The 288358-nt window shown below is 41.2% G+C and overlaps 5 protein-coding genes across 8 annotated transcripts in view; 3 read left to right on the top strand and 2 right to left on the bottom strand.

The window, feature by feature from the left end:
• The first annotated feature begins 38734 nt into the window (after positions 1-38734).
• Positions 38735-138388, top strand: ctnnbl1 (catenin, beta like 1). Of its 2 annotated transcripts, XM_038723380.1 has the most exons (16): positions 38735-38889; positions 39685-39921; positions 49880-49986; positions 50281-50420; positions 53225-53322; positions 58031-58124; positions 67575-67666; positions 68529-68601; positions 69713-69771; positions 70313-70461; positions 75935-76116; positions 92948-93045; positions 94400-94480; positions 119523-119660; positions 122022-122094; positions 137776-138388. In XM_038723380.1, exons 1-16 carry the CDS (start codon positions 38860-38862, stop codon positions 137862-137864), a joined length of 1740 nt encoding a protein of 579 aa, XP_038579308.1. In that variant the 5' UTR covers positions 38735-38859; the 3' UTR covers positions 137865-138388. The 2 variants fall into 2 exon arrangements, with proteins under 2 accessions (XP_038579308.1, XP_038579310.1); XM_038723382.1 differs by lacking the exons at positions 67575-67666; positions 68529-68601.
• A 2968-nt stretch (positions 138389-141356) lies between these two features.
• On the top strand, positions 141357-216086 carry LOC119906049 (V-set and transmembrane domain-containing protein 2-like protein). Its single transcript, XM_038723537.1, has 4 exons — positions 141357-141670; positions 193405-193574; positions 194460-194504; positions 213613-216086. Exons 1-4 carry the CDS (start codon positions 141553-141555, stop codon positions 214075-214077), a joined length of 798 nt encoding a protein of 265 aa, XP_038579465.1. The 5' UTR covers positions 141357-141552; the 3' UTR covers positions 214078-216086.
• Positions 216087-230395: 14309 nt separating this feature from the next.
• Positions 230396-263569, bottom strand: tti1 (TELO2 interacting protein 1). 2 transcript variants are annotated; one of them, XM_038723375.1, is made up of 14 exons: positions 263429-263569; positions 261493-262212; positions 260760-261097; positions 260375-260660; positions 255604-255781; positions 255051-255343; positions 252909-253325; positions 250364-250523; positions 249581-249748; positions 249184-249335; positions 247886-248026; positions 247334-247538; positions 234294-234381; positions 230396-231156 (listed from the first exon to the last, which is right to left on the bottom strand). In XM_038723375.1, exons 2-14 carry the CDS (start codon positions 262204-262206, stop codon positions 230964-230966), a joined length of 3333 nt encoding a protein of 1110 aa, XP_038579303.1. In that variant the 5' UTR covers positions 262207-262212; positions 263429-263569; the 3' UTR covers positions 230396-230963. The 2 variants fall into 2 exon arrangements, with proteins under 2 accessions (XP_038579303.1, XP_038579304.1); XM_038723376.1 differs by having other exon boundaries at positions 249184-249332.
• A 404-nt stretch (positions 263570-263973) lies between these two features.
• On the top strand, positions 263974-274662 carry zgpat (zinc finger, CCCH-type with G patch domain). 2 transcript variants are annotated; one of them, XM_038723540.1, is made up of 7 exons: positions 263974-264134; positions 265358-266018; positions 266499-266632; positions 266802-266963; positions 267158-267280; positions 271909-272320; positions 273619-273757. In XM_038723540.1, exons 2-7 carry the CDS (start codon positions 265414-265416, stop codon positions 273755-273757), a joined length of 1575 nt encoding a protein of 524 aa, XP_038579468.1. In that variant the 5' UTR covers positions 263974-264134; positions 265358-265413. The 2 variants fall into 2 exon arrangements, with proteins under 2 accessions (XP_038579468.1, XP_038579469.1); XM_038723541.1 differs by lacking the exon at positions 263974-264134 and having other exon boundaries at positions 265414-266018; positions 273619-274662.
• A 13568-nt stretch (positions 274663-288230) lies between these two features.
• chrna4b (cholinergic receptor, nicotinic, alpha 4b) overlaps positions 288231-288358 on the bottom strand; it is a 12017-nt gene continuing 11889 nt past the window's right edge. Inside the window, exon 6 of the mRNA XM_038723814.1 lies at positions 288231-288358. This exon is cut by the window's right edge and continues 1400 nt beyond it. The gene's annotated coding sequence lies outside the window, so the exon portion shown is untranslated.

The raw sequence follows: 288358 nt of genomic DNA, 5'->3' as shown, positions 1-288358 counted from the left end.
AGCAGGAAGTCATCCCACAAGACTTGGAAGACTTCTTTTCGCTTGGGCTCTTGTGGGTGCTGCCACGAATGACTTCTTTTGCATATTGTTAATGCTTTCTCGAGCTGTCACAGACACATCTTTTGACGACATAATTGGCCACTCGCTCTCTGGAAGATGTAGAAACTCTGGCCCTTGCTGCCACTCTGAATGGGCATCAAGTTCCTTTGGTCCAGCTCCTCGAGTGATAATGTCGGCTATATTGAGTGGTCCAGGGATCCACCACCAGTCCTGTAGCCGTGTGCTTTCTTGGATTTCTCCAATTCTATTAGCGAAGAAAGTCTGAAATCCATAGCTTTCACGCTGGATAGCTCCAAGAACAGTCTGACTGTCTAACAAATGGTACCACCTTTTTATGTGGATCTGGGTATGCTGTACTTTTTCAGGCGGCTTGCAAAAACTGCACCACAAAGTTCTGCTTTGACCGCATCCCCCTTCTGGTCTAGAGGTGTCAGTTTTGCTTTTGACTCCACTAGTCGAACTAGTCGAAGGTCCCATGTGTTCTTGACCATGCTGCACTTTGGTTTTGCCTCTTGGAATGCCCTTCGGACTAAGATAGCCCCTTTCTGCTTTGATGGTGTTGTCAGCCCAACTGGGTCGTACAAACCAGCAACTTGACTCAACAGTTCACGTCTTGTCAGCGGGTCTGGTGTCTGTGCTCGTACTTCTTCTAGCAGTAAGTCTTGCCCAAGTCTCATCTTTTTCTTTCGCCTGGAGAAGTTGACCCTCACCATGACATGCAACATGTCTTCATCCACCATGTAGCCGAGACTGAGCGCCTTGTTGTCTTCCTCCTTAAGCTGGTTCGGCAGGACAACAATATTTGGTGACGCCTTTTCTCTTTCTCCTTTACCTTGACCTGAAAGGACCCAAGGCTTCAGTGCAAACCCTCCTGCTTTTAGAATAAGCTCCACAGTCTTTGTGATGACTTCGAGTCTTTCACGGCAGTTGTGGGATGTTAAGATGTCATCGACGTAGCTGTGCTCATGTAATACTTGGCATTCATCTGTGAGGTGGCTGAATTGAGGCAGGTTAGCTGTCTCCCTCATAGCAAGTTGTGCTATGCAACCTGCCGGCTTGTCCCCGATATTCACTCATTCACCGATATTCATTTACGGCGTACTGTTCTAGCTCATCACCCTCTGAATCACGCCACAAGAACCGGTGTAGATGGACTTCCCTCTCCTCGAGCCACACAGAATTGTACATTTTTCTGACATCTCCTAGAGCGGTGAAGGAGCCTTGGCGGAACTTAAGGAGGACGGCTCGGATCGGCTTGAGAACATCAGGGCCTTTCATTAGAAAGTCATTGAGACTTTGTACTTCTTTTTTTTTTTTTTTTTAAACCTGTCCTGCCCAGCAGCCTGGTATAGAGTATAATGACCTGGATACCATATTGTGCCAGACAGATTTTACTTTAACAAGAGAGTATTAAAATACTCCTTTGTCTGTTTTATTATTTATTTAATTATGTATTGATTTGTCACCGGGCCGGACAGGGGGGCAGACACGGGGATGGGGGGGCACAAACAGACAGCACAGAGAAAGGACAACACCTGCAAGAGAAGGGGGAAAGGGGGATGGAGGGTGGGGACAACAGGGAAAAGCTGTGGGAAACACCAATTGCAGAAAGCAACGAAACCTGCAAGAGAACGAGAGGGGGGCTTGGGGAGGAGAAAAACAACAACAAACAAACACAAACAAAAAAAACAATAAAAATAATAATAATAGTAAAAGAAAACCAGCCGAACAGCAGCAATAAACAGCTGACATATTAATGACATATTAAGACAACTAAGAGAACAATGAAAACAAGAAACAGTCACACACACTAAATAAGCAACACAACACAGCCACGAGAGCTGGAATAATAATTAATTTAAATAAGTAACTGAAAGAAAGGCATCAGGAATAATTCTACCAGGGACAACCTAAGTTTGTTTGTGTCTGTGTGGGTGAATGTGTCTGTATGTGTGTGTATGTACATGTGTGTGCGCATAAGCCTGTTAAAGAATGTAGTTGTTAGAGAGAGTGGGACGCCACGACTGTAACAGGCAGGCAAGAACCCCAGTAGCCAATAGGGGTGGAAGAAAGAAAAAGAATAAATCAAATCAAAAAAAAACAAAGACTCCCAGATGCACCGCGATGCAAACGCAGAAGACCCCGACCCAAATGCCAGTTGACAACGTAATGCCGACGGAACGCAAAAGAGGAAGAGCAGCGCCCGGACCGACCGCGGCGCAGACACAACATAGACCAGTGGCCTCCCCCATCCAGCACCCCACCGCCGCGCAGCAAACAACCACAATGCCCAAATGCCACGCAATCATCAACACCAATGCACAAGTGACGAGCCCAACGCGCACACTGCGCGAGCACGGCGACACCCATGCCCAGCAGCCCCCCGCGAATCCCGTGCGAGGTCGGGCAAATGAGAGAGAGCAAACGGAACAACACGACAGCGAAAGCCAGCGGAGAGAGACACCAGCAGCAAGTCCCAGCCCGGCAGCAAACGCGCCGCACAGGTCACCGTGCACCCGCCAATAAAAGTCCACCGTCCCCCCAACCGCCGGAAAAAACTAAGGCCGCCGGCACCAGCCGACATCCCCCATGCCCAGCGCCCCCCCGGCCGCCATGCACCACCAGCCAAACCAGCAACGAGGCAAAATCAACTAGCTCAGCTGCATGCCACCAACAACCCACCCATCCATCAAGGGCCGAGAACTCCAGGCACAAACCCAGAACAAACCGGAGCACAGCCCTGCCCCGCACCCACACTGCACATCCCGAAAACTAACTATATACCTCAGTATCCAGAGGGGTCCAACAACTGGCCGACAGAGAAATGGGCAAGCACGGATCCGAGGCCAACGAAGCAAAACAGGAACGCAAACAGGTCCCTCCAAGCCAATGAGGAGATGCCTCCCCCGGACTCCAACGCACAAACTAAACGCCCAGCAGCCATCCAGAGACCCTGCCCAGGGAAAAAGTATAATACATCAAGATGCATCGATAATCGCCCCACAATCCCACCGCAGACCCCCACCCCCAGAAGCCAGGACACCCTGCGACCCCCCAAAGCGCAAAGGACCCCAGACCGCATGTCCAGGGGGAAGCTGTACCCCGCCCCAAGGAAGAACAGCAGAAAGCCGTGCCGGGAAGCTCGCTACCGCCAGGGAGCGATAACGCGGGAGAACCAGGCCAACGGTCCCCCAGCCCAGCCAGAGGCATCCCTCCCTACAGTGCAGCCAGTGACAGCAGCCCCCGAGGCCGATCTCATCCCCGGACAGGGGCCCAGCCCCCCCAGTCAAGCACCCCCAAGGAGGAGCACCAAAACCTACCCCGACAGCACCGGTCATGCGCCCCAGAGACTCCCGAATGCCCCCACCGTGAGAGAGCTGGCAGGGGGAAGCAGCGGGAGCCTCACCTCTGCCGAAGAGGGCCCAGGCGAGGAGAGGAGACAAGCCCCCAGGCCCAGGGACACACCACCCGCCCAGAAATGAGCAAAGGCCACAAGCCCGAGTCCGCAGAACCCTAGGCCAAGGGCGGGCCCCCACGCCAGGGGAGCCCCGACCCCCCCCAGCCCACCCCAGATCAGGCAAGGCCGCCACCAACCCCACAGCACCCCCAACGCCCGGGGCTCCAGGGGTAGGACACGAGGCCAATGAGAATCTCTCCCACTCCTTCAACCCCTCTGCCTGCCTCTGTAAATGTATTGTTTTGTGTTGGATGCATGTCATGGATTGTGAAGTGTTGTATGGTGGAGTGAAGATAAGGTGTGTGGTAACTAAGGTGCAACTAAAATTGGAGGGTAGTTGTGACACAGGCACCCCACAACTGTCAGGTAGTGGAGCCTCCCATCGTGCCCCTCCCACCCCCCAAGCCCTCTGTGTCTAATGTGTAATTAAAATTGAGGGGCAGGCAGTGAGGGAGGAAGAAGTGCGAGGCCGCAATAAAGCAGCCCCACCCCCCAAACGCCCTGCAGGCTGCCCGTCCCCCAGGATCCTAAGGGTGTATGTTGTGAGACATGACCAAAGGGGGAAAGGTGAAGGAGGTCATAGGGAGGCTAGAAGACCAGATTCCTGACTGGCCCCATCATTTATTCAGTCCCGTCCCCCACCCCCCTAAGCAGGAGGACGCCAGGTCCCTCCAGCCCAGGGCTTATAGCAAGAGCCCCTCTAGCACCGGTAGCACCCCAGAGTCAGTGACAACCCCGCCCATCCCCAGGACGGGCCCAGGGGGGCCCAGCCCCCCCAGCGCGCAGACCCGCCCCAGACCCAGAGGCTCCAAAGCCCCGTGCCCCAGACCCCCACACACTCCAGAGGCAGGTCAGTGCAGCCCCAACCCAAAGTCCAACAATCCCCCGTCCTCGCCGGGGCCCCTCCGGCAGCCCCACTGCTAACCCCTCACCTCACCGCTCCCCCACAATCAGCAGTACTCCGAGCACCACCAGCCCCCAAGGGAGCAGGTCCGGGGCAGCAAGGACCCCACCCAAGGACAGAACGGCCCAACAGCCCAGATCCGAAGGTCGGCCCACACCCAGGAGGCAATGCCACTCAGGCCAGGTCAGGCCAGAAGACCCCCACCCCCGCTCCCTTCCCTCCCTAGCAGCGAAGCATCCCACACACAAACCCCCACCGTCCCCAAAGAAAAGAGACAGCAATCACCCCGCACAGCAGCAACAGCCCCTCAGCCCTAGGGAGTCAGCAGATGCAAATAGCCCCTAGGACTCAACACGACCACACTCCAGAGGGCCGCGACGCGACTGCAAGCAACCATCGACACACCCCAAAGCACAATCCCTCCATACACAGGATCCCGGCACAACCACCAAGCATCCAGTCCGGGCACTAAAATCCAGAGGAGACACCCCCCAACCAGCTCAAAAAGGACCAGCCCGCACCCCCAACCCACCCCGTCAACCCCTTCTTCCCGGTCCCCCACCCCTCCAACAACCAGTCGCCAGACCCCTCAGAGAACCGAAATGCAATTATCAGGATGCACAGCATGCACACAGGACAGAGCCGCACACCAGCCCAGTCCCGGCCCGCACCCGATGCCCCCAACCCCCGACAAGCACGCAAGCCAATAATGACCTACAGATGAGCCAATCAACACTACCCCGCTACCAATCTAACTAGCGGCACACAACAGCCAAGTAATGCGCTGCGCAGGAGAGATGCCAGCCGGCGCAAACCGCCCCCATCCCCCCCGCAGCCAGAGAGACCACAGACCCCACCCACGGCTACACCGTGACCCACGCCGCACGTTCACCACCAGACCGAAACCCACCACAAGCATCCCCCCCCACCAACCTCCACCGCCATGCCCGCCGCCCGCCCCCTCCCCCCAACCCGGACCCACACACAGGACACACAGGGAGGCAGCCAAGCACCGAGCGCCACCACATCCGCACAGCGCGCGAGTCAAAATCACCACCCGCGCACCGATACCAACAACCTCGCGACACCTAAGCAGAGTGGCTACCCACCCCGCAGCAGCGGCACGCCGAATACAGGGCAAACACCGGTCCCCCCGTCAAGCCCGCGCCCTAGGCAACCCGAGCGCCGCACCACCGCCCCCCCCCGCCAACACCATGCCATCAACCAACATTTAAAATTAGAAAAAGTCCCCCACGCCCGCACCGCAATGCATCTAAGAATCAACCCACCCCCAGACACACCTACCAGCCGTACGGGACCCTGACCAGCAAGGCAGTACACACCCACCCCCATTAAGTGATAAAGTTGATCAAGGGGGACCAGAGAGATTGGAATTGTGTCAATTGTTTTTTTTTACAGCAGACATTTTCTCCATGCTAATGTGATCTATAAGGTGATTCCGATATTGGGTGATACTTATATTCTTTTTGGCCTTCCAGTTCATGAGGATAGTTTTCTTGGCGATGCATAAGGCAGTGAGAAGCATGTATGATGTGTCAACCTCTATACTAATGTCACTTAGGTCCCCCAGCACGCAGAGTGATGGGGAAACTGGGACGGGGTAACTTAGCCATATCGATAGGTCTTCACATATCTTCTGCCAGAACTTTTGAACAGGTGTACATTGCCACATAGCATGCATGTAACTATCAGATATGTTACCTGAGCAGTTCCGGCAGATGTTTGACTGCATAAGACCCATTCTGAACATCCTTTGTCCAGTATAGTGTGTTCTATGGAGAGTTTTATACTGTATAAGTTGTAGATTGGGATTTGTAGTCATTCTAAAGGTATTTAAACATATCTGCATCCAAAAGTTTTGGTCTGGACTAATGGATAGATCTGTTTCCCATTTTAAGAATGGGAGAGAGATTGAACTATCTGTTTTTAACAGTAACATGTATACTTTTGATAACAGTTTTGGAGGCGAGAGTTTAAGAAAGTCTGTTATCATTGGAGGTAAATCTAAGTCCATTATTTTATCCTTAAATCTAGCCTGAATTATGGATTTAAACTGTTGAAATTCCAGAAATCTATTATGGCTAATTCCATATTGTGCCACTAGATCCTGGAATGGAATAAAGTTACTGCCTTGCATTACATGCTCTAGATGTCTTATCCCTTTGTCATACCACAGTGGGGAATTTAGTGTTTTCTTATTTTGCAGGATGTCAGGATTATTCCAGATTGGGGTAAATCTGCATGGGATAGGTGAAGACCCAGATATTTTGAGAAGTTCCCACCAAGCTGCCAAGGAAGTGCTTATGTTAATGCTTTTAAAGCAGGTATGACGTTTGATGCTGGAACTGATGAATGGCATATCGGAAATTTTAATTTCATTACAGAAGGTTTGTTCTATGTCCATCCATGAGTGGTCCAGGGGGCTCTGATTGATCCATTTTGAGATATATTGTAGTCTATTAGACAGGAAGTAATGATAAAAATTTGGCAGTTCTAAACCACCACAGTCTTTTGCTTTTTGCATAGTTTTTAGACTGATTCGTGGGGGTTTATTTTTCCACAAAAATTTTGAGATGTTTGAGTCCAGTGATTTAAACCAGACAGCAGAGGGTTTGGTGGGTAACATTGAAAACAGATTTTAGGTAGGACCATCATTTTTATGGTGGAGACTCTTCCCATGAGTGATATAGGTAATGATGTCCACCGTACAAGGTCATCCTCTATAGATTTAAGTAAAGGCGTGTAGTTTAGCCATGTCAGTTCTGACAGCCTGGAAGAAATATTGACACCCAGATATTTAATATTCCCAGACTTTAGCGGTGTGGTAGATATACTCTGGAAATCACACTTTACAGGTAAAACTATGGATTTACTCCAGTTAATGGAGTAGTCTGAGATGGATGAGAATTTATCTATAAGTGTGATTGTCTCAGAAAGAGAAGTTTGTGAGTTTAGGAGGAAAAGTAATACATCATCTGCATAAAGGCTTATCTTATGGTGTATATTTTCTGTTTGAATTCCTTTAATATTATTATTTTGTCTGATCGCAGCTGCTAGTGGTTCTATAAAAATAGCAAATAGCGAGGGAGAGAGTGGGCAACCCTGCCTGGTACCCCTCTGGAGACTAAAGCATGGAGAAGTATGATCATTTGTTTTGACAGAAGCTCTTGGGGAACTGTATAAGATTTTAATCCAATCTATGAAAGAGTTTCCAAATCCAAATTTATATAAAGTAGCGAATAGAAATTTCCAATTTACTCTGTCAAATGCTTTCTCTGCATCTAAAGAAACAACTATAGTTTCCAGGTTATGAATAGTGGCATAGTCTATTACGTTAAGTAGCCTGCGTGTATTGTTGGTGGAGTGCCTACCCTTAATAAATCCTGTTTGGTCAGAGTGTATTATACCAGGAGTGACCTTCTCTAGCCTTCTTGCTAGGGTTTTGCAGATGATTTTAAGATCTGCGTTAATAAGTGATATTGGGCGATAACTGGACGGGAGTGTGGGGTCTTTGTCTGGTTTAAGGAGCAGGCTGATATTAGCAGAATTCATTGTTGGAGGCAACATGCAAGTACCCCTAATTTGCATAACCATCCTATAGAATGTGAGCTTAAGTATTTCCCAGAATTCCTTATAGAGTTCAGCGGGAAAACCATCTGGCCCAGGGGCTTTATTATTCGGCATATGTAAGAGAGCTTCCTGGAGTTCAGCCATTGAAACAGGTGAATCCAGAGCCCTGATCTGTTCATCATCTAACCTTGGCAAATCTATATTGTTCAGAAATGCATCGATGTTAGAGCTAGATGGGTCAATTTGTGATGTATATAAGTTTTTATAATAATCTCTGAATGCATTGTTGATTTCTTCTGGGTTATAAGTCAGATTCCCAGCTGAGTCCTTTAAGGAAGAAATAGTTATTTTTTCTTTATTCAATTTCAATTGGCTGGCTAAGAATCTGCCGGATCTATTGCCATGTTCAAAGTTCTCCAAGCGTAGTCTTTGCAACTGAAATTGGGTCTTTTTATTAATAATTTCATTTAATTCAAGTTTTGATTTTCTCAGATCATTCAGCATGTGTTCCTGTGGGGAGGCAGCAAGGGTAGTTTCTAATGTTTTTATTTTTGTTCTAGCTGTAATTCACAAGATCTCTCTTTCTTTTTTTGTATGATGAATAGGAGATTATTTTACCTCTCATGACTGCTTTTGCTGCCTCCCAAAGAAGACATGGCGAGGTTCCTGGCAGGTCATTAGTTTCCATATATATTGCCCACTCCTTTTTGAAGTAATTTATAAAATCTAGGTCTTTAAGCAATGATGCGTTAAATCTCCAACTTCTAGTTGGCTGTGTGACCCTTTTTTTAGTAAGAGTGATAGAAACCGGTGCATGATCACTGATAGTGATAGGGTGAATCTGAGTGTTGGAAATGTCTGTCATAATTGAGCTGCTAACCAAAAAATAGTCAAGGCGAGAAAATGAGTGGTGGACTGGTGAAAAGAAGGTATATTCTCTAAGAGTGGGGTGGTGAGAACGCCAAACATCACAAAGACCAAAATCGCTCATGTATTGTTTAAGGATGTCTGTTGATTTCCAAATACGGTGACCACCTGCCGTACTGAGCCTGTCAACTGCTGGATTACATACCATGTTGAAGTCCCCTCCTAATATAAGAGCTGTGTCTGAGTGAGCAGAGAGTGAGTTGAAGAAAGCATGAAAAAAGGAGGGGTCGTCAACATTTGGGCCATAGATGTTAGCAATGCATAAAGGAGTATTTTGAATCGAAATGTTAACAATAATGAATCGACCCTCTGGATCAATAGTAGTGTTATTATGATTGAAGTGTGTTTTTCTATTTATCATAATGGTGACACCCCTTTGTTTTGAGTTATAACAGGCTGAGTACGAGTGAGGAAACTGTGGTGAGGTTAGTTTATCTGCTGTCTTGGGTAAATGAGTCTCCTGTAGTAGGACAATGTCTGCTTGCAGATTATTTAGATGGTTAAAAATTTTTAATCTCTTTTCCCTTGAACCAACTCCGCGTACATTCCAAGAGGTGATTATAAGTGAGGTCATCATTCAACTAAGGGATGTGGTGATGGCTAGTGTGTGCAGTGTGCGTGTTGTATCATTGTGTGTGTTGTATGCGCCTGTATGTGTGTGTCTATGTGTTCATGTTGTATGCGCCTGCGTGTGTGTGCTAGCGGTGTGCCCGACTGTTTGTGAATTAAACAGTATGAAAATTGCGCAGCTGATCGATGTGTAAACGGCGGAGGAAGAGCAACATTAACAAAAGAAAGAAACAGTGAAACATGAAAGAAACAGTGACCTTTGTACTTCTGACTGCTGTTCCAGACAAGCCTTACCGGAGTTGTAACAGAGTGGGGGTTGGGTGCGATAAGATGACTAATATACCAGACAGGTTCATTCCAGTTGGTTAAATCCTCTTTGGTCAGCTTTTTTGCAGCCCGGCGGTCAACCATTTCGTGGACTTGAGCACCATAGGCTTTTTTCCACTGCGGTTCTTTGGCGAGCTGTCTCTCTGTTCTGAGGAAGGTTGCCTCCACTGCTTTTCTGTTGTTTGGCAATGTAGATGGGTCCATGAGCCATGGATATCTTGCATGCCAGTGTGGACTATCACTGTGGTCATCAGCACCAACATAAGTCAGGCCACCCTTTACAACTTCCAGCTCCCTTTCTTCAGCCAGAGTCATTTCTTTGCCACCAGGTTGACAACTGCCGCAGCGACATCCTCCACATTTTGGGGTGCAGGGGGCGCTAATGCTATCCCATCTCCACCACTCAACAAAATCTCAACCTGAGTGGTAATAGCAGAACAAGAAGACTTGATGGTAGGTTTGTCGCAAATATGTTCCTCATACATCTCTCATTGACCTGGCGAAGTGCGCTCTGGACTGGTGTGCTGTAACTGTAGCCTCTTCAAACAGACCAGGGTGTGTCCCTGCAATTGTCTTTCCCATAGTACATGGTCCCCAACGGTGCGTATTTTCTGTAAATGTAAATGCTCCGTACTTGTATAGCGCCTTTCTAGTCTTTTCGACCACTCAAAGCGCTTTTACACACTACATCTGCATTCACCAGTCACACACATTCATACACTAAGCCTAAGTGCTCAAACGGAAACTAACATTCACACTCATTCATGCCAGGGGCAATTCGGGGTTCAGTATCTTGCCCAGGGACACTTCGACACGCAACCAGGGGGAGCCAGGGATTGAACCGCCGACCTTCCGATTAACGGCCAAACCGCTCTACCTCCTGAGCCACAGCCGCCCCTTATGGCTTATCAAAAGCTGTATCTGTCTTGGGGGACATCTGGAAAGAACTTTTGGAGTCTTTTGGCTATCAAATGTTTGTGGATATCTGCAATGCTGTCCAAACCATAGCAGAGGAGTTGGTGGGATCTGAAGTTGCCTTGCACTGTGCAGACCCGGATCTTTAGGAGGTACCGTTTTGTGGTAACTTGAACTTTCATTCCTCCCACACCGTGGACAACAAGGGTTATGGCTTCACTTCTAAGGTTCAAACGATCAGCTGCATCATGAGTTATGTAATTTGTATCCGATGCCAGGTCGATCAAAGTCCCAACTTTTTGTCCTGCATTGGCCGTGACCTCTTAGAGCATCATGATGACTGGCCAATCCACGATTGCATTCTCTGCTAGAAGACTGGGTTGGTTGGACACAAGAGAGGTTCTGGCTATAGTGTTGCAAAAGGCATTGCGACATTTCTCTGCAAGTTCAGGTGAGAGGCTTTTAATGAACTCTTCTTGGGCTTGGGTGTAATGCTCTCTTGTGTCACCTCCCACTTCGCTGTTGTTGGACCTCTGGACGACATTCGCTTTGGACGTATCAGCTCTCGGGCAAAGATAATAGTGGTGTTCTGCAGCACACTGTTCTCTGCAGTCAGGCCTCTTGCACAGAAACTCTGATTTACAACAGTCACCTTCATTGTGAACCAAGCATTTTTTGCAGGCTCCTAGCTTCCTGACAGCATCTCTTTTCTCTGACAGCTTAAGCGCGCAAAACTTTTGGCAGAAGTATAGCCTTTTCTTATGCTTGCCGTCTCCGCAGACCACACATACTTGAGCCTGGTTGCTCAGTTGGGTGGAAGTTCTGGTTCGAGCTTGCCGAGGTTCAGGTTTTGGTTTTGGTTCCTCCTCTCTCAGTTGGTCCAGCTTCTCATAGATGGTTTCTTGACCTTGAAGAAACTTGAGGAGGTAGTCAAATCGCTTGTCTTCTTCAGCTTCATCACCTTTGCAAGCTACATGAAGAAGCCATTCCTTCTTCAGGCCATCAGGAAGTTTACTCTCTATTGTTTTTGTTACAAGAGGGTTCTTTATAGCACCAGTCTTGCCAAGCTCATTCAGATCGACCAGGGCTTTTTCTACAGATTGGATGAGCTCAACAATCCTCCTTGGCTGGTTAGCTTTAACTGCTTTGAGTCTTTGGAGCTCTTCTACTATCTCAAGGGCTATAGTTGTCTTATTTCCATAGTGGTTCTCCAAAATCTGGAAGACCTCCTCAGCAGTTGTATAAGTTGGTAAGAGGTCTCGTATTGTCTTCTCATCCACACTGTCGATAAGTTGGAACTTATTAATCTCTTTGGATCCAGTAGGTTCTCCCTGCATCTGAAGTGCTTCTCAATCTTTTTTCCACCGGTGAAACTCTTGGCGGATTCCAGAAAACTTTGGGAGGGCAGCTGGCTTTAATTTAATTGCTGGTGTGGTCACACGACTGATTAAAGTAGTACTTAATCTGCTGGTTTCTTCTCTGACGTGTGCCCCTATAAAGTCTGCTTGTCTTATTGTGAGTTTTGGCAGCATGGTTTCAAGGCCTTTGATACGACTTTGGAACTGTTGTTGCTCTGCTGGAGGGGCCCAGCACTTCCAATGTTTATGCACCTCCTTCGCAGCCTTCACAAGTTTCTCTAGTTGCTCGATCATGAAGAGATAAGCATCTGGGTTTTTCCTTGGGTCCACAGCTCCCACGTGTTCTGCTTGCGACTCTGCTGTTGTAATTGCTTGTGTCAGTTCATATTCCCCGAAATTGGCCCACAATGTCTTTTGTATGAGGTCCTTTAGCTCTTGCAGTTTTTTCTCATACTCATCTCCACACTCACACTCATTGGCTCAAGTCCTTCTTTTTCTGCTCACTCAACTCCTCTGCATCAGAGTTTTCCCCAATACATTGCTCCTCTACATCATCGTTGGCTTCCAGGACTTTGCCAGCTTCTGCAGTGAGCTTCTTAAAAATGTCTCTGAGCTCCTCTTCTGACATCACTGTATGCATTTGTAGCACATTATTGGCCAGACGGGAAAACTGACGCTTCGCTGATGTCCTTGCGGTCTTTAGCTGCTCCAACAGTAATGAATCAGCCATTTCAATCACGACAACAGAGTGGGAACAGTCTTTATTGTCTCTGTGGACACGTGTCTCACTTTTCTGGTCCTTCTCCAGTCTTGAGACCGTTTTTTCACTGTCAAGTTGTGAAAAACCGGCTCTGTTGACTGCTATCCCCAGTCTTTTATACCAAAAGCACTTATGTTCCTCTTTTCCTGTTCCGCAATGCATCCAGTGCTCCTCCGGCAAGTGGCATGTCCCGTTGTTGTAGAGGCCGATAGGCCCCAGTCTTTCAAACCCTGTGAATTCTTTCCCTTCGGACAGGCTTTTCCTGAAGGCATGTTCTTCTGCTACGATGATCATTGGGTTTGCTACAAACGGTACAATCTTTCCTAGTACTTTTCTTTTTGACATTCCATGCCCCAAAATGTCTTTGGCACATCCAATTCTTGGGGGAAATGCTCTCAACCATTTGTTCTGTATTTTCTTCCACACTACCTGACGCCCATAGGTGTCATATTCTTCTTTGTAGTATAACTGACAGTGATCCTCCCATCCTGGGACCCCTTGGCAATGCTGTCTGGCTAGACTTACGGTACATGTGGTGCTGGTTGTCGCATGTTATACTCCAGGGTCTTGGGCTCACAAAGGGCATAGGCCTACTCCATATGCCTGGCCATATGTCTCTGTCTTTGGAGTATACTGTGGCAATGCATTGATACTTCACCCAGTAGTTGCTTGATTGTGAGAGGCAAGGTATCACCCACTGCTCCATTTCTGCTTGCTCCAAACCCCACCAGGTTGAGTCTGTACTCCGTGCATGTCCCTCTGTCCAGGCTTGCAGCACTCCCTTAACCGTTTTGTTACTTCTTATCCCACTACAGTCATGAATCCATTCTCCCCAGCCTTTGTTGTACCATTCAGCCCCTCGAAGATCTTTTCAGCCACACATAGGGGATTTAAAAAAAATCGACCATTCGGTGCCAAAACCAGTTCTTCTGGTGTGTGGGCTTTTTGGACATACATGTCTGTTTGGTATGGTCCCTTGAGACCCAACCCCGTCCATGCGTACCCTGCAGGGAAACTCCCCACAAAGTGCTGCAATGGTGTTATCCATAACCAGGGCAGGGTTTCATTGAGCCAATTTTCATGGAATGCATTGGGTACGCTGCCATAATCTCCTTTATCGGTCATAAACCAGGGCTTTGTGGCTGGGGTAACTACAAAGTAGTTCTGGGTCTCACAGTCCTTCCACAGACATTCCAGAAGCACCATGCCAGTAGCGTTAGCTGTTTCTTCACAGAATCCTTGGTGATGTTTCTCAGTCGCTCCTGGTGCTGGTTTTACGCTGGGATTGAAGTCTTGGTCTAGTAGATTGTTGTTCCATGTAATGGTATGCTAAGTGATTGGGCTGTATCTGATATTGGGGTAGTTAGCATTGCAGGAGTGGTTGATGCTGGGCTTTGGGTGGAGTTGTCGTTGTTCGTGGCGTTATTTTGGCATTGGATCCTCCTGTTCCTTCTCCTGGGCTTTTGTCTCTTACTGTGCTCACAAGTGAGTGTGTAATACCCCCAAATTGCCCATTTTGGGAATACCGTTAGGCAGGTGTTCATTTCATGCAGGGCCTGGGAAAACTCTTTTTCTCAATAGCCATGGTTTTCTAATCCTGGAAATGGTCTGCAGCCCCACGTGCAATACCATCCCGGTTCCCCAGATTCTGCGCGTATCCATGTATATTTTACATTCTTAGCCTCCTTCTTCTGTAACTGCAGCATTCATAGCATGACTCCTTCATCCCCTGCAAGTTGCAGATCTTCTGTGCCTTGATTTTTTTTGTTGTAGTGATATTTTGGAATGCTTCGGTGTCTTTTAAAGCTTCCAGCCTTTCCGTGATGTTAGAGATTCGATTCTTGTCCCATACCTTCAAGACGTTCCTTGGCCTCTCCCCGTCTTCCCCTGATGTGGTTACTCGTCCTTCCAAGAGTGCCTTATACATGGACGAGGGGTATTTGAGTTTTGGGTCCAGCCCTCGTCGCACCCACTTCCAAGAGGTGACAATGATGTAGCTTGGCTCATGCAGAGGTCCCCCTGCGAATTCCCATGATGTTTCTGTTCTGGCCATAAGGTCTCTGCAAGCTTTCTAGTAGTCCGTCCAGGCCCCCCTAGTTTGTGCGAGTTCGACCTACAGGGGCCCTCGCTGATGTTCTGCGGTACCTTCTGTGGGCTCTATTAAGTGTACCATCAGCAGGGCTCAGGCATCATGCTTGAACCCTGTCGTATGTAATATCCATACAACGGATCACCAATAGGGGCCAGGTATGGACCTGTTCTTCTTTACAGGGGTCTGAGAAGTAGGTCCTGATTCTCAATCACATAGCATTCTGGATCCTTTTCTCTGTGAGTTAGTTGTCGGGATGCATCTCCGGGCCATTAGTCCTGTCCTAAACATATATCAACATAGGTGCCTTGCAGTGCTTCAGCATTGTTGGGTCCCCATCTTATCCTGAGCAGGCATCCGTTAACTGCTACGTGGACTGTGTTCAATATCCAAGGGGAGGATTCTGGTCATGTGGGCACTGGCTGGAACCTCCACCTCTTCTCATAGGGCCGACAGTTCTGTAGGTGTACCATGTCTTTTAGCACTTCCTTGTGTAGCGCTTTTCCTGAAATGGATAGGTTGACATGCCGCGCCTACTCTTGGTTGCTACAGAAATACCCTCCGGAGCCATTGTAGAACCCAGTGGCCTCAAAATCTCTTCTCGGCCAGTCCAGCTATATCACATCATTTGACATTCTTAGAAACAGTGTGTTATTTGTTTGGAAATACACATTAGTGGTAAATTTATCTATTTCAGCTCCTTTCTTTCTTTGATTCCTCGGCATTGTTGACAGTCACCTTCTTTTCTCCCTTCTTTAACTTACTTTTTTTGTGGAGCTTTATCTTTTGGTTTCCTACCTCCAGACAATGAACGTTGGAACCACGTCCTGAGGCATTTTGCGGGTACTTCCTTATCTGTCGTTGGGGTGATGACTTTTGGCTCTGCCGTCTCCTCTGTGACTTCGAAGTCCGCCCCTTCTGAGTATACTCCCTTAAATGGCAACACGACCATCCGGACAATTATTTTAACTTTCATGGTTTGGTCCGGCCTTATGGGCATATCTACCTGTCCTGCCACTCCTCCTTGTACTTGAATTACCCCATTCCTGTACCATCCCTCTGGAGTGACGTAATACTCCGCCTTTTTGTACATCTGGCCCCTTCTTCTTTTGGTACCTCTGGTAACTCTTCTGTTGGGGTGTCAGTATTTTTCACCACCTCCTCAATCAGTTTACCCCAAATCCGTTTTCTTCCCAGATGGTGAGGTCTTCTTTTAGGGCTTGTGCACAGCAGTAACTATCCGTTATTACTGTTGCCCACTTCACCTGCCTGGGTGCTCCCTGGAGCTCAACCTTTCTGCCAGTGCTGTTCCTCTCCATTGTGCTTTAAAATTACGCCCCGTTAGGCTGTGTTGTCTTGTCCTTTTTTTCGAGCTGTCAGTGTATAGGGTCCATTCATATGGCTTTTCTTCCACCTGTTCTTGCTTCCGATGCTTCTTACTGTCTGGTTGGGCTGGTCCTATCTCAAGATCTGGATCCAGCAGGATATCTTCCCATCTTCCCCATCTTGTGTTCGTGGCCTTAGTGCTCTCGATGGTGCCCTTCCTTAGGTATCGGTGTACTTGGCTCTGGGTGATAACCTTAATTCCCTGGCCTTGGGCTAGCTCTTTCATGGCTCCCCAATACTTGGCAAAAACCGCCAGTTCTTTTTCTTCTTGAGGGAATTTTTGCTCAACCGATGATAGGGTATAGCTCCATAAGGTTACCATTCACCCTCCGTTTTTCACTTTCACCACAGTATCATTATCGTCGCAACTTACTTCGGCCACAAGCCTGGTGTTGAGGCTTCTAGGCTCCAGCCTGACCGCCTTCTTTATGGCGTCTTTCAACCTTTCGAGATTTTCCTGGTCTTGGGCTGTCCAAATCTAGCCCTCTATACACCGTTCGTCCTCCTCTTCTTTCTCCTTTTTCTTCAGGCATGCATGCAGGGGTTTGGCATACATCTGGAAACTTGAAACATGATTCCTCACATAATTACAAAGTCCCAGAATTTTCTGCAGGTAATTCTCCGATCTTGGTGGCCTAATTTGGTCCAGCTTCTCCCGATACCCGTCTGAGAGTCCCAAGTCTGTAGCAACCTGGAACCCCAGGTAGTTCACTTGAAACTGTCCGAATTGGCATTTCTTCAAGTTCAGTTTTAGCCCTGCCTCTGTGATTCTTTCCACTACCTTTTGCAGTTTTTCTAGACACTCTTCTTCTGTGTCATTTGCGATGAATATGTCATCAATGTAGATAGTGACTCCTAGGTCTCCTAGCATGTCCATCACCGCCGCCTGGAATAAATTTGGTGAATTTTTATAACCCTGTGGAAGGCGTTGCCATACGTAGGACTTACCCTTGTGTGTGAATGCTGTTTTACCCTGCGATTGTTTGGCTAACCTCAAGGAAAAGAACCCGTTCGCCAGGTCAATGCAAGACTTGTATTTTTTGACCTGTAGTGTCTTTAGGGCTCCTTGCGGACTTATTAAACTGTCTCTGTTGGCTTTCGTCCTTCGGTTAAGGGCCTTGAAGTTGATCACTGGCCTACAGCCTCCTCCTGCTGCTTCTGGCTTCTTCACTGCTTGAATCGTGCTGTTGGTGATAGGATTGTGTTCTTCTCTAATGATCCCTAGGGCGCCAAGCTCCTTCACTATCTTGTCCATTTCTTTGACTGCTCCTGGGTTTAAAGGGTATTGTTGAACCGGCGGGTGGACACCACCCTCAATGTTGTGGACATACTTCAATCCCAGGTCCCTGCAATCGTTCTTGAAATGGGCGACGTTAGCATCGATTATCTGTCTCAATTTTTCTTTTCCTAATTGGGAAAAGTCGCTCTCTTTTAGCTTTTGTTCAGTTGTAGCTGGCATGTACCAGTCTTCCGTCGCTGTTTTGTCCAGGGTTGGCGTTACTCTCTGGACTGTAGCATGGTCAATCGTCGTCTCAACGACTTCTGAAGTCTTCTCAGTGTATGTAGGTCTTTCAGGTCTCTAGTTGTGATGAGGTCCTATGAGCCTTTCACCCACACTATTCTTTTCCAAATCCCAAATGGCAATCTCTCCACGGCCCCGTTGGCAAATTGGACCATCAATATACAGTGGAAAATGAGCTTCGGATTAAAAGAAAACAAGATGAATTGGAGAGCCTCTATTGTGAACGTGTGAATGGAATTATTGTTAACTCACATGCGAATTGGATGAATAATGGGGAAAAATGTACAGCTCTATTTTTAAAACTGAATCAAAGAAATTTTGCAAAAAAAAATATAAGTTTATATAAAAATAATGTTTTGGTAACAAACCCACAAGAAATATTACAGGAAGAAATAGAATACTTTGAATCAATATACTCTAAAGAGGAAGAATTACAGCATCCAAGCAATGTGATTGAACAGTTCTTCCCTTCAGATAACGTTCCTAAGCTCTCCGCTACCCATCAGTTAAGCTGTGAGGGGGAAATAACAGAGCAGGAGTTATTAGAGGCTATTAACTCATTTGCATTGGGAAAAACGCCTGGCAGTGATGGTATTCCAATTGAAATTTATAAGACTTTTTTTTTTTAGAAGTAAAGAAACCTCTGTTGACCTCATTTAATTATTCATTTCAGAAAGGAATATTATCTAATTTCCAAAGAGAAGGAGTTATATCATTACTCTTGAAACAAAACCCAGATGGTAAATTTAAAGATCCTAGGCATTTAAGAAATTGGAGGCCTTTGACCTTGCTCTGTTGTGACACTAGAATTCTTTCCAAATGCATTGCATTAAGAATGAAAAAAGGAATTGATGGTATTATAGGGAATGAGCAAGTAGGGTTTATAAAAGGAAGATTTATTGGTGACAATTTGAGACAGATACTTGACACTGTAGATTTCTATAAAAATACTCAACAACCAGGATTATTATTTATAGCGGATTTTGAAAAGGCTTTTGATAAAGTTAGATGGGAGTTTATTAAGAAATGTCTTTGTTATTTTAATTTTGGAGAGAATTTTATCAAATGGTTTGAGACGCTCTATAAACATACCAGCAGTAGAGTTATAAATAACGGGTATTTATCTACTGGATTTCCCCTAACACAAGGGGTTTGTCAGGGGTGTCCATTGTCACCATATTTGTTCCTGATATGTATTGAAATATTAGCAATAAAAATTAGAAAGAATACAGATATCATAGGTTTGAAGCCAAATGGTATAGAGACAAAACTTACAATGTATGCTGATGATGCAACCTTTTTTATTCAACCAAAACAATCTACTTTGGAATCCTTGATTACAGATCTAAATATGTTTTCAAAAATATCAGGTTTGAAACCAAATTTTGAGAAGTGCCATATATTGAGAATAGGGACTTTAAATGGTACAGATTTCAATTTAAATTGTTCTGCTCCTATTAGATGGACAAATGGCTCTGTAGATATTTTAGGTATTCACATACCAGACAATTTCCAAAATATTGTCAAATACAATTACGATAAAAAAATGCAAAAAGTAGATAGAATTTTACAGCCATGGAGGAGCAGCTCACTTACATTACAAGGAAGGGTCACACTGATTAACTCATTGGTAATCCCCCAATTTGTTTATTTAATAATGACCCTTGCAACTCCTGACAATTCCTTTTTTAAATGCTTTGAACAAAGCATTTTTAAATTTTTATGGAATAGTAAACCAGATAAAATTAAGAGACAATATTTATACAATTCATATGAAAATGGTGGATTAAATCTAAAAATCTCCAAGCAATGAATAGTTCTATAAAAGCTTCTTGGGTTAATAAAATATATAATCACAGAAAATGGCTTACCAGTAAAAGATTGTACACATCCTTTTATTTTTTGGCTCGGATTTATTTCCTTTTTTTCAATTAAAACCATTACATATCAAAGGAATATTTCGGAATCAATTAAAAGAACTTTCACCTTTTTTTAAAGACGTACTTAAAGCATGGTTGAATTTTCAGTACCATCCTCCTGATACTTTAGATGATATGCAGAATCAGTTACTGTGGATGAATTCTGAAATTACTATAGGAGACCAACCACTTTTGTGGAATATATGTATTCAAAATGGTTTAATTTTTGTGAATGACTTCTTAGATACGTCTGGTCACTTTATTTCATTTTATGATTTTTCAATACAATTTAATGAATGTTTGGATTTGTATCAATTCAATCAGATTGTCTCAGCAATTCCAATTGGCTGGAAACAAAAAATACAAAATAAACACAAGCAATTGGTTTGTCTCCCAAAAGTACGATGTAAAAAATGGTTATGTAATATAAAAATAAATAAAATAATTTATAATTGGAAGTTGTATTCTGCAGGATTTGCACTTTTTCCTCACAGGGTCTGCCAATACTGGGAAGATGAAATTAATGCACCAATTCCATGGAAAGAATTTTTTAGATCAATTTATAACACTACAATAGATTCACATTCAAGAATATTCCAATTGAAATTTTTTTACAAGATAACTGTAACAAATATAAATTCTGGTCAAGTGTCCAAGTTTGGTTAAAGACGGCTAGGATAGAACTTACCATAACACCACAAACTATTGTACTTGGTCATTTTACAGATAGTGTTCTTTTGTTAAATACCATTTTATTAATAGGGAAAATGTTTATTTTTAAAACAAAAACATCATCAAGCTTGTGTTTAGATCACTTTAAGAATGTCATAAGGTCTCATCTTCTTTTGGAAAAGATAATAGCAGAAAGCAAAAATAAATTGGATGAATATAATAAAAAATGGAATAATTCTATGTGTATTATAATTAATTATATGAAATCTTGTAGTTTTTCTTTTCCTATCTTTTTCATATTTATTCTTCTGTCGTAATATATTTTGTAAAAGTGTTTTTTTTTTCTTTTCTCATGTATGTTCTGGGGTAGCGTAAATGTATAAGCATGTAGAGTTTCTGTAGATTTTGGTCTGTAAATTATATTTCTTATTAAATAAAGATGGACACTTCTGCCCCTGAGTCCACTAAGTAGGGCTCTCCATCCTCTTTGGTGTAGATATCATCCCCCGCCCAGGAGGCATTTTCCAGGGTGACCCGCGCCTTTGATGCCATTACTTCCCTGGCCCTCCGGCCATGATCTTACGGGCTTCCAGGAGGGCTTTTCTCTGTTCTGGCATCAATTTTCGGTATTCTTCATCCGACAGATGTCCACCTTTGCGAGGCGCTGGCATCGGTCTTGACGGTGGTGGGCCTGGCTGGAGTTCTTGGAGGCGTCCCCTGTTGTCTCTGATATGGGGCTTGAGGATTCTGCCTTGGGTATGATGATGCAGGGGGCGGTCTGTTGTACTGCCCCTGAGGATTCTGCCTTGGGCCACTCCTTTCTGCCGCTCTTGTCTTTTCTCCTTTTTCCTTCATAGTATTGGTGTTCCAGGTCCCATCCTTTCACAGCTGCATCCATCATGGGGATGGTGGTGCTTTCGACTGGCATTCTTACGAGCGTTAGGTTCCCTCTTCTGTCTGAGGTTACTTTTCTACGCTTTCACGTAGCTTTGTGCCGGTATCTTTTGTTTGAGCACATGCCACACTTGGGCCAATGTTTGGCCCTCTTCTAGCCCTGCACAGGCCCTGGCAAGGTGGTTGTCCTCATCATCCATGTCCTCGAGCACTATCCTCTCATAGAACTTATGTGCTGGCTCGCTCTCGTCAGCCGGTTGATTGGTTATGCTACTCAACCACAGCTTTTTGCCCCCTTCATGGACGGTGCTCCTGTCAACAAGTGGCCACACATCTTTCACATAGTTCTTTGTGTCTTTTAGGCCGCACTAGGGCCTGAAGGGTTTTGAATGCCATGAAATGTTGACCATCTGTCTGTATTTTGACGGGGCTTTCCTTGATGTCTGGTATCGTCTAGAGGACCGGTTCCTTTGGCTTTTCGTCTTCCTCTTCTGAGATATCCTGCTGCATTTCTTTTCTTGTCTTTTGTGCATACTTGACGGCCGCTTTCTTCATCCTTCGCAGCATGACATCATGCGCTACTGCCATGTATCCTGTTCTGAAGTTGTTGGTCAATTCTTTATAGGTCGCTAACTGGGCATCATAATGATGTTAGCCCATTCTCCCATGGTGGCCTATCAAGCCTATCAGCCCACACTTCTGTTACATGATAATCAAGTTGTTTGACCTCTGGTACATAGGCCTGTCTTCCATCTCTGGTTTACACTGGGCCCCAGGTGGTGTCCCTGGCAATGTTTTCTGAGGTGCGACGCACACTGAGTGCCTTCACCTCTTTTTTTATCCCCTTTGCGCCGTCCAACCCTCAGCTCTTGATGTTCTGTTTGTTCCGCTACTGATGGCACACTTTCCCCTAGTGGTGACTACCACGAGCTCTTACATTGTGCCCCACATCCCTGGCATACGCAGGTACAACTTGACGAGTCCCATTGCTGTTTCAGCCTCTTCCCACGACATGGTGCTTGATCTCAGACAGTCGGTGCACATCACCACTCTCTTAAATCGTAGCTCTCTCGCTCGGTCAAGACCCTGCTCCAGGGGGCTCAGCATTCTTCGTTGGTATTCTTTGAACTCCGCAGTTCCTTGATATGCATCTATGGGCAGATGTATAATGGCGTAGTAGATGAGTCTTCCTCCACTTGTTACTATCACACATCTACAGGTTCTTCTGTCGTCGACCTTTTCTCTGTACCCTCCTCTGGCTAGGCGGACTAGCTCCTTTCGGAACTTGCTGTGGTGTATTCTTAGGCTGTTGTTGGTGAAGACCATGTCCAAGGGGCTCCCAATCCAATGATACACAATTAACCCCCCTTGGCTAGCGATCTTGGGAGCCTCTTGGAGTATTGGGTTCATGGAGGGTAGATGTTCTTCCCTGTCTTTGTTTGGTGGTCGACTTTCTTTGACTTACGCTTCAATCCTGTCTCGGCTATTCCCAATGGCTTTCTCCCTTGGTCGCCATATACTCCGCTCCTTTGTTCAGATGTGGAAGGCGCTGCTGGTCCCTTTCCAGGAGTTAGTTCTGTCTCTCCGTTTTGGCTATGAAGCCCCGAAATCTGTTAATCATTGGGGTCAGATCACTATCTATCATCATCTTCAGAGCTGTCCACTTCCTCGGAATCGGAGCTGGTACTAGCTGACCCTTGGCCGGTCTTTGTGCTTTTGTTGGAGTCGCTGTTGATTTCATCCACTTGGATTTCCTCAACGACACTCTGAGCATCTCCAGGGCCTCAACAACATCTGTAGGGCCCGGAGATAGGCTCCTCTTCTGTGTAGCTGTTCTAGTCGTTCTTTGTGTTCAGCATACTGGCTGGTTGCTCTGGTTTCCGCCACTTCGAGGACACAGTCAACCCCCAGCAAATTTGATGTCATCTTTATGATGGAATCACTTCTTGGATGGACTCACCAGGACAGTGATTCTCCCTCTGTTCCATTCGTTAAGAACCTGGAGCCACCATTCAATCCAGGTTCGGACATCCTCTTTTGTCTTGACTTTGTTGGGACACCTCATAACCATTATCGCCTGCCCGTCGATGCAGGTATCGGCATAATAATATCCTGGGTTCTGCATCATCTCATTCACTTCTCCCTCTAACTGCTCCTCCGTCACCCTCGGGCAATATTTAAAGTGTTCCAGGGTTACCGGGCTCCAAGTTTGAAGTCCATCCCCGAACACTATGACTCTGTGTGGTACCCCCAGCTCCACCTTCAGAGTCTGGCTGTAATTCTTGAGCATTGGGACCTTCTATCTTCTCCATCTCGCTCGGCTGCTGTAGGTCATCGTCTGATGCCGCCGCCGTAGCCACATCCTTCATCTTTGTCATTTCGAGTCGTCTGTTCCTCAAAGCCTCCCTTAGTGCTTCGGGTCAGGGATGAGTTACAGACGGGTTGGCTATTCAGCGCCGCTCCTGGAAACAGCTTGACTGCTCCTTTCGGTCGCTCTCTTCCCCCGCTTCTCCCTTAGGATGTCTGCAGGTAGGTGACTTCGGCTTTCTTTAGCAGTTCACCTGGAAGCTCCAATTCGCCGCAGGGCTGCCTTCTCGAATGTTCAGTCGGATGTCTTCTCTGCTGTACACCTCGATGTAGTGCTTGGGCAGATGTCCTTTCTGCTGCACGCCTCTCTCTCTCGGGTTGTTCCACACGAACGACGGTTGGTCTCTCCATTCGGGTCCTGCTGCAGGCTTAACAAATCCTTTCGTCAAGCCCCACGTTGGGCGCCACGTGTTACATCCTGAGTTACCCCTGTTCAGGAGGTACTGGACCAGCTCTCCGTCTTAAAGGGTCCGATCCTCTAGGCCTATGGGTATTACCCTATTAGGTATAATAGAGGACTCTTTAAGCTGATGTCGAAGAGATTCGCCTAACTTCTAACTGTCTTCTTCCTAACGCCTACCCTGCTTACTCTGAAATGGCACCTGACTGAATAGCCCTAGAGCCAAATACCACCCCAGCCACGACAGCTCTCTTCTCATTGATCAGTGCGCATGGTATAGTTGCTAGGATTGTATTTAGTGGCCAGGAAAATAGGCCCCAAGGATAAGTTAATTTTGTTGGCTAGAGCAACCTATAAGAACCTTTAAGATGTTAAACACACTTTATCTAATGAATTACTACCTTAGTGAAGAAATAAATTCAATATCTACTACTGGTACTTTAAATGCAGTGATTATATATTTTAAACTGATAAAACTGATAAAATATCTAAAATTCAAAACCTCATTATAATAGCTGAGCTTGAGTGATTTAGAGGTCTTCTTTTAGGAGAGAAAGGGACGGGAAGGAGTTGTCCTGCAGTGAAATCCTTCCTCCGCTGCGGAGCTGTCTCTAAGTCTTCAGTCTTTGTTGCAGTTGAGAGAGAGAAAAACTTAAGAGTCCAATGATTCTTCAGTTGGTTTGGTTGTTGTGGTTATCCTCTGTGCCTCGATCTCTTGAAGTCCACTGAAGAAAACTCTTAAGTATTCTCTAGTTGTTTGCTGTTCAAATCCCCAACTCTTGTCTTAGGCTGTTGGTCCGGTGAGGTGATGGTCTTGCTCCGAGTCCGATGCCTTTGAGATCTGCCAAGGAATAACCCCGATCTCTCTCTGACTCCTCCTTATATATCCTACTCCGGAGCGGAGTTCTCTTGTCAAATCAACCACCACCCTTTTCCTGTCTACGTGACTGCTGTTACATAGCTTGTTCATCCGTAAATTCAGTTGGGCCAGAGATGTCCTTATTTGGCCTTTTCATTTCCCCTTGCTGACCCTTCTCTCCCAATGACTCAGTCATAAGACCGTTACACTCATCTCAGTATTTCACAACAAGTTCAACATCTCTCAACATGTTTCTTCACTTCTATTCGTCACACACGCACACACACACATTTGTATCAATACTATTAAAAATCATGATCTCCTCAATTTTATTTCATAGTTAATCATATTCATTTCACTTAGTTGATCACCTTATAATTTTTGCATCTTAATACATCACATTCTGTACTTTTACACAATCAGTACAAAATAACCGAATATTCTCATTTAGTTACCACAATAATTACACTCATTTGTGTTATTCAGTTGGAAAGTACCTTACAGTCCTGTGGTTCAGTGTGCCATTGTTTATACATCTGTCCCTTGAGACATGATTGTTAGAGTGCTGGGATCTCAACCTATTTGACACATCCCAGAGACTGATGTTAGTGCAGAAGTAAACTGCTGATAGCAGCAAACAGGTGGTGTATCAACCACCCACCTATGTTCAGGGAGGGTTGTTTCAGTTTGACATATCATAGCCTGTGTAATGTACATTTGGTCATCAAAACTGTGTTTTGTTTTCAGTGCTGAGTCTTGTCACTCCTCACTGTATTGGTTGGCACACATAAGGTTAATCCTCTTGTGTTTTTGTATGCACTCCATAACTTGGACTGTTATTTGGTTTGAAAAATACTAGGATTCTGTGTGACACAAATTGTTGTCATATTAAGTTGGTTTTGGCTGACATGTATTCCAATTTGACAACAGCCTAATTAGGATAACCTCAGGATTTTCCACAGAATTAATGTGCCTCTTTTCCCCAACATTGGATCTAGTGTTTGGGATAAGATTTCCATTTACCCCTGTTGGTGTCTCGCAGTATCCCTGAATGAATTACTTTCACATTAAATGATTCTGTAACGCATTATTTGTATCCAGTGCCAGTGTGTTACTGTAAGTGTGACTGCTGGAAATAATGTCCTTTATGTGGCGCTGCAAAAATAAAGGTGTGAGGTCTTGATGGTGAATAGGCATGTAACACAATTGAGTGTTAACAATTAGTGTTAATCACACAACTGCAGTTATTGTAAAACTGTAGCGTTAGATGTTTCTCAATATCAACTTCGCCAAGTTCGGACTTCTGTACTTTAAAGCTCGGACTTGGCAAGGTCGGCTCCGGAGTACAAACTCCCAGGAACAGGAGCACGCAGTCAGTCATTCAGCTATTGGAACAGCAACGGACTTGATGACGGCCGGACCCGTTAGTGGGCGGGTCCTTCAGGCCTCCCTCTAAAGCCACTCCCTCAGAACACATTTTCATTAGGGATTTCTTAAATGGGTATGTGAGTATGTGGGTCTTTTTTTAATTTTTAATTTTAGAGATAAAAGATAATTACACCCTACACTACATGGTAAATCATAGGACACATACCAGCCATTAATAACATTGTATTACAAAAGCAAATATGAGTATAATTAAATAAAAATGTTTGTGCCAGAAAGATAGATAGATAGATAGATAGATAGATAGATGGTTTGATTAATTTGGATTGATTGATTATTGATAACTCAATATATATAAATACTGAAAACGTTTGGAAGTGTAGCCACCCACGTTTGTATATATTTGTATGTATTTAGCTATGTAATTTTATTATTTATCATGTCAGAGCATTTGATTTACTGATTGCTGTTGGGATGTAAAGAGAATTTCAACAAATATAACAAAAATTAGATAAGTACTTTATCTTGATTTGTGTGTCGGTAGGCGAGGTGGCTTTGAAGGACTTAAATCATATCTAAGACGAGAGAAAATATTTTGATTGCACCACTTGACTTAGCTTGGAAAAATGACAAGGGCAATTGGTCCTAATCATCTGTCTCTCTCTCTTTTTATTTTGAGCACACTTATGGCATTCGCAGCATGATACAATCACACTGACCTCATGTGATTTAATGCAATCAGCCCTCACAGCTTGTGTGAAATTGTATTCTGTTTCAAAGCAAATGGGGTATGATTCTGTGGAAATGATCCAACAGCTTCGTCACAGAATAATTCTGTTGGGAAATGATGAGGAGATGTCATTAAGCAGACAGTTGTGTATGAAAAACCGTCGTCTCCTTCAGGGATTGTGGAATGTGTTAATCATTTTGTAGAACAAATAGGATTTGTAATAATGAAGGCTTCAAGTCTGCTGCAGCAGAGAAGGAAATCAAGAATTAGTTGATTTCTAGGTTACTGCATGTAATTGACACGTTTACATGAAAACTATATAACATTTTGAGTGAATTATGGCAGTGTGGTTAGAGATTATTTTTTGCATGTCTGTCTGTCACAATGTTTCTCTTCTTGATCAAATTCTAATGGGAATAGTCATTCAGTAGTCAACATTTTGGATAAAAGGCTTTTTCTTGGAGACAGTTCAATGAGAAGCCAGTGACTGCTAAAGGCTTTCTGTCTAAAGTTAACAAAATCCACTGTAAAATTATGGCATTTAGCTGGTACTGTTGTAGTTGCTCTTGTATGCTAAAATTTCTGACCATAAGGAGTGTATTTAGTTCCGTTACATAACAGTGTTAACAAAATGAAAATGATCTGCAATAAAATCTGTGGTTGTTAAAAGAAGTAATTAATGAATTAAACTAATATTAACATTAACATAAGAATGAGCAGTTTCCAACACTTATTGGAGTAAAAAAGTTAAGTCCTGTGTCTTAGTTTATGTCTTTGTGCTTAGTCCTAGTTCTGTGTCTTAGTTCTTAGATCTTGGAGTTTATTGTTTCCCATTTAGATGTTACATGTGTTCTGTTTTATTCTTCCTGGTCCCTTGTCATTTGTTCTGTTTTTTGTCCACTTGTCAGTCTGTCTTGTCCATGTCATCTGGTTCTGTATTTTGTGAGTGGTTTGTTCTTGTGTCAAGTTTCAGTTTGTTTGTCCTGTCTGTTCTCTCCTTGTGTCAGCGTCTTAGTCCTTAGTCCTATGTCATGTTAATGTAGTCCTGTTTGGTCTTCTCTGTTCCCTACCCTGGTTTTGATCTGTTATGCAATTGTTCCCTGTTTTCTGTTTAACTCTTGTGTGTCCCCATAAGATGTGCTTCCTGTTTCATTTGGTAGTGATCAGTTCTCATGTGTCCTTATCTAGCTTTGTTTCCTGTTGTTTGATTACCTCATGTGTTTCAGTTGTGCTTCCCGCCCTGCTCATTACCTGGTGCTTAAATGTTGGCTTGTTCTGTTCAGTCTTTTTGACGTCCTTTTCAATATTGAGTGTTCTGCTCTGCCCATGCTCTGGATTACTTTGCTGTTGTTGGATTATTCTCTGCTTTATTGGATTACTGCTTGCCTGTTCTGGGTTCTACTTTGCCTTGTACTCTGTGAAAGCCTGTGCAGTTAAGTTTTTGTTTAAATAAATATTTTGTTGTTTGTTTTGTTGACCTGAATACTCCTGCCTGTGCGTTTGGGTCCACACCTAAGACTGCACTCAGCCAACTCGTGTCATGACAGGCTCATACTGGTATACAAGGTGTCTAACACAATTATGGATTCATATGAGTGATTCCTGGTGACACCCTTTGTTTTAACAAGAAACAGAAGTTTCACTCAAGGACATTTTTCTTCAGTCATTGTGACACCAAAATGTAAAATACTGAAATTATCCTTTAAGAAGGTTCAAATACACCCTGGTGATGGAGCAGATTTTAATCTCTATAAACCAACACACCTATAACAAATTTTTTGAAGACTAGAGGTCTCTTCCCTTAAACTCATTTAAATCAGGGAAAACAATTGTTTTACTTTTGTTAAAGAGGTCATTATGCTTCCCCTTTCCTTTAGATAAAATTTGATATTGTTATTTATCTTTTTTGTGCATGTTATAGGTTTAAAAAGTGAAAACGCTAGTAGTCTTTAACTAGGTACTGCGCATGTGCAACTCCCAACAAAGATCATCTAGAAGTAAGATGGATCACTCCATAGCTAAAACAGAGTGGAAAACACACATGCCAAAAAGAGGAGCTGCAGCAATGTGCAGTATGATAAAATATGGTGTTTTTTGAAAATGAAACCATGTAAACCAGTTCTGGTACAACCCCTAAATAACATTATAAACCTAAAAATTAGCAAAATATGACCGCTTTAAATTTGGGGGTAATTATTTCTGTACTGTATCTGCACTAAATATGCATATTAACAGTATTCCCTAAAATGTGACCTTTAATTTATGTCATTCTGTTTATTTCAATTGTATTCTGTTTGATGAATTTTTCATTTTATGTTTCAGTGCACTTTCAAGCCTCGTGTGAAGCACTTTGAAAAGCCTTTGTCTTTGACAAAGGCCTTTCTGTGAAATTGCTTAGTCTGGCCTTTTGCTTTGCTTGAGTTTTGAGCATACAGTCTTACCAGTCCTATTTCTCTTGGATTTAACTGTAACTTCACAGCGGACATTTTGACTTGTCAGCAGCACTTGAACTGTATTCAAAAAACACATATGTTACTAATAATATTAGTTATATAAAGACGGCTCTGTTCAGTTCAAGTGAAACAGTAAACTATTATAGTGATAGGATGAGCCAACATTCACAATACCTGAAACTGAAGTAGCTAAATGGAATTCAGCCATTAATTTTATTATTTACACAGGTGTTTTTTCTACTATGTATCAAAAATATTTTCTGTTAAAGGGCCTGATTTTCAGTAAATAATGTTTCTGGTTTATTTGGATCAAATAGAATGCAGCATTTCCCATGTGCCAGTACACCACACATTTAACCTAATGATGGCTTAGAAAAAAAAAAGATATATTGAACATTTAATGCATGGATTGATATTTGACCGCATTCGCTGTCTTCACCATCCATTGCTTGTCCACATCAGATAAACATGTGGCTCATCGTCATTGTTCTGTCTGGTGGCACACAAAATTTGTGATAAATACACCTCATCTTGTGACAAGTCAACATCAAGACAAATTCAATATATAATTTTAGAAACATTGGTTTGATCTGATCTAAATTACCTTATAAAGTATGCCCAGAGCATTAGTTTTCTACACTGACAAAATTAAAACCTTGTATTTAAAAATATTGAAGTAATCACACGTAATATCTGTTATTGACGCAACGTGAAATAATTTATTCAGCTTAACCTGAAATTTTTAACTCCATGCAACCATTTTTTGAAGGTTAGAGCAAATTATTTTAGGTTGTCTCAAATAAAAAAAAATACCAGTTGTCATTATTTAAAATGTATAGTAAATTAAAAAAAAGAAAAGCTTTCAATACATTTTGATCAATGACAACACTTTCCTATAGAACATATTAATATTTATTGTTCCATAAATTCATACAATCTGTTTCAAATGTATGAAGATGAACAGTCTCCTTCAGCTGAACACCAGAAAGAACTACTGATTACTGTCACAATTCGAGGGTGAGCGCTAAGAAGGTGAGCCCAAATGCAAGACACCAAGGCAGAGACAAATTTCAGGGGAGTTTAACCCAACTGAGAACAGGTAACATATGCTTACACGCAGTTGACTGGAAAGTCCAAACAGGCATACAGAACACTCTTCCGAACAAACGTGACTGAGTGAAACACACTACAACAACCAGACACAAACTAAAGAGAAACACCAAACATATATACACCAGGGACTAATGAGCAGGGCGGGAGCAACACAGGTGACAGGGATCAAGGCTAACGAGGCATAGAGACAGCAGGGAAAACAGAAGACAGGCCGGCAGGCAGAGAGGCAGCAGGGGGGAAACAGAGATACACTTACAGATGCAAAACACCAGACCATACATCAACTGAAACTCAAAGAATTTAGTGGACAAGCAAGCAGAAGAATTACTGGGGGAACAGACACAATCAAACAGATCACAAATACCACCAACAAGGAACACAGACGGAACTCTGAGCAGACATAGGTATAACAACAACCTACACAGAAGTACACAGACCAGGAGTAACACTAAGACATGAAACCAAACCCCGAGAAATGAAAATCAAAACACAGGGTAAACAAGACATGGCTGACAGGCAGAATGTGACAATTACATCAAAAGACAAATCATGGAGCTGTGAATAGTAGCACAACTCCTAAGACATCATGCAGTACTCATGGTCAATTTACTGATATACATTTTCTGATGTGTGAGCATTACTATCAGCTAAACACATGGTAAATTTGCTGCCCTAGTGGTTGATATTTTCACCCTGCTGCACACACTGCCCCACCCTAATCTGTGAGGTCTTTGGATGTACTAACATTAGTGTATAGCAAAAAAGTTACTGATTGTGGTGGGGCAATGTGTGCTACTAGGTGAAAATATCAACTACTAGTGCAGCATATGGACCATGTGTTTTGTTCATCTTTAAATAAACTAATTTGAATGTAATGGCTAACACAAAACTACTGTAAGCCCACAAATTTGTTAACTTAATTTAAACTGTCATTGGATGACACATTTGTAATAACGTTGAATTAGGAAGTTCTTTCCTGACAGAACTTATTTTACCCTTATAACAATATTGTACACCTTTTTGAAATCACTTTCAGCTGAACACAAGAGACAAATCCTGGAGATGCTCCTTAGGAGTTCCACTATTCACTGTCTACGACACTGACAGAGTTTCTGATTGAGAGCTGTACATCTTATTAACTGTATTCATTTAAATGCATAGCTATACATTTAACTGAATACGGTTAATTTAGATGTAATAGCTCAAACTAAAACTCTGAGCCCACAAAGTTGGTAAGTATCACTCACTTGATGGAATCACAAGCTAGGAACATTGACAATGCAAAAAATATTTTAAAGAACACCAAATTATTTTCCTCAAGGATTTAAGATGATTTGTGTGAACCTCGTCAGTTCTCAAGATAGAAATCTCCTGTCCCTCTCCCTTGGTCTGAAAATCTAACTTATCCGCCTTACAAATCAGTGCAAATGCTGCAATCATTGTCTCCAGTTGTCTAGAACACTCGGCCTACTTCCAACTGTGAGGCTGGTAAATGAGTTAAAATGAAAATGTAGCCATGTAAGTGCAACCTCGTATAAAATGATCCAAAGTCTTTGCTGTAGAAACACCATAAAATAGAACCACAAATGGGAAATCTTTCCATCAAGCTCCATCAGGACCTTTTGCATTACTTCAAAAAGGTGAATTGCAGCCTTTTCAGATATTTTAGGTTGAGTGTGTAAATGAGTCCAAAGAACATGGCAAAAGCTGTTCCAACAAAGGGCAACTCATTCAGGACCTCCTTCGATGTCAATCTTAATGTTTTTGGGTGGATTGAGAGGATCATCTTTCCCAGTGATAAAGATCGCCATGGTCGCCAGCTCCAGTTCTTCAGCCTCATTTTCCTGCATCTTCTGGTATTCTTTGATAGGGTGCTCAATAGGTTCACACACGTAGATCATCAGAGATTAGAGGATGCATCCTCTTCTGATGGTGATGTCCAGTCTGAGAAAGAACAGTTACTATTAATTAAAATGAAACATTTACAAAAAAAAAAAAAACTATTCAGCTTTACACTTAATACTTAATTTGATTTTTTTTCCTCCTAACTGACAGGAATAACCTGCAAGAATTTAATTTGAATTGTGTTCAACTTTAAGAACCCCTGTGCGCTTTATAGAAAAGGTTGCTCTGATGTCCTGAGAGGACAAAAATGTCCAGGCCAAAAAAACACATTATACATTTTTTTTACCAACTTCAGTCCTGATCATCACTAATTTTTGGAATGGGTGTGAGGGGTTTTTTTTTCTTAGAAGTTCAACCTCAGCTCTTAATAAGTTTATAATAAACTGTGTTGTCAAAATACAGGTCCATAAGGACAAAATGTACCCACTGAAACCACTTTTTTTTTAATCATATTTTGTCATATTTGTCATATTTACCATAAGTCATGCATTCTATTATATCAGGCTTTCAAACTAGAGCCCTGGCTTCAAAAAAATACTGAGCATTTAGTATACAGAAAATAATAAAATTTTTGTATCATTATTTTTTTTAGTACTGTTAAATGCAAAAGTATTAATAAGAATTAGGAGGATGGCCTTATTATCACAAATAACCTCATGACATAAATAGAACTTACCACAAGTAATGATCATTGGCAGGAGCTTCCAAATAGGTTAAACAGCAGGGACCACTGATTGGAAGCTGCTTCTCTGAAGTTGAAAGAGAAACAAATACATTTTAAAATTAGCCATCAAAGTTTGTTAGCTACTAACATCATGCACAAGAATACCAAACATTTAACGTAAACATAAATAGATAGGCCTGTTTTCTTCATTGGCTAACATTTTGGTACATTTCTACAACATGCAAATGCTGTAACAATGTGGAAAACTAACAACATTACCAGCTAGAATTAGCTGGTCCTTATTATTTATCCTGTCCTTATTAATATTATGGCTGATAAATACTGAACACAGGTTTATTAGGAGGGTGACTAAAATCAAAAACAAAACACAAATGCCCTTATGCAATTGACAACAGAAATAACGTTTGCATCTTAAAACCTGAGGATTAATTAAGTTACTACATGTCAAGTGTCAATGTCGGTCTCACTAACAATGAAATAGCTATTATGGGGACTAACATCATCATCACAAAATAAAGAATGTCTTCCTCTAAAAAAAATTGCCTAACTTTGGAGCGTTAGTTACCCCCTTCCTGACAAGCTAGCATGATTTGTTGGTACTAATTGATGTCTATGAAGATTCTCAGTCATCCAGGTCATAGTTATAGTTGGGTACTAATTGATGCCTTAGGTCTTTTAGTTTCATATGATAACTTACTGGTCTTCACTAGCTTTAAAACAGAGCCCTTGCAGCTCTTAAAGACAGCAATGTCAGCTAAGAACAAACATTTTCTAGGCTCTTCGCGCCTAGATAGCTAAGATTAAGTTAACGTAATGCTAAGTTATTGAAACACTCAGCAGAGCAAATGCATTTTACATCACAAACATAACATTAACGTTATACCTGGTAACGTTAGTTAATGTTAGTGCCTCCACAAAATACATTTGGAAATGATAGCTCGGATTTCTTAGTTAGCTAGCGAACTGTGATAACATTACCCACCCACTACCTGAGGAAAGCTAATGTATAAGTTAGTTTGAATGAAGAATGCTAATGTTAGTGCTAGCTAACACAGGCTATATCAAGCGTGAGTGCTGAAATTACGGTCTGAGTCAAGGCCAGGCAGGTTTAATCTTAATTTACTTGGACAAACACGTTAACAGTAGACAAAGTTTAATATTTATTCCTCACCAGTATCAATGTTGTTGGTTCTTCTCGGCTGTTCTGTGTCCCACGCTGGCTCCAGGTGTTGGTCGAAATTTTTTTATATAGAATCTATGGTCAAAATGTACCGTGAAGAGCCACCGCCCACCACATTATTCTGTGATGTTTTTTTTAATACATCTCAAACTCAACAATACGCACGCGCAAATCATAATTAATTTAATAAAAATGCTCTGAACAAATGAATAAATTCAATTTGTTGTCCTGCTTTATTATTATATATGTATCCAAAAAAAAAAAAAAAAAAAGGTTAAACCATAAACACAAATTAAAATGTTTAGTTTAAATGAAAAATTTTCATTTAAACTAAACATTTAAATTTTCATTTTTCACTATTGGAGTGAGAAAATACATATTAAATTAACAACAGCAATGTTAGACTTTTTTCAGTGTATATATGATAGGGCCGGGCAATAAAACAATAATGATAATTATCGCAATATAATTTTCCTCAATAACAATATAATAAATGTTCAATACATCGTAAATAAATATTTGGTTTAATTCATTTGAATCATGAACAAATTAGCACTTATTACAATAAATATTTATTTTGTAGAGAAAATGGGACTGAAAAAAGATTTACTAGTCATATTTGTTGAAAAAGATTTATCAGAATAGTTTTCAATGTTCTACCTCAGATTTATTAAGTGATACACGTATGGCATCAATTGTTTGTCACATTCAGACCATAAAGAAAAGTTTAACCACACAATTAACCATCTGGTTTCTTCAATTTACACTCAGGAGCAAAAATCAGCCTTTGAACTTGAAAGAAATATTGATTTGACATATATTGTGATAATAATCGACATCGAATGATATCAAATGTTTTTATCGTGATAACATTTTTGGCCATATCGCGCAGCCCAAATATGAGATCCATAAAATTTGGGTATCTGTAGAAATACTTAAACTTATTATTTTTAACTAGTGCTGGGCAACAATTAAAATTTTTAATCGCGATGAATTGCATGATTTTCTTGCGATTAATTGCATTGTTACACGCAAAATTGAATAATGAATTCTAAAGTAGTATATTGCGCACTTGTAATTTAAATGTACTGCTATATACACAAAAGTGCAATAACATATAAACAAATAATGTGCTTTTTACCAGCAGTATTCCCTTTACACAGCAGCAATAAAATATTACCTAAACCTATAACCTAAACATTAATGTAATCAAATCAAATATTAAACCAAAGCTATTTGCCACTGCCAGGGCATTACCTTTTATCTAGCTTGTTAAAACAAGTTACCCTCAGAGTCCAGTTTTCTTTTTTTTCTGAACAGGTATTAGCAGGTATCTTATCAGGGAGCAGCAGAAGTACTATGTTCAGTAGGGTTGGGACGATGTCTACATTCAAACTCGCACAGACTTTACTTGGTTAACAACTTGGAATGACGTTACAAGTCGCGGTGGTTATTTTACAAGCACAGACCAGGTAACATTAAAGCAGCATTGAACACAGGGTGCAGATGCTGGTTTGGATTGTTAGAGTTGTTTGATAGGCTGCATCATTAACAAGCAAGCGGCTCACCTGCTGCCGTGAAAGCGGATCGCGGCTGGAAAAATACGGAAAAGAGATGACAGAGTGATGTCTGTGAAGATTCTCAGTCATCCAGGTCATAGTTATCCAACGAAGGTTAAAGTCAAGGGCAACTGGACTTGGTTGAAGATACTGGAAGACGTTTCGTCACTCATCCAAAGGACTTCTTCAGTTCTGACTGACTGGCAGGGAAACTCAGCTATTTAACCTCAGTGGGGTCGTTTGCCAGGGTCATCGATACCGCTGGTTCGTTAGTGTTCCTGGTTGACATGACATGATGACAGAGTAGTTTGCTGAAGCCTCCCTCCACTGCTTGTTTGGGTGGGTGATTTGCAGGCTGAAAACTGTTGAAAACTGTGTTAACGTGCGATAAAATAATTGTTAGCGTTAATTAATTAATGCGATAATAACGCATTAACGTGCCCAGCCCTCTTTTTAACCCAAATTCAGTTGTCAACTTTATAAAAAAAAAGAGTGCTCTCTAGTTTCCCAATCAAGGCTTTGCATTCATTTCCCTTTTTCTAGCTTTGGGATTTCCATATAAATGTCTCTTTCACCCTTCCTGCTCCCTTTTATTCTCTTTCATCCTGTTTCTCTCTCTGTCCTTTGATCAAATGCCTTTTCCCTTGTGTTTGCTGGGATGTCAAGCTTGACTGCTTGGCAGTGGCCTTCCTTGTAAATGTTATTTCTATTGCTCTACTGCCACAGATCACTGGTCAGAGACTGGAGTGGCAATGGAGGCTTCTACACCATGCACCACTCACACATTTCCAAGTGATGCTCATTGAAAAGGTGATTCTGTCTGTCTTTGCGTATAAAGCTCTCCTGGTATGAATATGACAAAATTGAGCCCTTAACACCAGGATTTCCTTTGCAAGTTCTGATGAAGAAAAAATAGTCATGCCCAATGTGACTTGTATCCTTATGGAGTTTTACTTAAGGTTTCAGGATTATTGGTGAATGAGCGGATTGAACGGATTCTGTTGTGAGAAAAACACATTTTTGTCAGGATGTATTACAGAATAACACAGCTATAATTGTATTGTTCATTTACTCATTTTCATTGTACAAGCCATTCGGCCTACATTTCTATAAACATCTCATGTATCCAGTGTCACATGCATCCCTTGATACTCTTTGTTTGTCAGGGATCATTAAACACATGAAACACATCTGAGCACATCCCTTGTACCTGCTATAGTGACTAGACCCACTGACTTGTGGGTTGTTTTGTATGTCACTGAATTATTGCTGTAAATCAGGCAAGTGATTGGCAAAGGGTAAAAAAGCAGGAAAATATACTGAGAGCCAGTTACACAGAATCCATTGCCATGGTTACTTCTCGAGCGCTTGTTTGCCTGTCTGTTGCTGAGGAGCGCTGAGTGACCCCGCGATCCAAGCCGTCTGAAAAGGCCTTATATAAACCCTGTCACAACCATTCACAAGAAATTACTTTATAAGGTGCCAAAACCTTTACATAAGGACTTAAAAAGCAACCATTCATACAGCAAAGTGTATATAGGCTATATGATTGATCAATCAACAAGTCAAGGTAAACATTAGATAGCTTATAACAAGCAATAATCAAAACATACCCAATTTATCTGATCCTTATTGTCTACTCAGTGTTGGGCAGGTTACTCAGAAATAAAAGGCCTATAGCTATTACCTTTAGCATATAATCCTTAAAAAAGGTAATATTAGCTACTCTACCCTACTACTGGGTCATATAACGCCAATGTCTCCGGACGAGTTCAAGCATCACTGGTAGTAGCGGCCGGAGTTTCTTTCTGAGTTTCACGTTGCTGTGCTGCATTAGCTGATGCTTTAATTAAGAATAGATGTAGAATTGTTCGCGTTTGAAAGCTTTAGGCTGGTCGCACAAAGTGTACAACGGACGACAATGTAATTTGCACATTAGACTGTGACACAATAATGGCAATAACGGTACTTACAGATGTTGAAAATACCTCTCCTCCCTGTTCTCCAGTCTTCCTTTAGCTTTTTGGCTAACAGCTGACTTGAACAACATATGGTCCGGTGCCGCTGAGCTGCAGCGCGGTCGCGCATTCACGTCAGTGATGGTGCGTTCAGTAGCGCAGCCTTACTTGGATTAGTAACGAATAATATAGCTGGAAATAGTAATCCGTTACATTACTCTTTACTGGGAAAAGTACTGTTACAGTACTGCCGAACAATGGGCAGCTGAACGCAAACAAACGTCCTTGCTGATACTTGGAAAGAAATAAAACTGTCCTCAAATCCTCTCCATTTCACTCGGCCAGCTCCTTTTAAATTATAGATATGCATGATTCACGTGGGTCATACTTTTAGGTCGGAAAATCCGGAATTCCGGATTAATCCGGAAAAATCACATCCCTGTGTAAGTAGATGTGTGCTTTGTTTATCCATACTCGCCTGTCTCCTAGTGTCACAGACAAGGCAATAAGTTGAGTAGCTTTTATCCTCTGAGGCAATACTGGACTGGAAAATATGTAGTCTACCTCACTAGAATGCTTAAAATAACAACGTTTTATTTGTTCACACATCAGTAAATCAGATTTAGGCTACAATTTTTCTTGGACCACCTCTGTGCATATATGCTTTAAACATTTTACTTTGTATTAAATTGTTGACGTGTAGAGGAAAGCGTTAGTTAAATAATAATGGTACATGAGTTGGTTGGAGCAGAAATATTTACGACAGTCTCTCGCTACGACAGCAAACCCAAATGTTTTACGGCAAGCATGAGGCAAGCTTGTTAGCCGGAAAAATAGCAGCTGAAGTTTACGTTCCCTGTTGTAGCCTTAGCTTGAAAAAACATTTTTACGTTTAGGGTTTTAACCTTGAGACATGGATGTTGGAGAGCTCCTGAGCTATCAGGTAACGTTAGATATTTTATTCTGTTTATCGATGTCTGGGAACTTGGCTAAACCATATCTCAATCATTGGATTGCATGCAATAGCACGGGTAACGTTAACGTTAGCAGTTACTGATGAACGCAAGCAGGCTTTAGTTTAGTCTCATTATTTACGGTCTGTTTACGTTCGTTAGTTAAGGTTAACCGCATTTGAATTGCATTAAGTCACCCTTGTGTTGCTCTACATGAATGGAGTCCTTGTTTATCAATAACGTTAGCTGTTAGCGTACCAGCTGAACAGGTTGTTGGCTATGTAGCTGCAGTGAATGAAGAATACGACACAAACTTATGGTTATAGTATCTTAAATTGCCTAAATAGTTTTACACAGAAAAACTCTATGGTCTTGATGCAGTGTTCCCTTATTGAGTTTATGTAGTCGTGTTTGCCATGTTCTGTCTACTCAGGTATATGGGAATCATTGTTATATTCCACATTTTAATGTGAAATACACTACGCACAACGCATTTCATTATTCATCTCTAATCAGTTCCTGTGCATGGAACGTTAGGCACATTATTTTATGCGAGCTACCCCATAGCCATTTCAAGACCTTACAATAAACTTTTATTTACATATATATATGTAATATATAGTATGTATTTACATATGTGTGTGTGTGTATAAATGTATATGTATGTATGTTAGTATATGCACACAGAAAAGTAAAACATGATCATGAGTGGGGGTGTGCCAATAAATCGATACAGCAATCATGATCATGATGTGTACATCATTACATTTCCTGTAATTTCACAGCCTGATAGAGGAGCAAAGCGTCCCAGGGTAGAAGATGGAGGTGCAGCGGGAGGAGAGGAGGACTCTAGAGGAGGGAAGCAACAGAAAGGACTGGGTGCCAGGGAGTTAGCCAGATACCGGGAAGCATCAGCAGGGGTGGGACTGGAAGGAAGTGAGATGAGGGAGACTGAAGATCTGACAATGGACAAAAAAAAGATCTTGGAGAAACTGATGGACCAGGATGAAGATGAACCCGAGGTAAGTGCAATTATTTATAGAATTATTACAGAATCGTTACTTTTATTAGTTTTTTTGTGTTTTTAACCTTTAATGGTCACATTGAACATGTTTTTACTTAAGGTAAATATAATCAAATCAATATTATTTAATTAAACACCGCATGTGTAGACAGGTGACCCTGCCCTTTCCACTCCTGCTCAAATGTTAACTAGCTCTAACCGCCTTCACTTTCCAGAAGTTGTGGAAATTTTTAATAACGGACACACTGTGACCTACATTGTACATTTACTGCCAGAATGACAAGTTATTACTTGCTCACTTTCAGCATCACTTTCTGCTGCTCGCTCTCTCTCATTCACTTGTCCACTCACTCGCAAACACATTGCACTGCAGTCAAAAGAAATGACTCCGCTGCTCTTATTACAGCACCTGTCTCGTAGATGTACTTTGATGAAGGAGGAGAAGAAGCTAGCAAAGTGTGATTTACCATGCTAACACAGTGTATGGGTGAAAATCATTTTGTGAGTGTGTTTACAGCAGTGGAGCAAAACACAACGTAGCTCTCCTTATTAGCAAGGCTCCTTACATGCTTGCTAATAATTTTATTTACTAACAGCGTTGTGTTGGACAGATTTGTACAGGTGTGTCATGAGGGAGAGAGCGAGAGAGAGGGACGAGCGAGAGGATGTGCTGTGCTACGGCACTCTGCAATCAAATACGATTAAAAAAAAAAAAAAAAAAAAGAAAATCAATATGTGGCAGTCAGCGTTGATATTGTGGCGGGCCGCACAAATAAATGAACGTATGGGCAACACTGTACTTTATCTACATGTTATGCCGCATTCAGACCAACCATGAATTTTTGCCTCGCGCCGCTTTCCTTGCATGAGTACATTCACTGCAAGTGTTCACACACAAGGCGAGAAGGCGATTTTAACATGATAAGGTGAATAAACACAACTCGCCATTACTACAACTGTATGAACCCAAAGTAAACATTTTGCTGTGATAAAATAGCAATAAACGGATTAAACTGATGCCGAAATGACTACAACATGATGCAGATTTGTTAAACATATGAATTCATGCTTTGTCAGGTCTGTCAGCAAAGTTTATTTTTATAGCACATTTCAACAACAAGGTAATTCAGAGTGCTTTACATAAAACATAAAAGCAACAGGGAAATATAAAAAGGTTTAAAAGCAACATAGGAAAATTGAGAAAATACACATTAAAAAAATAATAACAGTTACAGTGCAGTGTACAATCAGGGTTAAGAGTTAAATGGAAAATAAAAAACAGGCTTAGGGGTTGAGCAAATAATTGAGGTACAATTATTTTGAAAAGAGAATAAACGGAGAAGTACACTTAATCTGCTCTCTCTAGCTAGTAAACCAGGACATGTCTGTCCGCAGGCCACTTTGATCCAGTTATGCTCTGGACCCACCTGCGCATTTACAGGTGGACAGAGGTTCCTGCAAATCACTCAGGCGCGAGATTTAAGACAACTTCCTTCACTCTGTTCAATCTCACTCTCATTATCTTTTCACTCAATTACCTACTCATTTCTCACCGTGTAAATATTTAATTAAAAGCAATGGTAAAAAGCTAAAGACATAGAAAACAGGACAGTTAAAGTTACAGTACAGTGTAAGTTATCAATCTACTAGCAGGGCAACAACTTCTAAAATGTTTGTTTTCTGAATGGAGTTTGGATCGATCAGGGTTATGCTATGCTAACTTGGTCACAGTAAAGTACAATGATAGCTGGAATAAAGTTACAGACACACGTTTTCTGAACTCACCAGGTAGTTCAACCTCCTCGCTTTCTTTTCTCCAAGTAATGTCCAGTTTTTATATTAATATGAAGTCGTAGTCCGACAAAGCTAACGACACTAACAACAACACTGGTACCGGATGTGCACGGAAGCTAGCTGTTGAAGCTCCAGTGAAGATAAATCAACGTTGAAATCCCAAAAAAATCCCGGCCGGCAGATTTTCAATCCCCCGCTCTGCCTGGCCCTCTCCACACAACGCTCTGAAGCCTCGGTGACTTACGGACAATCTCAACGCTGATAGGCTATCGCGACTCAGAGTCATGCGACTTCTTCGCTTAAGTTGAAAATATTCAACTCACGCGAATTCCTTCGCGTTGCCTTCGCGTCACCGGCCCCGCCCCCTTCGGGTTGCTTTGCGCTGCCCGACAGGAAATCGCAGCTCTACGTGTCTTTGCATTGACTTTGTATGTAAACTCACTGCCCTGAACGGTCGTTTCGCTTTTGGTCTGAAAGCACCATTAGGGTTGCACAATATTGACAAGATGTGATATTGCGACATTGATTAGGAGGATTGTGATAACAATAGTAATTACAATATCCTTAAACATACTTAAAAACACAAATTTGATGAGCCCTGTTTCTGATGTTTCCTCCTCGATCACAGTAGTTTCATTGTCTCCATTAGCCACGCTCATGTTCTTACTTTTAAATTATTTTTATTAAATTATAAAAGTTTATTTCTCCATCTCTCTCTTCATTCACACACTGGAAGTATGCTTGCACGTCATGTGGTACGCTTCATAAGGTATGTTCGTGTAGTGTACCCCTGCCCTTATACTTGCATGTGACAGGGCAACTGGCCAATGAAACATTATTATTATACAGCAATTTCAATTAGGTTCTAAATTGAACATAACTAAGCTGCACAGCCAACCAATGCATCTCTTTACAAAATATTGCGTACTTTCCATGACATTTTAGATGATATTGGACAACGTGATATCAGAATCAGCTTTATTGCCAGGTATGTATGTGTACACATACAAGGAATTTGACTCAGGATTGTACATTGCTCACGATGTGCTTACTCATCCAAAAATACAAAATCACAATAATAAAACTAAAATACATAACAGACACAGACTTCAGTGTAGACAACACAAATATACACACTATGAATAAAAACAATATAGACATATTGACATATAGTGCAGTGAGCAGAGTGCAAAGGATGCAGGAGTATTTACATGTCAGAGGTGGATGTGATATACAGGTACACATACATGTACACAGTGCAATGAAGGATGCTGGAATATATAAGTATTTTGTGCAGGAGTAATGACTTGAGGTAGGTGGCAGTGTTTCCCCTAGGATGTTGTAGCAGCGGAGGTGAAGCAAAATTTTTGTCTGAATATAAAACCCCAACAAAACATGCTAAAAACTGTAGTGTTTTCCCAGTTTAATGTGAGCTTTAGATAAATGTTTTGGTGGTGGTCGGGGGGTTTGGGGGTTCTCCCCCAAGAAAATGTTATGTTTTCCAATGAAAAATATGTAATTTCACATCATATTGGGCCATTATTTTCACCATATCTCTGAACAAATAGTTGGAAAAGCTAGAGCAGATAATAAATAAACAACACCCAAAGATCGGTCTACTTTAGGAACTACAAACTTTAGATCTGGAGAAAGTAATTTGGTTGGTTCTGTTGCTCCACGGTGATTTTACAGTGATGGCACAGCATGTTTTGGGCATCACCCCTAAGCCTTAACAGCAGGAAAACCCTGTTAATATGACCTCAGAATCCTTATAGATACAACTGTTCATGTTTGCCTTTTGTGTCTTCATTTTACAGCTTCTGACATTTATCTGTAGACATTAATATAAAAAATAGGCAACATGAGAAACCTCCTCCCTTCTGAGGTGCATTTTATTTGCACATTAAAATCGAAAAAGAAACGTCTCCTCATTAGCTTAAAAGGACGAGTTTGCATTACTAATTAGCTTTACTAACCTCAGCTCCTCCAGTCTTCTTTTTCAAAACCACTTTTTCACACTGAAAACTGAAAAATAATTTAATCAGTCTGTACAGGACAGACCTGCAGGCTATGTCAGTTTAGTCTAAGTTTGTACCTGATGTTATCAACACTGGACAAGTAGGCAGTAATAAAATACAGCTTCCAGTTACTTTCTATAATTTCAGCTAATGTTAAGTTACAAAGCAGCTATGTAGCTGCTGTAGAAGCTTTCCTGCTCAGCTGTGAAGTCTGAAGGGGAGGGGAGATGTTAGGTAACTTAACGCTAACCGGCTTCACTTTTCCAGCAGGTGGGAAACAACAGACTTTTCTCTTATAACACCATCTGTCACGTATGTTCTGCATAGAATGAGGAGAGGAAGCGAGCCGAGCATTGAGTGCTGCTGTGCTCGCACAATGTGCGAGGGAAAACATGTGTAGCGCATAGTTTAATGATCGTGGGAAATTTTAGTAGTGGTTGATTGAAGTGTGAATGCATATAGAGGGAACACTGGGTGGATTTGGTATACAGTATCTACAATATCACAATATAACAGTATGAAAAGCACTGAAATAGAAAATGGAGAATAAATAATAAGTGTTAGCCAGTAAACATGTGGCTTTACTGTGGAGTTACTGGGTTATTGCACAAGAATTGTGAGTCAGAAATCAGCTGTTCATCAGAGTGATGGCTTGTGGGAAGAAACTGTTCCTGAGTCTGTTGGTTTTGGCGTACAGTGCTCTGTAGCGCCTACCAGAGGGGAGAAGCTGGAACAGGTTGTGTCCGGGGTGAGATGGATCTGCAGTGATGTTTCCTGCCCGTTTTCTGACTCTGGAAATGTATGTCCTGAATGGAGGGCAGGTTGGCACCGATGATCTTTTCTGCAGTCCTGACTGTCCGTTGTAGTCTGCTCCTGTCCTTTTTGGTGGCAGATCCAAACCAGACAGTGATGGACGTGCAGAGGACAGACTGGATGATAGCTATGTAAAAGTGCATCAGCAGCTCCTTAGGCAGGTTGAGCTTCCTGAGCTGGCGCAGGAAGTAAATGTAAATGTAAATGCTCCGTACTTGTATAGCGCCTTTCTAGTCTTTTCGACCACTCAAAGCGCTTTTACAGTACATCTGCATTCACCAGTCATACACATTCATACACTGAGCCTAAGTGCTCAAACGGAAACTAACATACACACACACTCATACACTGGCGGAACAGCCGCCAGGGGCAAATCGGGGTTCAGTATCTTGCCCAAGGACACTTCGACACGCAACCGCCGACCTTCCGATTAACGGCCAACCCGCTCTACCTCCTGAGCCACAGCCGCCCTGAAGTACATCCCCTGTTGGGCCTTCTTGATGATGGTGTCCGTGTTGGGCTCCCACTTCAATTCCTGGGAAATAGAGGATCCCAGAAACCTGAAGGATTCCACAGCAGACACAGGGCTGTTGAGTATGGTGATGGGGGGCAGAGTGGGGGGGCTCCTCCTGAAGTCCACGGTTATCTCCACAGTTTTGAGCGTGTTAAGCTCCAGGTTGTTCTGACCGCAGCAGAGAGCCAGCTAATCAACCTCCCGTCTGTAGGCCGACTCATCACTGTCCCGGATGAGGCCGATGACCGTTGTGTCATTAACGAACTTAAGGAGTTTGACAGATGGGTCTCCTGAGGTGCAGTCGTTGGTGTAGAGGGAGAAGAGCATATTGCGATAACGCTATTGAGTGGGGGTGTGCCAATAAATCGATACAGCAATATATCGTTGTACATTTTTCCTTGCTACTGTATCTATATTTCAGCCCATCTCATCGATACATAAAATTAATTAAAAAATAGTGCTTTGACAGTTGGCTCAATGCTAAACTTGCATTAACGTGCTAACTGACATAAGCATCGCAATCGTGAAAATATAATCTTAACATAAACTACACATTTTGCTTCACATGCTGAAAATCCTGAGTGACATACTGTGCAAGTACTTAAAGAACATACAGGTGCTGGTCATATAAGTAGAATATCATCAAAAAGTTGATTTATTTCAGTAATTCCATTCAAAAAGTGAAACTTGGATATTCTATTCATTCATTACACACAGACTGATATATTTCAAATGTTTATTTCATTTAATTGTGATGATTAAAACTGACAACTAATCCATCCATCCATCGTCAACTGCTTATCCTGTGTACAGGGTCGCGGGGCTGACAACTAATGAAAATCCCAAATTCACTATCTCCGAAAATTAGAATATTACTTAAAAAAATGGATTTTTAGAAATGTTGGCCAACTGAAAAGTATGAACATGAAAAGTATGAGCATGTATAGCACTCAGTACTTAGTTGGGGCTCCTTTTGCCTGAACTACTGCAGCAATGCGGCGTGGCATGGAGTCCATCAGTCTGTGGCACTGCTCAGGTGTTATGTGAGCCCAGGTTGCTCTGATAGTGGCCTTCAGCTCTTCTGCATTGTTGGGTCTGGCGTATCGCATCTTCCTCTTCACAATACCCCATAGATGTTCTGTAGGGTTAAGGTCAGGCGAGTTTGCTGGCCAATTAAGAACAGGGATACCATGGTCCTTAAACCAGGTACTGGTAGCTTTGGCACTGTGTGCAGGTGCCAAGTCCTGTTGGAAAATGAAATCTGCATCTCCATAAAGTTGGTCAGCAGCAGGAAGCATGAAGTGCTCTAAAACTTCCTGGTAGATGGCTGATGGATGTTGACCTTGGACCTCAGAAAACACAGTGGACCAACACCAGCAGATGACATGGCACCCCAAACCATCACTGACTGTGGAAACTTTACACTGGACTTCAAGCAACATGGATTCTGTGCCTCTCCTCTCTTCCTCCAGACTCAGGGACCTTGATTTCCAAAGGAAATGCAAAATGTACTTTCATCAGAGAACATAACTTTGGACCACTCAGCAGCAGCCCAGTCCTTTTTGTCTTTAGCCCAGGTGAGACGCTTCTGACGCTGTGTCTTGTTCAAGAGTGGCTTGACACAAGGAATGCGACAGCTGAAACCCATGTCTTGCATATGTCTGTGCGTGGTTGTTCTTGAAGCACTGACTCCAGCTGCAGTCCACTCTTTGTGAATCTCCCCCACATTTTTGAATGGGTTTTGTTTCACAATCCTCTCCAGGGTGCGGTTATCCCTATTGCTTGTACACTTTTTTTCTACCACATCTTTTCCTTCCCTTCGCCTCTCTATTAATGTGCTTGGACACGGAGCTCTGTGAACAGCCAGCCTCTTTAGCAATGACCTTTTGTGTCTTGTCCTCCTTGTGCAAGGTGTCAATGGTCGTCGTTTGGACAGCTGTCAAGTCAGCAGTCTTCCCCATGATTGTGTAGCCTACAGAACTAGACTGAGAGACCATTTAAAGGCCTTTGCCGGTCTTTTGAGTTAATTAGCTGATTAGAGTGTGGCACCAGGTGTCTTCAATATTGAACCTTTTCACAATATTCTAATTTTCTGAGATAGTGATTTTGGGGTTTTCATTAGTTGTCAGTTATAATCATCAAGGAATGAACACTTGAAATATATCAGTCTGTGTGGAATGAATGTATACATTATACAAGTTTCACTTTTTGAATGGAATTACTGAAATAAATCAACTTTTTGATGATATTCTAATTATATGACCAGCACCTGTATGTTTCCCGAGCTATGTGTGAAATAAAAAAGAGCTGCTAACTTCACTGTCTTGATCTGCTACTCTGCTGCTTCTACACGCCACACAGACCAGCTGTATTTACAGTAAAAATTGAGTAAATTCAGTGAATTTGCATTTTGTTTGCCTTTTTATAAAGAAATGTTTTTATAATAATTTTTCATAGTTGCTCTAAGTTCTGTAATTTTATTTACAGACTGAAAAAAGTGTGCTGGAGAATTGTGCTGTTTTCTAACAGTGGATTTGCAGCAAACAAATGGAGAACTTTTTCACAGGCATTTTGAATTAATAGTTAGATTGTCTAGCGATATCGATTATCGCAGAATAATATCGTGAGATTATCGTTATCAGGAGGGCCCCAATGGGGGAAGGGCCCTTGAAAATCCGGAAATGAAATGTTTTTTTTGTTTGCAATGTTTTATTTCTAAGCAAGTAGTTTCGTAATTAAGTTAAAATTGGCTGAATAAATCAGTTGAGAGACTGAACTTTGTATACCCCCCCCAAAAATCAAAGGCTTAGAGGCTTTGGGGCCTCTCTCACCCCTTCGTATAGACGCAAAATGCTTTAGTCCGCCCCGCACTAGAATTCTCTCTAAATGGTCTAATCGAGCAGAGTGACGACTGATGCTGGAGTGTCAACGTTCCTTGTGACATGTCTGTCCCCAGCAAAGGGATATCAAGGTACCAAAAAGAAAGAAAGCAAAGTGAGAGAAACTGCCAACTAATTGCTTTCAAAATAAAGTTGAACAGTTAAAGTTGAGTTGAGCAGTACAGTTAAAGAATGGTTTATGCATTTGTTAAAAATGTTTTGAATAAAAGGTTGCACCAAGAAATGTTAAGTAACAAATGAAAATGCTTTGAGATTTACTTACTTGCACAATAACAAAACGTAACACAATTGAAATATAGAAGAAACAAATGTGCATTGTCCAAAAAAGCAAGCTGCTGATTACTGCATTATATTCTGTTATATTTTTATATTAGTGAATTGTCACCTGCCAGCTGAATTTTTTTGTTTCCCTTTATATAAATAAAGACGGCGGCTGTGGCTCAGGAGATAGAGTGGGTTGGCCGTTAATCGTAAGGTCGGAGGTTCAATCCCGGCTCCCCCAAGCTGCATGTCGAAGTGTCCTTGGGCAAGATACTGAACCCTGAATTGAATGTGTGTGAATGGTGAATGCAGATGTAGTGTAAAAGCGCTTTGAGTGGTCGAAAAGACTAGAAAGGCGCTATACAAATACGGAGCATTTACATCTTGTTATTCATTGTTTAAATGTGGTAAGAACGGTTGATTAGTGACTACCCTAATCAGCACTACAGTTTGTGTGTGCAGTTGTTAGCTCAATTATTTGTCAACTTTTTTCAAAAGATGCGTGACAGACAGGGACCAAGAGAGGAAAGGGGCCCCACAGAGACTGCTTGTATATACATATATATAGAGCCCAGATTGTCACTGAATTGTGCTACGCCCCTGATTGTACACCTCTACTACATATACAGTTGTTTTTACATTTTTGAGAGTCTGTTTGTAGGTGTACAGTACATAATGAAGAGGTGCTGTTTAGGTGTGTGTGGATACACCATTGTTCTCACAAAAATGCAAATGAAAGACAAATTCCAAGTGATCAATATTTGAATCTGTGACAAAAATTTAATACATATCAGCTATGCAGTTTGAATGTAATTAAAGACAATGTGATCACAACCCAAGTTTAAATGTAGAATGGATTATTTAGGCCTGAACCTAAGTTAGTCATCTGTGTTCACTGATTGCAAGTTGAGTCCAGACCTGAAGTACCACAACACTAGCACAGTACCATGGATGTAGAAAGGAAACCCATGAGAAATGTCTGGACCAGGGCCCGGTTTTACAAAGATAATGGTGGTTACATAGAATAAGGTAACTTAGTCAGTCTTTTTTTGTGAAACAGTCTAATTTGCATTAGACTAGTCTATGAGCATATTTTAGACTAGTCTAACACTATAGACCAGCCTAAAATAGCTTTGGGATACCGGCCCCTGGAAAGTTTGACTGTCTTCAGAAAAAAAGAACCCGGTGTCAGTAGTAATGTTGCTATAAATGCAGTGCATTAGAAAACTACACGTCTATTATCCTGTTCTTTTTATCTGACACTGCAGCCATTTCAAGTATTCACTGTGTCAAGAGCTACTCAGAGCAAAGTGCTGCACTGTTCCATAATGTCAGAAAATTGTAATTTCCTAACCTGTTATTATCCGTCCGACACTTTATAGGCTTTTAAGCCTGCAGGAGGTCAAACACATTCCCTTTCCAGTGAAATGCACTCACATCCCCTCTGATTGTATAAAACTTCTAGCTACTCCACTCACATAATTACGGTGACCCTGATGTCTCTTTGTTCAAATGTAAGTCGCTTTGGATAAAAGCGTCTGCCAAATGAGTAAATGTAAATGTTATTGCTACAGTTGCATCAATAAAAGGCTTTTTTCCCCCTCCCCTTTATAATGTTTTCCTCCTTTCTACTTCCATTTGCTACTAATCAAACAGGCAGAGCCAGTGGATGAGAGTTCAGTGAAGAAAATGATCCTGACCTTTGAGAAAAGGTCGTACAAAAATCAGGAACTGAGGATTAAGTTTCCGGACAACCCAGAGAAGTAAGCCTGTTACTGACTGTGTTTTGCTCACTTTGTTATATATGATGATTTAATTAAAACAAATTTTAAGAACTGACATAGTGTATGCGAATTAAGCCAAATTTCAGATGGACTTCTCAAATGCTTAACCCATTTTTTGGTATATTTATATTGTGTGTCCACTATCACCAAAATGAAATAAAAGGCAGCAGTACTGACAGGATATCTGACTGAATTCCTGTACTGCACTTTGAGATTAATGTTAACATAGTAGGCTAACATGCTAACCAAAATGTCTTGCTACTTTTAAACTAGGTTCATGGAGTCTGAGTTGGATCTGAACGACATTATCCAGGAAATGCATGTGATTGCCACAATGCCAGATCTCTACCACCTGCTGGTGGAGCTTAATGCTGTCCACTCACTGCTGGGCCTCCTCAGTCATGAAAACACTGATATCCTTTCATGTATAGATTGATTCAGACTGTTTGTCCTATTTAATCCATTCATCCTGTATATAGAATTTAACATTGGTCTTTAAACGATAATTCTGGTGATGTTCTTTTTTTTTTTTCTACTGTCAAGAAATCCTTTGAAATGACTAAAACCAACAATGTATTATCAGTTGCTAAAAACAGGGAACAGAGGAAAATTTAAATAAATGCATAAAACCAAAAAACAACAAAACTATAAGCAATCACTATTAAAACTTAAAACAATGAGGACACCTGAGCTCCCAACAATTCACTGCTGCATTTGTAGTACTAGCACTACTGCATTTGTAAGAAAACTAAAAAGAAAAAAAAAGTCCTCACGTGATGTCACTTGAGTCAGCGTTGGTGGGGCTGAAGACTACAAGTTCTAAAATACAAAAGGTCTGGGGGTGTGGCGTTATGGTGTGTTCACATACGATGCGAATTTAATCGCTTTACGGCTTTTATAACTGGACAACGGCCAACTGTTCATACACAATGCTATAAGCGAATAAACACAACCCACGATTACTACAGCTGAATGAATCCAAAGTAGTGTGATTTAATTGCAATTAACAGATCAAAGTGATGCCGAAATAACTACAATATGATGCTGATTATTTAGACATGAATTAGTGATGTGCGATACTACTTAATCCCTATCCGATCCAATACCAAGTAATACCCACGCTGGTATTGCCTATACCAATACATATTTTATTTCTAGTTTAATGTGACCTCCCTCTTCCGTTTCTGTATTTATGAGAGAAATAAGGAGTAGGCTATAGCCTTACCAATTCAAAATAATAGCTGCATAATGAGAAGACATCAAACTACTGTCATATTCTTTAATTGTAATGTAAATATCCTGCTCAGCACTGCCGCTTCATAACATCATCCTATTATTTTGACTTAATCTCAGATGTTTAGCGAAGTTTGCAGTGTTTCAAAGTAGCTCATTTCACTGTCTTTGCACACAAAGCGTCATTATTACCTTCACAGCTAAAATACAGCCAGACTTGACTGCTTTTACAGTTTGTCATAGTCATTATTCAATCGCGGGAAATGTAAAGGGCTGCAGCGGCTCACTTCAAAGAAGCTTTGTCACAGAGCCTTAGCTCAAGCATGACTTTGACAGGCGGAAGGAAAAGTAGTTCCTATCAACCGACTATAATTAGACCATCCTGGTGACAGTAAGATACTTATGATAAAACACACACTCACTCCAAATGACTGAGTTTAGATATCGATCCTTTTATATGAGTATCAATCCTAGAGCAGGAAACGTTGGTATCAGAAATATCGATACTTTAGGATCGATCCGCACATCACTAATATGAATTCTTGCTTTGTCAGGTCTGTCAGCATTTTTGAGTGGCCTTTTATTGTGGCCAGCCTAAGGCCCACCTGTGCAATACCCATGCTGTCGGATCAGAATCTTGATATGCCACATCTGTGAGGTGGATGGATTATCTCGGCAAAGGAGAAGTGCTCACTAACACAGATTTTGACAGATTTGTGAACAATATTTGAGAGAAATAAGCCTTGTGTACATAGAGAAAGTTTTCAGTCTTTGAGTACAGCTCATGATGAATCGTTTATATTTTGTTCAGTGTATTTTAAAAGTGCTTAAGTGCTTTTTAAAAATGTTATTTAAAAAAAGAATAAATTCAGAACAGTAATAAAATTTAATATTTTATTATAAGTGTTTTCAGGGCAGCAGCAAAAGTAAAGTTTACAGCAGCAAAGTCACTATATAAAATCTATATCTCACTGGAAACAAATGGAACATGTAAAATAAAACAAAATATATCCCTGACATCACAATACTGAGTAAAGATTAAAAAGAAGACATCAGTCCATGGCACCCCTCCCGTTCTCCTCCCTCTGCTGCTGTTAGGAGCTGGTTTGTCTCAACAAGCAGCTGAGTTTGCAAGGATTTGGTTCGTAGCATCAAAATTAAACAGGCTACAGACAGAGAGGCAGCTTGATGGCTTGCGCGTTCTATTGGCTACTTCCACACTATATTCAGTGTTAATGGCTATTACTCGTGGACATTGCTCGAGCCCACAGAGTGCTGAGTACAGACTGTAGAGACAGACAGAAGTGGCTTCATCGGAGCCAAAGGAGTAAATTTTTTTTTATTAATTAATTATATCGGCAATCTGTTTTTAAAATAACCAATGCAGATTATTGGAAAAATGCTGACCACGGCCACAATAATCGACCAGGCCGATTATTGGTCAACCCCTACTCTCCAAACAACACTCTGAAGCCGTTGGTGACATCCGGACAATCTCACCACTGATAGGCTTTCGCAACAATAGCATCATGTGAATTTCTCGGTCAAGTTGAAAAATTTGAACTGGAGCGAAGCAGCAGATCCACCTTCCGCACCACCTGGAGCGAATACTCATGAATTTGCATCTATACACTGGCTTTGTATGTAATCAACGCTGGATTCGCTTTCAGTGTGATCACACCATTAGAAAGAAGTGAGCTTACCAGACTTTTGTAGCCTGCTCCTCATCTCAGCTCAAGGCTAGATGCTCCAGGCTATATTAGCCACTGTAGCATAAAACACTCAGATCCGACAGATCTGTTGGTTTGTGGTCGACTTACATTGGTGGGTAATGTAGGTGGCATGTTTTCACAAATAAGAAGAATGCTGCATCAATTTTGATCCTAAACGGCGCTCCGTGAGTCTGACTGTGTTATAGGAGTGCAGTGCTAAAATGGATTGAATACTCTTTTAACATAAGCGCATTGTCCTTAGCCTGAGCCACATGTCGCCATAGCAGTGGTGGACCTGCTGCAGGAGCTGACGGATATCGATACACTCCACGAGAGCGAGGAGGGTGCTGAGATACTCATAGATGCTCTGGTGAGTTCTGGATTTACATCAGTCTTTGATGATACACTGCGTGTACAATTATTAGGCAAGTATTCTGTATGAATAATTACGTCTACGCACATTTTCCAACTCCAAACCATATAAACTGGAATGTTCATTGGAGTTAATCATTTTCAGGCAATTGGTGTAATGAGGGGGGGTGTGGCGAAAGTGAATGACACCTCATATCAAGGTGTGCATGATTATTATGCAGCTTCATTACTTCAGGTAAAATAGGCCAAAAAGAGAGATTTAACTGACAATGAAAAGTCGAAAAATGACGTTCAGACGGATGCCACACTCTTGAAATAGCCTAGATAGGTGCCTGCGAGGTGGAGGAGGGGTAATATTATGGGCTACAATCATTAAGGATGAGACAGTTTGACCTTTTCGGGTTAAAGATAAACTAAAACTCAACTCCCAAAGCTGTTGCCAGTTTCTGGAAGGTACTTTCTTCAAGCAGTGGTACAGGAAGAAGCCCTCAGTTTTCAAGAAGCCCGTAATTTTATAACTTTATGCAGGACAATGATCCATTACGTGTACCTTACTTTAATGCTTGGAGAGGCTGCTGTCAGTGCATCCAGTGTCAGGAGATTTAAAATATCAGTGAAGTAACATTGCTGTGCCTCCTGCGTCAAATGCGCACAGTGTCTCTCTTAATGGGAAGCATCTTACTATCTGAATAAGGAGCCCTTTCAATAGCCTAGGGATAATACTGCGCCATTGACTTTAGACCAGGTTTTTGCTGGTCAGTGGCACAATTGCTTTGTGCTTCCTCATGATGCAATTTGCCAACAGTGCTCCTGACCACACCTCATTTTAAGACCAACACCCCCATGGGAGGACAGATTGGGGGCAAGTCCATTTGTTACTTACACAACATGGGTGCTAGGTGTGAAAATGACAACTGCGTCGATTGGAAAGTTGCAATAACACTTGCGTCGTGCTGTGCGCCGCTGTGCGCCAGGTGTAAGATAGGTTTTTGTTTGTTTTGTTTCTCTGTACATTTAGCCCCTGTTTTTTTTTGTTGTTGAACCTTGTGCTGTCTAGGAACCAGGGATGATTTTTTTATACCCTATTATGTGTGCTGACATTGGCATACTGGCAAATAATGTGCTGGTATACCTTTTTGTAAAGGAAAGACGTGTACACTCCTGCTCCTTCATGGCCATTACTATGAGTAATCAAATGTAATGACTTGAATGTGCCAAGTTCTTTCCCCACACTACATCCCATTGGCATTCATCAGGGATATTGGTAGTTGTTTCTCACTACAATTAATGTTTTGTCTGATGTCTCAGTCCTGGCTGCATATTTTTCTCTTTGATTCAGTATTGCTTTGAAAAAGATATTACAGTGATATACAGTATCTCGCAAAATGAGTACACCCTTCACATTTTTGTAAATATTTGAATATATGGTGTGTATCTTTTATCTCATGTGACAACACTGAAGAAATGACACTTTGCTACAATGTAAAGTAGTGAGTGTAGCTTGTATAACAGTGTAAATTTGCTGTCCCCTCAAAATAACACATCACACAGCCATTAGTGTCTAAACCATTGGCAACAAAAGCGAGCACACCCCTAAGTGAAAATGTCCAAATTGGGCCCAAAGTGTCAATATTTTGTGTGGCTACCATTGTTTTCCAGCACTGCCTTAACCCTCTTGAGCATGGAGTTCACCACAGCTTCACAGGTTGCCACAGGAGTCCTCTTCCACTCCTCCATGACGACATCACGGAGCTGGTGGATGTTAGAGACCTTGCTCTCCTCCACCTTCTGTTTGAGGATGCCCCACAGATGCTCAATAAGGTTTAGGTCTGGAGACATGCTTGGCCAGTCCATCACCTTTACCCTCAGCTTCTTTTCCTTAGTCTGCTTGTCTTCAGCAAACTGTTTGCAGGCTTTCTTGTGCATCATCTTTAGAAGAGGTTTCCTTCTGGGACGACATCCATGCAGACCAATTAGATGCAGTGTGCGGCGTATGGTCTGAGCACTGAGAGACTGAACCCCCAACCTCTGGCAGCACTCACACGTCTATCTCCCAAAGACAACCTCTGGATATGATGCTGAGCATGTGCACTCAACTTCTTTTGTCGAACATGGCGAGGCGTGTTCTGAGTGGAACCTGTCCTGTAGAACCGCTCTATGGTCTTGGCCACCATGCTGCAGATCAGTTTCAGGGTTTTGGCAATCTTCTTATAGCCTAGGCCAATCTTATGTAGAGCAACAATTCTTTATTTTAGATCCTCAGAGTTCTTTGCCATGAGGTGCCACATCCACACCATCTGTGGCCGACTTCTTAGAAAAGGCAACAAATGGTCCAACCTGCTTTGAGTGTTTCTGTCACTCATTTATGAGAATGCGATTAAGTGAGCCACACCTACATTTGGAGTGCACAAGTATTCAAGCCTTTAGGTAACTGAAACCGACCAGTGTGAGCTGACCAGAGCTGACAGGCAGGTTCACAACTTTATCCTGTCATTTTCACTCTTTACAAAGACCTACCTGAAGAGAGGCTATGAAGTCTTCATGTTACGCGAGACGAGAACCACATACAACATTATTTATCAAAGTGGGTCGGACTTGCAGCACGGTGGTGCAGTGGTTAGCACTGTTCCCTCACAGCAAGAAGGTTGTGGGTTTGAACCTTGGTCGTTCCAGGCCTTTCTGTGTGGAGTGTCCTTAGGTGTGAATGTGAGTGGTTGTTTGTCTATGTGTGGCCCTTCGCTCGATGTCAGCTGGGATTGGCTCCAGCCCCCCGTGATCCTGAACGCAGGATTGTTGATTGATGGCAGTCTCTCCAAATCCTGCGGGGAAACACTGAGTAAAAAGTATATCTTGACTATTTAATTTATGCAATGGTAAAAAAAGGCTAAATTAATGGGAAAAATGTCAATGTACTTGTTGGGTGTTCGGTATTCGGCAAATCTTTTTATTATATTCGGTTTTATCTTCGGCCAAGAATTTTCATTTCGGTGCATCCCTACCTGCTGCCCATTCACACCTGAGACCTTGTAACACTAACGAGTCACATGACAACAGGGAGGGAAAATGGCTAATTGCGCCCAATTTATACATTATTCACTTAGGGGTGTACTCACTTTTGTTGCCAGTGGTTTAGACACTAATGGCTGTGTAAAGTGTTATTTTGAGGGGACAGCAAATTTACACTGTTATACAAGCTGTACACTCACTACTTTACATTGTAGTTTAGTGTCATTTCTTCAGTGTTGTCACATGAAAAAATATAATCAAATATTTAGAAAAATATGAGATGTGTACTTACTTTTGTGAGATACTGTATAGGAAATTACAATATTATGGCTGATGTGTTATGGGAAACATTGTTTAACCAATAACCACTAGTTGGTGAGCCTAACGTTTTTGAAACTGAGAAAATTTCAACCTTCTAGAGGTGCACCCATAACCTGGATTGACCCTCACAGAAAATAAGAGACATAGTGTAATGTTTGTGTATGCAGATTGTTTAACCTACATGTTCATGCAAAAATGCATTTCATGCATGTAATTAGTACAGTAGAGCATCTGACTTTGCAATAGCAATACAGTTAAATAATTAATTTCCTTTTCCATGTTAGCATAATATGTTTTGGTAGAAATAATGCAATATAAGATTCTAATAAAAAGGTGGAAATAGTTTTTTTTCTTTGACTTGTTATTTATTCACCCATCTAGTGTATAGAATTGTATCATTTTTGTACATAACATTGCGTTTTATGAATAGCATAAAGGGAACTACAAACTTCATCTCATTATACAACCCTTTGTACTGTTGTAAAATGACAAAAAAAAAAAACACACATTTACATTGTAGCCTTGAATAATGTCTTAAAAACATTTCTCTCTGATGCATTTTGAAGTTTTTTTTTGCTATCTGCTAGTTAGTATCTGACAGGAACAATTGTAGAGACAATTGCACTCTTCAAGTGTGTTTGTGAATTGGCTTGGTATGTGATAGTGGGCGAGACAGTAGCTCAGGTGGCTTTGCAACGCTCTCAGGATAAAGGCATTATAGAAATGCAGTCCATTTACTATGAAATGGAGCGCACACAAACCACAGTCTTTTTTTTAAAGCTACTTCCAAAGGAAACTGTTTCAGGGCAGCAAGGGTTGGTTGAATCCATTTGTCTCTCCTCTTTGCTGTATTGCTTCCAGCTCCTTTGTCCTTGATGCCAGAAGGCCAGGTGGTATCCTTGATAAGATGAATCAAAATTATCCACAATGGTCTCTTGTGGCTCATAAATCTGTGTCGACTGTCTGTCTTCCTTCGTCTGTAATAATACTTTTATCCAGCCAGTCTGCACTGCACAAGCTCTGTTTGATTATGAGCTTCTATTCTTGACTTGACTGAATACTTGGACATGTTCATAGAAGCTCAGACAGAAACCAAGTTTCCTCTGCTAAGGCTGATGCTTTGTTGAGTGCAAAACTTTGCAGTTCATGTCTGAAACTCTGTAGTTAAATTTAAAGAGTAATACAACCTGTCTTAGTTGCCCACTGATCAATAAACTCTGATAAAATGGATATTGTGGGAGGGGAAAACTCACAGGTTTTATAGCACCTATGTAGTGGAATGAAAGGTTTTATCCCTGATGAACTTGTATTTGCCAAGTGGAAAAATGTGTCAGAATCCTCCTGACTTGGACTTTATGTTGATCTTTGTGTGTCTGTAGTTGGAGGGTCAGGTGGTGGCCTTGCTGGTGCAGAATATGGAGCGGCTTGATGAACAGGTGAAAGAGGAGGCTGATGGCACCTATAACACGCTGGGTAAGGAGATGTACCACCAAGGCCCTAACAATGATGCTTCAGTCACTGTTTGAGAGCCCGACTTGTTGTTTTGCAGATATTATCAGCCGATATTAGTCTATCAGAATACGCTACCCCTGAAATGTTATAATATAATCAAAAAACAGAATATGTCATAATACTGTGAGAGATATACCTTTATGGGAAAGGGAACAAATAAGGTAGCATTTTTCAATAGGGCAGAGCGACTTGATAGTCTCTGCTGTCGATTTGCGCTACGGTAGCATTTTCCAAGCTGCGGTGAGTAGCTCCTGTTAGCTCTCACAGTCAGTGTTCCCGGCGAGTTGGTCTTTTGTCACGTCAACTACATGACTTAATTAATAATAAAAATAGCCCTCATCACATTTCCTATTCTGAGACCAGACATGATAACACTCCTGTTTTTAACTGCCCTCTCCATGCTCACAGGAGTGTGCTTAATGTTACGGAGGAGGCTACGCTGCTGACAGACATGATTGTAGATTTATTTTTGTAACAGTTAGGCAGTTCAAGTGACTGGTCCTCTCATTACTCTCTAATTTATTACTTCTAAATATTTTCTAACATCGCCAACAGCAGATAATACTGCCCGTTGCTAAATTAGCCACAAAGCTAATGCCGTGTTTATCTGCAGAGGAGCGCTAACATTAAAGAGCGATTAAACTAAGTTAGTGTCTCTCTAGTTACTGTCGGCGTGTCATAAATGATTAAATCTGAGCTGAACAAGTATCTAACACACAGTTGCAGGTCCTTGTTGTAGACAATCATGTAGTAATAGATTAATTCAAGGGCAGTGTTTCCTCACTTTATCATAGAGCCAGAAGGTGGTTAGGAAATCGTTTCTGTAGCATTGGATAAGATTAACAGAGTGCAGGTGATAAAGATAATGTAAGGTAATACAGGTGCTGGTCATATAAATAGAATATCATCAAAAAGTTGATTTATTTCAGTAATTCCATTCAAAAAGTGAAACTTGGATATTATATTCATTCATTACACACAGACTGATATATTTCAAATGTTTATTTCATTTAATTGTGAAAACTGATAACTAATTAAAATTCCAAACTCAGTATCTCCGTAAATTAGAATATTACTTAAGACCAATACAAAAAAGGATTTTCAGAAATGTTGGCTTTTGCCTGAATTACTAGAGCAATGCGGCGTGGCATGGAGTCCATCAGTCTGTGGCACTGCTCAGGTGTTATGTGAGCCCAGGTTGCTCTGATAGTGGCCTTCAGCTCTTCTGCATTGTTGGGTCTGGCGTATCGCATCTTCCTCTTCACAGTACCCCATAGATGTTCTGTAGGGTTAAGGTCAGGCGAGTTTGCCGGCCAATTAAGAACAGGGATACCATGGTCCTTAAACCAGGTACTGGTAGCTTTGGCACTGTGTGCAGGTGCCAAGTCCTGTTGGAAAATGAAATCTGCATCTCCATAAAGTTGGTCAGCAGCAGGAAGCATGAAGTGCTCTAAAACTTCCTGGTAGATGGCTGATGGATGTTGACCTTGGACCTCAGAAAACACAGTGGACCAACACCAGCAGATGACATGGCACCCCAAACCATCACTGACTGTGGAAACTTTACACCGGACTTCAAGCAACGTGGATTCTGTGCCTCTCCTCTCTTCCTCCAGACTCTGGGACCTTGATTTCCAAAGGAAATGCAAATTTACTTTCATCAGAGAACATAACTTTGGACCACTCAGCAGCAGCCCAGTCCTTTTTGTCTTTAGCCCAGGTGAGACGCTTCTGACGCTATGTCTTTTTCAAGAGTGACTTGACACAAGGAATGCGACAGCTGAAACGCCTTGTCTTGCATACATCTGTGCGTGGTTGTTCTTGAAGCACTGACTCCAGCTGCAGTCCACTCTTTGTGAATCTCCCCCACATTTTTGAATGGGTTTTGTTTCACAATCCTCTCCAGGGTGCGGTTATCCCTATTGCTTGTACACTTTTTTCTACCACATCTTTTCCTTCCCTTCGCCTCTCTATTAATGTGCTTGGACACGGAGCTCTGTGAACAGCCAGTCTCTTTAGCAATGACCTTTTGTGTCTTGCCCTCCTTGTGCAAGGTGTCAATGGTCGTCGTTTGGACAGCTGTCAAGTCAGCAGTCTTCCCCATGATTGTGTAGCCTACAGAACTAGACTGAGAGACCATTTAAAGGCCTTTGCCGGTCTTTTGAGTTAATTAGCTGATTAGAGTGTGGCACCAGGTGTCTTCAATATTGAACCTTTTCACAATATTCTAATTTTCTGAGATAGTGATTTTGGGGTTTTCATTAGTTGTCAGTTATAATCATCAAAATTAAAAGGAATGAACACTTGAAATATATCAGTCTGTGTGGAATGAATGTATACATTATACAAGTTTCACTCTTTGAATGGAATTACTGAAATAAATCAACTTTTTGATGATATTATAATTATATGACCAGCACCTGTAACTACTGCATAACAAAAAATATATATAAGTATGCAAAGCCTATGTAGAAGAGCCCAGTTTATCATTATTATGAAAGCAATGACATGAGAGATGATATGGTGTTATTTTTAGTAGTAGTACTATATTGGTATTTCTTATAGTTTCTGTTTTGCTGGCCCCCACAAAACATAAACTATTTAATGTTTATTAGTAGTAGTACTCTATAATTTATAATAAATCATATATTAAAAAAAAACAAATCTGTAGTTTTATACTCTCTTTAGACTCTTATTTATTAAAACTTTAATTTTGTTATTTTTTGTTCAAAGTACTATTTTTAACCAGAGAAGTTCATTTTTAAACTTTTATGTCATTGGTATCTTGGTGTGGTCTCAACATAACAAAGGTTAGGGATAATCTTTGTTTATGTTATTTGTTTCTTAAAATAAGGGGGAAAAGAATATCGGCTGATATGTCGGCTATTGGATTTTAAAATTCTTAAATATTGAAATCGGTATCGGACTTTAAAATCTCACACCGGTCGGGCTCTGCACTGTTTATCTTAAAGCAGTGGTTTTTAACCTGGGGTCCTGACCGGGTCCCAGCGGGGCTTTGAGAATGCTGCTATAGACACAAAAATAGACTGGGGGGGACTGCCAAAAGGTAAAGAACCCCTGTCCTAAAGCAAATTGTCTACATAAACAAAAACTGTTGGGTATCCCCCAAAACTCATTGTCATATAATGAATTTATAACATAACAATAATAAGAACAACTCCATATTCCAGTTTCATATTTTACTTACCAACTGGTGTGACTTCCTTAATTAATTGCATTTTTAGTTACAATATTGTACAAATAAAGCTTTGGGTGTGTTATCACAGGCTATCTTTAGAAATTTGTTTTTGCATCAACTTTCAAGGCTTCTTTTGCTTTTGCTTCTTTTGCTGTAGAATAACCAACAAAGGCAAAACTTAGAAATAATAGTAAGTAGTAAATTTTCAGATATACACTGCTCAAAAAAATAAAGGGAACACTTAAACAACACAATGTAACTCCAAGTCAGTCACACTCCTGTGAAATCAAACTGTCCACTTAGGAAGCAACACTGATTGACAATCAATTTCACATGCTGTTGTGCAAATGGAATAGACAACAGGTGGAAATTATTGGCAATTAGCAAGACACCCCCAATAAAGGAGTGGTTCTGCAGGTGGTGACCACAGACCACTTCTCAGTTCCTATGCTTCCTGGCTGATGTTTTTGTCACTTTTGAATGCTGGCGGTGCTTTCACTCTAGTGGTAGCATGAGACTACAACCCACACAAGTGGCTCAGGTAGTGCAGCTCATCCAGGATGGCACATCAATACGAGCTGTGGCAAGAAGGTTTACTGTGTCTGTCAGCGTAGTGTCCAGAGCATGGAGGCGCTACCAGGAGACAGGCCAGTACATCAGGAGACGTGGAGGAGGCCGTAGGAGGGCAACAACCCAGCAGCAGGACCGCTACCTCCGCCTTTGTGCAAGGAGGAGCAGGAGGAGCACTGCCAGAGCCCTGCAAAATGACCTCCAGCAGGCCACAAATGTGCATGTGTCTGCTCAAACGGTCAGAAACAGACTCCATGAGGGTGGTATGAGGGCCCTCCATGTGCTCACCAGAGGTACCGAGATGAGATTCCCAGACCCCTTGTGAGACCATATGCTGGTGCGGTTGGCCCTGGGTTCCTCCGAATGCAAGACAATGCTAGACCTCATGTGGCTGGAGTGTGTCAGCAGTTCCTGCAAGAGGAAGGCATTGATGCTATGGACCGGCCCGCCTGTTCCCCAGACCTGAATCCAATTGAGCACATCTGGGACATCATGTCTCGCTCCACCAACGTTGCACCACAGACTGTCCAGGAGTTGGCGGATGCTTTAGTCCAGGTCTGGGAGGAGATCCCTCAGGAGACCATCTGCCACCTCATCAGGAGCACGCCCAGGCGTTGTAGGGAGGTCATACAGGCACGTGGAGGCAACACACACCACTGAGCCTAATTTTGACTTTTTTTAAGGACATTACATCAAAGTTGGATCGGCCTGTAGTGTGGTTTTCCACTTTGATTTTGTGACTCCAAATCCAGACCTCCATGGGTTGATGATTTTTGTGTGATTTTGTTATCAGCACATTCAACTATGTAAAGAAAGGAGTATTTAATGAGATTATTTCATTCATTCAGATCTAGGATGTGTTATTTTAGTGTTCCCTTTATTTTTTTGAGCAGTGTACAATTTTCAGGGTTCAAGTAATGAGTTAACAACTTCAACTTATTCTGCCGCATTGAATCCAGCTATCCAGGCTGTTATTTGTCGGTTCACGAAAAGTGACAATGACAAGCACATTGAATTTATGAAAAGTACAGTGTTCAAACATTTAGGATGTTTTGCACTGAATCCTAGACCAGTTAAACTGGCCAACAAAGCAGGTGCCAAGAATGAAAGAACTGTTTCTCTTTCAGAGACTGTTGCAGTCCTGTTGTTCAGTAGTGGGGACCCAAGTAACATTCAAAGCAGTATCTCAGTGTTTCTTTATACAGCACCATGTCATATTTTATTCATTTTCTAGATAATATTTCACCTGTTTCTTATTCATTGCATGGTTGAATTTGAAGTATGAAGTTAGACAATTTTTTGCTGTTGGAGTTTTTGTGACATTTCTTGGTGGATTTTTTTTGTTGGTCATCTAACAACAAGAGCAATAATACACATAAACAATAGTAACAACAGTCGTCATGGTTGTTAGAACCACCCGTGGCCGAGTCTGAACGACCATCGTTGGTATCTTCACCTGAGGCCAGAACCCAAGAACACGCTAAGACAGATATCGGTACACCCCAAAGACCGCACACCCAAACACAAGAAAAGCAATCTAGTGTATGCGATCCAGTGCAGTGAGGAATGCACAGACCTGTACATTGGGGAAACTAAACAACCACTAAACAAATGCATGGCTCAACACAGAAGGGTTATTTCCTCAGGTCAAGTCTCTGCAGTTTACTTACATATGAAGGATAAAGGACACTCGTTTGAGGATCACCAGGTGCACATTTTAGACAGAGAGGATGGATGGTTTGACAGAGGTGTCAAGAAAGCCATCTACACCCGGGTTGAGAAGCCGTCGCTGAACAGAGGAGGGGTTCTACGCCACCACTTATCCCCCACTTACAATGCGACCCTTTCATCACTTCCCAGGATTTCCTCTTGGCCTCAGGTGAAGACAATCCTAGCTAACGATCCCAGAGGTTAAATGATGATGAAATTCATAATTTTCCATAACATACCCCATAACATTACCTCATAACAATGTGAAAAAAGTTTGTTTGAAATCTTTGCAAATTTATTAAAAATAAAAGTAGAGAAAGCACATGTACATAAGTATTCACAGCCTTTGCTCAATACTTTGTTAAAGCACCTTTGGCACCAATTACAGCCTCAAGTCTTTTTGATTATGATGCTACAAGATTGGCACACCTATTTTCAGGCAGTTTCTCCCATTCTCCTTTGCAGGAAGTCTCAAACTACATCAGGTTGGATGGGAAACGTCAGTGTACAGCCATTTTCAGATCTCTCCAGAGATGTTTAATTGGGTTTAAGTCTGGGCTCTGGCTAGGCCACTCAAAGACATTCACGGCTTCCGTCTGGCCACTCTACCATACAGGCCTGATTGGTGGAGTGCTGCAGAGATGTTGTTCTTCTGGAAGGTCCTGCTCTCTCACCAGAGACACGCTGGAGCTCTGTCAGAGGGACCATCGGGTTCTTGGTCAACTCCCTGACTAAGTCCCCTATCCCCAAATTACTCAGTTTGGCTGGGCAGCCAGCTCTAGTAAGAGTCCTGGTGGTTCTAAACCTTTTCCATTTAGGGATGATGGAAGCCACTGTGCTCATTAGGACCCTCAATGCTGCAGAATTTTTTCCTGTACCCTTCCCCAGATCTTTGCCTCGATACAATTCTGTCTCTGAGGTCTACAGACAATTCTTGGGACTTGATGGCTCAGTTTGTGCTCTGACATGCACTGTTAACTGTGGGACCTTTATATAGACAGATGTGTCCCCTCCAAATCATGTCCAATTAATTGAATTTACCACAGGTGGACTCAGGATGCACCTGAGCTCAATTTTAAGTGTCATGGCAAAGGCTGTGAATACGTATGTTTTTTTTTTTGTTTGTTTTTTTTATTGTTAATAAATTTGCAAAAGATTTCAAACAAACTTCTTTCGCATTGTCGTTATGGGATTGTTTGTAGAATTTTGAGGATAATAATGAATTTCCTCCATTTTGGAATAAGGCGCTGTGAATACTTTCTGGATGCACTGTGATATGGTGGTGTTTATATCTGACAGATATATTAAAGGGAATGAAAATGAGCCTCCAAAGTGTAGGAAATGTGTGATTTCATCACAGAACTTTCTGATATGCAGTGTTTCCCACAGAATGAATGTAACTGTAGCGCGGGATGGTGTGTGTGCAGTTGATATTGATTACCAGCTATGGACAGCATGCTCGACAACCCAGCTGTATTATAACATTAATAGCTATCCTTATTAGCTAGGCACCTTACATGCATGCTAATAACTTTTTTTTAAGCAGGGTCTCTGACATTGACAGTGTTGTGCAGGATGGATTTATGCAGCGGTGGTCATAAGAGAGAGAGAGAGAGAGAGACGAGGGAGAGACGAGGGAGAGGATGTGCTTCGCGAATGCGCTATGGCGCTTTGCAATGAAATACGATTTTAAATGGCCCCAGTAAAACAAAATTGAAAATGAATATGTGGCGGTCAGTGTTGATGTTGTGGCGGGCCGCCACAAATAAATTAACGTATGGGAAACACTGTGCATCTTTTTTTTACCACATGTTTTACTCTGCCGTTGTTGCTAGACACCGGCTCGTTAGGTTCCCTAGCTCCCCCCACTGACAGTTGCGGAGCGTTACAACTCTGAAAACCTTAGAGCACATTTTCGATTTGCCGTATAAAACTGCCAATATTCGACATCTACACAGTTGATTTCTCACCTCAAAACTTCTCAGAATCTCTGCCTTCAAGTTCACACAAGTTACCAACCGATGCATCCTCGGTAAAATGCGCGTGTCAAGAACACTTCTGGGAATTTTAACTGTTCTTGCCAAAATGCAATCTTGTGGATTGGGACAGTCCTTGGGCCACAAAAGATGATTTTTCACAAAAACACAAGTAGAGACAAGAACACAGATGGTGAAAGGCAGGTAGGTCTTTAAGGTGTGGATGAGCCAGTGTTAGAGCTTTGGGCAGTACAGGGATTTCTCAGGAGTCAGGAGTTCTCCAGGACTTGGGTTTGACATCACACAGAGGGGGTAGACTGACTTTATTTGTATTGCATTTGTATTCTTTATCTGTGTGTCCCCTGTGACAGTGAAAGGAAACTGTCATTGACTCATTTAAATGTTTTGACAAAAAGTAAGCACTTAAAGCACTTAAAACTCCTTCTGAAAGTCAGCCATACAAGTTAGCATAGATTTGACAGCAATAAATGCATGCACAAGGTCTAGGAGAGGGCACTGGCCAGCAGATAGTTTTAGAAGTCATGGTCTTTGTATTTAGCCTCACATGAATCAGACTTTTCTGCCTCTCAGCTCTTTTTGTTTTCAATGAGTCAACTGAGATGATTTTGTTCTTTGTTGCCAGATTGAGGCCGAGTGTCAGGAGGGCTGTTTAGGTGTGTGTATTTGACTCTGTGTGAGTGTGGGTTGTATCGAGGGAGCAGTGCTTGCTTGCTTATATTCAAGTTTGTGTGTGTGTGTGTTTTATCAAGGGAGCTCTCCAAGCTTGAATAAGCCTTTTGTCTGCCTTGGCTGCTCTCTGCTCTGAGCCTGCTGTCCTCCAGGATGCTGTCGGTCTGCTCTGTTTGAATCACTGATAAAGGCCCTTCCTCTCTCTCCCTCAGCTCTCCTCTGTTTCTTTCTCTTAACATTTCCCCTGTAATCTGCAGCCCCTCTCTCCAGATGTTGCTTTTTTCTTTCTTTCTTATTCTCTCACAACTCTCTACAGTGTATGTTTGTTATGCTCTTGTTAAATTTTCCAATTTCCTAATTCCTTCACTCCTTGTGTCCCTCATTCCCTTGGCTTTTCATCCCTCATCTTTGACTTGTCTTCCCACGCCTTTGCCTCCCTTCTGCTTCTCCCCTCCCTTTATATTCCTCCCCTCCTTCCTCTTAGTTTTCCTCTCCTCCCTCCTTTCATTAAACCCCAATCTCTTTCTCTCTCTGTGCCTCCTCCTGCTGCAGTCTGCTGTGATAGAGATATCATGTGGCAGAGACAGCTTTCTAATGATAAAATTAGATGTAGCTGGGACAGAACCCAGACGAACCTTCTTAAAAAAAGATTTTGTATTTCAAAATCTTAGTTCTCAGTGTGTTTTTGTAGCATCAACTTGTGAGTGATACATGGCTTTAATTTTGATTTTTGGTTAAAAATTATTATAGAAGAAGAAAACATTCCTAAAAATGTATTTTTCTTCTTCTTGTTAGTTTACTTTAGGTTAATTTACAAATGTTACAAACCTGTCATCTTACTTTTCCCTCTGCATCATCAATCCAGAATGTATCTGGTCAATTTTGCTAAAAAAAATCACAAATTTCCCCTGATTTTGCCCTTACATTCAGCCACCTGTTATGTGCCTGATGCTAATGTAAAGTCTAAGTCTGACACATCTGACCAGTAGTGTGTGATACTTAATTATCAATGCAACGCAAATCCAACTTTTTCTGTCCAATACCTCAACTGAGGTAACTATTGCTTACCCATGCTCGCCTTTTCCCAGATAGTGAAAACACTGAATTTTATAATTAAATTGAGAAAAAAAAAGTCACATCTTGCAGATACCCGGTCCACTTAGCAAGATCCATCTAGGTACTGATATTGATTTATCCTTTTGGTTCAGGGCAGAAACCAAACGTGATGGTTGAAATTAGATTTTTGATATTGTCTGTCTTTCTCAGCTATCATAGAAAATGTGGCAGAGTTCAGACCAGGCCTGTGCACCGAGGCAGCTCAGCAGGGACTCATGCAGTGGTTGCTCAAGAGAATCAAGGTAAAAATGTGGTAAAAAGTCATTTTTAGAGCTGCAACAATTAATTGATAATAATAATAATTGATGTCAGTCAAAAGAAACTTAATTTGCAAATAGTTATAATCAATAATATAGTATATATAGTAATTATTTAAGTTCAAAATCCAAATATTCTCTTGTTTAAGCTTTTTAAATGGGAAAATGTGCCGTTCTTCCTTGTCTTAACATTATTCTAAATTAACGATTTTGAAGTTGTGTTGATCTGTAAGACATTTTATGACATCACCTTGGGCTAAAGGACGTGACGGATATTTTAAACTGTTTTCTGATGTTGTATAGACCAAACTATTAATTGATGAAGAAAATAATCATTAATTTGCAGCCCTTGCTATTTTCTTTACCTTTTACTGAAAAAAGTCTCTGTTCCACAACTAATTGTGTGTAGTATGAATTCCGGTTCATCAAAACAAGTGAACACATTTTTTAAATAATTGTGCTGAGGTAATTTCACCTATGCTCACTACTGGTGTGGATCACTCTAAAAGATAATGTCAGGCAGTTCTAGGACATTTTAGAAACAAACTTTTCTTTCTTCACTTGCTTCAAATTAGATTTTAACTTAAAAAGACAGTTGTCAGCCCACTGGGAAAATGCCCGGTCTGCCAGATAGTCCAGCTTTGAATTTGAAGTTGATTCAGAAGTTAAAAGATTTAATGATGCCGTATACAACTGCCAAATACAATTTACTAGGCTGCTTACAGTAAAAAAATACATATTTTGTTGTAGAATACATGGTGATTTTATAATACTCTGTACTCTGGAGAACAAAGTTTCTCAAGAAGAGTGGTCATTTTAATTTAGTGTCTTTCGTTCTCCCTCTAAGGCAAAGATGCCGTTTGATGCTAACAAGCTGTACTGCTCTGAAATTCTGGCTATCTTGCTTCAAAATAATGACAGTAAGTGCATCTCAGTTAATGGTTTGTGGCTAACTTTCATGTTTCCATTTGTCTCCTTTGCATTTTTCCATTTGTTTATCTCCCTCTCCCCTTTTCAGGCTTCACATCTCTTTTCTTCTTCTCTCCTTGTCTATTTGCTGTCTTCTCTACCATTTCACTCCTTCACTAAAACCCTGTGTGCCTCATATGGCCACAGGACTATCAGGTCCTTGGACAAGTTTTCATCATTGGTACAAGCCATATTGTTATACAGAGGGAGACATGTTTCATTTTAGACTCATTCTCCTCCTTTTTCCTGTCCTTGCTGTGCTCAAAATACAATTTAACAAAAAATGTTTTTCACATGAATGTTCCCTATTATAATGCCATCAATGTCTTGAAGTAAGAATAATGCAAATCACATGACTACTATTAGGAAAATGACAATTTGGGGAAATCCTGGATGTGCTCATTTGATTTTAATTATCCCTTCCTGCTGTTTTGATTTGACATAAAACACCTGCCTAAAGGTTTTATGTGGAAAGAATACTTGCTGCTGAGGATGAGAATCTCATCTCTACTAATAAAGACCCTGTAGATTCACCATATTTTTTAAATGGAATTTTACTTTACTGTCTAGACAAAGTAACGCATGCAAAACACAACATATTGTTGTTAACATTGTTGTGGCTTTTGCCACTTTTATAGCATTTTTGGGTGTTGGATCCTCCAATTGAAGACATTTGGCCCTCACTGCCATTTGGGACCACTAAGAAGCACAATTGGACTGTGTCACCTTAAAAAAAAAACATGGCTAAATGGAATAATTTGTGTAGATATATATTTTTCAGTGCCCTAGTTTTTCCTCTTTTTCTCTCTCTGGATATCCTTCGTGGCTAGTGTGTTACTCTGTGTTAAAGCGCATCATATGCCTTTTTATAGCACTTCTGGCTTTCCCTACCATTCGCTTTTGCTTTCCTTCATCTATCCAGTTAAACCTTTTTTTTTTTCGGCCCTGGCTTCCGCTACCTAAATGTCTGATTTTGCAACCATCTCAATTTAATCTCCCGGTTGTCATGTTGCTCCATATCTATCTTTTAGTCTTCCCCATCTGTATTTCTCTTTTCCACAGATACAAGAGAACTACTGGGAGAGATGGATGGCATTGATGTGTTACTGCAGCAACTATCTGTAAGATTTTGCTTTTATTCTCTATTTTTAGTTTGCTCTTCTTATTTACTCATCATCCATTTGAGCCTTGCAGGGGGGTAAAGCTCAGTAATTTCTCAAACATGAACATGTCCGGGCCCAAGATTTAACATGACCTGGTCTAACCCTTTGCCAATTTGTAACCCTGTTTTTAGCCTTATGATTTACCTCAGCCATACGTATGATAGATTTAAAAGACCATAAATTAATTTTCATGTGGTCTGAGCATCATGTGACATTTGTGGGCTCCAAATTATAGTTTAGAAACTACCATTAACTAGCATTTTGGTAGTGGATGATGGCATGTTCCCACAGTGTTTAATTTTGTTCTCTTAATTATAATACGGACCTGGCTAATATTTCTATCATGCTAGACTTATTCCCTCTTATCATTATAGGAGCTCATACTGCTCACATTCCTAAACAACTCTAATCTTCTTTATGTAAAAGCAACATGCCTGCCTGGGTTTCCTTTCTAAATGCTCCCTTTGTCAGTGCTGTCCGCTCTTGCCTACCTTGTCAGGTGTTCAAACGTCACAACCCGTCCACAGCCGAGGAGCAGGAGATGATGGAAAACCTCTTTGATACTCTGTGTTCCTGCCTCATGTTGCCAGCCAATCGGGACCGCTTTCTCAGAGGGGAAGGGCTTCAGCTAATGAATCTCATGCTTAGGTGAGGCTGTAGTACAGTATAAGAAATACTAGCAGTGGGACTCAAATGTGAGTTATACTTTATATATTCTATACTTGAATCGACGGCGTAGCCTACGAGTAGATTGGTCGGCTGGGTAGCCTCACAGGAAGTGTCCCGAAGTAAATTTTACTTGCGGCCAATCTAGCGGCTATAACACGGTGGATCAAAATATTTGAGCGTCACAAGCCAAACAAAACGACTCGTTTCACTATCATCAATGTGATCCATTCGGTCAATAACATTTGAAGTCTGTAACAGCCGCACGTATATAATTTTACCCCCATTCAAATTAGCGGAGGGCTAAACCGGAAATTAGCCTGCTCGGCCAGCAAAAGTCAACACAATGGACGCTGTTTGGTGATGTAATTGCAGAACGACGTACACAGCGACGCACAAGTATAGCTGATGCCGTAGGCTACAGCATAGACCCTACACAGGAGTATAAATCACACTTGAAAACATTTAGTATTTCTTATTTGTACATATTTTCCCCTCTGTTAGCTTTTAGTTACTTGTTATTGAAGGTGTGTAATTTACCTGTAAACAAACAAAGGTTATGTTTACATTGTGTTATTTTCCAAAACGCATCACCAAGATCTAACAAATGTTTTGAGTACATTTCTTCCTCATAAAACATGTGCACTTTTTTTGCATAGTTGTAGTATTTTCAATTGTACATTGTTTACATTCATGTTTGCTAGCTTGCACTCAACAGGTTGGGCAGTAACGTAGTGTACTTGCAAAATGAGAACAGGTTGTATGGTAATATAATATATACCGAGATGGTTAAACCATCTGTCTTTCTCTGATAAAAAATAAGTATTGAGGGATGAGGAAAGTGTGGCGAAGAACTTCCTACATGAATTTGTTTTGAATAGTCTGTTTGTGAGCTTGCTGGAAGCTGTGATAAAAGAAACTTAAGTCAGCTGTGTGTGTTACCTTTATTTAGCTTGAGTGGGTGCATCAGTTGAATCTCAGCTGAAGCAGTGCAGTTCATCTTAAATTAGACTATGCGTGGTGCGTCACTTCAACAGACACAGTGTTAGGTAAGGCTAGGTAAGCATTGATCAAGCTTGAGTAAATTGAAATCTGTGATGGTACAGGCCATTTATTTTGCACACCTTTATGGATTAGGCTCAGTCAAAGATAGAAGTATTTATTGCAATACAGCATTTAAGGTTTAAGGTTTGTTCATGATGAACTGTTTTGACAATTTTCTGAAACACAAATGCATTATGTGTGAAGTATGTTCCTGGTATAATATTAACCTCCTACAGCATACTGAAGTACAAGGTGGAATTTACAACAGATGGGCAATAAGTGCTTCAGTGCCATGAAAATATTCTTTAAAAGGACAATATTCAACATTGATTGATATACCACGTGGTCCTTGTGTGCAGTACTGGAGCATGTTAGGCCTACCTTCTTTTACAAGTATACTACTCGTGCAGCACCCAGTAGCTGTTTGTCACTTTGTGCCGCTCTTTCTCTCATTCGCTCCACCACTCACTCCCGATGAACACACACTGCACTCCTTCAAAGACCTGACGTTAACTCCGCTGCTCTTATGACAGAAGCTGTCACGTATGTCCTTTGATGAATGAGGAGAGGAAGCTAGCAGGCGTGTGTTGCTGTGCTCGCACAGTGTGCGGGTGAAAATCAGTAGTTCCGCACTGACATTAATAATTGAGTGAAATTTTAGTAGCAGCAGTCGTTATTTAGCAGCGGCGATATGCCAAATATAAGGTATCCATGTCTCCGTAATGTGGACTTCAACATTACCATATCAACTAACATTCAGATAATCGATTTTTAAAATCTGTGAATGGAAAAAAAAAAATTAACCCAGCTTTAATAATTGAGCATATTTGCAGTACAGACATTGTCAATGAACTATGAGGGCAAAACAACAACAAGAAAAGGCAACATTCAAAACAAAATAATCGTTCAATAATCGTATTCGAGGTAAAATGTTTAATTAATCATGATTTAGTATAGTATTGTAGGTGAAATCGTCCAGCCCTACTTTCTGTACTGTGAAAATTTGAACACTTTGGTGGAGTGCAGCAACACAGTTGGTGGAGTGCAGCAAGGCAGAGATGTGACCTTAAAGAGCCATAAAGACACATTACACGCAATTATGAAACCTTCACAGCTTCTGCACTGATAATCATATCATTGGACACGAAGATTTAAGACTTGGATCAATATCTCATTATTGGAATGCAAAAAATATTTTCTGTTAAATCATCCTCCAGGGAGACAGAGACCAAGATATGAGTTTTAGAAACGAATTATTATATATATGTTAAATTTCATTCTACACTTACAGAGCCCAGGGTTGGGGCTACAGAACATGAACTTTGTTTGAATCAACAACAATCTCAACAATCTCCACTGCCATCAGAAACAGAAGCAGCCCAAGCTGTCCCCATGCTGCATCTCAGTAGGCGCTGTAGCCCCTACATTTTTTAGTAGGTGCATGTCAGCTAGGGAGGAGCTTTGGAGCATGAAGTTTGCATTGTATGTCATAACTACTACAGTTGTTTTGCCCATTATAATATACTGTATACTTCATCAGTATCATACAAGCTTAAATACCAGATCACTTAAGATCACACATTCAAAACACCAGTTGAAAAAATGTTTTTGGGAATTTTCTTTTATAATAAAAAAAACACACAGACAATCCTTATGAAAATCTATCCAAAAGGAAGTAGAACAATGTTACAGAAGCACACACAACCCAAACCTGTTTGAGTTTTAAGGAGATACTCCACTGTATTTTTGCAAATAAAGGTCAGTTTACTCTACTACAGTCTGTGAAAATAGCTGTATAATGTATTTTGTGCCTCTGGAGGAGATAGTAAAACATTGTGTAAATAAAGATGCTATTGAATTCCAACATGGGAAATATAGAATCGAGATATTGTGGAGCTTGACTCACACTGTCAGGATATATAGGCTTCAGTTATGACCATTCTTTTTTTAAACCAAAAACTGTCCCCCAACTTTATGGAAGTGCAGTAATAAATTACTGGAGTGCCCCTTTAATGCTCTTTCTTTCTGTCTGCAAAATAAACAAATAAACTAGAGACCTTTTGTGCTACATACAGATTTCACACCTGTTTTTTGTTTTTTTTGGGCTCAGCTGTTTCAGACCAGACACCTCCTCCTAAAATTGAGAGGTACCACAGCCATTTTTATAGACATATCTGTAAAATAACCATATACTTAATCCATGGTGACTAAGAGACCAGTAGTTAAAAAACCTTTTTTCTTCTAATTCAAATGTTTGCTTTTATTTTACAGACTGGCCATTAAACACACACAGTACATTACATACATACACACTGCATAGACAAATTACCTACAAAAAAAACACAGAATATGTGCACAAAAGCAAACAAAGGAATATGAGAAAAAGATCCTTGACAATCTTCTTATTGTAGTATTGTAATCGTATTATACACCATTACACACAATCCAGTAAGGAGTTCAAATATGACTTTATTGTATCCCATTCTTCCTGTAAGCTCCGATCAAGATGCCTTAATGTGGCGGTACCTCTTTCCATCCCTATGAAATCGATAAACTCTTCCAACCAACTTCTAAAACACATTTGAGAATATTTTGGTCAGACTATGGGGTGTATAGTCTGATCACGTCAGTCAGCACAGGTTAATAAACTTTCAGCCAGGGCCCATCTTTCATTCAGTCTTATTTAGAATGTGAGTCTAATCGTAAACCTGCTGCTGTCACGTTAGTACCCACTAGGCATCCACATTTTGGGTTAACAGCGGCGTAGTTGAGTTAAGTCAGCTGTCTACCAGCTGAATTGCCTAGTTTTCCTTGGAAAGTACTCTGTGTATCACTTCCCCTGGCCCCTCTAGCCGTCCATCATATATATTGTGTCTGTCTGGAGAACCAGACTCAACTGCCTGAAATATGTGACCCTCCTCTGAGATAAACACAGTTATCTGTCATTGGTGGGAATGGAGGAAGTGACACAGTGACAGACGGCTACATTTCCTGTGAGGAGGCATGGGCTGGGGGGATGACCAAGAGGGAATCAGTTGGTGTCCCTTATCATGCCAATGCTTTGATGATGGAAAACTGTATTTAGTAGTTTATTACATGAAACAGGTGTTCAGAATTAACATGGAAACAATTGTTTTTGTTATTTTTTTGTTTATTTTTTAAGTTGAGCATTTCTTTAGTTTCCATGATTTTGTGTAAGAGATTGTGTGGCTCATGATGAAAATAGTTTTCTTTGTAGTTTAGTTAAAGGTACATTCAGCCATTTGTCCATGTGGGGTACTGTAGAAACACGGCGGCACAACATGGCGATGTCCATGTAAGAAGACCCGCGGTGTTTTAGATAGAAATGTCTCATTCTAAGATAATCAAAATTTAAAAAATTACCCTGAGTCATTGGGAACAGTTGTTTTAATCAACTCAACAGGTGAAAATCAGAAGCTCTCTGCTGTTGGTTTGTGGAAAGTCATGGCTAAGACAAAGGAGCTCACTGAGGACCTGCGGCTGCGCATTGTGGCTGGCCACAAGTCAGGAAAGGGCTATATGACCATATCTAAATGTTTTGAAGTTCCAGTGGCTACAGTACAGTAATAAGTATTATTAAAAAATACAAGATGTTCCACACTGTGAAAAATCTCAGAGGACGTGGTCGGAAGCCAAAAGTGACACCTGTGCTGGCCAGGAAGATAGTGAGAGAGGTAGCACAACAATGACCCAAAACACACAGCAAACGCGGTGAAGAAATGGTTAGCAGACAAAAACAGTAACGTTTTGCAGTGGCCCAGCCAGAGTCCTGACTTAAATCCCATTGAGCATCTGTGGAGGGAGCTAAAGATCAGGGTGATGGCAAGGAGACCCTCCAACCTGAAAGAGTTGGAGCTTATCACCAAAGTTGAATGGGCAAAAATACCAGTGGAGACGTGCAGAAAATTGGTCAGCAATTATAGCAAGGGTTTGATTGCTGTAATAACCAATAAAGGCTTTTCGATTGATTATTGAGATGGGTATGCTCCGTACTTGTATGAATAATTTTGGACCTGCCAAAATAAATACATAAATAATACATGTATGTATTGCATTCTGTCAATAGATCCTCCTAAATATTACACCCTGACCTTTAATATTTATTGGATTCCATCAGAGTCCTCATTTACAGTATACTGGACTCTGATGGGCTAACAGTATCAACTAAACTATTATAAATGAACTCAATGTTGTGTATGTGATGATATGTAAAAATAAATAAATGAAATAGTGTTGTCTTACCAGTTCACTCAAAATACAAAGGTTGATGGCAGCTATCTTAACTGTAGACATACCTTTTGTACTTTATTGGAAATGTGTGTGTTCTTTATATCTATTGAAACAACATTAGTATCTCTAACTTCAGCATTGTTTCCTCTCTCTTCTGCAGAGAAAAGAAAATGTCTCGTACCAGTGCTCTGAAGGTCCTGGACCATGGGATGATTGGACCAGAGGGAGCAGATAATTGCCACAAGTTTGTAGACATCCTTGGCTTAAGAACCATCTTTCCACTTTTCATGAAAACCCCCAAGAAGATGAAGAAAAGTGGTGCTTCAGAGAAAGAACATGAAGGTCAGTCAATAATTAGAACAAGGCAACAGCAGACAATATTTCTTAACAAAGGCTGGAAACCTGTCACCCTGTTTTGTCCTGTCTTGTGACCCTGCCAAGCAGTAAAAGTGGTCAAAAACAAATTCAATGTCATAACAAACATACAAAGGAAACAAAGCACTGATAATGACACATTTGAGATCAATGGATTCCAGAAATACAATGGAAAAAATTATTTGGCTTTTATTTCCATAGTTCACACGTCCTAGAAAGCACTGAATGCAGCAACACTGTAGTGGATGGCTGAAAAAATAGAGAAATTACATGTCATGGTACTCATGCATTTGGCTATGTTAAAGACCAAAAAACAGTTTAAATGGTTGGGCTGGGAACTTTTTTAATTGACAGTATTTTATTTTGTTGTGAAATGCATAAATTCCCTGCAAAGATTGAGCTAACCTATGTCTGACAGGTGATAGGTATAACTGTGAAGAAACCCAATAATTAAGTTTATCCGTACTGTTATTTGTTATGTTTATTCATCCTTATTCAAAATTGACCCAAGTCCGATTTTTTTTGCTCATATGTGGCTCAGATCTGAAATTTCTTTTTTTTTTTTTTATGACATTGTGAACGGCCGAAGTCACATGATATGATGATCTTTTCCAGTTCGGATTTGGGCCACTTTCATATGTGGTACAAATCCTATACAGATCGAATTTTTTGGAATGCTACTTCAGTCTGGACACTCAGATCGGAAGTGATGCAACTTTGACGTCACTCTAGAGCAGCTGCTCCCCAGCCAGACGGAGCCGCAATGAACGAAAAAGCTCCACTAAGGCCATTATTATACTGCAGTGGTGTGAAAGTATTTGTCGATTTCTTATTTTTTTGCATGTTAGTCACACTGAAATGTTTCAGATCATCAAACAAATTGAAATATTAAAATATAACATAACACAAGTAAACACAAAATGCGTTTTTTTAATGAAGATTTTTATTATTAAGGTGAAAAAAATCCAAACCTACATGGCCCTGTGTGAAAAAGTGATTGCCCCCTAAGGCTAATAACTGGTTGGGCCCCCTTTAGCAGCAACAACTGCAATCAAGCGTTTGCGATAACTGGCAATGAGTCTTTTACAGGCTGTGGAGGAATTTTGGCCCACTCATCTTTGCAGAATTGCTGTAATTCAGCCACTTTGGAGGGTTTTCGAGGCTTAACCGCTTCTTTAGGGTCATGCCACAACATCTCAATCAGGTCAGGACTTTGACTACGCCACTCCAAAGTCTTATTTTGTTTGTTTTAAGCCATTCAGAGGTGGACTTGCAGGTGTGTTTTGGGTCATTGTCCTGCTGCAGAACCCAGGTGAGCTTCAGCTTGAGCTCACGAACAGATGGCCGGACATTCTCCTTCAGGATTTTTTAGTATACAGCAGAATTCATGGTTCCATTTATCACAGCAAGTCTTCCATGTCCTGAAGCAGCCAAACAGCCCCAGACCATCTACTATTCCAAATTTTCCTCAAACCTGATCTGCAAACTGGCTTTAATATTCATTCAAAAGGTTCCATGTAACATTACAACAGTAACTTTAAAATATGAATATGATAATGTCTAAGGGATTCATTGTGTAGATGAGTTTTAAGGATATTGTTCTAATGTCCTCCAAATGTCACAATTATTAAATAATAATTATTATTATTTGTCAAGTAAATCTGGAGATTGTTGATTGCTCATTAAGGCAATTGCACTAATCACCATTGGGTCTTGCTTCCCCTGCTTTTAGTTTTCTGCAATGTGTAGTCACACCCATTTCCTGCAGACACACTCTATCCTAATCTTCTCATGTATCACGGTTTGCTGCCTCTTTGGCCTGTCAGTTTACACTATCAATCCAATCTTGATTGATTTTTCTGCCTGCGCTCTCAAACCTCTCTTGTCTTAGAGTGAGAGATAGGAAGGGCAAACAAGAGCCAGAGAGAGTAAAAGATAGGATGTCCATGTGATACAGGGCGAGATAATAAAAAAAGTGTAGAGAATCAAAGAAAAAGTGGCCCTGTCCATCTCCCTGCTCTTTGTGTGATTACCTACGCACAAAATGTGGAACCCCTCCTGATTCATCCGGTGGGGCTTCCCATCCCTACAGAGGAGAACAAATTGTCCTCTATTGTGTCCTGTCTCACACATTGAGTGGATGAATTAACCTTTGACCTCCTCAGGCAGCAGGAGAAAGAGTAGGGAATATAACTCCTCCTAACAGTTAAACCATTCCCACCTGTGTTGAAGCCCCTGGCAAGGCAGACATGCACTTAAAAGACAGGCTTTGAAAAGAGATATGGAGATCCACCCTGAAGGATCTGTCTGCCTGGAAGATTTGGCAAGTCTGAATATGTGCATATTTCTCAATCAAAGCTATATCTAGAGATCCACAGTATGATGATCTATGGAGTAGGGCTGAAACGATTCATCGACCAAATTGATTAATAAAATGCATCGACACAAACTCTTTGCATCGATGCTTTGTTTAATCCATATAACTATTTAGCAAACTGTTCACACGGACATTTATTACTGTCGCACATCGTGCTTACGCTGAGAGAGAGAGAGAGAAAACAGCGAGAGACAAAGAAGAAAGTGTCCAAAGTGTGGGATTATTTCAAGCTAAAGAAAACAACAACTCTGTAATGTTACAGTCCGTCCACCTTATGTCGCCTCTGCAACAGCATGACAATGTTCTGCCAGCGGACCACAGACAAGGTAACAGCAACTTTAGCATTTTACTGAAATCATGATTGATTGTCGAGTTGAAGCCAAAGTAAGCCGCAGTCCTCAGCTGAAAATGTGCACACTTGCGTTTGTTGTTCTCCTTTTTGGCCCGTGAGTTTTAACCTCACAGTCAGGAGTTAACTGGGTGTCAGGAGCTGCACGTTTTAACTCACCTGTAGCTCTCTCTGTAGCTCAGACGTTTCCTGCTACCTGCGTGTGCTAATCCATCCTTTCACCCAGAGTCTTTGTCTTTATAATCGCCATCTTTATAATAACAAACAGCTGTTTCGTGTGCAGGATCGCTCATTTCCCGTTTCACATTTGTGTGTTTTCTTGATAAAAGCTGTCTGGTTGTTGGTCTGATGTTTGATGTATGACACACTATGAATTTCCGATTTTCGAAAGGTCCAATAAATATCTATCACCTATAAACTTGCACAGCTGATCCCGGGGGGGAGGGGGCATTGCAGCCGCCAAACAAAAGTACTTCTTAAACGACTCATAGATGAGTCGTTGAAATAATCTATAGAAGCTTCACATACTAAAATCATCCTTAGCTGCAGCCCTACTATGTGTTAAGAATATTTCTCAAGTGTCTTAATTGATGTAACAGGGAAAGGTAAGACAGGTCAAGCTTAGAGTAATGTAACTGATCCCATAAGTGTTTGACATTATAGCTTTAGGTATTTCTCACATGTACTTGTCCTTGTCAGGGACACAACAATAGACTGATTAGTTAGAAACAGCAGCTCAGGCGTCAGGCTAGCAGATATCAGTGTTCTCTGTGAATCTTACAAGGTTGAGTCCTGGAAGAATGTTTACAAGAACTCACTGGCTCCACAGATTAGAGTACAACTCATGGATAGTGAGAGATTCCAATATGATGAAGCACTGGAGTCTAAACATCAGATAGATTTGTTGTTCTAGGTGAAAGGTCACCTAATGCTGAAACCTACAGGCACAAGGGGGAAGACATAAAAGGGACCAAAAGATATTCTCCTTCAGATTTGGTGTTGGCATTTGACGTGTTCACATGTTGTATGCTGGCACTGTGTAGAGACTATGGAGTATTTTTTGTGAGTAAGGAGGAGGAGTAAATCAGTATGATGCGGGCCTTTTAATTCAGCAGCTCTATTTCTTGACATCCCTTGCTTAGAGTCTAATTGTTTTAGTCCTGTGTTCATTGTGAAACCCCCTAGCATAAGCATACTTCATAGCCAACTTTGTAAACTTGACAGTAACTTGACAGGTACCCATTACTACCCATTAAATAATGATGCAGTCGAAGTAAAACATATACAATTTTAACTGCTTTTGTACACCTTTTACTAGCAAATATGACCTGTTGAACTTACTACATCTTATTGTCACAACTATGATGACTATAAATATTGTCACAACTTTAGTTTCACAAGCATTTGATATGCAATTTAGACATATAAAGAAATAAACAAAATATAGCCCAGTTTCAGTGGATGGCTAGACATCATATTACCTGCAAATCAGCAACCAAGCTTACTGGGCTGCGCTGTTAATAGCTGCTCCAATCCCAAACTGCACCTGCGGAAAAAACAAAAGCAAAATGACCACCATTATTTTCCAGCACTGCCTTAACCCTCTTGGGCTTCACAAGTTGCCATTGGAGTCCTCTTCCACTCCTCCATGACGACATCACGGAGCTGGTGGATGTTAGAGACCTTGCTCTCCTCCCCCTTCTGTTTGAGGATGCCCCACAGATGCTCAATAGGGTTTAGGTCTGGAGACATGCTCGGCCAGTCCATCATCTTTACCCTCAGCTTCTTTAGCAAGGCAGTGGTCGTCTTGAAGGTGTGTTTGGGGTCGTTATCAAGTTGGAATACTGCCCGGCGGCCCAGTCTCTGAAGGGAGGGGATCGTGCTCTGCTTCAGTTTGTCACAGTACATGTTGGCATTCATGGTTCCCTGGTGGTTCGTGGCACCTGGTTGCTGCGACACACGCATGCTCGACACCATCTGAACCAAATAAGTTTATCTTGGTCTCATCAGACCACAGGACGTGGTTCTAGTAATCCATGTCCTTAGTCTGCTTGTCTTCAGTTTGCGAGCTTTCTTGTGCATCATCTTTAGAAAAGGCTTCCTTCTGGGACGACATCCATGCAGACCAATTGGATGCAGTGTGCGGCGCATGGTCTGAGCACTGAGAGGCTGACCCCCCACTCCTTCAACCTCTGCAGCAATGCTGGGAGCACTCATACGTATATATTTCAAGACAACCTCTGACGCTGAGCATGTGCACTCGATTTCTTTGGTCGACCATGACGAGGCGTGTTCTGAGTGGAACCTGTCCTGTTGAGCCGCTCTGTGTTCTTGGCCACCGCGCTGCAGCTCAGTTTCAGGGTCTTGGCAATCTTCTTATAGCCTAGGCCGTCTTTATGTAGAGCAACAATTCTTTTTTTCAGATCCTCAGAGAGTTCTTTGCCATGAGGTGCCATGTTGAACTTCCAGTATGAGGGAGTTTGAGAGCGATAACAGCAAATTTAACACACCTGGTCCCCATTCACACCTGAGACCTTGTAACTAGGGAGGGAAAATGGCTGATTGTATACACACATATACATACACATTGGGGACATTGGGGTAAAAAAAAAAAAATATATATATATATATTTATATTTTAAAATATCTCAACCCAAATATTCTCATCCCAGTCTCAGACTTATGTTTTCATTCACCTTAAGAACAATAGGGGGACAGATTAAAACCGTAATAAAAAGGAATATTTAAAAAAAATAAAAAGAGGGTTGGTAACTGTGATAAATTCAACCATCTGTGCTTGCATGGTAAGTAACATTGTGTTCAGTTGGACTATGCCACCAGAGTAATGCTGGTTATGGTAGAGAGCACAACACACACATTATCTGGCGAATAAGACTGTATTCAACAATACATGATAACAGTTTCAACAAATAAGCACATGCATAATTAACTCATGTTGTTATTCACTTCGTGGTGATGATTGTTGGAGCCTGTATAGAATTTCCCACCATGTCTCCAGTGATTTGTCTAACAGCTATAGGCGTAATGAGATACCTGTCATAATATAAGGCATATTGAATGAACCCTCCTTCTCAGTAAGACTACTAATTGAAAATGCTGTGAATCAAGTGGTTGTCCAGAATAACACAATAACACTGTAGATTAGGTAATTATCAGCTGCTTCAAACAAAAGTAATTAAGAGGTAGGGACTTCTCTGTCCTTCTATTCTCTCTCTCTTTCTCTTACATTCATTAAATGGCTCTTTCTATCATAAACCTTGGTGCAAAGATTGATCCCCGTGAAATCCTTTCTGAAATTGACTCAGCCCAAATGACCAGGGATTGCCAGGCCCTATTAGCATACAGAACGGCATAATTAATAAAGCCATAAGTGGATGGGGGGGGGGGAAGAAAGGAAAAGAAAAAAAGAAACAACAAATTACATTTTCCTGCTCATGAATATTCTTGTCACGACACTGCTGTTCACCTTGTTTTTAGGGTTTCAGTTTATTGGTTGATGTATTCTGCTATTACCAATGAAATGAGATTGTATGATGGAAATTGGTGGCAGCCGGTTGTTATATTAAGGTGGCTAATGATGCGAGCGAGTGAGAGAGAAAACAGAAGTAAACAACAAATTTACATGGCGAGACACAATAGTCATTGCTCCGTCTTCAGCTCCAACTCCGAAAGTGTTTTTTTTGTATGCTCGTGTGCATATGGATTTTTTTTTGGGAGGGGGGGGGGGGGGGGCGCATAAGGGAGAGACTCAGGAGGGAACCGAGGTCTTTGTAGTTGATATGTTTTGAATGTCATGCAAACACCTCAGTTTAGTGAATGCCCTTATTTTGTAATGAATGCATTAAAATAGGTAATGACTGAGGCATGCTAGCAGAAAGAGACCTGTATTAGAAGAATTATCACTTTTTGTACGTATGTCATTCTGTTAGAGGTATGTAAATGAGGAGGATACATTGGAAAGCCCATTATATGGAAATATGATCTAATTAAAACATTTTCTCCAAATTGTGGCAGTTTCATGAAAAGATAAAATATGGAATTTTATCAGCTCATTACTTATCACTAGTATCTATCCTCTAATATTAACAAATGAAGATTAAGAAAGCATGACTTTATAGCAGAATATTTTAGACTAGATAAGCGTCTGTAATAGAGAGACTATGTTATCTTGGTTTAATGATAAAACTTACATTGCATATTTCAGTCAAAGCAGAGAATCAAATGAAGCTCTTATTTGATCATCTCCCTTTCCAGCACTGGAGCGCCTTTGGCACAGATTGAGATCAGGAACATTTACATGATACAAGTTTGATAATAATCTGTGTTGTCAGAGTAATGCTGTATAATCCTATTATTAGTGTATTTCAGAGGGAGAGATTTGCTGTTAGATCCCTGTGTAAAGATGCATCTAATTAACATCTTCATGTTTGTTTTTTCCTCTGGTGGGGATTGATCATGTTTCATCTCTGTAAACTCGTACTGTATAAAAATGCTATGTTTAGATGTGTATGAAAGAATTAAGTTCAAAACACTTAATATTCTTTTGGTGACATGATATGTTCAACATTTACAAGAAATGTATTACTCAGTAAGAGTAGTAGTATTTGTATATATAGAATATACGATAACTTCCAGGAACAGGAGCATGCAGTCCGTCATTCAGCAATATAGATGTTAGCAAAGCAACAAAGTACAAAAAATAAGCAGAGTGCAAGCTATGTATCTTTTAAATGCCGACCAACAACTATTAGGGTGAAGTTTGCCGTTCTAAACATAGCAAATTGATCAAAGACAAGCTGTGAGACTGCTACGGTGTCTGTACAGCTTTCAGAATGTATGTAAGCACTAGTGGTCACTATATCAGTTTCCCACTAATTGTGGGAAAACAAAATACTTTATTCTAGCCTTTCTGGCATGTCCAATCTACCTTTCTATTTCTCTTCTACGACTATGATTTATTCACCACAGTCACAAATAAAACCTAATGACTCTAGATTTTTTTTGTAATGTTTGATGCACCTTGTACACTGCTTGTGTGTCTTAGACTTCAAGACGTTGTCACTTGTGTTGACTTTGCCTAACTAAGCTAAATGATACATTATGATGAATGTTTAATCAGATAATTATAATTGCACATACACCATGTACTGCTAATTTATTTGCCTGACTTTCCTCTTCTTTCGTACCCTCTGAGAGTTCAGAGCCAGAATTCAGATTTCAGTGCTCCTTCAGACAGCGAATGCTGTCTCTATAACTTCTGACAGACTAGCCTGTGGTGCTGGGAGGCTGATTGCTCTCCCCAGGGCATAGGTAGTTGCCAGTCTGTCTTAGTGAAGTACCACTTATCTGTTCTCCTGTCGTTCAAAACTTCATTGCACTTTCAGCTGTCATCAATAAATTAATCCAGGCCACTCAGGGTTATTTGCATGTTCACCTGGGGCAAAGATGAGGCAAAGAGTGAATGATTAGTGGAGGATGAGGGAATGCTAGCATTTTTAGATAGAGTATCTCACAAAAGTGAGTACACATCTCACATTTTTGTAAATATTTGATTATATTTTTTCATGTGACAACACTGAAGAAATGACACTTTGCTACAATGTAAAGTAGTGAGTGTGCAGCTTTTATAACAGTGTAAATTTGCTGTCCCCTCAAAATAACACATTACACAGCCATTAATGTCTAAACCACTGGCAACAAAAGTGAGTACAATGCTAAGTGAAAATGTCCAAATTGCTCCCATTATCCCTCCCTGGTGTCAAGAGACTCATTAGTGTTACAAGTTCTCAGGTACGAATGGGGAGCAGGTGTGTTAAATTTGGTTTGATCACTTTCACACTCCCTCATACTGGTTACTGGAAGTTCAACATGGCACCTCATGGCAAAGAACTCTCTGAGGATCTGAAAAAAAGAATTGTTGCTCCACATAAAGACGGCCTAGGCTATAAGAAGACTGCCAAGACCCTGAAACTGAGCTGCAGCACGGTGGCCAAGACCATACAGTGGTTCAACAGGACAGGTTCCACTCAGAACACGCCTCGCCATGGTCAACCAAAGAAGTCGAGTGCACGTGCTCAGTGTCATATCCAGAGGTTGTATTTGGGAAATAGACATATGAGTGCTCCCAGCATTGCTGCAGAGGTTGAAGGGGTGGGGGGTCAGCCGCTCAGACCATGCGCCGCAACGACCCCAAACACACCTCCAAGACGACCACTGCCTTGCTAAAGAAGCTGAGGGTAAAGGTGATGGACTGGCTGAGCATGTCTCCAGACCTAAACTCTATTGAGCATCTGTGGGGCGTCCTCAAACAGAAGGTGAAGGAGAACAAGGTCTCTAACATCCACCAGCTCCGTGATGTCGTCATGGAGGGGTGGAAGAGGAATCCAGTGGCAACCTGTGAAGCTGTGGTGAACATGCCCAGGAGGGTTATGGCAGTGCAAATTTACACAAGCTGTACACTCACTATTTTGCAATGTTGCAAAGTGTCATTTCTTCAGTGTTGTCACATGAAAAGATATAATCAAATATTTACAAAAATCTGAGGGGTGTACTCACTTTCGTGAGATACTGTACATAGTGTTATCTGAATGCAAATATCCCTCTCGCAAACGTTGACTGGCAACTTGTTTGTGCCAACTCAAGGAACAGTCTTTCATTGTTGGCCATCATGCTTCTCTGTTAGAGTAGTTTCAGTATAGAGCAAATGGACATTTGATGTTTGTTTCTTCAGCACATAAAGAACAACATCCCAGCCAGCCTGGATCCTCACCAGTTTGCTTTCAGAACCAACAGATCCACAGAGGATGCCATATCCACTGGATCCCTCCACTCAACACACACCTTGAGAAAAACAATACCTATATCGGCCACCACCATCATCGGCCGGATTTTAAAGAATGATGAGACTTCATATTGGGAGGAAATTGATAATCTTGTAGAGTGGTGCACAGCAAATAACCTTCTGCTCAGCTTCAGCAAAACTAAGAGCTGATTGTAAATGAAATAATGACTCCTGTATTCATCAATGGAGCTGAGGTGGAACAGGTGAATAGTTTCAGGTTTCTGGAGCCGGTTGCACCAACAGGGCTTTACTAAGCCTGGTCCTAACTGCTAAGTAGGTCTTAGTTAAGACCAGTCTTTAGAGTTGACCTTACATCGATTGCACCAACCAAAATTAAGACTAGGCTTAACTACACCTGGTCTTAGCGATGCGGATTCATGTGAATGGCCACGGAACTATAGCGGTTGCCTAGCAGCGTGCGTTGCTGGGTTACGCTGTAAACTATCTTCCGCTGTTTTGTTAACTTGTAGCCATCTCAATGGAGGATCAAAGAAAAAGGAAAGGAAATTTCACCGACATTGTGATACGAACGTTAATTGAGCTTTACAGTCAGCACAGACACACACTGACTGCCAAGCAATCAAACTCAATAAAGAACAAGAAGAAACAAACAACGTGGAAACAGATAATGGAGGCGATTAACGATTGCTCTGACTCTGGCTGCCTTCGGAAAGAGAGCGATGAGAGGAAAAAGTGGAAAGACCTCCTGAGCAAAGCAAAAAAAGACTTGTCTTCAAAAAAACACCACCTGACCGGTGGGGGTCCTCCCCAAAAACGTCCGTGTACAGTACCATAATTGTGGATATCTTTGGAGAGGATTCCCCGGCTTTTATTGGTTTGGTCGGTGCGGAAAGTGGCGGTACCGACCTGGAAGAAACTGCTGTCTCTCCAGAGATGGATGTCAACCACTCAAGCGAGAGTGTGAATTGTGAAGGTGTGCAGCCTATATATTAGAGTAGCCTACAATAACAGTTTTAGTAGTTGTCAGATAACAGTAGGCCTATGATAGATTCTCTGTATTTTCAGACTCGATGGAGGCCCAAGTCACTCCACAAAATTCTCATGAAGGCAGCAACGGTGCACCGCCGGTGAAACGGAGGAGGAGGCTGGATGATCTGCTGAAACAAATTACAGGCCGAGCAGGAAAAGCTGGAACTTGAAAAACAAAAAATATCGTTAGAAATACAGTTGCTCCAACAACAAATAAACAGGTCATCTTCGCCTATTTCTGAAGAGGATGGGCGGTCTTTTGTAATTCTGTAAATAGGCCTAATGGCAAATTGTGTGCAATGAATCAATGACAATTATATGTAAATTAAAAAAGAGTTTATTATAGACCTACTGGACTTTCTTTGTGGCTATTTTTTATGGTTTACAACCTGGAGATAATTAGCAGAATTATTTTGTGAAGTAAGTCTGAAGGAGCACTGAAATCTGAATTCTGGCTCTGAACTCTCAGAGGGTACGAAGTGAAGCAATTGTTTATAACATTTATAAAGCATTAATAATGCGTGTACGGACTAGTCGTCCACCGACATCTTGATGCCCTGCATGGTCGACAGGGTCGACACCTTCCTCCGGCACCGGCTGATGGTGTTGCCTAGGGAGAGGGATCCTCTTGGTGACAGATGTTGTGGAGGACATTGCATGCTGCTATTACGGTGCATCCGCATCTCTCCATAAAGACAATGAAACCTAGAAAAAACAATTAATGATTACTGTAAAACCTAAATGTGCCACTTTTGGCGAGTTTTATATAGCCTAGGCCTAGTCTATTTATATAATTTTCAGTGATCTAGTGACCACACTATATCAGCACCATGAATAGTGGCACAGACACTGCGGAAAGAATTTTACCTGCGCTTGAGGACTCCGATGCACCGCTCATCAAGTGACCTAGTGGATGTGTGGATGGTGTTATACCGTCGTTCTTGCTCACTCGGAGTAGTTATAGGCGTCATCAGCCAGTGTTTCAGTGGGTATCCACTGTCACCGAGAAGCAGCGCGTTCACTCTTCCAGCCTCGAAATCCTGGTATAACGCACTCTCTCGGAGGATGCGTGAGTCATGGGTAGATCCAGGCCATCTTGCCACCAAATTAAAGATGTTATAATTGGCGTCACAAGCAATCTTCACATTGATTGAATGGTATCCTTTGCGGTTGGCATACAGATACTCATGCTCAAATGGTGCCTGGATCCGGACATGAGTCCCATTGATGCTGCCCACAATACCAGGAATGCCAGATGCCCGGCGCCATGTCTTTACTGCTGAGTTATCAAGTGGTTACTATAGAAACTTGCCTAGATTTTGACTTTACGCCTGCTACTGACTAGGCGTAAGATTTACGCCCAGTCTTAGCGAGAAGAGGACTTAAGCCTGGATGGTGCAACTGTCGTAACTATTAGGTCGGAATACTGAGTTAAGACCTACTTTACCATAAGACCAGGTGTAAGCCCTGTTGGTGCAACCGGCTGGGAATCAGTATGAAAGAGAATCTGACATAGGGTGCTTCTCAAGTCTCTTATTTGTCGTTTCCTCACTTGAACCGGAAGTTGTTCCGCTCCGCCATCTTGCAGGCCGTCCCAAAGCTCTTATTTGCGCTCCAAGGATCGAGGAGCGATCTCTGAGGAGCTATGAGCGAGGAGACACCAGTGCATCCTTCGCGGAAGTCTTTTAATGACCGACACGCCCCCTTATTGGGTAGCCGTTATGTTGATTGGACGCTGCTTCTGATCGGACTATTCTGATGCATCAGGACATATAACATTAAACTCAAGTGTGTCGCTGCAAAGTCTTATATTTGAGTTGTTATGATTGTTAAAATCGGTGTTCATTGTAGGTCTGAACAACAAAAGCCCACAACACACAAGCAGTGGCAGCAGCGTACCAGATGGTGATGGAGGAGGTGAGGATAGACTCAATGATGGCGGTGTAGAAGTGCACCATCATTGTCTTTGGCAGGCTGAACTTCTTCAGCTGCCACAGGAAGTACATCCTCTGCTGGGCCTTCTTGGTGAGGGAGGTGATGTTCAGCTTCCACTTGAGGTCCTGGGAGATGATGGTGCCCAGGAAGCGGAAGGAGTCCACAGTGGTGACTGAGGAGTCACACAGGATGATTGGGGAGGGAGTTCACGACCATCTCCACTGTCTTCAGAGCGTTGAGCTCCAGACTGTTCTGGCTGCACCAGGTCACCAGATGGTCAATCTCCCACTTGTAGGCAGACTCATCCCCACCAGAGATGAGCCCAATGAGGGTGGTGTCATCCGCAAACTTCAGGAGCTTGACAGACTGGTCATTGGAGGTGCAGCTGTTGGTGTACAGGGAGAAGAGAAGGGGGTAAAGAACGCAGCTCCAGACAGAAGTGGCGTCGTTTGCAGAGAGCTGGTTCTTTAGTCTCTCTGCGTACAGTCGTTCAGCTTCTCGCACCTCCTTGCTAAACCTGTACTTTAACGCCCTGCACACGGCCCTGTCATCCACTCATAAATGCCTCCTACTTTTCCAATCTTAGCTGTCTGAGTTTAGCTGTGAACCAGGGTTTGTCATTGTTATAACTCACCCTGGTCCGTGTTGGAATGCAGCTTGCCTCACAGAAGCTGATGTAGGACGTCACAGCCTCTGTAAACTCATCCAGATTGTTGGTAGCAGTCCTGAAAACATCCCAGTCAGTACAGTCCAAACATGCCTGAAGATCCTCAACAGCTTCACTAGTCCACTTCTTTGATGTCCTCACTACAGGTTTATAAAGCTTTAATTTTTGCCTGTAAGCAGGAATCAGATGGACCATCACGTGATCAGAGTGTCCCAGTGGAGCGCGTGTGACGGCGTGATAGGCACTGCTAACTGTGGTGTAGCAGTGATCCAAAGTGTTCCCCTCTCTGGTTGGACACTTTATAAACTGTCTGTATTTGGGGAGTTCTTGGCTGAGATGTCCCCTGTTAAAGTCACCGAGAACAATAACAAGGGAATGCACGTTGGAGAGAAATATTGCCGGTAGCGGTGTGCGGAGTCCTCGCCGGTGAAGACGCACGAGCGACCCGGCTCTTTTCCCACTCCTGTGGCTCTTCACATTGCGAACTACAGCGAGCGAGGCCTTCACCAAAATGTCCAATAATTCCACTGATGACGGAAGAAAAGTAGGAATTAAATTCGCTGGAGTTGTTCCCCTGATGTTCATGAGCTCCTCCCTGGTGAAAGAGCACCGGGAATCACAGCCGAAAACTGTATTAACACACAAAAACAAAACAAAATAAAACGCACCTAAGCTATACTCAGCGCCATCTTGGAAACTTGGTTGTTTAAATAATTAATGTCTTTGCTCCTACGGAAGCCCGTTTTCATGTGATTGTGACTTATCAAAAGTGTCACAAGCTGCAGGTGGTTCTGTGCTGTCATGAACATCATGTAGCTTAACCATAAAATGTTCTCTTTGTGAATGATATCTTACATTTTTCTTCACTGCTGTTCACTTTCTCTGCCCTGGTGTCCCCAGCTGGTCCTCAAACTCATAAACCTTCAATTTCCAGCTTTTCTTGTCCAGTGTTCCAAGCTCATAGTGACCTCACATTCTTAACAGTTATAGGCTGACTGAAGCTGAGGTAACCTTTCCAGCTCTGGTGGCAGCTTACCATAGATTACATGGTTGTTTGACATTTGTAACACCACTGTGCAACAAATTGGTCTTGTTTGTGCACATATTGACTGTAAAATCTTTATTATGCATTTAATTATTACTGTTTTGTCATGGCTCAATAAGAGAATTTGTGGTAGATTTTGCTTGTATTAAAGAGGTGATTTAACTTGTTTTCTTGTTTGTTTTTGCACTCAACATTCAAGTGTAAAGCAAAGCATGTAAATGAATTATTGATGGATGATCCCTTTCTCAAGGCTGTTTTACTCTGTCTGGCCCTTCTTCTTATACCTAAAATGTAATCCCTCCTGCACCCTTCACAAATCTCAACAGAGCAGTCGCTGTTTAGAGAACTACAGAACATTCCACAGCAAGCAATCAATATCCCCCCCCCCAACAGAGCGTAGAGGTGGCGACATCAATTACCGTTTGGATCAAGTTAATAAAGTAACGTCCTTTCCGAAATGGAGTTGGCCTCGTTGTCATTATGTACAGGAAATAAGTTCTACATTAAAATAAGGGAACATTGGGACTGTTCCTACCTAATGTACAACCAGAGCACACAATTTTAATTACATGTAATACCTGTCATACCAGTTAACCAGTAAGTCAGTCAATAACTGACTATGAACTCTGAAGTGTATTCGTACCTTATCTGCTCTTCTGAGATTACTGTGGTAAAAGGTGAAAACTGAACCCTTTAAAAGTACTTTAATTTCAAAAGCCCTAAATTAAAGTAAAATAAATTAAGTATATTTTAAGGAGTGCACAGCTTTCAGGTACCCCTCCTTTTAATGCATTATGTTCACAATGAAGATGCTAACAAGCTAATGTTTAGTAGGTATAATATTTACCATGTTCAAATGTAAATTTTCTGTGTTAGTATGTTACTATGCTCATTTTCAGGTTCAAAATCTTATTTAGGGGTTGTACCAGAATAGGTTTACATGGTTTAATTTTCAAAAAACATTTTTTTCATTCTGCACATTGCTGCAGCTCCTCTTTTCACCCTGTGTTGAACGCTTCGGTTCAGCTGTGCATGTTGCCAACCAGCTTAGCAACATGGATTAGAGTAAAAGTTTCAGAGTGGTGAGTTATTAATCTGTAACAAAAGTATTGTTCATCCATAAAGTTTTAACTGAGCTCTGTCTCTACATCACAGTAACAACTTTATGTCCATTGACTGCCGCTTGGCGAGCGTTAAATGATTAGCTTAAAGGGAAACGTCTGGACTACAAACGAGTTGTTTTCAGACAGTTTAGAGCAGAGTTTTCTGTGGGAGATGGGAACTCCCTTTGGGCCGGACCTTGGGCTTATTCACTTTGCAAACCTAGTACATGCACAAAAAAGGTATATAACTCAATAAAGGAGAGGGGAAAAGCCAAGAAAAGTTTGAAATCAATAGTTCTCTCTTTCAGTTGAAGGATCCTGGCTCACAGATTCAGCAGTAATTAGTAGAAATTCGATTTATTTCAGCTTTTAGCAATAAATATTTTCTATTAGACCTTCTCTCTAAAGGAACACAACTTCAGTTTGTTAGATTGTGTTTCAGTACATTTTCCTTTCTGTTTGTGCTGCTTTGTTTGTACTATATTGGTAATGTAGATATCTGTATATTCTGAAAGATTTGACATTGGCAGGTGTTAGCGTTATAGTACCCTTGAGTTTTCTCAGCCCCCAAGTGTTGTGAGTAAGTACGCTGCGGGTCGTAGGGGATTTCAAAAAGGGAGCTGACAGCAAACACGAACCCTTTTTAAAAAGCAGAAATGGGATTGATTCCTGCACTCTTGTTGCTTAGCAACTACAAGCCTTGTTGAGAGAGAATATTGACCTCTTGTTGATAAAGTCCAATTACATTTTTTCCCCACTCTGTATATCCAGAGATTTTACAATGGCATATTCTGTCACCCCTGTGTATTGTTCATTCAGTATCATAGAAAAATGTAATACTGTGATTGTCACCTGTTGGTGCACCCTGTGAGTTAGAATGTTTTTCAAAGGGATAACACAACTTCCATAGTCTGAATTGACTTAACAAGGGCACTCAATGGGACCTGCTAGTTTTTGTTACTAACTTAGTCATTTGTAATGTTTTTAGACCCTCTTCATGGTAAATGGCCAGACAATTTCTCCTCTGAATGTATGCTGTAAAATGAAAACGGATTTCTAAATTTCATTAAAATTCTCTCCTTCTCATCTTTTATGCACTTTCTTTAAAAAAACGTAATTTCTTAGGTGGCTGCATGCTGTAATTGCAATTTGTCAAGTGCTAATTGCTTTGTTCTTTCTGACAGGTGTGGGTATGAATGAGCTTTGCTGTGATAAGTTTGTATTAAGTTACTGCTTGTTTTAACTGTGGATTGTAACAATAGGTCATGTGCTGGTTAAATGCAGCCACCTTTTGGGTTGAGAAGTCAGTTTACTGGAAAACACATTGAGCTCCTTGATGAAGTGCCATCATGTAGGAATCTTACATCCCCACCACCTTCGGCAAATAAAACTGATCTATTAGAAAATGTTTGAGATATTGTCTTGATGATAAGGAAGATTTAGCTTTACTTCTCACTTTACTTTCCTTAGAACACATCTGCTCCATCATTGCCTCTATGCTGAGAAATCTCAAGTCCCAACAGAGAAGCAGACTCCTCAACAAGTTCACAGAGAATGACTGTGAGAAGGTAAGTTTTCATCATCTTCTTGCGGCTTTCCTCTTTTGCCCTTCTCCTTCCTTCACACTTCTTTTGTTGTATCTCTTGTTTTTGATTGGCAGCAGATTGCTTCATCAGGATGCTGAAGTGTTTGTGTGTCTAACATCAATCTGCAGGTCCGTGAATCAGAACAGGTCCCACATTTCGTTTTCTGAATTGAAATGCCCTGTTAACATATTTTCTCAGTCAGCTTTAGTTTGTTGGAGCAGTTGAGGTTATTTCACACAGAGATAAATTTTTTTCACTAATGAGCAACATTTGAATCAAAATGCGTTGACAGTTGTCGGTTCCTCCATATCGGGAGGAAATCCACAATCTTGCAGAGTGGTGCAACGTCTGATCTACTGGGATTTTCACACACAACCATCTCTAGGGTTTACAGAGAATGGTCCCAAAGGAGAAAATATGAGCAGCAGTTGTGTGGACGAAAATGCCTTGTTGATGTCAGGAGAATGGGTAGACTGGTTTGAGATGACAGAAAGGCAACAGTAAGTCAGATAACGTCGTTACAACCAAAGTTCACTCATGCTCACCAAAATTGTACAATAGAATATTGGAAACACGTTGCCTAGCCTGATTAGTCTCCATTTCAGCTGCGACATTCAGATGGTAGTGTCAGAATTTGGCGTAAACTACATCTAAGCATGTATCCATCCTGCTCTGTATCAATGTTTCAGGCTGCTGGTGGTAGTGTAATGGTTTGGGGGATATTTTCTTGGCACGCTTTGGGCCCCTTAGAAGGTGATAAAATATCAAACCTGATGCCCTAGCTGCATTTTGTTCTGTCACTCCTACATCTCCCCTCACATATGCAAAAATGAATTCATAGTCAGTGTGTTGCTCACTGTAGGACGCATGACTTTTCATTTAGAAACACTTGTTGGGCAAATCAAACATGGATGTCTTCTTCACCACTAAGCCATCCTAGAGTCTCAAGTCCATTATTCACTTCCTTCGTTATTTGTTCCTTTTTACAGGGATGTTTTAGTGTCTATTTGTTAATACATCAAATTAGAAACTTAAACAATTGCTTGTCTTTGTTTTCCTCTTTATAAACCCTCCCTGTAACAATGTATGAGGTTGGCTCCACAAACATTAAAATATGGGGAGTGGACAATGCATGTGTATAACTAAATCACATTAATAAAATTATTATGGGTGTTATAAATTTAAACCAAATGGTATTTTTCTGTATTGGCCTTCCGAGTCTCATCTTGTTTTGTCTCTTATTTGTGCTTTGTCCTTTTCCCTTCTTGTTATCCGTGTGTTCTTGTTGCGTTCTTGTATGCTGCATCTCTCACTCTCTCTGCCTCTATCTCTCCAGGTTGATCGACTGATGGAGTTGCATTTTAAGTACCTGGAGGCTGTTCAGCAGGCTGACAAGAGGATCGAAGGAGAGAAACATGTAAGCATCTCTCTTTTGCATTACTCCCGCTCATTATCTCACCCTCTCAATCTGTCCCCTCCGTCCTCCGCTGTGCTGTCTCGTTTATACCGGCTTTTCGTTAAGCAGCTTGCTGGATGGATGTATTCACATTAAACACTGACATGTTATGCATTATTTTGTTGACCACAAAGGAAATGCCATCAAGGAGTTATGTCTGACCAACACGTTATTAGAAGTAGTGATTTTTTGGTATTTTTTTATGAATGTATGAACCCAAACTGACTAGCTGTTTGATCAAGTTTGATCCTGAACTGATTGTAGCCTGAGGAATCTTTGTCCAAATCTGAAATGAAACCGACCGCCGCAAGCAATATCCCAGACCAGTGGTCTCATTTATAAAACTGTGCCCAGAAACCTCACAAGTGTACATGCGCCCTACGGCAAAAAATATTTAGACTTATAAAACTGTGCGTACGCACACTTGTAAGCAAGTTCCCTTTATAAATCACAGTCAACTTGAAATGTGGCGCATGTGAGGGAGCTCCGACCCTCCAAACGCCCATAGTTGCCTATAAATGGTCAGTGAAATGCCCCTCATTAATATTAGTACGAACTGGAACAGGAAGAAAAGGAGGCAAATTCTGACAGAGAAACTACAAAACGAAATTTAATTCAATTTTGGTTAAGCTGAAGCATGTTTGGTGGGTAAAAAACGCACTTTCATGCAACACTTGTGCACCGAAGGAAAGGGGGAACCGGAGCTCCACCCCTTTATAACCGATCTGCAGGAACGGGCATTCCTCTTGATTAGTGACGTCACTGACTGGAGGGGGAGCCACACACGCAAGACGGGACGACCCGGGTACTAATCTGGATTCCCCCGTTTGAAGAGAGAGTAAACCAAATGCATTCCACCTGTGTTTAAACATGTAGTTAGGCTATACAAACAGTCCACTCACTAAACAACGCTGGCGATGAGTTAAAAGAAATAGCCTGTGACTTGTTGTAAATGACAATAAAATAGTTATTTTTTCATAACTTATTTTTACAAGCAGCACATCACATCCACACGCTGGCGCACAGCGTTTGGCTCAAAAAGGAAACGAACATGTGATAACAATACGTGAAACTATGCTCTCATATTTGCTCAACTGACACACTTAAAACTGTTTCAGTTTAAATGTAATTTGTTTTCCTGTTCAACTTATTTATGAGAATAAATTTCAATGCATGCAAGTATTAATTAATATGATTCCTGATTAAACTGTACAACATATTTGAGGTGTTCTTTTGCAGAAACAGATATCTCTATTTGTGTTTATTATCCTCAATCATGGTTGTTTTTGTGCACCGTAGATTATTTTAAATTATGGGTTTTTTTTGCACACTTCAGGGAAAATCAATCAAACGAGTGTCTGTTTATTCAGAAAGGCTTTAAGCCTATACTACTCAGAGGTAATATTTGGATTTATTTTACACAGTAGTAGGCCTATTCATTTCAAACAGTTTCATCCTTCTGCCATGTGAGTCACCGTTTCTCATTTCTCTTCTTTATGTGCGTATGCATGGTTCAGAGTTTACTTATGAACTACATTCTCCCGTCAAATTTGTTTTTTATAGATCACAACCTTTGCTTGGGAAGTGGCGTACGCACATTTCTAGCCCTGTTGTGTACGTACGCACCATTTATAAATGACCTGTAAAAGCATTAATAGTAGTATTAATAATGACAGGCCGTGTTAACCTAATGACTGTCATTGATCATCAGAATCAATCAGCTCCTTCTAAAAACGAATCCAAATTTAAGTTTATATTCCACTTGAGTGAATTCCTTAATAAGGCAGTGCCAGAAAACATTACAACTGCGACTAATCTTAATAAACCTTGCATATTAATGTGTTGTTTTGACTCGCTCCAGTTCCTTTGTTGTTTTTGTGCAGTGACAAGTGTCATTAAACACTATACCTTTACAGTGAAGTAAAACCAGACCAATCATTTTGACAAAACTCTTCCAGTGGTTGTGTGTCTGTCTGGCAGAGGTCTTTACTGTGAATGTGTTAGAGTGGGCTTCAGGTACACATGTAGCTGAAGCTTATATCCTGATTAGGGAAGCAAAATGTGGGAGGAGACAATAGACGTTTATAGAAATGTCCCCTGCAGCTGATGTATCACCGTTGACCACTGTGGCAGAGGAAACTGTTTTTTTTTTCATGTCTGGGGAAAGCAGATGTAAATTGTATGTGCATATCTGACACATACAGAAGGTGAGAAGCTCTGCACCACAACACAAGACAAAAGAACAGCATTGCAATAGACTTATCTTTCACTCAACTTCACCTTTCTCCTGTTTCCAGTAGGTTCCTCCTACCTATTTTTCCTGACTTTTAATGGCTTATAGCAGCTTCAGTCCAGTAAGATAAGATCATAATATTTTTTAAGTAGGCTGTTAAATTTTCTGTTTACAAAAATAATCTAGTTGAAGGAGTCAGTTTCACCAGTAATTTCCCGCAGATTTTTTATAACTTATTCAATAATTGATCTTTTTGTTGAGTTAACAACACCCAGCTACTTACTTGTTGAAAATGTGTTCTCTCCAAGTTCAGCAGTAGAAAACCCTTTCTTTTGCACTGTATTACTTTCCAACACATTGCACATGAAAACATTTTTAATTCCTATCTTCTTTAGCTGAACTTCAGCTCATTTACAATTGCAGTCTTTCATTGCAGAAAGTTGCCCGAAACATTTAAAAATTGTGGTCATAATTTTTATCAGGCAGTATTGCTGAGCAGTTAGCAGCTTATCACAAAGTCTTTGCTGGTTTTCCTCTTAACGGTTTAAATATGGTAATATTCAGCTTCACTTCAGGAGACTGAGATCGTCAGAAACCGGTCTGTCAATTATTTAATAAGTTGCCTTGGTCCTCACTATATTACTCAAATGTCCCAAGTTTGTATATTCTCAGAGCGTGTCCTGGGTCTAGTTTTTCTATTAAACCATTTTTTAAAACCTCATCTCAACCTGCTGAGGAACAAATACAACAGAACGATAACCTTCCATTACAATTGTCTAGAGACAGATAAAACATGGACTCCAGTGCAATCCCATCACACATTTATGGTTGTCTTTATCGGCAACTTGATAAAAAATAATTCAAATTGCATTCTAGATATTCAGATACTAAACACAATCCCTTTTATAAAGGGTTGGGAAGTTTGATCAAAATGTTGCCTCTCTTTGGTAGATAACGTGCAGTTCCACATAGTGTCACATTCAAAGCCATGAGGGAAGAGACCCAAAAGAACATCACAATCCTGCTGATAACAATTTGACAGTTTACAGAGGAATAGAAGGCCTGATAGCTGTGTGTGAGGGCCCTATTGAGCTGTGTGTGTGTGCGCGCGTGTGCATGTCAGTGTGTTGAACTGTGGGCTAGACAGACCGATTGAGGGATACAGATAAGAAGATAAGTGGCCTGGCAGGGGATAATGGCTTCAACAGAGAAAGAGAATCTGGTCCTCAAAAAGGGAGTATGTTGAATGGAAAAAGGCAGGTAAAAATACTGTAAATATTAGAACAGGAAGCAGAGTTAAAAGAAGAGCAGTGGACAGTTAAAAATGGGAAATGCAGGGAAAAGGAGCAGAAGAAGGACGAGAGAAGGGATTTGAGTGAAAGACGGACTGATGAAGGTGAGGGAGGTTTGGGTGAGATTCCAATCTAAAGATGACAGAAGATTAATTTCTCAGACAGACATTGTGGTAGGATTGCCAAGAAATTGCCAGACAGTTTGACATTTTCTCTCCCCTCTCTTTCTCCTTTTCCATCTCCCTTTCTTCTTCTGTCACTCTTCTGTCTCTTCCTCGGGGATGGCGAATGTATGACTTTGTGATACCCTGGTGATAAAAAACCTTGTCTACGTGTGCCACTATCTTTGAAGCCACGCTGTAAGCCTTCCCTAGTTCAGAGCCATGCTGTGAGCCAGACTCACATAAGGCAGAAAGTGAAAAATATGTATTTGTGGCACAGCAACAATATTCTATTCATTATTTAAAAACACATTTAAAGGGCTGCTGTAATAGTTGAAAATCTTATTTATCATTCTACTACTGACTGCTTTGCTGACAAGACTGCGCATTGTTGAACTTTCTCTGACCGCTAGTAGTTTGAAAGGTTTAATGAGTATGAGCATGTATTATGTATTATTAGATTAGACACATCTTTTCTGATAAATGTTAGCATTTTAATATTACTTTCATAAGAATGTTGTTATGCTCATATTAGCAGTGAGCTCAAAGCACTTCTGTGCCAAAGTACACAGTGGCTTACATGGCTGCATGGCCATTACATTCATATCCGAGACATTATATTTATCATACTGTCCGCTACTTCAGCACCTCTTTTTGCCCTCTGTCTGAACTCTCAGTTTTAGCTCCTGTCTCTTTAAGGACCCCCTTCCTTTTTTTTTTTTTTTTTTTTTAAACCTGTCCTGCCCAGCAGCCTGGTATAGAGTATAATGACCTGGATACCATATTGTGCCAGACAGATTTTACTTTAACAAGAGAGTATTAAAATACTCCTTTGTCTGTTTTATTATTTATTTAATTATGTATTGATTTGTCACCGGGCCGGACAGGGGGGCAGACACGGGGATGGGGGGGCACAAACAGACAGCACAGAGAAAGGACAACACCTGCAAGAGAAGGGGGAAAGGGGGATGGAGGGTGGGGACAACAGGGAAAAGCTGTGGGAAACACCAATTGCAGAAAGCAACGAAACCTGCAAGAGAACAGAGAGGGGGGCTTGGGGAGGAGAAAAACAACAACAAACAAACACAAACAAAAAAAACAATAAATAATAATAATAGTAAAAGAAAACCAGCCGAACAGCAGCAATAAACAGCTGACATATTAATGACATATTAAGACAACTAAGAGAACAATGAAAACAAGAAACAGTCACACACACTAAATAAGCAACACAACACAGCCACGAGAGCTGGAATAATAATTAATTTAAATAAGTAACTGAAAGAAAGGCATCAGGAATAATTCTACCAGGGACAACCTAAGTTTGTTTGTGTCTGTGTGGGTGAATGTGTCTGTATGTGTGTGTATGTACATGTGTGTGCGCATAAGCCTGTTAAAGAATGTAGTTGTTAGAGAGAGTGGGACGCCACGACTGTAACAGGCAGGCAAGAACCCCAGTAGCCAATAGGGGTGGAAGAAAGAAAAAGAATAAATCAAATCAAAAAAAAACAAAGACTCCCAGATGCACCGCGATGCAAACGCAGAAGACCCCGACCCAAATGCCAGTTGACAACGTAATGCCGACGGAACGCAAAAGAGGAAGAGCAGCGCCCGGACCGACCGCGGCGCAGACACAACATAGACCAGTGGCCTCCCCCATCCAGCACCCCACCGCCGCGCAGCAAACAACCACAATGCCCAAATGCCACGCAATCATCAACACCAATGCACAAGTGACGAGCCCAACGCGCACACTGCGCGAGCACGGCGACACCCATGCCCAGCAGCCCCCGCGAATCCCGCGTGCGAGGTCGGGCAAATGAGAGAGAGCAAACGGAACAACACGACAGCGAAAGCCAGCGGAGAGAGACACCAGCAGCAAGTCCCAGCCCGGCAGCAAACGCGCCGCACAGGTCACCGTGCACCCGCCAATAAAAGTCCACCGTCCCCCCAACCGCCGGAAAAAACTAAGGCCGCCGGCGCCAGCCGACATCCCCCATGCCCAGCGCGCCCCCCGGCCGCCATGCAACACCAGCCAAACCAGCAACGAGGCAAAATCAACTAGCTCAGCTGCATGCCACCAACAACCCACCCATCCATCAAGGGCCGAGAACTCCAGGCACAAACCCAGAACAAACCGGAGCACAGCCCTGCCCCGCACCCACACTGCACATCCCGAAAACTAACTATATACCTCAGTATCCAGAGGGGTCCAACAACTGGCCGACAGAGAAATGGGCAAGCACGGATCCGAGGCCAACGAAGCAAAACAGGAACGCAAACAGGTCCCTCCAAGCCAATGAGGAGATGCCTCCCCCGGACTCCAACGCACAAACTAAACGCCCAGCAGCCATCCAGAGACCCTGCCCAGGGAAAAAGTATAATACATCAAGATGCATCGATAATCGCCCCACAATCCCACCGCAGACCCCCACCCCCAGAAGCCAGGACACCCTGCGACCCCCCAAAGCGCAAAGGACCCCAGACCGCATGTCCAGGGGGAAGCTGTACCCCGCCCCAAGGAAGAACAGCAGAAAGCCGTGCCGGGAAGCTCGCTACCGCCAGGGAGCGATAACGCGGGAGAACCAGGCCAACGGTCCCCCAGCCCAGCCAGAGGCATCCCTCCCTACAGTGCAGCCAGTGACAGCAGCCCCCGAGGCCGATCTCATCCCCGGACAGGGGCCCAGCCCCCCCAGTCAAGCACCCCCAAGGAGGAGCACCAAAACCTACCCCGACAGCACCGGTCATGCGCCCCAGAGACTCCCGAATGCCCCCACCGTGAGAGAGCTGGCAGGGGGAAGCAGCGGGAGCCTCACCTCTGCCGAAGAGGGCCCAGGCGAGGAGAGGAGACAACGGGCCCCCAGGCCCAGGGACACACCACCCGCCCAGAAATGAGCAAAGGCCACAAGCCCGAGTCCGCAGAACCCTAGGCCAAGGGCGGGCCCCCACGCCAGGGGAGCCCCGACCCCCCCCAGCCCACCCCAGATCAGGCAAGGCCGCCACCAACCCCACAGCACCCCCAACGCCCGGGGCTCCAGGGGTAGGACACGAGGCCAATGAGAATCTCTCCCACTCCTTCAACCCCTCTGCCTGCCTCTGTAAATGTATTGTTTTGTGTTGGATGCATGTCATGGATTGTGAAGTGTTGTATGGTGGAGTGAAGATAAGGTGTGTGGTAACTAAGGTGCAACTAAAATTGGAGGGTAGTTGTGACACAGGCACCCCACAACTGTCAGGTAGTGGAGCCTCCCATCGTGCCCCTCCCACCCCCCAAGCCCTCTGTGTCTAATGTGTAATTAAAATTGAGGGGCAGGCAGTGAGGGAGGAAGAAGTGCGAGGCCGCAATAAAGCAGCCCCACCCCCCAAACGCCCTGCAGGCTGCCCGTCCCCCAGGATCCTAAGGGTGTATGTTGTGAGACATGACCAAAGGGGAAAGGTGAAGGAGGTCATAGGGAGGCTAGAAGACCAGATTCCTGACTGGCCCCATCATTTATTCAGTCCCGTCCCCCACCCCCCTAAGCAGGAGGACGCCAGGTCCCTCCAGCCCAGGGCTTATAGCAAGAGCCCCTCTAGCACCGGTAGCACCCCAGAGTCAGTGACAACCCCGCCCATCCCCAGGACGGGCCCAGGGGGGCCCAGCCCCCCCAGCGCGCAGACCCGCCCCAGACCCAGAGGCTCCAAAGCCCCGTGCCCCAGACCCCCACACACTCCAGAGGCAGGTCAGTGCAGCCCCAACCCAAAGTCCAACAATCCCCCGTCCTCGCCGGGGCCCCTCCGGCAGCCCCACTGCTAACCCCTCACCTCACCGCTCCCCCACAATCAGCAGTACTCCGAGCACCACCAGCCCCCAAGGGAGCAGGTCCGGGGCAGCAAGGACCCCACCCAAGGACAGAACGGCCCAACAGCCCAGATCCGAAGGTCGGCCCACACCCAGGAGGCAATGCCACTCAGGCCAGGTCAGGCCAGAAGACCCCCACCCCCGCTCCCTTCCCTCCCTAGCAGCGAAGCATCCCACACACAAACCCCCACCGTCCCCAAAGAAAAGAGACAGCAATCACCCCGCGACAGCAGCAACAGCCCCTCAGCCCTAGGGAGTCAGCAGATGCAAATAGCCCCTAGGACTCAACACGACCACACTCCAGAGGGCCGCGACGCGACTGCAAGCAACCATCGACACACCCCAAAGCACAATCCCTCCATACACAGGATCCCGGCACAACCACCAAGCATCCAGTCCGGGCACTAAAATCCAGAGGAGACACCCCCCAACCAGCTCAAAAAGGACCAGCCCGCACCCCCAACCCACCCCGTCAACCCCTTCTTCCCGGTCCCCCACCCCTCCAACAACCAGTCGCCAGACCCCTCAGAGAACCGAAATGCAATTATCAGGATGCACAGCATGCACACAGGACAGAGCCGCACACCAGCCCAGTCCCGGCCCGCACCCGATGCCCCCAACCCCCGACAAGCACGCAAGCCAATAATGACCTACAGATGAGCCAATCAACACTACCCCGCTACCAATCTAACTAGCGGCACACAACAGCCAAGTAATGCGCTGCGCAGGAGAGATGCCAGCCGGCGCAAACCGCCCCCATCCCCCCCGCAGCCAGAGAGACCACAGACCCCACCCACGGCTACACCGTGACCCACGCCGCACGTTCACCACCAGACCGAAACCCACCACAAGCATCCCCCCCCACCAACCTTTTTTTTACAGCAGACATTTTCTCCATGCTAATGTGATCTATAAGGTGATTCCGATATTGGGTGATACTTATATTCTTTTTGGCCTTCCAGTTCATGAGGATAGTTTTCTTGGCGATGCATAAGGCAGTGAGAAGCATGTATGATGTGTCAACCTCTATACTAATGTCACTTAGGTCCCCCAGCACGCAGAGTGATGGGGAAACTGGGACGGGGTAACTTAGCCATATCGATAGGTCTTCACATATCTTCTGCCAGAACTTTTGAACAGGTGTACATTGCCACATAGCATGCATGTAACTATCAGATATGTTACCTGAGCAGTTCCGGCAGATGTTTGACTGCATAAGACCCATTCTGAACATCCTTTGTCCAGTATAGTGTGTTCTATGGAGAGTTTTATACTGTATAAGTTGTAGATTGGGATTTGTAGTCATTCTAAAGGTATTTAAACATATCTGCATCCAAAAGTTTTGGTCTGGACTAATGGATAGATCTGTTTCCCATTTTAAGAATGGGAGAGAGATTGAACTATCTGTTTTTAACAGTAACATGTATACTTTTGATAACAGTTTTGGAGGCGAGAGTTTAAGAAAGTCTGTTATCATTGGAGGTAAATCTAAGTCCATTATTTTATCCTTAAATCTAGCCTGAATTATGGATTTAAACTGTTGAAATTCCAGAAATCTATTATGGCTAATTCCATATTGTGCCACTAGATCCTGGAATGGAATAAAGTTACTGCCTTGCATTACATGCTCTAGATGTCTTATCCCTTTGTCATACCACAGTGGGGAATTTAGTGTTTTCTTATTTTGCAGGATGTCAGGATTATTCCAGATTGGGGTAAATCTGCATGGGATAGGTGAAGACCCAGATATTTTGAGAAGTTCCCACCAAGCTGCCAAGGAAGTGCTTATGTTAATGCTTTTAAAGCAGGTATGACGTTTGATGCTGGAACTGATGAATGGCATATCGGAAATTTTAATTTCATTACAGAAGGTTTGTTCTATGTCCATCCATGAGTGGTCCAGGGGGCTCTGATTGATCCATTTTGAGATATATTGTAGTCTATTAGACAGGAAGTAATGATAAAAATTTGGCAGTTCTAAACCACCACAGTCTTTTGCTTTTTGCATAGTTTTTAGACTGATTCGTGGGGGTTTATTTTTCCACAAAAATTTTGAGATGTTTGAGTCCAGTGATTTAAACCAGACAGCAGAGGGTTTGGTGGGTAACATTGAAAACAGATTTTAGGTAGGACCATCATTTTTATGGTGGAGACTCTTCCCATGAGTGATATAGGTAATGATGTCCACCGTACAAGGTCATCCTCTATAGATTTAAGTAAAGGCGTGTAGTTTAGCCATGTCAGTTCTGACAGCCTGGAGAAATATTGACACCCAGATATTTAATATTCCCAGACTTTAGCGGTGTGGTAGATATACTCTGGAAATCACACTTTACAGGTAAAACTATGGATTTACTCCAGTTAATGGAGTAGTCTGAGATGGATGAGAATTTATCTATAAGTGTGATTGTCTCAGAAAGAGAAGTTTGTGAGTTTAGGAGGAAAAGTAATACATCATCTGCATAAAGGCTTATCTTATGGTGTATATTTTCTGTTTGAATTCCTTTAATATTATTATTTTGTCTGATCGCAGCTGCTAGTGGTTCTATAAAAATAGCAAATAGCGAGGGAGAGAGTGGGCAACCCTGCCTGGTACCCCTCTGGAGACTAAAGCATGGAGAAGTATGATCATTTGTTTTGACAGAAGCTCTTGGGGAACTGTATAAGATTTTAATCCAATCTATGAAAGAGTTTCCAAATCCAAATTTATATAAAGTAGCGAATAGAAATTTCCAATTTACTCTGTCAAATGCTTTCTCTGCATCTAAAGAAACAACTATAGTTTCCAGGTTATGAATAGTGGCATAGTCTATTACGTTAAGTAGCCTGCGTGTATTGTTGGTGGAGTGCCTACCCTTAATAAATCCTGTTTGGTCAGAGTGTATTATACCAGGAGTGACCTTCTCTAGCCTTCTTGCTAGGGTTTTGCAGATGATTTTAAGATCTGCGTTAATAAGTGATATTGGGCGATAACTGGACGGGAGTGTGGGGTCTTTGTCTGGTTTAAGGAGCAGGCTGATATTAGCAGAATTCATTGTTGGAGGCAACATGCAAGTACCCCTAATTTGCATAACCATCCTATAGAATGTGGGCGCAAGTATTTCCCAGAATTCCTTATAGAGTTCAGCGGGAAAACCATCTGGCCCAGGGGCTTTATTATTCGGCATATGTAAGAGAGCTTCCTGGAGTTCAGCCATTGAAACAGGTGAATCCAGAGCCCTGATCTGTTCATCATCTAACCTTGGCAAATCTATATTGTTCAGAAATGCATCGATGTTAGAGCTAGATGGGTCAATTTGTGATGTATATAAGTTTTTATAATAATCTCTGAATGCATTGTTGATTTCTTCTGGGTTATAAGTCAGATTCCCAGCTGAGTCCTTTAAGGAAGAAATAGTTATTTTTTCTTTATTCAATTTCAATTGGCTGGCTAAGAATCTGCCGGATCTATTGCCATGTTCAAAGTTCTCCAAGCGTAGTCTTTGCAACTGAAATTGGGTCTTTTTATTAATAATTTCATTTAATTCAAGTTTTGATTTTCTCAGATCATTCAGCATGTGTTCCTGTGGGGAGGCAGCAAGGGTAGTTTCTAATGTTTTTATTTTTTGTTCTAGCTGTAATTCACAAGATCTCTCTTTCTTTTTTTTGTATGATGAATAGGAGATTATTTTACCTCTCATGACTGCTTTTGCTGCCTCCCAAAGAAGACATGGCGAGGTTCCTGGCAGGTCATTAGTTTCCATATATATTGCCCACTCCTTTTTGAAGTAATTTATAAAATCTAGGTCTGTAAGCAATGATGCGTTAAATCTCCAACTTCTAGTTGGCTGTGTGACCCTTTTTTTAGTAAGAGTGATAGAAACCGGTGCATGATCACTGATAGTGATAGGGTGAATCTGAGTGTTGGAAATGTCTGTCATAATTGAGCTGCTAACCAAAAAATAGTCAAGGCGAGAAAATGAGTGGTGGACTGGTGAAAAGAAGGTATATTCTCTAAGAGTGGGGTGGTGAGAACGCCAAACATCACAAAGACCAAAATCGCTCATGTATTGTTTAAGGATGTCTGTTGATTTCCAAATACGGTGACCACCTGCCGTACTGAGCCTGTCAACTGCTGGATTACATACCATGTTGAAGTCCCCTCCTAATATAAGAGCTGTGTCTGAGTGAGCAGAGAGTGAGTTGAAGAAAGCATGAAAAAAGGAGGGGTCGTCAACATTTGGGCCATAGATGTTAGCAATGCATAAAGGAGTATTTTGAATCGAAATGTTAACAATAATGAATCGACCCTCTGGATCAATAGTAGTGTTATATGATTGAAGTGTGTTTTTCTATTTATCATAATGGTGACACCCCTTTGTTTTGAGTTATAACAGGCTGAGTACGAGTGAGGAAACTGTGGTGAGGTTAGCTTATCTGCTGTCTTGGGTAAATGAGTCTCCTGTAGTAGAACAATGTCTGCTTGCAGATTATTTAGATGGTTAAAAATTTTTAATCTCTTTTCCCTTGAACCAACTCCGCGTACATTCCAAGAGGTGATTATAAGTGAGGTCATCATTCAACTAAGGGATGTGGTGATGGCTAGTGTGTGCAGTGTGCGCGTTGTATCATTGTGTGTGTTGTATGCGCCTGTATGTGTGTGTCTATGTGTTCATGTTGTATGCGCCTGCGTGTGTGTGCTAGCGGTGTGCCCGACTGTTTGTGAATTAAACAGTATGAAAATTGCGCAGCTGATCGATGTGTAAACGGCGGAGGAAGAGCAACATTAACAAAAGAAAGAAACAGTGAAACAAAAACAGGAGAAAATACACAAAACATTATCGGACAGACTAGTCAGATAACCACAGTATAGGCTGTTGAGACGTGCACTGTATTTTATAACTATTAACTTGCCATATGTCACGGAGTAATTAACTGATAGGGGAAAAAATGATCGCATACTGATACAGTTCACCTGTTGCTGGACTTGGTTCTTAGTAGAGCCAAGGAGTGGTGTCTCGGTCGCGGTACAGCTGGCCATCGACGTAAAGTTTATCCACAGCGATGACAGCCCGTGATCCTTCTCCAATAAGCTTCTTTCTTATCGGGAACAGGACTCGGCGTCGGTCCAGGATCTCCCGGGGAAACTGGTCGTTAACGCTGAAGTTGGTCCCTCTCAGCTCCCTGCCGCGGCCTTTAACCAGTTCCTTCTGCTTGAAGTGTTCAAACTTCGCGACGATGGGCCTGGGCCTCTGGTTCTCCTGTCGCCGTCCTCCCAGGCGGTGCACCCGGTGGAAGCTGATGTTCTTTACGGTCTCGGCCGGGAGCTTCAGTTGATTTTGGATGAAGCTTTTAACGGTCTCCTCTGGGGTTTCATCCGCCTGCTCCGGGATACCCGAAATGACCAGATTATCCCGCATACTACGAGCCTGGAGATCGATGATTGCTTCTCTAATGTTTTTATTGTCTGCCGAGAGCCGCGTCATTCCCTCCGTGAGGGATTTAACCGAACCTTTGAGGACCTTGTTTTCTGCCGCGAGCTCAACCACCTGTTTCTGGCTGAACTCCAGGGATTCCCGCAGAGCCTGAAACTCTTTGTGAAGTACTTCCACAAGAGATAATCGGGCATCAAAGCTGGACAATTTCTTGTCTATTGAATCCAGAATCTCTGTAAAATCTGCACCTTGCGAGGAGACTGCTCCAGGTGATGCTCCAGGTGAGTCTTCAGTGCGGTTTCTTTTTGATTTCCCCATGACCACTCGATGAAAACACTGGTCAATATAAACTTCAAGGTCCTCCAAACACTCGTCCTCGAGGTCCTCCAGTGCGATTTGACTGCTCTTATTTGTTAATTCGCTTAAAATTGGCGGATTGTTTGTTTAATGAATTGTTTGTTTAGCTGCGCTCTGCCATGTTTGAATTGCACCAAGTCTCACGAGATTACACAAACGCTCACCGTGTCATCTCCTGTCACCTTCCTAAAAGCCCACTTGCCCCTGATTGGCCAACTTTCCCAAACACAGAAGAGGGGCGGGGCTTAGCAGCATCAAACAAGGCCTGCTGTGAGTCTAGGCCTTTTTATATACTGTCTATGGTCTAGGCCTCAATAATTACTGTACAAAAACACAACTATATTCACTGGTTTTACTGAAACTGGATCAGAGTGTATGGATTAAAATATTGTCCAGTTTTCCCTCTGATGTCCTACACCTGCTCTGCCTTCTCTTATGCCGATTTACGGAATTTATATGTTACTGGTTACTTTAGTAGCTACCTACTGTTGCAGTAGTTAGCTGCTGCTAGTGCTATTAACTTCAGCTAGCCGTTCTATTGCTGATTCTGACCGGACTGAAAGCTTGGTGCTCTGGGGGTATGTTGGTGTTTATACCTCTAACATTACTACAGAAGCTTTGGCCCACTGGTTCAGAGCCAGCTGATGACAGGAGCTAATGTTTGCAACAGCTGCAACAGTTAGCAACCTGTAGCGTTAGCAACAAGGGAAGCTATCTGTCAATCAGGCTTCATAAATCACAGAGTTGAGGCAGAGCAGACAGAGGACATCAGAGGGAAAACCAGAAAATATTTACCTTTCCTTCAACCGTAAAAACACTTTTTGTGGTACCCACTGCACAACTAGGGATGCTACACTATTAACAGCGCTTTAAAATGTCACAGTTAATTAATCATAAAGGCTCCGCTGCACCGAGTGTTTCTGTTACAGGGAAAGGAACTGTTGCAACTTGCACAAAACGAAAACAAAAAGTTACACGAGCGGTGCACCAGCTTAAGGTGCCGTGCTTATCAGAGACATGGAGGCTAGTATGGTTCACTGGCAGAGGGACCAAACTGTGAAGCTTCTTTTCCACCAAAGAAACGACAGAAGTCGGCAGTGTGGGAGCATTTCGGGTACACATACACTGACTAGGGCGTTACTGAAGATGACAGATGATTTGTTCAAAAACTTGCTGTTAAAAGGTTGCTGCTAAAGGAACGAATACCTACATCAAATTTGATGCACCACCTGTGAGATCACCACCCAGCTTTGCACACCCAAGTAAATGAAATAGGCTTTATAATGACTGAGTTAAAAAACGTGGCAAGTTGGTAGGGAATTAAATATGTTACAATTGACGCGGTAGTGGTGAGAGTCGAGCTTTCAGTGCAACAAAGTAAACAAACAAAGCAACATGTAACCTTTCAGACCCAGCGCAACGACGGCACCTCTGCGCTATGAGGCCCACTATTTTCAATGGTTTGTGCCACGCCACGGCGGTTTATTGCTGGAGCAACACTCACCGCATCGTTTGGCAAGGTCGCGTGCACGGCCCTGTCAAAGTAGTTGAACTTTTGCGCTGAACCCAGCTTCCAGCACACAGAAATATAGCCCAATTGTTAATGTAATTAAATATTAATAATCAACTTAAGTAATTACTAGTGTTGTTAAATTAATGAATGCATAATAATTGTGAATAACTGTGATTATTCTTACGGCTATAATAGTACCAACAAAATCATCCCTGTGCACAGGCTACTGCACAGCCTACAGCTCTAGCTCTATAAGCTCGTAAGGCTGTGCAATATGACAAAAAATTCATTTCCCGATAGAGGTCATTTCATACCCCAAATAACGATATATATCCCGATAAAGAACATTTTTTGTAAATTCAGTGAAATTTCTCTGCCTCATATAGGTGGGGTAGCTATGGGGTAGGATTTAATGCACATGACTCATGAAAAATTCATGAAAAGATGTGAGTGAGCTTTATTTTCGGAGGGAATAATGGAATGTTTTCAGGTTAACATCCTCATGTGAACCCACACACCATCAGTTGCAAAGACGCAGAATTCATCCATAAAGAATCCAGTGTTTATTAACTAGCTAAACTGAGCTGTAATTAAAGGTTCGATTAGCCAATCTCATGTCATGAACCACCTTTAAGTTTCACTGTGGATGGGGATTTTTTTGCAGTGTAGTGATTTCCTTTTTTTTTAATACATTGTAGGGCAGGGGTCGGCAAATAAGTCTGACATTGGGCCAAATTTTGCCAGAACATTATTTCAGTCTAATTATTTCAAACCCTTGGATACTAGTGCACGTTCGGTAGAGTGCGGGACTCCCGTTGGAAGAGTTGTAAAATCGATCCCAAAACCCTTGTTAAACAAATTGATTAGCCTATAAGGACACTTTGTCACATGCTCGCAATAAAGCATGTGCTGCAGTGTGTGTGAGTCCAGGCATTTGATCCGCATTCTTAAACCTATGGACACTAATTTTCATTTCCCTGAGGAAATTCAGGGGAATCCAATCACATGTTTACTGACCTTTTTCAGAGGTGTGCTAGGTAAGCCAGAGACTCTTTCGAATGTCCTTAAGAACTTTTCAAAGTAAAGGTTCTCAATAAACTTAACATGAAGCATTGCTGCAAAAAACATTCTCGCGCTTTTATTTTGGAGGCACAATCACTTAAGAGGAAGTGATTATGTGAGTAACTGTTGCTGTCATGACTGAGATCTATTTCAGCTTCAGCCGCTATCAATTTGTTTATTTTTTATTTTTCTGCTATCAAAGCAATCTGGCCATGGGCCAGATATTATTGCTGGCGGGCCAGTTCTGGCCCGCAGGCCACTAATTGCCGGCCACTGGTGTAGGGTCTAAAATGATACTGCGGTTATGCCTTCAGTAGCCCAATAGACTGAGCAAAATGCTGTGGTTATAATAATACTGAAAACACTTAGATACTGTAAGTCTGTTTGAAACAAAGCTTCCACCAAATGTCACATGTTATGCTAAATAAGGTGATAAAGACGCCAACCCAATTCTGTCCAGCGCCTCAGCTAAATCGCCTGCCGTCAGCTGCAGTGTTTTATCTCTCTCTGCCGTGCCTATTGGTTTCCCCTTGTTAAGCCTGTTTTTAAGGGGCGGTAAGCAAAATGTTTTTCCTCTGCAACATATTATCCACAGATTTCTCAGGAGGATAGCAAAGAAAAAGCTGCTGCTGCTTTTTCTCTGCATCTCCAGCCCAGTCCCTTTTAATAAGCTGCTTACTTTCCTCCCACCTTGGTAACTCTCTTCTCTCTTTCTATCCTTCTGATTCTCTCCCTTTAAGCTGCTTTCCCCATCCTGCTCTATTTCTCATTTTTGACTTCCTTCACCCTCTCCTCTTTCTTCTATCCCTCTTTTTCTATCCTTCAACCCAACATCCATTATTCTTCTCCTACCTCCTCTTTTGGTTGCATCTTCCCTGCTTCCTGTACTTGTTTGTGATCCAGTCAATTATATCTTTTGTTCTTTTGCATCTTTCTATGTCTTTTCATTCTCCTTTCATCCTCCATTTCTGTCTTGCTTCCCGTCTTTCACATCATCTCCTAGTCCTTCTCCTCCTTCCCTCCATCACTCCTTCACACCTTCTCCCTGTCCTCCCTTCCCTCTTCTTAACATTATTTCTTCTTTCCTACTTCCTAATTCCCCCTAATGCAACTACTTTCACATTTCTTTCCTCACCTCCTTTCCTTCCAAACCATTCCTCTGCTCTTAGCTTGTTGGTAACAGCTCTTGGAGACTGATGAAGCTCAGCAAAACATGGCTGAGGTCGACCTCAATACTGTAAAAAGCCTGAGTGCGCTTTCCTAGCACCTAAGAACCTAGTTTCTTGGTGTGTGTGTGTGTGTGTGTGTGTGTGTGTTACTGGGCTGTAGCAGAGTGTACAGCAGAAATGGGCTGGTTTAGTATTGCTGACAGTAGTTATTTTTTTAAAAAAAGTTCCGGTTAAGTTGGAATTGTTTTTTGCACCTGGATGTGATATATTTTGTTTTCTTAAATGTCTTTCTAGAAAAAATCTCTCTCTTTTCTCTTTGTCTGTGTAGCAGCTTTTTGGTCTTCCTTTCATCATTGCTCATTCATTCATGTTTGGATTGGTTTATTTCAACTTAAGAGCCTTTACATTTTAAATGAAATTTATTTGGACAGGTTATGCATTCTAAAACCACTTGAGCCCTGACACCCCCGGCCCCAGGGGTAGCGAGAGATTTTCGTGCTAAATGTTGATTGAGAAATTCATGTCTGATATTAGTATTTCGTCACCCTATCCATGTTACACACCTCTCTGAAGCTAGGAGTCTCAGCTAGAATCTCAAACCAAGCACTCATCAAACACCAAACATGACAACATATATCGCTCTGTGAACACTGTACATGCCTGCAGTTATTGCCATCCATATATCTCATCTCACCGTACACCGCCGTCCGACCATTCTAAACAAAGCTGAGAGCCTCCGGCGATCAGCTGTGTAACTCATATCACTCAAAGCGCCAAACTCACAGACCTATTAGTCAGATAACAATAACAACAAACGCACCAATATACATATACAATTACAACTGCTGACTTACTAACTATTCAACAGCACCACAAACTACAGGTTGACCATAAAGTTAAATCAATACGCGTCCTATCAACAAGAACTGAACTAACCTAATCCTACCTGGAGGTAGGATTTGGATCTTACTGCATTACCATAAATCTCTGTTTTGTGTCACCTTAATCTTTATGCTTAATATGAAGTATTTTTAAAAGTATTTTTCATTTTTGAAAGAGAAAAGACTTCAAGGATGAAGACCAACTGGTTGTTTTTTAAATGCAGGACTGGTGACTCCCCCACCTCTTATAAAGAGTTTCTTTCTGGGTGAAACATCCAGGGCTAGGCCATGGTATTAATATAACATCTTGGAAGATAAATTACTGCTAAAGTTCAGGTAAAGTGTCCTCTTGCTGTAATCACACTTGTGATTTGTATGGTTGAAACACCTTTTAGTTTTTTTGCCATATTTTGGCAGTTTGAAAGCCAGCTGTCAAAGATCAGGAACAAGAAGCTGCTTCTCTACTGTCCAGTATTTTAACGTTTGAATAGATTTCAGCTCAGACTGAATGACATTGTGTTCTTGGCAGCAAATACCTCCTCCCTCCTGGTAACACTGCTGTTTTGCTTTGCCCCACATTGTAAACAAACTTTAATTGATGTGCACCCAAAGAAAAGGGCTATTTTTTCCCTCATTATCAACCTCTGTATCTCTTTTTTTAATGAGGATATATAACCTCTCTTTCTGGTGTTTGCTTAAGCCTCATAAAGAGCATTACATCCTACATGCAAACATACACATACAGTGGGGTGTTGCTGACAAAAAAATAACTGTAATTCTGCATCTAAACATCCCAGCAGAAAAGAAAACACAAGAATAACAACCAGCACACACACACACTGTCTCATATACAAGAAAGCAAACACATTCTCTCATACACATAATCATACAAAACGTGATGCACATACATTAAGGAACACACCGAAATGAAGGTTCAAACACACACATTTCTTATATGCATGTCATACACAGGCACAGACACATGTACAAGATTTCTGATATGCACAACAACACTCACTGCTCTGTCTTCCACAAATCATGCACGCCCCATCACACAAACACACACACACAATGCAGCTGAGTTACAGTAAAGGGACTGAGACTGAAAATCACTGCTTATTACTTTGTCTGTACTATAGCCAGGCTGCCAGGCTCCCCTGAGGTTGCAGTAATTGACTTGTCCAATTTCTCCCTTCAACACGTTATTCTTTCTCTGCTTCTTCTGTCCGGTGTTTGCCAGAGGGACTGAGCTGCCACACAAAAGATATTGGCTGCAATGTCAAAACTCACGAGCGGACAAAACTCTGCTGCTGTAATGACTACTGCCACACTGCCTATGTTGGCTCAGGTTATAATATCCCAAATGTCTACTTCCACTGCTCACAATAATGAATATTTAATGCACTTGTCGTTGTTCAAAAACCTTCCCCTGCCCATAAAGTTTCTGTGGTCCACCTTAAATCGTCAAGGTGTTTGAACATCTTTTCTTCTTTCCATTGCTGTTAGGCTCCCTGGAGGGTACAGCAGTTGACTTGTCTGATACCTTTATTTGAAAATATTTTTCTTTCTTTCTCTCCTACACAAGTCCACTTGATGCAGTGTTCATTTATTTGTGACGGCCCGCCACATGCTGACCGCCACATATTGATTTTCGTTTTTTTTATGCGCCACAGTTACACTGTCATTCTGTGGAAAACACTATGATGCTATAGATTAGTTAAGTGGGAAGAGTTGTCGTAGGTGTCAGTGGTATCAGGAGAGAATGACTAACAGTCAAGGGTGGGGTATGCGAGAGCAGTGACGAGATCCCAAGCCCACCGAACCGCAACCCCTCTTCACCACGACTACGCCTCGATATCCTGTCCATGAATATCACAAACAGGATTGGTGACAAAGTGCAGCCCTGGCGAAGGCCAACCCCCACCTGGAAAGAGTCCGACTTATTGCAGAGTACTCGGAAACAGCTCTCACTTTGGATATACAGAGATTGGATAGCCCTGAGAAGGGCCCCCCTCACCCCATACTCCCGCAGCACCTCCCACAGTATCTCCTGGGGGACCGGTCATACGCCTTCTCCAGATCTACAAAGCACATGTAGACTGGATGGGCATTCTCCCAAGCCCACTCCAGGATCCTTGTGAGAGTAAAGAGCTGGTCAGTTGTTTACCGGGAAGGCTGAGAAGTGTGATACCCCAGTAATTGGCACACACTCTCTGGTCCCCCTTTTTGAACAGGGGAACCACCACCCCAGTCTGCCACTCCCTGGGCACTGTACCCGACTTCCATGCAATGTTAAAGAGACGTGTCATCCAAGACAGTCCCTCCACACCCAAAGCGTTTATCATTTCTTAAGGGATCTCATCAATCCCTGGGGCTTTGCCACTGTGGAGTTGTTTAACTACCTCAGTGATGTCACCAGGGAAATTGACGAGAAACCCCCATCAGCCTCCAGCTCTGCCTCTACTAAAGAGGGCGTGTCATTCAGATTTAGGAGTTCCTCAAAGTGTTCTTTCCACCGCCCAGTTACCTCCACTTATGACCATGAATACAGGCTGGGAAAGGGTCACAGTCGTTGACCAGGAATCTGTGGAGAAAGAAGAGGCATTAGGATTCATCCTGTTGGGAACATGAGCATCTGTACAAAAAGTTAAGATTAGTTGAGATAATTTAGTCTGGGCTAAATTGGTGGACCAAATGACACTGACATGCATAGAGCCATACCACTGGCATAGCTTAATCTGTCTGTCTATTTCTTTCACTACATACCTCTATAGGGTGGTGATTCACAGATTCTGGGCACAGTGAAGCTGAAAGCTTTGGCGAGCCAAGAAACGCGTTTCAGGACGAGCTTTTAGCGCCTTAATACCTGTCAGCTATTTTGATGAACTGTGGGATTTTTGGGACAGTCTAACACTACTTGATTCCTGGCCAGTCAACATACCAGAGTGGTCACCATCTTAGTCAGTCCTTCTAGCTCATTCTGATAGTAGCAACAAGGAAAACTATGAATCTGTTCACTCATGCTTTGCATTAAATTTTCTGTCACACTTTAAGCTTAACTGTAATTTTCTTTCTCCATTGCTGATGTCATTTGACTTGCCATTCCTTTCCTTGTCAATCCACACTAAGAGAGACATTAAACATTATTCACTTTATATGTTGTGCGGTTTATTATTTGGGTAGATTCTGTCTCTTTTAGAGGTAGAGATCATGAAGCACTAAGGCTATTAGTGCCTCCCGAGCTAATACTTAAAGGGATCATGTGTAGTTTTCAGTGGCCTCTAGCGGTGCAATTACAGATTGCAACCACTACCTTCCCACTCGTGTGCTCGTGCGCATGCTCAAACTAATGAGCATGCCAAAAAAAAAGACACACGCAGTGTTCAGGTTTTAAAACTGACTGGTTGGTGGGAGGTATGTGGTGAGGTATGTGAGCTTATTGATGGCTGGTAGATTACTGGTCATCATAACAATACCTTTACTGAAGATCAGCATCACACCAATTTGGTTGGTTGTATTTGGACATTGCTGTTTTTCAAGTTTGTTGAGCTACTCCACAATCATTGCACATACCCCATTACAGAAGTACTCCTGAAGCAAATGTACCCCTGGTTGGGAATCACTGACCATGGATTTGAGGAAGTAAATCAGTACAACTCTTCGCCTGTCTTTTTTTGTGTTTTCTTTATGCTTCTTTTACCTTGTCTCTGGATGAATTTCTGATTGCTGACTCACATTGCTGTCAAGTATATTGTATATGCACTAATTTTCCCAGTACAAAGCTGCAGTCACAGTGTTTCATTTGGCCTCCGAAAATGCGTCTAGCTTTGCTTTGCAGTGGTGGCCATGTGCAGTAATGAGGATGACAGGAAAGAGACTTTCTTCCTGTGTGGAACAATGGAAGAAAATGCAAACACAGGGTGTGTCTTACATATCCGTGTATGATCATGCTGTTTTTCACTCACCCTCAGGGGTAACATGTATGTATTGTGTCCTATCTAGCTATTTAGGCCTACATCCTGTGTATTGTAACTTTGCTGAAGTTGGATTGTGAGATTTGTGTAACTGTGCCGCAAGCTACTGTATTGGCTCAGAATAATAAGCGTTTCCTGGAAACTGAGATAATCTATTTTTCCTACAGGAATGAAGAAACACAGTTTACATTCAAATAGCTTTGTTTCTAGCTTTTTGCATCTTTAATGGGTGCTAGTTGACAGCAACAAGGCCAAGCTTTGGGACAATTTTACAATGCGATAACTCTCTACTTTGTAATTGAACATAATTCTCGCCAGTGTTTTAGCCAAAGGACACAGAAGAGACAAATGCCCTACATTCAATGGCTTTATTAAAGATTCTTGTTTTAATTATCTTCATTGTTTTGCATCTTTAACAAGCTACTGTTGAGATTGTACAGTAGGGTTTTGTTCTGAAGTTGTTTCTGCTTGTCTTTTCTTCTCTCAAAATGAAATAATTGAGGATGAGATCCAGCTTTCAGAACGAATTGTCACAAAAATGGATACATTGTTTTGCGTCCCAGCTCTGCAACCTGCAGCTTGAAAGGGTTTTCCCAGAATAGTCTTTTACTGTGGTTGCCCTTTGATTGAGACACGTTAATGAGCTGAACTTCACAGCTATAATTTGATTTTACAGTATAACTGATCTTTTAAAGACATTTTGATTAATTTTTTTTCTGAGATTAAATCACTGGGATGTAAATGTCATGTGTGGTACCCTTTAGTTCGAGGCTGAAAGCTATTTGTTTTCATTAGGAATGGTTTGAAAAGTTGCCCTTTTTCTTGATATACTGTGGCACGTTTTGCTTTATTTGTGTTGGGCCATCCTTTCTCAGACTAAAACAGATCAATACAGATTTTTTTAATGAGATTGCAGTATGTAGGTTAAATGTTTCAGTATGTAGTTTCTTTCTATTGAGAAATGTTAATCCTTTAGTTTATGTATTTCCATTAAATAATTGTACAAAATTATCATTTAAGAGAGAGAAGACATGGACTATTCAAGAAAAGCTTAATTTTTGAAATTACTGAGGGCCAGCACTGACCCTTAATTTGATTTGACTTTTCTTTTTGAATGTAGATAAGGATTATATGCATGGTTTTACTCACTGTAATAATTTACGTTATGGCTTTACCTTTCTTCATACTGTCATGCATAGAGGTACAACTGTGACAGAAAAACCCTTAACACAGTGTCTGTATTTCTGTACTACTCTAGTGGCTTACACTCCAGACTCTAGTCTCCCTCTCAGGTCTGCTTCTTAATCTCTAATGATGATTAATGTGGGCTGTGTGTGTATTGGCAGCAATGTGTTATTGGCATACTGACAGGGTTGTTCAGATGGATAACTATGCAAGTGTGTGTATGTATGTGTGAGCAGCAGCCCCTACTTTCTGAAGCTTAGCCGTGAAATCAATTAATGTGCATGTCTGGTCAATGGAGAAAATGGATTTGTGGAAAACAACACCTAAATTAAAGCTGCAAGCAGCGTTGAACGGGCCCTCGCCCCCTTGTGTGCCTCGGGGGGAAGGACAGCTGGGGGAGCTACTGCGCAGGCCAGCTGACACGGTTCTAAAGTTAACACTGCACATATCACAAAGGTGAAGTGTTAAGTGTGTGGTTGATGTGTCAGTAGGGATGAAATGGTATGAAAATTTCATATCACGATTATAGTGACCAAAATTATCACGGTTATCAGTATTATCACAATATTGTAAAAATATGCCGAAAAAGATTAAAATGTACTGATATACACACTGAAACCTCAAGTTTCATAGTGAAAACTACAAATACAATTGCCATTTTGTTTGCGGAACAAATTAAATAACAGCAAATACCTTTTGTAAACATATGAAAGTCATCAGTGTGCATTATCAAGATTTTATATTTTATATTATACAATGTAATACAATGACCCCGTGGACAATTACATGAAAACAAGTAAGTCTTTAGAAGACAGTGACAGTGATAGTAACTTCAATGAGCCCAAAAACTGACATAAATACAGAGGAGTCTGTAGCGTTTCTAGATATGCTGGTTGGTTGACTAAACTGCGTAACGTGTTATCATATGCAGTGGACGAATAGACTCTGCCGACACACGACGCACACAGCAGCAGAACAACGTGTAGCATTTTTACAAGAGCAGCAACACTGAGAGCTTCAGTTTACAGGCTGTCAGCAAGTCAGAGAGACAAACCAAAGCTAAAAGTTAACTCACCCTGCGTTCACTATAAGGTTATTTTCATCAGTCAAGTTTCCCTCAGCGCTCTCATAAAAACTAAAATACGTCTGGACTTCAGAGTGACTGAAAAATTTCCGCCGTGTTGTCGTCGACCCAAACAAACCCACGTTGCATTCTGTGCATGCGCGCCTGCTTCTGGGAGACGCTGGACAGTGTTTGCTATTGATGGCAAGTTTGAATCTTTTGACAGACTCGTTCATTCAAATCTCGTTCATTAAAATGAACTAATCTTTTTTTCAGTCATTTCGTTCATTTGAACTAGGCTGGTTATTGCGGCGCTGCAGCCCTCTAGTGGGTGATAAAAAAACAGCGCCGTTCTCAAACACGGAAGGCTGCATGGCTTGCTTTAATTGACAAAGTATAATGCACAAATTCACCTCTTGATTACTGTATATCATCATTATATAAACCCCCCTGGGCCCACAACCGGAATTCAAACCATGTAAAAACCACAGAAATATGTTGTCAATATGTAATCACCACTACTCCAGGTAAATCCTTCCATTTTCACAATGTATACAACCAGACCAGCCATATAAAGGCTTATGTATATAATTACTATTATTATCTCTGAAGTGCTCATTCATACAGCAGCCTAACGTCCCTATCCATGAGAAAAATATTACTATCAGATTTACAGTAAATATATTGAAGTAATAAGCTTGATACACTATATGAATAAACACACTCTTATTAAAATTCAACCATGTCTAGTTCATTTACAGAACAATAGAAACCACCTAATTAACAGTTATGTGTGATTTATTGCATTAGAACATATCTTCTTTTTGATTTACCTTTGTTTATGTGTGTTTGTGCGTGCAGGAGATGGTTCGTCGCGGGGAGATCCTAGATGACAGCATGGATGATGAGTTCTATCTTCGCCGTCTGGACGCTGGACTATTCGTCCTTCAGTTGATCTGCTACATTATGGTGGAGATCAGCAACTCAGGGATATCACAGGTACAAACACAAACGTAGATACCAGTGTTTCCCCTACCATTGTTTTGGGGGGGGGGGCAGCTTCCTGATGTTATGGGAAAAAAATATGTAGAATTATGCGTTCAAACCAGGCTGCTTAGAACACTGCATAGCTATAAGGAATTCTGTAACTGTAACCTGTTTTTCACTTACAGAGCACAACCATGTAATGTGCACTGCAATTAATGACAGCTTATTAGCTACTGTAAGTCAACACACCCCCCGGACTCTCTAACCAGTGTAACATTATAACTAAATAAAACTGTAACATTACATGATCAACAATAAACCTGTAACCTGTTAGCAGCTAACATTAATAACTAACATGATGGCAGCCAGCAGGATGTAAATTATTATATTAATCGACCACTACAACTTTGGCAAGTAAACAAACACTCATTCATCTTTTCATAATGAACGACGGAAGTTAACCTCCCGTAGATCGTAGCTGAAGCAAGAAGCAAGCTAACATTTGATGAGCTAAACATGTTCACTTACCTCAGGTTACTAACTGATTTTGCGTTCAGCGCTTCTTTGTTTGGGCCTTGTTGTATGAAGTTTTAAAGCCAAAGGTTATGAAGAATGGCATAGCAGTCTCAAGTCAAGTCTGAAATCACTATGTGTGCGACTTAAGTGTGACTCGAGTCCGAGTCTCAAACTCGTGCCTCCATCTCTGAAACAAGGATGCGCGAGAGTAGCCTCATCAGACCCACATTTTTCCTGTGTTCAGCAGCATATGGAAGTTGTCAAGTAATAACCTATTTAATAGGGAACAATACACAATACATGTATTGCAGCAATATATTCATTTTGAATTGTCCGTGTTAAATAGTATTATAACATCCTGCTGTTGCAGTAGCCTACATTTAATGTGAATTGTCCCCTTAAATAATTGCACATGCATTTGAATATATAGTATTGATACATCAAATTCATTTATATTGATTCAATTTGTAATATTTTCTTATTGAATTGTTGTAATTTTAGTCACTTTATGATGACAAAAGGTGGTTAAATGGAGCCCTATCTGTGGTCTTATTGCCCATAATCTGAATGTAGCATAACTGTAGCAAGCTCCATCAGAAGGCAGTAACTTTAGTGGTAAAAATGTTGAAGAGTAGCAGAGAAGGTGGCTAACCTAAACAGGCAAAAATTAGTACGTTGCGTTGATGACAACACCACATATCCGTAACATGCCCACTCTGCGACACTAGTAGTTTCAGAGACTCGACCACTCACCCTGAAATAAATCCTAGGGAAACACTGGATACTGACTGTGGCCAAATGAGTTTCCTCTCTCATTAATTATTGTTAGGACATCTGATCAGACAAGCTATAAAAACAGACGGATGTTTTTTATGAACACTGGGAGACCGGGCTTTCCAAGCCGCTGCACCCAGGTTGTGGAATGCACTCCCCACTTCATTACGCACCTTAAACTGTATTTCCTTTAAAAAGCAGCTGAAGACTCTGTTATTCAAACAGGCGTTTAGCTAAACATTAGGCTTAGTTTTAAAGTTGTCTGCCATATGTCAGTGTGTTTCTGGTGTTTAGCTAGAGCTGTATTTTGTTGTTTTATTGTGAAGCACCTTGTGATTTTATCTGTGAAAAGTGCTATATAAATAAATTTTACTTACTTACTGCAGCCATGTGACTCCACAAGTCTGGATTTCACGGGACTCTTGCACTACTACTTTTGCAGTTTCTGATTGGGCACACCAGCACTTTGTATCTGCAGTTTAAGTCACAGTACAGTTACCTGTTCATCATTGATATATCACGTCATGAAATAATGATAAATTAGTGGCTCCTTTAAATTCCCTTATGATAAACAGTTGATGTCCATTTGATATGCACAATGTCTCCCAATTGATTAAAGGCAAACTGAAATTTGAATTGCCTTACTTTTTGTGTAAGGAAACAACATGTTTGGAACATATTTGCTAAAATGGGATCTAAGCATCAAGCCTCCAAGTGGACATTTCACATGGCAGTTAACTGCATGTTATAAGGCTGTTAGAATTGAATTGATATGAAAAATCTTTTTAGTGTCTTCCACACAGATATTGGACCAATCAAATAACAGTACCAGCACGTTAGTCAGTACCAAAGATTCACACCCTCTGGAGAACACTAATGTAATGGGGTTGCTGTCACTGCAGTAAGATAAATAAAATGTCCGTTTTGTCTTTTTGGTGAATACAATTTTGACCAAATAATAAAATTCATAAAGTCAAAGCAAACAACAAGGAAATGTATGCTGATTTCTTAGCTATTTTTTGTTTCATTTTATTACAAATTAAAAACTGCAGTATGCTTCTGATCCTCTTTTTCTCTTTTTAGCTTCAGCAGAGGGTCCATCAAATTCTCAACCTAAGAGGAGGCTCAGTCAAAGTAGTGCGCCACATCATGAGAGGTAAGTAACTATAATTTCTTTAATATAACGAGTTCTCAAACAAAACCCATAACTCACTTATGGCTAGCTCTTCTCACTCAGTGATAAATGAATTCCAACCAATTATACTTTGCTCTGCTGGGAATCTGCGTCACGTGCATGCTAGGAAACAACATTTGGTGTCGCTGTATTGTTGTCTTTGTTGAAACAGGGGAGAGAGATGGTTGAAAATGCTCCGTATTCACCATTCACACACTGAGCCTAAGTGCTCAAACAGAAACTAACATTCACATTCAGCCGCCAGGGCAATTCAGGGTTCACTGTCTTGCCCAAGGTTACTTCGACATGCAGCCTGGATTGAACCGCCGACCTTCTGATTAACAGGCACCCCGCTACCTCCTGAGCCACGGCCGCGCTTATACGCACCGTACAGTGCCAGAAACAGCTTGTGGTAATTAAAACGACAAAAAGTTGTGAACATTTGTCTTAAATCAAAAGAAATGTGGGAGAATTGAGACCCCAGGAGGAAGCCACGTGAGGGCAATGAAGAAGCAGCAGGAAAACAAAGGTAGTCCACACGTTCCTCTTGCCAGCAATATTTTTCAGGGGGATCCAGAGTAGAGGCTGACAGTTTTTTCAGGAATCCTGGTCTGGACCAGAATCAGTTTTATATACAAATTAGTATTAGTTATTATTGCGAATGGGATAAGACAGGAGTCATTCTACCGGGATTGGGACAGGATATTTTTTACTCCTTCATTGAATTGGGATGGGGCATGAGTATTTTTGTGGAAGTGGGATGGGACAGGAGTGAAATTCCACTCCTGTGTCACCCTCTAATCCGGAAGCATTCCCATGCCAGATAAGATTTGTAATCTCTCCGGCATTTCCTGCCAGCTGGACGTGCCTGGACAACTCCAAAGGAAGGCTCTCTGTCTGTTGGTTTGGGTTGGGTTGGGTTGATTCTTGTTTGCAGTATGTATTGCTGTTGCCAGTCTCTCCATCTGGCCTTCAATAAACAATGCTGAGTAATACATCTCAGTTTCCTGAGACCTCCTTCTTCAATAAAGAGTTGACTTGCTCACAAGAATTTCCATCACACAAACTCAGCTAATGTGCCCAGGGAATTCCTAAGTTGTAGCCATGACAGACACCAACAACCTTCTGAGCACAACTCCTAGCAGCCACCTCCACAGTAGAGGCTTTGAACATGGCCCACTCGGGTTCCACGTCCTCAACCTCCACTGGAATTCATGAGAAATTCTTCACGTGAGTTAAATGCTTACAGACAGGCTTCAGCCAGATTCACCCTCACCCTTCCCAGTTCAGCCTCACTACACATTTGGGTTTACCAGGTCTCTCCAGCAGCCTCCACCGCCATCTGATCCAACACACTTCTAGGTATTGATCAGTTGACAGCTCTGCTGCTTTCTTCAGCCAAATGTCTAAAATATATTGCCGCAGATCCGATGATACTACCACAAAGTTTGTACCCCATATCACCCTCTGCTTGAACATTTTGCTTGTTATGGTCAATCCATGACTATCGCAGAAGTCCAATAAAAAAGCACATCTTAAGTGTTGAAGTCTCCCAGCAGAGCTATAAAGTTCCCAGATGGAATCTCTTCCCAAATGCCACCCAGACATATCAAGAAGGTCGAGTACTCTGAGCTGGTGCACACACAACAGTCAGAACCTTCCCCCTAAGCGACTTGCAGTCACATAGAGGAGACCCTCTCATTCTCCAGGGAGAACTCCAACACAGCGGCAGTCAGCCTGGCGGCTTGTGAATATCCCTAGATGCTTGTGACATCGCTCATCCTGGGCAACTCCGGAAAAGGAGAGTGTTCAGCCCCTCTCCAGGATTTTGGTTCCAGACCCAGTAATATATAGAGCGGAGCCCAACTACGTGTAGTTGGTATCTACCTCTCGCACTAGCGCTGATTCCTTCCCCACCATTGAGGTGAACCAGTCTGACGTATGTAAAATACATACAGTAACTTAAACAATTCATATTACTTCAGAGAATCAAGTGAAGTGAAGTCAGGTTTATTTAAAGTGTAAAATCACAAGCTATGTGGTCCCTGTACACTTTACACAAAAACAGTTGAAAATACATGACAAGATACACACATTAAATGTAAATGCTCCATACTTGTATAGCGCCTTTCTAGTCTTTTCGACCACTCAAAGCGCTTTTACACTACATCTGCATTCACCAGTCACACACATTCATACACTGAGCTTAAGTGCTCAAACGGAAACTAACATTCACACTCACTCATACACTGGCGGAATAGCCGCCAGGGGCAATTCGGGGTTCAGTATCTTGCCCAAGGACACTTCGACATGCAACCAGGGGGAGCCAGGATTGAACCGCCGACCTTCCGAACGGCCAACCTGCTCTACCTCCTGAGCCACAGCCGCCCCTTAACATTAAAAGCGATAAAATACATAATTATAAAACAAGAAAATTCATAAATCCGTAACTATAAGCCTTCTCACAAAATAAAGAAACCATGCCTAAATAAAAGCTTTACTAAAAAGAAAAGTTTTTAGCCTACTCTTAAATATTTGTGTTGGTTGCTTCCCGAATCCAAACAGAGGTCTGATTCCATAGCCAAGGTGCCTGATAACTAAAGCCTCTGGCTCCCATTCTATATCTAAAGACCCTAGGCACTACAAGTAGCCCTGCATTTTGGAGCTCAGTGTTCTAATGGGGCAGTATGGTGCCTGACTTTAAGGGCTTTGTATGTAAGAAGAAGAATTTTAAATTCAATTCTCAATTTTACCAGGAGCCAGTGTAAAGTTACTAAAACAGGGGTGATATCTCTCCTACTAGTTATAGTCAGTATTCGAGTAGCAGCGTTTTGTATAAGCTGGAGAGACTTTTGTTGAGCAACCTGAAAGCATGGAGTTACAGTAATCAAGCCTTGAAGTAACAAATGCGTGGACAAGTTTCTCAGCATCATCTCGATGCAGAATGATATTACCTAGCGGAAGCATATATAAGTTGAATAAAATAGGTCCATTGACTGAACCCTGCAGAACTCCACGGGTAACTTTGCTCTGCAGAGAAGACTCATCGTTTACTTGTACAAACTGGGTGCAATCTGATAAAGAAGATTTAAACCAGCTTAAAGCAGTTCCTTTTATGGCAATTAAATGTTCAAGTCGCTAATAAAATGTGGTGATCAATTTTATCAAATGCCCCACTTAGATGTAACAAGACCAATACAGAGACTAGTCCCTTATCTGATGCAGTTAAAAGATCACAAGAGATTTTTACCAGTGCTGTCTCTGTACTAATGATGCATTCTGAAAACTGACTGAAAATTTTAGAATAATTTGTTGCTATACAAAAATTCACAGAGTTGATTTGCCACTGTTGGATCTTGGATATGAAAGGAAGGTTAGATAATGGTCTGGAACTGTCTAAAAATCCCTGGATCGAGAGCAGGCTTTTTAAGAAGTGGTTGAATAACCGCTACCTTAAAAACTGAGGTAGATAATCTGTTGTCAAGGAAAGGTTAATAATATTTAACAAAGAAGTGCCAACTGAGGGCAAAACCTCTTTGGTTGTGAGGCAGGTCATTGGTTTGGACGAGGACACAACTGAAGTAAGTTGGTGAAAGTTGATGGTGACAAAACAGTCCAAATATCCATCGAGCATAGGAGTCTATAGGAGTAGTTACACACTGAATCCTTAAACTTAGCCACACCACCACCAGATCTAGTATAGGAGTATTTGCTTGGTGGCTCAAACTCCAGTAATTGGAACTGAAAACATAGTAGATAGTGGTAAGATAGAATGGGATTATAAGGAAACACCACCAATTTTTCAGTTTCAATACCTTTTGTTAATCCTCGGTTAAGAGTATGGTTGACACAGTGTGTGGGTTTAACGCTTTGACAGAAGCCAACCGAATCAAGCAATGCAATAAATGTAGTGCTGAGGCATCATTCTTGATGTCCACATGAATATTAAAATCACCTACAATCATTACTTTATCTGTTTTAAGGACTAGGTTTGATAACAATTCTCCAAAGTCAGATAAAAAAAAAAAAAAAAAGAATCATTTTATTGACACATTTTTTAAATCCTGTTTCAGAGTGCTTTTTGCCCTGGCAAGGAAACATTTCAGAGGGAAATGTTGGTATAATTACTGCTCTTTGGCTGTGGTGCTGTGGTAGCCAGCCTGCGTTTTGCCTGCCAACACGTTTGTTTTGGAATGTAATAAAGTACTATGAAGAATGTCATTCTACCTTATTCTTTTCATCAAAGGAGAAAGGGCTGAGCAAATTCTAAAACTGTGGTGCAAAAATGCAACTCTCAGTTACTATTTTTTAAGATTGTGTCTTTTTAAGAAGTGTGCATGTCACACACAGTTTCTCTTCTTATGGCTAGTGGCTACTGGAAGACCATCTTGAGTAGACAGTCCTGAAGGTCATTAGATGTAAAATTCAGGTGGAAATCTTTTAAAGTATGGGCTGCAATAAGTTAGATTAAACCTTTTTTTTTTTTAGAATTAACTTTGTCATTGCACATGTCACTAGGTACTAGGTAAGTGCGTAAGCAGTAATCAAATATCATATGGTACAGTGTCTACGTGAGTGTCTGTTGCTACAGGTATGTACAGGCTATGAACAGGCTATGACTATGGTAATACAGTATGAATAACTATACAGTATGTACAGAGGTGCAAAGGGAAAGATTTACAGTACAGAATGTGCGGTATGAATGTACAGTAGTGCAATGATATGCTCAGATGAAAGGTGAAGTTAATAGTGAAGTGGTGTCAATAAAGTCCTGGATGGCAGTGCACTTGAGGTAAGTGTGGTTGGTTCAGTCCAGGGGGGGATGGCGGATGGGGGTTGGTGAGTATGTGTTTGTGTGAAGTTGGGTGGGGCGTCGAGGGGCAGTGTTCGGCAGGGAGAGAGGTGTAGGGAAAAAGCTGTTCCTGAACCTGGAGTTTTTGGTCCGTAGGCTCCTGTAGCGCCTCCCAGAGGGCAGGAGGGCAAACAGTCTGTGTGCTGGGTGGCAGGAGTATTTTCCAATGTTTTATTGCTCATCTGAGACAACTTCCTCATGATGCCCTCAATAGAAGGAAGTGAGGCTGCAGCAATGCGCTGGGCGGTTTTCCCCACCGTCAGCAATGCCTTCCGGTCCAAGGCAGAACAGTTCCTGTACCAGACGGTAAAACAGTTGGTTACGATGCTATCGATGATGTAGCAGTAGAAGTTCACCAGGATGTCTGAAGAGAGGTGTTTTTTCTTGTCCTCAGGAAAAAGAGGCAGTGGTGAGCCTTCTTGATCAGGTTGGAGGTTAGTCATCCAGGGTCAGATGTGAACCCCAGGAATTTGAAGCTGCCACACCAATGATGTGGATGGGTGGATGGGTGTCAACATTCCTCCTGAAGTTCACGATATGCTCCTTAATCTTCTTGGTGTTGAGTAGCAGGTTGTTGTCGTTGCACCATGCAGACTCATCATTGTTCTTGATGAGGCCAATCACCGTGGTGTCATATGCATATTTGATAATGGTGCTGGAACCATGTCCAGATCTGCAGTCATGGGTGAAGAGGGAGTAGAGGTACGAACTCATCACACAGCCTTGTTGTACGCCAGTGTTTAGGGTGAGGGTGGAAGAGCAGTGGTGGTCTAACAAAAAATGTTTGGGCCTGTTGGTCAGAAAGTCCAATAACCAGTTGCAGATAGAAGCATGGAAATAAACACAGTAAAATCCAGCACCTGAAGTATCCAGGTAAAAGTGTACAGATGCTAAAACATGCATCCTGGTGTGCATTGTAATTTAATCATATTGTCGTGGTCAGAGAAGTAGAGACTGTTTGTCTTTTTTTGTATTCAAAAAAGGTGTGTAATTTTTATCCTGATGTGACATCCATCCTTCCTGTATCATTGTCGGGCAAAGCCTTCGTTCACACACCCTTTGGCTTTTGGTGGCATGTAGCACTGTAGATAGAGCCATCCGTCACGCATGGTAGTGCCAGCAAGCATGGCAAGTCTCCAGTCCTCACTGTGCGTGTGTGTGTGTGTGTGTGTGGGAATGTGTTCCCTAAATGTGCTGGTGTGTTACTTTTGTTTTTATCTGAGTGCCTTGCTTGTCGATTAGTTTCCACAGTACGTTTTTATTTAGTAACATAACATGATTTTTTGTGTGTGTGTTCGCACATAATGTTTGCCTTTAACATGTCTACATATTTATGCGTGCAAGCTTTTATTTGCATATTTTTGTACATTTTAACATATCTTAAAGTCTATGCAGATGTGTACATGTTCAGTTTTTTTCCTTTTTGGTGACGTTTGCATATTATATTCATGTGTGCTCTCGCTTGCATGTATGTATATCTTTAAATGCAACATATACTAACTTGCTTGTTTATCTGTCATAAATTGTGTTTGTGTTTATGAACGTTTTTTCACAGGCTGTGTGTGGGTCTGCAATGTGTAAGACCAATACACCACTGCCTCTGTCCATCTTAATGCATTTGTATGTGTGTGGCTCGTAGTGTGTGCCCTCTCCCTTTCCATTAGGCGCACTGTGGGGCCCTCTCCCATTTCAAGTGCCCCGCCCTCTCAATGTGAAACTGCAGAAAAATGTTAAGTACATGCAGAGTGTGTCGCCAGCTCTGCCATCTTGACCTTAATGGCTTTAGCCCTCTGAATGTGAATGCAGCTATGCAGGAAGAAAGGCTTAGCATACTGCGAGGAAGAACACTGATTTTACTAATGTTGTGAAAACAAAGTGAAAAACAGGTTCAAAAAGAAACCATTAAAAAAGAAACAACAAGTCGGATCCTTCACTCATATCTTGGGTGTTGCATAGTTTGCCCACCAGAGGGCGTGCTGCAGCGCCCCTTTTAACAACGCTGCCTCACCACAAAAAACACAGAAGAAAACAATCAGCTGACCGGAGTTTACCGGAGCTTACTGCAGCATGTACCAAAAACGGAGAGGGCTGTATTAGCGGTGAGTCGGTCTTTTGTCACGTTAATGACTTACGTACATGACTTAAATAATTATAATTAAAACAGACCCAGTCACTTCTCCTCTCCTGAAAACATTCATGACTTGCTAACCCTCCCGTTTTTCTCTGCCCTCTCCCGGCTTCCTACCAGCTCACAGCAGGTTAATGTCACGGTAGCTGGGTGTTGGACGCTACGCTGCTGACAGACGTAACTGTAGGTTTATTCTGAAACGGTGTGGCTGTTCTGGCGAACGGTCCACATTTGTCCCTAGTTCATCACTTCTAAATATTCTCTAAAATCACGTAACGCTGCCCGTTGCTAAATTAGCCACAAAGCTAATGCCGTGTTTAGCAGTGGAGGAGCGCTAACGTTAATGAGCCGTTAAACTATAGCTCCTGGTGTATTCTAAATATATCTGCGAGCTGCCTGTCTGCAGTTATTCGGTGTGTCTGAAATGATTAAACCAGAGCAGACATTTAAATAAACAAGAGCTGAACAAGAAAATAACACTGCTTCCTGTAGCTACTCTTTGTGTGACGTGGAGTTAAATGAAAATGAAATTAAGTTGCAGGTCCTCGTAGAGAGTCATGTTGTATTACATGCATTCAACAGCAGCTCACTGTATCATAAACGGCCTGATTTAGACATGATGAGAAATGGTTTCTCGTAGCTTTGGTAAGAAGAGTGCTGGTAAAGGGATGAGCTGGATGTGAATATGCTATATTGAAATTATGGCAGATTTTGTGTAAAGTGAAATACACATGCTTATTCTCTCTTACTCTTTCTGTTTACAGACGGCTGAAAAAGTTGCATGTTCCAGCAACAAATATTTATTGATGTGCAATTGTTTACATGTTCACTTTTTGAGACTTTAATCTATTTTATTAACATAATCCATTTAGGAAAAGGTTTTATAGTCCACAAACATACCAGCTTTCAAAATCAGCCTGTTCTAAGTGTAGTTTATACAGTAAAGGGGTCTACTATCCAAATCATTCTCAAAATCTAAATATCGGCTCATTAATTGGCAGTTTTTCACTTTAATATCGGCATCGGCCCCCAAAAAACCATATCGGTCGGGCTGTAGTCTCAGGTAGTTAGACTTGGCATAATAGTGATGTTTTCTCTCATTGTGTTGATAGGCAAAAAAATATCATTTCAGCAATATACATCTATGTACATGTAGCCGATGTAACATGATGGCTACATCAGCTAGATAATACTAATGGAGCTCTGAGAAACTATATGACAAGAATAGGAATAAAGGGACATTCAGATCATATAAAATATACTTTATGGTAGACTTGGATCTTGTGGAGGATACAAGCTGTTCTCCTTTGCCTTAGAGTCAGGGTAATTTGTGCTACATGTTGTCTGACCATGTCAGAAGGTAAAAGCATTTATCCAAACGGCCCCACTGGAAGGCAGTGTGAAAAGCCAACTGTCATAGAGAGGGATGTGATATCATTTAAATGGGGATAAATGTCCACATTTCTCCTCTGGAAGACATTCATAGTGTTTCACTTGGTTGTCCAAATGTTAAATTTAGTGTAGTTATGGAAAGTTACAGAAATTGTTAGAGGCAGCCCCTCCAGTTTCGACATCAGAAAGGTGTCGGGGGAGGGACGTGTTTGTTGGAGGACAAGCGGACTGCCACTCAGTATATTTTGGTTGATCAGGCCAGTCACAGTGCTTTTACCAAGCAGCAACCTCAGAGCCTTAAAAGTGAATCCAGTGGGGAAGTGGTGGTGGTGGGGGTGGTGATGGCGCAGTGGTGTAAGAGACCCGGGTTCAAGTCCACTATGACACACCAATGTGTTCCAGAGCAAGACACTTAACCCCTAGTTGCTCCAGAGGTGTGCGACATCTGACATACATAGCAATTGTAAGTCGCTTTGGATAAAAGCGTCGGCTAAATTAATGATTATTATTATTTATATAGTAAACCTGCATTCTTTCTAATTGCCAGCAGGGGGCGACTCCACTGGTTGCAAAAAGAAGTTCGATTGCATTGGAGTTTTTGAGACAGTGACCTTTCCTAATGAGTTTATACTTTCAGGTATTCTTCAATACAGTGTGATGTTCATTTTGTAAATTAGCCCTTTTTAAAGGAAGGTAGAGAATAAAGAGGGTAAGCTTTAGGGCTTGGCTACATTGTAATTGACATGTCGCTACCGGGCGACCTGTCAATAGGGATAGATGCAAATCGTCAACACTGCACAGTGTACATTTTACTAGCCGTGAATTTGCTTTTGGGTGCTGTGTTTTTTTAATTGTAACATTTTGGTTTTTATAAAAGACACAGGAGTCGGTTGTTAATTTATTCCAGTAAGTACATATTTAGTTTCGAGCCTGTTTTTTTGCTTGCCTAAATAAGTATCCCAATTAAACACAATTATAGTATCTCACAAAAGTGAGTACACCCCTCACATTTTTTTAAATATTTGATTATATCTTTTCATGTGACAACACTGAAGAAATGACACTTTGCTACAATGAAAAGTAGGGAGTGTACAGCTTGTATTTGCTGTCCCCTCAAAATAACACATCACACAGCCATTAATGTCTAAACCACTGGCAACAATAGTGAGTACACCGCTAAGTAAAAATGTCCAATTTGGGCCCAATCAGCCATTTTCCCCTCCCCAGTGTCATGTAACTCGTTAGTTTTACAAGGTCTCATGTGTGAACGGGGAGCAGGTGTGTTAAATTTGGTGTTATCGCTCTCACACTCCCTCATACTGGTCACTGGAAGTTCAACATGGCACCTCATGGCAGAGAACTCTCTGAGGATCTGAAAAAAAGAATTGTTGCTCCACATAAAGACGCCCTAGGCTATAAGAAGACTGCCAAGACCCTGAAACTGAGCTGCAGCACGGTGGCCAAGACCATACAGTGGTTCAACGGGACAGCTTCCCCTCAGAACACGCCTCGCCATGGTCGACCAAAGAAGTTGAGTGCACGTGCTCAGCGTCATATCCAGGGGTTGTGTTTGGGAAATAGACGTATGAGTGCTGCCAGAGGTTGAGGGGTCAGCCTCTCAGTGCTCAGACCATGCGCCGCACACTGCATCCAATTGGTCAGCATGGATGTCGTCCCAGAAAGAAACCTCTTCTAAAGATGATGCAAAAGAAAGCCCGCAAACAGTTTGCTGAAGACAAGCAGACTAAGGACAGGGATTACTGGAACCACGTCCTGTGGTCTGATGAGACCAAGATAAACTTATTTGGTTCAGATGGTGTCAAGCGTGTGTCGCAACAACCAGGTGAGGAGTACAAATAAAAGTGTGTCTTGCCTCCAGTCAAGCATAGTGGTGGGAGTGTCATGGTCTGGGGCTGCATGAGTGCTGCCAGCACTGGGAGCTACAGTTCATTGAGGGAACCATGAATGCCAACATGTACTGTGACATACTGAAGCAGAGCATGATCCCCTCCCTTCAGGGACTGGGCCGCAGGGCAGTATTCCAACATGATAACGACCCCAAACACACCTCCAAGACGACCACTGCCTTGCTAAAGAAGCTGAGGGTAAAGGTGATGGACTGGGCGAGCATGTCTCCAGACCTAAACTCTATTGAGCATCTGTGGGGCGTCCTCAAACAGAAGGTGAAGGAGAACAAGGTCTCTAACATCCACCAGCTCCGTGATGTCATCATGGAGGAGTGGAAGAGGACTCCAATGGCAACCTGTGAAGCTGTAGTGAACTCCAAGAGGGTTAAGGCAGTGCTGGAAAATAACGGTGCTCAAACAAAATATTGACACTTTGGGCCCAGTTTGGACATTTTCACTTAGGGGTGTACTCACTTTTGTTGCCAGTGGTTTAGACATTAATGACTGTGATGTGTTATTTTGAGGGGACAGCAAATTTACACTGTTAAACAAGCTGTACACTCACTACATTACATTGTAGCAAAGAGTCATTTCTTCAGTGTTGTCACATGAAAAGATATAATCAAATATTTACAAATCTGTGAGGGGTGAACTCACTCTTGTGAGATACTGTAATGTGAATAACGGATGCAGCTGCATTAGAGTTACTGTTGTGTATGCTGCCATGTGTCCTTACAGAAACCTCACTATTGTATCCCTTGTACTTCTGACACTCTTGCTTGCCTTTTATAGATGCTGTTACAATTAATTAAATGAATACATTTTTTTACAACATCAATGCCAAAGAACTCCACTATTGTCCAAAAAACTATAAAAGAAAATACATATTTACATGGACAATGTAATTTACAAAACAAAATTAGCAAAGCAATATAAACACACTGACCATGTACAGTGGCATAACTCTCCAAAGATCAAAAATGCCTGCAGTTTATTCCTCCTGGATCCTCCTATTGCTCCTAATGCCATTTGCAAACAGCTTTAATGCTGTCATTTTCCTTGAAAAGCCTTGGAAACACTTATTTTCCCAAAACAGCTTTGCAGATGGCTGACTAAACGTAGCTGTACAAATTAGCTGGTGATTATTCTCAAAGCGTCCTTTTGATGGTCACATTTAATATCTTTGCAATATTCATTATTTCGGACCTTGCACCTCTGTATTTGCATGCTCCTTGAATCTTCACATATAAAGACTGTGAAGTTTATCTTGATGCTTGAGATGCATAATACAACAGAATATAAAAATGGTTTTGATTTGTGTAAATCAACTAGTTTGTGTCAGTGACACTCTACATGAGGTTTTCTTTGGAAACATTATGGTGGTTAGATTAATATACTACACACTGTTCCAGTGATCTTTTGTTCAGCTTGATCCAAACAGTTTCAGGCTGGTGGAACAGTGTTTTAAACGAGTTGTGGTGACCCAGCTGCAGCTGTAATCACAGTATAAGTTCTACAGTGTGTCCCTATCCTTGGCTGCTGCTGCAGAGACTGCTCCTGGAAATCATTCTCCTTGTACTCATGGCAGATCAGTCCCAGTCACTGACCTGAGTAATGGCGATGCTCAGTACTGTATTGTCCTCTGCCGCGTTGCCGTGGTGACTGAAGGAGAGAGTACCAGCATGCCACAGAGAAGGTTCAGCAGAGTTGAAGAGTCACCGAATCTCTGACCTTTCTGTCGTGTGTGGCTGACTATACTGCCATTTATAGACACAGAGACAGGCTGGCAAAGAAAGAGGCAGTAGGCAAGAGGTTTTCATGTTTCACCCTCTCTGTATCCCATTACCTGCTTTTCTCAGCCAACCTTAAATTTGATTGCAATTTTTTTTCAGTAACATCCCACCTCCATGGATCAAATTCAAGTCCCTGGTGCTGCCATTCAAGCATGCTGTGGATGCTGCATATCTCTGTGCCATGGTGTAAACCTACACCCTACACCTCTAGCCATTCACTTTTATAAATTTACTCCCAATTTTGTGGTCTTTCTTAGCCCAACTCCTCTCAGAATACTCATAGATGACCTCTGTACTCCAGAGTTGTCTTCTGTCACAATTTGTCTTCTGACCTGAAAATATATATCTCAAGAACCTGTTTACGGGTCTTGGTCTGCCTACCTTCCAACTCTGCTGATATCTGATGGTGCTCAGATGGTGTTTACTCCTCTGTCATGCAGTGGTGGAAAGTAACTAAGTGCATTTACTCAAGTACTGTAAGTGCTAAGTGCAATTCTGACGTACTTGTACTTCAGACGTGCACATCAGCAAGCTTAGAGAAGGTGGAAGAAACTCAGTGTCATGAAATCCTACATCAGTATCTGTCTATCAGAGAGAAAGCTGATTTTATTTCTAAACTGGTCTCCAACAACTGTCACAGGCCTCAGATTCTTGTTAATATGTTTAACACCCTTACAAATCCCAATAATTCTGCTCCTAGAATTTTAGAAAAGAGGTCCAATGTAGGTATACTAAAATTCTTTGTTGAAAAGATTTTTGCCCTTCGATCCTCTGTAACCACATCCTCTGACCATGATCCCCCTCTTCCTCCTATGTACCTTGCGGTCCTGGATCAGTTTGAGTCCATATCCGTCACCTCCCTATCTGAGGTGGTCCATCATCTGCGGCCCACAAATTGTCCCTCTGACAGCATTCCCTCTCGTCTGATTAGGGAAGTCTTTGACACCGTTGGACCGTGTATTTTGTCATTGATAAATACCTGTCTTGTCTCTGGTTATGTTCTATCCGCCTTTAAACACGCTGTTGTACAGTCCCTGCTAAAAAAGGAAAATCTCGACCCCTCTGTTCTTTCTAACTTCAGGCCCAGCTCTAAACTGTCTTACTTATCTAAAGTCCTGGAGAAAGTAGTATTTTACCCAGCTGCAAACATTTACACACTATTAATCATAATGTTTATGAAAAGTTCCAGTCAAACCCTGTCACAGCACAGAAACTGCACTTTTAATAGTTTTTAATGAATTGATTTTAACTGTTGTTTCTGCAGTCTCTGCTGTCCTAGTGCTCTTAGACCTCACTGCTGCTGATACTGTTGACCACTCAATCCTCTTGTCACAGTTGGAAAACTGTGTAGCAATTAAAGGTACTGCACTTAAATGGTTTCGATCCTACCTTACAGGTAGGAGTTTCTCTGTTCACCTCGGTGATTATTCCTCTGAGAAGGCTATCTCCCTGCTAAAGATATAGAGAGGGTGATTAATGCCTTCATAACTTCCCGTCTTGACTATTGTAACTCCTTTTATGTGGGCTTAGACAAGTGATCTATTCACCGCCTCCTGATAGGAAAGAAGAAGAGGGACCACATCACACCTGTCTTGCGCTCCCTCCACTGGCTTCCTGTTCATTACAGGATTGATTTTAAAATCTTACTTTTAACTTTTAAATGTCTTTATGGATTGGCTTCACTTTACTTAACGGAGCTTCTTAATGTTCACACTCCAGCTGAGATCCGCCAATCTCCTCCTCCTGGACGTACCCAGAAGCAGACTTAAAACCCGAGGTGATGTAGCTTTTGGTGTAGCTGCCTCCTAAACTGTGGAACAACATGCCAGTCCATATCAGAACCGCCCCAACTCTCAGACGCTTTAAATCACTGTTTAAAACGCATCTCTTTTCCATGGCATTTCTATCAAGTTAAGTCTGTTATTATCCCTGGCGAATTTAATATCACTATCATTATATACTGTATGTTCTAATGTTTTATTGCTGTACTTATTTTTTACTTATTTTTTTATTGTTGTATTTTTAACCTGTAAAAGACCTTGGTTGTTTTTAAGTGTGCTATATAAATAAAATTGAGATTGATATTGATTTCCATTTTATGGTAATTTAGACCTCTACTCCACTAAAGGTCTGTGTCAATGCCACTGAGGGCAAAAGTATTATTAAAACATACAAGCTCATTAAATACAAAATATTGTTAAGATTAAACCAGTGGTTGCTATTACTTACCCATGAACCTCTCACAAGTCAATCAGGCTAAACTGGTGGCTTGTTTACATCCTGTGTGATCAATCATCTAAGTGCATGTTAATTGCCCTGTCATACTTCACTTTAGTCATTGCATTGTTCCCAGACCAGACAAATGACAGCCAAATCTACACAAATAAGACCCTAGTTGTAATAAACCGGAAGGAAATATTTGTTGGTGTGTGCTTTCAGCACTCGTGTAGACAAGTAGTGTCCTTCCACATTATCTCCGATGTCCCCCCGCAGTTCCGTTATGTCTGTCACTACCCTTTGTATACTGTCTAATAACATAAAAACATCCCTCCCTTGACAAAAACAAAATCTCCTTGGTGTCTTTGACAGCCTTGTTTTGTCCTTCTAAACCCTGTGGGCTCTTGTCAGGAAAGACCCCTCCATTCTCACTGCAGTGTCTCCCTGAGAAAAGTTGTCTTTTTCATCTTTCTGTCTCGACATCCCTAGGGTTAATGCGTAATCCCTGCCTCAGAGGCTGGCTGAGCGACAGATCGAATGCCTGGGGTGCACTGGGGCTGCGGCAGCTACAACTTTTTCTTTCTGCACATTAGACTCACAAATCGACCGCCCGGCAATCTCAAAAGCCTTGTGTGGGAAGCAAAAGAAATGAAAAGAACAGTCGAACGTGTAAAAGCACACAATGAAGTACGAGAACTGTGCAGTACACCTGGACTGGTTACTGTTCACATCAAGGTGGATTTCAGTACAGTTGTCCTGGGACCTCTCATGATAAGCATTTTTTCTAAATGAAGATCTTGTCATCTTGACTTTTTGTTACAAAGTGGTGAATAGACTAGAGACTGTCTGGACTAGAATGAAAGGCTATTACATGTTAGTTATTTAATGCACTGTTTCTCTGGAAAAGGGATCCCTTCTCCCTGATGTTACAGCATCTCTGCTTCTTTCTAATTATTCAGTATTTTAAAAGGGGGAGAGATAATAGCCAAAATTATAAAAAATATTTCCAACTATATTAGTATTCGATCCCCCCCATCCGTCCTCCCTGCCAGGCTCCGTGGATCTGTCTCCCAATTGACAAAATTTACCATAAATGTAACACTGCTTCTTGTCAGAATCATTAAAGAGAAAGAGAGAGACAGAAAATTAACACAGCTATTTTAATCAATACTTTCACTTTTACTACTTATTTTTGATGACTGTGACTGAAGCTATTTCTGCTGTTGCACGCTAAATACAACTTCCAAATCCATTCAACACTTTTGGTTGATCTTCAGAATTTCTGCCTCCAAGGATTTTCTCTGTAGCCTCAAAAGTGTAACAGCCACACCTATGCGGTCAACTAATCTTCTGACTTTTCTTTGTCTTTTGCAGAGTATGCTGAAAGCATCGGTGATGGGAAGAGTGATGAGTTCAAAGAGGCTGAGCGGAAAAGGATTATGGACCTTGTAGACAACTTCTAATGTCACTTGCTCTCTCATACACACACACACACTCACCCTCAAACACAAACAATATATTCTTACACATCAGAAAATTAAAACCCCACTGTTCTGATTTGGGACTGATGGTGACCATGACCTTGAGCCGGTCTGTGAGCTGAGGAGATAAGGATGTGGGCTGTTTTTCCCTAACGTAACTAAAGTCACTGGTTATGTTTAAATGCACAGCAATAAAATAAAAGCAACCCTTTATTTACTTATTTTTGTGGTTTAAAGAAAGGTACTTCTTAATTTCAGTAATTGCTGTGCATGTAAACCTGCTCACTATAGAGACAATAGGAGTTGAGTTTGGAGAGCAAAAGATTGGAGCTTGACTGAAACACACAGCGAACATAAGATGTACTCGGGGCTACAGTGCTGTATAATTTCCATACTGTGGCTTTGAATACTGCAGGATAATTATGGACAGAGTTTGCTCTGGTTTGTTTGTTTTGGATTTATGTGTGAAATATTTTCTAATAAAACATTTGGTAATAAAATCCTGATTGCATGTTTGGTTTGTTTGATTAATGTCACAGTTTCTGCACATGAATCTCATTATGCCTACGCTTGGTTACTGTTGTACAGACTCACAGATGGTGACACTAAACCTATATCTGCAGCATCCTTTGCAGAGAGAGAATCCTCACAGAAAGGCAGACCTGATTCCTCTTTATTTGTCTGAACCCACCCACTGCTGGTTCTCAGCAGCCTCCCGGAGCTCTCAGCCCACTGCTGTTTTTCTTTGTGACGCGGTTCTTCCACATCAGTGTGGAGGTGTAATATGGTAGAGCTGTATACACTAACAAACCTACTGTAGTATCCCTGTCCTGTGCACCATACTTTTTTATCTTTGTTTTTATGTTTAGGAGCAAAAAAACATTCCCAATTAGGTGTGCATTTTGAGAGAAGAAGGATCAGTGCATGGAGGATATGGAAGAGAATATTTTGCAGAGACTTATTTTTTTGTCTGATTTTCTGAATTTTCATAGCAGACCAATTGTACTTAAGGAAAAACTGTTTTCTAAATATATATTATCAAAGTACAGCAAGGCGCTTTAACGTCAAGATGACACTTATCCTTAAGCTCAACGTTAAGCCAACAAGCATGGGAAATCTTAAGTGCTCAGAATAAGTTTGACAATCTACAGTTCCAAAACAACTATGAACACTAGAGCGGCTGATGACCATTTTCTGTTTGAAATCTCTAGAAGAAGCTAGTAAGAGGACCTTACTAATGTAGTAGAATTAGGCAGCTTATAACTGTCTCCCATATGAACCAGACGCAGCATCCATTTGTATTAGTGGCTTGTCTATAGTATATTCCTGTAATACTAAACACTCATGTAGTATACCACACCCTCTTTGGATCCCTGACCATAACCCTGGCAGGAAGCAGCAGTGTTAGGAGGGAATGGGGGACTGCTCACTGACAGCTGTCACATCTGTTGCCTTTCCTAAGTCTCTTCACAAACTCTTAATATCATTCAGTAACAAGATGGGTTGAACGGCAGGGCGTCGTTTGCATATTGTATTGGCGGCAATGGCCTGGCACCATGCATCTCTTATCAGTGATTATGACTGCGGCGTGTTTAACAGCGGTTGTACTGCAATTTCACAGCTGAGGGGAAGGAGAATAATTGTATTTTCCGAATGACTGAGTGCAAACACTGTGCACTGCTGTGCTTTTGGGCTCCTCTCTTTTAGTAGGGACTGACAGGAGAAGGTATTCTGTTATTGAGCGTAAGCACAGGAATTGATAGTGTAACACAGGTGCACTGCATCTTAAAGTTTTGACATATACAGGCCTCCAAGAGCTACTAATGTTACCATTTAGCACAAAGCACCACTGCTTTAGTACAGCCTCATAGAGCCGCCAGCATGACTGTAGACTCTTGGTCTTGTGAAAATATGCCCTCATCAGAAATAACCTATATTTCGACAACTCAGAATGAACCTGCCTCAACACTGGTAGAGAAACAACAACCAATCCCCTACCCCTGATAAAATCAGCATGGGAGGTGCATAGAAACAGTTAATTGCAGTTCTCTCTCTCTCTCTCACTCCCTCACTCCCTCAGCGCTTTCCATTGTTCTGAAACAACAGCTAAGCAATATTCTAGTATTTTGGCCAATAAATTGTCTCTGGGCCAATATAGCCTCCGGGAAGGCGCATTGGAATTATCTAATGTAATCGCAAAGATAATGCAATTATATTAGATCATTTCTCAAACATTGGTAGAACCAAAATATTTACATTACAGAATGCAACAAAATAAAACACAAGAAACAAGATGCAAAACAAAAGCATTTGAGGGGAATTGTTGCTTGTCACTGCCAGTAAGCACTTTCTCATGGTGGGAACTGTTAGGAAATATTACAAAGAGTACTCTCACTCCCTACATGTTACTGGACACTACCATAACACATTTATATACCATGATTGTTTTACTGGTGCATTGTATACATTATATTTTATCCCCAGTAAATGGGGCCTAATGGGGCACCAGAGGTAAACTGACCACCAGTTGGTGATCATCATGCAGGCAGCCTGCAATAGGAAGTTTCCAGTTTTTACACCCTTTGTGTTGTTTCTCTAATTATGGTTGACTGTTATGTAAAGTTGTGCAATTTTCTTTTTCCTCTTTTGAATGCCATGTCTCGGACTGAAAAAATTAACATGAACATCTGGGATAACACTTGAGAAAAAATGGGGACAAAAAAGAACACTGCATACTGACCTAAACCTGGAGGGAAAGCCACATGGTTCAGTTAAAAACACAATGAGTGGCAATGTGTATAAGTATTACAACTGTCTCTTATGTGAAACAGGTTGGCTCACAATTTGATAAAGACTGTTTACATGAAAGTAGGAGCTAGCCCGTGTCATTGTGCAGATTGTCAGTTGAAATTGTATCCTCGACTGTTCAATATGAGCAATGAGGCTGCATTTCAGCACAATGGACAGCAACACACCAAAGCCACAGTATGCCATGTCTCCTTGGCAAACACCACCGAAGGTATAAACCTGGGAAGGAGCTTATTACAGCAAGAGGATCTCTTAAAATCTAATTCAGTAACACTACATGCGGTCACATAGTGGTGACACTATGGGAGGCAGGCTGTTAGCAAGCACTTTGTGGAGCTTATGTTGCACCCGCATGTAGACTATGCTTGGCATTACAAAAACATGTTTATAGGTTTGTTATTTAGGTAACATTAATAAAACATAATAATACAAACATGTTAGAGCTTTGAACATTTTGGCGGTCTCCCGCCGATTCATAGAAGTGCATTTCCTTCACGAAAATTAAACGTCTTGAAGTTTAACGGTGGTGGATGTTTGTTTTTTTTTAATATCCCTCCTCTCCTCTCATAACTAATATTCCCCAATCCCCACTGCAGGCTACAGCACTTCCCATTTGGGAAAAGTCTCCTTCCGCCGCATGTAGAGCCGACTGAACGGAGGCAGAGCCTCAGTCAGTCTGCTGGTGTAGAGGGAGACTACAGCGAATTCTGCCTTTCTTTATTTCTCACAAGTATACCCGTCCCTTTCTCAACAAGCCTCCTGGATTTAAAATAAAACAAAAAAAACACATTTTCCGACGTACACTCCACCTGATGTGATAGAGACAGAGAGGGGAAAGGAGCGCACATATAACCGAAGAGAAATGGGAGCGTTCAGGGTGCTGCTCGGGAGTTTACATTACATGGGACTCTACATGCAACTTAGTGGCTCCACAAGACAAGCTGGACATGGCGAGATTGAGAACCACATCTCTGGGAACGGTAGGTGTGAGATCCGCTTCAGATTCCTCTCTTTTTTTCTTTTCTTTTATGAGATGACATCAACAGGGCTGTGGAGAGGACGGCATAGGTGATGCCATCTACTCACGTGCAGCAGAGAAATTAAACAAAGAAGCTGATGCTAATAAAATGCCAACTAATGCAAATGTATGTTTTCTTTGATTGTGTGTGAATACCCAAAGTGCTTGTGGTTTCTTGCTGCCGGGCATTACATGAAAAAGAGTTTAGGTCTTCACCATAGATCAACCTATCATCCAGTCAGTGCGTGTCTATGGTATTAGACCAATAAGATTTATTGTCTTCTTTAAATGTGGACGTTCAGACCATTTGCAGGTGACTCATTTTGGAAGGCTGAATATAAGGTGGTAGCCCTTAATGAGTGTATGGATTGTGTTCTTTGATATAATTGGTGGTGTAACCATCTGTGATGCCTGTTCTCATGACTGATTTTGTTTTCTCTGAGAGCTGCAGCTCTTCACCAGTGCTTCTCATCCTTCTCTCTCCTGATCAGTGGGTGATTCATCCAGACAGAACAGAGGTGATGTCAGCTGATAGATCGAAGTTAATATTTTCTTGTAGTATCCCCCTGAATTCTATACTGAACATCCTCCCCTCAGAACTGCCTCCCTCTCTCTCACCAGGAGCTTCCCTAAATGGTTTCCAGTGTTTACACTTTGTTACGTCATGCAGACTGACACACAGTGTGTCATGGAGTGTTATGGCTTTCTGGTTTGTTTCGGTAACTTTGGCTCAGCCTGCCAATCTCCACAGGTGTCATGCTGTGGTGCATGGCAGATGTGCCAGCAGCGCGATCTTTGTGTGGGTTGAAAATTACAGTAAGAAGGAGGAGATGGAGAATGAGCAGAGATTATAGCAAGTCTGAATGCATCAAAGCCCTTGAGGCAGCAAAGTTCAGCATTTTGGGAAATCATTCGGTTTCTTGCCTCTTAGCTAAGAAGATCGATACCACTCTCAAATCTATCTGTTAAATCTACACAAGGAGACTTTTAGCTTAGCTTAGCATAAAGACATAAGGTAGAATCTAATCTAAATTTGAAGTGCTCCCAGTAGGAATGTCCGGATGAAGTTTTTTTGGCCCTGATCCGAGACCTTTAGTATTAGGATATCTGCTCAGTCTAAGCCAATCCTTATATTTACAAATTTGTTGTTTAAATATGTATCTGACATACAGTGAGGAAAATAAGTATTTGAACACCCTGCTATTTTGCAAGTTCTCCCACTTAGAAATCATGGAGGGGTCTGAAATTGTCATCGTAGGTGCATGTCCACTGTGAGAGACATAATCTAAAAAAAAAAAATCCAGAAATCACAATGTATGATTTTTTAACTATTTATTTGTATGATACAGCTGCAAATAAGTATTTGAACACCTGAGAAAATCAATGTTAATATTTGGTACAGTAGCCTTTCTTTAGATTATGTCTCTCACAGTGGACATGCACCTACGATGACAATTTCAGACCCCTCCATGATTTCTAAGTGGGAGAACTTGCAAAATAGCAGGGTGTTCAAATACTTATTTTCCTCACTGTATGTGCACCATGCTTAGTCTTCTTAATCTTCATAAGCTATTTGATCCAAATACAGAAAAAAACTAAGTTGAAAAGCTTAAATTACTAATAGTATGTGAATACAATCTTAACTGGGAGAACAGTGTCAATAACTGGTGAAATCATTCAAAATTTTTACACATTAATTTTCACTTGCATATAGAGAGAAATGCTTAGGGGGTAGAGCCCGGCTGTCATTTAGGAGAGCAGTGCTGCAGAACAAGCAGGCTGAGGTGAACAAAACTCAAAAAAAGGGGAGAGGATTGACAAATCCATTAAAATACTGGATTGGTCCCAATACTGATCCTTTAGAATCTGCTCATGACAAGATAAGCTAAACATCTCCTCTATTTGCTTAATTGGTAATGGACATGAGTATTGACCTTCTCATCCTTCTCCCACTACTCTTCATAAGAAAACAAACAAGCATATTTAAGGGTCAATCATAGGCCCCTCTGGGCCTTGGGCTGGGGTCATCTGTACCCTCTAATCCCCAATCCCCCACCTGCCAGGGTTGTACACACAAGCATGATGTGTGCTGTGTAAAGTTCTTACATCATGTTAAAGGATTTCTCTGTATTAAAATTTTAAATAATATATCTCCTGTAGTTGCCATTTGGAGCAATATAAGTAATATCTGGGGGCAGGTTGGTGCATAACATCAACACATCAGAATCTGTTTTCTAACTGAATAATATTCTTATGGGAAGATATCCTTCCAAACAGTGTCTGTGTGAGATCTTTATGGAAATGAGCAAATACAATTGTTTTTATTTTGTCCTGAGGGTAAAATGAAATAAAAGAGGAGGGCTACAAGAGATTCTTTTGCATATGCAAATGCATTACCAGATTCATGTGCAGTATTCCTTATTGAAATATACAGTGGCCCTGCAATGTAATAATTGGTAAAATATTATAAAGTTTAGAGTTAGGTCTAATATGATTGTCTGATGAATTACAGGTATAATGATTTGCATGTTGGATGTGTTGAGAGTTCAGGGTTGTAAACAAGGGTAAACCCACCGGAACTAACTACTCTATTTTTGCAGAATAAATTTGACAACTTTTTTGTCCTCATTCATAGTTATGAGGTGAATTCACAGCATGCTACACCACAGTGAGTAATATCAAATGAATGGCAAGAGGATGAGGTCAACTGAGGAAAACTGTTAAGCCCTCATTTGCTTTTCTGAGAATATGCTGCAAGTTTGTCTTGTATTGGTGGTTTTCGAGCCCCATGGGGGTCATAATTTATCCTCCTGGAATAGAGAACCATGAGGAAAAAGAAAAGGAAGTAAGACAAATGAAAGTTAAATCTGTAAATCTTTGCTTGATGTTCATAAAGTTCCTGTCTACATCTGCCCAGACCCTGCTTTAGACATTAGCCATGTTTCCATCTAATTGTCATGCAAATTCTTAGAGGACTTTTGAAATGTTGCAAAAAATATTAAATGCGAAATAGATGTGTTTCCATCAGCTGGTTTGGGGCAAATAAACTCCAAAGCCAACAAAGTCAAAAACCACCTCAAGCGAGCGTAAAAACTTTTTTGTGAAATTAAGGATTTTTTTCCAAATTTTGCAGTTTCCATCAACCTTTTCTAATGCGATACTTCAAAATGCGCATAAAAACCGTTGATGGAAACACGGCTCTTGATACTTTTCAATTAACTTCTAATTAGGGCATGGTTATCCAGCAGGGTAATTATTCCAGTCAATGAATTGCATTAATTAATCAGTTATGTTAAATGAGTCGTTGGGCCAATAAGATGCTAAAGCTTTCCAAAAAGAAAGCAGACAGCAGCAACGCTAACAGACATTTGGAAGTTTTTGTCGACGTTTCCATTCTAACAATGCTGGATCTTCCCATTTGAGTCATTTATCAACTTCCATCACACCCCTAACAACATGCATTACTGTTTTCCACTTTAATGTGAGATGACAAATGTAAATTTCCAGTGAGCCTTCACTTTGGGCCTGCCTAATATCTTCACCCTGTTTTGATCTCTACCACCAAAGAAATCAAGCCTATTCTGAATCCCATAAAAAGATTTGGATTTGAAATTTTTCCCAAATATTTACCAATCATTGAAGACCTTTCAATCCTTTATAGCTGCTGCACTACCTTAAAAGGATTCAGGCATCTCTGCTCCACTACACTATGAAAGTATTTGAGAGGAATATACTGGCTGGATGAAAGTGCGAGTGATGGTTAAAGCTGCTTACACACTGCCCCGACAAATGCCAACCAACTCCAACCAACACCAACTGTTGTATCAGTGTACGCCGTCAGTCGGCGTTCGTCGGATGGAGTCTTTAGAGTTTGACTTGTCTAGTCAGGTCGGGTTGAGTCATAGAAAGTCGGACCAATGTGCGCTGTTTTCCAACAAACGCAACATTCTGAGAGTGTTCTATTGACAACCTATACTCGCATGCGGAACGTCAGCATGCACGACGTCAGTGTAGGTTAGCAAGGTGTGCTTTACTCGCTCCTTTCTTTCTCATTGACAACGGACCCGTCTGTGAACAGCCCCTTCACTTCATGCACAATCTGTGATTAGAAAAACACAATAATAAATTAATTAATAATAGTTACAGCCAAAGACTTTTTAGAGTCTTGTCAAAAGAACTTAAAGTTAAACTTGTGCCCATTACATATTCAAAAAGGAGTGGGAAGAAGAAAAAAAAAAAAATCAAAAGTTTATAAATGATCAACCTGTATTCCAAATATTTACACATCACATCTACTTTGTCATACCCAAAAGCAATTCAAAACTGTATAGCAATTATTTAAACAAGGAAAATAAACAAAAGGAAACACACTCTATACATACATCTACAGCCGCTTTTATCTCAAACAGTCATAACGTGCAAATAAGCACGTCTGTGGTAGCAAATGTAGCCTATGTCTTTGTGAAACATTAATGTTTCTTGTAAAGGAATAATCATAGTTGAAGCATTTGCAGTTTATCAGGCCTGACAAATGTTATTATAGGCAATAAAATTAGCCCATTGTTGCAGATGAAATTTGTGTTTGGTAGACCTATGTTTAATATGTTAATATTTGGAAAACAGACTGTCTTTAATTAACATGATTCACGGCTGGGTTAGGCTATAAATAAAATAAAACAAGTGTCTCTCTTGCAGTTATGCTGTGCCAACTAATCCAGTCCTTTATAACCAGTTGAAATATAGTTTTGTAGTATTGCACTTGCAATAAAAACAAAAAATGAAATGATCTTAGTTATGAGCGTTATATATGAGTTATGGCTGATTACAGCTCACCCAGTCCTTTTAACCTATTGAAATACCTTTAAAGGCCCAATACAACCAGTAACAAGTAGTTTTCCACTTGCCAAAAAGTGATTGCAGCCTTGACCTTGTGACTTAAAAAAAAAAAAAAATAGGCAACAAAAGTCTGTCTGGTCAGTTCCTGTCTGGGCAGTGTGGAACTGACAGTTCTGAACATTCTAAAGACTGAAACCAGCTACTGCCAACTTTAGAATCTTGGTGTTAGTTGGGCGCAGTCTGAGCAGTGTGCAAGCAGCTTAATCCTCATTTCCAGAACAAAAACAAAATGTGATGTTGTGCAAAACATTGAAACCCCATATTTAATTGAAAATAGCAGAAAGACAACTTATGAAATGTTGAAACTGAACTGCATTGTTTTTGGAAAAGTTTATGCCTAATTTGATGCCAGCAACACATTTCAAAAATGTTGGGACAGGGTCATGTTTACATCTCTGTTGCACCACCTCTTCTTCTAACAGCTCTGTAAGTGTGTGGGAACAGAGGAGAACAGCTGCTATAATCTTGAGTGGAATGATTTTTCTTGTGCTTGCTTGTTGTAAGATTGCAGCTGCTCAACAGTTTGAGGTCTCCTTTGTCGGATTTTATAATGCGCAAAAATTTTTCAATGGGTGACAAGTCCAGACTGCAGGCAGCACCTGGACTCTTTTACTATGGAGCCATGCTGAATGTGGTTTGGCGTTGTCTTGCTGAAATAAAAAAGGCTGTCCCTGAAAAATACATAGACTACTTGGCAGCATATGTTGCTCCAAAACCTGTATAAATCATTCAGCATTAATGATGCCTTCACAGAAAAAGGTCACCCCCATACCATCACGGATGCTGGCATTTGAACTGTGCACTTATAACAAGCCGTATGGTCCCTCTCCTCTTTAGCCAGGAGGACACGGCGTCCATGATTTCTAAACAGAATTAAAAATTTTCGCCTCACACCATCTCAAATGAGCTCTTGCCCACAGAAGGGGGTGGCTTTTCTGGATTTGGGTTATATACAGTTTCCTCTTTGCATGGTAGAGTTTCAACTTTTTTCAACATTTGCGTAGGCAGTGACAAACTATGTTCACAGACGATGGTTTTTGGAAGTGTTCTTCAGCTCATGCAGCGATATCCACTACAGAATTCTGTCTGTTTTTGATGCAGTGGTGCAGTGGTCACAGTCATCCAATCTTGGTTTTAGCCTTGTCCATTGTGTACAGAGATTTCTTCTGATTCTCTGAATCTTTTAATGATATGAGGTACTGTTGACAATGAAATACCCAGATTCTTTCTCTTCTTTCGCTGAGTGGCAAAACCCTCCCTATCTTTACTTCTGAAAGACTGGAATTTTCTTTTTATACTCAATTATGTTACTAACTTGTTGCCAGTTTGCTTTAATTAATTGTGAGATATTTCACTATGTGTTTTTCTTTTAGCATTTTACAAATTTTGTCCAGTCTTTTGTTGCCACTGGCCCAACTTTTTTTGAAATGTGTTGCTGGCATCAAATTCTAAATGGGGATATAATTTTCCAAAAACATTACAATTGGTTACACGCCTCTGGAGCAACTAGGTTAAGGGATCTTGCTCTGGGAAACATTTGTGTATGTGTCACAGTGGGAACTGAACCAGGGTCTCCCACACCAAAGGCACTAAAGACATTTTACACAACGTGCCAACTTTTTTTGGAAACAGGGTTGTATGATACATATAGTGGGGTGGAAATAGGAATTCAACTAAAATCACACTGGAGCACTGAGGCAGTGGCATCCCACTACCGTTAGATTATTAAAGATTTAACAGTGGCCAATGCAGTATCACTGGCAAACATTCAGCAGCAGCTTGTGGGGTTTACTCGTGTCTTCTGCAGAATCAGACACCAAATGTCCCCGTCTGCTCCTCGCCTTCCACTCACTCACAATTCTGTTCTGATGGCGGTGTACTGGTATGACAGTGGGGTTCCATCCATTGTCACAGCAGTCAGTGTAGAAGAACAACTGTTAGGAAAAACTCAAAATCATGTGCACAAAGTTTTTCAGTTGTTCTTCTACACTGTTGGATTTTAAAATAATACTTACATGAACCACGGCTTAATGATATCAGAGAGATTTTGTTACAATATTCAAATGAAATAAAATTTGAATAATACAGAATATAATTACAATGTTTCAGTTTTTTCTCCTGTGTTATTTCTGTCAAAATTGAATAAATAGCCAAATAATAAAGTATAAACATCTGCATAGAGCTGCATGAGCATAGGTTTTCCTTCTTTTTGTATCAGTATAAATTATCCTACATACATCCAACAATACATGTTAACACACTATATTCTGTTGACTGTGTACATTATACCCTTACTTATTCTTTCTTCCAAAAAGGACAGTTGTGTTTTACCTTTGAACTGAGCCAGTCTTTATGCTAGTTAAACTAATTGGATTCTTACTATAGTTTCATATTTAGCACACAGAATGTGATACTTGTCTTCTCAACTAACTAATGCATTTCCCCAAATGTTGAACTATTCTTTTAAATTGGCTTCTTTAAAAATTGTCACACATAAACGTTTAGTTAACTGCTCCGAGCAACCACTACTGCAGCTTCCGTGTTCACCAAACATTATGTCAGCTACGGAACAGATACGTCATAATTGGTTAGTGTTGGAAAATAGCAGAAGGGGAGGAGAATTCTGACTAAAATATTCAGCCAGTGGCAGGCTTATACCCACATCCTGTGAGCCAGACTATTCTTGATGTAATTGGTGACACCTCTGATTTTTTTTACTATGACAAGTCAAAATGTCTGCTGTGAAAAAGGCCTGTGGATCTCAAACATCTAATGAGATCATTGGTTAACATTCGTCTAGCTGGCAAAAATGGAAAATGGAAATGTGTTAATGTATGTAATGTATGTGACAAGCCATTACAGCAATGTATATTAATTTATCAAGCAAAAATGCCCAGCATCTGCCATCACTGTAAGTTAAATAGCTTTAGGTTTTGGATGGTTTGTCATACAGAACAAACACGTCAAGCGCCCTTAAGTACCTCTACATATGTAATTGCAATCTGTAAGTCAATTAATGCCCAATTTGCCTTGACACTCTCTTTTGCTCCCTCTCTCTCTCTGTCTGTCTGCCACTGTCAGTAAACACAAAGAGACATTAAGTGGAAGTAGAAGAAAAGTGTCAGAGCAAACAGGAAGGACGGGTGAGGGAGCAGAGGAGAGAGGGACAGGCTAACAGTTTTAAAGCTTGTGGGCACTCAACAGTCAGTAAAGTCAATGTATATAGGTCCTGACCTCACTATGTACTCCTCACTTAGAAGACAAGTGCTGGAAGGAAGCCTAGGATAAACTACAGAGAGAAGAGAAATTATTACTGTGGCTGCACCATATGTCTGCACAATGCACAGCTCGATTGTCTCCATTGCTTTGTCGCCATACTTTCATGAGCAAAATGTACAAACAGTTCGTGCCATTTTCATATTAAGAGGTGTTGATTTGCTCTCCACCATTCACTGATGCAAGTTATATTTACTTATAGTTGTTCAATTTTAAGGTTTACAGGGCAATGATACTTCAATTTGTGTCTGCACCAAAATTGGAAAAACGACCAATACACAAACTCTCAAGCTGGTGACTTGCTGCAGAAACTCACTCACTTACAGTACCTCACTTTGATGATTCAAAATGCATGAAATCTGTATGGCATAACAGTTAATAGTACTTATGCACATTTATGTGCAGTGCTGCTTTTAAATGGAGGAGGATGGCTTTAAGTTGTTGATGTTGACATTGGCAGCAAGGTTGTTTCGTTAACACAGAAAAAAATTGTGATTGGTAGTTAATCAAACAAAAAACAGTAAGCCATCATCTTAATGTTTTATTGATACCTGTCTAACTTCTATCATACCTTATTTGTTACAGATATAATGTTAACTCAAAAGCAAGTTAACCAAATAATCTCATCATTAGTCTTACCGTATCACTGGTGTTTTACCTGGGCTCTGTACGGGCTTTGACTCTGTTTTGTTAGTGCCCTCATATCTGCTGTCTGTCTCATGTTCAGCCCGTACTGTCAGAGCTAGTACAGGGTCCCCGGCATCCTCGCTGCTGAAAAGTCCGTAATTTTGAGACACTTTGCTGCACCCACCTCGAGCGAGTTCTTCTTTTCTCCCTCACCTATGCATTTCCTCACCTGTTTTTATCCATAATTTTAACCCTAGGAATAATCTACCAGAGGAGATCAGGCTCGCAGAGTCTGATTCTGCTTTTAGCTCACTTCAATGACACATTTCAACAAAAAAGCTTTCAATGTGTGATGCCTATTTGATTTTTCTGTTATTTGTATATTGACTTGATAATGTTTTTTTATTGATTATGAACCACTGTGTGATGCATTATTTATTTTTCCTTCAATTTTACATTGACTTGTTTTATATTTTCTTTGTTATACGCTACTGTGTATGACACAATTTTTTATTTGACTTGTGTAAAGTGCTATGCAAATAAAATTGTTTATGTATTTATTTTACTAGTAATGCACAATCTTGCATCCAAGAGTTCAGTCATATGTGTTGCTGGCAATGTTTGTAAAGCCCATTTTGCTAAATTGAGATCAGAATGCATTTCAGAGTTGGCTGTTTTGCATGTAAGTACTGTTAAAAAAAAAGCATAAAACTTACCCAGCATTTTTTTTAAGGTTAATGCTGAAATGTTTGGAAACAGTTTTTTTGCACTGATCGTCAACATGCTTATGCAGTACATTTCTCGTTTCCATTAAGAAATACAAGGATTCAGTGGCTCCCCAGAACACATTTTTTATTAAGGTAGAAAAGCTATATAAATATAATAGCTCTGCAATACTATATGTATGTAAATAAATAATGCATTTACAGACAAATAATAGAATATAGAATATAAAGAATTAATAGAAGATGCCCGGGGCATAAAAACTTCATTTCAGCCAACAGTTGTACTGTAGCTGCGGTCAGTGTGGAAGTCATGTGAGTGGACGACACTGACTGGCTGATTGTGATACAACCAGCTGATTCATCAGTCTAACCCTTAAAAAAAGGAAGGAGTTCAGATGTGGTACTTATTGCTTGACAATATGGACTCAGACCTTTGGTGTCCTCCATCATTCTTGCCTCCTCCTTACTTTCCTCGCCTGCCACTGCTATTTGTGTTGTGTGTAATAAACCCTGAATCCTTTCCTCTCCCTTCCCCCTTGATCAGACCGCTCTCTTCAAAATCGGCACAAACAAGCTGCAGGGTCAGCCGGCAGTCAAGGACTCTCCCTCTTTATTTCTCTATAAGTGCCTTCTACTGCTCTCGCCCTTCACACTCTCGCAAAGCACTTCACTGGTGTGTGTGTTTGTGCGAGAGCGTGTGTGGGGACATACTTTGGAGGAGAAATGATTGCGGGCAGCTTTGAGCATGGCGATCCAAAGCTACACTTTCTCTGAGGTGTACCTCTATGACTGAAACTCATCTCCGGGAGTCATCATCCAACCTGTGGGTGTGCATGTGTGTGAAGCTTTGCAGACTTTGTGTGAGAAATGATAAAGGCAGCTTTGAGACATATGATCCAGACCGTCACTCACTGTATTCCAGGTGTGTGTGTGTGTGTCTTTCCATGGGTGTGCACTGTGATTTGTGTGTGTGTGTGTGTCAGAGATGCTCACAAGTCTTTGAGCTAGAGTCCAAGTCAAGTCTCAAGTCTCTCATGGTTATAATGAATGTTGTATCACTTGCTGCGTTCAAACCAGGCTGCTTAGAACACTGCATAGCTATATGGAATTCTGTAACTGTAAACTGTTTTTCACTTACAGAGCACAACCATGTAATGTGCACTGCAACTTATCACAGCTTATAAACTACTTTATGTCAACACCACCCCCCAGACTCTCAAACCCAGTGTAATGTTAACTAAATAAAACTGTAATGTTACATGATCAACAATAAACCTGTAACCTATTTTTCACTGACAGAACACAACCATGTAGCCTAATGTACAATGCGTCTATAACTAGTCCCGTCCCCCCCCAGACTCTCAAACCATCCATCCAACCATCCAACCATCCATCTATCTAGCCATTGTCAACCACTTATCCTGCGTACAGGGTCGCGGGGGGCTGGAGCCAATCCCAGCTGACATCGGGCGAAAGGCGGGGTACACCCTGGACAGGTCGCCAGTCCATTGCAGACTCTCACACCAGTGTAACGTTATAACTAAATAAAACTGTAACGTTACATGATCGACAATAAACCTGTAACCTGTTTTTCACTGACAGAGCACAACCATGTAGCCTAATGTAAAATGTGTCTACAACTAGTCACAGCTTATAAACTGCTGTAAGTCAACATATCCACCAGACTCTCACACCAGTGTAACGTTATAACTAAATAAAACTGTAACGTTACATGATCGACAATAAACCTGTAACCTGTTTTTCACTGACAGAGCACAACCATGTAGCCTAATGTAAAATGTGTCTACAACTAGTCACAGCTTATAAACTGCTGTAAGTCAACATATCCGCCAGACTCTCAAACCAGTGTAACGTTATAACTACATGAAACTGTAACATTGCACGATTAACAACAAATCTGTAATATGTTTGCAGCCAGATATGTAGTATGTGTAGGTAGGTTCTAAGTAACGCAGTGAGGGGAATAACAGCAAGCTCATCAGACGTTTCCTAAAAACCCGATACCTCGAGTCCGAGTCAAGTCTGAAGTCACTGTGTGTGTGTGACTTAAGTGCGATATGAGTCTCAAACTCGAGTCCCCATCTCTGCTGTGTGCACGTGTGTGTGTGTGTGCTTGAAGAGATGGAGGGGAATAGAGTATTCCCTCTATTGCACTCAGCATGATGATGTTGGCGGAAGTGCTTGGCTGTGAAGACTTGTCTGAGAGAGTGTTGCTTATCTTCCATTAGACACATTACTGCCAACGTTGCCATCAAAGTGGAACGATACACACACATGCACACAAACTCTTAGATTCAGAGAGAGACACAAACACACACATGCACGCACACACATTTCTCCTGAGGAGGCACTTGGCAGGACTCATCTGTTGGCAGTCTCACTGAGGGAGAAAAGAGGAGGAGGATGAGGAAGAGGGGCAAAGGGGGGAACGTGATGTATCCATGGTCCAGGATCAGTCATTTGCTGCCTGAAAGAGCTCCTCAGCCTCCAGCAGGCCGCAACATAATTTAGTAAAGTATCATTGTTCCCTGGAGTGCCTCTTTGATTTGTGTTAGACTTTTTTTCAAACTATGCAACTATATCTTTAAGTCTAATGTTGGTTTGACATTTATGATTCTTTTTTCTGCTCATCGTGGCATTACAGTTGTGAGTTTATCTGTATCTTTTTGACTCATTTTCAGAAAACAGAGCTATTTATAGTCTGTAGAATGGTGCTATATATAGTTATTATCAAAAGTATGATCATTGTTCTAGCACAAGTCCTGGTACTTTATGGCAGTGTGACATCACACAATGCTTTAGCTCCCGACGAGGAATCTATGCAGCATGTCCTCATATGGAAACAGAATAGGTTGATAGTTGATGTCTCCAAAACGACCTGTAAGAGTGTTTTTAATGACTCCCAAAACAACATGTATGAGCGTTCTGTTCCCCATTGCAACACATGTGGGTTAACCGGTTGACATACACAATCACGGTTTTGGCTCACACCCCTGTGATGGTTAGATTTAGGGTAAGGGACTTCACGGGGCTGTCAATGCTTTTAACAGTAACATAGTTTGCTAGCGCCAACGGCAGCTAATGCTACACACAAAAAAAGAAATAACAAAAAAACACTAATGCTAACAATACTACAAATATCGAACACTGATATTGGTTTTCTGTGTCACACAGGAACTAATCTCTGGTGTCCTGGGTGACCAAAATAGGAGTTTTGTGGTTTTAAACATCCAACGTGTGGTGTTGTTGCACATGTACTCATAACGTAAAATTTGGTCATTTTAAGCCCTTCAATTATCGTCTTATGTTATAATTTTTGCCAATATTGCTTGTTATACTTTTCCATATGCTGCAAAAAGCTGCCTTTGTCCTTTTTAATCACATCTAAAGCAGCAATGCAATTTCAAGGCTGCCTTGTCGGCCATTGCAGTGTATTTATAATCCACATACTGCTGAGACTTAGAAACAATCATCCAAGTCTGTTGTGCAAAGTAACACATATCATAGGCACCCATGCGATATACATATTATGAGTTGCACAGAAGAGGCTTCAACTCACGGTGCTAACGTTATTTAAATTAGGTAGGTAGCAACAGCTGATCAAATCTGCCAGCAACAGTTTTCATGTGGTCCAGCAAAATTAATGGTCACTAGAAAACAATGTAGAAAACTGAATGACACACTGTTAAAAGCTGGAATCAGGGATTAAAGGTTTTCTCTCCAACACATGAGGGTATGTGGCTTGATGTTTTAGCCCTCTAGGACAAATGGTTTTCTACATTGTTGCCCTGTCATTCATTTTGGAATAGTTTGTGTATAAAATTTGAACTCAACAGATTTTTGGAAGCTGTACATTTGTATTTTGTGTTAAGCGGCCATGTCATTTTCCAGACTGATCCTCTTGACCGTGTTAAATAATTTTGCTTTATTGTGACCTGAGTGTGTTCAGTCGTGGCATTGACTATTTTGAGTCTCTTCTTAGTTCCATCATATTGCTTTGTGACTGACAAAAAGTTACATTTTAAAGTCAGTTATTCTGGCCGTAACTGACTGAATATGTGTGATTCATTACCTTCTATCTTCAAGTCATGTATTACCTTTATTGTTTAGTACACCCACCCTCTCTCCTAACCTACGAATCCTCACCATGGCAACTGTCTCCAGTGGACCTCATGCTCTGAAGACTGCTATTTTATGTGCAGTGATGTTGCAGGCCCCATGTCAGTCATTTAAAATCAACCCATCACATAATCAGCAGGCAGCATCCCATGAACTTCAAGCAAATAGGGGAAACTCACTTTGAAGATTGCTTTAATGTGTTTGCTTCTCACGCTATCTTTCATGTGGCTGATATTGAAGCAATTTAAATTTTGATGATTTTCTGAAGCAGTGTTTCAGGATATCATGGAAAGATTACATTATTAAATAAAACTCACAGTCATGCCTTAAGTAAGTAAGAAAAGTAAGTAAAAAAAATCTCATGCCCACAGAACTTCATTTCATATTCTAGAGGAAATGTTTCCATGACTCACGTGTACCAGAAATGTCTGTAAAGTCTGTAAACACTGAATATTTCTATTTGATTTAATAGTACAGCCATAAAAACATTGCTTGGTTCAAACATTTCTCAATATCAGCATCATGTAGTTTCAGTTCTAATTATTTATATAATACTAAGTTACACAATTCTAAATGGGTTTAGTTGCATTTATAAGTTTAGTTTATTCTATCAATAAAAAGGTGTACTAATATAGATTACATCCTTGATATTTAGCTGGCTGAATTTCTGGATGGAGTGCTCGTTGTGACTTTTAAAGAGATTTGCCAAGACCCTATCAAAAATGAGACATGAGATTGACATGTGAAATTGTCAGCACATTTACATAACAATGTGCCACAACAGCCATCTTATTAGGCCAGACCAGGTAACATTTCTGTAACACTTCCAACATGGGACATGAATAGAAAACCATGACATTATTCTAAAGGCCACAGCAGCACAAGGATAACTAGGCTACACATGTAGAGATTGAATGCGTGCCTTGTTTTGCCACATTAAAAGCACTGCAATGTAGTCAAAAGCAGTTTGATTAACCCTGTAACCGGGGTAAATGGGGTATTCAATTAAAATTCAAAGAGGTCCAGTTAGAGAAAATTTCACGAAGCAAAGGTCCGGAACATTAACTTGCGTTATCATTCAGTAGCCTACCATAACATATAGCCTAGTTGTACTAGCATATGTTTTTAGTCAACAACTGACTGTCAGATCCATAGACTGTATATAAAGGTAAAATCAGACACTATTTCAACAATAAACAAAGTCAGTTTTCCCATATTAATCATATGGGAAAACTGACTTTGTTTATTGACTGCTCTAATAACAAATTCTAAATTTAATTAATCTAATGGCTGCATTTAAAAAAAGTTTTTGTAAATGTTCTCACATGAGACGATTACAGCACATGCAATTGGTCTGTGAGTTTCATGTGCCGCTATACCAGTACAGTACATGCTAGAAAAGTTGCGTGGGTAAAAATAGAAGCGCTCCGTCACGAGGTAGTAATTCTCAATAATGGATCGGCTGTACGTCCAGGTCCAGACAGTACATTGGCTGGGTCCGGATCCGGACCGCAGTCCGCCTATTGGTGACCTCTGCTGTAACCTGTGGAGATTCTACTTGTGTCTATAAATTTGGGTTTATATTTGCAGTGCAGTAAGAATCCACAATCCATGCTAACTGCATGGATGAAATTATGAATACCCTTAATGCTTTACATAGCATATATGAGCAAACAGTCATGTCATTCTATGCTTATGCACAGTAAAACGGCAGAATAACTGCACATAAATGGTGACATTCATGACAAAATGTATTTAGAGATTTACAAATGAGAAGTGACGGAAAACAGCAAAATAGGTTTTAAAATGCCTCACTGATCAGCCTGTGAGAGGACAGAAAACAAACCTCCTCCTTGATAGACACTTTTCTAAACCTGCTTCCTCTCATGCACCAGGTTCCAGATATTGCACCAGCATTGTGTCTCGTTCCATAAACATCCTTTCATGTCTGAATAAAGCCATAATGAACATTGACATAATAGACACATTTTATGCACCTAAACCTATGGCTTTACTCCCTCTCGTGTAGCCATTTCCTTAAACATGGCTCAGAAAAGCTGCTAAATGGAGGCCTACTATATAAGAAGACAGCTGTTTTTTAGTTCCCTGAATATATGTGAAGGCCAAAAAGGCTCAAGTTTACTCTTATAAAGTGTGTGAGACTACGATTCTAGTTTCAAACCCCGGACCACCCAATATTCACATATGAATGTACAAGCTTTCAAAGTACACATTCATTAGGTGGTGCTGCATGCATAATCCAGCAAGTAGAAAGAAAACATAAGCAAACAGCAAGAAATGCCATTTTTGTAGCCCTCCCTTGTGAAACACACACACGCATCCACATAGACACAGCATACTCAATTACGTGTGCTGCCACCGGCCATTTTCAGACAGGGTTATCCATTACGACTCTGCAGTGACCAGGCCTAATTACACCTCTGTGGAGAGCCTCTTTCCTACACAGTGGCTGTGTACGTATATGGACAAAGGCATGGTACGTGTACTTATGCTCGATTGTTGCCTGTGAATGACTCTACGTCCACTGGTTGGTTCCCCAATTACCCAAACTTGAGCCAAATTAACTGGCATACACATGTGTAGTCATTGAAAGTATCGTTTGGGATTCACACACACACACATCGACAAACACACTTTGCTTCAATCATGCTCTTCCCCTCCATTAGTCAGCTGCCAGTGATCTTTCATGTCCGTATAATAGGCTCTTTCAGGACCCGCATGGTATTTACAAAGGTCTGCTGAGTTGGACAGCTTGATACCTGTGGGTTAGAATGAAACATGTAAACACTCACACACCCTAGTACCCTTACACAACGTGGAGTGGTACAACAGCATAAAAGTAAATGGTATTTTCTCAGTGTGGTTTGTAATGGTTGGCTGCACTGCAGAAGATAGCTGTAGTCCAGATAGACACTGAATCTGCACGTTAGACTTAGTTGTATTTAATAATAAAAGTGTCCTTTAGAATGTATTATAGTTTTTCTCAATTGTATTGCATTGCACATTTCTTGAAATTATGCCTATTTTTCTCAAAACTCTGAACACAAATCCATAACCTCTCCCCCAATTCCCTGAACATCCTATTTTCAGTTCTAAATGGAGCTCTCAATCCAAAACCATTCAATCTTGCTGGAAAATCCAACATTTGCCCTCAGACATGACACACAAGCCCTGAAACACACACACACACACACGCACACACACACTACAAAACAGTCTTACACACTGGTGAGATAAATTCAAAACAATACTACACAATCTGGTTATTAATAATGTTGCGTGTGGTTCTCCCCCTCAAAAAACTTTTCACATGATGAACACAACAAAAGAAATAACAAATGTAAATTTGCACATAATTTTGTCCTTAGTGTACTGTACAGTGCAACACACCAAATAACTAATCATTATGCCCCAGCATTCTCCCTGTTTGGGACAGACCAGAGATTGTCCTCAACCTCCTCTTCCTCCTCCTCCTCCTCCTCTCCAGTGTCCTCAACCTCTTCCTTCACATCTCTCTAGATCCATTGTTCCAACTGAATGAACTGACTCTGGCCCATGTATCTATTGAAGCTTCTGATTGGTGTGTTATCAATTATGACCACCTGGGTAGTTGTGTGCTAATTGAGCTCAAGCTGAGCTGTGCTATTGATTGGTTGTGCTTTCTAAATGACCACATGGTGTAGGCAATGACAAATAAAGGGTTTGAAAAAAAAAAGGTTTTGAAATTTTAATTCAAAAGCGTTATAGTTTTTAAGCAATTGAGAAAAACTGTAATGCATCAAATGTTTTTTTCAAGTAATCAGTCACCATAAAATGTTGGAAATTGGTGAAAAGGGCTCACTGTAGTTGCCCAGATTCTAAGGTGACTTTCTCAAATTGTCCAAAACCAAAGATTTTCAAATTACAATGGGCAAAAATTGCACTTTAAAATCAAAATGGCTGACTTCCTCTTGGGTTTAAGTTATGGCTCCAAAAGTCTTTTTTGTGCTTCTGGGATGGTAGAAATGCACATCTTGGTGATTCAGGGCACGAGGACTGCATCGTTGTAAGAACACTTCCTGCTGCAAGCAGGTGGCGCTATGAATATGAATGAATATTGTCCTGTAGATGTGTTCAGGTTAGGACTCTGATCAAACAAGTGAAATTTGGTACAGATGTAAGAATGTACATTGAAGTTACAACTACGGATTCAAGATGGTGCTGAATATTGCTGCCTCTGTTTTAGGTGCGCTTTGTTTTGTTTTGTTGTGCGTTAATTCAGTCTTTGGCTGTGATTCCCGGTGCTTTTTGACCAGAGAAGAGCTCATGAACATCAGGGGAACAACTTTAATTAAATTAAATAAATCATCAGTGGAATTATTGGACATTTGTGAAAGGCTCTCTCGCTGTTATTTCGGGCGGTGAAGCGCCGCAGGAGACGAAAACGAGCTGGGTCGCACGTGCGTCTTCACCGTAGGGGACTCCGCACACTGCTACCAGCAATATTTCTCTCCAACTCGCGCTCACTGTGCAACAAACTGAACAAACTTCAGGTACTAGTGGGGGAAAACAGACTTCTATTCATCTTCTGTTATGTGCTTCACGGAGACTTGGCTGTGTAAACTGATACCGGACTCCGCACTGCAGCTGGCAGGCTTCCAACTGTACAGAGCGGACCGCGACACAGAACTCTTCGGCAAAACAAAAGGTGGAGGTGTCTGTTTTTATATTAACAATTGCTGGTGTACAGACGTGACAGTGATTCAGCAGCACTGTTCTCCTAATCTGGAATTTCTTATCAATAACTGTAAACCGTTTTACTCCCCCCGTGAGTTTGCTTCATTCACTCTGGTGGGTGTTTACATCTCGCCGCACGCCAACGTTCAGGACGCACAGAGCATGCTGGCCGACCGGATACTGTGTGTAGAGCAGACAAACCCAGACTCCCTTGTTATTGTTCTAGGTGACTTTAACGGGAAATCTCAGCCAAGAACTCCCCAAATACAGACAGTTTATAAAGTGTCCAACCAGAGAGGGGAACACTTTGGATCACTGCTACACCACAGTTAGCAGTGCCTATCACGCCGTCACACGCGCTCCACTGGGACACTCTGATCACGTGATGGTCCATCTGATTCCTGCTTACAGGCAAAAACTAAAGCTCTGTAAACCTGTAGTGAGGACATCAAAGAAGTGGACAAGTGAAGCTGTTGAGAATCTTCAGGTGTGTTTGGACTGCACTGACTGGGATGTTTTCAGGACTGCTACCAACAATCTGGATGAGTATACAGAAGCTGTGATGTCCTACATCAGCTTCTGTCAGGACAGCTGTGTACCATCACGCACCAGGTTGAGTCATAACAATGACAAACCCTGGTTTACAGCCAAACTCTGCAAACAGCACCACTTCTGTCTGGAGGGGGTTCAGACAGATCACTAACTACAAACCCAAAGCCATCAACGACTTTTGCCTTGCAAATGAGCTGAGCCAGTTCGACTGCCGCTTTGAGAGTCAATCGGACACCACCCCCGAGACTCCTCTAATCAGCTTCAACCCCAGTCCACCATCTCCTCCCCCCACTCCTCAGAGCTGGCCAGCTCCACCCCCTCCGCTCCTCTCTCCATCTCGGAGGGGGAAGACAATAGGCTATCCAGCTGCTTTGCTAAACCCCGCAAAGCAGCTGGGCCGGACTCTGTCTCCCCATCCACCCTGAAGCACTGTGATGATCAGCTGTCTCCGGTGTTCACAGACATTTTTAACACCTCACTGGAGACATGCCATGTGCCAGCCAGCTTCAAAGCCTCTACCATCATCCCTGTCCCCAAAAAACCAAGGACCACAGGACCAAACGGCTTCAGACCCGTCGCCCTGACCTCTGTGGTTATGAAGTCCTTTGAACGCCTGGACACCCAACGAACCTACGCCAGGATCCTGTTTGTGGATTTCAGCTCTGCTTTTAACACCATCATCCCGGCCCTGCTGAAGGACAATCTCTCCCAGCTGAGTGTGCCTGACTCCACCTGCAGGTGGATCACTGACTTCCTGACAGACAGGAAGCAGCACGTGAAGCTGGGCCATCAGCACGGGTTCCCCTCAAGGTTACGTTCTTTCCCCCCTTCTCTTCTCCATGTACACCAACAGCTGCACCTCCAGTCTGTCAAGCTCCTGATGTTTGTGGATGACACCACCCTCATTGGGCTCATCTCAGGTGGGGATGAGTCCACCTACAGGTGGGAGATCGACCATCTGGTGACCTGGTGCAGCCAGAACAGTCTGGAGCTCAACGCTCTGAAGACCGTGGAGTTGGTCGTGGACTTCAGAAAGAGCCCAGCCCCACCCTCCCCAATTATCTTGCGTGACTCCCCAGTCTCCACTGTGGACTCCTCCACCTCCAAAGGACCTCAAGGGGGAGCTGAACATTACCTCCCTCACCAAGAAGGCCCAGCAGAGGATGTACTTCCTGTGGCAGCTGAAGAAGTTCAGCCTGCCAAAGTCAATGATGGTGCACTTCTACACCGCCATCATTGAGTCCATCCTCACCTCCTCCATCACCATCTGGTACGCTGCTGCCACTGCAGGTGATTGGCTGCAATCTTCCATCACTTCAGGACCTGTACACCTCCAGGACTCTGAGGCGAGCAGGAAAGATTGCAGCTGACCCCTCCCATCCTGGACACGAACTGTTTCATACTCTTCCCTCTCGCCACAAAAACAGCTTCTACCCATCTGCAGCTAGCCTCATCAACAAGGCCTGGGTCCCCCACTGACACTCCCCCTTTTCAAATATTACAAATGTCTCTGCACATGTAAATAATATTTCATTTCATATTCATTGTACAGTGGTGTTCAGGAGAAAGAGGAAGCGAGGAGGTGCTGCACGAATATATGCTCCTCAGTACAGCTCCGGAAATCAAATATGATTTTAAATACGCCTAGTAAAAAGTTTCTTTCTGTAAACATTCAGTAACGAGTAACGCAGCGTTACTTTCATTAGTAACTGTAATAATGTTACTGTTTTAGAAAAGTAATTAGTTTCACTACCAGTTACTGGGAAAAGTAACATTATTACAGTAACGGGTTAGTAGTAATGGATGTCTTACTTGTAACGCTTTACTGTACAAAGCAGTCTATCTGACTTTGTAACTAATATCATATTCATCACATCAGCGTTACTAGGTTACTAGTAACGCGTTACTGCCCAAAACTGTTTAAAACAGAGCATCATCAGACTTTTTAAGGTGGCTGGGTCCTACCCAGCACTAAATAACATCCTGACATTTGACACTTCCTGTTGGCATATGGATGTGTTCAGGGTGGGGCTGTTATACATGTACATTTTGAAAATAAGCCTATTTTCCTAAATGTTCCCAAAACTATTTTTATTGAATCATTTTCTGTATGTTGATTTCGAGTTAAAACAAATTAAATATAAAGTGAATATTTTCCAAACCAGGTTTTTGCATGAGAGTGATAGTTGGCGCCACAGAGTGAGCAGAAAAGCACCTTAATGCTGAAGGAGGTCCCAGACATCTCATAGCTGAGACATGCTGAGTGCACAAAGAGGCTGTGGAGGAGGCCACCCAGAGCTGTGCTTAACTGTCCCATGGGTGGATTTCGGTCTGCATCTGGCTGTGCTGCTGAGAGAGGAACGCTTTGGCCAGAAAGTTCAATATTGGAGCTATATAGCCCTGGTATCAGTGATGACAGCATGCTGCATATCCAGTTAAATTACTACTAGAGGGATTCTTTAACCATGAAACTGCTCAGTGCTGAAGCTATAACTCCAGACTAGGGATTAGTGAGGAGAATATGATGTGTATCAAATGACCTTTTGACTGGAGGGATGCTTTACACAGCAGGACATTTCCATGTTTTCATTTCATCAACATTTCCAGGATTACTGCCTTTGCTTGTTTTCATTGCATTTCTACTGCAGTAGCCATTTTGCTTTCTTCCCTTCCCTTGTTCCCAAAATGGTATAGAAGCACACCAACATGCATGAGAGAACTGATTTAAACAAAAATGCTATCATCATCATAGGCATGAAATTTGTCCTCCTTTAGTGGCACTTGCATCATTCTCCAACATCCTCTGTAGCTTCTGTAGAGCCAATGCACATACACAGTATAGACTGTTAACAGCCTATGGACTGGTTACACAGGTCTAATTTACTATAAAATGTTTGCATCATCCTTTATACCACATAATTTTACATCTTTGGGGGGACACTTTATAAACCTTGTAAAATGTTTATGCTAGAATGTGTAGTAAATCATACCAACACATCTATAAACATTGTCTTCATGCAAAACTGATTTAGTAAGGCTCAAATAAGGACCAAATAAAATGTCCCTCAAACTGTTTTTGTGACTTTGTGTCACACCAATGCTCACAGAACAGGGTAGGTATGGTGTTAGATGTGTGAAGGTGTGCACATGTTAAATACTCACTTCTTTGTAGATGTGGTGTATGCAGTGTCCAATATTTAGACCCTGGTGATAATCATTACAAAAAAAATCTTTGTGGAAATGTGATCTGCATTTTTATCTTCAGCCGGCATCATTAGTACACTATAGACAGTTTACAATACAATTAACTCTCTTCATTACAGCTTAAACATTGCGTCTGTATTGACCAACCAGATATTTTGTAATCTGTAAATTAAGGGTTTTAAGAAATGTAAGACAGATGTAAACACTTGAATGCCATGAATTAAAGAACATAAGAACTGTTCATGTTTCTGGCCCTGTTGAACTTCATTGTTCATTGAACTTCAAAGATTTCAGCAATCACTTTGATGTTATCATAATCTATAAAAACTATGGCTGAACGATTAATTGCATTTGCGATATTATCGCAATGTGATAAATGAGATTTTCTAATCGCCAAGGCTGCAATTACACTCTGGTCACATGACACCCCAGAGTAAAACAGTCTGCAGACGAAGCATGTGGTGAGTTAGTTTTTCTTGTGGTCTGTAGGTAGGTAGATGAACGTGATGTAGATGATATATCATATTATTTAATGCCATGACTTGACTCTCAAATTATCTTTCTCATATTATTATAATTTGGTATTTCTTCTCCACCATTGCTCATAATAATAATAATTCATGCATCAACTAATTTAATTTACTGCTTGTCCATTTTGAATAATACAGCAGGTAAAGAGCTTAAAAATTTATCGCAATATTGGTTAAAAAAATTAGTTTAAGCCCTAATAAAAATAGGACCCAGAACTATCCTTTGCATGTTCACCACTTACTCGTTTGTTCTGGAGTTTTCTACCATACAGTCCTCATTAGCAAATGAGAGGTCTCTCAGTTCTCTTTAAACAATAGATGACATCCAATATTCTGAATACCCTGAGACTTCTCGACCATGTTGTCTTAAAAATTTAGATTTACAATTAATTGGTGAAGATGCGGTCAAAAGCAATGAGTAAGTGGACCTTGAGATAAAACTTTTTTTCAAGGTCAAGAATGGACTGTCAAGCTTAAATTGTATCTGTTGCTTGGATGTTTAATCATTTCCTAATGTAAACTGGTTTTACATTACATTTAGCTGACATTTGACATGACATTTCACAATAAAAACAAGATTTATTGGAAATGCTTCCATATGCCAAGGTGCATGTCTGATTAGATATTTAACACTGATGAACAACAAATCATTTGAAAATATACACTGCTCAAAAAAATAAAGGGAACACTAAAATAACACATCCTAGATCTGAGTGAATGAAATAATCTCATTAAATACTCCTTTCTTTACATAGTTGAATGTGCTGACAACAAAATCACACAAAAATTATCAATGGAAATCAAATTTATCAACCCATGGAGGTCTGGATTTGGAGCCCCACTCCAAATCAAAGTGGAAAACCACACTACAGGCCGATCCAACTTTGAAGTAATGTCCTTAAAACAAGTCAAAATGAGGCTCAGTAGTGTGTGTGGCCTCCACGTGCCTGTATGACCTCCCTACAACGCCTGGGCGTGCTCCTGATGAGGTGGCAGATGGTCTCCTGAGGGATCTCCTCCCAGACTTGGAGTAAAGCATCCGTGAACTCCTGGACAGTCTGTGGTGCAACGTTGGTGGATGGAGCGAGACATGATGTCCCAGATGTGCTCAGTTGGATTCAGGTCTGGGGAACGGGCGAGCCGGTCCATAGCATCAATGCCTTCCTCTTGCAGGAACTGCTGACACACTCCAGCCACATGAGGTCTAGCATTGTCTTGCATTAGGAGGAACCCAGGGCCAACCGCACCAGCATATGGTCTCACAAGGGGTCTGAGGATCTCATCTCGGTACCTAATGGCAGTCGGGCTACCTCTGGCGAGCACATGGAAGGCTGTGCGGCCCCCCAGAGAAATGCCACCCCACACCATTACTGACCCACCGCCAAACCGGTCATGCTAGGATGTTGCAGGCAGCAGAACGTTCTCCACGGCGTCTCCAGACTCTGTCACGTCTGTCACATGTGCTCAGTGTGAACCTGCTTTCATCTGTGAAGAGCACAGGGCGCCAGTGGCGAATTTGCCAATCTTGGTGTTCTCTGGCAAATGCCAAACGTCCTGCACGGTGTTGGGCTGTTAGCACAACCCCCACCTGTGGATGTTGGGCCCTCATACCACCCTCATGGAGTCTGTTTCTGACCGTTTGAGCAGACACATGCACATTTGTGGTCTGCTGGAGGTCATTTTGCAGGGCTCTGGCAGTGCTCCTCCTGCTCCTCCTTGCATAAAGGCGGAGGTAGCGGTCCTGCTGCTGGGTTGTTGCCCTCCTACGGCCTCCTCCACGTCTCCTGATGTACTGGCCTGTCTCCTGGTAGCGCCTCCATGCTCTGGACACTACGCTGACAGACACAGCAAACCTTCTTGCCACAGCTCGCATTGATGTGCCATCCTGGATGAGTTGCACTACCTGAGCCACTTGTGTGGGTTGTAGACTCGGTCTCATGCTACCACTAGAGTGAAAGCACCGCCAGCATTCAAAAGTGACCAAAACATCAGCCAGGAAGCATAGGAACTGAGAAGTGGTCTGTGGTCACCGCCTGCAGAACCACTCCTTTATTGGGGGTGTCTTGCTAATTGCCTATAATTTCCACCTGTTCCATTTGCACAACAGCATGTGAAATTGATTGTCAATCAGTGTTGCTTCCTAAGTGGACAGTTTGATTTCACAGGAGTGTGACTGGCTTGGAGTTACATTGTGTTGTTTAAGTGTTCCCTTTATTTTTTTGAACAGTGTAATTTTCTCTGCATTAAATGTTATCATGCTTGTAACAGTCAGCCCTTGATAGGCTCTGATGTCTTGCTGTTGTCCTGAGCTGTGCAATATGTCAAGCCCATTAGTATCAGCAAGACAAATGCTGCAAATGAAATATCCTACAAATGAAGCTTAGTGTCACTGCTACAAACAGATTACAACCGAGGAGTTGTATTCCCAACGTTGGCTCTGATTAGTGCCGCAAAGACGCCGCTCATTGTGTTTTTAGAAAGCGTTGTTCCTGTGTGACAGCTCGGCGTCTCATAGGAGGTTTGATGATTCGTGTGCCTATTAGATGTGACACTTTTCGCGCCTGTTATTCTTTTTTAATCTGCTGTGTCAAAGTCATGCTCTCTTTGTTGTTCACCTTTTCCTCAGTCTTGTTTGTCTCACTCTTCTCTCACTTTCCTCTTTTCTCCCTTCCTTTCCTCCTTCCTTCTCTCTTTCTACATGTGTTAATGTGGCAGAGGTGTCAAAGATGTGGCAGGCACCGAGAATAAAAAGATCCAGTAGCTGCTGATGCAGGAAGGGCAGACACTCGCCTTTGAGGCAGAGTTTTTTCCACCTCTGATTAATCGAATGTGATTTACTTTAAGATTCTGGATAAGTTTTGGAAAGTAGGCCAGGTGCCTCTTTTTCCCCGTCGGCTCCTTGTGCTGCTGTCTAGAGTCCTGAGGTGCTTTTTAGTTCAATTTTTTTCTTATTGTAATGAGCTGTACTGAACTGAGACTGCAGTTATTTGAAAATGATGCTCCTCTCTTCCCAGTTTGTACAACTAGTTTATCACACAAATGTGGTTTAAAAAAAGATTGTGTTAAGCAAAATGCATTATTTGGTATTTATATTGAATCAAAATCAGTGCAGGATATGAATCTTTGTTCAGCTTTAATATCAGGATGTTGAATAAATTCTATTTTGCTCTGTAGCTTTTACTTACTGAGCAACAATAAATTACAGCCCTGCCAGACTAACAAGCTCCATTGTTGCATTCACAGTCACAGCACACAAAGTCCCCATACACTGTCCGTTTACTACAGTATATCACCTTGTTTTTATTAGGGGATCAGACACAAAGATCTAGCAGCTTTCTTCCTGTTTACTAAAACTGCTCTCTGAAGAACAAAACCAACAGTCCAGTCCCAAATTGTGTGTGTGAATCTTATCAGTAAGTTTCTCCAGTTTTCCAAGTGTATAAGGCAGTGTTCAGATAAAGACAAAAAGCACTGCATAAAAAAAACATGCAGTGCTGGTGTCTGTCTGAACACGACATTGATTGACTGACTGACATCTGATCAGTTAAGTTAAGATAACCTAAGGGACACACTTGAATGGGCTCAAAACTCACGTAGAAATGAAGCACACGCCTGTTTTCTCCGTTGCATCAGCCACTATTCTGCTTTTAATGTGAGGTCTCCGGGTCGGATTCAGCCCTGTGCGCGCTCCCAAGCCTCTCTCAGACTACAGTGACGACACGGCAGCTAATGACATGCAGTCCACTAACACCATAAAAACTAAAAAAAAAAAACTAAAAAAACACAGGATACAAAAGGTAAGGATACAAAACAACAATAAAGGTTTATGTGCAGAAGCCCATCAGACCAAACAGGTTCAGATGAAGTCGAGTAAGAACAAAGTGAGCATTAGTAAAGCTGGAGAAACACAGAGAAAGTTGCGTTAGCTGCTAAGGCCAAGCAGTTGCTAACTTTATCCGGTGCAAAGTCGTATCGCTTTCCACATTAATTCACCAACTAACGCGACCCATATTACTATCCTGTGTACCACAGATATCAAGTGTCAAAGCCTGCAAGAAATTATTTAATGGTAAAAAGCAAATGTGGAACGATTTGTTTACTATCCTATAGAGATGCAGCCAGGAGCAGTGCGCTAACACTACATTAGCTCGGACCTGCCGCTGTTTGCTTCGCAACGTTCAATTTAGATTTATTGCCTTTTATCGATACTCAGGTACAAAGCTTCTTCACCTCTCAGTCGCTGTAACTAACATGACCCACATAATATGCAACCCAGAGGAACAGCCATGCACTGACACTATGGTAAATTTACTTACTGCAGTCTAACTGTTATAAAGTGTGACACAGTCTTGTTATAATATTCAGTACTGCTCACTACCAGTTTCGTTATCATCCAATACATTTAGCTGTGCTGACATTGCTTAGCCTCCGGTGAAAGATACACAGATAATAAAGATAGTTACTGAAAGCAAACGATGTAGCACGTCGGCTAAATGCAGTAAATGTAACGAGCATGGATTAGTTCAACCTGCAGCTGATAAAACTATTACTGTAATGTTACAGTAGGGGTTTACCTGAGTTTCCAGTATATTGTGTGAAGCTGTCTCCCTGTCTGTCTATATCCGCTGTCACTCTGCCTTTTTTCCGGGAGGATTGTGCCGATATGCAGCTGGCTGCAGCTGGAACGTTGAAGTAACATAGGCTGAACATGTCTGGAGAAAAGCCACAGCCTGCATGCTGGTGTTCCTGCATTTATTGCAGGATTTCTGTATGAAAGTGGTTGTGTTTCAGGTTATGCTCGCTCATGAGTTCAAGCGAGGCATAGCTACCGGTACATTGAGTGTCAATGAACATTAACACACCTGAAAATCAAAACACAAGCTTAAATAAAAAGCCTGACGCTACACTTTCCCTGTCCTCACGACTGTAAATTCCACTAACCACAAGAAAACAAAAAACAATGCTGTTGACACAATGTACAGATAACCTGCAACCCCTGCTGGAGCAAGCGAACTATACAACGATCAGTATATGTTTAATTAGGCTATAATCAAAACTCATGTTAGGTCTAATTTTTGGGACAAACCGGAAAGGGGTCAGGACAACTGCTCGTAATTCGGGACTGTCCTGGATTTTTCGGGACGTCTGGTCACCCTACCCTTCACAGCTCCAGCATCATTATGAAATATCACTTTCTTTCAAAGGATAAAAAGGGTTGAGTCACCACATCACCCAGATCTTTATCCAGAGGTGTGTAGTAACGAGTTACATTTACTCCATTACATGTACTGAAGTTACTTTTTTGAGTAAATTGTAGGCTACTTGTCAGCGTAGTTTTAATGCATCATACTTTGGCATTATAGCAGCTAATGTTTAGGCTACAGATTTTAGCACACTGTGCAGCCATCCCCATCTCATCCCAGGGCGTCCGTTACCGACGCTTTGTCAGGCTTTCTCAAAGCGTTGGTATTTGACGCCCTGGGATGAGACCGTGTTGGTGCAGCAGGTTTCGGCTGTGAAGTCAGTAGGCTACACCATGCCAACACTGAGCTGACAGAGAGCAGTGACCGTTGTGTTAATGCTAATATGTTTAATAAATAGATACACACAGTATATTATAGTATGCTTAAAAACTCCTCCTTCCTTCTGTCTTAATCTAAATATTCAAGCTAATAGTGTTGTAGCAGTCTGCATTTATCTAGTCATGCTCATTGGTGTAGCCTGATGAACACAGACCAAATTATGCAAACACAAAAAAGACAAACTACTCTTATGTCATGTGGATGTGACTGATGTAAAGTTTCAACCTCAGATGATCTTCCTCAGGTCAACGTGAAGATGTGAATATTTCCCAATTTGATTTGTTTTCCAAATCATAATTTAATATCAAGGACAACAAGAAAATAATTAATTTTTTTAAACAATCTTCTTATTTGAGTACTAACTGGCTATAATATTAATGCAATATTTTGTAATCACACTTGATGGATATACGCTGGGAATATTGTCCTGGTGTAAATGTGGCAGGTTATCTAATCAGGAGATGATGACTTGTCAAAACGTGTATGTTCACTTCTTTACCTTTACCTGAGGAAAACCATCTGAAATAATTCTAGTCACATCTGCATCAAATAAAAGATTTGGGAAAATTACCCATTATTTTATTTTTTTGTAAATACATTTGTACTCTTACTCAAGTATTTATTTTGGTGACTTTTACTTCTACTTGAGTATATGTTTATACAATGTAACAGTACTTTTACTTGAGTACAGATCTATATCTAAATATAGTTTAGTGGCCATATCTATACTGAGAAAAAAAAGTAAAAAGTATGAAACAAGCTGTTTCATGTGTAAAACAGCTTGTTTCAAGGATTTTCTTTTTTTAAAACTTCAAATGAATTAAAATACTTGAAATGAATAAAATCACAACAAGAATGTGTTTAAGTAAAACAAAGACGAGTCTAAATTGCTGTATCTCCATCCTTTTATCTTGCAGTTGACAGCTTCAGTACGGTTTCAAATTACTCCACCGTGGTGGAACAAGACAACAACCTTATTTTTAAACTTTACAATGGTAGGACCTTTTTTATATTCTGCTGGTCAGTGATCTCAGTGATCCTCATGTCATAATAGATGTATTTTCTGTGATAGATATGGCTTCTGTGTTTTAATGAACTCTTTGACCGGAAACAGTTTTATATCTTGACATCTTAGCTCACCTCATTATATTTATTTCACATTATATAATAAATAAACAATATTAATATTATATAACTTTTTGTGCACTCTCTGAGTCAAAATGTTTCAGGAACTGTTTTAGGATACGAAACCCTTCAAATTTTTAACATGAAATAATCAAATTTAAAAATACAGTATATTGTTCATTAATGATTTTCTGCACATACAGAAGACATGGACTAGAGATAGTTAACCCTTTATGTTCTTCCAGCAGCAGTTGTTCGCCTGTGCTGGTTGAAAAGATTTTTGAATAGAAGTGTATTTACAAATCTATTTGTTAATAAGTATTTCCTTGATATTGATAAGAGTAATTTGGAAATTAGTTATACAAATCCTTGACGCTGATTAGTCTAGTGTTGATCTTTTACCTGAGTTTTTAAATCATAACCACAGGCAATCCAGACAAACCACGGTCCTACTATAGGAATTGAGTTCCTACTGTATGACTTAAATCACTCTCACCTCCTAGATAAATTCCTACACTTACTTTCAGCAGAAGAATCACTGCTCCTGGGAGAGAGTGTGCAAAGTAGAAATTATGATAGTCTACTGTTTTTCTGATAGTTTGGGTTTGGAGTATCATGTAGTGGAAAATTTTGAATGCAGAAAGTAACATCACCTTTTTATGTGTGGACTTGATGTGTATAGGCAAAAATATGATACCAAAATAATAGCTAAATCCTTTTTACCAATATAATATACTGCACAATATCATCATCTTTGTCACTGGGTGGCAATGGGATTTGCAGCGACTTGCATATGTTTTACAATATTCCGCACACAGCAGTAATGTTGAAACCCTATGTGCACATTATAAAAGGTGATTTAAGAGTCAAGTTTCATTTATATTTGCCAAAACTGATGGTTGTGACAGACCAAAATAAACACTGTTGCAAAGCTGCATTTGTTTCCAAAAGCTTAAACAAAGACCCTCTGCAGAGACAGCATATGTTCTCCTAGTTGACAGAGCGATTGTATTCCACACAGGTCAAAGAAATTACTCTATTCTTGTCAAAACAGAAACAGTTTAGTCAGGTCTGGAGTTCAGCAGAGATAGAAGTAAATTTGTACTTTGAAAGTTATAAAATGCTTGTACTCGTAAGCCATAAATGTTGGACCTAAAGACGTCATCATTTCATGCCAGTTAAGACTCATTTCTTGCTCTGAGATGCTTGGACTTCAGATTTTCGAATGAAGACATACAAACCTAATCATCAACATTGTGAGTGCTGATGATCCCCCAACACATCTTCTCAGTTTTTCACAAACTAAACCTCCTCATACACTCTCACTCTGTCTGTACTATTACGTCTTCCGCCTCCATCTTGCAGAGTGTAAAGTTTCTGTCTGTGTTTGATTACATTCATTCTGTGATGAAGCTAAGCGGCATGTCCTGTAATCTCTGTCATTCATCAACGTCAGCCTTAATAGAGGCAGAGAAGGAAAGCAGTGTAAGGGAGCCCTGTTGGTAAACCCTCTGTGACAGACTATACATCTGCTGGTGTGTGTGCAGATCTGACCTCTGAATAAATGTGTTGTGTTACTTGTATGCAGGAATATGTACTTCAGTTTAGTGTGAGTTCTGGAAGAATAGTGTGTGTGTGTGTGTGTGTGTGTGTGTGTGTGTGTGTGTGTTTCTCTGCGTGGAAAGCAGTGCGCACGTCACGTGAATCCAACTAGGCAGTTCACCTGTTTACCTGTGCTGTCAGCTCACCCCATGAGAGCCTTGCTTGCACAACAGCAACCTGTAGGGAGGAAGAGGATGAGGGGGAAGAGAGAGAAAAGCTGGAAAAGAGGAGGAGGAGGAGGAAGGGAAGAAAGGTATGATTTGTGTGGAGGGGAATTTCACCAATCCCTGCCAGACAGGGAGGCTCTGTTCCAGCTGTCCTGTCTACCAACAAGCTCCCCGCCCTCTCCTCCTCCTCCTCTTCTCCCTCTTGTTGCCTGTATGCCTCCAGTATTGGACACAAAGGCTTTCAGCTTTGGCTTTAACAGTGTGGAGATAATGGGAGACTCTTTTGGCTCTCTGCAAGCCGCTACATAACTACCAGGGCTATGTTTTCAGTCAAACCAAACAGAGCATCAATCATCCTCCATGTTAAAGGAAGACATAAAGTCTCTCTGTGACATGATGTCCAATTCATCACATTTCAATATCCATAAATGTCTCCTTTAATATAACTCTGTTTATAAAAAGCTTTTTTATTTGCCATTCTAAACATTTACTGTCCTGTAGCTCTTTCTGTTATACCCAGCTGGAAGAGCATAACAAAGAGGGAGGTCCACACAGAAAACAGTTTAAATGAACAAAAGGATTTATTAAAGATAACTCAACTTACAATTAACTCAAAACACAATTAAACTCAAACTCAACATAGGAAAAAAAAACAACCAAAAGAAAATAAGCTCCTGAAAGGCACCTTAAGTCTCTTATTTGTCGTTTCCTCGATCCTTGCTTGAACCGGAAGTTGTTCCGCTCCGCCATCTTGCAGACCATCCCAAAGCTCTTATTTGCGCTGCGAGGAGCGAGGAGCGAGGATAGATAACTTTAAACTAAAGTTTATCGCTGCAAAGTCTAATATTTTATTTGTTTTAGGATTCACTGTCTAGTCATTGTAGGTCTGAACAACAAAAGCCCCACATATAACTTTATTCATTCATTAGAAAAATTTTATTTTCCTTTTATTTCTCCATATTTCATCAGCTTTTATTATGGAGACAATTAAAGTCAGAGAGAGTCGGAGAGTCTGTAAGCAAGAAACACGTTTTACTTAATTTATCGTAATTTTTATTCAGTTAAGTGAGGCTCGTCATTCCTGTATTTAGTTCAAATAGATGACAATAAAACATCCTAAACATGTAGCCTAATGAGTCGGACAAGTCACTAAACTGCACTAAAGTCTCTAATGAAGAAAGCAAATGAAAATAAAGCCTGCACATCCAGCCATCTCACCGATTGCATCTGATAAATGATGGAAAGGATCAACTTGTGAGTGATGTGACTTGCAAATAAAATGTATGCAGTAGTGTTAAAGGATCTCAGAAGAGGAAATAAACGGAAAGCTTAAAACTGAGCGTCAACTTTGATACAAGGTACATCATTTCAATTTCCCTGAAACATTTAGCCTAATAAATCCCAAGACACTATGATCACATTCTGGGTTATTCAATAACAAATTCACAATCAGAATCAATAAATATAAATGTTAATATAAGTATTGTGCCAGTAGAAATGATCCTGTGCCTCTGAGCAGGACATACAGTAACCCCCGTCATCAGAAACGGATGTTCCTTCTCTCCTGGCTTGGAAAAGACACAAGTGAGGGAAACGTGGATGGAATTAAGAGACCGGAGAAGCACCCCAGGAGGGAGATCAGGAGGAAGAGAGAGCCATATTGGATTCACCATGGCTTATAAAGACAAAAACAGGTGGCCGCAATCACTGACGAGATGGGCGTTTCCACCCAAAGAGAAAGAAATACCTGAAAATACAGAAGAGAGAGAGGGCAGGCCAACACCACACAGTCCCCAGGCCCCAGGCCGTCACAAGACTTACAGTGCACTCCACGAAACATTTAGTCTTATTTTTATCAATTTTACTTTGTGATCTTGCTCTGTGAAAGGTGCTATATTAAATATTTTTTACTTAATTATTTATTTATCTTAAATTTACTAAAGTACTGCACTTTTGTGCAATTTTGAGGTAGGGTTTTCAGTTTTAGGCTAGGCTACGTTATGCTTCTATGCCACTACATTTCAGAGGGAAATCATGTAATAAAAAAATAAAAATAAGATACTTACCTCCACCAACACTAACATTAAAATTCTACTTACATGTTAAAGCATCAGTAATAATATTCCAATAATATGATATACTGTAAATAATAATATAACTATGAAAGGGACCATTCGGTCCAGCAAGTACTTTTACTTTAGTACTTTAAGAAAATTTTTGCTGTTAATACTATTTTTATTTTGGATATATCAGTACTACTTTCACCACTGACATTTTCCTGAAATAAAGAGGAAATGGTTTGGTGTAAAGTTAAATACTACAAAATATCTTGCTAGAGCAAAGAGTGATAGTCATAGAGATGGAAGAGTGAATCTAGGTGATGTTTGCTAGGTGTTATAAAAGATGATGACCCCGGACAGCGATATGCATAAAGATCCTGAGGGAGCTGTTGGAGCGAGAGAATTTTCCTAGGAGGTACTTGTACATTGTAGACATTGCCATGTCAAAATATACCAATAAAATCTGAAAAAATATAAAAGTAAATTGGCCATGATGGTACTGTTGTGAACAGAATATTAAGTTTATTTTAGTTACAGGAGTACAGAGGTTTGTACCAGTCTGGTACTGGTTGCACAAGATTTAGCCAGTGGATCTGATGTGCATAATTGTGGCTTGACAATATGCATCACTGCAGACTGCAGATGGAAAAGACACCTGCTGCCTTCAAATGGTTATAAAGAGAGTCACCAATGTAAAGGAAAGATTATTACTATAGACTTCTAGATGTTCTGGAGGACAGCACTGGTCACTCATTAATCTTTATTCTGTCTGGCATAATGCCATAGAAAAAGAAAACTTGCTATGTGTGTGTGTAAAAATGAAAAGACAAACAAAACATATGTGATTCCAGACAGATTTATATGGGTGTGCCTTCACTAAATAAAGTGACAAATATATTATTGAACAAGTTCAACCTTCTTGGCACCAAGATTAAAGTACAGTGCTGGATTGGCATTGCTGCACCCTCTACCACGCCTCTCCTCCTACTGGTGTGCACAGCAAGTGACTAATCAGCACAGTAGACGTAATAAAAAGTTGCCCCTGGAAAATACCAGGCCTTCCATGCCTGCAACACCATCAAATTAGAGCCCTAGTCTTCAAGAAAATAGATTTGTAATGCTTCATTGTACAGGCCTGTTATTTTCTCATAATTTCCAAGTAATTTCTTTACCGATTTTTTTGGTAAATAAGTATGTAATTTGGAACAAAGTTTACCACCCTTCTCTTCTGAGTCAGGCCCAGAAGGGCCCTAGACTGGGTTTTAGCCTGTGCAGCTGCAGACTATCTGCCTGTGTTGGTGCTGGAGAGGATACTCCAGGGTGTATTAGAGAGGGTAGGGAGATTAGATACTGAGTGCTGATATCTCCTGTCTCTCTCTCTCAATATGTCTCCTCTCTGCTGCCGATGTCTGGCCCAGGAGAATAGGCTAGTGGAGGCAACTTTTAAAGAGGCAGAAGAAGAAAAATGCTCCCTGTCGTGATTTCTGCAGGCCTATTTCTTTCATTCTGCCTCCTTTTCCCTCTGACTTCAACATCTCATTTTCTGCTTTCTTCTCTGAAACTAGTCCTCCTCCCATGGCTGCACTACTGCAGAAAATAAAAATACTGGAATAATACAACAAAAAGATATTGGCTGTGGTTTATCTTGTGAATAAAAAGCACCAAAAAATGTTAAAGCTTCCTGGGTACTGGTCTTTTGTTATTGTTGAAAACATGCCTGTATCTTTGTGCAGCAGTTTTATAGTATCTATAGGGAGCTGCTATAGATTCACTTTGGGGATAGATTTATTGATTGTTCTGTATATCTTGGACTGAGCTACACACCTTCAAATTCATTGACTGAATGTTTGATGAGGTATTTTAATTGCTGTGTGCTTGTACACTGTAATGCTGGAAACGGAAATTTAGCTATTGTAGAGAAGCAGACGTGAAGAGAAATACTGCAAGGCACTTAGCAGTGGAGTCATGTGAGGCTTAAAACATCTCTGCACGCAGGCATGTCCACCAGGGCAAATGGATAAGTTTGTGGACGAGCTAGACACACTGCTGTCTTCAATCCCAGAGCATGGCTGTCAGTTATTTGTCCTTGGTGACATTAACATTTAGACATATCAAACTCAGAAGACTTCCTGTATTTAAATCAATCATTTGATCTAAAACCAGTTCTCCACCCCGACTTACAAAACTAACAAGTTACTTGACCTCGGTTTTGTCCAAAACTGTCACACCTCTACACACGTCTGACCACCGTATCATTCAGGTCACAGTATTCCTATAGGAACAGCCCGCTGTTCCAGCACCAGCCCCACCCATGGCTGACTGATACCATCCGTTGGCTACGCAGCAATCTCAGAAATGCAGAAAAACCAAAGACCCTGAAGACCTCAAGGGCTACCAAATGCTCCTATCTTCCTTCTTAAACAGCATCAGTGCCAAAATCGCATTCTATAATGACAGAATTAGCAGTACCACTGACTCAAGGAAATTATTTTCCACTTTTAAATCGCTACTTAATCCTCCTCTGCCTCCACCAGCAGATCTGTCTGTCAATACCTTTTCCTTCTTCTTCACAGGCTGAGTGGCGGCTATAGCTAGCCAGTTCTCTAAATCACTCAAAATCAACTGGTCTACTCCTACTCCAGTCAGCTTCCACTCTGTGAGCACAGCACAGGAAAACTTACTACTATGTTCCTGTCCTTATACATGTCTCTCTCAATCTCCATCGAGCAATGGCGCAAAAGACTCAACACCAAGTCTTACATGTAGCAATCCTACTACTTCTTTTCCTGTGTCTTCCCAATGGCACTTTACTCTTCTCGTTTACTCTTCTCATAGAGATTGAGGTATCAGAACTTCTGACCCATAGCTGTCCCAATACATGCCAATCTACTACCAATCTCCTCCAAGCCATATCTCCTACCGTGGTGCCGGCAATCACTCGTGATAAATACTTCTCTGGTTTCAGGAACCTTCCTAACAGCTTTCAAAGGGGCTTGGGTTACACCCCTACTTAAAAAGCCCAGTTGACCAGTATCACTTCTATCATTTCTATCCGAAGCTATCGAATGGGCAGTCATCAAACAGGCCTCAGAATTCCTCTCAAGTAAAGATCTAGATCCATAACAGTCTGGTTTAAGAGTGGCCCCTCTACTGAAAAAGCTCTGTTGTCTGTGACAGAAGCCCTAAGATCAGCTAAAGCTGCAGCCCAGTCCTCAGTTGTCGGTTGTCAGCTGCCTTTGACGCAGTCAATCACAGGATCCTGCTATCTGCACTCCGCATTGGGCATGTCAGGCAAAGCACCTCTCATTGCCTTTCCACATGGGTGCACACAAAGCTCAGAGCTAGGGCCTCTTCTTTTCTCAATTTACACCACCTCACTGGGGCCAATCATTCCCTCGCATGGTTTCTCTTACCACTGCTACAACAGACGATACGCACCTCTACCTATCCTTCCTGCCAAACAACCCCAACATCTCGGCGGGTATCATGGACTGTCTCTCGGACATTTCAGCATGGATGAAGGCTTGCCTCAACCTCTTTAAGACTGAACTCTTAGTCATTCCAGACAAGCAATCTATCCACCATAACATCAAACTACAAATTAGCTCCTCATCTAACACTTCATCCAAGGTAGTGAGAAACTTGGCATAATTGATGACCAACTGTCATTTTCAGACCATTTTACTGCTGTCTCTTGGTCGCGCCGCTTTGCTCTATACAACATAAGAAAAATCAGGCCCTACCTTCCTCGGTATGCTACCCAGCTTCTGGTACAGGCCATGGTTATCTCTCACCTCAACTATTGCAATGCCCTCCTAGGAGGTCTTCCAGCTTGTGCCCTACAAATGTTTCAGAATGCAGCAGCGTGTCTATTTTTTGTCATTCCAGGCTTGTTCTCATCTGTAACACCACAATGGTGGACAAGCACATGCCATCAGAGCTGGGGTGTCTCTCTCTAACTTCAAGAAGCTCTTGAAAACTCATCTCTTCCGACACCTCTAACCCCTAACCTCTAACATGCACTTCCTGTGCTCTTCTTCTTCTTTCTCCTTACAATTCTCTTGTACTGATGGAAATATTTTGTCAATTCTAACTTCTTTTCCTGGGTATTTACCCTATTGATGCCATACATGCTATTAGCTCTTACTAGTATTTATTAGTGCTCTTACTTTGGATAAAGGTTCCACCAAATTAGTAAATGTAATGTAATGTGTATTAGTATCAAATTACTGTACATGTGTTTGATATGATCCCATTCTTTTATCACCCATCAGCTTCATCATTAGGCTGCCTATGTTATGATATTTTTGTTGAGCCACATAAAGTTTAGCACAACAGAAACTTTCAGTTTAAATAAATGAATTAAGTTAAAGACTCAGTATGCAAGAAGTGTGCATTTTACAAACCCTCATGAACATCAAGAAACGGCTTATAAACGCAGTGGCATTTACACATGGCTGTTTAAACCTTCACATCATCCATCACTGTTTTATGGCTAGTTAGCTCAGCTCCTGCTGTACAAACTATATACACCCCACAGGCCATTTTCATCTAGGCTTGTAAAAATCATTACACACCTCACCGTGTTTCCTGCATGTCCTTTTCAATAATTTTAAAAGACAAAATACTGTTGTTACTGGGTGTGAATTCTGACACATTATATTTTTGGGGGTGTTCAGGGTGAAGCACAAACAGAAAGAGATTTATGATGATAGATGACAGGTATAACATCACTGTTGCAGTCATGTTTTAACACAGAAACAACACACCAGAGAAACAGGTTAATCCTTCAAAAATTAGAATCGATTTTCTGTATTAACATAGAAATTTCCCATGATCTTCTCAAGTGTGTCATTTAAACTGTTCAGATTATCTTCACCACTTGGAAAACCATGTTAAATCCATGACAAATAGTAGGATGGGAAGGATTAAGTGTGTTTCCACAAGTGTTAGAGAGGCTATGTTGGCTGTAGAGAGAAAAAGCTGGCTTCTTTTCAGAAAGGTCTGTTTTTCTTAATGTTTTAAAACAGCATCTCTCAATTCCCCTTCCCAAAACTATTTTACATTTATTATGCTGTGGAAACACATTATTTCATGCTGTTGTTTGGACTGCTGATTAAAGATGTGAAGTATTGTAGACTTATGAATAGGCAATAGGCAGAGTCAGCAAATTGTAACTTTACCGTTCTACAATGAATTCATTTGGGGTTTCTCATTAGTGAAAAATCCCTAAATCTGTTCCAAAGAGACAAAACAATCTGGTGGATTCTTCTTGCTCAGACTGGTTTGCTTTGGGTTTTCTCGGGTTTAAGGCTTCCGGCAGGTTCACTGTGTAACTGATGGCAGCTTTACCACAGAACAGTGTGGAGGCTCATTATTAGAGCATGAAGCTTGTTATGAGGCTGTGTGAGGGACTCGTTAGTTGCTATTTATTTATGAGGAGCTGCCTGGAAAGCCTAGAAGGAAATTAGTAAAAAGAAATCAGTTAGACAGTACAGCACAGTAGGAAGATGGTTGTGATGTTGCAGAGACAGGGGTCAAATGTGTCAAAAATTCCTACCGTGTGTCTTAAACTGCTGGGATTTCCAGCTTGGCTGAGTTTATTGAGATTCAAGTTTAGCTTGTGGCTGTTTTTCACACAGTATAAACTTTAAAGTTAGGACACAGGTAGGGACAACATAAATCTCTGTGTTCAATAGATGATCAAAGTGATAAAATGATTATTGAACACATTTCTGTTACAAAAAAGTATGTTTATTCAGTTTTTTATAGATTTTTGCATTTTCTTGAGATACTGAATACTTTAACCATTAGCAGTTCTCTAACAGTTCAAATGAAACAATATGAGACAGAAAAATTACTTTTTGGTTTAAACCGCACACAGCTAATGCTATAGCTACTGCTATAGTTTGGAACCACTGGTGTAGACCGACATTGACAAGACTCAACCATTAACCTCTCAAAATTACATTTCATGAGTTAAGATTCAATACTAAATTAGCATTTCACCCTAGATGATGATGATGATGATTTACTTTGACACCCAGGAACCAACGCCACCCAGCTCAGACCAGAACCCCGCCACCCCAACCCCCATGCCCCTCCCTCCCCAGCAGCGAAGCAGCACCTCACACACATACCCCCGCCGCCCCCAAAGGAAAGGGACAACACCCACCCCACTAAGCGACAGAGGTGATCATGGGGGACCAGAGAGACTGGAATTTTGTCAATTTGTTTTTTTTGGAAACAGATATTCTGCAATTTTGTGCACACCCATTAAACAAATGAGAAGTTGTATAATAGAAAGGATTGAGTATTGGTTGAACGAAAAGAATGTCTTGGTTTAATTTCCAAATCACTTGCCTACTGTAGTTTGTGATCCACTTGAACGCTGAGAAGAACAGCTTAGTAATTTTAAGCTGCATTATTAGGTGCGTTTAACTTAATGCGGCGCTGCGCAGCGCTGACTTAATGTGATGCATGCTGGATGGAAATTGTGGCATGCTGGTTGGAAATTGTGTCTGGACTTTCACCGGCACTGCAAAACGTCAACATGTCACATGACAGTAAAACCTTGCGGGAGCAAGGCGCCGCAGTTGCTTTTCCCAGGCTGCACCAAGTTGGAACCACACTTTTGCCTGGTCAGTCATTGATCTCACAGTAAGCTCACACAGGTAGAATGTGTCCGACTTGACAGCAGCGTTTTTATTCCCCGCCCCTGCAGTCACCTGCAGCTCACATTAGACTATCAAGTCGGCGAAAGTCAGCTGCCCTCATCTCAAATGCACCTATTGGATTTTTTCAGCAACTTGGAGGCAACGGTACAAGCTGAAAACACTTGTTGTGAAGTTGTTGTTATGAACAGATTATTAAACAACCGCCTATTTACACATCCAGCAGACACAGAGCAACATTAGTCTTTGTTTAGAGTAGTGTTTTTGGCCCCATGGCAAATTCTAAGGGAAATCTCTGGCCCCTTAAACTGTTGGATAATATACTTCATTCTCCCTCTACTTACTAACCTTATTTGCCCAGAACCAAACAGCAGACAGAAAGTGTACAGGGGGTTTATTAGAGCTTTTTCCTCAAAACAGCTGCAAGAAACCAGCTGAAATGCGGGCCTTAAAATGAAAATTAAAATAGACTAAAAATTTCTGCAGAGCTGAAGTAAACTACAGAGTAGGGTGATGATTATCTGTGGTTTTGCTACTGTGAGCAACCACTTTCATGTTACTCAAAGTCATCTGATATATTTTAACCCTTGTGTGGTGTTCATATTTTTGTTATTCAGCCAGTGTTCGTGGGTCTGGTGGACCCGCTGCATTTTGGGGTTTTTAATTCAACACAATCAAACAATTTTATGTTAAAATACTCAACAGATGTTTACTTCATCCCAATTACAAGCAATATAAACAGCATATATGGTTAATATTTTCTCTTTACCTTTGTTAGATCACATTTAAGAATTAAAGTGCTACTCGTTTTTTGGTTTATTTTTTACTAAAATGACATAAAAAAAGAAAATCAATTATAATCAAGGTATGAGTGGAAAAATTCAACAAATTTACAAATGAAGCAAGGTTTTTCATAACTATTGACTTTGGTCCTGTGGCTCGTCTTCGTTTTGGAACTAGGTGATGCTCAATCTCATCCTTTTCTTCAAAGTCACTGTCAGACTCTGAATTGTCAGAAATGTGATCTTCACATTCTGAAACCTCTTCTTGTACATCATTAAAATCTTCTGTCCCTTCCAAAATCAATTGCAAGGCCCTCTGAGCAGTTAATTTTTTGGCCATCTTAATCAGTTGTGATAAGAAACAACACTGGTAAAGCTATATTTATTGTGTCCTGCCCCCAATTTAGAGAAAATAAATATTGGTTCCCACAAGACAGAGGGTAAAATGTGCAGGAATGTGAGAGCAGACGGTGTTGGTACTTAGATTTTGCAACAATGTTGCAACCTTGTGCGGGAACGGCAGGTGCAGAAACACAAAACTCACACACACACACACACACACACACACACACACACACACACACACACACTGACAGGAGGAGGACAGAGTAAAGGTACACAGGACCTACAGTTTCCACACTTTTATTAGCCTCGGGTCCCGGACATCCTGTGTGTAATGTAAATGTGTAGGGGGGGTTTACAGTGTGTTTTCATTGAAAATGTGTTCTGATATATATTCTTCACAGAAAATGAGCCAAGGCCAATGAGTCTGAGTTTGAAAAAATAAATAATCGTATAATTTTAATTATAATTTTTTCTTTTGATAAAAAATGAAAACGGGTCCAACAGACCCGAACACCATACAAGGGTTAATATATTAAAATATTATATTTGTTGTTAATGCATTAAAATTCATAAAACTGACTAAAAGAGAAAAAAATCAATGCTCATAGTTTTAAGACCAATTCAGTTGCTGATAATATTTACTTCACTCAATATATATCTCACATGGTAGCATACACTGTGGCTGCAGTCAAAGGAAGCGGGGAGCTGTGTGTTATTGTCCCAAGAGTGTATCTCCATTTCCAGAATGATGATGTTGTAGCCTACCGTCTGGCTGTCACATGATAGCTCCCTAAATGTCAGCTCCTCCACTGGCAATGTCCATCCTCTTTTATTTGTTCTTGCTCTTACCCTTATTTTCCACAACCTTTTCCTTATTTTTCTCAAATTCATATCTTTTTCATACTTTCCTTCAATATATTTTACAACTACACATTTAATCGAGTTCAAGCAGCCTTTTAATGAGACTGGTAGCAACGTATCTTTGCATATATAGGCCCACTAATGTGTGCCAATGCCTGTGTATGCATGTTAAAGCAATGCATCTACATGGGCATTAGCAAAGGCTTATGGGGTTTCCTTTTCAATATGTTCAGAGTACATTGCCTATGAAAAATACTCAGAGACAGATGACTTTGCCAACAATTAGATGAGATGACATTTTAATAAATGCAGTGGGGACTTGAGTTGTCACCGCAGCAGATAATGTGATAAAGATAAAAACACAACAAATAAGATATATTCAAACAGAACAACAAATGTATTCTGTGGTAACAAAGCGACCACAATCATTTATTAACAGAGATTTTTACCCCATTATCAGCCAACTCTACTGATTAAAAATGTTGATCATTCATATCTGACCTGAAGATGATCTTTTTCAATCGTGCTTCTTACTGTTCCCAATGAAGAAAGGAGTGTTTTTACAGCACCTCACAGGCTGTATGTTTTTAGGCATAGAAATAGGCCTGGCTCTGGTCTTCAATTTCTTGTAGCTCCAACGGTGAGATCTGCAGAGCCACACAACTGATGTGGTCCTACAGAGCAAAGTAAGGCCCCTGCTGAATGAGAAGCCAGATTTATGTGGACATGGTAAAGGTATATGTTATGCTAAGAAAGATTCAGGTAATTAGCCAATCTTTTAATACTACTAATTACTATATTGTTTATTCACTACATTGTTATTCAGATACTGAAGCAGTCTCTTCAATGATAAAGTGAGAGCCTCTTCATCCAGCTGATGTCTCTCTCAGACATATGTGGTGAAACGAGATACTTAAAGCATCTCAAACTGCTTTGTACTACAAAGACATCGTTATTCTGAACTCCCTGCACCCATTGTGTTTTTGTTAAAATGTAATCATTGAGTGTTGATGTGGTAATAATTTCTTGTGTAGATGTGGTCCCTTTGTTGTGTTGAATTCCAGAAAAAAAAATCGAAAACAATTCGTCCTTGGTGTTCTGGCTGAACCCTCTGGCTCAGAAAGCCATGTTCTCCTTTTAACCTTTTGCATTTGATTAAGAGAGAAAACAGTGTTAGACTTGCACTGTGGGGAGGGAGGCCGGCAGCTGGGATTTGGGCAAAAAGAAGCAGTAAACTGAGCTCAAGTAGAGGAGCTGGTAAAGTGTAGTCAAAGTCCTCACATAAACATATACAAACATACTCACATGAGAATATATGCATGTCCTTGTGTGTGTAAGTGGATACACAGAAATATACACATGCAGAAAAATATATGAATAGGGATATTCATGTGACAGAATATAGAAATGTTCAAACACAGTCCCCTCCTAAAGTATTCGAACGGTAAGGTCAATTTCTTTTTTTTGTTGTTCACTGAAGACATTTGGGATTAAGATCAAAAGATGAGTATGAGACAAGAGTTCAGTGTTTCAGCTCTGATTTCCTGGTATTCACATCTAGATGTGTTAAACAGCTCAGGGCATATCACCGTTTGTATTAGACCACAGCATTCTAAGGTGAGCAAAAGTAATGGAACAAATAATCTTAAAGTAAATAACATTTAATATTTGGTGGCATAGCCATTGCTTGCAATAACTGCCTCAAGCCTGTGACCCATCGACATCACCAAACTGTTGCATTCTTCATTTGTGATGCTATTCCAGGAATTTGCCTTACCGTTCCAATACATTTGGAGGGGACTGTATATTGAATTTATCAAAACAACAGATAAACATGGGGGAAGCGACCACTGTTACTGTAGTTTTCCTGTGTCTGGATAACTGAGACTTTTATCACTGAAATTTGCTGTGTTTGTGAATGTGTTTGAAGCACCAGCACATTAGGGACCAATTATCTTTGGCCCTCGTTACTGCAAGTTGCTTTCCAATGTCTTGAAAACTTTGTATGTTTTCTAGGGCGATTCAGGACACCGTGTAAACACTGTTGGATGTGGTTATAGATGCGAAAGAGCACCCTTCTGACCACACCCAAACCAAATGGGAAAGAGGGTTGAAACCAGAGAGGGCAGTAAAACACTGCTTTTCAGCTTTTCAGTTCAGCTGTCTAGATATGCTCCTAATTATTATTCTGCTTAATAGGACAGAGTTGTATAGCTGCATTTAAAATTATGATTTACTGTAGACGCTGTGTAAATTCCTGGTGCATCAGCTGCAAACACAGTAAGGATGTGTTTTGTATCAAAGGGAAAAGTTTCAAAAATGATCACATGTGCCAAATGCAAAGCTTATATTGCTGAAAACTCCAGAGCACACAAAGTCTGCTAATCTTAGATAAGACCATAGACTTATGATACAAGGGGTATACCTTTTTTACTTCCATCAAGCATTTCAGAAACTATTTTTGGAAATCTTGTGGAATAAATTACATGGCGTTAAGTGACAGCAGTGCTTAGCGAAACCATCGTAAAAATATGTGGCAGCAGATTTGATTACAGTCCAGTTACTGTCCTAAAGAGTCCTAGACAAAGAAACTCTTACCCGCTAGGGGTGTAACGGTACACAAAAATCACGGTTCAGTATGTACCTCGGTTTTGAAGTCACAGTTCGGTTTATATTCAGTACATTAAGGGGAAAAGATGCAACATTAAATTGCTGCTTGTTTATTATGAACTTTTGTAAACATTCAAATTAGTTTACATTTTTTTAAACAACCCTTTAAATTACACATAATAAATTATATAAAATAAAAAAGAATAAGAAATAAAATTCTGCTGCAAATTACTACCAAGTTCTCCACTAAATTAAATATTCTCAAAACAATACCACATATAGCTAAGAAAATATAATAAACAGTATTACTTTATAACATACAGTCTATGAGCATTATCAATCCTAACTTGAAGGTCACAACTCAGATAAAAAAAAAAGTGTTCCCAAACAGGAGACCTTAATATTATTGTCATGCCTTAACAATAAAGGAAGGTTATCAAGCTCTGACTTCTCTGCACTGGCCAGGTCGCAAGTTAGCAAGAGGCTGGGCTAAAGTGTGCTGTTTGTGTAGCGCCGCAAGGTGGAGATTTGGCCTGCCACTTAATATGTCTTATATATATTATTATATATAACAAGGCTTATATCTGACGTTAAAGATTGCCTTCGGTGCACATTTGCACTGTTCAGAAAGTCCTGTACCGAAAAGGTCTGGTTCTAATACGTGTACCGTTACACCACTATTACTCGCCCATTGTTGCTCTTGTTGAGCCTGACCTCTGTCCTCTGCCTTATATACTATACTGTATGTTTCTTTTTCTATCATACAACATTTATCCAACCTGGGTCTTTTTTCATGCTCTAAAGTTTCTAGAGTGACATGAGCTTTTCAATGGGCTCCACGTGCAATCAACACAAAAATAGATTTTCTGGCTTTTGTATAGCTACACATACAGTAATGTAACCACTGTGCATGACATAATGAACAGCATTGAGATTCTGAAGCTGTTGCCATTGTTCAATTTTCCTTTTAGCCATTTAGCAGACTCAGAATAGATGCATTCACAACCAATTTTTTTATTTCTGCTGTTTGATTGAAGCAGTAACTAGAAATATATTTACACACGCACACACACACACACACACACACACATACACACACACAGATATGTATATAAGCTATCCATTAGGGATTATTAACTAAATTAGTGTTGTAATGAAAATACAATTGTGTAATTGTGAAGTGTAATTAAACAACATAGCAATATTTACCCTTCTCTTTCTCGGTGTAACAGGGGATGCATATATTAGCCTAATTACCATTTTAATAGCTAGTGAGTCACACTATGCTGTAGCCACCCAGCAGCTGTGATGAACCAATTTCAAGAAGCTGAAAAGCTCTTGAGAGTACTAGATGTGGCCTGATGCACCACCAGCCATCTCACACACAACACTGACATTCAGAGGCTGCTCACTGGCATCTATTTAACAATAAATGCAGTAAGCAGGAGTAAGCATATATTAATTTTCAACTTGTCTCCCATTATCTGGTTGCTAATGCTGTAGCAGGAAGGTAAATTATATCATGGCCTCCAATCAATGATCATGATTAGGCCAACAAACAACATATGAATATGATGTGTCTTTGATGATTCTAAATATATATACAGTATCTCACAAAAGTGAGTACACCCCTCACATTTTTGTAAATATTTTATATATATATATATATCTTTTCATGTGACAACACTGAAGAAGTTACACTTTGCTACAATGTAAAGTAGTGAGTGTAGCTTGTATAACAGTGAAAATTTGCTGTCCACTCAAAATAACACATCCCACAGCCATTAATGTCTAAACCGCTGGCAACAAAGGTGAGCTGGAGACATGCCCAGCAAGTCCATCACCTTTACCCTCAGCTTCTTTAGCAAGGCAGTGGTCGTCTTGGAGGGGTGTTTGGGGTCATTATCATGTTGCCCTGCAGCCCAGTCTACGAAGGGATATGTATATATATGTTATCTTTATGTTTTACACTGGATTTGTGCCACTAAGATGTTTTGTGAGAATAAAATAGGTTAGATGTTTTTACTCCCCATGTTAACAATCAGTTCTCTAACCATTAATTACTGCAGTGAAGCAGCTGAGCAGTGGTAGGATTTTGTGGCGTGTCTTAAAAATAAGGGGAATGCAGCCGACAGGGTTGTTCAATCAAAACGGGCATTGGAAGAAGGAGTCAATGTGCTACTATATAGGAAACTGTCTAATGTATATGACAGCATGTGTTGTGTTGCATGAGAATATGTGTTGAGAGATGCTTTATTTCTGTATTTTGTGTTGTTTTGTAAAGCTGCAGAACGGACAGAGTCCAAAACAAATTTCCCTTAGAGGACAATAAAGTATATCTTATCTTTTACAGAGGTTGATTATTTCTCAGCATCATAATACAAGATATCACCTAGCAATGATGAAAGTTACGGCCCCAAACGTAGAAACTGTGTAACATCCATCCATCCATTGTCACCCACTTATCCTGTGTACAGGGTCGCGGGGGGCTGGAGCCAATCCCAGCTGACATCGTGCGAAAGGTACACCCTGGACAGGTCGCCAGTCCATCGCAGGGCCACTCATAGAAAAACAACCACTGTGTGTTAGAATCTTGTCTCATCTCTCAAGCTCAATGAACCCAATCCTGTGTCTTGTGTTGTGGGTAAAGTGTCTCATCACACCCCAACTACTTACATATCTAGACTTAAGAGTTCTCAAGCTGTCACCTGTAAAGCATGGGAGTGCTTTTGGTCATATATATTGACTGTTTTTATCAATATTTCAATGTTTTGGAAGCTTTATGTTATTTGGAACGTGGTTGTATGGAGAGAAATAATGTTTTGAAGATAACTACCGTAAAGGGAACATATAAACAGTAAATATGGCCAAAACATGGACATTCGCCTGGTATATTTTTGAAAGATTGTGTAATAACTGTTGTATATCAGTTTCTTTTCTTCAAATTTATAGTTACAGTTGTATTCCAGGTGTAGTAGAAGATATTCAGGTGCATTATAATCTACCTTATGATGGTTTTGATGGTGTATTGCATTAAAATATAGCTTTTTTTTACCAGGCGAGGATGAAAATATCACTTTATAGATATATTATATAGAGATATTACTGCTTTTTTTGGGTATGTTATTTTAGGTGTTTTTCCTGGAAATAGGTGCCAGGGTCCATGTGGCTAGCTGATGTGGAGGAACATTATCATTTATTTCACTCTCGTTTTAGCTTTGATTTGGTTTCTAACAACTCCAGAGACAAACTTCTGGCTATTGCTAGATGTTCATGTTTCTTCACCAGCTAGCTGGTATTGCAGATAGCATACAGTGAATTAATCACTTCTTTTTCAATAAGTACAGCAGGCTGCTGCAGTTGGGAACACGGTTAATGAGAGCAATGAAACTGGATCATACAGAAAATTAGCATCCACAAAACTAAAACACTGAGGTAAAAAAGGTTAAAAAGCTGTGGCCTTGGCATTTTGGACAAGTGTCATCCAAAGGCATACACAAGCTAGATGGAGTAAAGTGGAAGTTTAGGTAGGAGTAAGCCAGTAAGTACGCCACAATGAAACATCTCCTGCAATCCTTTTATCATGGCTGTAATTCGGCCTACCACATTCCATTTCTCAAAGAAATAAACGATAACAGCACCCGCCCACAGCTATCTGCTACCTCACACATTGTCCTCTGCCTTCCTCCTCTTCTTCTGCTCTGCTCTCTCTGTCACACACACACAGGCTCAAATCCTCACTTTATTCTTGTGATATATTAGTCTCTCACAAACACACACATCGCTCACATAAACACCGACCTGCTCATTAATTCAGTTTCTGGTGATGATTTATTTCCTCGCTCATCACACAGATACATACCGAGTCTCTTCTTCTCAGTCTCGTGAACACTCTTTCTCCTATTAATTTCTCCGTCCATCTCCCCTTCCTCTTGAGTTAAATAGGTTAACACGGAGTCTGACTTGGCTGGTGTACTGTGGCTTTTGACCACTGTTTATCTTGGGGATAATGATAGTGCTTCAGGGTGCGCAGACCCAACTCATTGCAGCCTTTTATGGCCTCAACTATGACACTGTGGAGATTAGAGATGATTATTACTAAGAGATACAGCATTAGATAGCCATGTGTTTGAATCATTCTCACACCAGAATCAATGTAATATAGAGATTTGCAGAGCAGCAGAAGATAATAATTTCATTTCAAGTAGTTATCTGTGAGATTTTCTTTTAATTTGTCACAGTTTCTACATAAAAAATGTTTAAGTATCAAATGTATTCAAAAAAGAAATTACTGAAATGAAGAAAAATATGTCTTACTGAAAGAGTCGGACTGAAAGCAGGAGAAACAGCACGTTATGTGATGAGATTAGAGTCTGCTATATGGATTTTGTAAATTTCTTGGTAAGAATTATCTCCCCTACATTATAATGGACTATCACATTGTCCCGTGGTCTCTAAATGTGTGAAGCAGTAGTGCATTATGGTCTTCACAGTTAAGTGGGAAAAGACAGATTATCATTGCTGAAAGCAACGTCAGAGGCTATATCTCTACCACGGCAGTTTTTATGTCCCAGCTTTGAATATTATCATCAAGAGAGGGGCTGTGGGCATTGTTGCTGACTCAGACTGTGTAATGTCAAATCAATACCTGCTGTGTTTTGGGTTTCACAAATGAAAAAGACAAGCAGATTTGATCAATGTACAAGAGGGACGTAGGACTTGAGGCTTGTACTGCTCTCGTAATACAAGACAGATCCATAGAGTAGTCTCAGTGGTTGAACAGCTGAGGTTGATCTATGAACCCAGATCAGAAAGGTTCAGTCATGCTTTGAGGCATTTGATGTACATTCCACATTATAAAATGTACTAAAAGGTTCAGTAGAGTTTTTTGTAAATCATCTCTTCCCGTACTAAGATGCCTCTTCTTGTGTGGTGGATCACTAGCTACAAACCTTGAAGGAGATTTAGTAATTTAGTAAAGACAAATGTTTCTACATCTAATACAACATTTGATGTCAAAACATTTTCTGCTGACCACTGAATGATTGTTAACTGTTTAAATATAATTTTAATGGCATTCGGAACCATCCCACTATTACTGACAATTATTGTACACTCGTAAAACAAGACTACATAACTTCTGGAAAAAAAGAAATGACACAACCTTTAAGCAATTACACTTTTGTTTAATTCAATTCTCTCACAGGTTTTGCTACTAGCCTTACTCGGTCTGGTATGACTAATAGTTTAGCTAATCTTAGTAAAGTAAATAAAAGTAAGACAAATATTGCCGGGTCAGTAAAGCTTAGTTCACACTATGCAATTTTTAGCCCGATTTGCCGGTCAATCGGCGGTCACCTGTCATTATGTGTGAACTACTCAATGACAAATCACTGACACATCGCCAACACCAGCCAGATATCTAGCATGCTAAATATCTGGAGGAGTCGGCCGACTTAACATCCACATCCAGCCAATGAGAGCAGGCAGCTACTTTTTCACTACAAAACACTTTTTACTCCCCTCCAGCTCTCTCTGTAGCTCAGACGATCCCTGCTACCTGCGTGTGCTAATCCATTCGTTCACCCAAATTCTTCGTATTTTATAATTTCTACCTTTATAATAACAAACAACAGTTGTTTCATGTGTAGATTCGCTTCATTTCCTGTTTCACATTTCTCGTGTGTTTTCTTGACTAAACGTCGTTTGCAGGCCATGTACACCCTTTCATGGAAATGATATTCCCTGATGGCCTTTTTCAGCAGGATAATGCACCCTGCCACAAAGTTTCCAAATCGTTGTATGTCAGGGCATAACAGAGCTGTAAAACCCCATGTTTACCAACACAATATGCTATGAGGTTTTCTGCTCCTGCAGATCTCACACAGAGTATTTATGAGTTACCAAATTTAGAGAATCCAAAAAATGAAAAAAAAAAAAGAAGCATACTCATGATTCTATAAGACCAAAACCAAAAACCAAAATGTCCTTAAAATGATAACAGTACCCACCCAGCCACAGCCTGTTCACCCTGCTGCCTTCTGGGAAGTTTCAGCTGCCGCACCACCAAGCTATCAGACTCTTAAACTCTACTTCATCCTCAGCACTGCTCCACTGATTATAGTTTATTTCTGTTTACCATTTTTAAAATTGATTCTTTATTAATATAGATTGTCTGCTATGTAGCAGAAGGGAGTTCCAAAACACAATTTTACTCTATAACCAACCTACCTACCTATAACTGACATTATACTATGCAGCTTGAGCCTTTCCATGTCAGATCACTGTTACACCAGTCAAGTTTTTGCCACTAAGACACAATGAAACATAACTGTCACTCCAGATATATCCCATGTAAGGGCCAGATCTTCCTCCTCCATAAGGACAGTCTCACAAAGACCTCCAAATTAATAGCGCATTTGAACACTCCTTTTCCAAATCTCCTTGTGTAGTGTGAACTAGGCTTTACTGAGCAATATTTATCTTACTCCTTTTCCAAATCAGAAATAACTTCTGTGTAAATACAACTTAAATACAGTGAACTGGGTCATGTTTTATGGTAAAGTGCAGTACAAGCTTTGACGATTCACTTCAACAACTGATGGACAACCAACATATTGTGTACCATGGTAATAGTTATAGTAAGTATATAGTAAGTTAATTAGAGTCACTTCTGGATGACACTACATTGTGCAAGTAGAAAATATTACAATGAAATGAAACCGCAGATAAGTTGATAGTAGCTTACAATATTGTGAAAACATCAACCTATTTTACCACATTATTATCAGGTTATTACCCAATTAATGTCACCATATTACTATTTTGAATCAATTTTATTGTTAGGTTATCACATTGTTACCAGAATTTTACTAAATACTTTAGCCTCGTTGCTGTCTTTAAATGTTTCCACATCATTACCCTTTGTTTTTGGCCCCTATTACCCTGTTATAGAATTTTCAGTCTAATATTACCATATATACCCATTGTGAATACCATGCTATCGCCTGGTTATCACTCTGGTAATAACATTATATTACTTAATTGTTACTATTACACTATTACCATGTTATCACTGAGCTGCAAAGTGCTACGTAAAATTGTTATGATGAAACCACTATAGGACATCATGGTCAAACTTCACTAAATGCCATCGACTAGAAACCATTTGTTAACTGTGTCTTATTCTGTGTCTGTCCAGCCATGTTCACAGAGGTGCCTCATGACATGACTGCTCAGAGAGGTCAGGATGTAGAAATGGCTTGCTCCTTCAGGGGGGCAGGAATGCCCTCGTATTCACTGGAGATCCAGTGGTGGTACATCAGGAATCATCTCGACTGGACAGACAGGCAGCCCTGGACAACCAATGAAGTAGGTTCATAACAGAAACTTGGCTTTAGCTTAAATGATTTTTTTTATGATCTTTAACAACTTTTAAAATAGTTTGGGTCTTCATTCATAACTAGAAGGGCACTGTTGTCATAACAGATTAAAAAGATGGCCGACATTAGAAAAAATAAGTCCCAAGTTCTAATAAACTAGAATTATCCTTAACAAATATCTATTTGGCATACAAACCTATGTATATCCGGTGATGTCACATTTAATTTTGTATTTATTAAAGCTGCATTAATGAATATTTGGTCACTAGGGAGCAGAAAATAATCAGTACAAGCAGAGAGACATAGAGCCAAGTGTTTATCGGTAATGTGTTACAGTAGCAAATAATTGCTTTCATATTTAGCAGTCACATGGCAACATTATACAAATATTCGCTCTCGTTTTAACTCTGTTTCGATCTTCAGAAGAGAGAGAAATCTCAGCAGCTAGAAGATCGACTATGTTCACCAGCCACTTGGTAACTTTAACTTTCTACTTTCTGTTTGGTGAAGGCAGCTTTTGTCACATTATACTGCCATTTGATTTTGGTATTATATTGATTGAAATATTGATCAATGCAGCCATAAAATAAATAGAAAAGATAAACAACAATCCTGAGAAATCCATTTTGCTTAGAAAAAATAATTTTGCAGAATTCCAGGTCAGTTATTTCAGTACATTATTACCTAGTGTCATTTATTGCCTGCGTGGATTAACTTGGACTTGCAAAATCTATTAGTTGACACCAGTGTGTCCAGGTAAATATATTGCTGTTTTATGTGTATAACCCCAATCAAAATTTAATCCAACTGTAATAATGAACCATTAAAAGTATTAAGATTAAATCCTGTGACTCATGTTTGGTTTTTCTTTTAGGTAGCAACTGAGGAGGAGATGCCAAAGGATGCTACAAAGATAAGTGTATGTTAACCACTATCTGCTGTCATTCTCTGAGAAAAGCCTAATGCTTGCCATAGTGTATTAAGAAATGAGGCACGAAACCCTCAAAATTGCATTTAAATCGCATGCTACGGAAGATACTAGAAGACGTTTTAGTCCCCCCTCCAAGAGACTTCTTCAGTTCTGACTGACTGGTAGGGAAACTCAGCTATTTAACCTGTGGGATCGTTAGCTAGGATCGTCGATAACGCTGGTTCGTTAGTGCTCCTGGCTGTGGTAACGACAGTCGTCATGGTCGTTAGAGCCACCCATGGCCAAGTCCTCCATCCTGCGATCCAGTGCAGTGAGGAAAGCACAGAACTTTACATTAGGGAAACTAAACAACCACTACACAAACGTATGGCTCAACACAGAAGGGCTAACTCCTCAGGTCAAGACTCAGCAGTTTATTTACATCTGAAGTTTGAGGATCACCAGGTGCACATTTTAGACAGAGAAGATGGATGGTTTGAAAGAGGTGTCAGGGAGGTAAGGGGTCTACGCCACCAGGAGAGAGAGAGGGAAGGGAGGTAGCCTACACAGTATCCACACAGAGGTACAGACAGTAAAGGTAATGTTGCTGTAGACTGAATGAATAATAGTACAGATATTTACAGTAGTGTTAATGATAATAATCGTAATGTTAATGATAATAATAACAATAATAACAATAGGACTAGTACCAATAATTGTAGCAGAGGGTGTCGAGCAGGAACACGGGGGCAGCAGGTGACCCGCAACCACAGATCCAGACTCCACAGCTCCAGAGCCAGAAACACCTGCAGGTAGTGATAGGAGGAGAGAGGAGAGGGACGAGAAAGCACAAGACTATGGGAGAGGGAAGAAGTCGAGTTAGTAACATGCATTAATGGGATGAGGTTGCATAGAGAGGGAGAGAAAGAAGAATGCATCATGGGAAATTCCCCGGCAGTCTAGGCCTATAGCAGCATAATTAAGGGATGGTTCAGGACTCACCTGAGCCAGCCCCAACTATAAGCTTTATCAAAGAGGAAAGTCTTAAGCCTACTCTTAAATGTGGAGACGGTGTCTGCCTCCTGAACCCAAACTGGAACCTGGTTCCACAGGAGAGGAGCTTGATAGCTGAATGTTCTGGCTCCCATTCTACTTTTGGAGACTCTAGGAACCACAAGTAACCCTGCATTCTGGGAGCGCAGTGCTCTGGTGGGGTAGTAAGGTACTATGAGCTCTTGAAGATAAGATGGTGCCTGACCATTAAGAGCTTCGTAGGTAAGAAGAAGGATTTTAAATTCTGTTCTGGATTTTACAAGAAGCCAATGCAGAGAAGCTAAGACAAGAGAAATGTGATCTCTTTTCCTGGTTCCTGTCAGAACACGTGCTGCAGCATTCTGGATCAGCTGTATAGTCTTAATGGACTTTTTCAAGCAGCCTGATAATAGGGAATTGCAGTAATCCAGCCTAGAAGTAACAAATGCATGGACTAGTTTTTCTGCATCATTTTTAGACAGGATGTTCCTGATTTTCGCAATATTACGTAGGTGAAAAAAGGCGGTCCTTGAAATTTGCTTAATGTGAGACTTAAACGACATGTCCTGATCAAAGATAACTCCAAGATTCCTCACGGTGGTGCTGGAGGCCAGGGCGATGCCATCAAGGGAAACTATATCTTTAGATAATGTGTCACGGAGGTGCTTAGGCCCCAGAACAATAACTTTAACATTAGAAAATTACAGGTCATCCAGGTTTTAACATCCTGAAGGAACATGTGAAGTTTAGCTAACTGATGGGTTTCATCTGGCTTGATCGATAGATATAACTGAGTATCATCTGCATAACAATGAAAGTTGAAGTGTTTCCTGATAATATTGCCTTAAGGAAGCATATACAAAGTGAAGAGCATTGGTCCGAGCACAGATCCTTGTGGAACTCTATGACTAACTTTGCCGCGCATAGAGGATTCATCGTTAACATGTACAAACTGAAATCGATCTGATAAATAGGACTTAAACCAGCTTAGAACGGTTCCTTTAATGCCAATGAAATGTTCCAGTCTCTGTAATAGGATCTGATGGTCAATGGTATCAAATGAGTACTGTGGTACATAGCCTGTTGATAAAGATAGATTGATCATATCTAGAATAGAAGTGCTGACTAAGGGTAAAACTTCTTTAAGCAGCCTAGTCGGGATGGGGTCTAAGAGGTAGGTTGATGGTAACAACTGTCGTTACCACAGCCAGGAGCACTAACAAACCAGCGCTATCGACGATCCTAGCTAACGATCCCAGTACCACTCATTTTGAACTGAAGAAGTCTCTTGTATGAGGGACGAAACATCTTCTATTATCTTCTACCAAGTCCGGTTGCCCTTGACCTAAACCTTCGTTGGACAGCTGTATCTTTATAATAATAATAATAACAATAATAATAATAATGATAATAATAATAATAATAATATCTTAGATACTACTAATAATCTTTATTTATAGAGCACTTTTCAAAAAACCAAGTTACAAAGTGCTTTAAACACAGATAAAAACAAATACACAATAAAAGTAAAGACAAAATACTATATATAAAATAAAATAAAATCAGGAAAGGCTCCTCTATAAAAGTATGTATTAAAAAAGGACTTCAAAGAGTTCACTGACTCAGCCGACCTCATTTCCTCGGGCAGGCTGTTCCAGAGCCTCTGGGCCCTGACTGCAAAAACTCTTTAGTTTTCAGTTGAGACTCTGGAACAGACAGCAGACCTCTGCCCGAGGACGTGCTGGTGCTAGTGCTGGTGCAACTAAAAGGAGATATAACAGGGAGAGAGGCCATGAAGAGCTTTAAAAGTAATTCATAAAATTTTAAAGTCTACTCTAAAACATACCAGTGTAATGAAGCTAAAACAGGGGTGATGTGATCATTTTTCTTTGTTCTGGTCAAAAGACTGGAAACTGAGTTCTGGACAGTCTGGAACCAATCAATAGATTCAAGCAAGTAAAAAGGCTGGTGTGCTGCTCAAAACTTAATTTACTGTCAAACCAGACGCCAAGATTTTTTGCAACAGGCTTGATGTGATTTATGAGGGAACTAGCAGATGAGATTTGCTTTGCAATCTGCTGGGACCCAATTACCAGGATCTCTGTTTTGTTCAGCTGAAGAAAATTATTTGACATCCTATTTTTGACTTCACAGAGGCAATTGGTAAGTGAACTCAGCATTCCAGGGACTGTGGATCTGTGTGTCATCAACATAAACATGAAAAGAGACGTTATGTTTCTCAATTATGTGTCCAAGGGGAAGCATATACAAGATAAATAAAAAATAAAATGGGTCCTAATACTGACCCCTGAGGCACACCATATTTAACTGAACAGAATGAAGAGACAATGTTATTCACAGAGACACAGAACCTCCTATTGGGCAGGTAGGATGAAAGCCATTGTAAGGCTGTACCAGAGATCCCCACCCAGTGCCTCAGTCTGTCTAACATGATGTTGTGATCAATGGTGTCATTTACAGTGCTAAGGTCCAGGAATACTAGAACTGAGCACATGCAGATATGTTAGGGCCGACCGACCCGGTACCGGGAAGAACGGTACTATAAATAACTGCCTGTAAAAAAGCTAATAAAATGCTGTGGGGATTTTTTTTCTATTTTATCAAAAAGAAGATGCCTTCACATTTGTACCGTCAGCGTGTCAAATTTTGTGTTTATGTCTCGACATTCCACAAAATCACAATTGTTATCAAAAGCAATTAATATTGGTTCCTTACCCTCTCGTGGTCATTTTGCTTCTATCCATATGATTCTCTGATGAAAATGAATTACATGGAGGCCTATATTGCTGACAATGATGCGCGTGCCTGACATTCATACATGGTATTTTGCTGCCATCTTGTGAGCGTTTGGTGATACTACAGGTTACAAACACTCATTATTATTCTACACTTCGCAAGTTTTCCAATGATACCTCATACCACAACAACAATTGTTGCTCTGAGAACCGTGTCATGCGTTCATCCATGCGTAACACTATAGATGTGCGCTTTACCGCTCAACGAGGAAGAAGAAGAAAGCGCGCTGTCAACTTTTACGCAGTAGACACGGCCTGTTGAATTAGTTCAGTATTTAGTTTACTGTACTTTTTTTCAACTAAATCATGTCTAAGCAGCAGAATAAAGTCTACAAGTCTACTGCAAGCCCTGGAAGAGGTTATGAGAAATGATGTCGAAAATGAATGATTCTTCTGACACCACTGATGAACATGACTCCGAAGAGGATGATTATTTTTTTGAGTAAGTTGTGTTTTTTGTTTGCTTACAAGACCTGGCTAGTGGGTTAGATTTTATTTTTCTGTTGAACTTGCAGTTTGGCGGCATGTTAGTAATTTTGTTACTATTGTTGTGTAACATTACAGGCACCTGCCCTTCCCCGGTTAAAGTAAAGGGACCAGACAGCTTTATGTTTTTGACTTTATTTCACCGACTGCAGTTTGTTTACCGCTCAGTTATCCCACGCTAACTACTTAGAGCCAGTCAGCTAGTTGACTGATAGGCATGTGGGACTAAAGTGTTTGAATTGTTTCTGTGTATAATTCCATCATAAAAAACATTTTTTCAGATGTTTGCAAAAAAAATTGGGCTCTTTTCCAGAGGATCTGGATGTAAAACAACCAAGGCCAACCAAATTTCTAGCCATTTTTTGGTCCCTTCTTCTGTGTGACGTCACAGAGGTTGAAGAAAATCAGAAAAAAAAGGGAACATCACAATACGACTGACTCTTCAAAATCAAACCCCTCTACAGCCAAATTGTCAATGGTTGCAACTCTCTCTTCCAGCCAGGCTGGGAAATAACTATTCACAAGAAGATGGTAGCAAGGCCAAAATTTGATTCAGACAATTCATGAGAGACAAGCCAACCAAGTTTGAATACAAACTCTTTGTTTTGGCTGAATAAAAGACTGGATACACTTGTTTATCAGGGGAACACTGTCAATGTTCAGGGGGAGGGTCTCAGTTACAGTTATGGACCTAATAAACTACGATCTACTGGGAAAAGGTTACCATCTCTATGTTGACAATTTTTACTCAAGCCCAGCACTTTTTCAAAAACCGGCCGCCAAAAACACTTGAGCTCGTGGAACCATTCAACAATCACGCATTGGCTTTCCCAAAACAGCACAGAATGATTATGAAAGAAGACTGAGAGGGGAAACATGTGGCGGCTGCGGCAGGACAATCTCCTCTTTGCCTCCACTTTGTCAAGTGAAAGGACACCAAAGGAGGTGACAATGTGCAGCAGTTTCCACAAAGTATACAGTGGAGACACAACACGCAGGAGAGTGAAGGAAGCTGGACAGTGGCAGTTAAAGACATTCCATTCCTGATGCCATCAAGGATTATAATGTAACATTTCTGATGCCCTCATCTAATATTACTCTGTTCAAGGGAAGACAATGAGATGCTATAACACATGTTTGTTTTTTTTTATCATTTTGTTGACATTTCAATTGTAAATTCATCATCCTATTCAAACATGTGAACATTGGACAATCAGAGAGACTCCTTACACACAAACAATTCAGAGAGGTCCTGTTGAAAGAACTGATTGTACAGGCCAAAGCTTTAGTTGCTGCTGCTGGCCCCCGCCCCATCCTGTGCACGACTTGTATGCCTATGTACTTTGGGTAGGGTCTGTGTTCTGTGCAAAGACCAGGTGAAGATACCATTGTACTGCAGCAAGTGCAATGTTGCTCTATGTCTCACCTCATCCAGGAACTGCTTTCAAGAGTACCATATGAGAAAGTAGAACATTTTTATACCATTTCAGAGTGACAGGGCAAGGCAGATACAGATATACAGATATACACACACACACACACACACACACACACACACACACACACATCATCATCTCCTGATAATATTGTAATTTTTACTTGTTCATGTTACAGTATCAACTTATCCAGTAAAAGTGGCGAGGGGATAAACGAAAGTTGAAGCACAGATGTCACAGTGTTGAAGAAATCATGCAGCCCCCACTTAGAGACATTATTCATAAACTGTAAACATTTTTATTCACCGTGGGAGTTTTCCTCGTTTATTCTGGTCGCCGTTTACATTCCACCTCAGGCCTGTGGTAGTGAGGCATTACTACACCTGGCCGACCAGATAACTAACGTGGAGAAGAAACATCGACTCCCTGCTCATTGTTCTTGGGGACTTCAACAAAGCAAACCTCAGCCACGAACTCCCAAAGTACATACAGCATATTAAGTGTCCCACCAGGGACATACACTCACCTAAAGGATTATTAGGAACACCATACTAAAACTGTGTTTGACCCCCTTTCCCCTTCAGAACTGCCTTAATTCTACGTGGCATTGATTCAACAAGGTGCTGAAAGCATTCTTTAGAAATGTTGGCCCATATTGATAGGATAGCATCTTGCAGTTGATAGAGATTTGTGGGATGCACATCCAGGGCACGAAGCTCCCGTTCCACCACATCCCAAAGATGCTCTATTGGGTTGAGATCTGGTGACTGTGGGGGCCGTTTTAGTACAGTGAACTCATTGTCATGTTCAAGAAACCAATTTGAAATGATTCAAGCTTTGTGACATGGTGCATTATCCTGCTGGAAGTAGCCATCAGAGGATGGGTACATGGTGACCATAAAGGGATGGACATGGTCAGAAACAATGCTCAGGTAGGCCGTGGCATTTAAACGATGCCCAATTGGCACTAAGGGGCCTAAAGTGTGCCAAGAAAACATCCCCCACACCATTACACCACGACCAATAGCCTGCACAGTGGTAACAAGGCATGATGGATCCATGTTCTCATTCTGTTTACGCCAAATCAGTCTTCAACTGTCCAATTTTGGTGAGCTCTTGCAAATTGTAGCCTCTTTTTCCTATTTGTAGTGGAGATGAGTGGTACCCAGTGGGGTCTTCTGCTGTTGTAGCCCATCCGCCTCAAGGTTTTGCGTGTTGTGGCTTCACAAATGCTTTGCTGCATACCTTGGTTGTAATGAGTGGTTATTTCAGTCAAAGTTGCTCTTCTATCAGCTTGAATCAGTCGACCCATTCTCCTCTGACCTCTAGCATCAAAAAGGCATTTTCGCTCACAGGACTGCCGCATACTGGATGTTTTTCCCTTTTCACACCATTCTTTGTAAACCCTAGAAATGGTTGTGCGTGAAAATCCCAGTAACTGAGCAGATTGTAAAATACTCAGACCGGCCCGTCTGGCACCAACAACCATGCCACGCTCAAAATGGCTTAAATCACCTTTCTTTCCCATTCTGACATTCACTTTGGAGTTCAGGAGATTGTCTTGACCAGGACCACACCCCTAAATGCATTGAAGCAATTGCCATGTGATTGGTTGATTAGATAATTGCATTAATGAGAAATTGAACAGGTCTTCCTAATAATAATAATAATAATAATAATAATAATAATCTTTATTTGTAGAGCACTTTTCAAAAACAAGTTACAAAGTGCTTTAACAAGTGTAAAAACAATAATACCCAAGAGACAATAATACAAAAACAATACAAGATAAAAGCATGAAAACATTGAAAAGACTAAAATACAGATAAATATAAAATTAGTAAAATACAATAAAATAAAAGGGATAAAATAAAGTCAAATAAGATCGGGAAAGGCTCTCCTATAAAAGTATGTTTTAAGAAGGGACTTAAAAGAGTTCACTGACTCAGCCGACCTGATTTCCTCGGGCAGGCTGTTCCAGACCCTCGGGGCCCTGACAGCAAACGCTCTGTCCCCTTTAGTTTTCAGTCGAGACTCTGGAACAGACAACAGACCTCTGCCCGAGGATCTCAAGGTACGTGCTGGTGTGTATGGGACTAAAAGGTCAGAAATATAACAAGGCGAGAGGCCATGAAGAGCTTTAAAAGTGATCAATAGAATTTTAAAGTAAATTCTAAAACATACTGGGAGCCAGTTTAATGAAGCTAAAATAGGAGTAATGTGGTCATATTTCTTTGTTCTGGTTAAAAGCCTGGCAGCTGAGTTCTGGACAGTCTGGAATCGATCAATAGATTTTTGGGTTAAACAGGTGAAAAGGCTGTTGCAATAATCCAGGCGTGATGAGATGAAGGCGTGTAAAATGGTCTCGGTGTCCTTAAAAGTTAACATAGATCGAATTTTTGCTATATTTCAAAGTTGATAAAAACATGATTGGACAAGCTTTGTGGTGTGCTGCTCAAAATTTCAAAACCAAACACCAAGGTTCTTTGCCACAGGCTTAATGTGATTTACTAGGGAACCAGCAGATGGCAGTATTTGATTTGCCATCTGCTGGGACCCGTTGACCAGGATTTATGTTTTGTCTGAGTTCAGCTGGAGGAAATTATTTGACATCCATTTTTTAACTTCACAAAGGCAGTTGTTAAGTGAACTCAGCATTCCAGGGTCTGTGGATCTGACGGGCAAGTATATTTGCGTGTCATCAGCATAAATATGAAAAGAAATGCCATGTTTATGGATAATATGTCCAAGGGGAAGCAGATACAAGGAAAACAAAATGGGTCCTAAGACCGACCCCTGAGGCACACCATATTTAACTGGACAGAACGAGGACACATAGTTGTTTACAGACACGCAAAACTTCCTATTTGACAGGTAGGATGAAAACCATTCTAGGGCAGTACCAGAGATCCCCACCCAGTGCCTCAGTCTGTCTAACATGATGTTGTGATCAATGGTGTCAAAAGCAGCGCTAAGGTCCAGGATTACCTGGACTGAGCACATGCCTTCATCAGCAGACATTAAAAGTTCATTGGTGACTTTAAGCAGGGCAGTCTCAGTGCTGTGGTACTTCCTAAAACCAGACTGAAACTTTTCAAATATTTTGTTATTTTCCAGTACAGTGAGCAGCTGTTTGGACACAATTCTTTCTAGAATCTTTGCAATAAAAGGCAGTTTTGAAATTGGTCTAAAATTATGTGGGAGGGAGGGATCTAAACCAGGTTTCTTTAAAAGTGGGTTCACGCAAGCCGTTATAATCAGGGACACAACCAGTAGATAGGGAGCTGTTGAAAACAGAGGGGCCCAACAGAATCTATTACTTTCAGTAAAAACTTTGTAGATATTACATCAAGCTCAGACAAGTCGATGGGATAAAACTGGTTAAAACTCTCTTGTTGCTGGTGAGGAACCTCTGAGTAAGAGGCCGCGGGGGTAATAGAGGCTCTGATTGACACCACCTTATTGGTAAAATAAGATAAAAACAATTCACAGTCATCATTACTTCCAGCTGAGGCACAAGGAGGGGTTGGGTTTACCAGCTGATCCACAGTCTTAAACAGAAACCTGGGATTGTGTTTATGTGTAGTAATGAGAAAAATAGTGTGTTCTCGCATCCTTAACCAAGTTATTGTAGTTAATTGATAAATCCTTCAGACTGAGGTAATGGACTTGGAGACTGGATTTTTTCCATCTGCGCTCTGCTTTCCTGCATTCCCTTTTTAGGCTGTGAATGCTGTCATTTATCCAGGGTTGCTTACTAGCTTTAGACGTAGGCCTAACCTTTAGAGGAGCAGTAATATTTAGTGATGACAAGCAGATATGATTGAAGTGATCGACCAGATTGTTGGTGTTGGAATCAGACAGGTGTTGGCTTTGGCTCTGAAAGAATGCGCAAAACTTTGAAACACTTTGTTCATTAAAGAAGCGAGAACACACAGGGCTTGGTGAGGCGGCATGAGAAACAGGCGAATCGCAGCTAAAAACAATACATCTGTGGTCAGATATGGTCATGTCCACTAATTCCACAGAGGAAATGCTGACACCCAGGGTATGACCACGGTTATGTGTTTGCCCTTTGACATGTTGTTTGAAGTTAAAAGAAGGGGCCATATTTAAAAAGTCAGTTGCATTAACATTGTTGGGGTCATCAACATGAATATTAAAATCACCACAAAGAACAATTCTGTCATAATTTAAAACCAGAGTAGATAAAAATTCGGGAAGTTCTGATAAAAATCCTCCAGGCGGTTTTGGGGGGCGATAAATTATAACAAATATGATAGGTTGCAGCCCTCCAACTTTAAGAGTGAGAACTTCAAAGGAGTTAAATTCATCACAGCGTACTTGATGACATTTAAAATTTTTCCTATACACGCTCACTAGCCCACCACCACGACCACTCTAGCTTAACATCCATGTCGGATGACTAAAATCCTTAACCCACGTAAAACTTAAGTTAAAAACTTAAGTTAAATAAAAAGGATATAAAAAAAATGTAACGAAAAAGAGTGGATTAAAACTGGATAAGAGTTTAAGACGGAGCTTCCGACAGGTGGCTACAGACGCCTAATCCTTTAGGAGAGTGTATGCTGTATGTACTTTGTGTAAACTTTGTTTAAGTGGCTGTTGTAAAGAGTGTGAAAAGATGGACCAACGAGTCAAAGCTGGAGTTACAGGCCTGCTTTGACTGCACTGACAGGAGTGTTTTTGAGGCTGCAGCCAATGACCTGGACGAACTAACCGACACTGGTGACATCTTACATTAGTTTTTGTGTGGACATTTGTGTGCCGACTAAAAAAGTCTGCACATACAACAACCAAAAACCCTGGTTCACAGCTCAGGAAGCTCAACCTGCCTAAGGAGCTGCTGATCCACTTTTACACAGCCATCATCCAGTCTGTCCTCTGCACGTCCATCACTGTCAGGTTTGGATCTGCCACCAAAAAGGACAGGAGCAGACTACAATGGACAGTCAGGACTGCAGAAACGATCATCGGTGCCAACCGGCCCTCCATTCACGACTTATACATTTCCAGAGTCAGAAAACGGGCAGGAAACATCACTGCAGATCCATCTCACCCCGGACACAACCTGTTCCAGCTTCTCCCCTCTGGTAGGCGCTACAGAGCACTGTACGCCAAAACCAACAGACTCAGGAACAGTTTCTTCCCACAAGCCATCACTGTGATGAACAACTGACTTCTGACTCACAGTGTCAGGAACAATTCCTGTGCAATAACCCAGTAACTCTGCCTCTAATCAGCCACCTGTTTACCGGTTACCACTTATTATTATTTATCATTCTCTTTTTCAGTGCTGTTCACACTGTTCATAGTGACATATTGTATATTGTATATACTGTATACCAAATCCACCTACCTCAAGTTCATAACACCTGCACACAATACTTATTTATTCCAGCATCCTTTGCACTGTGCTGTCCATCGCACTGTGTACATGTGTACATCTATGCATGTATGGGGCGGCTGTGGCTCAGGAGGTAGAGCGGGTTGGCCGTTAATCGGAAGGTCGGCGGTTCGATCCCTGGCTCCCCCTGGTTGCGTGTCGAAGTGTCCTTGGGCAAGATACTGAACCCCGATTTGCCCCTGGCGGCTATTCCGCCAGTGTATGAATGTGTGTGACTGGTGAATGCAGATGTAGGGTCGAAAAGACTAGAAAGGCGCTCTACAAGTACGGAGCATTTACGTGTACCTGTATGTTACATCCACCTCCGACATGTACATAATTATGTAGCCTGTGTCTGATTTGATTTTATTTTAATTTGTTTTATAATTGTATGAATACATTCTGTTTATGTTCTACACACACAGACACACACACCTCATCTCCTGATAACTTTAAAAAAAACTACTTCATTTGGAGACAAAATAATATAATGTAGTTGCTTTTTATTGATTTTATTTAATACTTTGCACAATGGTATAATCTGATGATGCACTGGGTAAATGCCATGGTCAAAGACTGCATTGTGTGCACACAGCCCCCTGTAGGGGAAATGAGTAGTATTATGAGTATATATATATATATGAGTAGTATCTGGCTAAAAAGCCAGATTCCCTTTGAAAAGGGAAAAAAACATTTGGCACACTTTGGGTATAAAGGTGACCAAATGGAGAGTCCTCCTGGTCCTGTCCTTGCTAAAACCTTTTTTAGAATACTTTGCTTTATGTCATCTCTATCAAATTTGGTACAGTTGCTGAATAGAAGCAGTAGCACCTTTGTGCATTATAACATTGTTATCATGGTGTTATCCACTGTCTAATCTAGAATAAATTTTAGGTAAGGACAAAGTTTTTTAATTTCTTCTTTGGTTTATCACAATTTACCCAAGCATAGTAAAAGTCACAATGTTACTTTTCAAATATGTTGTTGTTTTCCAGTACAGAGCAGTTGTTTGGATTCTACATTTTCAAAAACCTTTGCTATAAAAGGTAAATTTGGAAATTGGTCTAAAATTTTGAGGGAGGGAACTTTTAAAAGTGGGTTCAAGTAAGCAGTTTTAAAATAATCAGGGACACAACAAGTAGAGCAGGAACTGTTAAAAACAGGAATCAAATGGGCCCCCAAAGCATCCATTACTTTCAGTAAAAATTTGTTGTTGACTCTCATTTATGATACTGTTTTTAAAAGCTCAGACAAGTCAGTGGGATAAAACTGGTTAAAACGTCTCGGGTTACGTATGTAACCCTTGTTCCCCCAGAAGGGGAATGAGACACTGCGTCGGTGACGACACTATGGGAACGCCCCTGGGCGTGGCAGCTGAACTATGAATGAAACTACTCCAATCCTATTGGTGTTACTAGAACGGTAGTGTGTGACGGCGTAACCGGAGGGGGTATATAAGCATGCCGGCACATAGGACACATTAGCCCTTTCTATGAAGCAAGGCACTCCAGGCGGGGTGAGGTGTGGTGGACCAACGCAGTGTCTCGTTCCCCTTCTCGGGGAACAAGGGTTACATACGTAACCTGAGATGTTCCCCTTCAAGGGAACTCGAACTGCGTCGGTGACGGCACTATGGGAACGAGATACCCACTTAGGCCGCACCGAAACCCCGCCTGCCCCCAGCGTGCAGAACCTGACGGCACGACTAGGAGGAGAGCGCACGGGTGCTGGGTGCAGAAGGCAGGTCCAGACTGTAAAACCGGATAAAAGTGTGAGGGGTGGCCCAGCCAGCCGCATCACACAAATCCTGGAGTGACGCACCTGTGAGGAGGGCCCTAGAAGCCGCCATGCCTCGAGTAGAGTGCGCCCTTACGGCCATAGATGAAGGCAAACTGCACACCTGATAGGGAAATAGTCTGAACGATCCAGTTGCTGATGGTGTGTTTAGAAGCGGGGAGCCCAGCCTTGCGGGACCCGAAACACACCAGCAACTGGTCTGCTTTCCTCCACCGGGAAGACCTCAGAGTTCCAGTATCACAATTACCGAGCAGGTAACTGGGTCCACCGCCCGTTCTCTGCACCAGGTGGTGAACACATTCCACTTTAGGCCGTACATCCTTCTCGTGGACGGGGCTCTGAAGCTGAGCAGCGTTTCGACTGCTCCTGTCGCCAGACCCGCCTCTAAGAACTGCGCCCCCTCAGGGGCCAGACCCATAGCTGCCACAGGATGGGGTGCGGGTGAAAGATCCGGCCCTCCGCCTGGGACAGCAGGTCTCGCCTCAGAGGGACCTGCCAGGGCGGGCCCTCGAGGAGCGATATTAAATCCGAGAACCATACTCGTGCCGGCCAAACGGGGCTACTAGTAGTAGGCTGATGCCGTCCCGGCGGACCCGCTCCAGAACCCCCGGGAGCAGAGCGACTGGGGGAAACGCATACAGACGCAGCCTCGGCCACGTCTGTACCATGGCATCCAGCCCTAGCGGGGCTGGGGGTGATAGGGAGAACCACAGGGGACAGTGTGCCGTCACTCGGGACGCAAACAAGTCCACGTCTATGGGGCCGAACTCTTCGCATAATAACTCCACCACCTCGGGGTGGAGTCTCCATGCCCCGGGCCTCAACCCCTGTCTCGACAGCAGGTCTGCTCCTTGATTCTGGGTCCCAGGGATGTACATCGCTCTGAGGGTCAGCAGTCTCTCCTGGGACCACAGGAGGATCCGATGTGCCAGTTTGCATAATGGGCGCGAGCGCAGACCCCCCTGGTGATTCAAATAGGACACCACCGCCGTATTGTCGGTCCTGACAAAGATGTGGCGACCGCGGAGAGCGGGCAGAAAACTCCTCAGAGCTCTGAAAACCGCCAACATTTCCAGGCAATTTATGTGCCAAGAGAAATGATGCTCCTCCCAGGAGCCTCTTGCGAAGCGGTCGTCCATGACCGCGCCCCATCCCGTGAGTGAGGCGTCTGTTGAAATAATTGTTCGGCGACAAATTGCTCCCAACACAGGACCTTGGGACAGGAACCAAGGCTTCCTCCATACAGACAGGGAACGAAGGCATCCGCTCGTAACCCGTATCAGACGGAGCGGATTTCCCCTCGGGGAGAATCCCTTGGATTCCGGAAGGTATTATACTGGAAGCTGCTGCCAGAAGACCCCACACCCTCTGAAAGTGTTTTACAGTGATGGCGCGGCCTAACTGCACTCTGGTCACTGAGGATAAAATGGACTCGATGCGTGCGGGAGACAGGTGGGCCCACACCACCCCTAGGAACGCAGTCCGTTGGGCGTTGGGTGTCAGCACGCTCTTCTTCGCGTTGAGCCGCAGCCCCAAACGCTGAAGGTGGGCGAGGACGACATCTCGATGCCGAACCGCTAACTCTCGAGACTGGGCCAGGACGAGCCAGTCGTCGATGTAGTTCAGTATGCGGATGCCCTGGAGCCTCAACGGAGCCAGAGCTGCATCCATGCATTTGGTGAACGTGCGGGGAGATAATGCTAGGCCGAACGGAAGAACCCGATACTGGTAAGCCGTGCCCCCGAAGGCGAACCTCAGGAACTTCCTGTGAGAGGGACGGATGGAGATGTGGAAATAAGCGTCTTGCAGATCTATCGTGACAAACCAATCCTCGGATTGGATGTGACTGATGATGGCTGGGATGGTAAGCATCCTGAACCTGAATCTCCTCAGAGATTGGTTCAGGGACCGTAAATCCAAAATCTCGCCCTTCTTGGGGACCAGAAAGTATCGGCTGTAAAAGCCGGCTTCTCTGACTGGCAGGGAAATTAATTCTATGGCCCCTTTCTTCAGCAGAGAGCGGACTTCCTGTCCCAACACCTGGCTCTGTTCTGCGTGTACTGTAGTCCCGACCATCCCGCAGAATCTGGGGGGGGCGAACCCGGAACTGCAGCCTGAAGCCATCTACTACTGTGCGGAGGACCCACGGGGAAATGTTCGCGAGGCTTCGCCAAGCTTCCGCGAACTTCGCCAAACAGGCCAGAAGGCGAGAGGGGCGCATCCAGGAGAAAAGCCCTCTTCTTCCCCTGGATGCCTGATAGGTTGAGCCACAGATGGCGCTCCGTAGCCACCAAAGCCGCCATGGATCGGCCGATGGAACGGGCCGTTTCCTTGGCGTCCGGAGGGATGAGGCGAGGTTGGGAGAGAGGTAGCTAGCCAGTGCCTCCTCCACTCGTGGCATCGCTCCGTAGCCGTGCTGTCTGATTCCCGTCACGTTGCCGTAGTCCAGCCAGGGGGGCGTAGACAGCCGCGCAGAGAAGGGTTTATTCCATGATCTACACAACTCGTTGTGCAGATCCGGAATGGTAGGGGCCGACGCGGGGGTGGCGCCCAGTGTTGCAGAAACCGCTCATCAAAAGGCCTCAGCCGTTCCGGCACCCTCGGCGATCTCGCGTTGTGATCCCCAGGATCGGAGCCGCCGCGACGCCTCAGCGACCGCGGGGCCTGTGCCACGAGGGGAGCGCATCCGACCATCCTCTAGGAAGAGCCGCTCGAGACCTCAGCACCCTCAGGGGCAGGGCCTCGCAATGGTCGCAGGCAGCCCCCTCAAGAGCCGCCTGAGCATGCGACATCCCCAGGCATGAGACGCACATCCCATGGGTATCACCTTCTGTGATGAAACGTTCACAAGGGAAGACACACTATCGGAATCGCTTTGACATGATCTGCTGCTTCGTCTCGATGTCAGGTAGGAAAATGGAGCTTCCAAACATAGCCAGAGTTCCTGCTGAATAGAAAGAAGCTAATGTGTCCTATGTGCCGGCGTGCTTATATACCCCCTCCGGTTACGCCGTCACACACTACCGTTCTAATAACACCAATAGGATTGGAGTAGTTTCATTCATAGTTCAGCCCTGCCACGCCCAGGGGCGTTCCCATAGTGTCGTCACCGACGCAGTTCGAGTTCCCTCAAAGGGGAACTATCTTGTTGCTGGTGAGGGAACTCTGAGTAAGAGGCAGAGGGGGTAATAGAGGCTCAAATTGACACCTCGTTTTCAGATTAGTAGTAAAATAAGATTCATTACTTTCAGCTGAGCCACAAGAAGGGGCTGGATTTCCCAGCTGATCCACAGTCTTAAAAAAAATCTAGGATTATGTTGATCTGTAGTAATGAGTGATGACTTCAACACCAAATCCAAATAAAAAACAGTGAAAGGGATTCTGATTCTGACAGGTTGGGATGTCAGCAGAACGTTTTATATGTCCTCTGGAATCCATAGAGATTTTAGTTACTCAACGAGGAGAACAGTTTCCCACAACAAGCAGGGAGGGCCTTTTACCTAGGAAGACAGCACAACCATATAGTGATTCAAAATTAGGACCTAATCCTTCTAATTAATTCTAGTGAATCCAGGAACTAATGCACATTACCTCCACACCAACATATTCCTACAGCTAAATCTCTTCCGACTGACTTCACAATTACGAAAATGAGCAACAAATGCTACAGGCTAATCATAGAAATTTTACATTACAAAGCATTGCATGTAAAAGCAGTGATGTATAAGTAAATCAAATAGTAGGTTAAGTTAAATATACTGTATCAGACAAAGATGTAAGAGATTTAAAGATGCATTTACGTTGTTGTTTGTGTGTATAAAAACAAGCACATGCACAAAAACATTTCCTTCCCATAAGTGAGCTACAGCTGATTCGCTGTAATGAAAGCTCCAGCTGTGGTTTGGGTGACTAAGTGCGTGTGTGTGTTTGTGTGGGTGGAGCCGAACACTGCAGGCTCTACAGCTGGAAAATCATTAAAGCATTAAAGCATTAAAGCATTTTGTATATAATGGATGTTGCTCCATATTGTCAAGCAAAAACATGGATAGATGCTCACACATGCAGACAGTGCTACAAAACAGTGTTAAGCTTTTATATAGTCACACATGCAGGAACAGTCTCCTGGCTTCACAGGAACGAAGGTGGTGATAAACAAAGTCATAGATACCTTGGCGCATCACATCTCATGATGTCTCCAGACACTCATCTCAACAGCTGCTCTGTGAACCTGAAAAGCTTTTACCTCCAAGATGTAGTATCTTCATATTTTCAAGGCCACAAAGAGCTTTTATTAAGCAGCACCTTTGTCTATGTGTATGTGAGCAGGAGTGTGGCCATGGAGTGTATCCAGGCTATACTACATAAGTGATTTATTCTGAAGCTCTCATTTGTATCTTATCACACATGTATCTAGCTACATATATGGTAAGCTTATTTTCCTTTTTAAACACTGCAAAGTCTAGTTTATGATACATTTTATATGTATTTAAACAGATAATCACTGTAAAATTGTTCAGTGGGTGGTAACTGGAAAGTGCAGAGATACAGTATCTTGTGTTTGACTGAATTTGCATGTGAGAGGATAGTAAAACCATTAAAAGAAAAGACACACAAACACACTTATTCGCTTTCTTTCCAAAAGTTAGATGGGAAGGTCATACCACTCCCATGTCTGTCTTTGAAATATAATTGCGTACTCTGGGTCCAAGACAGTTATCTTACCTTTATCTTGCTAACCATATCCTGGTTGTAGCTTTACACTTCACAGACAAACATGAAAGTGGTATCAATCTTCTCATCTAACTTTTATCAAGAAAGTTTGTAAGCTGACATGTAATTCAATGAACATTTCCTAGTATGTATGCAGCGTGTATGCTGGATGCTGCAGGATTTCATTTTGCCTCATCTATTCAATTCAATTTTAATTTTATAGCACCAATTCACAACAGTCTCAACTCATAGTGCTTTTCATATAGAGCAGGTCTAGACCGTACTCTGTGATATTATTTACAGAAACCCAACAATTCCCACCAAGAGCAAGCACTAAGCAAAAGAGGCAAGGAAAAAAGAAGCAGAAACCTCGAGCAGAACCTTGGCTCAGGGTGGGCGGCCATCTGCCTCGACTGGTTGGGGGTGAGGGAGAGAGAGAGAGAGCAAGAAAGAGAGAGAGAGATAGCCATAATGAGGGAGAGAGGGATGGGGGGTAGGGGGAACAGCCTACACAATATCCACACAGAAGTACACACAGTAAAAGATAATATTGGTACAGACTGAATGAATAATGGTACAGATATTTATAGTAATGTTAATGATAATAATCATAATGTTAATGATAATATTAACAATAATGATAACAGGACTAGGGCTAATAATTGTATCAAAGGGTGTCGAGCAGGAACTTTGGGGCAGCAGGTGACTCACAACCACAGATCCAGACTCCACAGCTCCAGAGCCAGAAACACCTGCAGGAAGTGATAGGAGGAGAGAGTGCTTACAAGACTACGGGAAAGGGGAGAAGTTGAGTTAGCAACATGTCATGCATTAATGGGATGAGGTTGCATACAGAGGGAGAGAAAGAGGTGGAGAGCGGAGCTCTGTGCATCATGGGAAGTCCCATGTACAGTGGTGCTGGAGGCCAGGGCGATGCCATCCAGAGCTACTATATCTTTAGAAAATGCGTCACGGAGATGCTTGGGCCCAAGTACAATAACTTCAGTTTTATCTGAGTTTAACATTAGAAAATTACAGGTCTTCCAGGTTTTAAAGTGGTCACATTATGCTCATTTTCAGGTTCTTCATTTTATTTAGAGGTTTTACCAGAACAGGTTTACATGGTTTCATTTAAAAAAAAAAATAATTGTATGTGAGCACATCATTGTTTGGTCTGATATTATCAATACCTTATGGTGGCTAATGCTAGCAAACTTAAGATAAATATTGCTTTGCAACGGATTTTACAGTGTCCGTTTGATAACTGTACTTGTGCTAGTTTTACACTGATTTTAGTATTAGGCTATCATTATCCTGTAATTGCCACTTGTGGCCACAGCAGCGGCAGCAAAAGTTGCTCAGGCTCAGGATTTCTTTTTTAATCTCACCATACTTTTTCACTTTTCTCTTTTTATTTTGTTTACCTTTGCCAGGTTGTGAAGGTTGTAGGAAGCAACATCTCCCATAAACTTCGCCTCTCTCGGGTCAAGCCATCTGATGAGGGCACCTATGAATGCCGTGTCATCGACTTCAGTGATGACGCAGGTGCCCGCCACCATAGTGTCAGAGCCTACCTGCAAGTGGTGCCAGAGAGCCACATCGTCAACGGTAACCACAACGACAACTTTAAGGCCCTGGACGATACCAAAAGAGGAGTAGCTTTTGTTGACAGGGATGACATGGAGTCTCACAGTGGCAGTAAAGAGCACATTCATGGCCATCACCAGAATCACGGGCACCACCAGGAGCATGGCAAGAGGCCTTCACTGCCAGTCCACCACGGCCACAGCCACAGCAGCAGTCAGCAGCACAAGGCAGGCAGAGAGCTGAGGAAGAGGGATGTGGACAGTAACCACAGCCACAATGACTGCACCAACGAGGCAAGCTGTACGCTGTAGATGGTGGTTTATTACACCTGAATGATCGATTACACAAGGATTGCATACCATCACGTGTCACAGCATAAAAAGTTATTCTTCCCACACAGTGCAAGCCTGTTCACAAGTCCAGAATATCTAGAAATGTACAGTATGGCTTATTCAGAGCACAGTGCTATAAACTGTGATGGGAATGTAGCTTTTTCTTCTGTGCATCGGTCTGGTTTGGACTGCTCATTGTCTTTAAAGCCTGGCCTCACAACATTCAGCAAGGGGGACTGATGTGTAGATCTAAGCAACTCCACTGTTTTTGTTTTCAGCAAAGAAAAAAAATTAACCCATGCTCTGATCCACTCTTGTACTTTAGATACTGTAAATAACACAACCTTGCTTTCATGCTCATACTTCTTCCACTGCCTTACTCTTTGATTTGGTACGTCAGAAAGAAAGTACAGTATTATACATTTTGTAACTGGGTTTATGTCCAGTAAAAGAAAATGTTCCTTTTATTCTGAGAGTGCACTGAATTATGCATTTAGCTTTTTACCTAGAGCTCTAGCTTTGTTGGATCTTTTTGCAGTCAAATAATGGACATGGGATATGGTGGAAAATCATATACCAGACAAACATATACCAGAAATTCAGCAAGTTATTCTGTGTTTACTCACAGGGTGAAAGAAACATGCTTTCTTCAGCAGGAATTCAACAAGGTCCCAGAGCAGCAGTGCTCATCAAGGACATATACAGCCTCAATTAATTTGAGTTGGCGTAAATACAGCGCCAGTGTGGAAGTGTGGGTTTTCTTCCACATTTGTGTACAATTCAAACTAAGCACATCACAGGCTGTATTTTCCCACAGCGATTTTGAGCTTATGAATTTGCAATGCAACAGAAAACATGATTTTTGTTCAACCCTTGTGCTGCAGGTTTGATCCATTCATGGTTATTCAGACTGAAGGGAAATCAGTCGAGTTCTATCATGGGGACCCCACCTGTTTGAAAAGATCAAAATCTGACTTGGTGTGCCTCTAAATCTACTCTGTAACTACAAATCAATAGAAGCAATGGGCTTATGGTGCAAGATACTTTTTGGGAAGAGCAGTGCTCTATTCCTATCCCAGCTTAGTTCCCTTCTTCTGATGCTCTAGCCCAGTGCTCATCAATCATTTAAAAAGCCTCAATCCTCTCCACTACAAGCCTCTAATCCTCTCTGTATATATGACTGTATAATATGAAATAAAGTGAGTGCATGTTCAGTAATTTTCTTAAAATGTTTTGCAACTAACCATAGACAGACAAGACAGTGTGTTAGTTAAATATACTTTTGTCATTTATAAGTTTAGATTATTTAAGAGAATTGTCCATTCTGTTAGAGGTATTTTTTTCAAAGCAGTTTTCTGTTGCTTTAGTGCTTTCCAGAAGTGCTGTACAGACAGATGAATGACACATTCCCTTCATAGCTGCTCAGAAAGGGGTTTCCCTATTGTATCTTAGTACTTAAGCAGTGTTTCTTAAACAACTGTACTGTAAGTGCAGGTCCACAAACATGAGTGTTACCTTATTTTAATGATCTTAAATGTGGGTATAATTTCAAGCAGTTTGGGACTTGGGAAAAGGTTTTAAAGGGGCCATTTGCTTAGAAGCGCTTGTGAAGCACAGGACAATAGCTGAAGGTATCAAATGGGTGTTTTTTAGTGAAACACTGAAATTGGCTGTAATCTGTGTCTCAAGGCCATGAGGGGCTTTACGTCCGTGCTGGATTATCCATCAGAACAACTACAGCTCTCTTGTTAGTGTTGGCAGTCTCCGTAGACAGGGAGGGTGCTTTAGTTGGAGGGGGAGTGATCAGTGGGATTGCTTTTTTCAACAAGTAACTTTGATTTGATGTTTTGTAAAAAAAAATAAAATAAAATGATTTTAAAAAAAAGATTGCTGTTAAAAAAGAGGGAAAATGTCCATTTCTTCTAGAATGTTTGGTCTCACTAAGTATATGGCTTTATCAAATTAAATAAATTGTATATGAAATAAAAGTGAATCTATGGTCATTTTCTCAGTGATTTACATGAAATGGAAAGGTATAAGCCACAATAAGCTTCGATTTCATGTAGACCCACCTCAACAGTCACTTATATCTAAAGGGTTGTTGAAGCTGTTTGTTCAGCTGTGTCCTTTGTGCATTAAGGAGAAACGATATTAGGCAAGTGTCTGTGTGTAATAGGTGCTGCCAAAGCCCCCCCCACCCCCCACCCACATTGCAGCTGATGACTAATGGTGCTATTGTCACCACTGGCAGCAGAATAAATAGCAACAGCACAGGATGAGATAAAGAGGTGCTGTGCCGTGCTCACTAGCGTTAAGGCAGGCCAGCTAACTACAAAACATGATGGCGATCCTGTTTCCCACACTAGAAGGCTCATACATTCATTATGGAGCGATGAGGTGGGTAGGATCTGGGTTTTCCCTTCAGTGAACTGATATGATAATGGAGGGGCCTTCCCATTTTTCATTTAAACATGTAGAACCATGCAGAGCTCTGAGTGATAAAAGGTACAATAAAAGATTGACCAGTGTCCCGGCCATGAGGCATTCGCTTCCCCCATACTTATACAACTTGACACACCCTGTTCCTTTCAAACTGAAGCATCTTCAGCTGACAGTACATGTGATGGCTGGCAGGATCGCTCAAAGGTTAGTGAGAGCATCCCCTAGGGCAGTTCCTCCATCCTTTGTTGAAAGATGAGTCTGGTTTTATTCTATATTTGAGTAAACGCTACTTCATACACAAGTGCCAGAACAAACTGGACCAGAGGCTACTATATCAGTATAGGAATATAAAGTTTATTTGTTACATCAAAACAAAAGAAAAAACACAATTCAGGACTAGACTGCATTACTAGGGAAACGGATGTAGAATTGAGCACCGACAAATTATAACCAAACTGATAAACAAATAAGGAAATAACCCACACACTCAAACCAATTAAACCAAATACTATGGAAAAACACTATCTGCATGCTACACACTAATTACACAAAAAAATGGTTACTCTGTCTTTCAGTTTCCCCCTTTAACACAGCCAGAAACACAAATATGGCCCATTCAAGGATCTAGTGTGAGCACAATAAAACTAACCGGTGGGAAAAAACAGTGGTTGGCTCTCCTAATAACTTCTATTTGAAACAAGACAAACAAAAACACAGTAAGATACAAAAACACTTTAAAAGAAACATTTCATGAAACATAAGCAAATGTAACAATTATCATACCTTGCTTGACTTAGAAACACATTCCCCTCCCGCCGTTGAAGGCATGCAGGTGACTGGGATCTATATTTTCAAATATTCCTGTTACATTCATATAAAAAAAGGCTAAAATCTTGTTTAAAACCATCTTACACATACCTGTGCTTTAGCTGATGTGTTTAGACAATCACTCCAAGCTTTGGACACTCACCACCACGAAATCTAATAAATAACAGGTTTTTAACAATTCTTCAACTTATCTTTAATAAAATAAACTACAAATTATTCTAAGATCTAGTTCTGGAAATACATTATTAGCCTTAGATTTTTACACATTTTTTAAAAGTAAAACCTATTTAAAAATAGAGCCTACCCAATCAAGAACCAAACAAAGGCTGGCCTCAGCTGCTCCCTCAGGTGTGTGACTGCAGAAAGAAAGGACCAGGTGATCTTCCCTTCCCTATTTATAGACTCTGCCCCTTTACCTGGGTCCTAGTGCTAAACCCCTGTTGCCTTCCCTATCACATCTGTCTTATTGTAACTAAATGCCATTAAAAGATCAAAACCAAGAATACATTAGTCTGTCTCACCAAACCTTTTGACTTCCCTACCCTGTTTGTGGCACTTCACCGGAATAGGGGTGTCCCCGAATAGATTCGATAGGTGGAGCCTGATTTGGATCATATAATTTTGGCTATATGGGGGTGCTCAATGTCTGATTTTTCATAGAACTAATGGTTTTCTCCCAGTAAGTACATATAAGACACAACCCTGATATAAATATGAACATATAATGTTGTAAATAAACGTGAAAAGAAAAAAACTTTCAATAAATATTTTGCGCGTTAATAAATCATAAATTGTAACTGCACACATAGGGTGTAGGGTGTGTGTGTGGTAGAAGAGGGAGAAAGACTGATGTGCAGAGGTGTGTGAACTTTGAATCATTTATCACCACTGATGAACCACACAAAATATATTAAATCATTTTTTAACAGTACTTGGAATAGACCTGCGAGGAACAACTCTGCATAAGACCGGTGAATGGCAGCCGAGCAGATCAGAGAGAAAATGGTCAACAATAAGCCTCAGTTTAGCTGGAAATGTACAGTGTAAGTTACACCGACTAATGAATATAGACTGCAGCTCTGCAGCTTCTCAAGATTAAAGCGGAGCTACCGTGTGTAACATCACCTGGCCAAAACTAGCTACAGAAATATGTAAAATGAAGCTGACCAACATGTACTGCTCTCTATAAAAGCTTAAATACTTCAACTATGGCTATCCTTTAAGCCACCCTGCAGTTTCTTCAAATGCTTTAACAAGACGAACCACAAGTGGGAAAGTTGGTTATTAGCAACTTAATACATTTCTGCCACAGCCGTAAGAGAGCCATCAGTTATCAGTGTGCTATTATCAGATAAAATAATAGTTACACTGGGGATCCTAAATGGATAGTTTCTTAACTCAGTTTTTATCCAAAGGTGTTGCCAATAACAACAAAAGCCTATATAAAAAAGAGGCCATTACAGACTGTAAATACACTCAATATGTATTACTCGACAAATGAAATGCAACTATAAAATTGTTTTTTTTTAAAGTTTTATTTAATAAAAATCTCATGGATTCTAAATTTAACAAGACATGCAGATACCCTATATACCAAATACTTTTTCTTAAGGTGAATTAACAGTGGGCTGATCTTTGGTAGGGATGCTGACAGTGGCACACCTCCTTGAGCTTCCCTTATCTGCTGCCAGGTTGATATATGCTTTAGGATGACATCATCTGTGGCAGCTCAGGTGAAATAACTTTCTCACAGCATCTGTAATCACAAAAGGAGATTTTCATACAAATTTTCATGAACCCCCATAGCAAACAACACGACACGTAGCCACTAGCTTTTATACTTCGTCTGCTGTCTGACATTTAAAAAACTAATTTAGATAGGTTTTGGGAAATGTGCTTTTTTACATTTTTGCCAAGAATTAGATTAGATAATCTGTTCTTAGAAAATGTCTGAATGGTAAATATAAAGCTACAGCCAGAAGCGGGTTAGCTTAGCTTAGTGTATATACCTGAAACAGGTGGAAATGCATTATTTCCTCCCCCGCAGCTTTGTGCAGCACTGCCTGCGATTGACTAGTAGGGGAGAGCCGGGACGATTGAAACGCGGGACGAATGAAAGCAATTTTTTCGGAGCCCATACAAGTCTGATATGCCAAACTCCCTCAGCACATACAGTCCACAGTACTTAACAGAACCGGAAAATATCAGGGGGATGCGTCACGGAGTTATACAAAAGAAGCTGTTTTCAATCACAGAAAGTAAATTCATTCAAGCGATCATTTTTTTTGAATGACGAGTTGTGTTTATTGTTCCATGTGCCATGGTCATGATCACATGAAAGATTAGTTAGTGCTTTAACACATCCTGAAGTTTTAAATGTCAAAGTTTTACAGTTTAGAAGCTAGTGAAGTTTAAATGTCAGGATTCACTGTCCCGACACGTAGCCATTCTACCTTATTTACATATGGCAGGAGGGGGGCAGAGTCCACTAGGCTGCTGGCTAGACTACCAGGATACTTACAGCCAAAAATAGCATCTTCACAGTAGACCAGGAAAACAGGCTGCAGATGACCATTAAAAGGGCAGCCAATATCTAATTCAAAAGTGCATTAACTGTTGGATATTCTAGTTAGCTAGCTAAGTTATAGTTATACTATTTTTTATTAAGAAAAAGGACATAATTAGTTTGCAATTATTTATTAAGAAGGGCAGTGTCAAGCTTTCTAAATAAAAACAAGAATAACATAAATAATTTGAATGTATATCATTGTGTTTCTATCGTCCCGGCTCTCCCCTACCTGTTGCCTCCATTGGTTAGGATGACTGAGGTTAGGATTAGCCAATCAGAGGCAGAGTAGGAGCAGGACATGGCTGGTGAGGGGAAATTAGGCGGTGGAAACAGCTAGCCTGGCTCTGTCCAAATGTCAAAAAATCCACTGAACTGCACCTCTTTAGATCAAGCTCCTGAAGTTTGCGGATGACACCACCCTCATTGGGCATCTCATGAGTCCGCCTACAGGTGGGAGATCGACCATCTGGTGACCTGGTGCAGCCAGAACAGTCTGGAGCTCAACGCTCCGTGGAGATGGTCAGCCCCACCCTCCCCCATCATCCTGTGTGACTCCACAGTCACCACTGTGGACTCTTTCCGCTTCCTGGGCACCATCATCTCCCAGGACCTCAAGTGGGAGCTGAACATCACCTCCCTCACCAAGAAGGCCCAGCAGAGGATGTACTTCCTGCAGCAGCTGAAGAAGTTCAGCCTGCCAAAGACAATGATGGTGCACTTCTACACCGCCTTGAGGACACTGAGGCGAGCAGGAAAGATTGCAGCTGACTCCTCCCACCCCGGACACAAACTGTTTCAAATTCTCCCCTCTGGCAGGAGGCTGCGGTCCATCAGGACCAAAACCTCTCGCCACAAAAACAGTTTCTTCCCGTCTGCAGCTAGCCTCATTAACAAGCCCCGGGTCCCCCACTGACACTCCCCCCTTGCAAATGATACAAATGTCTCTGCACATGTAAATACTGTTTCATCTCGTGTCAGGCACAGACCTGGCACGTCGCATGTATTTGTTGTTTATTGTTGATCTTTGTTGTTGTATATTTTTATGTTGTCAGTTTATATATTTATATGTACACAATATTCTCTTCTGTTGCGTTACTTCTGCACGGCACAGACCCAGAATAATGCACGTTTATATATCTGCAACGTTGTTCTTCCATTCCATATTTATATATTTCTACATTTATTTATGTCAACTGTATGTTTGTCTATGTGTAGCACCTTATCACCACAACAAATTCCTCATATGTGTAAAACACTACTTGGCAATAAAGCTCCTTCTGATTCTGAGTTAAGGAATCAGAAAGCAGGTTCAACAAACTGGGTTGACGAACTCAAGCTGTCAAACTCCGAGTTTTCCGTTTCAGAAAAGCCGATCAGAATAAGTTCAGTCAACTCAGAGTATGTTGAGCCTGATGGAAGTGCGTGCATGGGGATGAAAAAAAAGCCATCATCAATGGAGCCAGAGCCTCCATTTTAATCGGGTGGAGCTACTGTATATATATGAATGCTGCCAACGCGGACCATGATTGGCTCTAAAACGTTGGAGTGGAGGATCGATACGTTAACAATATTAGGCTGCGTTTTATACAGGGTTGCTCATTCATTATTTACCAGACTGGAATTTCCTTAATGAATGATAAAGTGCTGGAATTCTCCTACCGCCTGTTATTCATTTTAAATAGCTACAGGCCTGTTTATTCAGCTGTAACCTGACGGGACTAAATGCCGGTGGCAATAACGGAATCGAACAGATTAGACACAGTTTAGGCTCCTCATGGACCTGTGATTGTAAAGTGACAGTCCGACTCAGTAGGCGTATTAATGATTTTTTTGTAATGTAAAATGTGTCTAGGTGACTGTGAAGTTTTAGATGTCTATGTTACATTAATGAAATCTTGCTCATATTTTATGAAATGCTGTCAAAACACATTCAATCAGCAGATATGGAAAAACTCATTTTTAAACTACATGTATTTGTTTCAGCTGCACCACAGTCATCCTCACACAGAAGTATTCACATCATATCCAGCTGATAACTACAATAGGAATGTTCAATCTGTGCGACTACAATATGAAAGATTACTGTTCACTGATCAGTTTTATACAGATTACTTTAAACAGTGATTACTGCAGCACTGTAGCGCACAGTAAGTGTTTTGCCTTAATGTCCACAGAGTCACTGAGTTATAAAGGACAGTGTAGTTTATAGATTTTATTCTGTGCTGAGGATGAATTTACGATGTCCAAAGATAACTCTCTGTCCATACATCGATGACACATTGATCATAAAAGCATCATGTTCAAGATCATGTTTGGGTAAAAAAAAACAAACAGCCTATTTAACCATGATTTCGATGTTTCTAAAGGCGTAACTATGTTCCAATATGTGCTTTGATATCGACAGTCTGAATGAGTAAATGTCAGATAGCCGCTTCAAGCTCCGCAGGAGGGGAGGAGTCAGAGAGAAACTCAGCGTTAGTTGAAGTAAACCTCCTCCCGAGCAGGTTAGGTTCATGGGTTACAGACCTAGAGTTAATCTGATCTCGCTCTCTGAAACCGACAACCCAGAGTTTCCCTCATCTCAGGCTCAACTTACTCAGAGTTTTGACTAACCCACTTTCTGAAACAGGTCCCTGTTCAGTTAGCATTCCATAAAAATCCTGTTTGATGTGTTATCTGTATGTGTTAGGCAATTAATTGTTCTTTAAATAGGAAAGTTAACCTTTAAACCTTAAACCTTAAAAAGACAGCTTTTATTTGTAGGAATGCAGTGATGGGGAGGAACAAAACATTTACAGGGAACAAGCCTACTCAAGATTACAGACATCATGGAGCATAAATATTTTTCTTTAAATTCAAATTGAAATATACATATGTCTGTGTAAAGTTGTGTAATTATTTGTTAACATACTAAGTTTGGGCACCAACCATTTCAAAACATAAATACCAGTAAAACTACAATACTCTCTTTTAACATGTCAACAAACAGCATGGCCCCACAAAATTGTGCATTGACACAAGTTACAGTACCATTTTCACAAACCTAGATTAAGAATGCAATATTTAAGCCAACACAACCAAGCTCATAACCAATGAGCCTACAAGGCCATAAGCAAAGAGCAGTAAGCTCAACACTAATGAAGTCAATGATGCGCACAGACAACGTTTTAGGGTCCACAGCCTTTCTATAGCCGCTTCCACAGAGATCCTGCAATCAAAATGGAAAGAATGTCGGCCAATGTATATTCCATTCCCAGCTCCGTACCTTTCATACAGTGCAGCGATCCGGCAAACTGGCCTAATAATCCCGAATAATAAGGCAGTATGAAAATGGCTATATGACAACAGCATTATGACAACAACCGTAATCCGTAGCCTCAGAAAGGTGAAGGTGAAAACAGGCACAGGACGGTCTCCCTCGAAGCATAACGTTAACAGCCACACGGCACTGTCAGGGCTCCAGTGTTTGTACCACGTTAGCTTGCTGTTAGCGATGGTGCTAACCTGTTGCTATCTGCAGACTATTAGCTCTCACACACAGTGCAACACAAGAAACTGTGTAGCAGTGTGACAAACTTTTTATAAACTAGCCAGGCTACTAACTGTCTCCAAACATTAAATAAATTAGACTTTTCTTTCTTCTGCAGCTTGTTGCTGCCTCCACAGAACCGGCACAACACCGGTCTACTCCGCTCTGCTCTGCCTGTTAGTCCCGCCCCTTAAGCAGTCACAATTTTAGAAACGTGATTGTTTCATTACATTGTTGAATCAGATACATGGACAAATCGGAGGCCTCTCCTAAAACAAACACAGTCTGCCACACCTCAGGGTCAGAGGTTACCCTCTTAAAGTGACAGAGCCTAATATGAGAACACATGAATGCTTCTATTCACCTTTTAACTCAAACAAAAGGGTTAGATAATATAAACAGTAGATAGCATTTTTTGCATATGCTCCTTGCCAGGGGGGGGCCAATGGTGTCCATCCATTTTCTTAGGGTGGCCGTGGCCCCCCCTGGCCCCCCCCGGTGGCGCCATTGTATATGTTTTATTATATTTTATTATATGTGGGATTGTTTTGAGAATATTTTATTTAGTGGAGAACATGGTAGTAGTTTGCAGGAGAATTTTATTTCTTATTCTTTTTTATGTTATATAGTTTAATTATTATGTGTAATTTTTTTTTTTAAGTTCACAATTAACAACCAGCAATTTAATTTTCCCCCTTACTGTACTGAAAACAAACGATGATAACGAGGAAATCAAAAGCGAGGTATATTCCGAACTGTGATTTTTGCGTACTGTTACACCACTAATGTGTTTCAAGGACGAATCCTGAGAAAAAGAGAAATAAATACAGAATTGAATAAATGCTCAATAAATAAATAAACATCTGATTAAAGGCACAAACAAATACAGTAAATAAATAAATGTAGGCAGTAATTAAATTGAGACATAAATGTATATATCTCTTTTAATTAGCTTCTTTATTTCTTCACCTTATTTATTTATTGTCCGTTATAATCTTCAACTTTATTTATTAATTAATTATTTTTTTAATGTATTTATTTATGTGTGTATTTTAATATTTTTGTCTGTTTTATTCTTCCTTTGCATTTTTACCCTATTTATTTCCCCAATGTTGTATATTTCTGTCGGCTCTTTTTATATTTCTCTATGCATTTCTGACTCATTATGCAAATGAGGAGGGGCTTTGTCTCAAGGGGTCAACTTCTCACCTATTGGTGGACCAGTCAGATGACAAAGGTTGGCACTACATGCACACATCAACAAGCCTTTCTCCCCACACAGTCACAATAGATGGCTTCCTTCAGTGAACTGAGGTGTTTAGCTACTCTATTTGTGGACAATACTACCAGCCTTGTCTTCCTTCTTTTTCGTGTGGTCCCTCTGAACTACAGTGTTGTCAGTTAGCGACATACACGGACAGAAAGTGGAAAGTGAGGCGTTGTTTGTGAGAACCACATGGTCAGCTAGCTGTAGCTAAATCTGGAGTGCACTCCTATTTGAGCCGTTACGGTAAATTCCCCGACATGGAGCAACAAAACATACATTCCGGGTGAAACATCAACGGGGGCGTTGTGTTGAGAAATGCACCGACTTAACCAGCGGCGAGTAAGAAATGCTATGAATAATACATCACGTCATTTGTTAAGCTATGCTTTTCTTTAATGTGATGTGTTATTAGCCATGTTTTATGTGTGGTAGTGGAGTCTTTTAAAGTTAACTTTACTGCACTTAACCAGCTAAAATTATGTTGTTTATGTGTACAGAGGAAGAATGGGAGAACAGCATTGTTACTGTGTGACTATAGAGCATGGGATTAATAATAATAATATTAATAATAATACATTTAATTTGTAATGCACTTTATATTTACGCAAATCCCAAAGTGCTACATGATAAAACAATTAAGTGCTAAAAATAAAATCACATGGAGAGCATGAAAATAAAAAAAATAAAATAAACAAAAACAATAAGGAAAAGGGCAAGAGTTCAATCAAAAGCTCTCCTTAAAAGTTGGGTTTTAAGGCCACGTTTAAAAGCATCCACAGTCTGTGGTGTCCTCAGATGGTCAGGGAGAGCATTCCACCGACGGGGAGCAGCTGGGCAGAAAGCCTGATCTCCCATTGTATGGAGCTTGGTTCTGGGAGGTTTCAGGAGATATGCTGAGGCAGATCGGAGGGTACGTGTTGAGGTCTGTGGGGTGAGAAGTTCCTTGAGGTAGGGGGGGGGGCTTCACCATGGATGCACTGGTGGGTAAGGAGGGAGACCTTGTACTAAATCGTGTTTGCGCACCCTCAACAGGATCCTAGCAGCGCTGTTCTGGATGTACTGCAACTTCTGAAGGCTTTTCTCAGGGATCCCGGTGAGGAGCGTATTGCAGTAGTCCAGCCTGGAGGAGACAAAAGCGTGGACAAGCTTTTCCGCATGTGCGGGAGTGAGTGTGGGACGGAGTTTGCCGATGTTCCTGAGGTGGAAGAAGGAGGTCTTGCAGAGATGTTTGATGTGAGCCTCAAAGGTCAGATGAGAGTCCATTTTAACAACCAGGTTAGTGGCTGATGTTGAAAGTGGAATATTTTGGCCAGAGAAGGTGATGCTGGTAATGTCAGATGACCGAACCTGGTGTGGAGTGCCGACTAAGATGACTTCAGTCTTGGAGCTGTTTAGCTGCAGAAAGTTTTGCTTCATCCTCCAGACAGGTGGTCAGAGTGGATGATGGCAGGGCAACAGAGGTGGTTTGGTTTGTACTGAGGTAGAGTTGAGTGTGATCAGCATAGCAGTGGAATGAAATTCCATGCCGGCTGATGACATGGCCAAGGGGGAGCATGTAGAGAATAAACAGGGTGGGGCTGAGCACTGAGCCTTGAGGGACACCACAGGTGACGTTGTGTGTCAGGGATTTAGCCTTACCCAAGGCGACATGCTCAGTTATCCCGGTGAGGTAGGATGAGAACCGCTCATGGACAGAGTCAGAAACACCGATAGTGGAATTTAGACGGTGGAGGAGGATGTTGTGCTCCACAGTGTTGAATGCTGCTGGATTACAGTGGATACTTTTAATCCAGCCCACAGCACTACTGTAATATTAAACTACATGATGACAAGTGGAGAACATTCAAAATTTTTTACAACTGTCTGCATAGCTTATTCATCTTGTGTAATGTGTGTAAAGAATGAAAATAAATACGCTTACTATGCTTCTCTGTACCCTATTTAACATTTAAGATTTGATCCAACTTCATACAGATGTGACATTACATTACTGTATAACTTGAAATTAATATATTATTTTGGTAGCACATCACAATTGGGAAAAACACCATAATGAATAAATAGCTGCCAGAGGATGTCATTGATTATTGTCAACTGTTCAGCTCTGTTTACCAGCCCTGTAACTTGTAAGTTAAGTTTAATACTTGCATATTGCAAGCCAAAAAGACAGAACATAATTAAACAGTTGTATTTGTTGAAATGTAAATTGTTTTATTCATTGCACATTCTCAGCCCCAGTGCCACGGTTTTGCTCTACCTCAAAAACATTATGTGACAGCTGAATCAGATGATTGTCAGTCAATTTAGTTTTCATTAGGCCTAATGCCAAATTAGTTGACTTTACATCCAAAGGTGTCTTAGGGTGAACTGAAATATGGCAACCCATCTGTAGTTGATCACTATTGAATGTTCATTGTAGACACTGTCAATGAACTTCAGGATGTATCTGTCCACAAATACTATACAGTATGTAGCCTAATGAACAATCCTTGTGATATAGCTGAGTTGGGCAGTGAAATGTTAAATTTTTTAATTTATGTGGCAGTCCACAACTCAAATCAGAAATTTAGGAGAAATGTGTTTTTATAGGACCTCAAGAAGACGTCCGATCAGAAGATATTTAAATGTACACCTTATTTTGAAAACCGTGTATCTTTGTGCTAATTTCACAAAGTCCGACGTAATTTGATCAGTTACGTTTTATGTGGTGCTCCTATTGCGATAGTCTCTCTTCAGATAAGGCTCTCAAACTGCAAATGTCTCTAATGCTGCCCGTCAGCTTGCTCTGCTCCGTTCAAACTGCATTTACCATAAAGGGTTGAATACAAATTCACTCCAGATTTAGCTGCAGCTAGCTGACCATGTGGTTCTAACAAACAACGGCTCACTCTCCCGCAGTTCTCTGTCCGTGTATGTCGCTAACTGACAACACTGTTGGTCAGAGGGTCCACATGAAAAGGAAGGATGACATGGCTGGTAGTATTGTCCTCAAATAGAGTTGCTAAACACCTCAGCGCACTGAAGGAAGCCATCTTTCGTGACTGTGGGGGAACAAGGCTTGTTGATGTGTGCATGTAGAGTCGACTTCTGCCGTCTGACTGGTCCACCAATAGGCAACCATTGGGGAAATAAAAAGGGTAGAAATGCAAAGGAAGAATAAAACAATTTAAAAATATTATATTAAAACACATAAATAATTTAAAAAAGAAGTGATTAATAAATAAAGTTGAAGATTATAATGGACAAAAAATAAATAAGGTGAATAAATAAAGAAGCTAATAAAAAGAAATTTTCTCATTGTATAATTTAATTACTGCCTACATTTATTTATTTATTCACTCTATTTCTTGTGCATTTAATTGGATGTTTATTTATTGAGCATTTATTTATTTCTGTATTTATTTGTGAATCTGTCAGGATCTGTACTCCATACTAATGTAGGGCTATCTAAATATGTGCCACAGAAGACAAACAGCAGGGGATATCACTGAGGAGTTCTCTATCTGAAGAAGTGCTAATCAGTGGGTGGAATGAAACCTCCAGACTGTTAGCCCCTTCATGGCACACGATTTGCCATCACTCGCCACAATACTAGATTTAATATAATATAGTAATACTTTTCACCCCAGAGGGGTTTATGAGATTAATTAGTGCTGTCAGGCTTTAAGTCCTTAGTATTCACGTTACTCCACAGACCTTGATAAAAATTTGCAAGACATCAAGGATTTACTGGAGATTCATTTAAGTTTGTGTTCAGACCAAAAACGGCGTTCAAAAAACCTGGTGTTCTCATGTGCTGATTAGACCTTTAAATATTATACAGGAAGGTGTTTTAAGGCTTATTAGATGTCAAAACACTGTATAACTGTTGATAATACTATGAAGAAGGATTTTACAACTCTGGAAGGTTGTCACACCAAAAAGTATTTTATCTTGCATGACAACAGTCATACCAGATACAGTGTGTGTACTTACACATATCTTGGCCAACTCAGTGTGTTGCCAAATGATGTTGTGTTGCACGGCATTAAGACTTACGATTTACATTGTTGAATCAGAATTGGCAAGGATTGCCTATATTCGACTGATAGTTGAATCTGTGTGTGTGTCGGGGGGTTACACATGGTAGCTCCACTTTAATCTTCAAAAGCTGCAGAGCTGGAGTCATTAGTCACTGTAACTTACACTGAACATTTCCAAATAAACTGACGCTTATTGTTGACCATTTTCTCTCTGCTCACCTCCCATTCACCAGTGTTGTGCAGAGTTGTGCCTGCTGACCCGCCGACATAAGGCCCTCGTTAGGGCTCTGCGAAGATTCAACTGTGATCTATTGAATAATCAAATCTTCGACTATTCAGGGTCACCCCCCTAGTACAAATACAATACCTGAGTTTCTGTAAGGAGGCAAAAACAATATAGATTGTGTTACCTTACTTTAAGGAATATGAACATGTTTCTTTACAAACCCCTTTTTTGAAATTTAACAAAATTTCTTAAATGTTCATTGTTTTTTAAACACAGTACAATTAATATGCCTAAATCAAATACTCGAAATTGTGGTTTAAAATGGAATCTAGTGTATGTGATTTAAATTGGGAATTGTTGGGCTTCTGTAAATAACATCACAGAGTACGATCTAGACCTGCTCTTTTATGAAAAGCGCTGTGAGATAACTGTTCTTGTGATTTGGCGCTATATAAATAAAACTGAATTGAATTGAATTGAAAATAGTACCCCATTGCTTTAGCATTGCATTCCTAAAACATTGTTGGACAAATCAATGCAGAGCCAGAGTTATCGTCTTTTTTAATCCACATTATTCTTCTATGTCAAAACTTGTAAACTTGTAACTCTCTTCTGCTACATAGCTGACAATATTCATTAATATAGAATCAATTATGAAAAATAGTAACAGAAATAAACTCTCATCACTGGAGCAGTGCTGAGGATGAATTAAGAGTTTAAGAGTCTGATGCTCTGCAGTCTGGTGCAGCAGCTGAAACTTCTATCTCTCTTCCCAGAAGGCAGCAGAGTGAACAGGCTGTGGCTGGGTGGGTGCTGTCCTTTAGTATCCTTTGGGCTCTGCGTAGGCACCTCACCTCACTGATATCACTGATGCTCGGGAGATGGGTACCAATGATCCTCTGAGCAGTTTTAATCACCCGCTGCAGAGCCCCTCTGGTCCTGGGCCGTGCACATCCCATGCCAAGTGTCTGCATTACCAACAATGCAACACGACTGCCATCAGTTGGGTTAGAGATTTGGGTGTGTTATGCTAGTAGAAGCTAATTTAGCCTCAAGATTAGGGTTGGCCGATGTCTACAAATTGCCATCTGACGATGTCTACGATACAATACCGGGATGGACGCTGGCATTGGGTGGGGCATCGGCCCAACTGACACTGACTCAAGTGACGTCACTTGAAGACACTTATCAGATTTCACACAGCTCCTTCTGGAGGATTTATACCATTTTCTTCACATATATAATTGTTCTCCCCAAGACTTTAATGTGTCGAATCGGTGGAGTTCCCCTTCAATCCTGACTCTGAATCTTTGACTGCCTTTTGTTGCTTTTGGGGTTCCATAGCAGGGACTGGTGGTTTTATAATATTTTAGTACTTGAGACTAAGTAAAAAGATTACCAATGGCCAGGAATGTGAGCTTTTTTAACAGTTGGATTCTTTTGATTATGAATGTTTTAGGTTCACATAAAATCTCTTTATCTGGGTCACCAATAGTCAAAATAATCTGTATTAAAGTTCCATGTGAAACTACAGGTTGAATAATTCAAAACAGCAAGGAAGTTAGGAATATCGTATTTCTTAAACAATAAAGAAATAACATAAAAAGGAATAGCATAGCAGTATATGTCAGTGCCTTCACATAAAATGAAAAACATCAGCACTGTCACTGCATGTCTCCTAATCTAGAAAAAAACAGAAGCATTCCTGGTTTCTAAGCATGCAGCAGGAGAGGGAACAGCAGTAGAGATGCTTCCCTAACATTTTCCTTTGTACCTTGCTGCTATCAGAGCTGTGTACAGCATGAAGGTTATCACAACTGTATCTGATGGCTGTTATTGGCACAATTGTCAGATTTTCTTTCAGTTAATTGACTTGTTGGAGTCAGTGTTTCAGTAAGCTGTCCATTCAAGAGATGAGTCAATCACATCAGTCACTAGCTCATTAGCTGACTGGCTGGTTGACTGTCTCAGCAACACAGCTCTCAACTCAACCCGAACTCCTCCCTCAGCAGTTTCAGCACGTTGTCCGAGTACTCGTCCCTTGGTCGACCCATTCCATTCATCTGTACAGGCTGGAGGTCAGAGTCGGGTGGGATGTAGGAAAATGGGCAATGCAGCTCATTCAGAGTAAACCAAAAGGCATCCGGATCCACCTGGATTAAGTGTCGGAAAACACTGAAAAAAAGTGAAAGATACATGGGAAGAGCATTAGCTTGGGGATGTATTTTGCTAGGGTGCTTAATATATACAGTATGTTGTGGAAAACCTTCCTGTAATCCAAAGTGACAGACTAAGCCTAACACAGCAGGTTCACTTGCATTAGCAATCCTACAGTTGACTATAAGCCCATTTCACTCAACACCGCCTTTTTCCTTCAGGTTGTTTTTATTCACTCTACCAACAGAAGTACTTAAGGGCCGGGGTATAATTGATTGATGGAACAAATTCTTACTACATGCTATCTGACCATGTCGGAAATCCAAAGTTAATTTAGTTGTTCCAAACAGCTACACTCAACGGTGGAGTGAAAAGCCGACTGTCATACAGAGGAGGGAAACATGATCTAATTTAAATATGGGGATAATGGTGCACTGCCAATCACAGCATGAAGTGGGTGTGAATGCCTGATCGTCAGTTTCAGAAGAGTGCATAAATGGTTGGACACAGTCCCCCCTAATATAACTTGGACCACCCGACAAGCAGTTCTGATGGTTTATAAACCAGGGCCCCATTTCTGAAAAGGCATCTCAAGTAGGGCTGCACGATTTGAAGAAAAATAATATTGTGATTATTGTGGACAAATGCGATTTGTGATTCAATATAATAGAGCAAATGGAATCTACTCAAGGAAAAAGTAGTAGTAGTGTCCATCGTCAACCGCTTATCTTGCATACAGGGCCGCGGGGGTGGGGGGTGGGGGTGGGCTGGAGCCAATCCCAGCCAACATCGGGCGAAAGTCGCCAGTCCATCGCAGGGCCACACTTAGACAAACAACCACTCACGCTCACACCTAAGGACAATTTAGGGTCTCCACACAGAGAGGCCGGAGCAACCTGGGTTTGAACCCGCAAACTTCTTGCTGTGATGCGACAGTGCTACCACTGCCCATGGTAGTAGTATAATATGATAATATGCAACAAATAGTATAATGTTCACTAAATAGTATACTGTTAGTCTTAATATATTAATTACTGCAATCATTATAGTTTCGTATAATAGTATACTATTTTACCACTAGTTCAATCGGTACAGTGTTTCATTTCTATGGGTTGTTTTTATTGAAAGCAAAATGTTCTACATTGGTCTCTAATTAGTTAATACTACGTACTAACTTATAATAATCATTTTGTTCAACATTTGAAATGTTTGCTGGAGCACGTCAAACTGTTTTTAATGTCCCACCCCATCCAGGCTGTGATTGTTCGGTTTACCAATCACAGCCTGACAAGCACATTGGCTTCATGAAAAGTTATGTTAAACCACAAAAGGCACCAATACAGCAAATGTTATGACCAGCTAGACAAACACAAACCTTCCCTATCTTGTTCTAGTTTTCTTCTGCCTTACCGCTTTGTTTCTGTTGTTCACTGAAGACATTTGGGTTTAAGATCAAAAGATGAGTATGAGACGAGAGTTCAGAATTTCAGCTTTTATTTCCTGGTATTCACATCTAGATGTGTTAAACAACTCAGGACACATCACCCTTTGTTTGAACCCACCCATTTTCAAGTGAGCAAAATATGTGACTGACCCAGGTGTTGCCTTTTAGGTTGATTGTCCAAACATTAAATAGCTCTGCATGACTAGTCTTTTCATCCTTGGTTCAAACCTATAAAGACTGCATTTCCTGTTAAAGAGGATAAACCAACATGAAGACCAGAGAACTGTCTATGGGAGAAAATCAAGCCACTGTCAAGCTGAGAAAAGAAGGAAAATCGACTAGAGCCATTAGACAAACATTGGGCATAGCAAGCACAACAATTTGGAATGTCCTGAAAAAGAAAGAAACTACTGGTGTACTGAGCAACAGACGTCCAACAGGTCGACTGAGGAAAACAACAGTAGCTGATGACAGAAATATGGTGAGAGCTGTGAAGAAAACCCCCAAAACATCAGAAGTGACATCAGCAACGACCTCCACAGTGCAGGGGTGAAGGTATCACAATCCACTATTGGAAGAAGACTCAGAGAGCAGAAATATAGAGGCCACACCACAAGATGCAAACCACTCATCAGCAGGAAGAATCGGAAGGCCAGATTGAAATTAGCACAGAGTACAGAGATGAGCCGCAAAAGTTCTGGAACACAATCTGATGGACTGATGAGATCAATTTTCTAGTCTTTTCGACCACTCAAAGCGCTTTTACACTACATCACATTCACAGACATTCATACACTGGTGGAACAGCCACCGGGGGCAATTCGGGGTTCAGTATCAGGCCCAAGGACACTTCGACATGCAGCCTGGTGGAACCGCTAACTTTTAATCGGCAATGGGTTTAGACTGCACAGCGAAAATTTGAAGTCGAGCGGATTAATTCTGTCATGTGTCATTGTCATGATCATATGACAGATTAGTTAGTACTTTAACACATTCTGAAGTTTTAAATGTCAAAGTTTTACAGTTTAAAAGCTAGTGAAGTTTAAAAGTCAGGAGTCACTGTCGGGATGACTGAAACACTTGTTTCAATCATCCCAACACATAGCCATTCTACCCTATTTAGATACTGCAGGTGGGGGGCAGCATCCACTAGGCTGCAGGCCTGACCACCAGATTATTCTCAGCCAAATAATAGGGTCTTCACAGTGGACCAGGAAAACAGGCTGCAGATGTACATAAAAAGGACAAATCTAATCCAAATGCACATTACCTGTTTGATGTTCTAAAAATGATAAGAAAAAGGACATGATATGTTTGCAATCACGTATTAAGAAGGACAGTTTCAAGCATTTAAAATAAAAACAAGAATAATAAAAACTATTTTGATGTATATCGATGTGTTTGTTCCGTCCCACCCCTGTGCTTCATCTGTCACGCGTGGGACGAATGAAACAATGCGCACCTTTCGTTCAAAATTAAATTAAACTGAAGTCATTTCACGTTTTTACAAGATAGCACCTGGTATTGATAGAACACACATGACAACAACACATTATATCTGTTTGTAGCATTATGTTTTAAAATGAGGATTATCTGAAGTGTTTCAATCGTTCCAGCTCTCCTATATAAATGTGTCACAGAATGTCATTGTTTTATATGTAATAGTTGTTCTCAAGCACAAGTTACTTTACATCACTGGATACAGGCTCACCTTAGGCTGGCCTCTTGCAGTCTGATGGGTTGTCTACAGCTTAGGTAGGGAAGGGAGGCCTCACAGACAGTATCCAGGTCTGCCTCACCTGAAAAAAACAAACACACATTCAAGACCTCTGTCCATTTCATTCTCTGTATTGTTTTTTAGAGCCCAATTATAACATAAAGGAAAATAATCCATTGTACATTACATAATGGCAGACTGGAAAGGGAGGAGGAAGAGGGATAAAAGAAGAAGAGGATGAAAGAAAGAAAAAAAATAGATCATGTCTTGACTTTACCTTTTCCAACTCCTAATGAGCTGAGAGAAACTGCTGAGATGGCTGAAGGAAAATTTCATCTCTGGATTTCATACATCCACTCTTCCCCCTTCAATAGTGAACAGGGCTACTCCCTATTCCTCTATCTTTTATTTCCACTTCCTACAGTTTTACATACACTGACCCACCTTCCTTTATTTGTTTTTCTCCAGTTCTTTAACTGTACCTTTATAACATCACCAGCTCCTGGTCTCTCCCTCTGCTTGACTTCTTTCCACTCTTTCAGCCCCCCCCCCCCTCCTTCCCAGCAGACATTTAGTGATACCCTAAGCTGCAAACTGGGCTGCCTTTCAAGCCTCATTTCAAAACACGTCTCTCTCCCTCTCTGCTTACTCTATTTGCCAATTCAACCCACACTCGGCTTGAACCAGGCCTGCTTGCTGTGTGTCAAGAATAAAAGCAGCAGTGCACATTTAAATGGGATTATTTAGCAACCGCTTTTATCCCTTTTCTTACCCCCCTTTCTGGTGCGGCACTCATAGCCTGTAGTCTTTTGTGGAATGAAAGTGTGTGGAGTAAGGCAGGGAAGTGAGAAATACTAAAGAGGAGAGGGTCAGGTGATGTTAAATTTTGTGGCAAATGAATAGCAGGGTGGAATTGGGGCAGAAGCTAGAACTGGAACTGAAACATGCAGATTGACTGCTTCAGTCAGTCTGTGTTTCTGTCTTTCTTTCTCTGTGACTGAGGTTTGGTAATTGTCTTTCTGCATGCATCCCAGGGGTAGGTTGTAGTCAAATCTGTATTCACATGAGAAAGGCTGCATCAGCTGATTATTTCTCTCCTACTCTTTAACATTCTCTCCATCTCCATCTCCGACTCCAAATCTCCCTTGTTCTGACATGAAGGAGGACAGCTTTAAGTGCCAGTAGGACAAGTCAAGCACAGGGATCTTAAAAGGACAGACTAGACTCTTTCCTTCAAAGAGGTCATTTTATGCTTTTTGGCTTTTTCCCTCTCCTTCATTGAGTTATATACCTTTTTTGTAGGTTAGGTTTGCAAAGTGAAAAAGCCCAAAGTCCACCCCAAAGACAGTTCCCTTCTCCCACAGAAAACTCTGCTCTGAACTGCCTGAAAACAGCTCATCTGTAGTCCAGCCTTTTGTTCCGCTTTGCTGTGACGTCACAGCGAAACACACGTCATAATGCTTGCAAAGCGGCTAGTCAGACACGCCCTCCAAAACACAGGTGGAAAAACACTCACTGTTAAGCAGTGTTGGGGTAGTTACTCAAAAAAGGTAATATATTACACATTACTAGTTACTTTTTTTTAAGTAATGCCTTACTTTACTAGATTACTCACTGCTGAAAGTAACTAGTTACACTACTAGTTACATTACTTACATACTACTGCGTAACATCACCTGTCATGCACAATAATAATATATAGTGACACCTCATATATGCACAGATCAACACAAATCCTTATTACAATGAGGACATACACAGGATCTCTCTTTTATGCTCTTTAATACTACAGAGCTGACAACAGAGTTGTGAACATCAGCCCAACATTTGTCAAGAGAAGAACAAGGCTACAGTACAGTACCACAGACTGTGATTAACTGTGAATAATTAGGCTATAATAATTATTATTATTATTATCATCATATGTGGCCATTTTGCTACAATTACGCTTGACACAACAGCCGCTGCTGTGTTTGCGACCTGACCTTTCTTTTCTCCGCGAGAGGGAAGAATTTAGAAAGTTGCGTGACGCTGCAGAGAGCCACCAGCTGCAGCAGTGCATGGATCATGCGTAAAGTTCATCCAGCCAGCGGGAACGATCAAGAACCGTTCATAGCGCTTAGCAACACAACCCATACCGGAGAGGCGGAGGGAGAGGGCAGGATATCGAGGAGCGACCGGCCCGCTGCGGACGGTCGGTCATTGTTCCCTCTGGCTGGATGAAGTCTGACGCTCAGCATGATCCATGATGATATACAGAGATTGTCAATAAAGCATGCTGTCAACCCAAAACATCACAAATCATGCTTTTAGGGGATCTGATATCTTATTAAGGGGAGCTAAGCTCCACCTGGCTCTCTCAAATCGCTTGTCAGACATCCTGTTCCTCCTCGGAGTCAGCACAAGGCTGCCCAAGAGCCTCGCCACAGGCACATTAGAGGGTATCGCTGTCCTTTCGCGAAACAATGTGAAGTCCATCCCTTGAAAGACTTCTTTGTCAGCTCTGCAATTTCTGCGTCCTCATGAACTGGCGCTGAAGTCACGCAAACACTCAGGACGTTTGATTTATTTTTCTTCTCCTGTTATGCGGATAGTTCAAGAACAAGTACGCAAGTAACGCAATGATTTTGTTATTAGTAACTGTAATGTGATTACTGAAGTTATCAACAGTAATGCGTTACATTACTGCATTACAGACAAAAGTAATCTGATTACAGTAACGCATCAACACTGTTGCTAAGCTGGTAAGGGGAACATGTACAGCTGAACTGAACCGAACCAAAGTCATGTTTACCGGCTTTTCAGGGCCTTCCCTTCTTTGCTTCTGAATGGCTAGTAGTCCTTAACTAGGTACTGTGCATGTGCAACTCCCAACAAAGATCTTGTAGAGGTAAGATGTATCACTCCATAGCTAAAACAGAGCGTTCAACACACAGAGTGAAAAGAGGAGCTGCAGCAATGTGCAGTATGACAAAAATATGGTATTTTTTGAAAATGAAACCATGTAAACCTGTTCTGATACAACCCCTAAATACAATTATGAACCTGAAAATGAGCATAATACCACCTCTTTAATGTGTCAGAAAATGCACATTACTTTGTTAACATTCCAGTCATTTGAGAGAAAACAATGCTGCTGCTTTTTCGTATTCTCCAATGGTCGTGCAATAAGAGGAGGTTGCTTTTCCGCGATTTAAAGCTGTAATGTACTGGTCAATCTCTTTATGTACGAAACACCAGTTATATCTGCAAAAATCAACATATGCACTTTCAAGAGAAGAAGAGAATCCATCAATGAAGGTTTTGCATTTGGGGCCTAGTTAAATCCTGGTATCATGTATAGATGCTGACAGGAAAGCATGAAAGAGTGAAATTAAATCAGAAACACAACAAGTGAGCAGCTTGTCCAGACTGGACTCTACTGTATGCAGTTTACTGTGCAGAAATAATGGGTACTAAAGTCCTTGAACAGCTACATTTTTCATTCACTAACCTGAGATAGGATAACAGCTTGGGGCTAACAGCAAAGCTGTAAGTAAAATAAGTAATCTGGGAACAAAAATAATACACATCGGCCACTGTATAATACCTGTATCTGCTCATTAATGGAAAATCATTCAATTATGTGGCAGCAACTCAATGCATGAAAGCATGCACACATGGTCAAGAAGTTCAGTTGTTCAAATCAAACATAAGAATGGGGAATAATATGATCTAAGTGAATCTTGACCTAGGACGAATTATCGGTGCCAGATGGGTTGGTTTAAGTGTCTCAGAAACTGGAGATATCCTGAGATTTTCATGCGCAACAGTCTCTTGAGTTTACAACGAAATGTGGAAAAACAAAAACATCTTGTGAGCGGCAGTTCTGTGGGACAGGATGCAAATAAGGGAGGTCAGAGGAAAATAAACACACAGGTTCAAGTTTATGGAGGCAACTGTAACTTAAACAACCCTCGGTTACAACAAGGCTAGAGACAAGGCAGAAGCATCCCTCACTGTTATGGCACTGTTATGGAATATTTCGAACCTTGAAGTGGTTTGGCTACAGCAGCCACTCCGGGTCCCACTTTTTGTCAGCTAACAACAGGAAACGGGTATACAGTGGCAAACGCTGGACAGTAGAAGAATGAAAAAACATTAGCTGGTCTGATGAATCTCGATTCCTTCTGCCACATGCAGATGGTAGGGTCAGAGTTTGGCATAAACATTATTAATCCATGGATCCGTTCTGCCTTGCGCCAACGGTTCAGGCAGCTGGTGGAGGTGTAATGTTGTAACGGTGTGGGGAATATTTTCTTGGCACAAATTAGGCCCCTTAATACAGGGTTCATAAACATTTTAACCAGTACATTTCCATGACTTTGAGGTAAATTTTCATGACCATGCATTCTCTGAAAAGTCTATGTATACATGAAAAATAAGTGTAAAATCCATGTCAAAATTTACCACAGTATATGCTAAAATTATTGACAAGCTATGTGGTTTGATCCAATTTAAACATCTATTCAAGTAAAGCTGACACACCATTAAGATGTTTACAAAATAAAATGTGTCCAACCCTGAGAACTCCAATGTGTAGCCCTAATTAATATAAACGACTAAATAAAAATAAATACTGACATGAAAAACAAATAAGTAAATAAATGTCCAGTAAAACTGGCATTTACTTTACAAGGCAGCACTATCAGAGGGGAAACAGAATAAAATGTGTCCAACCCTGAGAACTCCAATGTGTAGATTTTGTAACGATTTAATGGTTTAACCAACTATTGCTCCTATTTACCATTAATCTAAACAATCCACACAGTTTATTTTGTCATTTGTCAAATATCTCATCAATATGCTTTTCAGTCACAAGCAGAGATGCTGATGCTTTTCTTTTGCAGCGGAAACTGTTGGATTTGGTGATAAAGGTCAGTTTGCTTGTAGCTTCTGCTTTCTCAGCGTCTGCCGATTTCTCAAGGGCACATATATCAGCCTCCATCCTAGTCCTCTAGCTCATTTGTGAGGGCCTTCCTCTTTTAAGCCGGCAGCTCGCCGTTCTTTCTTTCTCTTCTCTTCATCCAGGTAGCCACGGTACTTCTGCCTGGCTCCTGCAGCTGAAAGGAGCAGCTCTTTAAAGATCTGTACCTTGATTATGAGCCCATCAGACCTGACATGGTCAACAATGAGTCTCTGAGCCACCAGAGACCTCTCCGTCTGATTCTCCACAGTCAACTTTGTTTATGGAAAATCCTCTCCATGCTGGCTTGTGCACGAGATAAGACGAGCAGAATGTTCACCACATCCCACACTCGAGAAAACAATGGTTTTGTCCCCATTGTTTCATACAGCTGGGTGTCGACTCGGTCAAATTCCCTGAATTTCTCCTGAAGAGCAGCCGAACCACAAAACTCCCTAAACTCTCTGAGGATATCATCACACATTGCCTCATCTATGTGTTTAGCTTCAACAAGTATGTGTGCATTTCTTTTCAATTGAGTTACACACTGCTCCTTAGATTCGGTCATGCGTCTCGGGTCAAGGCACTGCAGGCTTTCCCTTCAGAAATCTTCCCACGAGCCGTGCAAACAATTAAGATGAAGGGATTTTATGATCACTCTAACAACTTTTCTAACCACTGATCATGTATTTCTCTTTTATTTGAGTTAAACACACCAAATGACTAAATATTACACATTCATAGCTTAGGTAAAACAAACTACAGTGCTGTATGCTGATTCTATTATGTGCATTAAAGAATCATCTATTTCATTTTAGTCATTTAAAACTAAACTAACTAAAGATACTACACGTTGTCTTTATCCTACATTGATAAAGTCATGTCGTTATGTGGAGGGAAAATATTTGAAACTTTAAGTGACTTCCACAGTGTTAAGGTGGGATAATTTCTCCCCCTAGTGTTTACTGTTGTATTAAGATAACAAAAAATGGAACAGATAGCTCTTCCGGAAATTATGTTAAAAACGAAAACGAAAATGTAATGGACAACAAGAGAAGAAGGGTAGCTTGGGCTGGTCTGCTTGATACATGATGAGGAAGGGTTTGATTTCTCTTGCAATGCTGGTAAATATCCCCACTTTCACTGTAAAGAGAGGATCAGCAGAACGGATCTTCGCCTCCACAAATGACTTCCCTTTTGGTTTGGGTAGTTCACCTCTCCCTAACATCTCGATATAGTGTTTGACATGCAGCCAGAGCAGCAACCCTCTTTCTGACACACTTGACATTCTCAATCCACCGGTGCTTGCAAAACCTAAGCATGGGCGTGCTTCATCCAGTTGCTGCCATAAAATCCTTGTGGTGGGCAGAGCAATCGTGGAACAGCCAGTACAGGCTAGAGAGTCCGTGTTCAACTTCCCATCCATTTGATTTACATCCATCTTTGAACGCATTGTACAGTACGTGCAACCCACACGGACGCACGTTCATGCAGGGTGGTGATGAAGCAGTGGATAAGACACATGCCTTTGGTGTGAGAGACCCGGGTTCAACTCCCCACTGTGACACGTCGCTTTGGATAAAATCAGCTAAATGAATAAATGTAATGTTGATAAGCGACTTTCCCACATCATTCTGCACTTACTTCTGGAGTCATTTGAACACTTTCCAATAACTTTCAGCCCGTGCATTGAGATTTGTGATTCCGATATCTGACAGTCCTTCATTGATGAATGGGCTATAAACTCTGAGCCGATGTATTTAGTCTTCACCTTGGGTCTGTCCCACAGCCTGACGTGCATGTCTAGCTGTTTAGCCTGTAAATAGTGTTTCAGGCTTTCATCAAATAACATGACATTTGATCTTTGCTTTGATACTGCGGACAACATCAGTTTCTTAAAATAAGGAGCCAATCCAAACGTACATTAAAGCTGCAAGCAGCGTTGGGCGGGCCCTCGCACTTATAAGCGCGTCCGCGTGTGAGCCGGCCGAGTTGCATATTCTGGAGCTCTGCCGGTGCGGCTGTGAATTTGCTACGCGGTTATGACGCCGCATGAAGGTGTTATATGTCACTTCCTGTGTCCCCTATGTGGAGCTACATAGCACTTGCCGCTATGAATATAAATCGGTGTTGGCGTGTAGATGTCTGCGGGGTGGGAGAGTTATCAAGCACGTAAAGTTTGTTTCAGATGTGAGCATGTACACTGAACAATAATGTACCCAAACAATAAAATAAATTCCTTTTATATTTCCCTGCCTTGTTGTTTATGTGTACATACAGAGGAAGAATGTGAGAACAGCACACATTTCATCGTTACTGTGTGCTGTACCGCAGTTCTGTGTCCATGCATGCAGCAAACTGAAAGCACCGTCTGTCGGAGCGTCTACGTGAAAAGAGAAGGAAGACATTGCTGGTAGTATTGTCTTCAGAGTTGTTAAACACCTCAGCGCACTGAAGGAAGCCATCTGACTGTGTGAGGGGCAAGATCGTTGATGTCTGCAGGCAGAGTAGGAGCTCTCCTGTCTGACTGGTCCACCAATAGCAGAGAAGATGACCCCTTGAGACACAGCCCCTCCTCATTTGCATAATGAGGCAGAAATGCATACAAAAATTTAATAAAGACAGGCAGAAATAAATACCATGGGTGAAAATAAATAAGGTAAATAAATACAAAGGAAGAATAAAACAGACAAAAATATTAAAACACACACATAAATAAATACATTAAAAAAATTTGTAATAAATAAAGTTGAATAAACAAATAAGGTAATTATAACAAAGGTGAATAGTAAAGGCACTAATTAAATATATACATTTATGTCTCCTTGTATAATTTAATTACTACCTACATTTATTTATTTACTTTATTTTTTGTGTATTTAATTGGATGCTTATTTATTATTGAGCATTTATTTATTTCTGTATTTATTTCTGACTGTGTCAGGATCGGTCCTCCATAACGGGGTGGGAGAGTTATCAAGCACGTAAAGTTTGGTTCAGATGTGAGCATGTACACTGAAGTTACAACAACTTCCTGTGTCATGGCGAAGACTTGATCTCTGACGCCACGCCACGGACACACCCATTGACGAAAACTCGCAAATAGCACAACTTTTCATCTTCAATGCCTTTAGAAGGCACAGCACAAATTTGAAGTCGGTCGGACTAAATCCCTAGGAGGAGTTCGTTAAAGTACGAAGTGTGTAAATCATCCAAAATTTGACGTAAAATTCAAAATGGCCGACTTCCTGTTGGGTTTAGGCTATGGCTCCAAGAGACTTTTTTGTGCGTCTGGACAAGATACACGTACCACAGAAAATTCGTGCACGTAGGTGAAACGTGCGGCGGGGGCTGCTTCGTTAAAAGTCACTTCCTGTTGCCAGCAGGTGGCGCTATGACTGTGGGTGAATGTCAGCATGTACATGTGTTCAGGGCGGGACTCTCATCCTACATGTACAGTTTGGTGCAGATGTGAGCATGTACACTGAAGTTACGACAACTTCCGTGTCATGGCGAAGAGTTGATCTTTGACGCCACGCTACGGACACGCCCATTGACGAAAACTTGCAAATAGCACAACTTTTCATCTTCAATGCCTTTAGAAGGCACAGCAGAAATTTGAGGTCGGTCGGACTAAATCCCTAGGAGGAGTTCGTTAAAGTACGAAGTGTGTAAATCATCCAAAATTTGACGTAAAATTCAAAATGGCCGACTTCCTGTTGGGTTTAGGCTATGGCTCCAAGAGACTTTTTTGTGCGTCTGGACAAGATACACGTACCACAGAAAATTCGTGCACGTAGGTGAAACGTGCGGCGGGGGCTGCTTCGTTAAAAGTCACTTTCTATTGCCAGCAGGTGGCGCTATGACTGTGGGTCAATATCAGCATGTACATGTGTTCAGGGCGGGACTCTCATCCTACATGTACAGTTTGGTCCAGATGTGAGCATGTACACTGAAGCTACGACAACTTCCGTGTCATGGCGAAGAGTTGATCTTTGACGCCACGCCACGGACACGCCCATTGACGAAAACTTGCAAATAGCACAACTTTTCATCTTCAATGCCTTTAGAAGGCACAGCACAAATTTGAGGTCGGTCGGACTAAATCCCTAGGAGGAGTTCGTTAAAGTACGAAGTGTGTAAATCATCCAAAATTTGACGTAAAATTCAAAATGGCCGACTTCCTGTTGGATTTAGGCATCGCTCCAAGAGACTTTTTTGTGCGTCTGGACAAGATACACGTACCACAGAAAATTCGTGCACGTAGGTGAAACATGCGGCGGGGGCTGCTTCGTTAAAGGTCACTTTCTATTGCCAGCAGGTGGCGCTATGACTGTGGGTGAATGTCGGCATGTACATGTGTTCAGGGCGGGACTCTCATCCTAGATGTACAGTTTGGTCCAGATGTGAGCATGTACACTGAAGTTACAACAACTTCCTGTTTCATGGCGAATCATCGACGCCACGGACACGCCCATTGACGAAAACGCGCAAATAGCACAACTTTTCATCGTCAATGCCTTTAGAAGGCACAGCAGAAATTTGACGTTGATCCGACTAAATCCCTAGGAGGAGTTCGTTAAAGTACGAAGTGTGTAAATCATCCAAAAATGGCCATAAAATTCAAAATGGCCGACTTCCTGTTGACTTTAGGCTATGGGTTCTTGAGGCTTTTTTGTGCGTCTTGACATGATACATGTCCCCAGAAAATTTCGTAGATGTAGGTTGAACGTGAACGAGGGGCTAATTTTTTCCAATTTTCTAGGTGGCGCTAGCGAGTCATTTTGCAACGCCCATGTGCGAAACTTGTAGAATACGAAATTTTTCACCGGTTCTGACATGTTTGCAAATTTTGGTGAGTTTTCGAGAATGTTTAGGCCATGTCATTTGAGCCTACTTTGCAGAAAAAAAAAAAAAAAAAAAAAAAAAATATAATCCGAGCAAATTCAATAGGGACCTCACACGGTCGTGCTCGGGCCCTAAAAAAATAATCCGAGCAATTTCAATAGGGACCTCGCACGGTCGTGCTCGGGCCCTAATTAATGTTAGCACTTACATTCACCACATGCAAATCTGGCAGCTATCTGGCTGTCGGGGAACATGGCTGAAAAAGCGGGCTTGTGTCTTCACATGACTTGTAGGAATATTGAAAATTTGCAACCTTTAACTCCCACAGTACCTCTGAAGTTAGGGTTTTGTTCCTGGACACAGCACATGAAATGGTCCCTTGTTTGACAGTGGACGAGAAGGAAACACTGTAGCTGGCAGCGGGTCACCGGGGTGAAAAGGCCGTGATGCGGTTTAGAATTGATTCAATAGCAGAAGCAGCAGGACACCTTTAGCATGGCTAGCTAGCACTGCCTTGCCAATGCTTGAAATGTTGAATGTTTTAACTACACAGTCCACATTTTGCACGTCCTGTTCCTTCTCAAGCCATGCCTTGTACTTGTCCAAGTGAAGCTAGACATTATTAAATTGGCATTTTCCTGGCATTGTGCAAATTTACATCTCGTCAAAGTAAGTTAACTTTACAAAGTGTAACTCAAGTCTGACATTACCCCACGCAGAGAACAACATAAAGAAACGTGTTGTGACTGATCTGCCCAAACATGAAAGTATTGTTGAACCAATATAGATTTTTCTTAACTAAACCACATATCATACAGGTATCTGAAGAAAATGTCCACCTTCTGTTTGTTTTATTTTTCCAAACATTATCCAGGCCTGGAAATTGCTATTTTCAAGGCTTTTCATGGCTTTTCCATGTTTTCATGACCGTGCAATTTAGCATGGTTTAAATACCACAGCCCACCTGAGTATTGTTGTTGACCATGTGGCCACGGTCTACCTATCTTCTAATGGCTACTTTGAGAAAAATATTTGGTCACAAAGCACACTGCTGGTTCCACCAACATGACAGTGAGTTCAGCGTACTTCAATGGACTCCATAGTCACCAGACCTCAATCTCACAGAGCACATTTGGGATGTGGCGGAACAGGAGATCTGCAACATGTCTATGGGAGTGTTATTTGGTATCAGTTAACAGCAACGCCTAGTGGCCGATTAACACCAAAATATCATACAGGTCCTCAGGGCTCCGGTGGGAAGTAACGTACTAAGTTTGGTTTCAATGAGCCATATGAATCAGAGCTCTGTTAAACCACCATGTAATGTTTTATTGCTAGCACAATCACTGTCCTTGGGAAGTAGAGGTGATGATGATTACTAGTTAATGTATGAAAATGACCGTTTCCCCCATAATTTCTTTCGCTGATCGCAACCACCACTTCTTACTGTAGGTGATGATCCTGTTATTTTCATTACATAGTTTGAAAAACAACAACCTGCACACAAAAGACATAAAAATAGAGGTGAAACGAGCTGCAAACTGCATTCAGAAGCTCTTAGTTCCACTATACATACTGTGCTTCCCCTAGAGAATTTACCAATGTAGGAAAATTGGAGCAATCTGAACCTGTTACGCCTGCAACTGGGACATCTCTGCTTAATAACATAATGATTGATGAAAAATTAGACAAGAAGCTCATAATTACATAATTGGTAACACACTGGCACTGATCCCCTAGGCCACTGTGGATTAACATTTTCAGCTATGATACTGAAGCTATACCAAGCACAAAATACACAACTCTAAAAAACATTCAATTTCTGAGCTAATCAATTAAATTCCCTCCTTTCCTGTAGTTTTTTGATGTTCTGTCCAGATGAACAGTGTTGTTCTTGTGCGGCTAAGGATTCAGTAGCGTCCTGTTGGCTCCACTGGCTATGGTCTGTATGTTTAAAATAATATTTAAGTGACACAGGCTAAAGGCCCGTTTAGTCTAGCAATTTCAGTATTGTGCAAGAGGAAATGGCATGTATGTTGAATACTGCAATGCATGGGATGTCCTGGGATGTAGTGTCAACAAAGTAAGGAAAATAAACAAAGTTAACAACTGAATGAAAAATATGAAAAGGTGATGACTACCATGAAAACCACTGCCACGTTCCAAATACCAGTGATCAACACGCACCAAAAGCAAACTTTATGTAATCGTATCAATAAATTGTCTAAAGTTTTTACAATACAATTTTTAAGATGCAACACTGGATTGTGTCTTTAGGTCTTTAAAATAAAACAAACAAAGACAGATAAAACAAAGAAGGAGGATACACTAACAGAGGATTGAGATACACTGAGTGCTGCTATGGTCCCATGCCGGGTTTTTACGGTTGTACAAGATTGCCATCTGGTGGTAAAAAATCAGTGTTAATGAAGGCAATCTGAACGATATCTGTTGTTTTAATGCTATTGCAAATGTGCATTTGTGTGTTTGTGCCAGCATCTTTGACAGAGTCTTGGAAAAGAGTTTGTCAAATAGAATAGAAAAAGAACAATGCACAGATAAAACAGAAATGTTTAAACAAGTATTTGGGGCTTTGGGGGGGGGTGTTAAGATGGAACTATTTCTTGGAAAACAACAGCCAGGTACAGTGCAGACTGTGCACTGTTACAAAATCTTGTAATGACACCCCCCCCCCCACCAAAAAAAGAGTTGTGCTTATTGTATTCCCCTGATATAGTCTTTGTGCTAAGCTAAATATCCTGTTTCCAGCACCACTTTCTTAAAATGTTGCACTATTCCTTTAATACATAAATATAAAATTTATTTCTACAAGTTGTTCCAGCCCAAGCCTCATCTAAAACTTCTTCTGTGGTGATATTCTAAAATAATGCTGCCATTAGGAGGGGAGTTTACATGATCCTTAATGCATATAAATGACTGGCTTTCTGGTTGGAGCGCAATTTTACTCTGGTTATTCATCAGAGCTCTCATTATACAACATACTTATGTAAATATTACATTGGTACAAAGGTATTCTATCCTCAATATGTTCTTGGTAAAATTACCATAATGTTGCATCAACCTTCATTAGAAAACCTGTCAGGGCTAAGATTAACCATGATACATTTTTTACAAGTGTTCTTTATCCACTCTTTAACCTGGTATGTATATTCCTTCAGCACTGTGCATTGTGTCTTGGGAAACCTGTGTTTTTGTGTGTCATGTGTTCCTATCCTCTTACCCAGATCCAGCCTCTGGGACAGTGAGCCCAGCCCCTGAAGTACAGCCAGCTGCAGTTTGTAGACCAGGGTGTGTGTGTAGACAGGTCCGGCCTTGGCGCTGGTCGGAGCTTGCCGTGCCAGTGAGGAGCTCAGCTTGGGCAGAACCTCTTTAGAAACCCTCCTCCTCAGAAAGTCACCACATGTTTCACCCAGTGTACACAGCATCTGGCAAAGAGACTCAGCATGTAATGTATGTACTGTATGCAGCAAGAAGTCAAAATGTAATAGAATGTCCCTGTAGTGTGTCCTTCATTAAAAAATCTGAGATGAACCATATTATTTACAAAACCTGGACATACCCAGAGCCTGCCATATTGCTGATAGAGATAGAATAGTTTGCCGGCAATATTACTGAGCAAATAAATTACCATTTACATACCAGTTGTGTCTATTTTTGTCGATTCTTCAGTGAAAAATGAAAAGTAACATAAATAAAAATAGTTCAACTAATGACAGGTTTTCACAAGTAGACAAAATTACACTGCAGTGACATGTAGAATCAATTGACATACCCTGAAGGCTCTGAGGACTGCTAAAGGGTCATCAGCTGTGAGTCTCTGTAGGAGGGCAGGCCAGCAGCGATGGGCCATAGGCAGCATCTCATTTTCCTTCTCACTGAGTACACGCACACATAGCTCCAGCACATCCAATACCTTAAGATAAAAACATGCAGTACACCCATTAATATATATATATTTTTTTGTGAGTGTAAGAACACCACGTACATGTGTAAAGGTAGCTTTTGAGTGATGTTACACAAGCTTTGAAGGCCATATTGGAGATCCAAAGATCCTGGGTAACAATGTTAGGAAATACTTGCTTTTTTAGAAACCTGTTTCAGAATTGTGAAGAGGGGGTACTTTCCATTTAGTTTCTTACTATGGAGTGATTTATTACTGATACATCTAAGTTAGCCTAAGTTAGTCATCTAAGTTTGGTGTGGGAGACCCGGGTTAAATTCCCACTGAGATAAATCCACCAGTGTGTCCCCGTGCAAGACACTTAATCCATAGCTGCTCCAGTGGCATACCACCTCTGGCATTTCTAGCAATTGTAAGTCACTTTGGATAAAAGAATCAGCTAAATGACTAATTATTATTGTAATTAATTATCTGTTTATTCGCCTCGCTGGTGAAGTGGGGCTAGAGATGACTATTTGGATGGATTGTTATGAAGTTTGGTTCAGATATTAATGGCGCCGACACAATGAACTCAACGTCTTTGGTGAATCCACGGCTTTTTCGACTAGCACCCACGTTATACTAGTATTAACTCTTAATGAGGTTACTGTGGTTTCTGGCAACAATTTTCTTATTTGACGACATTTGCATACTAAGAATAGAGCTATGTTTCCTCTTGTTGTCAGCAGGTCATTGATTGTTATCATGGTAACAGAGCCTACAGCTCAGAGTTAGCATGGGGTGGCTAACTAAAATTAGTATTTTTTGTAAAACTCATCTTAGACTAGTTTGACTGCAAAGCTATCACTGGCCTAAAACTATAGACCTGGCTTGTCTTTGTACTCTACTTGGCACTCTTTGGAACATGCTTCTTGCCAAGTCTGCAATTTTGGAGAAGGATGACATGGAGCTGTGCTAGCTAACTAGTGTGTGTTGTGGGTGAATATATGCAGTCAATTCTCTATTGGATAGTCATGATGGTATCCTGTGTGGCTGGGATATTTGTCACACCAATACAAAGCCACAGTGTAGAGACAAAACTAAATTCTTTCTCATCAACAATCCCTACTAGGTTTTGTATCATAAAAACCAATGCTCCCCTTCACAGTACATCACACCACAGGCAATACCTTGAGTCGGACCCGGAGACTAGGGTTGGACAGCAGATGAATGCAGCGCTCCATAACTTCTTTGGTGATGCGGAGGTGGGAGGGAAGCTCTGCTTTTACATCAGGACCACCAATATCTTTAACATCCTCACACTCGATGGGAGGAGGGACTTCTAGAGAGACAGTGATGGTCAGACAGATGATGTATGATTGACAGTCTTGGCAAGCACCCAATATTGACTCTGGTTCTTATATTTCACACTTTATTGTTATTGATACTGTATTTTCTTTAATATCATATCCCAGTTTCCCCACTGATAATTGTAATCTAATATAACCACTACAACAAACGTGAAACCTATGCTAAAATGAAATATAATTTCCTGGTAGTCCTCATAAAGACACAATGCGGTTTTACCGAGGCCCTTAGTGTCGTCCTCCTCTATTCCAATGCCCTCTGCCAGCTCTTTCTGTTTGCGGTAGTCCAGCAAGAATTGGCGGATGTTGAGGACTTCCTTGTGAGTGGAGGTCTGCTTAGGTCTGGCAGACTCACCGACCCTACCACAACTGGAGGGAAACCACCTCGCTATAGGAAAAATAACAAAAAGAACAGGTTAGGATAGATATTCTTTGTTTTGTCTCCATCCTTGATGTTATTTGTTAGTTAGTTCACAGAGATCACTTGTCAATCAAATACTGGTACACCTTTTTGCCATTTTCTATTGATATTATTACTTTGAATTATCTAGCACACGTACCTAAAAGCTCCACAGAGCTGCAGAATCTGATCATCTGATTCAAAATATTTAGTGGTCATGTAATTTAAATTTTTCTATCTCTGGTAAAATGCAAGACTAAACTCTTTTCTCTACAGTAATTAGAATTTGACTAGTTAAGGATTGTGCAGGGGCCAGTCATTTTTAAAATTTTGTATGAATATTCATGGCCTTTTAATGCCAAAAATGAATAACTGGTTTGTATTTCCACTAAATAAATAGTGAATATTATATTTCTATTCTTTAAAACATCGTGTGATACTAAACCCCCCTACTAAAATCAACAATCCATCATTAAATGTTTTGAATATAAGTGAACTAAATGCTAAGACAAAGTGTAGTAGATAAGCAATATATTAATTTTGTCCCTTATCCTTTTTCACCCTGACCGTATAAAAGGAGTTGAAATTAGTTCTGAATCTCACCCAGCGCTGCCATGAGTGTGTGCAGCACAGAACAGAAAAGAGCAGCTGTGTTGTCATAGCTGAGATCCAGAGCCATCAGCACATCCTGAACAATGTCCTCAACCAGAGGTAGCAGGCTGCAGTCAGAGTGAGTTAACATCACTGTCAACACACGTGGAGCCTAGCCAACAAGAGGGGAATATGATGAAAAACATGTTGAGGGTGCAGCAAAGCCATGTAAACCCATTTACAGTATTCACCTGGGTCATGAACACAGTGGTGTGCACTCTGGCCCGATGACTTGGACTACAGTCAAACTCGAGTCTGATTACTTTAGACTTGACTTTAATGCTTCTAAATTGTGACTTCACTTGGACTGTAGCCTTTTGACTTGAATGACTTGATATCCTCTCTAAGACCAAAGATATGGTATAAAAACATATGCAGTTAATTAAATCTTAATTTTCCTGACAGATAAACTATAACCCCCAAACCGGTAAATTAAAACAAATATCACAAAAAAAAGTTCCACCAAGAATTTCTTTTCATTTCACTATCTGAGCCATCATCCTGTTTCTTAGACCCTATCCTAACTAAGCTGCATAAAGAAGCCTAGTTGACTGTTAGTTAGCTCTTCTTTACGAGAAACTATAAATCTGTCTTTATTAACAGGCTATGTACCACAGTCCTTTATTGTACATGTAATTAAACCTCTTCTTAAAAAGCCCACTTTTTAAAACTCCGGGTGGCGTTTTAGTGCAAACGGCAAAAAACGGAGGACTTTAGAAACAATGACGCAGACGCTCAGGTTTGGCTCTCTGATTGGATCTTATATGGCATACAAAGCAGAAACAGGATGCTACTGTTAATACTACATACTAACTTGTCAATAATCATTTTGTTGAACATTTGAAAGTTTGCTATAGCACGTCAAACTTTTTTTAATGTCCCACCCCATCCGGGCTGTGATTGGTCAGTTGACGAAAAGTAACTGAGAAGCACATCAGCTTTATGAAAAGTTGAAAATGTAAAATATTTGAACTGTCTAACTGCCTACGACGCCCCTCTGTTTCTGACAAGAGAGACTGGCCCACCGGCATTTCTCTTGGTGCTCCGGTGGCGAGCCCCACTATGTTTTAAACATACGCTTATGTTAACAAACGCTATGTTTTAGACAAAGTTGCTTCGATCTTCTTGAGATTTGGTGGGTTTATTGCTCTCATGATAAAGAACACATGTCTGTTTTTTTTATGAGATTTTGCTCAACAGGAAGTTAGCCATTTTGCACTTCCTGTGTCATTTTTAATTTTTTAAACAGATGTTCAGGGCATTACATTAATCGTGCAGCACTACTTATTACCCAACCAGAGCACTGTGCTCCCAGAATGCAGGGTTACTTGTGGTCTCCAAAAGTAGACTAGGAGCCAGAGCGTTCAGCTATCAAGCTCCTCTCCTGTGGAACCAGGTTCCAGTTTGGGTTCAGGAGGCAGACACCATCTCCACATTTAAGAGTAGGCTTAAGACTTTCCTCTTTGATAAAGCTTATAGTTAGGGCTGGCTCAGGTAGTCCTGAACCATCCCTTAGTTATGCTGCTATAGGCCTAGACTGCCGGGGGACTTCCCATGATGCACTGAGCTCCTCTCTCCTCTTCTCCCTCACCATCTGTATGCATTCTTATCCCAATAATGCATTTTTTTGCTCCCTCGTCTCTCTTTTTGTCACTTTAAGCAGGTATTTCTGCAAGAACCCCACAAATGTGGGTTTAATTTCACTGTATAAACTGCTACTGCTATTAGGTTCATTGTGTTTATTGTTAGCTCCTATTATGCCACTTATTTTTTTTGTTTGTACTGCTGAAATGGTTAGTCAATATTCGATCAATCAAGAATTCTGAAAAAATCACTGGCAAACATAAAGATCTGTGGCTTTTTCTGTTTTGACAAAACAAGCAAATGGGCTTGGGCTCTGATAACTTATGATGGCGATTCACTATTTTCTAAAGTAAATGATTAACCAATTATACAATAAAATTAAAATTAAACTTTAACATAACTATAGATAAATTGATGATGAAACTTATTTTTAGTTGCCACTCTTTTCATCTGTGAAACCATATTTAAATGTAAATGTAAATGCTCCGTACTTGTATAGCACCTTTCTAGTCTTTTCGACCACTCAAAGCGCTTTTACACTACATCTGCATTCACCAGTCATACACATTCATACACTGAGCCTAAGTGCTCAAACGGAAATTAACATTCACACTCATTCATACACGGGCGGAATAGCCGCCAGGGGCAATTCGGGGTTCAGTATCTTGCCCACTTCGACACGCAACCAGGGGAGCCAGGGATTGAACCGCAGACCTTCCGATTAACGGCCAACCCGCTCTACCTCTTGAGCCACAGCCGCCCACAAATTTTTTTTTTAAACATATTTCTACTGTAAAATGGTTATAAAATTTTTTAAATGTTGTCTTTGTTTCCTTAGTTCTTATTCTTCTCTGTTTCTAGTGCTACGGTACATTACTGTGCATTCTAACATGTTGAACCGCATCAGTTTTACCTGTGGATGCTGGCTGAGCCTCTGCAGGTTAAGTGATATGTCATTGAGCAGGTAGTCCGAGTTCTCATTGATCAGCTCCTTTAAAGAGTGGTAGCCACAGGCCTTGCTGACGTCCCACATGGTGCCCAGCGCTGCCTGGCTGACGAGCAATGTCTCCTCCCCAGCTTTCTCCAGTACAGGGTACAGTGATGTCATCAACAAGGGACGGAAGTCACGTCCCAAGGCCTGAGCAAAGCAGGCGATGCCCTCAAGTTGGATACACAGTTGCCAGATGTTGCTGTTGAGATGGTGGATTGTAGAGGTGGACGATGAGGGAGACGGGGAGGCAAATGTGGAAGGAATCACTTGGAGTGAGTTTGCATTAGTGTTGCTGGCATTGCTGTTGGATATGGAGACGAGTCTGGATGGGCTGAGCAGCTACAGAGAGACAAATGACAAATCCCATTATCATATATCATCCAGTTTTACAGTTGTCTTCTACAATTCAGTGTGTTTTATTTAATAGACATAAAAAGGTCATTATAAAGATGACATGTTTACATTTAAAAGCATGAGCAGACAGGTGTGTTTAAACCTGAATTCACAAGGTAATACTATTCTGAGCACAAAAACAACAAAGTTAAAGAGAAGAGGAGAAGGAACCAGAAATCACATAGACTGTGGTTGCAAATTCATACAAAAATCATCTCTGCAAATGTTTTAAGAGGAATGGAAATTCTTATGCTGAAAATGTTAATTAGGTTTGAAAGATACACATGATGTGTTTTGATGAGAAACAGCGAATGTAAAAACTCCAGAGTACCTTAAATTTGACCTTAAATCAGGTGGCCCAAACAAAGAAATATCACCACATTCCAACATTAACCATACGTCCATTATGAAAACATTTTAGACCACCTGATGGTCAAGCCCATCAGCTATAATAGCTGTTACCCTGCTGTATCAGTACAAACTTAAAACCAGTGGCTCTGTCTTAGGCCCCATCCACATTACTACCTCTTTGTTTTAAAACGGAGACCTTTTGCTCTGTTTCCACCTCCCGTCCAGACTAAAACTGCGAAAATGAAGATCTAAAACGGAGAAGTTTGGAAATGCTGCCGACCCCATTTTTTGTTTTAGAACTCAAAAATGGGGGACTTTAAAAATGATGAGCAGACGCTCACATTTGGCTCTCTGATTGGGTCTTATAAATCATGCAAAGCAGACACACATTGCTACTGAGGCTATTTTTATTAAAATATTTTGTACCGTACAAATAACTTACAGCCTACACTTGTAAGTTACTGAGATCGTATTCATTTTAAAACTCTGTTTTTAAACAAAAACGGAGTAGTGTGGAAGGGGCCTTTAACTTTTTCCATAAAATGATCATCAACACTGATGTCAGCATTTACAGCCAACTGCCTGTAGTTTCCATCATGTTCAAATGTATTCCATATTCCATTTATGAATGGAACTAATTTGACTTGAGTGAGCTCTACAGTGTAGTATATTTCTGTGCTTAGAATCAATTTAATTTGGTTGTGTGCCGCCTCCATGGGCAAACATTTAAGCTGACAAAGAGAAACTGCAAGTTTATCTACAAACTAAATCAGTGTTGGCAATGTTTCCCGGCCTCTGTTGGTTGGAGGACCTGAGATATTTTCTCTGCCTGTCAGCTCAATAATCCAGCCTTGAAAGATTAGAGCAGTTACTTGTAACCCTGAAGCAGTTTCTCCCTTTGCTCAGTGTGTTGAGGCAAAGGAGCACACATCGATAATTCCATTCATACTGTGAACAAAGTATGGATCTCTCTCAATAAAGCCTGATGTGCTTTGGAGTGAAGTGACCATGATCAAATTAAACACAGAAGGAATTGTGCACTATGGGCTGATTGTGGGAGACTAATATCACACTTGGTTAGAAACTATTTACAGAGTACAAAATGAGAAGCTAAATCGTGAAATCAAATAACAAATTATCACGTCTTCATTCAGAATATCATTCCATGAAGAGTGACATCATGTATTAAAAGTGATGATCAGCAAACTATCTGGGAGTGATCACCGAATTGAGCTGGTGATGAGGTAATATTCACAGCACGTAAGACAATCCATTATCACATTAAAACGTAAGAAAGCAGCAGGGCTGAACTATTCTCACCTGCTGGTCCTCCCGGTCTCTATCCATCTCCTCACCAACAGTAATCAAGTGCCAGTTCTTCAGACTGGTGTATTCCTCCATGATAGACACCACTGCCATCTTGAGGTCCTCCTGGGTGGCAGAGTGTCTCCAGACTTGACTCTCCAAACCATGAGTCTCTGTTGCCACGGCTATGCCCGCAGAACCCCTGACAATCTCATTTAGCACCATGGCAGCCTGCTTTCTGTATGCAGAAGACATTTGGTACAGATCCAGAAAGTGATCTGTCAGCAAGTACATGTTGCCATAGTAACCTAAAGATAGAAAGAGGGAATGTTCTTTTATACTTTTGGGAGGAGAGCGGTCAAAAAAAAGGCAAATGTAAACATATTGTAGCAAAATATAGCTAGCTTTATTACATTATGTAATAGTATCGAATGAAAGTTCAACTTTTAAAAGAATCAACGTAGACATAGAGGACCGTTATGTATGAAGAGTGAAAGAAAGAAAGAAATGTACTGTACTTTGACGCAGTCTTTCCATTAGGTCTGTATCAAACAGCCCTTATACCTACCTAATGTTCGACAGATCTCCATGAGCACAGAGAAGATCTTCTCATCTGTGAAGTAGAGAAAATGCTTCCTCTGAATGTGGGCAGTGTACGAATCATGAGAGCCTGAGCTTGTCTCTATGGAAGCAGCGTAACTCCTTTCCTCTACAATGCGAACATCCATCACATCCAGCTCCAGCACCTGTTGAGACATACAAAGGTGTTTTTGTTTTTTCCCTCCCAACCATTTATTTTGACTTTTTGGTTGTGTCACAAGCAAGAAACAATTACCGCTTAAAATACCACTTAACTCAGCTTGTCAACCATACAAAATACTATATGTTGTTGTAATCTAATAATTAGATGATTTGTTAATTATCATTTAAACAGTGCTGTAGTTTTTTAGTAATACTGAAGTATGTTTGGTTCAGGTGCTACATTTTGAGTGTCTCCAATACTAAAATAAACAGTACATATAAAAATGTATTGCAAGTAACCTAAACTAACATACAAGAAAAGTTGCTGTTTCACAACTGGCAGTAACAAGGCAATAAATTCGATCTTGATGTGGGATTGTTTTCTACCTACTCTCCCCATTTGTTTATTATTCTGTTGTGGTTCATGTATGAAAGATTTGGTACGTTATAAGGATAAACTGGCTAGAATATCTGGTTTTCTACCCCAGTATCTTCACAAGACTGCCTGCCTGCACCTCAGCTAAAAGTTTAGAGGAGCTACTATATATAACTGCCCATTGCAAAATAGCCCATTTCTTCACTAAAAATACCCCAAAACCAACTGAAAAAATAGACTCTATAGAAAAAAGGGACACAGTGTCCAGTAGAGAGAGTCAGGCTATTCAGATGTTATATCTACAGCCGCATTTATTTAGATTTGACACAGTTTATTTACACTGCCTTGTAGATTTTATCCTGTAAATCCCGCATTTCCTTATTTTGTTGAAACAGAATCACTGGGCTCTATTTTGGTGTCTGCTAGTGTGCACTGTGGTTACTTCCTTGCCTGCGCAGGTTTGGTATCTTGGTGAATCACTGAGTTAGAGGTTTGTGATGATGCCAATCCAGCCGTGCACTGGTCAACAGCTCCTGTGTGTTCCACAGTATTTTTCACACCCATTAACCTCTATGAAGTTATATAAAACACTTTATTAATTAATTGTTCGTCATTCCACTTTTATTGTTTGTTTTTCAAACAGCTGACATGGTCACACTGTAAAAGAGTTTTATATCATTAATGCCTGTGAGTAAAGAATAAAGATTAATAAGTGATTGGCAGCTCTTTCATCTAAGAAAGTTAGTTAGTAGTCTATATTGTAGGCTTTTCCTTTACACTAGTGACTCTCTACAGCTTTCTCAAGGCAGCAGGTGTCTCAATCTCAAGCCACAACTGCACACGGCAGTTCCCCTGTTTAAATTTTGTACAACCAGCATCAGACTGCTGTAAAATGACCACAGATGCTTTTGTGTACATCAAACTTGTTGTTTTGAGTGATCATATACAGTTTCTACTGAAAATTAACAGATGAGTTGGAGACGGACAAGGAAGGGCTAAACTGCACGTGATTTCATATAAGGATGGCTTTACTCTGGCTTTACTCTGAAATTTAGAAACTGTGTATACACTGTGGAGTCCTTCTGCTTCCTGTGCACTATCATCACCCAGGACCTCAAGTGGAAGCTGAGTATCAGCTCCTAGAAACTAACAAAGCCCAGCAGAGGATGTACTTCCTGTGGCAGCTGAAGAAATTCAATCTGCCAAAGACAATAATGATGCACTACACTGCCTCACTGAGTTCATCCTCATAACCATCTGGTATGCTGCTGCCACTGCCAAGGACAAGGGCAGGCTGCAGCGTATCATTCACTCCATCCTGCACGCTTCCAGGACTCTGAGGAAGGCAGGAAAGATTGTAGTTGAACCCTTCCAAACCAGAGACAAACTGTTTCAGACAGTCCCCTCTAGCAGGAGGCTGCGGTCGCTCAGGACAGTTTCTTTCCATCTGCAGCCGCCCCATAACCCCTCCTTTACAGTACAGTATACTCATACTGTAAATTTTAGCACATGTAAATCCCACTGCAATTTAAATAACTGCCATGTTACATATTCTTTATTCTTTTACATTTTTTATATCTTATTGTCAATTTTATATTTTATCTTTATGATTCTTGACCTGCAGTGCTTTATCTTTGTTATATTGTCTACCTGTTTATTGTTATGCACCAAAATACCAAAGCAAATTCCTTGCATGTGCATGTAAACGTACCTGGCAATAAAGTTGATTCTGATTCTATATTGTAAGTACAATGAAAAACCAATCCCAACAAAAGAAAATATCCTTTAAAGGCAAGTCCACATAATCCAAATGCTGTTCTCCAAAAATAAAGGGACCAGTGTAAAGACTACAATGTCTGTAACGTGTCTAGTTAATAGTCTGAATGACTACTGCCCGGTGGCACTCCCCCATTCTGATGAAGCGCTGTGAGAAATTGGATCTCCAGCACAAAAAGAACACCCCAGTCATCCTGGATCCTGAGCTGAAAAATTTAAAATTTAAAAATTTTACAACAAATTTAACTTTAATTTCCTTTTGGTGAAGCTGAAGCATGTTGGTTGGTGGAAAAGACCCCACCCCTTTATAACCGATCTGCAGGAACGGGCATTTCTCTTGAGTAGTGACGTCACTGGCTGGAGGGGGAACCACACACACAAGATGGGATGACCCGGGTACTAATCTGGATTCCCCCGTTTGAAAAGAGAGTAAACCAAATGCATTCCACCTGTGTTTAAACATGTATTTAGGCTACACAAACAGTCCACTCACTTAACGAGCCTGCCGATGAGTTAAAGAAATCTAACTTGTTGCAGGCTATATGATATAAACTTTTACATGCAGCGCATCACATCCACACGCTGGCGCACAGCGTTTGGCATGATAAGCCAACGAACATGTGATAACAACAGGCTACATGAAACTATGCACTCGTATTTGCTCGACTGACACATTGATTGAATTTAAATGTAATTTCTCCTCCTGTTCACCTTATTTATTAGAATAAATTGCACTGCATACAAGTAGCCTATTAATTAATATGATTCCTGATTACACTGTACAACATATTTGAGGCGTTCTTTTGCAGAAACGGATATCTCCGTTTGTGTTTATGATTCTAAATCTGGTTCATTTTGTGTGCGCTGTAAATGATCTTAAATGATGGGGTTTTTTGCACACAATCTCATTTTTGAAGTGATGAGAAGTTCTTAAAAGTGAGGTGGAACTACCACTTATTCAGTGCCCGAGTCATTTACTGTGGAACACGGACACACAGCTGAGCTATGGGGTGGTGATGGAACAGTGGATAAGACACATGCCTTTGGTGTGAGAGACCCGGGTTCAATCCCCCTACTGTGACCCATCCACCATTGTGTCCCTGAGCAAGACACTTAACCCCTAGTTGCTCCAGAGGCGTGTGACCTCTGACATGTATAGCAATTGTAAGTCGCTTTGGACAAAAGCGTCAGCTAAATGAATAAATGTAATGAAAGAACAAGGCAAATATTTTCATAAGTGCCATGAGAACACATCAAATCAACGCATTATTATGGACTACGCCAGTTAATTTAGGCATTCAAATGGGATGGGCATTGGAAAATAGCGGTAGCTATAACTGCTGTGATGGAAAATTGTTGTACAAGTCTCTATGTAACATCTGTCCCTATAAAGTAAACACACTGTCTGCGATTTTCTTTTACCTCCTCCGCTCAGTGTTAAACACCGGAGCCCCCCAGGGCTGTGTACTACATCACCTGACTGCATTCCCCGACATACAGAGAACTCTGTTGTAAAGTTTGTGGAGAGGACCACCATCATCACCACAAAAATGAGACTTCATATCAGGAGGAAATCGACAATCTTGAAGAGTAGTGCACAGATAACAACTTACTACTCAACGTCAGCAAAACTAAGGATCTGATGGATTTGATTTTAGGAAAAAGGAGGAAAAGACACACACTCCTGTCCACATCAGTGGAGCTGAGGTGGAGCAGATTATCAGTTTCAGGTTCCCGGGAATAAGCATCAGAGAGAATCTTATATGGTTGTCTCACATCTCCACGCTGGTGAAGAAAGCTCAGAAACGACTGGATTTCTTGAGGAAACTTAAGAAGGCCAAATTCCCACGCCAAGTTATTATTAACTTTTACAGAGGAGCAATAGAAAGCATCCTGACTGGAAACATCACTAACATGGGATGTGCACGGCCCAGGACCGGAGGGCTCTGCAGCGGGTGATTAAAACTGCAGAAGATCATTGGTACCCATCTCCTGACCATCAGTGATATCAGTGAGGTGAGGTGCCTACGCAGAGCCCAAAGGATACTAAAGGACAGTACCCACCCAGCCACAGCCTGTTCACTCTGCTACTTTCTGGCAAGCTGTGAGTAGCATAAAGAAACAACTTCATGTCAGTATACAACCCTGTGTTGTAAAATGACAAATAAATCTAGTTCCTACCTTATATATTACAAAGAGCCTGAAATGAGTAGGCTATGTAAGTGAATTACTAAGATACAGCTTTAAATTGTATTCACACATCTGCTGCCTTCATCAAAAATTATTGGCATACCCGATAAAACTTCACCTGCATTTGAATTTGTTAAATAAGTCACTTAATGAAGTGCCTTATTTTCAGATAACAGATATAAAAAACATTAAATGTAAAATCACTAGATCTTTAAGAATATGAAGTATAAGCTGATAAAACGGCAGCTATCATTACCTGCATTAAGGCTTTTGAAATCCTCTCAAGATGTGCAGCTGAGTTTAGCACGACAGAGACAAGCGGTCCCAGGACTTTTAAATAACCCAGAAACACATTAAGGACAAAGAGCTTCTTCTGGTCATCAGTAGTCCTCATCAGTCTGGGCAGGGAGGTAGCCAAAACGTGGAGATTCTCTGAAAGCACATCAGTAAAGGTCTGAGCACTGCTGCTGCTTTTACTGGTATCACAGCTGCGGCTACAGCTCTGATTCCTCTGTGATACCGCTCTGAGAGCGACCTCACACCTATAGGAGAGAACAGAAGAGAGGTTTCATTAGGCATCTTGTTATCAGGAAGTCTGGGATTGAATCTTTTCCCTCACAAAAATGTAAATTAAATCAAACCTCTTTCTGACTCTGGGCTCCTCATCATTGATTGCTCCCACCAGTGCTTCCAGAAGCAGCCCCACACACTCTCCCAGTGACTGGCTACATCTGGCCAGCAGATGGTCATCCAGCTCCACCATCTCTAGTCTAACCGTCCAGTGCTGGTGAGCTGAGGTGCAGGAGACGATCTTTCTTAGGAGCACAAATAGTTTCCCTGCTGTGCTCTTCACCCAGGATTCTGTCCGATGGACCAAAAGTTGTCCTATTCTCCCCAGGTCTGGTGAGGGAGTCTTACAGGGCTCACTGGCTTGAAGCTGGGCATCTTCCATGACAAGCCCCACAGTCCTGGACCAAACCTAAATGACAATGTAAGTGAAAAGAGATAATCACTTAATTTTACTTTGGTCCATGACATGTTTTCTACCACAATAGAGTTTTGGTGGCATGTAGAAGTCAGTACAAGTCTACAGATGGATCTGTATACTCTGTAAATTTGGCTTGGCATAATGGACTTTATTCTTGTTCTGCATTTTTCAGTGACCTGGCAGTTAAAATCAGGCATTTTTCATTTGGTCACACAAATTAAACTTTAACTGTAAACATATGCCTATAATATGCATATAATAAGAAGTACAAATGATTATTATTGCAAATTGAATATTTTAAACCTCATGGACACACAAAATTTAAGCATGACTGTACTGTACTGCATCATTACACCAAGAAACACAAATGAACAGAGATATGGTACCTTGATGGCCCTGACTGTGACTGCATGGCCTTGTCTCAGATCTCCTGTAATGATCCTGGCTACAGCCACAGTGATACCAGGTAAGAAGGAAGCCATGGTGCTGCCTATAATGCATCTCTCCTCTGAGGATGGGACTATGTGCTCCTGAGTGCAATCACATTGCAGAGTCAAAGTCTGGAGGCACTTTAACGCTGCTGCCTGTATATCTCGAGATTTCTCCTTCTCTCCTATAGCCAGCAGCAGTGATATGGCAGCTCCCAGTCCGGCCAGCATAACGGGTTCAAAGAGTTTAAAGACTATATCACCGTAAGCAGCATGAAGCAGTGCGTCCAGGCACCTCAGCACTGCTGTTTTAAGCTCCTCAGATGTATCTGCAGGCTTCCCAGGATCGGTTGGACAGCACAGGCAGAGGCAAAGCTCTGAAAGAAGGTCATGCAGGGTGTCCCATCTCTGGACACAAGTGTTCTCCAGCACGTAGCTGATGGCTTCAGCCACAGCCTGCACCAGTTTGTCCTTCTTAGGCCCGGGGACTTTAAGGACAAAGCGAAGAGGAAAGAGGACATACTCTTGGAGCTGCTGCAACGTGGCATCATTGACTTCTTTCAACTGGGCACTCAGTAACTCCACATTGGTCACAGTGGGCTCTCGGGTTAGCAGGACACAGGTCGGGCGTAGATAGGCAAATGCAATCTTAGGATCACTGATCTCAGCCATGGTCAACTTTATGAGGGGGTACAGAAAGAGAAATGGTAGATGCAGGAATAAGACAAAGAAAACTAATTAGTTTTAAAGTACCGTAGGAAGAAATTGAAGTTAACACATTCTTAGATCATTTAAAAACAATTTACTTTTTATCTTTGTAATTTAATCTGTAATGGTCACATGTTGACTGGTAACTTTTAGAGGTGATATTTAAAATCCCTGCTGCCTTCAAAATTTAGCAAACTGCATGTCAGCATTATCGGTGGTAATGGTGGTTGTGCTCACGATGATATTCTGCATTGCCTGAGACTCTGCCGTGACATTCTGTTTTTAGGTTTGTTGTGCCAACAAGTATTAAGTTAGCTACACTATGCAATGCTGTTTTGATGACTTATTATTATTACTACAATATACAATTGGTCACTTTGTTAAGTAACAGATATATAACATAAAGTATATAGTACTATAGTAGTAGTAGTTATAGCAACAATGTTCTGCATTCCAGGCAACTGGGAACTGGAAAATTTCTGACCTCCAACAAGAAAAAGTACTTTGTAACGCCACTTGAAGTGGGATTTCCTACTTGTGAACTCGGAGAAAAAAAAAATTGTACCCCCAGTAGCAGCCGAATGACGTCACACAAGAAATGCTAAATCATAAACGTAAAGTATTAAATTAAAATAATACATACTAGTATCAAATAGTAAAACTTCTTCTGCATATAAATTGATGAAGAAATATTTTGTCAATGTTATTAGGTAGCTGGCTAAAGGAAAAAATGTTCACTAACGTTACCCAAAAGTTATTCAGGAAAATGTTAAAAATTCCCAGAAATGTGAAAACATTTGGAAATATAGCCTACAACTTTTGCTGACTTTTGAGGATTACCAACTGATGTAGCTAGAAGATACGTTAACGAGTAACGTATATTTATCTTCTTTTTTTTTTTTTATAAAATGGCCATCCTTTTAATTAACACCAAGTGCACTGCTGAGGGTTTAACTGTGGATAAACTCGCCAGAGAAACACAAGTTTGTCACGGTCAGCCATGTTTATTGTTCACACTTGGTGTCATACACCACCATGCACCTGAAACGCTCTGAGTTTGAGAGTCGGATATTTCAACTTGGACATTTCCCAGTTCCGACCGCTCTGGAACGTTAATTAAGTTATCCAACGTGCTGCTGAAGCTGCACTGCGGTAAGTTACGAGCGCCAACAAACAGGTAGCCTACCTTCACATTAGTAGTGTTAAGTGGACCCACTGCGCAGAGCAATGAGCACGTACAACAGGTAAATATCAAAATAGAATAATTACAACAGAACACTGGTAATGTTACACACCCTAACTAAAGGCAACTGTCGTGATTCTGCGTCGATGTCGCACATGTTTGACGTAGGGCAAAAAAACCCACTTCCGGTTTTGGCGCTTTAGCTTCAAAATAAAAAGAGCACAAAGTTTTACTGGAAAAAGAAAACCCCCTAGAAATATTTCATAAACAATGCTTTCATCGTAGAAATGTGTCACTCTTGTCATGCCATTAAGGCATTATCGAACTGAATAGAATGTATAAGTTAGTAGTTGTTTAACTAAATCTCAATCGTTTAAATTGTTTTATTATATAAAATCGAGATTTCTTTCTTTCAAAAAAGAGTGACTTATAGTCTCATGAAAATGAATGCTCTGGTAAAAGTTCAAACAACTCTTAACTCTAGCAAGCTGCATTTCATTCAGTGTCTGAAGACATTTGTTTTATTTTGCAAGAAGATGCAACCCATATCGGAAGTCCACCTTGATAATGAATTTGGAAACCAGAGACTGTTCCAGTATATAAATTTAGCTATTTTAATTACGCATTTTATTAACATACTAACATTACATATTTTCATGGCTTTTTCCGTCGATGTAATGGATGTCAGACTGCTAGCCTAATCACGAAGGTAATGCAATGTCTAACGTTACAATTAGCAGTAAAGGTTAGCTTAAACACGGCTAACATGTTAGCTAAAACTAGCTCTGGTATAAGGTAACGCTATAGCCGGGTTAAATCTTTGGGCCACGTTAACTGAAACTCTGCCAGAGCTTTTCGAAAAAGCCTTTCGATAACATGCAGTCAGTGGACGAAGTACTTTTTATTACAGTTAAACGTTTGATCACCTTGGTCACCTTTCCTTCTGCGGTGTCCTTCCAAACTCACTCAGTATCTGGCAAGTTAATGAGTCTAATAAATAGATGGCCTCTCCACTATGAATCAATAAGGACAAGACAAACAATATTGGTGAGAAAAAGTATCTGATGAGAAAGAAGAGCATGCTTTGCAGGAGTGCATAAGGAAGTCAGTCCATTTACTCGCAGCAAAACATGTTACCATAATTATGCAGATGACACACACATTTACACATAACTAGATCACCAGCACTATCATGCCATGCAAGAGAATTGACCAAATCACCCATTGGATGTGCCAGAAGTGTTCTTCAACTAAACAAAAATAACACTTTAGTCCTTGTTTTTGGAACCAAGGAAGAACAATTAAAAGTTAGGCTTAAAAGACCTGCACTTCTACAGCATTCTATCACCTGAAGAATACATCAAGGACTTGTGTCACAGCAGGATTCGGAAAAACTTGTCTATGTATTTACCTTCAGTCAACTCGACTATTACTCTGTTTTTACAGGTCTCCCAAAAAAATCGTTCTGATTCAGTACGTTGCTGCTCGAGTCATCACTAAGAGCACACAAGTAGATCACATCACTCCAGTTCTGAGGTCTTTACACTGGCTTCCTGTCTGGCAAATAATTGATTTTAAAATAGTGCTGTTAGTTTATAAAACACTGGTTTAGGGCCAAAATACATTTCTGATCTTCTGCTATGTTTTGAACCATCTAAACATCTCAGGTCATCTGAGACAGGTCTGTTTACTGTCCCCAGAGTCAAATCTAAACATGGAGAGGAAGCATTCAGTTTTTACCACATATCTAGAACAATCCCCCAGAACCTCCCCTTATTTTTTTTTATATTTAACTCCTAAATGTATTTTTATATTTATTTTACAGTGTGTCTTAATGCATTTTATGTTTTATGTAAATCACTATCGTCTTGTTGCTGAAATTGCCATTCTACTGAGATCTGTTTTTTAATCAACCATCTTCTTTCTCCTCAGGTGTCGTGGGGGCTTGATGTGGTCCTTTCCTGTCCTGCCCTGTGCCAAGTGTCAGTATGGATGAACAAACTCTTGAGGCAGCCATCACTACCTATGGTGCCCAGTTGCAGCAGGTGGAGACAGCCCTGTCTGCTGGCCTGCACCCCTCCCAGCAGTCAGACCTGCTCAAGCTGAAAGAGGACCTTTGTCAGCTGATAGAGCTCACAGAGTCCAGCCTGATATCTGTCAGAAAGAGTCAACTTCTGGCCAGCCTCGAGGACAGTCATGGACTGCAGGCAAATACCTCAGGGGCAGCAGCTAGCATGAACAGTGCAAACGGAAGTTTGGGAGCTGAGTTTGCTGCTTTCTACTCTGAACTCGGGGAGTCTTCGGGTAGTAGTTCTGATACTAGAGAGAGGGACAATGAGGAGGAAGGTGGGGTAGAAGATGGTGACGAGGAGGAGGAGGAAGAAGAAGATACACTCAGTGGTACTAGAGTAAGAGCACCTTATCGGACAACATGGGGGACACTGGAGTATCACAATGCCATGGTTGTGGGCACAGAACCGCCAGACGGAGAAGAGGCACAAGTAAGGGTGCTCTACGTCTACCCCACCCAGAAGTCTATGAAACCCTGTCCATTCTACCTAGAGGACAAATGTCGCTTCCAGGATAATTGCAGGTAAAGTACCACTGTTTTGTTTTTTGGAGGGGGCTTACACTTACACCTGCAAAAGGTGTGTTTAGTTAACTTGTAGTTAACTCTCTACCTTCTTTGTAATAGCAGATATCATCCAGCAAGTGTCACTCATTGTCCACGTGATGCAGGTTTTATCCTCACCATAGCTTCAGAAAACTTAAAACATGCAGTAAAATGTTGTTGCCTTTGCACCTTTTTTACCTAATAATTTCATTGTCACCAAATTGATCCGCTAATTTTGAAAGAATTTCTAATTAGGGTGAGAGTGGAGAGTTATGCGTTCCACAACTGTCTAAATGCTGTTTGCGGGTTTTCACTCATTGACAAGAATAAATTACTATGGATGTGTCCTAGTATAGAATGAGCTTCAATAAGCCACATCAGTTGAATTCCTCTATTATTTACGATATAATTCTCTTGGATGGCAGTTCTGTCTACACACAATATTTCCTTTTATTGAAGGTTTTCCCACGGCGAAGTGGTGTATGTGTCAGAGCTCAGAGAATTCCTTGAGTGTGACCTCAGTAATCTTGAAGAAGGCTCGTCCTGCTTGGCTCGACATGAGGACGGCATCTGGTACCCAGCTAAAATCAAAGGTATTCCATTGACAGGGCCAAGATTAATTGAACTTAAGTCGTGTCAGCTAGTCAAAATCTGTATCTTTATCAGGTAATCTGAACACCATTGCACAATGTAACAAAAACAAGCAAGACAATGGCAGATTAAATGCTTCCAGTTATTTTTAATGTTTTCTTCTCAATGTAGAAATTGACAGTGGTTTCTACACTGTGAAGTTTGACTCACTGCTGCTAAAAGATGTTGCGGTCGAGGCCGACTGTGTTATACCGCCTTTGAGAGAAGACGACCCGCTCTCCTCTGACTCTGACCTGGATGACACTGAAGAAGAAGATGTGGCTTATGCAAAAGGTGTGGTTGGATCTGTGTTGCCATTATCCTGCCAGTCAAAACTTGAGGTTGACAGCTAAAAAAAAAATAGTGACTTCCTTCAGTTAATGACCTTTTATTCCGTTGTGTCAATAAACATTTGAATTTGTTTAAAAGTTGTGGGATGCCAATTTCCATTCCATAAGTAACTGACCGTTTCTACTTTAATTTGACAGTTATGGACTCTGCTGTGGAATCTACAGCAATGTTAAACAGTGAAAACTTTGGTGGCTGGGAGGCACATACCAGAGGCATTGGATCCAAGCTTATGCTAAAAATGGGCTATGAATATGGGAAAGGTAAGTGCAAGTGCACAACATCGCCCGCATTTTAGGTTTCTAAAGTCATGTCCTGATTAAATCAGAAATTTGTATTTTTAGTGAGTAACTACTGCACTATACTCCATACAAATGTTTCACCAGCATTTGACAAAGGCACTGTAACATATTCAGTCAGTTTTTATCTTCTTGCATACTTTGCATGGTTTCCCCGTGTTATAGCGCATTTCCCCAGGGTTTCTTCCTACCCCAAACACATGCGTGCTATATTTACAAAATCCTTCCGTCTTTGTTCTTGACCAAAGCATTCACCTCATAATTTGAGTTAGTCCTTGGGCTCTGCACAAGACAATGGGTCAAATAAGGAAGACAGATGATGCATGAAAAATCCAAATACAACTGCAATACAAGGAGTACCCACACACTAGAACTACTGTGGCCTGTACTACGAAGCGAGGTAACTGGCTTATTCAGGTAACTTCAGGAGTACCTGTGTGATGTCGGGTGGAACTTCCCGGTTAAACCGTAATACGAAGGTCTGTTGCCATGGCAATTTATGCTGCATCTCTAAACTGCTCAAAGCAGGTTATCTTTGTGGTTAACTCAAGTTACCTGGTATATGTAGACTACACACCACATCTGTACGCCTAATAAACACCACTTGATAAAATATTTTTAGATTTTATCCTGACTTAATAACTTAATAACTGTTCCAGTTATTCCTAACACAACATCATTACATTTATACAGCCCTGCAGCCTCTGTGATTTAGGGAGGAGATCTTAATTAAATTACCGGGCCAATTTCTTAGATATAGCCCATCTGTGTGTGCTTTCTTAGATTGACTATATTGCTGGCCAAAAAATACAGAGCCAGGGTTGGGGTTAATAATCTGAGAAAAAAAAATCCTAGATGAAAGTGGTAAATTTACAAGAACAAAAAATTCCCTTAAATTGAAGTCACAAAAAATCCAATTCACTCTGGTGTTTTCATTTGAATCCGCCCACTTCACGGCAAAGTCTCTATGGTGATTGTGTGCTAAAATCACTAGTATTTCCTAGGGGTGGGAATCACCAGAGGCCCCATGATACGATATTATCACGATATTTATGTTGCGATTCGATTTTATTGCGATTTTAAATATATTGAGATATATTACAATTTATTACCTTTTTCCAACTTCCAATTAGGTCCCTAAAGTCAAACTTTGTCAACATCTGTTTATCTAAAAAGATACATTTCTCTGTTTGTTCATATCACTTTTTCAGTCCTCTATATGGTCCTGTTAAGTTTTCTAGTGGACTAAAAAAGCAATAGATTTTATTGTTTTAGTACCAAGACTATAATGTCAGAGAATATTTAAAAAGGTCATATTGTGCTTTTTGGATTTCTCCCTCTACTTTATAGAGTTATATATCTTTTGTGTACATGTAACAGGTTTACAAAGTGAAAAAGCCCAAAGTCCAGCCCAAAGGGAGTTCCCATCTCCCACAGAAAGCTCTGCTCTGAACTGCCTGAAAACAGCTTGTTTGTAGTCCAGCCTTTTGTTCTGCTTTGCTGTGACGTTACAGTGAAATACGAGTCATAATGCTCACCAAGCGGCAAGTCAGACATGCCCTCAAAAACATCGGTGGAAAAACACTCTGAGCTGCAGCACACAGTAACAAGACATCCGCCTGCTGCCTCTCCTCTCCTTCCAAACACTAGCTACCCTCCAGGCAGTCAGTGGACATAAAGTTGTTCGTGTGATGTAGAGGCAGAGCTCAGTTAAAACTTTATGGATGAAAGATACTTTTGTTACAGATTAATAACTCACCACTCCGAAACTCTTGCTCTAGTTCATGTTGCTAAGCTGGTCGTCAACATGTACAGCTGAACCAAAGCTGTGTTTACCAGCTTTTCACAACCTGCCCTTCTCTGCTTCTGATTGGCTAGTAGTCCTTAACTAGATACTGTGCATGTGCAACTCCCAACAAAGATCTTGTAAAGGTGAAATGCATCACTCCATAGCTAAAATGGAGCGTTCAACACACAGAGTGAAAAGAGGAGCTGCAGCAATGTGCAGTCAGACAACAATGTGGTGTTTTTTCAAAATGAAGCCATGTAAACCTGATCTGGTACAAGCCCTAAATACAGTTATGAGCCTGAAAACGATCATAATATGACCACTTTAATTAATTGATTTGTAAATTTGTGGTTATTCTTTCTTGTAAATGAACCATATTAATCTTGGAAATTCTGATTCTCTCCCGGCTCCATTTTTTAAATTACAATGGACATAATATGCAGTTGTACCTTTCATCTTAATCACACGTAAAAGAAGAGTCCATAAAATACAAAATAGAGAATTAGCCTAGAATAAGAACAATGTGAAAGACTGCACTTCTCAGGACCGGCAAAGTAAGGCAAAGTATCCCTTTAAGTTAACACCGAATCAACTAACCATCATCTTATTCATCATAGTCATAGTACCGTTTAACACCAGTGTAGGTCAGGGTTGACAAACTCCTTGATAACCCTGAGTTAAAGATGAGTAGGTTAAACTCCCTGTTACATCGCTGAATGTTTCAAAATACAGGAGAGTGGTTTCAAACATTTTTTCAGATTACCGTACAAATTAAATCACTCTACTGTGTATAATTCCAATACATTCACTATATTCTAGGGCTGACCCTGCATAGTCGAAGATTTGATGCTTTGCTGGGCGGAGCCTGATTCGACTGTCAATCTTGCAGTCGAAGCTTCGCAGCAAAACAAGGATCATGTCATTTTGGTGATATGGGGGTGCTGGATGTCTGATTTTACATAAAAGTACCGGTTTTCTCCCAATAAGTTAATATACAGCCTATTACAATCTACATTTCAACGTTTAATGCTGTAAATAAACATGTAAAAAAAAATAACAGTGCGCACAAATAAGTGCGTAAATAAATCCAAAATTGTAACCCTAACCCTGGGTCGTCAGTGTAGGCATAGCGTGTATGTGTGTAGTGGCCATAGACTGTACATAAAAAGGGTTAGTGGCAGAAGAGACGGAGGATAATTTATTTCCGCTGATGAACCACAAAAAGAATATTTTATCGTTTTTAACAGCCAGCTACTTGAAGTAGACCCACGAGGAACCGCGGCATGCATGCAGTTGTCGGCACCAGGCATGCACGCTAAACTTGACGATTCTGATTCGACTATGTAAATCCTTAGTCGGGGACAGCCTTACTATATTCTATTATCTAATCTATTATATATATTATATTGGGGCAAGATACTGAACCCCGATTTGCCCCTGTTGGCTGTTCCGCCAGTGTATGAATGAGTGTGAATGTTAGTTTCCGTTTGAGCACTTAGGCTCAGTGTATGAATGTGTATTGGTGAATGCAGATGTAGTGTAAAAGCGCTTTGAGTGGTTGAAAAGACTAGAAAGGCGCTATACAAGTACGGAGCATTTACATTTGCTTTTATTCACTATAGTACAGTACTGTATATAAAATATAGCTAACTGCTGTTTAAATTATAATCAGCCTATAGCCTAAAACAGTACTGTACTGTTTACAAATACAGTAACGTCAATAGTGCAAATGAAGGTTATAATTTTTAAATTTAAAACTGTCCTGAAAATAAACTATCAATGCCAAACTGGTAGCTGAAGTTTGAAAATAAAAAACCAATACTATAATCAAATCATTTGAACAGCATTTGTATAGGAATTATTCTGTCCTAAGCTTTTTTGATCACGTAAGTGATTTCCACTGTATAAGAAAATGACCAATGATGACAATCATCTAATTACACTCATATATGCCAGGGCATAGACCATGTATTTGAAAAATGCTCTGTATTTGTATAGCACCCTACATCTGCATTCACCTGTTGATGGCAGAAAGACTAAGCCAACTGCACATCACAAAGAAAATAGTATTCATATCCAAGGACACTTAGACATGCAGCCTGGGGAAACCGGGGATAACCACTGCACAAGTATAACCTAACTCTAGCTTTAAAATGTATGTTTAAATCTAGTGGTTTTGCTTTTTTGCGCTTTCCCTTTGCCCCTCCCCTGTAGTATGTACATGTTTCTTCACCCAGCCAACTATTTTGGGGCACGTTCATACCAAATGTTTGTAGTAGTTTATACACACTGTTTCTTTCATACCAACTACAGGATAAGATCCCAGAATATAAAGTTTTAAGGGCCAAATGGTATAAACATTATGTGCTGATTTAAAGTTCTCTTTGCAAGCTGACCATAACAGTACAGAACAAGGAGAATTGCTGTTTGATAAAACACAGAGTTCATGAAGTACAACAAATCATGCAGACATGAACCACATGCTTATGTAACATTACAGAGGCTGGATCATTTTTTTTAGGGTTTTGCTTGCAAATTTGAATATATGTGGCCTAAAAATACACTTATTTGGATAAAAGTATGTTGGTAATATGTAGGTAATCTCATTGCACTTCATATTCAGGGTAACTGTGATTCTGATTAAATAAGATAACTCATTTACATATAGAGATGTGTTAGATGTGTTAAATAATAGAATGCATTTAAAATGTTACCAGTATTTGTACTTTTCCTTTTTATGTACAAAAAAAATTTAAATTTAAAATGTGTTCCTCTTCCTCACTCAGTCGCTTGTTTTTCTCAGGCTTAGGAAAGCTGCAGGAAGGCCGAGTAGAGCCAGTCATGGCAGTGGTCCTACCCAAAGGTAAGTCTCTAGGCCAGTGTGCTGAGTTCACCCAGAGACGCACCCAGAGCAGTGCCGCCCAAGATGAGACACAAACGGGACGGCCAAAGAGACGAAGAAAGCCTCGGGTCGCCACTGGAGGTCGCCATACCGTCTTTGACTTTCTCAACCACAAGCTAGGAGGCAAGAGCACTGATCCTGCTGAGAGGGGTGCTGCTGCACCATCTGCAGGGACTGGGGTGGAGGCTTACAGGGGAGGAAAAAGCACCAAGAGGAGTCTGAATGTGAAGCTGTTCCAGGCTGCTGAGAGGGTGTCCCAGACTGAGAGGGAGATCCAGAAATTGACTGAATCACTCAGCAGACAAACAGGAAGGTCAGTACTGAGTTCTGTGTATGTTGTTTATTTACTGTACATTTCTGTATGTATGTTCTAATCTGACTGACCGATTGGACGTCAGCTCCCTGTCTCCCCATAGATGCTCAGTGGCTCTTATCTTCTCCATGGAGAGTAGGGGTGTGCCAAAAATCGATACAGCAATATATCGTAATACATTTTTCCATGATACTGTATCGAGATTCCAGCTCATCATATCGATACATTTAAAAAAAGCGTTTGAAGGTTAGCTCAATGCTAACATATAATTAACGTGCTAACAGACATTAGCATCGTGATCATATAATCTTAACGTAAACTGCACCTCCTGAGTAACATCCTGAGTAGGGATGGGGATTGAGGCCCGGTTCCAAAAGGACCCGGTTCCAAAATTTCTCAAAAACCGAAAATCAGTAAGGTTCGAGCTTATCGATACTGCTATCGAGACTTGCAGGCTGCAGTCTCTGCCTGCTCTCTATCGGCTCCTACATACACACACACACGGCAGCAGAGCGAGAGGCTGCGCTGTCGCAGTCGAATATGGTGAGGGTTAAGTTAGCTCCAAGCTACTGTAACATTAGTTGATGACAGCTACGCTCGTTACTGTAAGTACGTGCAAAACCTATTATTATATTATCATAAGCCGTGTATCTTGAGGTACCCTGCAATCCCACTCCTACTGGAGAGTATAGACACATTAGCATAAACGTAACATGTTCATAAATACACTGCTTACACAAATATGATTTATTGTAAAGTATGAGCACATCATTTACTAACATTAGTTGCTATAATGCTCCTGTCGAGCAAAGTGGTAATTAATTTAAATTCACAAATAAGGGTGGCTGTGGCTCAGGAGATAGAGCGGGTTGCCTGTTAATCGAAAGGTCGAGAGTTCAATCCCTGGTTCCTCCTGGCTGCATTTTGGGCAAGATACTGAACCCCGAAGTGCCCCTGGCGGCTGTTCCACCAGTGTATGAATGTTAGTTTCTGTTTGAGCACTTAGGCTCAGTGTATGAATGTGTGTTAATGGTGAATGCAGCAGTACTGTGGTCGGAAAGACTAGAAAGGCGCTATATATATATATATATATATATATATATATATATATATATATATATATATATATATATATATAAGTACGGAGCAAATGAGAAGGCTTGTGGGAGTTGTGTAAAAATGTAAATAAGTTGTGAAGAATTGAGTTTGATTGGCCAATTTATTTTATTAAGTGAAGCTGAAACCAACTCCCCATCTCTCCCCACTTCCTAATCTATTTGTTGTTTGTGTGTGCAAAGGGACACATCCAGAGTAAAGCAGCTGGAAGAGAAGCTGTCAGCAGCCCACCGGCTGCTGGCCCAGCAGAAAGCCCAGGAGCTGTCCATCCAGAGAGAAAACAAGAAGGCTGACACACACAAGAAGATGACTGAGTTCTAAGCTCAGTTCTCACAAAGACTTTGAGGAGAAAGGGAAGCACTGCTTGCCTGAATTGAACTTTTGTCCCTTGCCTATTGTGAGTTATTTGCAACACTGTTTTTTATGTGATTTTTTTTAGCATCATTTTTCACCAACTTTATTTGAGCTGGCAGTGGTGCCCACTTTCTGCAAAATGGATCATTTGCTGAAGATCATTTCTGATTCTCATTTTGTTTTCAAGAAGTGAGCAATTTATTTTGTGTGAACATCTGTTTGGTTTCAAATTGTACAATTTTACAAAATTTTATTTGTAATGTACATTTTCTCTCAGTGTATTTGCCTTTATCAGCACTAAAACCCTGTGTTTGTAGAACCTACTGTGCATTTTCTTTTCTTTTCAGCCATACACATTCTACACAACTAAACTCCAGTGTAAAGAACTGTTTCTCTACCACAGAATTCTTAATGTGTTCTTTATTATACTTTTCTGGAAGATGTTTCTGGCCAGATGCTACTCAGATGGTTAGTACAGTATACCCTGACTTGGATTTCTGACTGATTTTAAAATTACATCCTCAGGAGTCGGGAGACCTTTACAGAGTTTCGAAGTGAAGCCCCTCCATTTGCCCATACTTCTTACAGGCTCATACACAGTGTCTTTGAAGCTATGACCATAGCCTCTCCATTAAATTATGAATTTGGAAAGTACCTCCAGCCAGCTCGTAGGTTGGACACACATTGTAGGTGGTGGGTGGGCTGGGTAGTGATGGCGTCTAACCTTTAGACTCAAGTAAAGGTTGAAGTCGTGATGTTAGGTAGCTGTAGATGAGGTCTTAAACCTTCTTTGTTAGCCTTCTATGAGCTATTTCTAATCTGAATGTCATACAGTATAATAACAGGGGAAAAATAAAAGAACACAAAACTACTGTGTTTGCTGTCTGTGTTAACTTTGTTAATAAATGCTTTCCAAAACAATCAGGCCAGCTGAAATATGCTGCAGTTTAGTATGAACCAGAGTCCATGAAAGACAGCTAAAAAACTGGTGACCATCAGCAAGTCACTGCCATCGTGTTGTCCCTAAGGGGAAAGCAATAGTAAATACGTAATTGTAAGAGCAGCAGGGACATACAGTGCACTTCATAAGCCATCCATGAATTCTCTGGATAGTCTCTGGCAGAGGGCAGAACTTATGAACCCTTGACTTGGTACCCTGAGGGAAACCCTGCTCACACTCTGATCTGTTCAGTGGCAGCACTTTTAGATTGCTGGTGACTGGAAGGATCACAGTGAATTTGCTGATTGTTAGGGGGAAATGGCAAAATGCTGTGTTTGTGTTGATTTAATGGGATCCCTCGAGGGTCTGTGCTTCATGCTTTACCCCATTTATAAGCCTCGGGTCTCTGAGGGTATCGCTGCCCAGGCAGCAGCAGATTTACTGTGTGTGTTCAGGTCTAGGTGTTTTGTCTACATTTTTTACTGTTAGTTTGTCTGTGTGCACTGCAGACATCTGTCTCATGCAGATTCAGACAGGCCTATTAGAGATGTTTTCGCAGCTAATCAGCTCTTATCAGAGCCTGGATTATGTGATTAAAGAGATGGGATGGGAAAATTGATTGGACAGCCACCATGACAGATGTTTTGCTTAGAAATTCATGCTATGGTATTCAATGAATGAGTCTATGAATGTGTAGAGTAGGTTGAGCTTTCTAATGTTATGCTACCTGGCTGTGGTAAAATTTGTATTTGTACTATATAATTTTTGTATCTGTTTTAAAACCACCATGACAAATTCTATTTCATCTGAATATTGCAAGTTTACAGTCGTATATTGTGTAGTGGTTTCAAAAAGTTGTAAACTTCTTCACCCTATTTCTTGTTCTGTTGCAGCTAAGAAGATATAACAACTCAGCTGATTTCATCCATTTGTAGCCAGCCACACTGGCAGCATGACTAGGGATGGCAACGTCGGACGGTTAGTTGGTACACTTCTTTGGTTCAGACTGAAATGTCTAATGAGCAACTGCCATGAAATTTTGTAGTAAACTTCCTGGTTTCCAGAAGATGAAGCCTAATCACATTGGTGATCCCCGGACTTTACCTTTACCGTCACCAACTGGTGAAAGTTTTCACCTATCCTGTGAAATATTTTAGAATCTACCAGATGGATTGACAAAAATGTCGTACAGACGTACCTTCCTGATGAAGTTTAATAATGACCTTTGTAATCCCCTAGCTTTCACTCTAGTGCCACTATGAGGTTATTATTGTTGACACATTCATGCCCCCCTCTGGATGAATTATAAAAACTTTGATAATCCCTTACTTTTTCCTCATCAGGTCAGAATTTCCATTTCTCCAATATTTTGGTTTAAATACCTGCAAAACTAATGACATTCCCAAAGGCAGAAAATCTCCCCAAAATTAAATTAATGTGACTTTTATGTAAAAACATCAGATTGTTCAGGTCATCATTATTTGCTCAGTGTTCCACCTTTTCCCCTCAGTGGTGTTCACCAACTAACAGAGATTGGAAAAGTGCCTATAGAGCCCCGCCAAAGGCTGCAGGCCTCTGCACCTGCCATGGCTGATTGTTATGCCCCAAAGCTGGTTTCAAACCCCCAGCAGACACTCCAAGTTGAATTCTTTATTTTTTTCTTCTGTCTGTTTTCTCCAGTTGCACACAGCAGTTTGTGCTCATGCAGTGGACCATTTATAAAATGTTTTCATGTATGTATAGTTGGTTTTGTTTTGGATCTTGGTTGCAGATACTGCTCTCTCTTAAAAATGCTGGCTTGACATATACTGGCTTTCAAATTGTGAGTTTTGGTAAATATATGAAAATTAATTTTTTTTTAATTAAAATTGTAGCCAGTAAGATTCACCAGCCACTTTGGTAGATGAACAAGATGCAAAGACAGCAGTTCAGCCACATTGGGGCGTGGTTAGCTCAGTTGGTAGAGTGCATGCCTCACGCACAAGGCTGAGACCTTACTGCAGTGGCCCAGGTTCGAATCCAGCCTGTGGCCTTTTCATGCGTGTCGCCCCAATCTTGCTCCCACTTTCTGTCTATCTGCTGTCCTATCTAATAAAGGCAGAAAATGCCCCCTCCCCCCACCCCCAAAAAGCAAGTCACATCTTAGCCCTTGCTGTAATTTAACACCAAAACCATCAACTGGTCTTTTCAAAGACACCCCACCCGCTTCATGGCCCAGGCTTCAGAGGCAGCTGTAAAAAAAAAACAAAAAACAAAACCCAACGAAGGTTAAAGTCAAGGGCAACTGGACTTGGTTGAAGATACTGGAAGACGTCCAGTATCTTCCAGTATCCTCGTCTTCCAGTATCTTCAACCAAGTCCAGTTGCCCTTGACTTTAACCTTCGTTGGATAACTAACTGACCTGGATGACTGAGAATCTTCATAGAAAAAAAACAAAACATCTAACAGCAGGATGAGAGGCTAGTACAACACTGTCCCCCTTCAAAATTTATTCCCAAACATAATGAGCCCAAAGCTCCGTGTGGTGTCGGGACATGTTCACACGTGTTTTGAACTACGCTGTTGTTGGCAAAAGGAGAGATGGGCAGTTCTTTCATTGCAGGGGTTGTTTCTCATCCATTGTGTTTGTAAAACTTCAGAAGCCACACACGGGAGGTATTAAGCTTGACTGAGTGAGAGCAAAAGTGAGGAGGGAGGCTGCGCAGTGTGTGCACGAGCAGTGATTGACACTGCGTTAGATCCTGCCCCTAGCTCTGATTGGTTGTTTTGACCTGGAGCACCAGATTCTGGCAAATGGCATTAGGAACACTAGGAAGAGGCAGATGAACCAGATTTTTTTCACAGATTATCTGTTTACAGTTACTTTATTTCCATGTCTTGTGTATGGATCATCAACTAGGTCCTGTTTGCTTTAGCATCCTATTTAAAGATGAGTCAGCTGGAAAGATCAAAAAGTCAGCTGAAGACAGAGTTTTCAACCAACTCATTGAGTTTTTCTATTATCATTAGCTTACGCTACTGTACAGCTGTTAAAATCAGCTAGCGATATCTTCTCAGCCAACAAAACATGGTTGTTAAAATACACACACACATAAATGTATATATATATATATAAATGCCTACATATACATATACAGGGAATGAAATTGGCATATGCCACCTTCCATATACAGGGGAAAAAAGTCACCTGCCCCCATGGCAGGTTTCTTTTATATAAGCAAATTATATTTTTTTAAAGCAAGGAAACGACAGACCTAATGAGTGTAGAAATGTTTAGTGACCTCCCACAGGTGAGGAAAAAACTGAATTTCTGAACCTGCATATGCATACATTATGTATTATTATCCCAAATAGTGAATGCATTTGTATACATGTATACAGTGCTTTAAAACATTTTATGTAATTTACATGTATACAGTACATACACACATATACCTACATTCGCACATACTGTATATACACACACATAAAAATTCATACATACGAAATCTTGCCTCTGATTGGTGCTTGCTCGGTTAATTGGCCAGGTTTTTTGAGATCAAGCAATCAATTTTTAATTTAGCATGAATTGCTGGAGTTCTTAATAGTTCCTGTTTCATGCTAAATTGTAATGATCATAAAGAATTTACTTAATGTTGTAGTTATCAATATGACTCAAGTAGCAGCCCTCACAGTTAACTTTCTACTAGGGTTGGCCTGATAGATGGTGCCATTGTCCTTTGGCGATGGCTGACAGACATCACAATGTTGAGTCAGAATCTTGATTGTACCCCCGCCCGCAACAAACATTATTATTATTTTTTTTTTTTAAATATACCTGCTCCCTTGGACCTACCCTAGGGCTGGGTGGCAGTGCTCGAGGGGCTCTTGCTACTGGCCCTGGGTTGGAGGGACCTGGTTTCCTCTTGCCTTAGGGGGCAGGCGACTTGGCTGAATGCTGGGGCCAGACAGGAACTTGGCCCCAGTGGGGAGGACCATTCTTGCTTAACCTCCCAAGGACCTCTTCCACCTTCCCCCTCCGGTTATGTCTCACAACATGCACCCTTAGGACTTTTGGGGGAGAACAGACTGCGAGGCGTTTGGTGGGCGGGGCTGCTTTATTGCGGCCTCACCCTCTTTCCTCCCCCACTGGCTGCCCCTCAATTTTAATCACATATTAGGCACATTGCTTGGGGGCTGGAAGGGGAACGTTGGGAGGCTCCACTCTTTTTAAAGTATAATATGTCTGGCACAACCAGCTCCTCATACTGTATACCAGGCTACTGGGCAGGACAGGTTAAATAAATATATACCTGCTTTTCACCTGTCTCGGACTTCTCTTCTCCCTACACTCTCACACACACACACACACAACTACACCTCTGGTCTCTCACTGCCAACACACCGGCTTGTCTCGCTTTCCTCTGTCGTTCTCTCTCTCTGCTCCCTTGACTTTCTCCATCAGTAATGTGTTTTATAAAGTCAACCAAAAAAGAACTCGCCTTTTTTGCTGAGTTTTCCACCACAAGTTTTTTATAAACACAATTTTTTTTATAAGAGACCGGAGATACAAGGCGTGTCCAAGCAACAAGTGGGCCTCTGGACCACCGTGTGTGAGCAGATTGCCTACCTGGCCGTCCGCAATTCCCGTGGCTTAGTCTGGTGACTTACAAGCTTTTTTAACTCAGACAGAGCTAAGATTGCCAATGTTATTTCCAATCTGTCCAGACGAGCTGAGGCGTAGGCCACAGCGGAATGGTGGTGAGACTCACCCCTATGCCATATGCCACTCCTTTCAGCTTTTCCGAGCCTTCACCCAGTTATTCCAGCATATTTCTCCAGGCAGAGAAGTGGCCAGAGCATTGTTGGGGCTCCGCAAAGGCCCAGCAAAGAGTCGCAGACTGCGTGGCATTCCGCTCCCTGGCCATGGAGAGTGGCTGGACTCAGTCTTTACTGTTTGATGTTTTCATCTATGGACTTTAGCTCGCTAAAGGATCAACTCCATTAGATCTTCCAGAGGAGTTGGATGAGTGTAAAACTGCTTTCAATACTTCTAGTGGCCTCTATGAGTATCTGGTGATGCCATTTGGACTTACCAATGCCCCAGCTGTGTTTCAGGCCCTTGAGAATGATGTATTCCGTGACATGTTGAATGAGTTAGTTTTTGTTTACCTCAACCATATCCTCATCGTCTCCCCCGATCTTGAGAACCACATTAAGCATGTCTGCAGGGTGCTTCAGCGCCTCCTAGACCACCAGATCTTTGTAAAGGCAGAGAAGTGTGAAGTGCAATAGAGGTATGCGTTGATGTCACTTCCCCTTCCGGAACACACTGGACTGAGTGGCAAAACATCTGTTACCATGGCTGCGTTTAGCAAACTGGGAGTAAAACAAGTGATTATTTGCTCAAATTAAAGGCAGTCGGACTTGACAGTGATCCTAACTGCTGAACCAGTGGTCCCGCTCTTTCTCATTTTAGATGTGTTGTTTGTGTTTTAGCTGATTCAAGCTAACACTGCTGCTTGTCTTTCTGCCACTCAGTGAGCATAACTGCATTCTGTGACATCATGCGCTTACCCTCTATAGGGGACTGGCCAGGGCCGACCAACTTCAAGCAGATCCAGTGGTTTCTTGGGTTTGCTCATTTCTACAGGAAGTTGATCAGAAACTTTAGTGTGGATGCCGTGCCTTTGCATGCTTTCACCTCTCCCAAGACTTGGCTGGACTGGACGCCTCAGGCTGACACCGCCTTCCAAAAACTTCTTTGCCACTCCTGATCGGCAGTCGGCAGTTTGTGGTTGTGGTGGATGCTTAGGACATGGGCAGCCCTTAGGACGGTAAGCTCCATCCTTGTGCATTTCTGTCTCGCAAACTGTCTGCAGCTGAAAGAAACTATGATGTTGGCAACCGGGAGCTGCTAGGCGGAGTGGAAGCACTGGTTGGAGGGGGCGGGGCAGCCGTTCTTATGTGGACGGACCATAAGAACCTGGAGTACTGTATCTGTGCACTGCCAAGAGAGTGAATTCTCGTCAGGCCCTTTTCTTAAACCGTTTCACCTTCACTCTGTCTTATCACCCCTGTTTTACGTTGATCCACCTCCAAGTCTCTGGAGACAGTCCTGCCCCCCTCATGTGTGGTAGGGGCAGTTTCTTGGGAAGTGGAGGAGCGGGTCAAGTGGGCCATTGTTAATCAGCCTGTCCTGGTCCATTCTTGTTTTCAGATCCTCAGAGAGTTCTTTGCCATGAGGTGCCATGTTGAACTTCCAGTGACTAGTATGAGTGAGTGTGAGAGCTATAGCAACAAATTAAACACACCTGATCCCCCCTCACACCTGAGACCTTGTAACACTAACAAGTCACATGACACCGGGGAGGGATAATGGCTAATTGTGCCCAGTTTGATGGTGGCGATGGAACAATGGATAAGACTATGCCTTTGGTGTGAGAGACCCAGGTTCAGTTCCCCACTGTGACCCATCCATCATTGTGTCCCTGAGCAAGGCACTTAACCCCTAGTTGCTCCAGAGGTGTGCGGCCTCTTACATGTATAGCAATTGTAAGTCGCTTTGGATAAAAGTGTCGGCTAAATGAATGTAAAATGTAAAAAACAATTTGGACATTTTCACTTAGCAGTGCTGCACTCACTACATTGTAGTGTCATTTCTTCACTGTTGTCACATGAAAAGTTATAATCAAATATTTACAAAAATGTGAAGAGTGTACTCACTTTTGTGAGATACTGTAACGTGTCTTTTATACATATAGTTATCATACATTCTCATCTTACATACATTTATTCTTTATAATATTAAATTTGTACACATACACAAGATAAATACTGAAATGCATGCATACATAAGTACACAGACAGATTGTCTCCTAACAGTTTATCAGGCAGCCGCTAGCAGCATTACCATCATGTACATCTTTATTAACGTTATTAAATTCAAACACCTGTCCTTGTCTGATTTAATTATCAAAGCCCTGGCATGTGTATCAGCAAAGACAATTAATTGAAAATAGCATAAAAGGTTAATTTTATAATCAAGGAAATTTTAATAGCATGACATTTAGTTGTAATTAATAACTTTGTGGATTTGTGTGGCACTGAACATTGCTTTCTTCAAGCAGCCAGTACAGGGGACATTTATGGAGGTCTTGTATTTGACGTACACATTTGTAAGTTTTTAATACTGAAATTATGTATGTGAAATCCCTGCTGAAAAGGCATGTCTTATCATTTAATGTAAATTAGTTTATGATATAAAGACCATCCTCATTTAATTTCATAATTCAATGGACAAGAATACTGTGGTATTGTGTTTCCAGAGGAAACTGGAAGGATAAATGGAAATGAATATCGTTCATATACAAATCTTTGCATACAGACAAAAGATGAACTTAAGCTTGAGTTTTTAACTCATTTGGAGTTGCGACAAAGTGCTACTTTGTATTTCAGAGAGTCATCCAACCTTTCTTCTGCAGAGTATGTGCTGGAATCAATGAATGAATAAATACAGTATTGCTGGTATTTCACCTTGTTTAAAGTGCTGTGTTTCCATATTGTAATTTCCATTTTCTCCTGTCTGTGTTTTTACATAATGATCAATAGTTGGTCTTCTGCTGAGCCAGTGGAAATACAGTAGTTTGTTGGCTGAGGTCAAAATTGAGGTCATCACTTTGGGCATTCAGGTATAACGTTACATGCTTTTAAATCTAATCAAATTTGAGGTTTTACTGAGGTTGAGCAGCAGGATGCAGATATATGGGAACAAGATTAAAGTGGGAAAAAGTTTATGACTTGCTCTAACCAGTAATTTAATACTTTTTCATTCTGGTGGAGACAATCCAGAGAAGCTACAAAATGACTGGATGTTAGGGTGTACTCACACTAGGCGAACCACTTGAAGAGGTGGTCCTGGGCACGGTTAGACTGGACTCTGGCACAGTACACATCTAGTGTGATCGCTAACCGTGCCCGAGCACGAAACCCCAGCACAAACTGTGCCGTGTGAGAGTGCGCATTTTTTTCACAGAATGACCGTCGATATTGACCCCCAGCCATGTACAGCGTGCTTACCGCGACAACCCAGCTGTGTCTAACGTTAACGTAGTACTCCTTATTAGATAGGCCCCTTACATGCTTGCTAATAACTTTTTTTAAGGTTGGTCTCCGACATTGACAGTGTTCATGAGAGAGAGTGAGGGAGACAAGGTGTTGCGCACTCTGCAATCAAGTACGATTTTAAATAGGCCTAGTAAAAAAATTAATAAGCTTGTCTATTTGACACAAGAGGCGTCACTTGGTTTTATTTTCGTTGGCCAACTTCTGTTCACAATCACTCTATTGAAACTCAAACTGAGTATTTTTTTTTTGTTTACTTGCTGGGATACAGAAAAGGAGGTTTTTGTTGGTAGATGAATTCTTGTGGAGATTTGAACTGATACATCTTTAATTGGTGGTTGAACTTTGGGTTTTGCATTGAGCCCTCGCTGTATAAACAAAATTAACTTACTTTTTCTTGTTGTCTATAGGTAGGCCTACCTGATGATATTATTTAATGCAATGACTTGATTCTAATTGTCTTCCTCTGAAATTTTGATCTCTGATCTCTGAAATTAGATACTTCTTCACAACCATTGCTCACAATATTAATAATTCATCATAACATATAGGCCTGGCCTACAGGAAACAACAGTGTATCGTTAATCTATTTAATATTGTGTTGGTCGTACCATACATTGATTTATTGCATGTCTGTTTTCAATAATTAAGACAAAACAATGAGCTTAAAAAATACTACTACCGCAATCGCAATATAGGAAAAAACGTTGCACGTTTGGTTATTTTCCAACATCGTTAAAGCCTAATGTTAAGTGTTTCTCACTTGTTTTGCTGTATTGTTAGTGTAGCAAGGACCACGCCACAACAATGTGATTTTTAAGTTTTAATTAAATGTACTATTCAATGTTGAGCGTGGATGTACTGATGCGAGGAAGGGGATAAATGTGGGGGAGGAAGCTGTTGGTTTAGCATGCTGAGGAGGAGACTCAATGTGGGGGATATGTCTCAGGAGTTGAGTCACCTAAGCCAATTATGGGCCCCAGACAGTACCTGGAAAAAGAGAGACTGGAAAGAGATGCACAGGATTGAATAAGAGGGGTTGAACGGAGGGAAGAGGGTGAACGGATGTGAATAGGGATGGGCAGAGTGAGGGGTGATGTAGGGAGATAAAAGGATGTGGGAGAGGGAAAAGGAGGAGGGTGGATCGAGAGAACTGAGACAAACAGGATAGGATGGGTTGAAGGCCGGAATAGTATTCTAAAGATATGCCAGAAATGGAGAGGACTTGGTGAAATATTTTTTCACCTTTATTTATTCAGGGGGGAGTTTCACTGAGAATAATGCTGTCAGACAGACTAGGATGAAGAGAAGGTTATAGGTAGAGGATTATAAGTCTTTACATTGTAGAAGAAGGAAAGGTCATTCCAGGAATACAAGTTTCATTGATTTGCACGTGTCATCCAGGACATCATTATCATAGAGGGGGTGGCTGCTGCTTTGGTTAGTATAGACAGCTGTTTTTTACAGTTTTGACTATAGAATGTTGCTGTACTCGGTATGAGTCTTGAGAGATCTCAATATATACATTGTTGTTGTTATCATCTCAACATGTCCTCCTGGCTGACTCCTTATGTTCATGTAAATACATGTAAAGAACATTTATCATGAACCCCAGTCAATGAAACATCATGGTATCAGAATATATTGTTATTTCAAAGTGATAAACCTGCCATAACTAAAGCCTATATATTCTCATGGGAACCAAGGCTATTAAGAGAGAGCGGCCTTATACACCTGCGGTTATGTCATGTGCAGGACGAGGTCATGACACTGGTGGAGTCCAGGGTGGATCCAGAATGCCTGAAAAAGAAAGATATGAAACCCAGAGACCAATGTGATAATAGTGAGGCATAACTTCAATACCAGATAAGAAAAATCTGGTTAAACAATTTAAACATATGTGAGTACATTAAAAAACCAGGCCAAAACCTGCAGCTTCTGTGCATTACACAATGAGCTCATCCAAGACGGACTTGCTCAAAGCGACTGGCCTCACACTAGCTAAAACTATATGCATTTGCCAAATAAGTTTACTCATTGAACAACACAGTTCAGTGCCCCAGAACACGTGAAAGCTGCCAGCAGTGTGGATCCCATGCAGATAAAACAAAGCAGCAATTTGCGTAGCTTCCATTCTAAGTCAAATTACTGAAGTCATTCCACATTTGTACAAAATAGCACCTGGTATTAACAGAACACCAAAAAATTGTTTCTGTTTGTAACGTTATCTTTTAAAATGACGTTTATCTGAAAAGTGTTTCAACTGACACTCACCTGTAGCTATTGACTCTACAACTAACTGAGGTACAAATAGACAGAATCCTAATTACGGAAGTAAAACACAATGATTGCCTCTTTATCACACAGGAACCAGTGGTGAACTTGCATTCGGCAGCCGTGTTGCTGGACTTAATAACTTGGCTTCACACACAGTTTTCGGAATAACACAAGTAATGGTCCAGCCCCGTGGTAATGATACAAAATGTAAAGTGCCAAGCACAAAAACACACAGCAATAGACAGGACATGGCAGTCCATTACTTCCGACAGACATACCCACAATGAAGCTTAAGGTTACAAAAAAGACCGTTATAAACCTATTAGTCCCTGCAGGATTTTTTAGTGATTGTTGCACTCTAAAATGCCTGATTTTGCGCCGCATTTTTAAAAAATTGCAATGAAAGTTGCAATGTTTTGAGGCAGGTTTTTTGCTTTGAAATTGTGGGAATGAGAGAAAACTGCAAAGGTAGATTGGATTTTTTTAACTTTTGAATTATAGTTGAATCATTAAAGTCCCTCCAGGATTTCGCGGGCCTAACCCTAACCATGCATATTTAAACCAGCTTACCTTGATTCTTTCAGCGCTGGGATCGACTAGGATGCAACAGCCTGTGTCACAGTGATTTGTCTCGTCTGATATCCTCCACGCCTTTCTGACGCTCTCTGTGTCTGTTTTGCCGTGGCAAAGTGTTTGTCGACGAAAGACGATTTCTTTTTATGTTCGACCACAATACTGTAAGTTTTGCAAAACAGTCTACCCCTGCTTTGGTGGAGAAGACCTGGATACTGTTTTTCACAGTTATTTCTTTTTTTGTTGTCAGCAAACATGAGACATTGGTATCACACATGTCTGCTGTTAATCAGGAAGTGACTAGTTGACATATGACAATGTTTTGCAGGAAACAGAAATGATAGGACAAATATGCGGAAAAGTTGCAGTGTTTGGCCAAATTGCAAGTTGCGCTGAATTCATAGGGATTTGTTGAACCTGTGTTAAAACCCATCAAGACCATGGCACCCTCTATAAAACCATTCTAAAACCTAAGGCAAGTTTTCTGAAAAACTTATTTTAAACTTATTATTAAACTTATTTTGTCAGATAGTGGAAATGATTGCCTTTGCCCTTGTGTTCATTCACATTTTTTTATCAATAAATAAAGAAAATTGTTATTATTATTATTAGTGTCATTATTATTTATTATTATTATTATTATAATTACCTCCAGATCATTGCAAATCTGTCCCTTTTTGGGGGGGTAATCAGAAGGAGTCTTTCTCGGCTTGGATCTGACGATTACCTGGGTGCAGTGCAGGGTCACATCGTTACAGAGACCAGCCCCGTCAACATCCCGGATCAGGCACTCGGCTGTCAGCGCAAGACTCCGGCAAGATAAGAGGAAGTGGACTCTGTGTTTTACAACGATGATGCTTGGTGCACAAATGCGGTCAAGATGGACTTGACTGTTTCCTAAATGTCAGACTGTTTATTGGGAAGATGAAACTTTCATATTATCATCTGTTTGCTGCAGTTTACATTCACCCCAGATGCAAATTCAAAAAAAGCAGTGTAATGTTCGGGGTGTACGTACCTTTATATATGTATACAAATAACTGTACATATTTTATTTTGTATGTTACCATATTTTAATATAGGCCTATATAGCCTTGTGCTGTATAATGACTGATAAACAACCTTGTACCTTGTGCATCACAGCCGATTCTTTGGGCGGCAGCAGAGGAAAACAGCTGAGTTGACTTTTGTGGATCAAGAGACTGTGGCTTCAGGGTTTGCTACATGCAGGCCTCTTCTTTGTTTCCCTTAAAGTGAGACCCCCAGCATGCCAAAATTGTTCAATTTCAAATTTGTGTGTGTGTGTTTGTGTTTCGATTATGTCAAGAACTGTTCATCCAGTCGTCGATGGGTTTGTTCCTGCGGACCCAAGGGAGGGCAGTGTTGCGTAGATACAATTTAAACATGCAACAACCTTCAGAATTAATAAATACAGTAGAGAACAGTGCTAAGCAGAGCTCTGCAGCAGCGACAGCGGGGAGCGTCACGGGGGAACAGCGGAGTTGCTTGCAAGGGCGGGGCTTATGCTGCTCAGCTCTGCAACAGCGGGAGCAGGGTATGATCGTGGGGACGGGACTTATGTGCTTCTATGTAGTAGGGAATTGTTGAAATGGGAGTTTTTGTCATCACACAGGTTTGATTTATGTAAGAAACAAATGTGTTGAACCGAGTTGTAAGAGTTTTATGGTATGTTATGTTTTATGTTATGTTCTAAGGAAGCGCTGAATATCTAGCAATATCTCCACCATTATCGTGTTGTTTCAGTGTTATTAATGCTGCAGGTCTGGGGTCGGCAAATAAGTTTACTAATTTAAAAACAATTAGTGGTTTCCCTGTTAGCTCAGTCAGTAGTACACAGGCCTTTCAATCGGAGGGTTGTGTGTTTGGTCCCCCCCTTGCATGCTTTTTTCCTTCTTCAACAAATTAGCTATGAAAAAACTGTTTCACAAGATCACAGTAAAGCATGTGCTGGAGTGTCTGCGTCCAGGCGATTGATCCACATCCAACAACCTATGGACACTAAATGTCTGTTCACGAATCCCGTTTCCTGAGGTGTGTCAAGCACATCACAGACTCACAGATATTTCAGAACTTTTCAAAGGAAATGCTCTCAGTTCAACTCGAAATATAGCATTGCTGTAAAAAACTTTCTTAGGTTTTTATTTTGTAGTCACAATCACTTAAGAGGAGTGATTATGTGAGTAACTGTTGCTGTCATGACTTAGATATATTTTTTTTACCAGCCCTTATCAAAGAATTTATTCATGATTCCTAAAGCCGACCACTGATTAAGATGAAACCATGTGAGAAGTACATTTTGAACAAAAAGCATAGAGATTCCCCTTTGAACTGCTCTGCTCTAGTTATAGTGATGATACTAAACTATGATACTGCATAAAAAGTCCCAAACATATAAAAACATATATATATACTCATGTTTATTATAACTGTTGCAAACCAACATTTCTTTGGTTGAGAACTGCCTCAATATCCCGACAAGTTCCACTTTCAAACATTAATAAAGTAAAACAAGTACTTAAACATGATTCATTTTTCAACTCCTTTAATTAAAAAACGGTTTAAACACTTTTGGCTACAACCCAGTCAGTGAAGAATGAGTTTAGAATGACCTTACAATACAATACCAACAATTATTTGAATGTTATCTGATTTT

Source organism: Micropterus salmoides, unplaced genomic scaffold (assembly GCF_014851395.1).
Source record: "Micropterus salmoides isolate LMB-PRFRI ecotype aquatic unplaced genomic scaffold, ASM1485139v1 Ms_hic_scaffold_16, whole genome shotgun sequence".
Taxonomy (NCBI): domain Eukaryota; kingdom Metazoa; phylum Chordata; class Actinopteri; order Centrarchiformes; family Centrarchidae; genus Micropterus; species Micropterus salmoides.
This window is presented reverse-complemented; position numbering and strand designations above follow the sequence as displayed.

Coding starts and splice junctions, on each gene's coding strand:
- LOC119906049 (XM_038723537.1), top strand. CDS start 141,553: ATGGGAGCGTTCAGGGTGCTGCTCGGGAGTTTACATTACATGGGACTC. Junction 141,671..193,404: donor GAACCACATCTCTGGGAACG/GTAGGTGTGAGA, acceptor GTGTCTGTCCAG/CCATGTTCACAGAGGTGCCT. Junction 194,505..213,612: donor AGGATGCTACAAAGATAAGT/GTATGTTAACCA, acceptor TACCTTTGCCAG/GTTGTGAAGGTTGTAGGAAG.
- zgpat (XM_038723541.1), top strand. CDS start 265,414: ATGGATGAACAAACTCTTGAGGCAGCCATCACTACCTATGGTGCCCAG. Junction 266,964..267,157: donor AGATGTGGCTTATGCAAAAG/GTGTGGTTGGAT, acceptor TTAATTTGACAG/TTATGGACTCTGCTGTGGAA. Junction 267,281..271,908: donor GGGCTATGAATATGGGAAAG/GTAAGTGCAAGT, acceptor TGTTTTTCTCAG/GCTTAGGAAAGCTGCAGGAA.
- tti1 (XM_038723375.1), bottom strand. CDS start 262,206: ATGGCTGAGATCAGTGATCCTAAGATTGCATTTGCCTATCTACGCCCG. Junction 260,661..260,759: donor GAGCCCAGAGTCAGAAAGAG/GTTTGATTTAAT, acceptor TCTCTCCTATAG/GTGTGAGGTCGCTCTCAGAG. Junction 255,782..260,374: donor TTTCAAAAGCCTTAATGCAG/GTAATGATAGCT, acceptor ATGTCTCAACAG/GTGCTGGAGCTGGATGTGAT.
- ctnnbl1 (XM_038723380.1), top strand. CDS start 38,860: ATGGATGTTGGAGAGCTCCTGAGCTATCAG. Junction 39,922..49,879: donor AGGATGAAGATGAACCCGAG/GTAAGTGCAATT, acceptor CTAATCAAACAG/GCAGAGCCAGTGGATGAGAG. Junction 93,046..94,399: donor CAGAGAATGACTGTGAGAAG/GTAAGTTTTCAT, acceptor CTATCTCTCCAG/GTTGATCGACTGATGGAGTT.